The sequence below is a fragment of the Leopardus geoffroyi genome, chromosome A3 (genome assembly GCF_018350155.1).
Source record: "Leopardus geoffroyi isolate Oge1 chromosome A3, O.geoffroyi_Oge1_pat1.0, whole genome shotgun sequence".
Lineage (NCBI taxonomy): Eukaryota > Metazoa > Chordata > Mammalia > Carnivora > Felidae > Leopardus > Leopardus geoffroyi.
The window spans coordinates 42,875,411-43,162,372 of NC_059336.1; the positions used below are offsets into that span (position 1 = coordinate 42,875,411).

General features: G+C 47.5%; 4 protein-coding genes and 1 long non-coding RNA gene across 19 annotated transcripts; 2 read left to right on the top strand and 3 right to left on the bottom strand.

The window, feature by feature from the left end:
* Positions 1-1,993: 1,993 nt before the first annotated feature.
* BFSP1 (beaded filament structural protein 1) lies at positions 1,994-74,974 on the bottom strand. 6 transcript variants are annotated; one of them, XM_045445364.1, is made up of 12 exons: positions 74,863-74,974; positions 73,432-73,633; positions 57,531-57,658; positions 48,138-48,204; positions 44,112-44,696; positions 37,083-37,143; positions 25,804-25,899; positions 22,916-23,008; positions 17,732-17,839; positions 7,627-7,847; positions 5,149-5,234; positions 1,994-3,158 (listed from the first exon to the last, which is right to left on the bottom strand). In XM_045445364.1, the coding sequence occupies exons 4-12, from the start codon at positions 48,140-48,142 to the stop codon at positions 2,164-2,166; spliced, it is 2,250 nt and encodes a 749-aa protein (XP_045301320.1). In that variant the 5' UTR covers positions 48,143-48,204; positions 57,531-57,658; positions 73,432-73,633; positions 74,863-74,974; the 3' UTR covers positions 1,994-2,163. The 6 variants fall into 6 exon arrangements, with proteins under 6 accessions (XP_045301320.1, XP_045301321.1, XP_045301322.1 ...); XM_045445365.1 differs by lacking the exon at positions 74,863-74,974 and adding an exon at positions 74,710-74,838 and having other exon boundaries at positions 73,436-73,633; XM_045445366.1 differs by lacking the exon at positions 74,863-74,974 and adding an exon at positions 74,359-74,468.
* A 53-nt stretch (positions 74,975-75,027) lies between these two features.
* DSTN (destrin, actin depolymerizing factor) lies at positions 75,028-111,049 on the top strand. The gene is made up of 4 exons (XM_045445370.1): positions 75,028-75,224; positions 103,986-104,293; positions 107,542-107,618; positions 109,813-111,049. Exons 1-4 carry the CDS (start codon positions 75,222-75,224, stop codon positions 109,920-109,922), a joined length of 498 nt encoding a protein of 165 aa, XP_045301326.1. The 5' UTR covers positions 75,028-75,221; the 3' UTR covers positions 109,923-111,049.
* A 5,330-nt stretch (positions 111,050-116,379) lies between these two features.
* RRBP1 (ribosome binding protein 1) lies at positions 116,380-182,558 on the bottom strand. 7 transcript variants are annotated; one of them, XM_045445375.1, is made up of 25 exons: positions 182,261-182,516; positions 157,412-158,185; positions 157,315-157,381; positions 156,280-157,284; positions 143,224-143,372; positions 141,900-142,022; positions 138,468-138,620; positions 137,619-137,737; positions 135,095-135,248; positions 132,457-132,595; positions 130,456-130,634; positions 130,284-130,309; positions 127,423-127,513; positions 126,515-126,607; positions 124,053-124,310; positions 123,808-123,897; positions 123,010-123,102; positions 122,506-122,577; positions 121,843-121,938; positions 121,179-121,262; positions 119,330-119,437; positions 118,512-118,595; positions 118,135-118,233; positions 117,512-117,655; positions 116,380-116,956 (listed from the first exon to the last, which is right to left on the bottom strand). In XM_045445375.1, exons 2-25 carry the CDS (start codon positions 158,162-158,164, stop codon positions 116,918-116,920), a joined length of 4,218 nt encoding a protein of 1,405 aa, XP_045301331.1. In that variant the 5' UTR covers positions 158,165-158,185; positions 182,261-182,516; the 3' UTR covers positions 116,380-116,917. The 7 variants fall into 7 exon arrangements, with proteins under 7 accessions (XP_045301331.1, XP_045301332.1, XP_045301329.1 ...); XM_045445376.1 differs by having other exon boundaries at positions 124,053-124,136; positions 124,218-124,310; positions 156,280-158,185; positions 182,261-182,558; XM_045445373.1 differs by having other exon boundaries at positions 157,315-158,185; positions 182,261-182,535.
* A 7,529-nt stretch (positions 182,559-190,087) lies between these two features.
* On the top strand, positions 190,088-240,713 carry BANF2 (BANF family member 2). 4 transcript variants are annotated; one of them, XM_045445382.1, is made up of 5 exons: positions 190,088-190,244; positions 191,818-191,983; positions 194,432-194,553; positions 227,454-227,582; positions 236,464-236,663. In XM_045445382.1, exons 4-5 carry the CDS (start codon positions 227,457-227,459, stop codon positions 236,608-236,610), a joined length of 273 nt encoding a protein of 90 aa, XP_045301338.1. In that variant the 5' UTR covers positions 190,088-190,244; positions 191,818-191,983; positions 194,432-194,553; positions 227,454-227,456; the 3' UTR covers positions 236,611-236,663. The 4 variants fall into 4 exon arrangements, with proteins under 4 accessions (XP_045301338.1, XP_045301337.1, XP_045301336.1 ...); XM_045445381.1 differs by lacking the exon at positions 191,818-191,983; XM_045445380.1 differs by lacking the exons at positions 190,088-190,244; positions 191,818-191,983; positions 194,432-194,553 and adding exons at positions 200,225-200,400; positions 240,509-240,713 and having other exon boundaries at positions 236,464-236,638.
* Positions 240,714-247,110: 6,397 nt separating this feature from the next.
* Positions 247,111-271,088, bottom strand: LOC123580536. The gene is made up of 3 exons (XR_006703359.1): positions 270,730-271,088; positions 267,099-267,171; positions 247,111-250,657 (listed from the first exon to the last, which is right to left on the bottom strand). It is a non-coding gene; the product is annotated as an uncharacterized LOC123580536 (long non-coding RNA).
* Between the last annotated feature and the right edge of the window lie 15,874 nt (positions 271,089-286,962).

A 286,962-nucleotide genomic window follows, 5' to 3' on the forward strand; every position in this document is an offset into this window, starting at 1 on the left:
ACCACGTCTGATTTTTCTCTGCTGTCTCCCCAGTGCCCAGAACCATGCATGGCACAGAACAGACCCCCAGTCCATTTTTGATGGTGGACTGAATGTAATATAAAAATAACATTTCTTTCCAAAGTGATACCCTGCCTTTGAAAATAAGAATATGAACTGAACATATAGTCCACACAGTAAAAAGACTTCACGGGGAAGAGATAAAGTCTTCAGTGGCTGTGATGTTGAATATAACATACACTGATCCAAATTCCTAGTACATTCCGGGCTCTAGCTAATGGTTTCCATCATTCTCTCTTAAGCTTTTAAATTATAAATATTTCAAAAGTGTGCAATGGAGTGGGCCCTTCCATTCATCTTTTAGAAAGAACAACAAAAGCATATTTCTTTCTTGAAGTCAAAACCTCAAATGAATTCAGAACAAGATTTTTTTTACCACTCTGAATAGGAAAGGTGACTATTAAGTACTCTTTCTATTATTCATAACAAAGAAATAATAGAATGTAATTTACGACTCCGTCAATTTTGCCTAATAACGTGTCACTGTCTTACGGGATACTTGTGTTTAGGCAGATGTAATAATCCTTTTAAGCATATTTCTTCAGTGCCCATATGAGCATCTACATAGGGTAGGAGCAGTTTCTCAATTGCTAGAAGTAAAAAAAAAAATTCTTTTGGACCAGTAGTAGAAAAACAGGTGCCTAGAGGCAACACAGAAATTTTGTAAAGACTCTAGTTTGAAGTGGGGCGCCTGGGTGGCTCAGTCAGTTAAGCATCCGACTTCAGCTCAAGTCATGATCTCACACTTCATGAATTCGAGCCCTGGGTGGGGCTCTGTGCTGACAGCTCAGAGCCTGGAGTCTGCTTCAGATTCTGGGTCTCCCTCCCTCTCTGCCCCTTCCCCATTCACGCTCTCTCTCTCTCTCAAAAATAAGTAAACATTAAAACATTTTTTAAAAATTCTAGTTTGAAGGAATTTGTTTCCTAGGATGTGACACAGTATCTATACGTACACGTGTGTGTGTATGTGTGCAAGAGGGGCATGCAGATACACGTATATGACGATAATTGAGATCACTGATAAACGTGAAAAATCTCCCCCCAGCAGCACAGCACGCTGTCTGGCACACGGTATATGCTCATGAGTGCTTGTTGGAACCAATCAGTTAACTAAATCCCACACAAGGGACTACGCAGTGACATTTGATTTTTCTTTTTGAACCTGACCTAGGATTGCAATTTCTCAGTGAGAACATTTTCAGTACTCAGACAAAAGGACACGGGACATAAGCTGTGGCAAAAGGCCTGGGTGCCCCAGTTAGATCCTCATGACCCATGTATTTCCATGCCCGATGTCCAAATGCCTGCAGCTATATTTCTGCACCTGAGGGTTTCTTGCCCCTGAAGTCAGTGCCCTGGGAGCAGCCCTCCCCATTGGCGGACAGGAGGAGATACTTCAGCTCCCTCCTCACTCGGGCAGGATAACTCTGGGGCATGGGTTCTACTCCATCTCCCAGAATCCCTTGGGGCGACTGAGCTCCAAGTGCCCGCAGTGCTAACTGATCTGGTAGCAGACCTCTTATTGGCTGCCCTGCCGTCCCGGGCTCCCTCTTGCACCCCACTTGTGGCGCTCCCTGGGATCACACCCCCAAAGAAACTACACTCAAATCCCTGCTTCAGGATCAACTTCTCAGCGAACCCAAACTAAGACAGACACCTTTCATCATGCACCTCTAACAAAACACTCCTCCATGTGAACAGGTGTTTGTGCTTGAGATGCAATAAAAAAGCACCAATGCATCCACTAGCATGTTTCTGTGTGAGGCCCAGACACTCCCTGACTCTCTAATGAGTCTCTCCATGACCGGTGATGAAGGGCATGTCTCTTTCCTTAAAGGAGCAGGGTTTGATGGCCCCTGAACAGGGCATCCCTGTCCTGAGCATGGCTGACCCACCTACACTCCCAAGGCCCCTGTTAATTAGACAAAGGGTGTGCAAGCAAAGAAAACTTTTTAATTAAGGCTTCATTGGCAACGTCAGAAGGGCCAACTATGGTCTAATCCAAACAAGGAACCTTCACTCTTTTGTCATCTGTTCTAAAATATCAAGGCACTTCCCCTACAGTGGCCCCAAAGACGTTGTTTCCCACTGACCCCGGGCATTTTAAGAGCTCTTCTCTCCCGATTTCTTCTTGTTTGCCTTTGTCTTCTCAATCATGGTCTCCACGATGACAGCCGTTTCTTCATACGTCTGGATGCTCTCCGTGGAAAACTTCTCAATGGATTCCATCACTTCCACCTTCTCATATGCCAAAGTCCTGGGCGGACTTCTCTCCTGTGCATCACTGCTCCTAGCCGTATGCCCCCCAGATCCACCCTGACCGACCCCAGGCCTTTGCGACTGGGGTGTAGATGGTCCCTCTGGACCAGGTGTGATCACAGGACAGGGCCCCTTGGACTCCTCCTCCTCCTCCTCCTCCTCCTCCTCCTCCTCCTCTTCCTTCTCTTCCTTCTGGTCATCATGTTTCTCCCCAGGCCCTTTCGGTTCTTCGGCACTAATCTCATTCTTCTTGTCGGCAGTATGCTGGTTAGGTGCCTTTCCGCCTTCCTTCTCCTGAAGGTCCCCCTGTCCATTCTCCACAGGGGGCCCGGGCGGCTCAGGAGAGGGCTCCACAGTGCTGTCGCGATGTACAGAGTCATCCTCAATGGAAATAACCACTCCGCCTTTGGCTGGGATGGAGAAGGAACAGAACCCAGGGTCCACATAACTGGCATCCCCAGAAACCAGCACGTACCGCCCTTTGGTGTAGAGGTCAGCCGGAGGTTCGGGTTCTTTGGGGCTTTTCACCTTGTCTTTGACCTTCTTGAACAGTTTCCCAAAGGCTTTGCTTATCTGCCCTCCATCTGGCACGTCTTCTGGAGCCCCTTCTGGGGTTGGGAAACTTGCTTCTTCGGCTCCTAATTCAAGCTTAGACTCACCTTCCTCTTTGGGTACCACCTGCACCAGCTTTGTGTCTTCTGGACCTTTCAGTGGTATGTCTTCCAGACTCTCATCAGCTTTGTCTTTAGCTATAATCTCCTTTTTCCTTGGAATGTTCTTGGGGAGACCTTTCTGTCTTGGTTTTGCTGCTGTTATATCCTGCACAGCCCTAGTGAGATCTAAAAAAAAGGGGGGGAGGGGGCAGGGGCATAAGTCAAGTTTGTCAATGGAAGAGGAAGAAAATGTGTTTGTGGGAAAATACGCTATTTTGGAGACCAAGGCCTAGCGCAGGGGTAGAGTTTACCATACATGGGGCAAAAAGAACAGAGAAGGATGCCGGGATCTGACCAGCAGCATTCATGGCCCACATTAAGGTCCCAGCTCTGCCACCAGCTGTGTGAATCTGGGCAAGTCGCTTGACCCCTCTGGGCTTGCAGAGAGGAGGGAAGGTACTGCCTGTTCTGACAGTTCTCACAGTTCCCACCCCACTGGCTGTGACTTACTGAGACATTCTACTGCAGTAACACTCGGAGTCCCCACCCCAGCCCCTGCTGAGCTCATGGTGAATACTTGGCTCTACCGGCTAGTCGATGGAACTCATTCTACAGAGTTATCCTCGCAGAGCGGACTGGGCCTCCAGTGTGTTCTGAATGGCCTCAGGCAGGGGACTCAATCTCCCGTGCTCCACACGCATCCCAAGCTAAATAGATACAGATGCCCCTTCAGTAGCAACCCTTTCCTCTGGGCCAAAGAGGAAGTGAGGTACTAAATTCAGAAATGACGGGAATCCCCTGATCCCAAGGCTGTCTTCTAAAAGGAAAAACTGAACAGTTAAGAAAACACACACCATCTCGCCTTGCCTCGTCTATGAGGCTTTTCAACTCCACTCGCAAGCAGATTTCATCTCAGAGGTCTTATCCATGCCCTCCCCCCATGAACCAGAGGACTGACAGACAAAGCGAAGGCACCTAGCACGGGTTGACTCAGACAGCTGAGTGACCAGGGAATGGCAGAAATGAGCCATGAAGCCATAAGGGAGGAAGGGATGTGCAAAGGGACTTGTCTAAGGTAGCCTGCTGGGGGAAGGGGGTGCTTACAGGAACTGCTGCAGAATTTCAGGGCCTGGTACAAGAGGGAAAGGCCCTGTTCAAAATCATGAAGTATTTCAAGACAGTGGGGTGCCTGGGTGGCTCAGTCAATTGAGCCCCCGACTCTTGATTTTAGCTCAGGTCATGATCTTGTGGTTTGCGAGTTCAAGCCCCACGTTGGGCTCTGCACTAACAGTGTGGAGCCTGCCTGGGGTTCTCTCTCTCCCTCTCTCATTGCCATTCTCCCACGTGTGTGCATCCCCTCTCTCTCTCTATCTCTCTCCGCCCCCCCCCCAAAATAAAAAAAAAAAATTTTTAATACAGAAAAAACAAAAAGAATTTCAAGACAGTGACAGCAGAGCACTACACCAAGTGTGGGGACCCTTGTGTGCACAGGTTCCCATGTGTGGCTGCATGCTCCCAGAGCCAGTCCCAGTCCCTGGGACTGCTGCCCCTTCCAACACGTTCAGACTCCGAAACCCCATTTCCACAAATCCCTCTGAGCTCTCTGAGGGACGTGGATTTGAAAGCAATATAGGCAACACCCTCTTCTTTTCTCCTACAACACTGTGTTTGTTCAGCACTAGGGAGATTTAGCTGTGAGGTAACCTCTCTCAGCTGCATGAAACCATCCCCAAAGGACCAAACGCGAAAGACAGAAGCCATGGTTGCCAACCAAGCTGGTTGTGCTCGGTTTTGCATGGAAGAGAAGTGAGCGATAATTGAGTGTTGACTCTGCCCCAGACACTGCATTAAGCACTTTTGCACGGCATTGCTCATTTCCTTTGCTAAGGTGAATATTGAATTATATTTCCCCCCAATTTAATGCTTCAAGTTCAAGGATGACATTCCCAAGGTGGCCTATCCCCCAGTCTGATTTTTCTCCTTGTAAACATTCTGGCTCAGTCACTCAGCACCTGTGGGAGTGAATCAGAGAGAGAAGACCTCATATAAAAGCGTTTAATTTCCAAATGGATCAGAAGGAAGCATAAATGTTAAGTTCAGGAAGAAAGCCGTTTGATTTTTTCCCCCCACTTTTCCATGATAGAAAACAGCAGAAGCCAGGGTTAGGAAGCATTACCTTTCCCACCAAGCCGAGAGCTGAGAAAGGTTCCATGGCTTGGGGTGAACAGGGTGACAGGAGTTTCAATGAAGGCAGAGCTCAGCCTGGAGAAAGAACCAGAAAGAGGATGATCACCATCTTGAATTCATCAAACCAAACAGATGGTGGGGGATTAAGAGTGACTCTTTAATGTGACCAAAAATGAGGAAAGCTTTCTCTAAATCACACTATTCATGAAACATACACACTTATACACTAGATGAGGATGTGAAGGGTTTCTTCGAGCTCGAGTCATACCCTGTGAAACACACAGGAGAATTATAAAATGGGGGCTGCTTGTAATCTAAAAAATGGCACTTCTCTGTTGAACAGAGTTTTTGTTTTTGCTTTTTTTAATAAAAAAGTAGTGAGCTCAGGTGGAAGTATTTACAGCAACCAGGATATGGTATCCCCAATTCTTTTTTAAAACATAATATGCATTATATATAAGTAGAGAAAAAACTGACTACGCAATTGAGACAAAACGTAGACAAGTGGTGAGTCTGAGAAAAGAGTGTTCAGGAGTTCCTTGTTCTCTGCTTACAACATTTCTACCAACTTGAAATTACAACAAAATTCGAAGTTCTAAGCAAACCAGCAAAAAGGCAACCCAATGACCCTTTTATGAAGTCTTGCCTCCAAAACAAAAATCTCCACACAGTCACTTAAATGCCAGTTCAAGACATATTTTCAAGCGTGCATAAAGCGTTCACTGTGACGCAAATATAATGTAGGATTACGCAACAATCCACTGACCATAACTAGAGAAAGAAAAAGAAAATCTTGCTTTCTCCGCTAAAACATTGGAGCACTCACGGCCAAGGCAGAGCACCCGTGGGGACATTTACGTCCCCAGAGGCCTGTGGGGCCAAAAGCAACCTTCTCCATGGGGTCTTTTGCGACCATCCTACTTAAAATTTCACGAGACAAGGAAAGAACTGCTCCTGGTGGGGCAAGTCTGGGTGCTTCTCTTTTAATGCAGTCTAAACCCCCAAATCAGCAAAACTTAATCAAAGAACCACAACTTAATAAAGTGACAGTCCTTCTATGAGGTAACTTCTATGAGTCTCCAATCTGCTCTCTGAATGTCATCCATGGATATGGCCAGGGACATGGACACAGATATAGATGATGTAGGTGCAGATATAAATAATGCAGATGCACATATGGATAGATGCACATGTACATGATATAGATGTGCACGGACATGACGTAGGTGCAGACACACTTGATGTAGGTACAGGTGTAAATGTGCACACACATGAAGATGACATAGACCTAGATGACGTAGGTGTAGATGTGGATGGAGGTGATGCAGATGGAGGTGTGGACGGTATACACGTAGATGGTGTAGACGTAAGTGTAGGGGTAGGCGGAGATGATGTAGATGTAGGGATAGGTGTAGGGGTAGATGTTACAGGTGTCAGTGTAAACGTAATGCTGTCGGTGCAGGTACAGATTATATGACACAGAAGCAGACGACACAGGTAATGTGGCATACATGTACAGGTGGATGCTGTGGCTGTGGATGCAGATGTAAATGTAGGTGTCAGTACACCCAGATGACAGAGTCATGATGGAGACTGTAAGTGTCGGTATAGACGATGCAGAGATAGAGACAGGGGAAGAGGAAGAGAGAGAGAGGGATAGGGATGGGAATGCGGATAGGGATAGGGGATAGGGAGACAGACAGGGATAGGGATAATGTCATGGATAAGGATAGGGATAGGTGACAAGGACAGGAGATAAGGAGAGGGCATAAGGATAGGGGATAGGGACAGGAGATAGGGACAGGGATAGGGGATAGGGACAGGGATAGGGATGGGGACGGGGTAGGGACAGGGGTAGGGGATAGGGATAGAGGTAATTTCTTAGCTATCCTGAAGTTAATGGAGCTTAACTCACGGCTCCACTATGAACAAGACGAGCCAGTGCATTGACAGCCACATTACTGACGCGACCAGGTGACAAAAGCAATGACAGTAGCAGCAGTAATAACACCAACACCTCCGAGCGCTTGTCGAGTGCCAGGCACTGCATTAGGCACCTCACCTGCAGCATCTCATTAAATACTCCCGGTCATCCCACCTGCTAAGACGTCTATGTCCCCAGAGGCCTGTGGGGCCCAAAGCAACCTTCTCCACGGGGTCTTTTGCAACCACCCTACTTAAAATTTCAAACATTCCCACCATCGCCCCATTGCCGCTCCCCTCTCCCCCATCACAATTCACTGCCTAGTACTTGTCATCTGTTACAAAGCCATCCATCAGCTGCCTCCCCAGCTAGCATTCCAGCTCCACCAGGCCACGGGGTTGCAATTCCTCCCCTGCCACGCCCCTACCACCTGGAACCGTGCCTGGCACACAGGAAGCACCCAACGAGGACCTGTGAACTAAGCCAGCGGCCGGGACGGAGAGAAACGCGCAGCCTCTGGGCCGTGCCCGTCTGTGACCACACCTGTTGCCTTCGTTCTCAATGATCCGGTGGTACCGCTCCAGCTCGTTCTTCAGGGTCTGCTGGGCGACCACCAGCTGCCGGCAGTCATAGGAAGACCTCTCCAGGCTCCTCTCAGTCTCCTCAATCTCCTTCCGCAGGCTTTCGATCTGCTCGTTATAGAGCTGAATCTCGTCATCGTAACACTCGTGGGCATCTTTAATAGCCTGTTCCAGGGCTGCCGTCTGTGGGCAAAGACACAGCCGTAAGGAAACCCACCCCACCTTTCCCCAAGACACAGACGTCTCCGGATGACAAACCCCGAAAATAAAAAGAAAACCCCTGTCTGTGGAATAAAATGTACAATTCAAATAAACTGTATCACTCACATTCTGAGTTAGCATAAACCTGGCTAAAAGATAAATAGAACTGCCCTGGGGCGCCTGGGTGGCTCAGTCGGTTGAGCGTCCAACTTCAGCTCAGGTCCTAAGCTCAGTTTTGTGAGTTCAAGTCCCACCTCGGGCTCTGTGCTGATGGCTCCGATCCTGGAGCCTGCTTCAGATTCTGTGTCTCCCTTTGTCTCTGCCCCTCCCCCACTTGCACTCTGTATGTATCTCTCTCAAAAATAAAGATTAAAAAAATTTAAGATAAATAGAAAAAAGCACACATACTAAATAGACAAGACGCTATTTTCACTGAAATGATTAAGTTGGGCGGGTGCATACTGACACAGCACAAGTCCAAATTCAGGTAGGAAAATAGAAATATGACAGAATATAAGGTGGCCTTATAGTCACTTTAAGAGCTCCCAACAATGTGCAAAGAGCAACACGTGTATTTATTTACAAGCTTAGTATGTGTGCAGTCGTGACTTTTACGATCGCATTTTCCCAAGTAGAAAAGAATTCACCGTGCCTTATCAGTCCTCAAAACAAAATGAAACAAACCAAACCAAAAAGCCACTTGTACCTAGAACATCCCAAAATTCACTGCACATTTGAACCACTGGAGGACGCTGTTAAGCTGCAGATCCCGACTCAGCAGGTCTGGGGGAGGCCAGAGGCTCTACAATTCTAACCAGTGCCCACGTGACGTTACTGGCCCTGTCTCTGGTCCACACAGTGAGTCGTGGGGGGGCTGGACAGGTATCTGAATTCAACTTCATGTATGTTTGTAGGTCACATGCAGCTGAATGTGCATATTGGACAAATCTAGAGAATGATTATTCCTAGGAGGACACCTGATTCCTCACTTTTTTTTTAAAGTTTATTTATTTGGGGGGGAGGCAGAGAGAGAAGGAGATAGAATCCCAAGTAGGCTCCGCACTATCAGCACGAAGCCCAATGCAGGGCTTGAACCCACAAACCGTGAGAAAAATCAAGAGTTAGACACTTAACCCACTGAGCCACCCAGGTGCCCTTGATTCCTCACTTTACATACAGATGTTGCTTTAGAATAGTGAAGTTCCCTAAGTGATGACATTTGAAAACAGCTTACAAAGGTTTTCAGCAATGTATCTACTGCATCAGGAAGGAAGGAAAGAAAAAAGGAAGGAGAGGAGAGGAGAGGAGAGGAGAGGAGAGGAAAGGAAAGGAAAGGAAAGGAAAGGAAAGGAAAGGAAAGGAAAGGAAAGGAGAGAAGGAGGGAAGCAGAGAGGGAAGGAGGAAAAGAAGGGGTACATATACGCAACACTTTGGGAAGTCATCTGTCAGCCTATGTCATCCCCCTTGTCTGATACCTGTACCATCTCACTCATAGAGGAGTCCCAGCAGGAGTGTGACTCCACTCTCCTGACCAGACCTACAGAACCAGGGCTGGGCCTGATTCCGACAGGCCTATCACATGCTTCCTCCCTGTGGAATTTGGAATGGGATCTCAGAAACAGCAGAGAGTGGGTGGCAGATTCATATAACCTTGGGGCCGCCATTTTGGAGTGGCCATCTTTCATAACGTGCATGGAGAAACTGACAAAGGCAATTCTCCCGAGGGGCAGAGAAATGAAGCCTAAGGGCAAAGGCGAACAGAGATGAGAGAGCCTGTGAGAGAGAAGAAAGAGAGGGAGTAAGCAGCTGCCTCAGATCCAAGTTCCTGGTTCCTGCCCCACACCCTGCTCTCAAATCTCATAAACGACCTTTTATATCTTGCTCCTCTGGGGGAAAAAAGCGTATCTTCTCAGTAGAGAAACCCGGCAGACGCCACTTTAACCAAGTGATCCAAGTTACATCACCGGCAGGAAGACATGCCCACATGACACTCCCCTGATGAGACGCACTGAGGACACATCACTTCTGTGGATTCCAGCCACAAATGCATAGCCTCAGCCTAATCCTGAAAAAACATCGAGGAGCCCAAAAGGAGGGACATTCCACAAAATAATTCCATCAAGGTCATCAAAGACAGAGAAAGGCAGGGACTATCTCAGATTGGGGAGACTAAGGAGACACAACACCTAAATTGCAAGTGGGATCCAGGACCGGAAAAAAATGTTGGTGGGGTATTTGTGAAGTGTTTGTCAAGTCTATTACCAGGATGGTATTGTCGTTAATTTCCTGACATGGTTCTGTGGTAGTGAAGGTGCTAACATTTGGGGAAGCTGGGTGAAGAGTCTGTGAGAAACCTGTGTGCTATTTTTGTAGCGTTTGAGAAGTCTAAAATTATTTCAAAAGAAAATCACAGCGCACCCTTTCCTGCTTAAGCTACTGTGATCGAGTTTCTGTTCCTCGTTAAAAAAAAAAAAAAAAAAAGGGGGCGCCTGGGTGGCGCAGTCGGTTAAGCGTCCGACTTCAGCCAGGTCACGATCTCGCGGTCCGTGAGTTCGAGCCCCGCGTCGGGCTCTGGGCTGATGGCTCAGAGCCTGGAGCCTGTTTCCGATTCTGTGTCTCCCTCTCTCTCTGCCCCTCCCCCATTCATGCTCTGTCTCTCTCTGTCCCAAAAATAAATAAACGTTGAAAAAAAAAATTAAAAAAAAAAAAAAAAGATTTTAAATTCAGTTACCTGTCATGTCAAATACCAAGGCATACCACTAATTCCTGGTGCGGCCACATTTTCTTACCTACGCCAGGGTTCATACACTCTAGGAAATGCTTCCAGGAAATAAGGAATTTAAAAGACCCCCTTTGAAGCTTGAATCTCAGAGACAAGAAGCCATCCAGGAGTGGAAGAACCCTGAAGTCAGATGTTCTTTTCTATGGAGCAGTCCCAAGAACAAGCCTGGGGGACCTTGGCCACACTGGGGCCCCGGCAGCACAGCTCGGAGCCTGGAGCCTGCTTCAGATTCTGTGTCTGTCTCCCTCTCTCTCTGCCCCTCCCCTGCAAGTGCACTCTTTCTCTCTCTCTCTCAAAAATAAACATTTAAAAAAATGTTTGAGGTGGGTTAACGGCCTCACATTCTATAAAAGCAGCCCTCACCTTTTAGAGGTACAGTTGAAATACTGCCAGATGAGATGGTCTGGTGTCAGGGATTGCTTCACAATCACATGGGGGTATGTGGAGTGCAGGTGATGAAGGAGGGACCATGTGTTGGAGGATGGGGGTACGGGCGCTCATGAGACTGTCCTCTCACTTTTGTATATGTTTGAAGTGTTCCAGAACAGAGTAAACATAAGCAAAGATTATGAGTGAAGCGAATCAACTGCCCCCTTTGGGTATGGGTTCCCCGGCCCGGGGTGGGGACAATGGTCTGTGCTGGCAACTTCTCACTGGGAACAAGTCATGAGCCTCACAGCAACCATATGGGCAGGGGCTGCTACTGCACCCACTTTACAGATGAGGAAAGTGAGACACACAGGCACAAAGTGACTTGCCAACAAGTACAGGATTCAGAGCCACCTGTGCAGGGTCTGAGACACTTCCTGAAACCATGGGCCTCCCTGTGTCAGCCTCCTCCCAGCTGCAGGTGAGCAGTACACGTGCGTGCACACACACACACACACACACACACACACACACACGTGCACTCACTCCAGGCCCTTGGAAAACCCCCCATTCCCACACATCAACAGGCAAGCAACACCAGCGTGTTCTCACTGAAGACCTGGGAGGAGACTGAGGGTGATCCACGCACAGACCCCTCCGTCCCTGAGCACCTTCGCTTAGCCAACTTCTAAATGGTAAACGGGATGGCAAAGCGTTGTCACAAACCGGGAAATCAGAAACTAGAAAAATGTCACCTGTAACCTTTGAACCTTACAGGGCAAGCATGATTTTTTGTGCATCTCACGAGCTGGTGGTTTGCTGTTGGGGGTGGGTGGGTACGTGGGTGATGGCTGTCCTCTGATGGAATTTGCGGGAGGGATACCTGCCCTGGGAAGTATCAGAAGAGGGGTGTTCAAGAAAAATAATAAGAGCCCCACTTTCACTGCCTTAAAGGGGGCTAAAGAGACATCTCTGATGTGAACAACCTTGGCACCAGCTTGGCTGCCTGAGAATGAGATGCGGACGCTCCTCCTTAGAGCCCACAGCCCAGTGTGGGGAGGTGGCTGGGTCACAGAGATATGCCCAGGGCATCACAAAGTACAGGGAGGCCCTCAGGGGCTGGAAGATGTCAGAGAAGGCCAGTCCTGGGTACTGAAGAAGAGAAGGTGCTTCCAGAAAGAGGAGACGTGATGAGCCAAGGGGCAGGTGCCAGAAACCACAGGAGGGTGAGGAGAAGAAGAGAGAGCATCTCACTCCCAGCCCAGGGCTTCTTGGGAGGGGAGTAGCTGCATGGAGACTGGAGAGCGAGGCAGGTGGAAGGTGTGGGCCGTGCTGCAACCCAAACTTCATCCTGAGCAAGAGTGACTGCTGTGTTTCTCCTTGGACCGTTTAGGTCGTCTGTGAGCCGCTGCAGGCAGGAGCTACATCATGCTCTGATCGGTATTTGCTGAACCTCACATGGAACTTGGCAGTCACAGATGAACGAAGGAGTCAGCGTTCAAGCACAGCTGTGGGGCTTGCTTTTGCACAGCATGGGTCAATGGGACCCTGGCAGTGCCTCACAGTGAGCCCCATCTGGACGGGTGACCTCCTGCTTCGGTCCTCTTAGGCCCCCAGATTTCTTTGGGTCCAAGGTCTTTTTAAAAAAGGAAACAGGTGGGGCGCCTGGGTGGCGCAGTCGGTTAAGCGTCCGACTTCAGCCAGGTCACGATCTCGCGGTCCGTGAGTTCTAGCCCCGCGTCGGGCTCTGGGCTGATGGCTCAGAGCCTGGAGCCTGTTTCCGATTCTGTGTCTCCCTCTCTCTCTGCCCCTCCCCCGTTCATACTCTGTCTCTCTCTGTCCCAAAAATAAATAAACGTTGAAAAAAAAAATTTTAAAAAGGAAACAGGTTCCTTTTTCTCCACATCCTCACAAACACTTGTTGTTTCCTGTGTTTTTTATTTTAGCCATTCTGATACGTGTAAGGTGATACCTCATCGTGGTTTTGACTTGCATTTCTCTGCTGATGAGTGATATGGAGCATCTCTTCATGGGTCTGTTGGTCATCTGTATGTCTTCTTTGGAGAGGTGTCCCTTCAGGTCCTCTGCCCATGTTTAATTGCGTTAGTTGTTTTTTGGTGTTGAGTTGTGTAAGTTCTTTATATATTTTGGATATTGACCCATTATTGGATATGTCATTTGCAAATATCTCCTCCCATTCAGTAGATGAATGGATGGAGAAGATGTATGTGGTATATACATATACAATGGAATACCATTCAGGCCATAAAAAAAAAAAAGAGGTCATGCCATTTGCAACAACATGGATGCACTAAAGGGTATAATGTGAAGTGAAATAAATCAGAGAAAAACAAATACCATATGATTTCACTCACATGTGGAATTTAAGGAACAAAGTAAGTGGACAAACAAAGAAAAAAACAGACAAAGAAAACAGAGTCTTAAATACAGAGAACAACCTGGTGGTCACCAGAGCGGAGGAGGCAGAGGGGAAGGGTGAAACAGATAAAGGGGATTAAAAGTACACTTATCTTAATGAGCACTGACACATAGAATTGTTGAATCACTACATTGTACTCGTGAAATTAACATAACACTGTATACTAATTTACTTCAATTAAAAAAAAAAAAACAATTTAAGAAGGAAATGGAAGAAATCAAGTGTCCTTCACGGATTACATGTTGTCTTCCCAAAATCTACCACTAGATGGTGCTAGGCAACTTTAATGAGAAATGATACTCGGGAGGTTCACTCTTTTCAAGTAATACATGACTCTTTCCATGTCCCTGCCTCAGAAACTCTCAGTGAAATGTAATTTAGGGAGCCAGAAGTGCCTGTCCCTTTTCTTCCACCTCTAGGAAGCGCCATCCCAATGATCTCATGCATGGACTATGTTTGGCTTCAAAGAAGGGGCTGCCGGCTCTGAGGGTGCTGTTTCTTCCATCCTTTGGACTAGTGTTTGGTTTGTTTTTTAATGTTTATTTATTTTTGAGGAGACAGAGCATGAGAGGGGAGGGGCAGAGAAAGAGGGAAAGAGACAGACAGAATCTGAAGCAGGCTCTAGGCTCTGAGCTGTCAGCACAGAGTTCATGGGCTTGAAGCCACGAACTGTGAGATCATGTCCTGAGCTGAAGTCAGACACTTAACCGACTAAGCCACCCAAGTACCCCTGGACACGGGTTCTTAAACTTGAGCCTGCAAAACCACCTGGAGGGCTTGTTAAAACAGAGATTGCTGGGCCCCACCCCAAAGTTCCTGACTCAGTAGGTCTGGGCCGGGCCGGGCCTGTGAATGTACATTTCTGACAAGTTCCCAGGTGATGCTGATGTTGCTGGTTTAGGGACCTCACGCTGAGGACCATGTTATGGAGGGCTCTGGAAGCATCAGTAGCTCCAACCACAGGCAGAACCATATGCCTTGGCTATGCCAGGTTGGAGCCCTCAGGCTACAAGGAGTTCTCCTTGCCCCACCCCTCTCCCCTGTCCCTAGTCAGCATTGGCACTACTGAGGGGCTAAGCCACCAAATCTCCCTTAGAGCACTCAGCTTAGCTACTCTATTGGGCAGTCACTAAAACCTTTCAAAATCAACAAAAAGCCAGCCATGAACGACTCCTGAATAGGATGTGAAAGCCCCAAACCAGGGACTAAGGTAGGCCAGATGTAGAACATTCTGACCCAACCTAGGGCCCACCCCTACACCAGTACTCTCAAAGTGTGATTCCTAGACCAGAAGCATCATCAGCTGGAAGTCTAGAAATGCAAATTCTTGGGCCACATCCCAGAACGAGTCAGAAACTCTTGGGTGGGCCCAGCCACATCTGTGTTTTAATTAGTGCTAATTAGGCAGACTTTGGTCCCCATGACCTTTGCCCCTTAGCTTTCCGCCCATGAATATGTTAGGTTTCATGGCAAAGGGACTTTGCAGATGTGATTAAGGCTCTTAATCAGTGGACTTAAAAAAAATAGGGAGATTATTATAGATTATTCCTGATCACATGAGCACAAGTCAGAGAGATTAGATACCTGAGAAAGATTCCATGCACTGTTGCTGGATTTGAGGATGGCCATAAGCCAAGGCATGTGTGCGGCTTCTAGAATAATTCCTGGCCAACAGCCAGCAAGAAATAGGGTCCTCAATCCCACCTGCACACAGAATTGAGTTCTGCCAACAATTTGATTGAGACTGGAAGATTCTCCACCAAGAGCCTTCAGATAAGGAGGCCGGCCAACAACTTTGTATCAGCCTTGTGAGACCCAGAGCAGAAAAACCAACCAAGCCCACCCAGCCTTCTAACTTATGGAAGTGCGAGACAAGGGACTACTGTTTCAAGCCCTTGCATGTTTAGTAATTCCTTACAGCAGCGAGAGAAAACACAACTTGTGTTGCATTAGACCCACTGCTAGTTGTATTTAATATAAGCACATGTATTATTATATAGAAAATGATTTGGTAATATTTTGATAACTGGTTCAATATAATTGGTTTTCTTTTAATTATATGTTCTTTATTTTTATTATATGCCTTTAACATTTTTCTGAGAAGTGGACCACGGACTTTGCCAGACTGCTGGGGGGTGGGGAAGGGCACAGAAAAAGTGAAGAGCCCCGATTTAGAGAGACAACAATGTCAGAGCAAGACCTATAAGCCTTCCTGCAGCAACTATGGGAGGGGACACGTGGCCAAGCAGACAGATTTATTTCACGTCCTCAGAAACTAGGTTGATCCTTCATGAAATGTCTTACTTTTACGTTCAATAAATACATATATGTACATAGAGACAGAAACCTTTTTGCCCCGGAACAGGAATTTACCACATCAGCTGGGCTCTTTGATTTTCTCAGTATCTAGGGCAGGGTTTTCAACTTTGTCACCACGCCCACTTGAAGAGCCATATTTAACACCACAAACCATACACATCATACAAACATGTGTGTGCATGTGTGTGTGTGCATTTGAGCAAATATATATATTTAAGTATGCAAACATATATATTTAAAACACAGGTTTCACAAAGCAAATCCCACTGTTACATGCCATGTACTCTGTTATTTCTTATTCTATCTTAGTCTAGTGTTGTCAATTTCTTCTTTATTAATGCCACTCAATTCTGCTGAAGTCATTTTACAACCCAATAATACATTGTAAACAGTGGTTTGGAAAACACCTGTCTCTAGGACCAGTGGGCTTGCATCCACTTCTCCAATCTCTCATTCACACACGTGCATGCATACATACACACGTATATACATAAACACGTGCACACATACGTTCATACAAAGTCATACATATATACACATATATGAATATAGACATAGATATAGTACACAACATGCACACACATATACACATACACACATGTATATCTACACACATAAACACATATACATACACGTATGTGCACACACACACACACACACACACATTCACTCACTCTCACTCCATTCTTCCAGGGCCTCAGAGGAAGCCACAAATTACCAAGTCACCAAAATGGTGCATCTGGTCCCCAACCCATGGTTTGTCATGAAAGGATGAGTTTTAAGGGCAGTACTTGATTTCTCGAGCTGTGATTTTTACCTCGGGAGATAATCACCAGACCCTGGTTTGCTTTCAGTGGCCCCTGAGAGTTGCTTCATAGTGACAGTGTGTGGTGGGACAGAAATGAAGATTCTGGAACTCAATGGTCCCCTCATAAAACCCCGGGCAGATCTGGAGGGCACTGAATACCTACAAAAGCACCAGATCTGTGTGGTGTTAACTTTTTTTGATTTTGCAGACATTGGACAGAGACAGAGTAACATATAACATATAAATGTTCCAGGTTTCCTAAATAGTCCAAAACTTTTTCTTCTCTTGTCCCTTCATGTGTACTTGTCAAACCAAATGTCCATTTATTTTTTGATTTAGGAATGAGGTTGCACAGTATATGAAGGTTTAGTATTCTAACCCAATATCTCCCAACGGGATAGTAATGAGAGAAAGCAAACTGGAAGGAATCAGGGGGGTGAACCACGAAGCTCACTAACCAAGAAGGAAGGCCACAGAAACAGGAGGGCATTCTCCCGGTGACTTTAGTTTTCAGATTAAGCTTTGCCAAAATAAAGGCGGGGGGAGGGGTAGAAATGGGAGCTTTATACGAATGAATCCTGAGGGGAGGCAAACACTGACATGACCACCCTTTCCCACGCCTGTAATCAAATTCCAAAGGGGAGATTTTAGGTCACGAAAAGAGAAACAGGAAGCATAGATTGGGAGGATAGAAATCCCAATGTGTCCATCTCTTCTTATTTTTAAGGATAAGGTTAAAGCAGGCAAAACAGATCAATTGTGCAGGAGTCAGGACAGCCTTACCCTTGGTGGGGAGTGGTGGTGACTCAAAGTGGGCACAAGGGGAACCCCCGAGGGGCCTGGGAATAGCACGAACCATGGTTCCCGTTTGCCCAGGACGTGGCCAGTCCAGGCATTGAAAGTCCTGCATCCTGGGAAATCCTCACTTAAAGCAGGATAGCTGGTCACGCTACTCAGGATGGCCTGTTTCTGGCTCTGAGCACTGGATACACAGGCATGTGACACTCGTGAGAATTCCCTCAGATGGATACTTGTACACTTTTCTGCATGCACGTGACACCTGAATAAAATGTGTTGTAGAACCCTATTGACATGTGTGGTGGCAATGCCCAATGGCGAGCAGTGGACATGAGAGTGTGACACCCTACCTGGGCCTGCAGCTCGGCTCTCTGTGCCTGCAGGAGGGACACTACCTCCCGGCCCTCCTCCAGCTGGCTCTGCAGGACAGCGGCTTCTCGTTCCGTCAGGAGCTTCTCCTGCACAAAGAAAGCCAGACTCAGCACTCCCATGCACTTGATGTGTGAGGAAATCCAGAGGGAAAAGGGTATCCCTCCCACCCCACCCAAATTCATCGGCTCAGTCCCTGACCCCCAATGCAATGGTGTTAGGAATTAGAGCCTTGAGGAGGTGATTAGATCTAGATGAGGTCATGAGGATGGGGCCCTCATGGTGGGATTAGTGTCCTTATAGGAAAAGAAGAGACACCAGAGTGCTCTCTCTTTCCAAGATGCACCAAGGAAAGACGATGTGAGGACACAGCAAGAAGGCAGCTGTCTACAAACCAGGAAGCAGGCCCTCATCAAGAACTGAATCTGGGAGCACCTGGGTGGCTCAGGTGGTTAAATGTCTGATTCTTGATTTTAGCTCAGGTCGTGATCTCATGGTTCATGAGTTCGAGCCCTGAGGCAGGCTCTGAGCTAACTGCGTGGAGCCTGCTTGGGATCTGTTTCTCTCTCCCTGCCCCTCCCCTGCTCTCTCTGTCTCTCTCCCAAAATACAAATAAAGTTAAAAAAAAGAAAAAAAGAACTGAATCTGCCAGCAGCCTGATCTTGGACTTTCAGCCTCCAGAAGCATGAGAAACAAATGTCTGTTGTGTGAGCTGCCCCATCTGTGCTGCTTGTTACAGCAGCCTGAGCTGACTAAGACAGGCCCCCAGTGGCCGCCCTTAGTTAATGCCTTTCCTCTTTGTCTTCAGCGTCTGAACCATAAATGCTACGAGACCCACATTTCAGACTACCATACACTGGCTAAAAGATTCCGGACAAGGTGCTTCCTCCTCCGCAAAAGGGAAGCTGGGGATGCAGACTCTCGTAGGGCTCTGTTGTCTGTCCCTGAGCCCAGGGAGAAGGGGAAACCAGAGACCTAACTTTAGACGGCCCTCCTCAGCTGTGTGCTTACTCCAGGGCTGGTGTGCTCCTATGTTTCTCGGTGCACGGAGGCACGCTTTCTCTCAGTCTATCTCTGTGTCTCTTTACCTGTGTCTCTCAGTCGGCTTCTCTATCTCTGTCCTCTTTGTTTCTCTGTGTTTCAGTCCCCACCTCCCTGCCTCAAAGATGCAGACGAAGGGGTAGCGGGGGCAGAGGGGGACTCAGACTCTGAGCACCAGTGTGTGGAAGATATGCATCTATGCCACACTCTGCAAATTCTAGGCCTGCGGCCTGGGGATAGAGGCAGACAAGGTGCAAATACATTGCACCACCTCCCTGCCAGGGGCCGGCCTGCTTGTCTGGCCCTGTCTCTCCTCACTGCCCAGCTCCCACTCATCATACACCCCTGCTCCCTCCAACCCACAGCGGGAGTGTCTCATGCACAATAGACCCTTGGATATTCATTGAAGAGGAAGAAGGACAGCCTGGCTGCTGGCAGCTGGCACTAACTGCCAGGCCGTGGTGCTCCCTACTTACAAACTTATAGAGGATGCCCCCTCCCCACATCTGAAGATGTCACACTGGGACCATGGCGGAATGAGAAAGAAACAAGACTGTCCTGTGTCTAGGCACCCACAAAAATGACCAAACGTTTCCCGCCCCCACCCCCCCCGCCCCAGTAACAAGCGATGCTGCTTGATTACCAAGTATACCCTCCTAGGTACAAATTATCAGGATACTCAGTCATAGGACCAGCCCTCTCCTGAGGGCATCCAACCCAGAGCAGAGCCCTGCTTAGCTGATCCCTCCCCTCGAATCACCCACCACAGGCCTTGATCCTCTCACACATCCCTCCTCCTCTGAGACACCCTGCAAGTTCCCAGGGGACACACTCCTTTGCTGCAGTGAATAATACACCCGGCTTTATTTGACCATAGGTGCGTCCTCAGTGGCCTCTAGCTAGAGGGCACTGACATTATGCTTTACTGACACATTAACCATTGACCTGGTGTCCTAGGGAACGACACTAATTATAGCCTCATTTTGCAAAGGTGACAACACATTTTTTAGGTAACAAGAGTCAGTCAGACAAACCTGAAAGGGACCATCTATCTCACATATAGAATTTTTAGGCTAAGAGTAATAAAGAATGTGGTGCTTTCTAAATCTGTGCTTCTCCATCTGTAATGTGAATCTTTGGGGGGTCTCGCTAAAGGAAGATTCTTACTCAGGGGGGTCTGCACTCGGGCTGGAGATTCTGCATTTCTGACCAGCTTCCAGATGAGGCAAAGATCACTGACGATCACTGATGCTCTCAGACTGTCCAGACAGTCTCTATATTCTTACAACTCAGAAGAATTTTGTTAAAGAATACAGATGCATGATTTAAAAAGTGTGTTTGGTGTAAAAGAGCTTTGAACTGGCGGGGGGGGGGGGGGGGGGTTGGGGCGGGGAGGGGCGGGGGGGCATGACTTTGCACAATATAAATAAGGTATCTGGAAAGAAACCTCTGACAAAAAAAAAAATTAAGGCTTCAAGAGAAGCTATTTTAGGTCTTTCTAGAAGCCTCAGTTATATCAACTATGGAGAACAGTCACCTGAAATGGTCACTGATGGGTGATGTGGACAAGAATATCCCCATGGAGGCCAAAACAAGCAACTTTCCTACCTCACAGATGTTATTCAGCAGAGTTTTAAAGTGTCTTCTGGGGCACCTGGGTGGCTCAGTCAATTAAGCATCCAACTCTTGATTTCGGCTCGGGTCATGACCTCGTGTTGGTTGATGAGATCGAGCCCTGTGTCGGGCTTCACGCTGATAGCTCAGGGCCTCCTTGGAATTCTCTCTCTCTCTCTCTCTTTCTCTCTCTCTCTCTGTCCCTCCTCCTCCCCCTCCCCCTTCCCTGTTACCCACCCTCCCACCACTCCCACCCTCCTGTGCCCTCCCTCTCTCTCAAAAATAAATAAACATTTTAAAAAAATAAAGTGTCTTCCCAAGGAAGCTTTGGGATTTCTTTGGCTTTGTTATAAAGAAATATTAAGTGGGGCGCCTGGGTGGCGCAGTCGGTTAAGCGTCCGACTTCAGCCAGGTCACGATCTCGCGGTCCGTGAGTTCGAGCCCCGCGTCAGGCTCTGGGCTGATGGCTCAGAGCCTGGAGCCTGCTTCGGATTCTGTGTCTCCCTCTCTCTCTGCCCCTCCCCCGTTCATGCTCTGTCTCTCTCTGTCCCAAAAATAAATAAACGTTAAAAAAAAAAAAAAAAAAAAAGAAATATTAAGTTAAAACAAAAAGACCCAAGCAGCCAGCTCCCCTGGCCCACAAGTTTGGAGCTTGTCTACATGCCGCCCTGGGAGTTTCTAAATGACTGAGGCAGGGCTCCACCTGCCAGGCAGGTGATTAATTGACTTGGGGTGTGGTCTGGACAGACTTCCAGGTGATTCCAAATGTCAGTGGGTATGAGCACCACTGTCCTAAGTCGTCCTTGCAGAATAACAGAATCTCACCAGTTGACCAGTCCCCCAAACCTTGTAACAACCTACCACAACCTCTGGAGAAGGGGCACCATGACATTTTTGTTTTAATCTGCATTATTGTCAGTTTATTTTTACATGTCTCGTGTTATGCATCAAAAAATCCACTAAACCACATTAGGAAAACACGACGTCAGCAGCTAGAGAGCTCAGTGAAGGAATGTGGAACATTCTATCAGAAATGAGGGGGCACCTGGGTGGCTCAGTCGGTTTTAAGCATCGGACTTTGGCTCAGGTCGTGATCTCACAGCTTATGAGTTTGAGCCCCATGTTAGGCTCTGTGCTGACAGGTCAGGGCCTGGAGCCTGCTTCGTTTTCTGTGTCTCCCTCCACTCTCTCTCTCTCTCCCTCTTTCTCGCTCTTTCAAAACTAAATATTTAAAAACTTTTTTTTTAAAAAGTGGGGCGCTGGGTGGCTCAGTCAGTTAAGCATGCAACTTCAGTTCAGGTCATGATCTCACGGTTGGTGGGTTCGAGCCCCGCATCGGGCTCTGTGCTGACAGCTCAGAGCCTGGAGCCTGCTTGGGATTCTGTGTCTCCCTCTCTCTCTGCCCCTTCCCCGGTCATGCTCTGTCTCCCTCTCTCAAAAATAAGAAAATATTAAATTTTTTTTAAATAAAATAAATTAAAAAAAATTTTTTAAAAAGGTTTTTACATCCAAATTCACATTAAAAAAAAATCAGCCTCTGTAATCTCTATTTTTTTTCCACAGTAGTTTTCATTCCACAAACTTACATAATCATTAACAGAGGCCAACCTTGAAAATACAGCCACGTACTGTCTGGGTCTCTCTGTATTCAAAATTTACGGTCAAGTTGATAAGGAGAATAAGAAAAGAAAATACTTTTTTTATTTTATTTTATTTTTTTAACGTTTTTTATTTATTTTTGAGACAGAGAGAGACAGAGCATGAACGGGGGAGGGGCAGAGAGAGAGGGAGACACAGAATCGGAAGCAGGCTCCAGGCTCCGAGCCATCAGCCCAGAGCCTGACGCGGGGCTCAAACTCACGGATCGCGAGATCGTGACCTGGCTGAAGTCGGACGCTCAACCGACTGCGCCACCCAGGCGCCCCGAAAATACTTTTTTTAAATGGGCAAAAGACTGGATCAGATACCACAAAAAAGATACATGGATGGCAAATAAGCCCACGAAAAGAGGCTCAACATCATTAGTCACTGGGGGACGCAGTTAAAACCACAGTGAGATACACAACACACCTGTTAGATGAGCAAAAAGCACAAACAGAATAAAAGCCTGACATCCCCAGTGCTGGCAAGGATGCAAAACAACAGAACGCTCACACACTCATCGTTGATGGGCTGCAACCATGCAAACCGCCTTGGGAAACAGTCTGGCAGTTTCTTACGAACTACGCAAGGAAGAACAGCCTGAAATTCTCAAGAGGAAATGCCTAAGACAATGGTCAGGGACACAGTCTGTGTCCTCAGATGCCTAAATTGTTCCCAGTCTGAGTGAAAGCAGGGAAGGGTAAACCTCAAAGGCGAACGCAGAGCGAGAGCGTGACCTGCGAATGCGGCTCGGCGCCCAGTCGGACCTGACCTGAAGCCTTACCTGAGTCTCTGCTAAACTAGGCCGTTGGGGGCGTAGGCGCCCTCCCCAGGTATGCTCTCCCTGCAGCCTGGGCTCTGATTCTTACCTCCCTCATCCCACTTGTAATGGCAGATGCTTGAGGGGTGGTCTGGACAATCTGCTGCAGGATGGTGACATAGGTCTGAATTTCCAGAAGATTCTGTTGGAGGAAGGAAAGCATTCTCATTAAAACTTGGGTGCCTTGAGATCTTGCCTCCAGGACCAGGTGACCCCAGGGATGAATGCTTTCACATGTTCACCGTCACAGACAGGACAGACCACGACCCGTGCAGTGGACACTTCACACTCCCTTTAATCTTCACAAGAACAAGAAGACAAATAAAGAGACTTGCTGATCTCGCCATTTCCCCTCCATTACATGGATGCTTTTGCTGCTGGTCTTCCTAGAGCCCAGGATGGCAAAACTACAAGAGAAAGCAGAGGTGGGGGCAGAGAGACCCTGCAGGGTACAAAGGACCTTTCTGACCCCAGAACAGGGCAGTGCTTCCAAGGATGGTCCCAGACTAAATCACTTACTAGCTGTGTGTGGCCTCAGGTAAGCAATTTAAACCTCCCAAAATTCAGGTTCTTCCATATAGGAGGACTAACGGTCTGGAGGGGGGTCCTGATCCCCCTTCCCAGCAGAAAGAACACCTGTGCCCAGCTCCGTGCACGAAGGCCGATGGCACGGTGCAGAGAACTGCCCTCCTCCAGACAATGGCCATCTTGTCCAGGAAGCAATGCCCCCCAATCCCACCTCACCCCCACCCCAGACCAATGACTCTCTGGCACAGGAGGACAAAAGGCCAACCCTCTGGCCTCAAAGTGGGACCAACCTTGTGGAGTGAGCGATTCATGTTGCAGAGCCCCCCGTGGGATCAAGCTGGACCAGACTCCAGCTAATCCCACACCTTTGCTCAGCTCCTACCCCCGTGCCCCTGTTCCCCCTCCTCTCCTCCTGAGAGCTCACCACTAATACAGCAATTGCACGAGAATCACCACTTGGGCTCTCCTCGTAGGCAGCCCACCCTAAGACACTATCTCAGGAGGCTGCTGTTGGGACCAACGAGATAATGCACAAAAGCTTCACAGTGTGAGCTCTTATTATTATCATTGTTCTAAACAGCCTCGAAGTGGTGGGGGGAGGAAACAGGCCAGGCCTGGTAGAAAAGCAGAGGAACACCGTAGGGAGGGGGACCCCTTCAGTATGAGTAACGGGGCCTCCCATTGTGCTGAGGCAGGTCCACACTGAGGCAGGAAGAGAGTCTAACACTACTCAGCACTCACCAGGCTCCAGGCTGTACCAGGTGTCTCACCTACACTACCACAGTACATCAGTTTCCCCAGAAGCAGAAAGACATGGAATGTTGTGTCCCTCCAAACGTCACATATTGAAGCCCCAACCCCCAGTGGGATGGGGTTTGGAGGTGGGGCCTTTGGGAAATAACTAGATTTAGATGTGGTCATGAGGATGGGGCCCCAGGACAGGATTAGTGCCCTTATAAGAAGTGACACCAAAGAGCCAGGGGCACCTGGGTGGCTCGGTCAGTTGAGCATCCGACTTCGGCTCAGGTCATGATCTCCCGGTCTGTGAGTTCAAGCCCTGTGTGGGGCTCTGTGCTGACAGTTCAGAGCCTGGAGCCTGTTTTGGATTCTGTGTTTCCCTCTCTCTCTGCTCCTCCCCTGCTCTCTCTCTCTCTCTCTCTCTCTCAAAAATAAATAAACATTAAAAAAAGATTAAAAAAAATTCAAAGAGCTGACATCAGGAAAAGCCCAGGTGAGCACACAGTGATAGGGGGACATCTGCAAGCGAAGAAGAGGGCCCTCACCAGAACCTGGGAATGCTGGCTGGCACCCTGCTTTCAGTGTGCTGGCTTCTAGAATGTTAAGAAATGAATCTCTGTTGTGTATAAAGCCAACCAGTTGGTGGTACTTTGTTATAGCACCCTGAGTCGGCTCAGATACAGGCCCCGAAAGAAGGGTCTGAGTGCGAACAGTTCATTTGGGTGAAGATGCCAGGAAACATTATTGGAGGGAGAAGTGAGACAGGAAAGGCAAGGCAGCCAATAAGAATGTTACCAGGTAAGTTACCCCTATGGGCGCCTGGCGCTCAGGCCAGCCGGGGATCCTGGGAGTCGCGCAGAACAGCAGGTAAGAGGGAGCTGGGGTAAGAATCCAACAATGTGCATCCGTCACTGGCTGAAGCTACTCCTGGGGCATTAGTTCCCCAACACCTGCCATGAGGCACAGCCACCCTCCACTGCCTGGCGAGTGTCCGGAGGCCCAGCGGCAGATACTGGCAGGTGGAGGGAGGCCAAAGCCCACTGGAGAGGTCAGCCCCCAGGACCACGGCCAGGCTCAGTTAACCACACAGCTGTGCAGAAGGAGAGTCTGACATCCGCATTTTGAAGATGAAGCAGCACAGAGTGGGGACGGCACTCGCCCATGGTTACGCAGCTCCAGGATTTGATCTTTCCAGTACGCTAAAGCCCCCCAAAGTCAGGCCTGTGAGCAGCCAGCAGAGGCGGGAGGCAGAGAGGAATGCTTCCTGAGAGGAAGCTCCTGGATGCCGTGTGTTCCCTCAACTAACTGGCTTAGAGGCAGGGCTAATAAATAGCTACATCGCATTTTCTGTATTTCTGCGTTTTTTGAGCCGAAACAACGGACAGGTCCTAGCTTACTCAAGACAGATCTATGTACGATCACTTTGTAACGTACGAAACGGACATCAGTTCCCTCCCCTCAACACACACATTACTGCCTCCTCCTCTACATATGTCTGGCTCCCTGAGTGCCATCCAGCAACCAACCCATCGCCCCCTTGGTTCAGGAGCAATCCACACAAAAGTAACCCACGATAGCAGGCTCATGTTTCAGCCACGAGTGCCCTGGACTTGTCTGGCCAAACCCAAACCAGGTTATCTGAGGGACGGGCTTCGGGAGGGTCACAGTTACCTTTTTGTACCTGTCCTTTGCTGCACTGATATCGTCCTGCAGAAACTGGGCTTCGATCTGAAGGCGCAGGTTATGCAGTAAGGCTTCATCAGCTTCCTGCAATGAGAAAGGGAGCCACACGTGGAGGCAGGGATACATGGGTGTGAAATCGGCCGGGCATATGAGCACATGGACCTCCTGGGGTCTTATTAAAACACAGATTCCTGGGGCGCCTGGGTGGCGCAGTCGGTTAAGCGTCCGACTTCAGCCAGGTCACGATCTCGCGGTCCGGGAGTTCGAGCCCCGTGTCGGGCTCTGGGCTGATGGCTCAGAGCCTGGAGCCTGTTTCCAATTCTATGTCTCCCTCTCTCTCTGCCCCTCCCCCGTTCATGCTCTGTCTCTCTCTGTCCCAAAAATAAATAAACGTTGAAAAAAAAAAAAGTAAAAAAAAAAAACAACACAGATTCCTGTTCTGTAGGTCTGGAAGAGTGTCTAAGATTCCACATTTCCAATAAGGCATTGGGTGAGCCCATTGATTCTGGTCAAGAACGGCAGTTCTCAACAGAGATTGAGTTTCTTACCCCCAAAGGGACATTTAGTAATATCTGGAAACATTTTCAATTGTGACCACTTGGGCGGTGGGGTGTGATTACGGGCATCTAGTAGGTAGAGGCCAGGAGTGCTGCGCAATATCTTACAATAGACGTCCCACATGACAAAGAATTCTCCAGCCCAAAATGTCAATAGTGTCAGGGTTGCGAAGATTTTCCCTAAAAGATCAGGGAGAAAATAAGCATATATTTACATACCAACAGCCTTAAAATTTAAGTTACAGCTATATCTGTTCTATATCTCAGCATCAGTAAGTTGAGTTTCTAAGACTGAGAAAGAATTTTCCGTTAACGATGAAACCTTCGTTTTAATAGTTTTCTCCCAAGTACTGCTGACACTTACTCTGACACGATGTTTCTTTAATACAATATGCATATTTTTTAGAATGATTGCTGTGGTGAATGCTGTTTATTCCTTTAAAGTGGGAAGTGACATGTATGACACAAGGCTGAGTGTCCTCATCAAACATTGTGATAGTTCACCGACTTTTATCTCATTGATCTTGTTTGGATGAACCAAATAGGTTGGATTACTATACTCTTTTTTTTTTTAATGTTTATTTATTTTTGAGAGAGACAGACAGAATGCGAGTAGGTTAGGGGCAGAGAGAGAAGGAGACACAGAATCCAAAGCAGGCTCCAGGCTCTGAGCTATCAGCACAGAGCCCAACGCAGGGCTCAAACTCACGAGCTGTGATATCATGACCTGAGCCGAAATCCGATGCTCAACCGACTGAGCCACCCAGGCGCCCCGGATTACTGTGGTCTTAACAGGACAGTGCTGTGATGGCTGGAACTGCCTTAATGCTACCGCAGTCCAGTGTAATATTACAGGTGAGTGTCCCTTGGGTCCAGCACGCTATTATAGGTGAGCATTGCTTGGGTTCCTCAAGACTGTCACTCTCCTGAGACCCCCCTGCAATGTCAACTGCCAATACCTGAGGCCTTGCCAAGGGAATTTTTACTGACTTATTAATGACTTGTTAAAAACCATGAATGGTAGCAATCGGCTTTCATTAAGAAAGGCAGATAGGTGGTTGGCTAACATATTTAAGACACTGTCCACCCTCGTGTGAACAGAGTTACAACAGTCAGCATGTACAAGGGCCCAGGTATTTTGAGACAAATCCCACTTTTGCACAAATAGGGTTTAGATTCCAGGGAGGCCTTTGGCCTGCACTCCTCAGAAAGGCACTTGATTCCTTCATCACTCCTATAAAAGATGACTGGCGTAGAAAGATTTTGATTGTTGGAGGCTAACAATAAAGATATCGGGTTTCTGACCCCAAAGGATCACCTGCTTTGAATGAGCTTTTCACGCAAAGTGCTGTGTCAGCAACTGCCACGTGGGAGAGCTGGGACTTCGTGAGACTGGAAAACAGGCTGTATGAAAATGTTCAATTAAGAAATACGTGCCCGGGGCACCTGGGTGGCTCAGTCGGTTAAGCCTCTGACTTCGGCTCAGGTCACAATCTCGCAGCTTCATGAGTTCAAGCCCCATGTTGGGTCTGTGCTGACAGTTCGAAGCCTGGAGCCTGTTTCAGATTCTGTGTCTCCCTCTCTCTGCCCCTCCCCTGCTCACGCTCACTCTCTCTCTCTCTCTCTCTCAAAAATGAAATAAACATTAAAAAAAGAAGAAGGAAAAAAAAGAAATATGTGCCTGTGTGAATTTGGTCCGAAACTTGAGCAAAATTGTAGGGGAGCAGTTAATCCCCACCCAACTCGAACTTCTGAGAGTATTTTATCTACCAAAAATAACTTTGAGTTTCTCTTAAAAGAACTTCTTCAGAGTTCTACAAAATCAACTGGGTCAGTTGGCAAACATCAGAAATGCATCTTAGGGGCGCCTGGGTGGCGCAGTCGGTTAAGCGTCCGACTTCAGCCAGGTCACGATCTCGCGGTCCGTGAGTTCGAGCCCCGCGTCCGGCTCTGGGCTGACGGCTCAGAGCCTGGATCCTGTTTCCGATTCTGTGTCTCCCTCTCTCTCTGCCCCTCCCCCGTTCATGCTGTGTCTCTCTCTGTCCCAAAAATAAATAAACGTTGAAAAAAAAAAAAAAATGCATCTTAAAGCATTCCTGTTTGCATAGGGTTTATGCAAGTAAAAATGAAATAAGCTATCCTAATACAGCACTGTCCAAGTCTCGGGCATAATTTTAAAAATTTCTGGCAGCTACATGGAATAAAATAAAAAGAAATGGGTGAAAGTAATTTTAGTAATATATTTTATTACACCCAATATACCCCACATATTGTCTTTTCATCATGTAAACATTTTTTTTTAAGTTTATTTTGAGAGCGAGAGAAAGCATGTATGCATGAGCAGAGGAGGGGCAGAGGGAGAGAGGGAATCCCAAGCAGACTCCACGCTGTGAGCACAGACTCCAATGTGGGGCTCAATCCCATGAACTGTGAGATCATGACCTGAGCCAAAATCACGAGTCGGACACTTAACCAACTAAGCCACCCAGGCACCACTGTAATCAATATTTAAAAGTTATTAATGAGATATTTTACATCCTTTTTTTTTTTTTCAGGCAAGGTCTTTGAAACCTGGCTTATATTTTACACTTACAACACATTGTGATTTGAACTCCCTGTGTTTCAATCACTCCCCAGCATACGTGGCTGGTGGTTCCTCAGCTGGACAACGCAGCTCTACAGGATTAATTTTAGGCACAAAGGAGAATCTCATTCTTCCTCGGTATCTCCTCCAGGTTTCTGCCTGGGGGGAGAATGTCCCCAGTGTCTTTCCTCTAATTTCCAGTTACTAAATCCTTCCCTTGGAAGAATCTGAAGTCCCTCTATGGGTACCAGGGAGGCCAACACTGAGCAAGCAGGCAGGGAACCCTCAGACAGAAGGAGGGAAGGACCCCAGCCTAGAGCTGACTCCCTGCCCACTGCCCCTAGACTCCTCTGCTTTCCCCAAGGCTCCTCTCACTCTTTGGCCCTGGAGCCGGCCTCCGCTGCCCACTGGCAGACACAACAGCATAGGGGAAAATCGTACCCTTTGGGACACCCACACAGGGTCTGAAGTCTTTTTTTTCCTAATCGGAAGTAAAAGAATGAACCAAATTACAAGACAAGAATGCATGTTCCCAGGTACAGGGCTCTGAACTCTGACCGGTCTGAACTAAATTCATGTGCAATCTAACTATGGGTGTTCAGTTTCTGGGCTCATTCTTTTGATTAATGAATTGATCTGATCGTTCACTGACTTTTGATGAGCTCTGTCCTCAGGACTTAACGATGGGCCCTCAAATCCTGTGTCCCAGGGACAGTAACGAATATGCCCTTATACAATCAAGGTGTTAATTCCCCAGGGCAAGTGGGCAGGTCCCTTGGAGGCCCTGGTGACTGGCTCTCTGAACTACCCAGAATTATCACCTGAGCCTAGCGAAGCCCCTCTGAGAGAGAAAGCGTGGGGCAAAGAAAGCCTGGGTGACTGTCCAGCAATGGGAAAGGGCTGAGGAACCAGACAGAGCCAGGATAACTTACAGACACCAAAGGGAAGGCAGCCGGGGCTCAAGAAAGATAGAAAGCAGGACAGTCCCGGGAATCTAAACAGCAGGAGGTAATGGCTCCGCCCTCAGGATGACCCAGCTGCCAATGAATTCATCTCTGTGTCTCTCCAGTTCTGGGAGAGGGCTGTGATGACCATCATGGGTCACAAGACCACCATCTTAACTGATCGTCCTAATAGGACCACAATGATGGGAAGGACGATCAAAGTGTTTGGGGATGCAACTGTACCCCCTTCAGGGGCAGGGGTTTGCTGTGGAAGTGATTGGGCAGGGCTCAATCCGGGACAGAGTTGGTGGAAGACCTTGAACTGGTCCTTCTGGATATCTTTCTACCCTCCCTACCCACTAATCTCATCCCCAGCCTCTCACCATACCCCCTCTTAAGACTGCTGAGGAGGAAGCAGGACAGAGAATTCTCACACATCTTCATTTTTACCAAAAACTCATCCATGATAGACCCACAGTCATCAGAGCTGAAGAACTGGGAATACGGTTTCAAGGACACTTTGTGTCATTACTTATAAAGGGATCGAACACTCACACTTTTAGAAATAGAGAGGACCCCAAGATCATTGGTCCTCAAGCGTTTGTTAAGTCACATGTGTCATCCTTCCCACAAAATATCCCAGGATGTCATTGCATAGCGGCAACGCAGAGACGTGTTTCTGGAACAGCATGACCACAGTGGGGTCCATCCAGCAACCCTCTTCCCTCAGAGGCCCCTCAGCAGCTCCATGGGCCTGTGGGCTCTGCCAATCGCAGCTCAGAAACTAGAGTCTCTCCTTATAGATGGCCAGGCTGAGGCCAGATCAACCAGTGGGTCATGCAGCTAGTTAACGGAAGTTACCGGGAAACAACAGGACTGGAATCTGTCTCTACTAGTCAAGAGTTAAGTGCTGAGTCTTGACCCCATCCTGCAAGGTGCCTGCCTTTCTTTCCACATCTCCCTCTTAGGATGGTGCCCAAACAACCACTCTCGGCTCCCATCAGCCAAGCCTTTAAAGCTGCTCGTGGTGATAACAAAGGCTAGCCAATATTTGCCCTTAAAATAGGGATTATACAGATGCCTCCGCACGCACATTCTCCTGCTTTGAGGACAGTCATCTGATAAACCGTCCCCCAAATTCCCAAAGGTGAGTAGGTGCCTCTGGAATGTGCAGTTGCTGGTATGTTGAGGAAAATTCGTTTGGAAGTGTTTTCTTTTGTTTGCACCAAAACTCAGAAATGTGTGGACGCCGGTGTTTTTATTATGCTTTGGATGCTGTCAGCTGCATTTTCAAAAGCTCCACCAGCAGAAGCATCTAGGTTCTTTCCGAATCGAGACGCTGGGTCAATAGTCTAGTTTTCGAAAACATTCCAACCCTGATGCTGTACGTGTTTGAGATCTAGTGGTTCTCAAAGCGTGGTTGCCGATGATGAGGGAAAATGAGAAGTGTACGATGATTCGGGGTGTGAAATGTCTAGCAGATCCCAGATGTACTGGGGCAGAATTTCTGCAGCCAGGACCCAGAAATGTGTATTTTAACAAGTCCTCCAGGTGCTGCTGGTGGACATGGGAGTTTCAGAATCGCTAATCTAAACCACTTTTTGAGAAAGAAACTAGAGAAATAACTATAGAGTCCAGCGTGCCTCTGAAGAATCAGCCTTGCCAACCCATTCACAGGGATGCCAGAAATCCCTTTAAAAACCCACTGTCGGGGCGCCTGGGTGGCGCAGTCGGTTAAGCGTCCGACTTCAGCCAGGTCACGATCTCGCGGTCCGTGAGTTCGAGCCCCGCGTCAGGCTCTGGGCTGATGGCTCAGAGCCTGGAGCCTGTTTCCGATTCTGTGTCTCCCTCTCTCTCTGCCCCTCCCCCGTTCATGCTCTGTCTCTCTCTGTCCCAAAAATAAATAAACGTTGAAAAAAATTAAAAAAAAAAAAAAAAGAAAGAAATTGTAGGTTTGCCTTTCTTCCCGGGGCTCAGGCTGGCCTGGAGGACGGTGCTGAGTATGTTCTAGACTCTGCTCCCTCTCTTCCCACTGTCTTCTCTCCCTGGGCACTCTTCCTGGCTCCTCCTCTGCCCTTCTGTTCTCCCAGCCTCTCCGTCCTCAGCCTCCTCCTGAACTCAGCCTTCCCAGTTCCCTCTCCTTTTCTGCCCCGGAAGTTCATCTCCAGCCCCAGAGTTGTTCTCAGGCAAATGAAGGCCTGTGGCCCTGAAGGTGAAGGCATCAAGCCCCACCCTGGTGTTCCCCAAATGCCCTTGCTTCTTACCCTTTCCTGGACAAATTAAAGATATACAAATTGCATGAAAAAAGCGCACCTATGACAGCTTTAGGTGTTTCTTTAAAAAATGTTTTTAAGTGAAAGCATTTGACTAGAACCTACATCATTTTAAAATTCTGGGGATTTTATTTTATTTTTTTTTTATAAAAATTTTTTTTTTTAACATTTATTTATTTTTGAGACAGAGGGAGACAGAGCATGAATGGGGGAGGGTCAGAGAGAGGGAGACACAGAATCTGAAACAAGCTCCAGGCTCTGAGCTGTCAGCACAGAGCCCGACGTGGGGCTTGAACTCACAGACCGTAAGATCATGACCTGAGCCGAAGTCGGCCGCTTAACCGACTGAGCCACCCAGGCGCCCCAAAATTCTGGGGATTTTAAAGGAAAATAGGAAAGAAACCTGAAAGCCTCCTTATAGTTTTCTTAAAATAAGCAACATTGGGCATTATTGGGACCAATAACCATATATACACAGAGAGAAAACGGGTCCTGGAGTTCAGCCAGACCCAAATATTTAAAAGTCATCAAGAATTCTTACTACATCAAAATACCTTTGGCCATAGTATGTAAGTGGTATGTTAAGGAATTTATTTTATTTCCAAATGCCTAGCAGAGAGTGGCTCGTTTTAGGTTATGTGGCTGTTACAAATACAGTAACTCTGTTCTGGAGATGTGATTACATGGGCAATATTCACAGATAACAGTCTGATGAAAGCAGCAGCAATCAATCTTGTCAACATACACGGTGATATTTTCCAAACATGGTTCAAAGACCGGGTCAACGGTTTCTCCTGTACCCCATTTTCCATGGCCACACCTAGGGATGAATGAATCTCTTCCACCAGAGCAAAGGAAAGGGGTGCTGAGACTAAGATGACAGTCAAAATTATGTTGATCTGATGCGTGCAGACATTCCAAGATTTGTCAACCAAAATCCTTTATAGGACCAGCCAACAAGACATGAATATACTCTTGCATTTTCACCTTCTCATGTGACCATCTCAATGGACAGAGAACAAGAAGGTCCAGCCTTCCCCTGGCCGGCCCCTTCGGTTTCCCTGAGGCAAGGATTGGATACATGTTGTTTATTCCAAGAAGCACTAGAAGGGAGGAAGTGATCGGGGAAAGGAACAAAAGGCAATAACGTGGACAACCAGACCTCAGTCCTGCTGGGGGCACGTGGAGAGACTCAACAGAACTCACCTGTGAACTCTTGCTACGAGGGATGGGGCAGCTGGGGAACACATCCACCCACTCTCACCCCTCAGTGGCCGAGGGCTGCTCCTGGGGAGCTAACTGCCTCACTTCCAGCCTATGCCTCCAGCGGATCATGCACATCCCCGCAGCCAGAGACACGCAGGAAGCTGCCAGTATGCTCAGCAGGTCTGTGTGACCTCAGGGGTGGCCCAGGGATGGACGGAGCACCAACATCAAGTGTGAAGGGGCCATCTTTACCCAGAGACCCTGGCTTTGTGTCTGTCTCCTGAGAGTCAGGTACCGGAGGCAGGGAACGAGCCACGTACACAAAAGACTCCCTGACTACACCTGGCTCCTGACTACGCCTGCCAAGGATGGGCTGTGGGGCTCCTAAGTCACTGAATCTCACCAAGGGTGGGCCTCCTCGCTGGCAACAAAGGGGCTGGACTGGGTCTTTTCTGAGGGTGAAATAAATAACCACACAACTATGCTGAGGCTCCAAGCTAGCGCCCGGGCTTGGCCAATCCCTGCGTCGTGATTCCTGCTACATCCGAGCACCACCTGTACTATTAGTCACTCCATATTTTTCTTCAAACTGACTCATTTTCACTTGCATGCATTTAAAAAGGAACTTTTTGATGTCACCTGCTGTAGAGAAGAGGCAACCATAAAAATAAATTCAGAGCTCCTAAAAAATGGTTTCTCCACGCACCATCTAAAATCACCCCGCACACCACCAGGGCTATGAATCCCACCCTCTGGGGAAACTAAGCTGGCATCCATCACATCAAGGGCTCTGCGATAATAACCGCGACAGGCAAGTCACATGCACTATCCTGCCACTTCATTCTTACTGTGTGGGTCGACAGACATCCACTCCATGGTGGTGGCAACTCTTACTGCTCCCGCTTGGGAAATGAAGGAGCTGAGGCTCAGGGAGATGAAGCAGTTCCCCCAAAGTCTCACAGATACGTGACAGTGGCGAGAAGGGTCCTACGATCAAGCTGTTCTCCCGTTTTGGGCTGCACAGCTCACTTTGGGCAGAAGTGTCTTTTCCTGGACCTAGGGAAGAGCCACACCGATGCCCTGTGATGGCTCTGGCCGGAGCTGCTGGTAGCATCTTTCCCCAGAACTTTCGTAACCCTTACTTCAATGGGACCCATACTTCAATTGTCCAGACTCCCTGTCACAATATACACAAGGTGTTGCAGCTGTGGTTTCAGGGGGACAAAATGGCGGGGAGGCCTTTTCCCTTAGTTTTCATGATCTCCACTGCCGTGTTTTTCTTCTGAGAATACATTATTGCTTTTGTAACAAGAGAAAAACAACAGAAGGCTGGAGCTTCTTTTTAAATTCAGTGTTACTAGGGCGCCTGGGGGGCTCAGTCACTTAAACACCCAACTCTTGGTTTTGGCTCAGGTCATGGTCTCACAGTGAGTTCGAGCCTCACGTAGGGCTCCACGCTGATGATGCAGAGCCTGTGTGGGATTCTCTCTCTCTCTCTCTCTCTCTCTCTCTCTCTCTGCCCCTCCCCTACTTGCTCTCTTTCTCTTGATCAAAATAAATAAGCTTAAAAAAATTTTTTTAAATAAATAAATAAATCTTTGGTGTTACTCTCCACCAAAGCTAAAAAGAGGGACTACATTCTGTCTCCCTCTTCTATGAAGAGTGCACACGATGGCACTGCATGAGTGACAACCTCAGAAATAGGTCCAGAGAGAGGTCTGCTTGCAGTGAGGACAAATACGCACAAAGCAAAATGTGGTGGGTTGGGGAGGGGCTGAACTGGCAGCTAAGTGAAGGGTGTCGGGCACCTAAGTCCCTGAAGGTAGTGGTCTGTGGACAAGATGGCAGCCCCATCTGGCAGCCTGGGATCACCACCAAAAACAAGAATGGGGATGAGCTACAAATATGAGCAGAACAGCTGGGCGATGCCTGATGCTAACAACACCCAAATCCCACCTTCAACAGACTTGGGGCCACAGCAACCCAACCCAATACAAGACCAATCATTGAGCCTGTGCACTGAGGGCTCTCCTGAAGCACACGCCCACCCCCGCCTTTGTGTTTATATCCGGAGTGTTCACATGTTGGCTGGCCTGAGACTATTCCAGTTTCTATCACTTGGCCTTGGCAACTATTGACAGCAGCTCCTTTCAAAACACAGTGTCCTTGTTTGGACAATGCATTATATGCTCACAAAGGGAAGGACACAGAAGCATCACGTGGTAGATAACACAGACAAAGAAAAATTCAGTTTCCCTACGTTGTGGTTCTAACTCCCACTGATTAGCAGACTAATCCTGGACAACAGAGGCTGGGCAAAGCCAGGGACTGGCAAACATCCTGAGCTAACCTCAACTATCTGAAGTGGTTCCCTGGGGCTCCAGATGGAGAAGAATCCTAGGGCCACACATCTGGGCCCAGCAGGGAAAGGTGCTGTGTTTTATCAGCAATTCTGATGAGGAATTACGGGCGTGGAAGGAAGGGAAAGGGGGAAAGCGGCCATGTGCCCGAAATAAGCCACCCTTCAATGGAACAGAGCTCCATGAGCTCAAGACATTTGAGCTCTGAAATTACAGTTATTTGTCATCCCTGGTTTTGCCCAACCTCTGAGATCCAGGATTATTCCATTTGGTAGCCAAGTTCCCCTGGCTAGAGCAGAAAATCCAATCAGTTACGTTGATGACGGAGGATCTGAAGAAGGAAACTCCCTGCAAAGAACAACCCCACACAACTCTGCAGGAGGGTCCCAGCAAGAAGCTGAGAATCCCTGGCGCCCTCCACATAGCTGCTCTCCAGGCTCCAAGAGGGGAGACCTTGAAGGGAAATGGAAATTTCTTTGGAAATTTCTTCCTCTGTTCTCTGAGAGTTCCCCTGTAGAAGAGACTCTCAGCCAACAGAACAGAGTTATCCTTGCATCCCAATAACCAAAGCAAGTTTCCTAAGTTTGGTGTTTGGGACCTGTAACATCAGAATGGCAAAATCCCAGCTGGTCGCTGTGATGCTGCCTTGTGTTGACAGCCTAGCTGTCATAAGCTTAAAGGTCTAGGATTCTCTGGCAAGACCCTGTGTGTGGTGGGAAAGGAGTATGTGTCTTGGGTATGTGAGTTCACAAAAAGATTTAGTTGAAATTATGAACTCAAGGGGTGCCTAGGTGGCTCAGTTGGTTAGGCATCCGACTTCAGCTCAGGTCATGATTTCATGGTTTGTGGGTTCGAGCCCCACGTCGGGCTCTGTGCTGACAGCTCAGAGCCTGGAGCCTGCTTCGGATTCTGTGTCTCCTTCTCTCTCTCTGTGCTCCCCCCCACCATCCTGGCTCGTGCTCTATCTCTCAAAAATAAACATTAATTTTTTTTTAACGTTTATTTATTTTTGAGACAGAGAGAGACAGAGCCATGAACAGGAGAGGGTCAGAGAGAGGGAGACACAGAATCCGAAACAGGCTCCAGGCTCTGAACTGTCAGCACAGAGCCCGACGCGGGGCTCGAACTCACGGACCGTGAGATCGTGACCTGAGCCAAAGTCGGCCGCTTAACCGACTGAGCCACCCAGGTGCCCCTCAAAAATAAACATTAAAAAAAAAAGCAATTATGAACTCAAGAAAGAGTGACAGCAAAAGAAATAGGCAAATCCTAAAAAGACACAGAGAGGAATGCGCGATGGTCATTTCTGTCCCTACTCAGACTCACGGATGTGCTCAGCTCACCTTGTTAAGCCGTTCCAGCATTTCTTTTAGGAGCAGCTGACATTCACACTCGTTTTCATACCTGCAAATTGGACACATAAGCAAAAGTTGGGCAGCTTCCGTGATTCCATATGTAATGACCACACAATCAGCGTTACAGAGTATATGCGTCTCTTTAAGGAGAGGTCCTTAATTGGGGCGCCTGGGTGGCTCAGTCGGTTGGGTGTCCGACTTCGGCTCAGGTCATGATCTCACAGTCCGTGAGTTTGAGCCCCGTGTCGGGCTCTGTGCTGACAGCTCAGAGCCTGGAGTCTGTTTCAGATTCTGTGTCTCCCTCTCTCTCTGACCCCCCTCCATTCATGGCTCTGTCTCTCTCTGTCTCAAAAATAAATAAACATTAAAAAAAAAATTAAAAAAAGGAGAGGTCCTTAAGTTTAAAATAGTAGCTAATGCTGCACCGCTGAGCCTGTCGCTTCCTCACCTTTTCCACAGCATGGCGCACGCACAGAGTGGTGCTGTGGCCACCATGCACGGGGATAACTGGGACCGGTAAGTGAACAGGAGTCCCCCAGCCTGGGGGCCCAACCTCTGCCCCCCCCAACCCTTCCACCACCCCCCCTACCCCTGCCCAGCCACATCAAGGATAAGGGAATCGTATCTCCACACACTCCTAACCCAAGTACAGCAGTGACACAGAGAATGGGAGACCACCCTACATGACCTACAACAAACACCACTAACCTGACCTTGACCTTGTTTGGGTTGCCTGTACTATTGTGTCTATACATGTGTCCGTTTTTCTGGATTATGCCATTTAATCCTTACAAAACCCTGGAAGAGGGCAGTTGTCATTGCCCTCCCCCCACCCTCCCACCACCGGGGGAAAATGAGAAAACTGAGGCTGAGAAACTGGCCTATAACCTTGGGCAGATGCTCAGGGCACTTCACCCTCATCTCTGTGCCCTCAAGGCCTGCTCTGGGCCAGTGGGCAGGGCAGGCTGGACAGGCCACAGAGTCAGTGCCCCTGGGGCAGCCCTCGACCTCTGACAGAAGGTGAGTGGGTACATAAGTACCCCAGCACCGTTGCCCTCAGCTAGGACAACTGAAGTGTCTCTCCATACGGTAAGTTCGCTCCAGGTCAACTTGCTGAGGGCACTCAGTGTTTTCTGCCTTTCCTTCCTGCCTCACTTCCTCACTCCCCAACCTGTGCTCTTGGAGGTCACCTCCCAAATAAGCTACTTGCCCTCAAACCCCTTTATCAGGCTCGGCTTCTGGAAGACCCCAAACTAAAAGAGGGGTGGGGTCAGGACTCACACTTGAATCTGACACCAAAAACTATGCCCTGATAGCCACACCATGCTGCCTGGGTAGAGCAGGGAAACCCCCCAAATTTAAACATACACAAAACTGATAAAGCAACAGATACTAGGAACAGGTGTATTTTTCCCTCCTAGTCATCTTCTTCCCGGGACTTGAAGAAAATGATAGAGATCAAGAGGCAGAGAGACCACAGAAATCATTCTGTTTTGAGAGTTTCCCTTTAGGGGGACTTTCAACCCCTTGAGAAAAAGAGAAGGCTCCTTCCCAAATGACTCTGCCCTCATTCCCTATAAGCTGCCCCTAGTATCCATCATGGCCTTCTTCCAAGAGTCAAAGCCCTTGACGTGGGTAGGGGCACAAGACTGCCTAGAGGGAAGACTACATTTCCCAGCCTTCCTTGCAGCTAGATGTGGCCATGTGACTAAGTCCTGACCAATGGGATATAAGCATAAGTCTGTGGCAGCTTCCAAATATCTTCCATAAGAGACGCTGTGGGTGTGTCCTTCTGTATCCTTTCCTCCACCCTGCAGAAGGCCAGGCAGAGCCTTCTGAGCCTCAAATACTGCAGAGTGGCATGCTGAATTGCTAGGCCAGACCTTCCACAAGACAGAAACAAATTTCCATCCTGGATAAGCCAATGTCACTTTGGAGTTTACGCCATTTGTGGTTGAAACGAATCCTAATTAGCACTCAGCCCAACCCACAAAGCATAGGTTTCAGGGCCCCTGCACAGGCATGCCGTGGGCTCAAGTCAAGTACCGAAAGAGGCCTCTAGAAAACCATGCTGCTGTAGGGCGAGTCCCAACCTTGGGAAAGAACAATCAGGAATATGTGCACTGCGCACACTCCCAGTTCTGAAGCCACCTAAGAAGCTCAGCTATAACCAGCAAGCAAAACATATTTGTACAAGTCTTACATTTCCCACCAGGATGTCACAGTTAGCAGTGCCTTTTGTGTGTGGCTCTAATGGAGCCAGAAATTCTGTTTTAATGGCTAGTTAGCTTCGTGAATAAAACTGTTAACAAAAATCCAAATTTTCTCATTGCTCTTTCCTGCTAGAAACATCCAAGAATTTCTGTAGCTTAAAAACATGTTTGATAAATAATGCAATAATGTGCTATCGTGGGTAATTTTCATGCTGTAAAGACAAGTCTAGATATTAAAGGCAAGCGATTTCATTATAAAGACTTCATAATAAGAAATGATATGGGGCACCTGGGTGGTGCAGTCGGTTAAGCGTCTGACTCTTGGTCTCAGCTCAGGTCATAATTTCACAGTTCGTGAGTTTGAGGCTCTGCACTCACGGTGCAGAGCCTACTTGGGATTCTCTCTCTCCCCCTCCTGCTTGCCCTCTCTCTCTCTCTTTCTCAAAATAAATAAATAAAAATTTTTAAAAAGTTTAAAAAAGGGGGCGCCTGGGTGGCGCAGTCGGTTAAGCGTCCGACTTCAGCCAGGTCACGATCTCGCGGTCCGTGAGTTTGAGCCCCGCGTCAGGCTCTGGGCTGATGGCTCAGAGCCTGGAGCCTGTTTCCGATTCTGTGTCTCCCTCTCTCTCTGCCCCTCCCCCGTTCATGCTCTGTCTCTCTCTGTCCCAAAAATAAATAAACGTTGAAAAAAAAAATTAAAAAAAAAAAAGTTTAAAAAAGAAATCATGATATATTCATATATATATCCACATAAGCGAATATACAAATGAATTCATAAAGTGAAAAAACACATTGGCTTCAATTACCTGATCGTTTTACATAATTACTTTTGGTTTTTAGCAATTTAGATAATTGACGGTATTCATTAACGTATTTTTGGTAGTTTTATTTGTTTTTATTTCATTCTGTTTTATTTAGTCTTCATTTGATGTGCTGAAAACCTGATTTTGAAATTATTCAACTGTCCTAGAAGAGAATATGCCTACCAAGGCTGCATTATTTTCACCTGGCTTTGGCTAACCAATAAGTCACCTCTGGGATGCAAAACCAAATTTGGTGTGTATATACCCCTGCATGCAGGGGTATGGGTGTGATTTTTATTATAATTTTCAAATCCCAAGACTTTAGTTGGAATATTAAAGTATCTGCAAGGGGGCAATGGGAGGGAATAAATGAATGGAAATTATTAAATAAATCACAGAGTCTGAAGCTCCACGATAAACATACAACTCAGAACCAAGTAAAATCACCAAAAGATCAGGAAAATTCAACATGGCCATTCCTTCAATGAGGGCTCAAAGGAGTCCTGTGCACCCAGCCAAATCTCAGTAGACTGGGGCCTAATAACTAAGCAAAGACCATTTGGGGATCCAGGGTTTCCTGTTGGCCTGTGGAGCTGCCCCGGGTGTCTGAACCAGTGTACATTTCCCTTTGCTTTAGAAAACATGAGCTTCATTTGAATGAGGGTCCTATCTCTGGACCTCACTCCCCAGGAATCCAAGAATGACTTCTCTTCAAGACCCTGTGTTCTAGAAAGCATAAGGTGCGAAAACCCGAGTTCAAGTCCTGCCACCCACAGTTTTCCCATGAAGGGCTGTAACAGGTGGATTTCCAGATCCTTTCTTCCGGCTCCAGATCTGTTTTTAGGGATCATACCCAGAAACAGGGCTGATAGGAATGAAATCAATGAGTCTGATTAATATGTTCAGTATACACTGTCAAATAACCTGCCCAAGATTCAGATTAAGCATGTGGAACTCAAGGGCACCTGGGTGGCTCAGTCAGTTAAGCGTCTGACTTCGGCTCAGGTCATGATCTCACAGTTGGTGAGTTCCAGCCTGGCATTGGGCTCTGTGCTGACAGCTCAGAGCCTGGAGCCTGCTTTGGATTCTGTGTCTCCCAAGCTCTCTGCCCCTCCCCCACTTGTGTTCTATCTCTCTCTCAAAAATAAATATTAAAAAAAAAAATTCTTTTAAAGAACGTGGAACTCAAACATAGAGCACGTTTGGAGAAGACGCTCTGACTACCCTAGACCAGGGGCCCCCAAACCTGGCTGTTCACTGGAATTATCAGTGGAGCTCATAAAACTTAAAATTCCTGGGCCCCATCTGAGGTCCAGGGTGGGGCCTGGACATCTGTATATTTAAATTAGTTTATGTAATTTTAAAATAGATAAATCTCTTACATGATTAGACAAATTTTTTTAATTACCTAAAAAGCTGTTCCATTAAAAGTCTCCCTTCCTATCTCTCCCATTGCCCAGCTCCTACTCTCCTATCCTCCACAGGTAATCAGTGCCATTGGGGTTTTGCATGTGTCTGTGTCCCCTTTTTCCTAATGCAAGCAAAAAATTCTACTCTTCTCCCCTTTTTTTTTTAAAAGTAAAGGATAGTAACATGCTATTCTCTTGTTTTACAATTGGGTAGCATCTCATTGCATATATGAAGCACAATTTGATCTCCTATGAATAGGCATTTAGGTTCATTCCAGGCTTTTGCTAATGCAGATCACACCGCCACGTTGGCATGTATTTTACACCGGCCAGATCATCAAAAAACAAATTCCTTGAGGATGCAAGCTGGTGCAGCCACTCTGGAAAACAGTATGGAGGTTCCTCAAAAAACTAAAAATAGAACTACCCTACGACCCAGCGATTGCACTACTCGGCATTTATCCACGGGATACAGCTGTGCTGTTTCGAAGGGACACATGCACCCCCATGTTTATAGCAGCACTATCAACAATAGCCAAAGTATGGAAAGAACCCAAATGTCCATCGATAGATGAATGGATAAAGAAGATGTGGTATATATATACAATGGAGTATTACTCGGCAATCAAAAAGAATGAAATCTTGCCATTTGCAACTATGTGGATGGAACTGGAGGGTATTATGCTACATGAAATTAGTCAGAGAAAGACAAAAATCATATGCCTTCACTCATATGAGGACTTTAAGAGACAAAACAGATGAACACAAGGGAAGGGAAACAAAAATAATATAAAAGCAGGGAGGGGGACAAAACAGAAGAGACTCATAAATATGGAGAACAAACTGAGGGTTACTGGAGGGGTTGTGGGAGTGGGGAATGGGCTAAATGGGTAAGCGGCACTAAGGAATCTACTCCTGAAATCATTGTTGCACTATATGCTAACTTGGATGTAAATTTTAAAAAATTAATAAGTAAATAAATAAATAAATAAATAAATAAATAAATAAATTCCTTGAAGTGGTCCCTGCAGAGTAAATACAGGTTCCTGTATTTATAGCCTTGGAGGATGGGGACAAATTGTGAGTATCCTTTTTTCTTTTTAATAGTTCTTTAGGTGATCTTTTTTTAAATGCCATTTATTTATTTATTTATTTATTTATTTATTTATTTATTTATTTATTTTTGACAGCATGCAAGCGCGGGAGGGGCAGAGAAAGAGGGACAGAGGATCTGAAGCAGGATCTCCACTGACAGTAGCGAGCCCATGAATTCATGAACTGTGAGATCATGATCTGAACCGAAGTGGGTCGCTCAACTGACTGAGCCACCCAGGTGCCCCAATTCTTTTTTTTTTTTTTAAGTTTTATTTATTTTGAGAGAGAGAGAGAGAGAGAGAGAGAGAGAGAGAACACAAGTGGGGGAGGGGCATAGAGAGCAAGTGGGGGAGGTGCAGAGAGAGAGGGAGACAGAGAATCCCAAGCAGACTCTGTGCAGTCAGCGCAGGGCCCCATGTGGGGCTGGAATTCACATCATGACCTGAGCCGAAATCAAGAGTCAGGCTAAACCCACTAAGCCACCCAGGTCGGCATGCCCCAATTCTTCCGGCGATCTTATCATCTTATTCATTCTGTGGGAAAGGGGGACATGCCCTGGACCAGGGCTCCTGAAGCTTCCAACTTAACTCCACTTCTAACCAGCTCCCAGATGATGGCAATGCTACTCATCCACAGACCACAATTTGAGCAGCAAGATTCTAGAAGACACACATTGAAATAATTTCCGGGTATCAACTATGATGCGGTAAAGATGATTAGACTCAGCACGCCGAGGCCCTGAATTCCGTGCCGCTGCTGGGACTCACTAGGTGAGTGACCTTGCCCTAAATCTTGACATTGTCTAAGCCTCAGTCTCCTCATCTGCAAAACAGGTGCAGTACCATGTATTACAGGATACGGCTGTGAGGATCAAATAACATGAATATATCTCAAAAACAAAAGGAGCCAGACACACAAGCACGAATCTTTAAGATTCCATTTTTGTGAAATTCCAGAACACGCAAAATTAACCTACGGTGACAGAAATCAGAACACTGGGCGCCTCCCGGTTTTTTGTGGGGAAGGGGTACAGACTGACCGGGAAAGGACAGGAGGGAACTTTCTGGGGTGGTCAAAGTTCCCTGCTTGTTTCCGTAGTTACATGGGTACATACATCATCAAAACTCATTGAACTATGCACTTAAAACCTGTGCATTTTTTAAAGATTTTATTTTTAAGTAATCTCTACGCCCAACGTGGGGCGCAAATTTACAACCCCCAGATCAAGAGTCGCTGGCTCTACCGACTGAGCCTGCCAAGCGCCCCGAAACCTGTGCGTTTTACTGCATGTAAATTATAGCTACATTTTAAAGCACATTACAAGCAAATGATGCCGTTTCGTGCAAACCGTGAAGTGCCATCGGAATGAAAGCGGGTTCTAGGTGGGTGAGAGGCACGGTAGTGCGCGCGCCCTCTGCGCGGTGGAAGTCCTGGCGACCGCCCCTACCCTGCCTCCGCTCACCCCACCCCCAACCCTCTTCCGGGCCCGCCGCTTACTTGCAGCGGAACTCGTCGAGCACGCGCTGCGCCTCCGCACCCTGGCGCTCCAGCCGCGTGCGCTCGGCCGCCAGGTCCCGGGCGCGCTGGAGGTTGCCCTCGACGTGGCGGGCGAGGGCGTCCTCGGGGCCGGCCAGCTCGCCCAGGCGCTGGAAGGCGTCCAGCTGCCGCCGGAGGACGGCGTGGCGCTGCTCGAGCGCGCGGGCCCGCTGGACGTGAGCAGCCACGCGCTCGCCGAGCCCCTGCAGCGCGGCCAGGCTGGGCGCCGCCGTCCGGCCCTCCGCCAGGCTATCGGGCTCGGCGGCGCGCGGCGCCTCCTCGGCGCGCTCGTACTGCTCCTTGCGGGTCTGGAAGACGTAGCTGCGCCGGTACATGGCTCCGGTGCGGGCGAGCGCGCGCGAACCGGCTCGGGGAGGCCGTGCGCCTGGGCGGCGGGCAGCTAAATAAACATCGGGGGGGCCCAGGCACGCTGCTGGGACGTTCCAGAGCCGATCAGCTGTCGAGCTCAACACGGCGCCCAGCCCCCGGAAGAATAAAGGAGCAGCAGGCCTGCTTTTGTGCGCCGGATTAGCGGGCCATGCAGCTCTGGGGGTTGGAAGGTTAAATTGGGCAATGAGTTTTTTGTTCTGGGATTGTTAAAGCCTGTCGCTTTATGATTGAATGGGGGGTCAGGAGGACAAGAGAGGCAGGACTGCTTCCTCTGGGAATTGTGAAGGAAGCCCAAGGGAGCTTGTTAAACTTGGACTAGCTCAAAAGCCCAGGGACCCTCGCTTTGTCTCCTCTTTTTCGGTCAAGCTCTCAATTACAGGCCTTTTCAACAATGCCATTTTTTTTTTTTCCGATCACTTCAGCAATTCTTTTGCATAATTACAACATGACATTTAGGAACCCTCCTTACGTTAGGGGTTCTTAACCACGGATGCAAAATAAATGGCCATCTCATAAAATTGTGATGTGTGCAAGTAAGTTTTATTAATACCTATTCATCTGCGTTAGGAAAACATTCCTTGTACAACAACTTAAGAAGCAAATGCACGGTTATCATTATAATGTTACCCTTGCTCCCGTGGATTCCGCCATCCTTTCCGGAGTAGAAGCAAGAAGCAAGTAGAGTTCCATCAGGATATTGGCATAACTGATTCTTTACACTAAAGAAAAAACCCTCACAGCCTAAAAGATTTAGTAAATTGGCCAACTCTCAATTCGAGAATATAAAAGAATTTTTTGCCACTATGTTTAATTTTAATTTGTATTGTGGAAGTAACAAAGCTGGGCTTTAACAAATTTAAAAGTAAATTGTGGGTGTTGAAGGAAACTAATAGCATTTGATGAGAATGATCCAACATATGACTATTTTGTCATGTCTCCAATTTATTTTTTTATTTTTTGAGGGGGGGCACAGTGAGTGAGGGGCAGAAAGAGAGAGGGAGAGAGAGAGAGAAGCAGGGCTCCCCTGAAGTGGGGCTTGTGTGTTTTTTTAACCAAATGGGGGCTCGTGTTCACCGGAAGTAGGGCTGGAACTCACCTGATTAAGGACTCAAACTTAGGAATGGTGAGATCATGACTTTAGCAGAAGTCAGTTGCCTAACCCACTGAGCCACCCAGGTGCCCTCCAATTTTTTTTTTTTTTTAAGTTTATTTTTATTTACTTTGAGAGAGAGCGAGATAAAGAGCAAGCAGGGGAGGGAAGAGGGCGAGGGAGACAATCCCATTCAGGCTCTACCCTAACAGCACAAAGCCAGATGCCGGGCTTGAACTCAAAAAAAGTGAGATCATGACCTGAGCCAAAATCAAGAGCTGAGCATTTAACCGAAACAGCCAGCCTCCCAGGTGCCCCAAGTCTCCGATTTAAAAATCATTATCAAAAAGGTTGTTTTCCTAAAAAAAGGATTCAGCTTAGCAGTGCCATATAATTAACAACTATATGGATTGCACATAATTACATAATTATATTACAAATTAAAGTTATAGTTACCAAAGTTCGAGAAAAGGACACAGATCTTTGATGGGTTTTATTATTTCCCCAAAAAGACTGTAAGATAATGGAATGAATTCAGTTGAGAGTGACTCTAAGATAAGGTCCAGAGTTGTGGTGGTGGTGCGGTTATTGTTCTATTTTCTTTTCTTAAGGCATTTAAAAATAGATGTTATGATCAAATCAAGGAGAGCCACATGAGTATTTTTGGTAGATACACATGTATCATGCTGATGGCATGGTAAATTGGTTTCCGGCTTCCTAGAGAGCAAAACCAGCACAGAACAAAGAAAGGATATAAAAGCACTTGTTCCTTCTGACATCAGGTATTAGTTAAATATTGCTACAGAACAAACTGACCCCAAAACTAAGTGGCACACAAGAAGAAATATTTAGCGCTGCACTCCCAGATAGGCAGGTCAGCTGGATAGCTCTCCTTCGAGCTGCAGATCTTTCAATCTGCTAGGGGAGCTGTGCTCCAAAGGTCTCTCTTCCTCCTAGAACTAGTGATGACAAGAGGAGGAAAAGAAGCCCAGCCACACAATCTCTTTCCAAGGATTTGTTTGCATCCTGTCCATTAACACCCCTTTCATCAAAGCAACCCAGGTGGCCACAGCCAAAGTCGAGAGGCAGGGAAGAGGCACCGCCCACCCCCAGGGCCATGGCAAAGGTGCGGGTGTGTAACTGTCACACTGCAGTGAAGAACTGGGACCAGAAACTCCATCAACCACACACAGTAATCCCATTTGAAAGAAAAAAATAGATATCCCAGAAACAAAACAAAGGGAAAAAATATCATTTCAATTTAATCCAGTGGAATAAACACTTAGAAAATATTTACTCATAAAGCGTGTCTCAGGGAGAGAAATATTGAACAAGGTCAAGTCCCTCCCTACCCTCAAGGTGCAGAGAGACAAATTCCTACTCAACTAATTCAAGACACAAGGAAATCTGGAATAAGTTCTAGAGATCTTCCAAGGGCGCCTGGGTGGCGCAGTCGGTTAAGCGTCCGACTTCAGCCAGGTCGCGATCTCGCGGTCCCTGAGTTCGAGCCCCGCGTCGGGCTCTGGGCTGATGGCTCAGAGCCTGGAGCCTGTTTCCGATTCTGTGTCTCCCTCTCTCTCTGCCCCTCCCCCGTTCATGCTCTGTCTCTCTCTGTCCCAAAAATAAATAAACGTTGAAAAAAAAATTTTTTTTAAATAAAATAGAGATCTTCCCAAAATGTGGTTGTACCTAAAGCAGAAAGTTAAAGAGAAGTTAGAATTTCAGGCAGAACAGCATAAACAAGGTGTGAGAACAACTGGAGTAAGGTGCAGTAAAGGGAGCCATGTGCTTCCTGGGCGTGGTGAGCCTGAACTGAGGAGAGCTTGGCAAGAAGGGTCCCAAAAAAGGAAAGTTCGAAGGAAGGGCTGAGCTTCCCATCAGCTGCGGTGGCTTGAATGCGGGCATCATCTCCACAACTTCTCCCAAGCCCTACCAAAAATGGCAGCAAAGAATTTATTTTTAGACGAAAACTCCACAAAAATAAGGAAGAAAAGATCACAGTGGACAAGATATACCAACAAATTTTCAGAGGGCTGAACAAAGAGATTAGTGGCAACTTGACTTAACGGAGTGAAGCAAGCTGACACCTACATGGGGCAAAGGGCACTGGGAAAGGAAAACAAGATGGTTCACCTAGAGGAGTCTCAGAAAAGCTTACGAATTGGATGTACCAGGGGCGCTAGGGTGACTCAGTTGGTTAAGCATTCAACTTCAGCTCAGGTCATGATCTCACAGCTGGCGAGTTCCAGCCCCACGTCAGGCTCTTGTGCAGACAGCTCAGACCTTGGATTCTGCTTCAGTTCCTGTGTCTCCCTCTCTCTCTGTCCCTCCCCCAACTCGCACTCTATCTCTCTCTCTCTCAAAAATAAATAAACATTAAAAAATTTAAAAAAAAAAAAGTAACTGGATGTACCAGATACAACAGAAGGTGGGGGTGAAGGGTAGAGCTGAAAAGCCATAGGGTTAGCCCAGAGCCCAAGAAGCAGTTAGAATTTCAGACCGCCTACCCCATTCCTGCGCAGCCTGGCTAAGCTGAGTGAAACTGAGCGGGAGTGGTCTTGAGTTGAAAGTCACCTAGTTGAAACACAGCTAAGGACAGGATAAGACCATACTGGAACAAAGGAATTAAGACAGTGGATGCATCACGAAAGATGAGCTGTACAATCTCCATCTCTCCATTTACCCCTTCGCTTCTCTTCTAGGATGCTGGTCACCTGGCATGTATTTCCCTGGGGCGGGAGAAAATTCTCTGGGGAAACTGAGTGACAACGGAGAAAAAAAAATCACCAGATACTGAATTTGGAATATGGACTGACTGGCTTTTGGTTCGAACACGGAACACGTTTGTACGGTCCAACGTAACCCAAGCCGTTGATCATCAGACTAAGACCCATTTTATAATGAAGTTTTACTTGTGACAGCATAGGATTTTTAAATCTCTCTTTCTCACCTAGATTTTTGTTTTTGAAAGTTAGTATTTTTTCCCTAAAAGGATAGATTCCCTAGATTTGTATACTTTGCCCTGTCCCGTACCAGGGCAATGGTATTATCATGACATCCTGCTCCGCTCTGTTGATGCGGAGTGTAAAAGTGTAAATATTTCCTATCGGAATGTTACTATAATTAGTTGGGTTTTCCTGTCACAGGAGGAAAGAAACTAAGCTGGTGTAGTTAGCTTCTTCTGTGGGACCTCTGGCTGGTTTGTGACTTTGTGACTTGTTCTTGAATCCTGTTTTTTAACTGGCCATAAAGTATGACAATGAGCACTAATCGACAGCTGGATTCCCCCTCTCCTGGTCATTTTAGTTTGGGCTCCCCCGAAGCAGACCCTGAAACAAGAGTTAAAGTGCAAGTAGTTTATCTGGAAGGTAATCCCAGGAATGGCCTGCAGGGAGGCAGGAGGGAGACAAGGAAGGCCAAACACGGTTTGTGATAACAAGCCAGTCACCACGCTGCGGCAGGCAATGGGGGTCAGTTGCACTGGAAAATCTGGGAGATAGCTCGGTACAGGCACCTCAGAGCCACCCCACCCAAGGGTGAAAGAGCTGGAGATTTACCCACCACTCCCAGGGCCCGAGGGCTGATCACAGGGCATTTCTGGTCTGCCACAGGCAGCCAAAGTAGCTGAGGTTAGCTTTTGACCCCACCACCTTAGCAAGTGACCTAGCCAATCAGGTTCCAGTATGGACACCGGGCAATGGGAATAATCACTTACATGAAGAGGCTCGTCATACATCTCAGTTTACCTGAGATGATCCACGTTTATGCATCTATCTCGGCACAAGTATAGATAGCACCCTCTTTTATTCTCAAGAGTTTCTTGGTTTGTCTGGGAATGCTGCCTCTCTCACGTGCCTCATGCCCACGTGACCTGAATGTCTAGCCTGCATCTAATCATAAGGAAACATCCGCGCAAACCGAAAATAAGAAACATTCTATTAATAAAAATAGAAGGGGATGATATTCTTCCAAAATGTAAATACCAGAAAAGAAAAAGAGAGACTAGAGAAATATTCCAGATGAAAGGAAACTAAGGAATCACAGCATCTACATGCAATACTCTTCCTAGACCCCATCCTACATTTGGAAGAGAAGAAAGTGCTATAAAGGTCATCGCTGGATCCCTTGACAAAATTAGACTATGGACACTCAATTAGGTAAAAGAATTGTGTCAATGTTAAATTCACTGAAGTTTCTGACTATAGCACAGTTAAGTAAAATGATATCTTTATTCTTAGAAAATATATTCTTAGCCATCTAGGGGTGAAACACATGATGTATGCAACTTACTCCGAAAAAATGCTGAAAAGCAAAATAAAATAAAATAAGTTCTGAAAAGCACATGTGTAAATATAAACATAGACATAAACATAAACATGTATGGAGAAAGAGAGAGAAAGGAGATGAGGCAAAATAGTGACAATAGGTCAGTCTTGGTAAAGGATATATAGGTGTCGTATAATCGCAATTTCTCAAAGAAAGTTGGGAATTACTTTCAAAACTGTTTGTGGAAATCCCGATCCTCTTCTATGTTAAGCATTTTGCAGTGTAGGCATTTAACAAACATCACTTCCTTTACCTTATAGCCATATATATGTACGTAACAGCAAAGGGAGAGAGAGAAGGACAGAGAGGAAGATGGTTTAGCCAACTGTGTAGTAACAACAGGAGAAAATGGTCTATAACCATTATAAGCATGTGGAAGACATGATGATATAAGTGAGAATGTTTATAACAAACATGAAGGGGAGCAGAAAAACAAAATACCAGATGCATGGTGATGACAGTCATCTAAGAACACATATATGTACATAATCGGATACTCGTGTCATATACCAGGTTTTATATCATCACATCTTATTGTCATTTAAAGCTAATTGCATATATGGTGCTTCCTGAAAATTTTAATTAGCGTTCTTAATTAAAGAACTGAACAACTATCTTAAAAGCCTGAGTAAAATAGGCGTAGATGTTTGCCTTTCAGTCAACTTCATATTCTACAACTTTGAGCTTTCTCTTTCAGTTTACATACATCCTGAGTTTGCTGTGGGCTTTTTCCAGACACAAAGAGTAGTATAGAACATTCATGTAAATGCCAGGTCTCTGCTGTTTTCTAGTTGTGTGGTCTTGAACAATTCAGTTAATCTGTTTCTAAAATGATGGATTTGAGCAAAACAATCTCTAAGATCTCCTTTCTGCTTGTTAGGGGCCAAATTGTGTCCTCTAAAATTCACGTTTTAGGGGCACCTGGGTGGCTCAGTCAATTGAGCATCTGACTTTGGCTCAGGTCACTATCTCACGGTTCATGGCTTTGAGCCCCACGTTGGACTCTGTGCTGACAGCTCAGAGCCTGAAGACTGCTTTGGATCCTGTGTCTCCCTCGCTCTCTATCCCTGCCCCCCCCCAAAATAAATAATAAACATTAAAAAAATTAATAAAGAATAAAAATAAATAAACCACATTTTAGTCCTAACCCCCAGGGCCTTAGAATGAAACCGTATTTGGAGATAGGGCCTTTAAAGAGGTAATTAAGGTAAAATGAGGTCATATGAGTGGGCCCTAATCCAGTGTGACTGGTGTCCTTATAAGAAGAGTAGATGAGGACACAGACATACATACAGAGAGAAGACCATGTGAGGATACAGGGAGAAGGTGGCCATCTGCAGCCAAGGAGAGACCAACTCTGCCGATACCTCAGTCTCAGACTTCAAGACTCCACAGCTATAAAAAAAAAAAGTGAATCTCTGCTGTTGAGGCCACTCAGTCTGTGTTTCTTTGTTATGGCAGCCCAAGCAAACCGATAGACTGCTCTAACATTCTGATTCTTCCGCTTGTTCTTCTTTTATAGGCCATCCATTTCCCAGGATATATAAATGTCTGCCACAAGAGGGCCACTCCGCCCTCGGAGTGAACACCCTGCCTCCTGGTCGCCCAGAGAGCGATTGCTGATTGCAAAGGGGACAGAAGGATGTGCAGATGAACAGCCTGAAGCCTTTCCACAAAACTGGATCGACCCCAAAGACAAGCCATCCTGGAAAGCTTCATTTCCAGTAGGGTGGCCAGCAAACCCGAGGGAAAGGGCAGACCCCTGGCTCCCCAGCCCCTGCTCTCTTAGGGTGGCCTCCCCATCAGGCCCCAGCCTTTATAGTATGCTTAGCTACCCTGTAAGTGATGAGTCCGCATGAAGAGTAATAACAGATGGGGAAACATCAGAAGCAAGTCTCAATCTCCAGCTGCACACACACGGATAACTATGAAGACTTCCGGGAAAGTAAAGCCGCAGATTCAAACACTATTAAAGGCAGGAGGGCACTGAGCACCAACCAGCCTTTCTCAGGGTCTGGCACAGAAACTGAAGTAAGAATCAACAAACCCAAATTTGTTGGATGACAGGTATGTTCCTTGGGCTTTTCGACTGATGGGCACCAGGACAAGGCATGACAACTAAATGCAACGCACAATCCTATACTGAATAGGATTTTAGACTAAGAAAAAAAAGCTATAAAGGATTATTATTGTGATGATCGGTGAAATTTGGATAAGGAATACAAATTAGATAATAATATTACAAGTGTTGGGGCACCTGGGTGGCTCAGTCCATTAAGTGTCCAATTTCGGCTCAGGTCATGATCTCACCATCGTTGGTGGGTTCGAGCCCCACACTGGGCTCTGGTCAGCACAGAGCCAGAGACTGCTTCAGATTCTGTGTCTCCCTGTCTCTCTCTCTCTGCCCCTCCCCTGCTCGTGCTCTCTTTCTCTCTCAAAAATAAATAAACATTCAAATAATAATAATAATATTATTACAAGTGTTAAAATGGCTGCTTTTGGGGCGCCTGGGTGGCTCAGTCGGTTAGGCGGCCGACTTCGGCTCGGGTTATGATCTCACGGTCCGTGAGTTCGAGCCCCAGGTCGGGCTCTGTGCTGGCAGCTCAGAGCATGGAGCCTGTTTCAGATTCTGTGTCTCCCTCTCTCTGACCCTCCCCTGTTCATGCTCTGTCTCTCCCTGTCTCAAAAATAAATAAACGTTAAAAAAAAATTTTTTTTAAATGGCTGCTTTTGGTAATTGTACTATGGCATGTAAGAAAATGACCTTGTTCTTAGGAAATACATGCTAGTTTAAAGAATAATGAGTCACAGTGTCCAAGTTACCCTCATTTGGTCAGAAAATAAGTAATATACATGCATATACAATACACACGTATAAAAATAAATACAGAGAATAAAAAAGCAAATGGAGAAAAATGTAAATAATTGGTAGGTTTGGGTAAAGGGCATATGCAACGTTTCTATAAATTTGAAATCATAACAAAAGAAAAATCACTCCCCTCCCCAAATCCCAAACACCTCTGGGAAAATTGTGCTGAGAATAGATATTTCTTAGTAACAGCAAGAAAATACAAAAATGCTCCTTGCTCCTTTGATTTATGAGATGGTATCATGGTCTCAGCAACCAGGGTTTCACTGATGATTATGGTGGGAGTTTAACACCACTAATAACGAAGGGCTTTTGAAATACATGTGGACTTACCTTCCCTGAACACCAGACAATGGGGCACTACCTCGGAATGTCTCTTAGACATTGCTACACCTGCTCATTCATCATCATTCTGGTCATGCATGAAAAGTGACCATACCCATGACCTCAGGGATCCAGAAATGAGTCATTGTCCCAGCAGGCGCCATCCTCAGGACCAAGTTTGGAGAAGGCTCTTTCAGTTATAATTTCTTGTGGATTTAAAGCTAGCCACGCTATTCATATTTCTGCTCTGTACTTCTCTTTTAAGATATCATTAAACAGACCCACCACCACTCTTAAGCTGGGTCAGCCTACATCTGAACCACAGCTCCTTTTCTTCCGGGAATAGATTGTCAAGTGGTTTGCTGTATCATGGAGTCACAGTTGGCCAACCGGCATGCCCATTTTGCCCTAAAAGGAGGATGTGCGAGCCCCTGGTTTGTACTACTTAGGAAACGGATACCAAGGAATTAGGCACACATATCCACGAAGGCATTTCTGATAGAAATATACATTCACAGATTGAAGCATACATCTGGTATATCATTTTTATAGGGCCATACCTACTTTCCCATGGATGTCAAGAGGAACTGATTTAACTATTTCATAAGAGAAGATGTTCTTATCTTCTCAAGTTCACCCAACTTTATAGCTTTAACCTGAAATTGGGAGGGATGATATTCCAAGCTACTTTATCCACTATTTTCAGACTCTGCACACAGTTTGAAAGTATAGTAAGGGATGCTAAGACTGTATATTTTAAGCTCTAACCTTCAATTCTTGGACTTAAACTCCACGTGAAGTTTTCCAGTGAAATTTGTAACGATAGCCTGTTTGAGTAAGAGCGCCATTGTTCGGCGGGCATATGAGCCTGACCAAAATTCAAAGAACTACCTATTCCAACCATCTTCCTTGTTAGCTCATTTGCAAAAGGACTGTAATGATGTGAATTACCCTACTACTCCACTCTCTACCACCAGCTCATGGTTGACACTTACTAACTCCTACCCCTTCATTTATCTAATATTTTTGTCTTCTGACTTTTCCTCTCACCCAGCAGATACCATCCTTTTCTTCATTTGTCTTTGCCCCTTGGTTTTGGAAACCAATATCTTCCTTACTCCCTTGAACAACCCCGCACACCCACCCATCAGCTCATGCAAATTAATTTATGAAGAAGACTGTTGAGAGGTCTTCAGTTCCACACACCTGAGCCCACCACAGGCTTAGCCAAGATGCCTCTCTAAGGCTCCTGGCTAAGGCTCCACCTCTCCACTACCCAGGCAGACCTGCTCACGCGATTGTTCTAACTAGCCTAGAGCTCTTTAAAGGCAAGGCAGATGTCAATGCTGTTCATTCTACAGTGCCCACTCTCCACCAGAGGATCGGTCCAGGGATCCATCTTCCATCCTTCCCCAGGCTGCTGGAAACCCTAGAAGGTTAGCCCTCCTAGATTGCTTCACCTGACTCCGTGCCCTCGGTCTTCCTGTAGGGTTTCGCAAATGGGGGTCGCTGGCAGGAGATCACAGAGACTTCCTTCCTGTTTCCCTCTCCCCTCTAAGCAAAATCACCCCTTCATGGCATCTCATGCTTCCTGCTGTTGCTAGTTCTGGGCCCTTTATCACGCTTTGATGATTCCCTTAACCGTGCTCACAGCTCTGGAGGTTGTCTCTTCATTAAATTCTCTTCAGTTAAGCTCTTTGTTTACACCGTTTATTTCCCGCCAGATACAGAAGAACCCTGGCGGATGCAAAATCTCATTCATCAACCAGTAAAGCTTCTGAAACACTGTATCCGCTAAAATGAATTAAACAACAAATGAAACTTAGAAAGAAACTTGAAATCAAGACAAAGTTTTTTTTTTTTTTTTTCAACGTTTATTTATTTTTGGGACAGAGAGAGACAGAGCATGAACGGGGGAGGGGCAGAGAGAGAGGGAGACACAGAATCGGAAACAGGCTCCAGGCTCTGAGCCATCAGCCCAGAGCCTGACGCGGGGCTCGAACTCACGGACCGCGAGATCGTGACCTGGCTGAAGTCGGACGCTTAACCGACTGCGCCACCCAGGCACCCCAAGACAAAGTTTTTGAGTGTTGGGAAGTTTCATCTTGAAACTTTCAGATGGGGAAGCTGAGTATCGCTTGGCCAAAGACGAAGCTCGAGGCTCTTATCGATAGCTGTACCAGAGACCTGGCCCTCTTACTCCACGTTTGCTGACTGGGCTTTTTCAAAAGATGTGGTCAAATTTTGTAAGCAGCCCTCAATTGAAATTTGCTTTGCTCTCCACTGTGATGACTAGATTTCTGTTGTCTCCCACCGTTAGAAGGAATATAGAGGGACAGGACAAAAATCCATTCTTTAAGAAAGAAAACAGTGCACCAGTCAGCAGAATGACTAGACACAATAAAAGAAAAAAAAAAAAAAATCCCTTGAAAAAGAGCTTTCTATTTTAAGAAGATGAATAAAAAGAAGAGATGCCCTCAAGTGATAGATAATGAAGACATTCCCCAGGCATCCTCAGCCTCTGTGGCTTTTCAGATGTAAACCTGAAACATAGTCCATTACAAAGGGTGGCATCCAAACTGGATTCCGGCTGCTTGTTCTGTTCTGCGGTCAGCCTGTGCTGAACATAGCAGTTTAAACAAGCCACAGAGCTGTGAGTGGCCCCTGTGTCTAAAATGCCTTCTGGATTATCCTCAATGACCCTAATCGTAGGACTTAGAATCTGCAAGGATGAGAATTAAACGGGACATTTAGGGTCCAGCTCTCCGGGGTACATTATTTTTTCAAACTAACCTGGGTTTTTGGGTAACACACACACTGGATCTGAAAATGCCACTTTGTCACGATTTGCTATGTGATATCCTAGTGACCTCTAAGGCCAATTCCAGGACATCGCAGGGACAACACACCAGTGTCCCCAAGCCTGCATTTGGGGCACTATTTGGCTGAGTCACTTGCAGTATTATTCTGGAGCTGCCTCTCAGGAGCTCATAGGACCCAACTATTGTATTTCCAGGAATTTGGGTTGCTGGTTAACACCTCGCTGTTAGCTTGAAATCAGCAATAGTGGGAGTTTTCACACCACAGGAGTTGACAAACACTATAAAGACATTTCTTCCCTTGAAACTCAGCTGTTCAACATTCACTGGAATCATGTTAACTATGAAATAATACTGATCCATCTCTCCAATTGAGAAGGAAAGCTGGTAAACGCAAATAAAAAGGGCCAGCCGGATATCCAAGGCCGGATAGTCCCCTTGCATGCTTTTGGCTTCTGCAATCTTGCTTTCCTCTTGCATCAGCCAGAAGCCAGGAATCTGAGGCTTGAGTATACTAGTCCCGCCCAACCTGGAAGCACATATGTATAAAAGATCAGTATAACCCAAGCCAGATGCTCAGCCTTTGGAGTTAACTCCACTGGGCCGGCACCGGTGACAAATAAAAAGTCTTTTCTGATTCCCTAGCGCTTGTCGCTTGTCTCTTCCTGGGCGCCGAGTATTTGCTATAACACAGGGGCTGTGGTGGAAACTTGTTCTTTCTTCAATCCCTGTAAACTCAAAGAAGAGAACCAGTCTTCCCAAGTACATTATTGAAAATAGTCCCCTAAATTCAAATACTCAGTTAAAAAAATTAGAGCGGAATTAGAGTCTACAGACTGAGAAAATGGTTTGTTTTGATTTCGAGTTGGCTCAAGAAGTTTCTGACAATTAATTTCATATAATTGCCTTATAAAGTTAAAATGCCTTCCAAAATTTTATGGGGCCATTTCAAAACCTAGGGAAATCAGCCAGTAAATTAAAGTGTATCTCTGCAAGGAGAGAAAGAGATTGATCTCAAGACTAGTTTAGGCCCAGCTGGAGGACTTGGTCTCTGTTCCAGTGGAAAGGAAGGCAGCAATCCTTAGCAAAGCCCAAGATTTCTTTTTCCTGAAATAATGACTGACCACTGCCTCTGTTGTTTTTGGCCAAGTGTTTGACCAAAACAAGAATTTTGCAACTGCAATGACCTAACTTGGGAAACAATTTTATAACATTTTCTAGGAACCACAAAACCTTTGTTTTACTCTTTCTGAAGACCGACAGTGGGACCAGAAGGAGAGCATAATATTTTGCCGTGTAACAAAGAAAAAAACTTGATAAGGTCAGCGGCTGGAAGAATATTTCAGTTCAAATAACGGTCATCCAGAGCCCGTGAAATGCTGCCTTTCAAACCAATAATGAACGTGCCTTGCACAACATCACATCCAGCTAAAATCCTGGATCCGCTCAGCTGATTATTAGGGCATTAAATGGTGACCTTTATCATACAATAAATTGTAAGCTGGGCAGCTAGGTTTGACAAAAACAGCAGGAACTGCAGTTAGCAGCAAAAACAGACTCACATGTTAGAAGAGCCAGGAGAAAACTTCTTGACGTGGTTGGAAGAAAATGGAAGCTTCTTGCAGTGACTCGGACTTCACTTGGATGAGTGCAGATGATCCAAGTTAGGCAACATTATGATTGCTGGGTACTGCAAAAAAAATCAGTCAGCTCAACTATCAGCAAAATGCCCTCCCAACGCCTATTAAATAATGTACCAGTGAATGGGGCGCCTGGGTGGCGCAGTCGGTTAAGCATCCGACTTCAGCCAGGTCACGATCTCGCGGTCCGTGAGTTCCAGCCCCGTGTCGGGCTCTGGGCTGATGGCTCAGAGCCTGGAGCCTGTTTCCGATTCTGTGTCTCCCTCTCTCTCTGCCCCTCCCCCGTTCATGCTCTGTATCTCTCTGTCCCAAAAATAAATAAATAAACGTTGAAAAAAAAAATTAAAAAAAAAATTAAAAATAAATAAATAAATAAATAAATAAATAAATAAATAATGTACCAGTGAAGTTATTTGAAGTAAACTGATATACTGTGCCATAGGATGTATGAACTAAAATCATGGACACTTGAGTTCAATGGTCTAGGTTTAAATTCTCTGCAACCCATGGCATGCCTGAGTGGTTTAGTTGGTTAAGCGTCTGACTCCTGATTTTGGCTCAGATCGTGATCTCAGGGTTTCTTAAGTTTGAGCCCCATGTCACGCTCTACACTAAGAGTGCAGAGCCTGCTTGGGATTCTCTCTCTCTGCCTCTCCCTTACTTGCTCTCTCTCTCTCTTTCAAAAATAAATAAATAAACTTTAATAATTCTTTGTGACCCATTAGCTACACGGTCTCAGAAAAGAGACTTAATCTCTCTAAGCCTCACATGCCCCATCTAGAAACTGGGGGTGATAGTAGTTCCCAAAAGATGTTGTGAGGGCTACATAATGTGTTCAGAATGATGGGTGGCACATAGTCAGTGCTTAATAGACATTAGCGATTATTATTATTTTTTTTTTTTTGCATATAGGCTGATGGACTTTAAGCATTTGTCTTAGTTTGGAATCCCCCAGAAACAGCCTCTGAGCACAAGTGGTGTATTTGGGAGATGATCATGTCACAGCAGTAGATGAATGGGGGACATAAGGCAGGAAGGGAAGGTGGCCAGTCACGGGGGTGTCATCACCACTACCTCTGTGGGCAGCAGGAGCTCCCTGTATCTGGGACCCCTAGGAGACAGAACAGGACACCCCACAGAACTATCCCACCCAAGGAGGGAGGAAGCTGGGTACTTATCCACAGCTCCCTGTCCATCTTTGGTTGGGAACTGCTCCCAAGGGCATTCGCCCTCTAGGACACGGGACAGAAAACGGCAGGCAGTTCAGAGTTTGCAGCCTTCAGCGTGAGAGAGTGGAAGGGGACATGGGAGGGGAACTGGCAGCAGCTACTAGAGCCCTGCATCACTGTTTTCAGATCATTAAATGAGCTGGAGTTTCTTTATTTATTTTTTAATGTTTATTTCTTTTGAGAGAGAGAAAGAACAAGCAAGAGAAGGGGCAAAGAGAGAGAGGAGAGAGAGAATCCCAAGCAAGCTCTATGCTGTCAGCACAGAGCCCAATGCAGGGCTTGATCTCATGAGCTTAGGATCATGACCTGAGCTGAAATCAAGAGTTGGAATGTTTTGTTTTGTTTTTTAATGTTTATTTATTTGGGGGGGGGGGGAGAGTGAGACAGAGCGTGATCAGGGGAGGGGCAGAGAGAGAGGGAGACACAGAATCCAAAGCAGGCTCCAGGCTCTGAGCTGTTAAGCACAGAGCCTGACATGGGGCTCGAACTCACGAACGGCGAGATCATGACCTGAGCTAAAATCTGACACTCAACTGACTGAGCCACCGAGACACCTCTGAAGTTTATATATTTGTTTTAATGGGTCAACCCTTAAGTGACAATAATACAACAGAACAAAACAAAAAACTGTGTTCATTCTATGGTTGTTTTAATGGAGGTATTAAGAAATAAATCATGTAACTTAAAAACATTTGTATGTAAGTGCCCATTAAATCAACACAATGTTGAGAATAATAGATGGAGTTTCAACCCTAATTCTGCTTTGAACGGCTTACTCTTCCTCAATATCCATCACCCGAAGCTAGGGAGGTATCCAGTGTTTTTCACAGTTCTGTGGAAGACCCAAGCCTTCATGGAAAAGGAAAACATCCCTCTTTTTTCAAAAGTCACCAAACTCTTAGCAGTTCCAACAACTGGCTTTTTCAGTAAACGAAACCATTTGCGTTTTTAGGAAAAATAATATATTAACACTTTCCCATGCATTCAGAGGTTCAAAACACTAAAACGGTAATGAACACCATAAACTCCATTCCTAAACTGCACAATGTATCTGTTGGATAATCTGATTGTTTGTGCCTTCTTCATGTGAAAGCAGAAAGCCTGTATATGAGGCCAATGTTTCTTTTTTTTCTTTTTTAAGATTTTTTTAATGTTTGTTTGTGAGACAGAGAAAGACAGAGTTTGAAGGGGGGAGGGTCAGAGAGAGGGAGACACAGAATCCAAAACAGGCTCTGAGTTATGAGCACAGAGCCCGACATGGGGCTCGAACTCACAGACCGTGAGATCATGACCTGAGCCAAAGTCAGACGCTTAACCCACTGAGCCACCCAGGCGCCCCGAGGCCAACGTTTCTAAAGACAAATGACTGCCTCAGAGGAAAAGATTGGAAGATTTGCCTATCTAAAACGTAAACTGTTATGTGTTACAAAAAAAAAACCACAATAAAGAACAACAAACCCTAAACAATGTTAAAAGCTAAAATAAACACAGGGGGATGGTTTGCGTATTACACAAAAGACAAAGTACTAGGTAATGAAAATTACAGATCAAGAACAAAAAGACAAAAAGCCAGCAGAAAAGTGAAGAACAAGATCAGCTGAGAAGTTTACCTGTTTCAGAAATCAGGAAAGGATTTGAAAGGAAAAAGAACCATATATAAGTAGCTCATGGTTCTGAAGCAAAGAATTACTTTAGAGTTTGATATGAAATGTTCAAGTTTACAGAAGACACATGGCCAAATACATGAAAAGATGTTCAATTTCACTATTCATCAAAATACACATCAGAATACATATATATATATATATACACATATATATATATATATATATATATATATATATATATACACATGTGTATATATATGTATATATGTATATGGGAGGTGGTTATTTCAAGGAGTTGGCTTATGCAATTGTTGGGGCTGGAAAGTCTGAAATCTGTAGGGCAGGCTGGCAATTCCAGTAAGAGGTGAGATTGCAGTCTTGGGTTTGAAATCCGTAGGGCAGGTCAGCAGGCTGGAAATTCAGGAAAGCTTATTTTGTTTTATCTATCTATCTATCTATCTATCTATCTATCTATCTATCTATCTATCTATTTAAGTAGGCTCCACGCTGGGCTCCAAGCTCCAATGCGGGGCTTGAATTCATGACCCTGAGATCAATATCTGAGCTGAGATGTAGATGTCTGGACCGACTGAGAAACCTAAGCACCCCCAGGGAAGATTTCTATCGTTACATCCTTGAGCTAATTCCTTCTCCAGAAAATCTCAGATTTTGCTGTTCAGGACTTCAGTCGAGTGGGTGCGGATCAGTCCATGTCTACTGATTATGTTGATCACATCTACAAAATATCTTCACATCAATGTCTTCACTAGAATTTGACCAAGCCATCAAGCACCAAAGCCTAATCAACTTGACACATAAAATTAGCCACCACACATAGTTATGTCTGCTATTTCATGGGGAAAATAGGAGTCCTCAGAAAGACACTCTCTCAACGTCCGCCCCCAAGTTCACAGTCCAACATGCCATTTCCCCTCCAGGACTGCTCATCAATATTTGAGTCTGCTGACTACATTCCCCTTCTTGAAGCACCCTTTCTTTCTTTTTTCTTTTTTTTTTTAATGTTTATTTATTTTTGAGAGAGACAGAGACAGAACATGAGTGGGTTAAAAAGAGAGGAAGACACAGAATCGGAAGCAGGCTCCAGGCTCTGAGCTGTCAGCACAGAGCCCGATGCGGGGCTCAAACTCATGAGCCATGAGACCATGACCTGAGCAGAAGTCAGACGCTCAACCGACTGAGCCACCCAGGCGCCCCTTGAAGCTCCCTTTCTTACGCCCGTTATTGCACTTGCTTCTGGGTTTTCAGTTTCTTAGCCTCTTGAAGGGATCCTCTTGAGCTTCACATCTTTGAACTACCGGAGTTCCTGCGGGTTCTGTCCCCAGCCCTCTTCTCTTTCTACCCTCAGAAAACATCTCAACTTTTCTGAGTAGGTATCAGCTAGGATTGCATGCAGGTGCACACAGCAGGTAGCCAACAATAGTTTAACCAAATAAGATCTGCTTTTTGTCTTCAGGCACAGAGTCTAGAGGTAGGCAGTTCAGGGCTGGTATGTTGGACCACTCTTCACTCTGCTGTCCTCAGTGTGTGGCTTGGTGTCTGTGCTCACAAGATGGCCGCTGCCCTGTAGGCATGGTGTCTACACCTGCCATGGCTTCCCACCAACTCTTTGGAACTTAACTCATTTACTTATTCAACAAATATTTATTCACAACTCACTATGTGTTAACACTCTTCTAGGCACTAGGAATGTAGAAGTGAAAAAAAATGGTTTAAAATCCCTGTTCTCGTGGACCTTATATTTAAATGGGGGGGGGGGAGGAATAGAAAGTAGATAAGAAAAACAAGTGAAAAATGTGGGAGGTTTGATGATGAATGTTATGGAGAAACATAAAGCAGAGAAAAGAACTGGAAGGTTAGAGGTGTGTGGTAATTTTAGGCAGGGTAATCAGGGAAAGCCTCACTGAGGAGGTGACATCTGAGCACAGACCTGAGAGAAGTGATAAAGCAAGCCATTTGGTTGCTTTCCAAGCATAGGGAAGCAAGCTGATGAAGAGTACTATTAACATTTTTTTTTCAACGTTTATTTATTTTTGGGACAGAGAGAGACAGAGCATGAACAGGGGAGGGGCAGAGAGAGAGGGAGACACAGAATCAGAAACAGGCTCCAGGCTCCGAGCCATCAGCCCAGAGCCCGACGCGGGGCTCGAACTCAGGGACCGCGAGATCGTGACCTGGCTGAAGTCGGACGCTTAACCGACTGCGCCACCCAGGCGCCCCTAACATTTTTTTTTAAATCACAGGAATACGAAAACTATGTCTGTGTTGGTCCATCAATGGTGTATGTGCATATGTGCAAATGTGTGGTATGGAGTATGGATGTACAACACAAACTCTGCAGGACACATTCCACACCAACGACAGGGCTTAATTTTGGTGAGGGGCCAAGAAATGCAGGGCAGTGAAGGTGAAGTTTTCTATGTGGCCTTTTTCTTTTTAAAAAAAAATAAGGAGAAGGTATTCTTAGACAATTTGTATAATTAAAATTTTTAATTCTTTTTTTAGAAGTTTTTTTAATGTTTATTTTTGAGAGAGAGAGAGAGAGAGAGAGACAGAGTGTGAGCAGGGGAACAGCAGAGAGAGAGAGAGAGAGAGAGAGAGAGAGAGAGAGAGAGAGAGAGAGGGAGACACAGAATCTGAAGCAGACTCCAGGCTCTGAGCTGTCAGCACAGAGCCCGACGTGAGGCTCAAACCCACAAACCGTGAGATCATGACCTGAGTCGAAGTAGGACACTTAACCAACTGAGCCACCCAGGCGCCCTTTTAATTCTTTTTAATTATTGGACAAAAAGGTGTTGGAACGATGACCTTGGAACCCTTATTTTCTTTCTCTTTTCAGGGTTGTTTTTTCTTTTCCTAACAAACTTGCATTTTTTTTAATAACTAGGAAAAAAATGCAAGAAAGCAATTTCCATTCTGTAATTATTTCTACTGCTTTTTGGCTCAGCCAGCAGAATGACCCAGGGCCCATCTCTGTCCTGGCTCAGGGCCCAGGGGCTCCCTCTCTCTCGGCAGCAAGCAAGGTGATCTTGCCGAGCCCTCCTCACAACTGCTGCCTCTGTGGCTGCCAGCATCACCTTGACTACCTGCAGAGACACTCCTGCCACGGCCTCTCCAGTGGGGAAAGCTCCCTTCCCATCAGGTTGCAAGGCTTATTAATATAAGATGAGCAGAGAAGCAAAGGGAGGAAAAATACATAGGGGCCATGGCTTTCCAGAGGGGAAGTCCCGTTTCCTCAGTATTGACACCAGGCCCCATGGCACATCTCCCTGATTAATCTGGCTCTCGCAGTTTCTCTCTCTGGAGAAACTTGAGATAAGTTTCTCAGTGGCTGGGGCAAAGGGCAGTTGGATGCAGTGTCTTGTTGCATACCCCTTCCCATTGCACTCGGGTTCCAGATCACGCCGGCCACCTTGTTACTCTCCTACCTCATGGTGGTTTCTACAAGAGCCTATGAAATGGCCTTCAGCGGTTTCTCTGCCGTCCAATGTCCTCTGCAATGTGCTCTAGAGTCTTGGCTCTGGGTGTCCACGGCTATCCCAATATGGTCTCCTCTTCCCCAAGGGAGGTATGAATGCCTGTGACTGGTTTTAGGAGAGTTATCAGCATGGCCTGGCAGATTTACTAAAAACACCTTTTCATATTTGGTTCTTCCTCCTCCCAGGGCCCTGGCTTGGGACCCAATCTCTTTGGCTGCTCTATTTGAAGCATGGAATTATGGCCTAAGTCTTTTCTCACTTTATTTATTAATCCTCCTCACCATGTATTTATCGTGACTCCAGTCTTCTATAAAGTGTGTGTGTGTGTGTTGGGATAGCCGATTCTAAAGAACATTACAAGTAGGGGTGCCTGGGTGGCTTGGTTGGTTGGTTAAGCATCTGACTTTGGTTTCAGTTCAGGTCATGTTCTCATGGTTGTGAGATGGGGCCCCAAGTGGGGCTCTGAGCTGGGCACGGACCCTGCTTAAGATTTTCTCTCTCCTCCTTCCTCTGCCTCTTCCCTGCTCTCTCAAATAAATAAATAAACTTAAAAAGAAAAATGGGGCACCTGGGTGTCTCAGTTGGTTAAGTGTCCAACTTCGGCTCAGGTCATGATCTTGCAGTTTGTGAGTTTGAGCCCCGCGTTGGACTCTGTGCTGACAGCTCAGAGCTTGGAGCCTGCTTCAGATTCTGTGTCTCCTCCTGTCTCTGCCCCTCCCATGCTCATGCTCTGTCTGTCTCTCAATAATAAATAAATGTTAAAAAATTTTTTTAAATTAAAAAAAACTGAACATTACAAGTAATGCTGCTCTGTTAACAAACCTACAACAGTTATACAGGATAAACCTGCTCGCAAAAGGTAGATTCAAGCTACTCAGTACTAGGTTTGATAAGTTGTGACGCTAGCCTTTTCATTGGGTATGGATATTACTATTCACATTTTCTTTAGAAGATAAAACCAGCTGATGGGAAGGTAATGCTGACTTCGTTTTATGAGAAATAAAACCTACTCAGGAGGAGCCATATTTAAGGCTCATTATTTATTTATTTAATTAATTTTTTAAATCTTTTATTTATTGTCAAGAGAAAGAGAGACACATGTGAGTAGGGGAGGAACAAACAGAGGGAGACACAATTCGAAGCAGGCTCCAGGCTCTGAGCTGTCAGCACAGAGCCCGACGCAGGGCTCGAACCCAAGAACCGTGAGATCACGACCTGAGCCCAAGTCGGACGCTCAACTGACTGAGCCACCCAGGCACCCCAAGGCTCATAATTTCTGAATTTTCTTTGAAACAAGTTGATAGTCTGGGTTGTTAACATCTATGCAGAATGACTAGCTTTGTGTATGCACAGAGATAGAGGGAGTTTTACTCAGGAAAGAAAATATTTATTTTCCTTTTTTTTTTTTTCTGAGGGGAAAATATTTCCTCCTTCACCCTCATTAATTTTTATGGTTGGTGAAGCATTTTCATTATATTAGCCAAAAGGAGGCTGGACTAAATAAAGTAGAAAACCAAAGGCATATGAAACGGTTTCCTGGCCAGGATGATACTGCAACCATCTTGGGAAAGTTTGTCCTCCAGAAAAACAAATGAAATTGTGGCTTGCCAAGCCACCTCTTGGAATCCAGGCAATACTTTCTGCTTTTTTTCCTCTGAAAGCTTGGACACAGAGTCACAGTTTATTTGTTGAACACGTTCTTGTTTCTTGTAACCATAGACTCTGGTCTAGTTGAGTGTTTCTTATGTCAGGCTATAGCTGAGCCAATATTTATCATTTAAGAAATTTCCATGAGTCATAAAATAAACCTGCGGTAGGCACTACCTTCTATGGGAGTTTCTTTCCTAGAGTTTTTAAGATAAAAGGGAAAACACGGAATCTGGAATCCAACACCCAGCATTTGTCAGACCACACAGATATTTTCTCCTATGGGGAGGATCCTCCTGAGATTTCAAAGCCATTCAAGGTGTGCTGCCTCCTGCCTGAACACCTTCTGGCCTGACGGCCCGGCCCCTCTCCAAATGGCCAGGCCAGGGCCAGAAAGGAAAGGAAGCTGTAGAGGTTTCAAGGGTGGAAGTGACTCACTGGCTCAAGGGGTGGGAGGAAAGGTTTTCCATTGGAGCGAGAATACAAATGAGCAAGTGATTCCTTCCACCTCCAATGTGGAACATCTTGCAAGGGGGCCTGAATTTACACCGACCGAAGGGGAGAAAATACTGTAAGATGTGATGTGTGGCCCTTAGTTACGTATAAGAGCGTGTTTCATTAGTGCTGCTTGCCCCTTTTGTGCCAATCAGCTTCTTTTCCCCAGATGGGGACCCGCTAGGAGTCCACAACCTGGACAGTTATAGCAACGTAGTGATTTTGCTGTAAAAACAGGCCTTGTATCAAGAGCACAAGGCCTAGAGTTTATAAATCAAAATTCAGAGGTCTGCTTTAGTATTACTAGGATACTCCACAATTTGCTAATATGGCCCTAGATACTCAAGAAATTTTCTGTATTGTGCAGGCATTACACTTTAGAACCAAAGGGGTTAACCTAACACCTTCAGTTTGCAAGCGAGGATAAGGAGGTCCAGAGAAGTGTACCTCCTAAGAGGTCACACAGCCAGTCAAGACCAGAACTTGTGCCAATGGTATAAAACACTTTCTTGGGAGCCTGGTGATAGAAATACCGGAGTTGTAGTGATAAAGGCAAAAGTTATACGAAAAGGCACTCCAATTTCGCATCATGGCCATTGTCCCTCAGCTGTTTCTAGCAGAGCTGTCCTTGAATATGCTCCAAATTTCCTCACTGGGCAGAGCTGGGGTTCTTTGGCTGAAGCACCATTTCACATTCTGCCTCACACCCCCAGAAGGGAAAACGGGGTATAAATCATAACCATCCCCTCTTCCAAAGCAAGAAACAAAAGCAGCAAACAAAAATCCCTACATCTGTATCTTTCTAGGTACCTTGGTCCATGGAGTCTAATTTTTGGGTAAGAACATTAGGTGTTTTCTTCCCCCAATCATCAGCCTCTGAGTCAGCCCCCTAGCCATCTCTTCCATATTTGTATTCACCAACCTAAGTGAGAAGTCATGTTGGTAACAAATGCTCACTTCCTTCCTCTCCGGATGCCCCACTCCTTAAGATTTGGTCACACCTCCCTGGTTTGATCTGCCCCATCAGTAGGATCCTGAGAATTCCCACTGGAACCCGGGCCAAGTTTATCTTGGCATCAATCTGTTTTCACTCATGATCTCCTTGTGGCAGGGCCCATGTATTCCTGGTAGCTAACATGGCCACAGCTGGCACCCAGTAGGACCCAGTAAACATGTCAAATCTAACTGAAAAGATTTCAAAGTAGCATCCTGTTGTGAATGTAAATAAGACAATTGCTTTGACCCCAAACACAAACTTTTTTTTTTAACACTTACCTCCTCTTTTTCCTACAAGAAATTCAGGTGGTAATAATAGATAGGATGATGCAAACATCTTTTAAAAATGCCAGGTTGCTTGGACTCCTACTAATTGATGTATATTAGATTGAACCACGAGAATGTCCTACTTTTTGGGGGCATCTGGCTGGCTCAGTTAGTAGAGCATGTGACTCTTGATCTCAGGGTCATGAGTTCAAGCCCCACATTGGGTGTGCATCCTACTAAAAAGAAAAACAAAAACAAAAACAAAAACACTCCTGCTTTTGTAGGTCAAAGATAGTTGAATTTTGTCTGTTTCTTAGGTACAGCCTAATGTAATTGAAAATAATATAAATACATTGCTTTATACAGGGGCAATAATTCAGTCCTTTCATTAATCCACCCTGATCTCTTTACCATCGTCTGCATGGTCCTACATCATCTGGTAATTATAGTTACACTTTCAGTCTCATTTGGGTCCACCCACCCTGGCCCTCCAGGCTCCAGCCACACTGCCTTCCTTCTGTTTTTAGAACACGCTGACCTCAGCCCATCTGCCTGGGATGTTCCCCACTATCTTCACACAATTGAGTCCTTCTCGGCATTTAAGCCTCAGCTTAAATTCTGTTTCTTTGGATGAGACTTCTCTGAGCATTGATTTAAGCGTGCCCTTCCCGCCCCCAGTTACCCTCTGTCACATCACCTAGTTTTACGGTCACTGAAGTACTTCTTTGATTGGTTGTTCATTGTTTGCCTGGAGCTGACTAGGATTTAAGCTTCAGGACTGCACAGGAGCCTTGTCTGTCTTATTCATGGCTCTGAAGAGCTGGCACATCATAGGCCCAAAACACACATGTGGAAATGATGGATTCAAGAATTAACTTTTAAAATGTAGCAGAACTAAAATATTTCCAAGTATTTTCTTCCCTAGTTTGCTGATTTCACCATTCTGGGATTCCCATATACAGATAGATACTCGTCCTTTTCCTCTATCTTCCAGGTCTCTGAAATTCTTCTCTTGTTCTTTGCATCTTCTTTATCCTTTCTTGATGCATTCTGAGACAGTGAATTACTTGACCTCATCTTCTGACTCACATCTTTGTTATTTACGTATATCCAGTCCATCGTCCAGCCCCTCTATTGAATCTTCCAGTTCAAGAATATTCCTAACGTCTGCATTTTTTTCCATAACTGCTTGTTCTTGCCTTTGGTCTCCCGGTATCTTTCCTTATCTGAGAATACTTACTATGCTCATTTTAATTTCTTGTCCTATTCCTTTTGCTTGAAATAGTTCAGTTTGTTGCCTTTTTCTTTCATAATGCTAGGATTCCTCCTCCATCTCATTAACTTTACCTGTGGACTCATACATATGTCCTTAGGGTTTTCATCTGGCTGGGTTTGTATAGAATACCTGGGGCAGGGGTTGAGGACGGGTACCACTCCTGGAGAGTCTGGGGGAAGATGGGTAGAGATGCACCAAGCTGGGGAACCTCTGAGGTTGCAAACTGACCCCCCCCCCCCCCCCCCCCCCCCCCGCCAACCTCAACCAGGAGGCCCCGCCCTTCCAGATGACTTCCGAGTATACTCTCTCCTTAGCAGGATAGAACTATTTAGTCCCCAGAGGCAGGGGAGGTAAAAGGGGGATGAGGGGAATTTCCAAGCTTGGACAACCCGTTTGCATGTGTTGGTGTCTTCTCCATACCCCCACAGGGCTCTAGTGCTGCCTTGACATTACCCAGCAGCCTTGGCAGTGGGCACTTCACTGGTAATGAGGTTTTCTAGCTCTCTGGTAGTCATGAGAGAGGCAGAGGTCTGCAGAAAATAACGGGGTGGGGGAAAAATGGGTCCCAACTGGAAAGCTCACCACTACCAGTCTGTTACTGCCTGTCAGGTCTTCCTTTCCCTCCATCTCCCAACCTGCCTCCTGTCCTTACCCATGTAAAACTGCCCATTTTTTCTGAAAGTACACACTTTGAGCTTTTAAGAGATGCCTTCTTATTTTTATAATTTGCTGAGATTTTCTATTTACTTCATTCCTACCCTTCATGATTTATTTTAACTTGTGGTCACATTCAACCCTTGAGCTTCTTTATATTCTAGAGAGTTTGAAGTCATTTCGTCTATCCTTAAATCAAATACCGGATTCCAGATGCCTTTATTTGTCCCTTTCTGAATCCTTTGTGGCTTTTTCTTTCTTCAGAAGTATAGCAACCCAATCAGAACTGTAGAGTGCACCATTACTTCTGGAAAATGGGAAGACAGTAAGGACAGATCCCAAAGATACACTGCTGAATGAGTGAGCGAACAAAAACAAGCTGCAGTCCTACATGCATTTCGGAGGCCATCTGTGTTTTTCTAAATGCCCTGTATTGTAAGGGTCTGGAAAGAGTCACGCTGCACTCATAACCAGGGTGATAGCAACCCAGTGGAGGAGGAACTGTAGGACTGTTCAGTCACCCCTACCTCGGGTTTCCTTTTTAGAATTTCCCCCCAAACCTTTCCTGAAATATGTAGTTTAAGGGATGGGCTTCAGGACAGTCCACGAGCTCCCTGAAAATGTAAGCCAAGCTTTGTGAGTAGGAGCAAGTATCTATTTTTCTAGAGAAAGGGTCTATACTTTTCACCAGAACTTGAAAGGGAACAGAAGACCCAAGAGGGGGAATAACCATTGGTCAGGAGTGTTGTGCCACTTTCCACTCCAATTTCTCATGGTTTCATTCAAGTAGTACGCCAGTAACTGAAAAACGCGTATCGGTATTGTTTATAATGTTATAAAATGTTGTTATAAAAAAAAGCATATAACTTTTACTTTACCATGAAGACTAACACAGAAATCAAGTGTTACCATGTAGTACTGTGCTGTTCCCATGAATATACTTAAATATATTTAGTTCTTTCCTAAAATAGATGTCTAGGCCCTTGGGGCAGTCGATCCAAGAGGACCCGGCTACGATAAAGGAATGTCCAGAATGTATTTTCTACAGCTTCCATTTGCTTCATTTTGTATAACCCCCCTCTGTAGTGTTAAGGAAGCAATAAGAGGTAGCTCAGGCCTTTTGTTCAGCACCACTGATGTGTCACGTGGCCTGACAGTAAAGGTCATGGGCTTGGGAGCAGATCACTAATTCCTCTGGATTCCTGAGGAACATTTGTTCACCTTACCTCACCTGTAGAATGGAGTAATAGTATCTAGCCATGGTAGTTACTGCTGGTTATCTCCCAGTACCCTCTTTCTCCTCCTGTCTAGGTATAGGAATCCCAATTTCTTAGCTGAACACATTGCTGCTCAGAGAACAGACCACATTTCCCAGTGCCCCTGGCAGCCATACACTACATTCTGGTCAATGAGATGAAAGTAGAAGCCCTGCCTGGTACTTCTGGGAAGCTTCTTTAAAAGGAAAGGGGCAGACTTCAGGTTTCCCTGGTCTGCCTGTAAGGTGTTTGGAAGTTGCTACCCTGTCCTAACAATAAATAAAAAGCTGAACAGACAACTCTACTTGGATCCATAGGAGAGAGGAATACACAGGGCAGACTGCTGTGCCCAAAACTGTAGATAAGACAGGCAAATACAGGGAGTTATGGCTTCCTAAAGCAGAGACTCAAGTAGAAACCACCCTGGGAATCAGTGCAGGGTAAGAAAACCTGAGCTGTAACTGACAAATTGCTGGAGGCTCAATGTGGACAAGTCTGACAGAAACTCTGGGGAGACTCAGTCACAGGGGACCCCCACCCCCCAACATCTGTTTCACCTCCTGAAGCTCTATCAGGTTCCCACAGTAAATGACAAAGAAAAATCCCCTACTGAAGGCAGGAGGGGAAAAGGAACCATTTTGAAATACACCAGATGCCTCACTCCTAACAAGGCCTGCTCTGAGGGGAAACTAGTTACCAGAACCTACCTGATCTGGGGAAAGAAGACCCTCACCTCCAGCCTACTCCAGCTATGCTGTCCCACTGAAGGGCAGAGGTTGGGGAGGGAAGGACGGTGGCGGCGGGGGGGCGGGTGCAGCCTGTTTCAGAGAAACACTTGTGAAGTTCACAGTCAAGAGGCAGATTCAGTAAAAATGAGACCAAATCACAGGACTATAGAATGGTCTTCCCCTCACCCCAACCTCACCACATCACTAAAGGCCTACTTACTGCTGTTCCTTTCACCCAATGCATCATGTCCAGTTATCAAGAAAAAATTGGAAAGCATACTAAAAGACAAAACAAGACCCACAGAAATGAAGAATGCCTTTGATGTGCTTATTAGTAGATCGGGCACGGAGGAGAAAGGAATCTCTGAACTAGAGGATATGTCAACAGAAACCTCAAAAGCAAAAAGCAAAGACAATGAAGACTGAAAAAAACCCAGACTACCCAACCAATGTAGGACAACTACAAAAGGTGTAACATACACGAAATGGTAATACTAGAAGAAAGGAACAGAAGAAATATTTGAAACTATTACTGAGAATTTAACCAAATTATTGTCAGATACCAAACCACAGACCCAGAAAACTCAAAGAACACCAAGAGGGATAAACGCAGAACAGAACAAAACACTACACCTAGGTCTATCATTTTCAAATTATAGAAAATCGAGGATTAAAAAAAAAAATTCTAAAAGAAGAGGGAAAAAACATCTTACCTAGAGAAGAACAAAGATAAGAATTAGTGACTTTTCTTCAGAGGAGGGAACTACAGGAGAGACTATAGAATGGACAGTTGGGGGTGCCCAAGGGGAGAGAGAACAGGTGAATTTGTAGGGATGCAGGGTAGAAACTAGTTTTCCTATACTGTTTATGGACAGGGTTGTGTCCACCTGAAAATAAACAAAACTTTTTCCAGTCTATTAACATACATCTCTAAGCTCTTCGTTAATGTATACTTTATTCTTCCTGCCATATTATTGCTTTTAAATGAAAATGCTTATATGTATATGCTCAGATTAAGTATGAAAAATGTTTTCTAATTTTGCAATGGAATACATCCGTATTTCAGGAGGGGCTTTACGTCAAAATGTTTTCCTCTGTGGTATGAGGAAGAATAGAAAGACCCAGAAAATCTATGTGTAAAGGCAGAGGTTAAAGTTTAAGGGACTCTTAAAAATGGGGGCTCATCTTAGGGTATAATGAACCAACATAGAAGTTTGCCTGATGAATTGTAAAACATTTTTAGATATTGGTTCAATACTGAACAAACGTGTATTCAACACCTATTAGAGATCAGGGATGATGCCAATCCATATAAGGTACATCCTAAACAGTCCCTGTCCTCAAAGAACTCAGTCTAAACTGGTGGTGGTGACAAATTTATATAAACAATGACAGATCGACATTAACAAACATTAGGGAAAAACCATAAGACCTCACTACTCAAAGTATGGGTTGAGGACCAGAAGCATCTGAATCACCTGGGGGCATCTGAGACCTCACCCCCTAAACCCCTGAATTTGCATTTTAACAAGATCCTCAGGTGATCTGGATGCTTATTAATGATTTGAGAAGTGATGAAATGTGGGATTAAAGAAGAAACCACTAATGATCCCTGGGGAAGTGGTCAGAAGTTTTCAGGATGGAAGGGTAATAGAAACATTCCAGTCTGAGAAACTAACAGGTCAATAATTATGTCAGTTAGAGTTAAGGAAGGTTCTAGAATGAGAAGTTCAGTCTGGAAGGAAATTGGGCACTATGGAAGATATGGGAGGCAGGGCAGAAAAGGTAGGCTGAGAGGCCAGAGGCAGAAGGAAGGGCCAGAATGACCTGCTGAGGAAGTCTTGGAAAATTTTAAGCAGGAAAGCGACAAGATCAGATTCTTATGTTTGGATAGAACACTAGCGGCAGGGTGGAGGATGAAATGCAGAAGAGAAGCTAGAGGAGGCGGGCTTGTATCCTTAAATGAGCACGATTCTATTTGGGACTAGACTGGAAGTCTTTGAAGTTTTTTTTTTTTTGTTTTTTTGTTTTTTTTTTTTTTTTTTTTTTAGAGTTCATTTATTTATTTTGAGAGAGAGAGAACACAAGCAGGGGAGGGGCAGAGAGAGAGAGAGAGAGAGAGAGAGAGAGAGAGAGAATCCCAAGCAGACCCTGCAAGAATTCGAACTCACAAACCGTGAGATCATCATGATCTGCCCTGAAACCCAGAGCTTAGCTGACTCAGCCATCCAGCAGGAGTTCCTCTTTGAAGACTTTACAGGTGGAGGGGCTGCTGAGTCCCAGGCAGAGAAACAAAGGGTTCCAGCTGCAGTGTGATACAGGTGGGATCGTTCTTCTCAAAGCGTGGTGCCCAACCAGCCGCATTAGCATCACCTGGAAATTGTGAGAAATGCAAATTATTGCGTCTTCACTCGGATACAGTCTCAGAAACTCTGGGGACGGGAAACACAAATCTGGCCTTAACAAGTTCTGTTTCAAGTTGAGGCCACTGCTCTGGCCTGCAAAAGTCTTATATCAGGTGGTAAAGGCTTAGAATTGTCCCAACTTTTCTGGAAAAGAAAAGAACAACAACAACAAAAAACAGGACGAGGTAATGAGAAATAAGTTTCTACGTTGAGTGGGCAGAACAAAAGTCACGCAACAGTCTAGATTTCATACAGTGACCAGAAAAAACAAAAAACAACAACAAAAAAGTCTTGTCCCAAAGCCTCACATTTGGAGAATTAAAATAATTTTGGTAGAGGCCGTGATGTTCTCCGTAGGCTAAATTAAGTAAAACTTAAAGTAATCATCCCAGTTGTAAATTCTTTCTGCTCCCTTTACTCTCCACAAAAACACCCTCAGGAAAAACACTGGGATTCCTTCAGGCTCTCTCAAAACTGTGTTTGTGATGTAACCACCCATTAAAAAAAAAAAACCCAACCCCAAATTAAAAGCCCCCAAAACAGAGCGGCGGGGCTGGCGCCATAGTCCCAGTAAACTCTGCCGTTTCCCAGCCACACCCCTGCGGACCGCCGGGCCTCCTTCCCGGGGCAGTTCCCAAAGATAAACAAATCACTCCTTGTTTTTTTCCAGACCTGAAATTAGCGGTGACTCACAGAGCACTCTGAATGGCCACAGTCGCCTCGGGAAGAGGGAAGAATGTGCAGATTTTTCCCTCACGCGAGGGCCCGACGGTGCCGGGCTGGGCCAATCAGGGGAGGACGGCGGGAATCGCACCAAAGTAGGTAAAAAAATGCGGGACGCGTTTTCGGCGCTGCAGCCCGCTCCTCGGCTCCCCGGGGTCCTCCCTCTGGACTGCTGCTCGGGAAAAGCCGCCCACCGTCGTTCTCCCCAGTCCCCAGTCCCCAGTCAACCTCGCTCTACCTCGCCCTCCCTCCTGCCTCGTCTCTCCTCCCTCCTCCTCCTTCCGCGTCCTCCCAGGCCCCGCCTCCAGCGGCGGCGCACACCTGGCCAGGTGGATACTTCCATGTTAGGGCAACAGCAGCGCAGTGGGCGGGGCGCCACGTGACCCTTCCCCCTCCCCACCCCCTCGCCGGCAGAGCTGGGGATAGGGCCCCCTGCCCCGTTTGATCCTTTGCCCTCCCCTCGCCCGCAGGTACCAGCCCGAGCCGGGCCTCCTCGTCGCTAGTAGATGAGGAAGGCCCCACCCCACGCAGCCGAGCTGGTGAGAGCAGGACCGCGTCCCCCAGCCTCCAGAAGGTGAGGCGGAATCCTCAGCCCGCCCTCTGGGCGGGGCGCTGCCTGGCTAGCCGGTTGCGCAGCAACGACGGGCCGCGCTTGGCGTGCGCAGCCGCGTTTGGGCCCGAGGCGCGCGCTCGCGCACCCACCCCCTGGTAGGCTCGCGCCTAGCGTAGGCTGCTTGCTGGGTTGCTCCTTCCTTCTGCGGCGAGGAGGACAGTACGCAGACTCGGCGCCGACCGGCTACCCTTCTAGTGTCTCTGCGACCGCCGCGGCGAAGATGGTGAGTTGGAGGGAGCCCGAGGCGTGGGCTGACGGGGTCGGAGCGCTGGGGCACCGCGAGGGTCGGGGCGGAGGGGCGACAGGCGCGCCCACGCCCGGGGAGGGACGCGGGGCCTTGCTGCAGTCCCCAGGCGGGGGAGGGTCTCCGGGCTTCGCCGCCCACGGACCCGCCGGGACTCCTGCGCCTGGGGGCGCCTCGGGGCGGCTCCTGGCCGCTGCGTCGGTCGCTGCTGCTGCGAGGCCGCCGCCGGCAGCTTCGTCCCCGCGGTTCCTCCGGCCCCGGCCTGGGGACGACCTGCCAGGGTCGAGCAGCGCCACCCCCTCGCTGAAATCGACCGGGAGTCCGCCTTCCCGGGGTGGGGGGCGTCGGGATCCGGCCTGGGCCTTGTTGGCGCAGGTTTCCCCAAAGCCGGGCACCGAGGTGGTCAGTGACTCGTGCGAGTTTCGGCCCCTGAGGTCTGTCCATCTCATTAAAGAAAATAAGGCCTTTATTGAACAACCCTAGAGGGCGGAATGATTATCACGAGTATGACCCTGGTATGATTAAGAACAGGGTGGCCTCGCAGCCGCTTTGTTTGTCGTATCTGGCAATCAGCTTCCAGCAGCACTCTTGTAGTGCTTGTCAAGCTTGGCAGTGGCTCTTTTAACCCTTCCCTACCTAGTCTCTCCATGCATGGTTAGAAATTTTCTTTTACCTGTGAACAGTTTGTCTCTGACAGAACTTAGCGTGTGAGGAGTGATAGTGCTGGGATGCTAATAAAAGAGAATGAAAAAGGTTTTTAAAAGCCCATCAGATTATCCTGTCACTAAAAAGTGAACATGCCCCTTATATTCCAGGTGATGGACAGACACTTGGCTTAATTTACGTATTTCCCTCTATAAACTGTCTCTAGTTTGCAGTACAACAGTATTCTTAATTGGACGATCGAGTAGAACATTTTGTCATTTTCTTTAGTCTGCACTGGCTGTTACCATTTTTGGTCAATGATTTGCAGGCAAAGGCTTACCAGACTTTGCTAGAAATATTACACTGTTATTGCATCTGTCTGCCTGGGAGCAGTTGGTACCAGTTTACTGCATACAGAATGTTTTTTGCTGAGTAACAATTTTGCTGAATAACTTAATTTTTACTTAAGGTAGTGCAAGGAAGAAAAAGATTAACTAGTAGTTTCTTGATGAGTAAGGAGATGTAGGAATTTGATATTGTTCAGTTTTCAGTTCTTTGGTTTAAATCTGTAAGCTTAGAGAGGAGAAGCACCTTAAGACTTTTTTAAACCTCTATAAGATTATAAATGTATATACTACTTTATACTAAAAGACTTTAAGGGCTTTGAATTATAAAATTAAGACTATCCACTCTGATAAAAGTGCTTTGAAGTGGGTTGGAGCCTGCTTTAAGTTATGATTTGACATTCTTTTTTGAGTTTCATTAATACAAATTTTATTTTCTATTTGAAAACAGGACCAAGTGTTTTAGCTTTAAGTTTTAGTTCAAGCCTTCCATATTTCTATGCATTAAAATATTTTGTTTACTGGTTCTTGGGGGAGGAGGAGGAATAAAAATTAATCAAGATGAGTGGATTCCAGATACATTTCAAACTTGTTGGCCTTAGGGAGATCAAGACGACCTTACAAGCTCTTGTTGTTTGGATGCTTGCAAATAGGGTTCAGAAAATATAGACTGACCTTTTGTAAAGATTACTCTTGTATTTAGCCTTATAAGCACAGAGCATATTGTGAAGATTGGAAGTTCTTGTATTATCCCAGATTTTAGCACTTTGCCTCTATATTTGAAACTGAGGTTCCAAGTTTCTAAGGTTTTTTGGTTTGTTAAGATTAAATTTTAGCTGTTGATGGGTTTGTTCTGCATTAACAAAATCACTTCCTGGTACTCACAAGCCTTCTAGAAGCACTTGGGAATAAAAGCAATTTGAAACCAACTCAAAAGATCACCTTGGGCACTTTAAGATGAGATTTCATGTTTTCAGAATCTCACTTTACAGTGCCAAAAAAAAAAAGCAGCCTATCCTCCACAGGAACCACACAAAACTTTGATGTGTGTACTTGGTGTGCCACCTTCCTCTTGGAAAGCTTATTTACTAGTCTACCGTCAAGTTCCTAGGGTTATCTGCTTAGTAGTTCTATCTGTTGGGTGTGGATCGAGATCTTACATGTTGACTTGCCTAGTGCCTCTTGTAACCAATGGTGTATGACATTTATAGCATAGCTGTATAGCTTTCTGGGAAGTAGGAGTGTAGTCTTGCCCCTGAAACAATAAAAGTCTACATGATAATCTAACCTTGCCCTAGTCAGAGCTCTGCTATAACAAGCTGAGCTAATTGGCTCAGAATACATTACAAATGTATCCTGCCACTTGATGATTAGGAAAAACACTTTTACTTACAGCAGTGTAATGAAATAGGTTGGGCATGTGTTCGTGTGCCTATTTAACATGAAAAAACAGACTGTAAAGGGTTTACTTGTGACCTTCTTTGACTCCACATCAAGGTTTAACATAATTTACAAATTAATTTTGAAACATTTTAAGCAGAAAGTACACATAATAACCAGTCTCTTTGTACAAAAAAGAAAAGGTTAACTTTTTGCCACATTGCAGGTTTCTATGTTACCATTACAGTTAAATATCTTCTTCCTCTACCCATTCTCTTCCTTCCCCAGAGATAACCACTCCTGTGTCAAAGACATAATGTGCTGGCCAATTAAGGAGATGATTTTTTCAGGCTATTGCAATTAGGAGACCATTAATTAATGAGGAATGTCTCAAAAAAAAAAGGACAAGGACCTGGGACAGGTAAAACAGAGTCTTGAGGAACCATGAGGACAGGTCTTAATCTCAGCAAGCAATGGCAGGATCTTTATGTTACCAGCTTCCCCAAACACAAAATGATGGGGGTGGATTTCTTAACCTGCTCTGCTTTCCAGGAGCACAGGGCTCAGGTAAAGTTTAACATAGTCAGCTGAAATTAATATATTTCTTTCTCCTTGGTATTTCCATACTTTTAGCTATACATATGTGCATCTGCAGTAATATATATCATTTTGATGTATTTTTTTTTCAACGTTTTTTATTTATTTTTTTGGGACAGAGAGAGACAGAGCATGAACGGGGGAGGGGCAGAGAGAGAGGGAGACACAGAATCGGAAACAGGCTCCAGGCTCTGAGCCATCAGCCCAGAGCCCGACGCGGGGCTCGAACTCCCGGACCGCGAGATCGTGACCTGGCTGAAGTCGGACGCTTAACCGACTGCGCCGCCCAGGCGCCCCCATTTTGATGTATTTTTAAATTTCATGTAAGTGCTATGGTTTAGGTATCCTTTCGCAACTTAAAAAGAAATTAAACTTGGTGAGTTTTTGGGGAGGGGGTTGATTTTTGGTTTTAGCTGTAGCTGTGGTTCTTTATATTAACTGTTGAATAGTTTCCGTTTTTATGACTGTATACATTTATTCATTTCCCTATTGATGAACATTTCCTCAAGTTTCCATTCTTTTATCTCTTTTTGTCTACTTAAACAGTTTTGCAGTAGACGGTTTCCATGCTTTATGTTACTTCTGTAGCCCCAGTGAGTGTGTTCTCAGTATAGATCTAGAAGTGGAAGTCCTGGATTAGAGGGTATGCATATGCCTTTTTTGTTCTACTACAGGTGGTTCTAGTTTGCATCCCATTAGCTACAGTTGTCTGTTTTCTCCATTTCTTTTCACCACTTGGTGTTATGAGACTTAAAACCTTTGCCAGTCTGATGGGTGTGAAGTGACTTCTTTATTCTTTTAGCCTGCATTTCTCTGATTAGTAGTAAAATATCTTTATGTTTGTTGCAGCCAGTGTTTTTACATGCATGCCCTTCTGGTGAACCTGACGTTATGTAAATACTCATCACATCTTCGTCTAGGCTTATTTGTGGAGCCTGGCATTAAATCTAGCATTAAAAGAAAATACACAAGGGTCCCCAGGTGGCTCAGTCAGTTAGGCATCTGACTCTTGATTTCGGCTCAGGTCATGATCTCATCGTTTGTGGGTTTGAGCCCTGTGTTGGGCTCTGCGCTGACAGCACAGAGCCTGCTTGGGATTCTCTCTGTCCCTTGCTCTCTGCCCCTCCCCCGCTTGCATACTCTCTCAAAAATAAACGTTTAAGGAAAAAAAATCTACAAGAACATGATTGTCAATGTCAGAACTGCATATTGAAGACTAATATCCTTCTATGGCACCTACGTTTCTTTGCATGCCTCTGTAGCTGCTTAGTAACAGAATAAAGACCCTTAATTGTAGTCACCTGCCATTGTCAGGCCCTGGTAGTGGGAGAATGCAAAGTGATTCAGGGTAGAATTCCATCTTTGCCAGCGGCCCTGGTAATTAACATCCTCTGCTTTATACTTCTCTCTTTCTTTTTCTTGGGTAATTCATCCAGCCAAAATGTTAACACCAAACAAGCACTAGGGATATATGGGAAAACTCTGTGCTTGCCACTCAATGTTGCTGTGCACTCAAAATGTCCCTTAAAATAGTCTGTTAAAGAAGCAAAACAAATAATTGACTGTATTTCACCAATAGAATTGGTTTAAATCAAGAGGTGTTTAACTTCCTATCCAGGAAGACTCCAAACATTATCATTTTTATGTTAATGTAACTTTAGTTTCTTTTAGTAATAACTAAGATCTTTGAGATGAACACAGGTGAAATTAGAAAAAGCTCTAGAAATTAAAAAAACTGGATTTAACACGTATGTGTCGCTTTTTTTTTTTTTTTTTTTTTAATCTTTAACGTTTATTTATTTTTGAGATAGAGAGAGACAGAGCATGAACAGGGGAGGGGCAGAGAGAGAGGGAGACACAGAATCCGAAACAGGCTCCAGGCTCTGAGCTATCAGCACAGAGCCCGACGCGGGGCTCGAACTCACGGACCGTGAGATCATGACCTGAGCCGAAGTCGGATGCTTAACCCACCAAGCCACCCAGGCGCCCCTGTGTCGCTTTTTTCTACACAGCAAGGCTCTGGCCTCTGAGTAGTTAGGCCTAGTCTGTTTTTTGTTGTACTGCTTGGGATTTGCATATCTAAACCAGAGAGACTAATAAATAGAAGATTGTCATTTAAGTATTTTGAGCTTCCTTCTCTTGTAGCATAATATTCTCTCTACATTGTCCGTGAAAGATGTACTCAAAGATTTACATCTAATGCTTCAGAAATATTTGAGTCACAGTTTTTCTTCCCCGCCTCCTTGATGTTGGAAGTGAGTTTTCACTTGGAATTGTGCTGGTGTTAATTTTTCTTGAAAGTTTACATTGGGAGAAGTATAGCAAAATAAACATCAGATTGGTTCATCTCACTAGTACTTTTACAGACTTGTTACTTATTTCATCTTGGAGTCTTCTGTATAAGGATCCCCCATAGAGTTGGGTAGTTTTTAGTCTAGAGTGGTTTGTAACTCTAAAAGTCTTCTAGTAGCTGATACTGTAATGCTTACGTATTGTTAACCCTATTCTGTGATTTGCTTTGGAATGTTAAAATTGAATCAGTTTTTGTGTAGATCTTTAAAAGGTGATTGATTTAAGTAAAAATGTGATTCAGAGCACCTGGGTGGCTTGGTCACTTAAGCATCCGACTTCGGCTCAGGTCATGATCTCACAGTTCATGGGTTCGAGTCCCGTGTTGGGCTCTGTGCTCACTGCTCAGATCTTGGAGCCTGCTTCAGCTTCTGTGTCTCCCTCTCTCTCTGTCCCTCCCCCACTTATGCTCTGTCTCTCAAAAATGAAGAAATATTAAAAAAAAATTTTTTTTAACACGTTTAAAGTTCAGGTTAAAATTTTTTTTTTAAATGTTTATTTTTGAGAGAGAGTAGGTGAGCTCAAGCAGGGAAGGGGCAGAGAGAGAGGGAGGGAGACAGAATGTGAAGCAGGCTCCAGGCTCTGAGCTGTCAGCACAGAGCCTGATGGGGGGCTTGAACTCACCATGAGATCATGACCTGAACCAGTCAGTCACTCAACTGACTGAGCCACCCAGGCGCCCCTAAAATTCAGGTTTTAATATGTAGTTGGAATATGAAAAAGCAGAGGAAAAGCTGAGATTTTGGCTTTTTGTTAACATGAGGGAGGTGTGTCAAAGAATTCTTGTTCTGTTGCAACAGGGCATAGGATGAGCACTTCAAAGACAAACTTCAGTGCATACTATAGCAGGAACCCCATATTTGAAACTAATTTGTGTGTGTTTTTGGATTACATCAAAGGAAGACTATTTATTGACTCTTTTCAACATTTTTGTTGAAAAATGCATATTGGCATGCTTTCAGAAAACTGCCAACCTGTAAATGTAATTAGCGTTTATTTTTAAATGGTTTCATGTGCATTTTTGACGGTGGTGGAATTTTCATATAGTGCTAGAGCTAAAACTAAGTGCAGGCAAATACAGGTAAGATTCCTTCAGTTTGTTAGGAAGCAATCTGTTAAGTAGTTTTTGAAGCTCTGGAACTCTGAGGAATCCTCAAATCATTGAAAATTTGTTTTAAGAATGTTGTAAGTAATCTTTAGACCAGGGTTTTTGAATAGAAATAAAATGCAAGTTAATGTATACTTTTAAATATTCTACTAGCCCTATTAAAAACATACAAAAAAGAATGAAATTTATTTAACCCAATATGTCATATCAACATTTAATCAATATAAGAAATGAGACATTTCACATTATTTTTTCATACAAATTATTTGAAATCCAGTATATATTTTACACGTATAGCACATTTTAATTCAAATACTCAGTTTTCACTGGAAGCATTTGATCTGTATTTAGATATACATTTTACAGTTGAAAAAGTAGATTCACATACCTAAGTTGTTCCATGCGTGCTTATAAGTTTTCTAGTATAATGGTATTGGTAATCAGTTTAAAATTTTAGTTAATTAAAATAAAATATCATTTAAACATGCAGCTCCTCAGTCATACCAGTCACGTTTAACAGACTCACTAAACCACATGTGGGTAGTGGCTAACTTAATGGACAAACCTCAGACTTTGTGGATTAGCCTATTTAATTTGTAAAGGGAAGTTAATATGGGTATCAATACTATGTTACTTCTTTGCATTTCTGTACATGTCTAAGAAGCAGGGCTAAGATAGCATGTGAATTTCTTTTATGGCACTTAAGATGTTTTGTAGAACTAGACTGTTGATCTCCTTAAGAAAAGGTTTTTTCAGTATCAAGATGCCTTTCTCATAGTAGGCCCACAACAGATGGTCCTGAATGAACATGAGTTAGTGAGAGGGCATTTGTAATTATGACAGGGACAGGTTCCCATGGATATGGATTCTTTTTTATACTTTCTATTCCCACATACTTTTTTTTTTAATTCAATGGAAATTAAGGTTTTCTTTATTTAAAATTTGTTTTAAGTTTATTTTTGAGAGACACACACACACACACAGCATGAGTGGGGTAGGGACAGAGAGAAAAGGAGACACAGAATCTGAAGCAGGCTCCAGGCTCTGAGCTGTCAGCACAGACCCCGACATGGGGCTCGAACTGCCAAACGGTGAAATCATGACCTGAGCCGAAGTCAGAGGCTTAACTGAGCCACCCAGGTACCCCTGGAAATTAAATTTTAAGTACTAAACTAATTGAATAGTACCTCCCCTTTGTATACCGCATTACAATTTGAGTCTTACAGTGAAAATCCTTTGAGATAAGGCAAGTATTATTAGAGTAGTACCTTTAAAATAATTCTTGCATACAGAAATTCCTCAATAAATGCCAGCTCCCCTTCTTCCCTTGAAAATGAAACAATAATAGTATTTGATGCTCATTGAGGCATCCTGAACCATAGAAAAGCACTTGAAAGCCTAACAAATGAAAGAACAAGAAATAATGTCTTAGACAATTTATAAGTATTTAATATGTGACAGGCATTGTGTTATACTTTCTCTCAGTTTTTATAGTAACCCAGTGAGGTAGGTATTGTTATCATTTCTGTTAAACTATACTGAGAAGCGGTTAAGAGCATGGGCTTGGAGTGGGGCTACCTAGGGTTTTTGAATCTTGGCTCTGCCACCTACTATCTGTGACCTTAGGTAAGTTACTGATTATGCTATGCCTCAATTTCATTATTTCTCCAAATGGGAGTACCTACCATCACAGCATTTGGGTGATGCATATAAGTAATTTAAAAGCAGTGCCTGGTATATAGTAAAGTGCTTATCAGTGTTGGATGAAATGACATTAAACAACGTTAGATCCTCATTATTACTTAAAAATATTTTTTTAAATGTTTTATTTATTTTTGAGAGAGAGAGAGAGAGTGAGCGAGCATGAGCAGGGGAGGGGCAGAGAGAGGGAGACAGAATCCATGAAGCAGGCTCCAGGCTCTGAGCTGTCAGCATAGAGTCTGACACAGGGCTCGAACCTGTGAACTACGAGATCGTGACATGAGCCGAAGTCGGACGCTCAACTGACTGAGCCACGCAGGCATCCCTAGATCCTAATTAGATTAACAGTCTTTTTTTCTTTATATTCTGATTATACCATCACATGCTTCAGCAATTGTAGATACAATGAAAAGGGTGGAAGGGAATGCATTAGAACATGTTTCCAATTGTTTTATAAGTTTTAAAACTAATTTTGTTTAGATTATATATGATCAACTTTTTTTTATGGTCTACTTTTAAATTTTATTTTTCAGGTAACTTGACTTTAGAAATTGAAGTATAGTTAACATAGAATTTATGTTAGTTTCACATGTATAATAACATAATGATGTTGACAGTTATCCGCATTAGGAAATATTCACTGTAAGTGGTTATTGTCTGTCCTACAAAGCTATTGACCGTATTCCCTATGCTGTACTTTACATCTCTGTGACTAATTTTTTTTTTTAATTTTATAACTGGAAGTTTGTGCCTCTTAATCACCTTCCCTTATTTCACCCATCTCCATCCTCCTCCCCTCTGGCAGCCACCAGTTTGTTTTCTGTATATGAGTCTGTGTCTGTTTTTGTTTGCTTTGTTTTTTAGATTCCACCTATGAGTGAAATCATATGGTATTTGTCTTTCCCTGACTTGTTTCACTTAGCATAATACCCTGTAGGACCATCTGTGTTGTTGTCAATGGCAAGATTTCATTTTTTTGTACAGTGGAGTAATATTCTGTGTGTGTATATATACATCATTTTATCCATTTATCAATGGATACTTAAGTTGTTGCCATATGTTGGCTGTTGTAAATAATGTTGCAGTAAATGTAGAGGTGCATGTATCTTTTTTTTTTTTTTTTTAATTTTTTTTTTTTCAACGTTTATTTATTTTTGGGACAGAGAGAGACAGAGCATGAACGGGGGAGGGGCAGAGAGAGAGGGAGACACAGAATCGGAAACAGGCTCCAGGCTCTGAGCTATCAGCCCAGAGCCCGACGCGGGGCTCGAACCCACGGACCGCGAGATCGTGACCTGGCTGAAGTCGGACGCTTAACCGACTGCGCCACCCAGGCGCCCCGAGGTGCATGTATCTTTTAATGAAGTTAGTGTTTTTGTTTTCTTTTGGTCAATACCCAGAAGTGGAATTACTGGGCTGTATGTTTAACTTTTTGAGGAACCTCCATAGTGTTTTCCATAGTGGCTGCACCAATTTGGATTCCCACCAAAAGTGCCTGAGAGTTCTCTTTTCTCCACATCCTTGCCAACACTTGTTATTCCTGGTCTTTTTGATACTAGTCATTCTTACTGATGTGAAGTAGTAGGTACAGGGATATAGTACTAAAAAAGTCCTCTATTTGTAGAAGTTACCTTCTAATGGGGCAGGGGACGGGGAGAGAAAAACAAAATGGCAAGATCATGTCAGAGAATTGTTAAGTGGTACGAAGGAAATAGTGTCATCAATAGGCAGTGCTAGAAGAGTTGGCTTCTTTTAGCCAGATTGTTAGGGAAGGCCTCTTAGGAGGTGACATTTCAGCTAAGACTTGCATGGCAAAAAATAACCATGTGAAGAGCAGTTCAGGCCGAAGGAACTCTATAAGTAGAAAGGCCTTGAGAAGAGAACGAACTTGACATGCCAAGGACAAAAAAAGGTTTGTGTAGCTGGAATTCAGTAAAAGGGGGACAGAAAAGTAGGAAATGGATTGTTGGCGAGAGCTGGAACAGGAAGAGCTTACAGACCAACGTCAGGAATTTGAATTTAATTCTCATTGCGCGAGGAAGCTATTGCGTGTGTGGTGGTGGGGAGGTGTTAAGTAGTGGCATAAGATAGAGTTTACTCCTGTGGAGATGTGCAAGTGGGACAAAGACTAATTAACAGACTATTGCTGTTCATCCAGTTGATGGTGGTGGCTTGGATTGGAATTGTTAGGAGTGGGCAAGTGAGCAGTGCTTAGATTAGATACATATTTTGGAGGTAGAGCTGACAGGACCGACTGATAATTTGGGTGTGTGGCTTAAGAGAAAGACATCAAGGATAACTTACTCTTAAGACCAGAGCTGTTAGGTAGTTGGTGGTGTCATTGTGCTGGGGACTAGAAAAGAAGCTAAAATAAGATCGTTTGGCAAAGAGTGAGGTTCTTAGAACTTTGAGGAATAATAAATTGATCCAGAGGTATTTTCCATTTTTAGAGTACCTAATTTCATATGTGGTTATTATAATAATGTATGTACATTGTAAAACATTAAAAATTTACTTGTAATGGCAATTCCAACCAAAGTGTTAACATTTGGTGCATTTTCTTCCGGATCATTTTTATTTTTTAAAAAATTTTTTTTTCCAACATTTATTTATTTTTGGGACAGAGAGAGACAGAGCATGAACGGGGGAGGGGCAGAGAGAGAGGGAGACACAGAATCGGAAACAGGCTCCAAGCTCTGAGCCATCAGCCCAGAGCCCGACGCGGGGCTCGAACTCCCGGACCGCGAGATCGTGACCTGGCTGAAGTCGGACGCTCAACCGACTGCGCCACCCAGGCGCCCCCTTCTGGATCATTTTTAAATGTATCCTCATTATTTCAGTAAATAATTGTTTGGTACCTTTTAGGAACCAGGTACTGTAGTGGGCTTTGGAGATTCAACAGTATACAAGACTAAGTCCCTGTCCCTATGAAGTATACATTCTAATGGGGGAGATAGGTAAGGAATAAGTAAACACACGAATAAGATAATTGCAGATTGTAATAAGTACTATAATGGAAGTAAGGGAGAAAGTGAATATCCAGAGATCGTCAATATAGATTTTTCTCACACAGTGGAGTTCATCTGTAACAGTTTTATATCCTTTATTTCTCATATCCCAGTGTGACAAGGGTGCCGAGTAATTCAGTGCGGGGGGAAATAGTGTCTTCAACAAGTAGTGCTGGCACAACTGGATGTCCACATGTAAAAGAGTGAATTTGGATCCCTGCTTCACACTATATACAGAATTTAACTCAAAGTGGCTTCTAGACATAAATGTAAGAGCTAAAGCTGTGTAACTCCCAAAAGAAAATGTAGGCACAGATCTTTATGAGTTTGGGTTAGACAGGGTTATTTTGTTTGTTTTTTTGGAAGAGGGGTTTGGGCAATGTTCTTGGCATTTATAAGCAAGAGCACAAGTGACCAGAGAAAAATAGAACAATTGGACTTTATTAGAATGCAATGCTTTTTTTTTTTTTGAGAGAGACTGCGAGAGGGGCAGAGAGAGAGGGGTGAGAAGGAGAATCCTAAGCAGGCTCTGCACTGTCAGTGCAGATCCCAATGTCGGGCTTGAATTCCTGAACTGTGAGATCATGACCTGAGCGGAAACCAAGAGTTGGACACCTAACCGACTGAGCCACTAGAATTAAAGACTCTTGCATCAGAGGACACCGTCAAGAAAGCAAAAAGGCAACCCATGGAATGGGAGAAAATATTTGCAAATCATGTCCGACAAGGAGCTTGTATCTAGAATATATTAAAGAGTACAGAGCTCCTGGGTGGCTCCTGATTTTGGCTCAGGTCATGATCTCCCAGGTTCATGAGTTTCAGCCCCATATTAGGCTCCTTGTACTGACAGTGTGGAGCCCGTTTGGGATTCTCTCTCTGTCTCTCTCTGTCTCTCTGTCTCTCTGTCTCTGTCTTTCTGCCCCTACTGTGAACACTCTCAAAATAAATAGATAAATTAAAAAAAATAGAATATATCAAGGAGTATCTCAACTCAGTAGTAAAAAGGCAATCCAGTCATATAGACAAAGGCTTTGAATAGACATTTCCTTAAGGAAGATATACAAATAGTCAATAAGCACACGAAAAAATGCTCAAAATCATTAGCCATTAGGGAAATGCAAATCAAAACCACAACGAGGCACTACTACGTACCCACTAAGATGGCTATAATAGAAAAGACAAGAGTAATAAATGTTGGCAAGGCTGTGGAAAAGTAGGAACCCTCATACATTGCTGGTGGGAATGAATGTAAAGTAGTGCAGCCACTTTGGAAAACGTTTTGCCAGTTCTTTAAAAGGTTAAGCTTGGAAGTTGCCATTGACCCCAGCACTTTCACCCCTAGTTATATAGCACGTGAACTGAAAAGACATGTCTACATAAAAATTTGTACATGAATGTACATAGTAGTAGTATTCATAGTAGCCTCAAAGTGGAAACAACCCAAAGTTCCATCAGCTGATGATTGGAAAGATAAAATGTAGTATATCCATACAATCAAATATTATTTGGCAAGATAAAGACATGAAGTACCAATTCATGCTGCAACATGGATGAACCTTGAAAACATGCTGAGTAAAAGAAACCAGTCAAAAAAGACTACGTTATAGAGTTCCATTTATATACAATATCCAGGATAGATAGATCTTAAGAGACAGGAAGCAAATTAGTGGTAGGACAGGTCTGAGGTGTGTGAGACTGGGAAAGAGGAGTGATTGCCCACTACAGAGCAATTTTTTGTGTGTTCAAAATGTTCTAAAATTAGATTGTGATGGATGTACAACTTTGAATATACTAAAACCCACTGAACTTATGCTTTTAAATGGGTGAAATTTTATGGCATAATAAGTATATCTTTAAAAACTTTGAATTTTAAAAAAATGACTATTTTACTTTATTTTTTTGAGAGGGAATCTTTTTTTCTTTTTAATGTTTGCTTTTTGAAAGAGAGTGAATGGGGGAGGGAGGGAGAGAGAGAGAGAGAGAGAGAGAGAGAGGGAGAGGGAGGGAGGGAGGGAGGAACAGAAGATCTGAAGGGGGCTCTGTGCTGATAGCAGAGAACCCAATACTTGAGATCATGACCTGAGCTGAAGTCGGACGCTTAACCGACTGAGCCACCCAGGAGCCCCTGCATTATTCTTTAAAATAGAGTTCTAGTTATGCAATCACTGAATCAAAAAGTTTGTGTATGTGTATATATATGTCCAATTTAAAAAATAAGCTCTTAGGAAACTTGGAAGATACAGAAAGCTAGAAGATAAAAATCACTTACATTCCCACTCTTGGAGATAAAATTCCCTTCCTTTTCTCTATACTGTCTTACACAGTTGAGAAACACTATACATAAAACTATATTCATTTTCTTTTTTCACTTAAAGCAAATAATGTTTCCCCCATGTTTTTAAATAAACGTGATTTTGATGGTTGCATTAGAAACTGTCCTGTGGATATATTATACTTTGCAATTCTCCTGTTTCTGTTTGAAGTATCTGGTTTTTAGTATGCAGATTATTCCCCCAGAATAAACTTCTTGAAGTGAAATTACCAGGTTAAAGTGTCAAAGGGTTTGGATTATTTTAAGGCTCTTAAATTAAATGGCCTAATTGTTTTCTGAAAGCTAAGAGTGAGTTAAACAGTTACTTAATGGTGGAAGATGACTCTGGAAAAGTAGGTTGGTTCTGATAATAAAGAGCCTTTTATGCTCTGTTAATGAATGTGGACTTTACCTTGTAGGTGCTTTGGAATTGGTGAATATTTTTTATTTTCAACGTTTATTTATTTTTGAGACAGAGACAGAGCATGAACAGGGGAGGGGCAGAGAGAGAGGGAGACACAGAATCTGAAACAGGCTGCAGGCTCTGAGCGGTCAGCACAGAGCCCGACGTGGGGCACGAACTTACGGGCCATGAGATCATGACCTGAGCCGAAGTCGGACGCTTAACCGACCAAGCCATCCAGGCGCCCCGGTGAATATTTTTAATCTTGAGAGTGATATGAGATGTTAAGAGTAGAGAAGAAGGAATAGATTTGAAATACACATTTAAGGAGGGGCTGGTAGGGCTTAGAAATGGAGTGCGACCATGGGAAAAAAGGTTAACCAACAACATCAAATCTGTTTCCTCTCTCAGGTTCATTGACATACTAGCTAATTATCCAGAGAGAAGCCAAATTGTTAAACCAAAGAGAAATCTTTTGCCTTTAGCTTATTATGTGTTCAAAATGATCTTTCTCAAATGGGAGTGGAATATTTTTTATATTGTTACTTGAAGTAAAGACTAGAAGTAATGTATAATTTCTTCCATTCAGGATAATTTATGTTAAGGAAAAGTCACCGTGTTTAGTGTAAGTTTTTCAGTTTTTGCAAATGTATACACTTGTGTAACTACCATGACAGTCAGCATAGTTCCTTCACTCCAAAAAATTTTCTTCTGTTAATCTTTCTTCCCACCAACCACCACTGATTTGTTTTTTGTCCCTATAATTTCACCTTTGCAAGAATGTCCTATGAATGGAATTACCCAAGCAGATACTTTGAGTTAGGCCTCATTTCACTTAGCATAAAGCATTTGTGCATCAGCAGTTTCTCCTTTTTACTGTGGGTAGTATTCTGTTCCCCAGTTGAGGAATAGAGTCCTTTTTTAATTGTTTCCTGTCTTAGTGAAGAGTAAGGCAGATGAGATCTTTTTCTTTTCCTAATATTGATAAATGGCTTGAAACAGTCATTCTCTCCACCTTGGTAAAGCTACTACTGATAGATACACACCTTATTATTAAATAGTGCCCTTAGTTTTTCAATTGTGGAATCAAACACCTATTTAACAAGGGTGTAGATTGCACAACTTTTGAAATGTGTCAATGTGCTTTATGGGATATTGATTTCTTAAAGGTTATGTTCTTTGCATATTGGTCATTTTACACATTAATGTCTCTTCAGCGTTTATTCAGAAATTAAACGGTACGGGGGCGCCTGGGTGGCTCAGTCAGTTAAGCATCTGACTTCAGCTCAGGTCACGATCTCACAGTCCATGAGTTCGAGCCCCGCGTCAGGCTCTGGGCTGATGGCTCAGAGCCTGGAGCCTGCTTCCAGTTCTGTGTCTCCCTCTCTCTCTGCCCCTCCCCCATTCATGCTCTGTCTCTCTCTGTCTCAAAAATAAATAAACGTTAAAAAAAAAAATTTTTTTTTAAATTAAAAAAAAAATTAAACGGTACTTATATATCAGTTTTAAAAAATGATAATTTGTGACTTTTAAAACAATGCTAAGGAGAGAACTTGTATTGGTTAAGTAAACATTAGGCAGCTTCACAATTCTGGGTAGATGGGAGATTGTGTGTATATGTTGGACAGGGAATTGATAAAGATACTAAGAGTTAAGGTGATATCTCATTGTGGCCTTAATTTGCATTTCTGTGATAATTACTAATGTTGAGCACTTGCTCATCTGGTGGTCATCCAGGTCTTTGGAAAAATGTCTATTCAGATCCTCTGCCCATTTTTAAATTGTATTGTTGGCCTTTTTTGCCATTGAGTTGGATAAGTTATTTATATGTTTTGACTATTAACCCCTTATCAGATATATGATTTGCCAAAATTTTCTCCCATTTGGTAGGTTGCCTTTTAATTTTGTTGATGGTTTCCTTTGCTGTGCAGAAGCATTTTAGTTTGATGTAGTCCCACTTGTTTATTTTTGCTTTTGTTGCCTTGCCTTTTGGTGTTAAACGAAAAAATCACAAAGACCTATGTGAAGGAGCCTATCTCCTGTTTTTTAATTCTAGTGTTACTGCTTCAGGTCTTAACATTCAGGTCTTTAATCCATTTTGAGTTATTTTCTGTGTATGGTATAAGACAGTGGTCCAGTTTCATTCTTTTGTATGTGGCTGTCCAGTTTAACAACACCATTTATTGAAGACACTGTCCTTTTTCCAGTGTATGTTCTTGGCTTCATTGTTGTAAATGAATTGACCATATATGTGTTGAATGGCTATTATCAAAGAGACAAGAAATAACAAGTGTTGATGAGGATGTGGAGGAAAGGGTACCCTGGTGCACTGTTAGTGGGAATGTAAATTGATACAGCTATTATGGGAAACAATATGGAGATTCCTCAAAAAATTAAAAATAGAACTACCAGCAACTCCACTTCTGGGTATTTGTCCAAAGGGAACAAAAACATTTGAAGAGATAAATGCACCCCCATGTTCATTGCGGCATTATTTACCGTAGCCGAGGCATGGAAGCAACCTAAATGTCCACGGATTGATGAGTGGATAAGAAAATGAGGCATGCGTGTGCGTGCACACACACACACACACACAGGAATTCTTCAATATTATTTAACCATAGAAAAAAATATTGTCATTTGTGACAACATAGGTGGAACTTATGTGCAGTGAAATAAGTCACAGGGAAAAAGACAGATACTGGATGATCTCACTTATATGTGGAATCTAAACAAAACACCCCCCACCCTTAACTCCTAGATACAGAAAACAGATTGGTGGTTGTTAAAGATGGTCAAATGGTTGAAGGTGGTCAAAAGGTACACACTTCCCAGTTATCAAATAAATAAGTCATGGGGATGTAATGTACAGCATGGTGTCTTTAGTTAATAATGCTGTATTACATATTTGAGAGTTGCTGGAAGAGTAAATCTTGAAAGTTCTTATAAGACAAGAATTGTAACTGTGTGGTGATGGATGTTAACTAGACTTATTGTGGTGATCATTTCACAGTGTACACAAGTATTGAATCATGCTGTGCACTTGAAATTAATGTTATATGCCAATTTATAGCTCAAAAGAACTCTTTCAATATTATCATGAAGACCTTCGTGTTTTCATGATGTGGTAGGTAATGAGTTGTCACTTATAAGTCAAATAGTGTAAAATTATTTTCTCTTTACAAGTTTCTTTATCAGTTATGAGGATTTATGCAAACAGTATTTCACAGGACTAAAGTTCTGTATCTTTAGGAAAAAGACCATAATAGCAGATCTCATCAAGACCAAAACATTCCAATAGAGATCAACAAAAATTACTTAGAGGTTTTTTTTTTTTTTTGCTTTATTTTTTCCTGAAAATACTAAAGTTTTGAGATGGATGATTTTCCTTGGTATAAATTGAAGAATTGTACTATAAAGGATGGAAAAAAATACCCTGAAGGCGATGGTACATTTTGTAAAAATTTTATGGGATAATCATTTTTCAAAACCTGTGAAAGTAGATGATAGTTCTGATTTGAAGTAGCGTTGAAAAAAAGATCCTGAGTTAAGGAGCACTAAGTGAGAATCACACAAACAATAGACAGTTAATCACAGTAGTAGGTAGTACTGTGATAGAAATAATTGTATTTCGTGTCAGTACATAGAAGGATCATGTGATTTAGATTAGAGGTGGTGATTGAAGGACCAAGTAAGAGTTGCCTTTCCAGAGGATGTGATGCCTGAGCTGAGCCCTGAAGGATTTAACCAGATGAAGAGAAGGATGATGAAGCATTTCAAGAGAACATGGTGTATTCAAGAGAATCGCAAAGAATTGTACATGGCTGGAATTAAGGGGAATGTGTCAGGAACAAGTGGGAAAAGAGGCTGCAGCAGTAGGCCATAAAGAGCTTGATATGGCATGGATTTTATCCTGAAGAAAGTTGGAAACTCTAAAAACAGTAAAAGCATAAGACTATCTGCCACTGTGTTTACTGTCCCTGGCTTGCCCTCCTACCTCCCATTTTTCTGTCTAGTCCTTTAGTGAGAAGTGGGGAGTTTTATTTTCTCTACCATGCTTATAAAACTTATTGCTCCCACTCTTCCTACCCTCCCCTTCTGACTTTCTGCTTCCCAGTTGTGGCGGGAAATCAGTTGACAAATCTGGTTAGCATTGTCTATACAATTGTGCACAGTACGAATGACATGGATTACTTTATGCAGCTAGGCATTGTATCTAATCCACTTTCACTGTTGAGATGACTTCTGTAAGGTTTTGTTTTCTGTTTTCTTTTGATGGGGTGTGGGTAGTGTTTCATAGAGTTTAGGATATTGATTGAATTTTTTCCCTACTGAGTAAGGTATAAACATAAAATTTGTTTTAGCAGAACTCTTTAAAATAAAAGTAACATATAGCTAGTAGAATTGCTGTTCAGTCTGCGTAGGCTGTCTCAAGGACACTGTGCCTTGCTATGAGGTGAATGAAGGACTTCCGTAATTGGAAATTGTTTTCAGGAATGAATGAGTGTATTGAGGCAGAGAGTTAACTTGGATTTCTTTCTGGATTGCTGATAGTTTACGTAGTTACTTTGTGCAAATTATGGAATGGTGTTCCCACTGGTGATGTGGCCTCAGGAGACTGGTAGATGGCACTCCTTCAAACAATTGAAGCCCTGCAGGCACATCCCTTGGCTAGTGGACCATGAACTTGAATTTAGCTCTTGTCTTGCACCCTTAAGCAAGGCACAATCTTTATTTAAAACTGTACTTAACAGCTCCAGATATTTTGAACTTAAGTGATTGAGGATTTGCTATGTGCTTGCTTGGCTGATGTATACTAGGGTAGGGACAAATTTTAGAACAGCCTTTTACCTTGCCCCACAGGCCCCAGTTTTCATCACTGTAGATTTTTTTGACTTGGGCATGTAAATGGTAGCTCTGCCTAGCAGCATAGTAAGAGGTAGTGTAACTGAATCGTGACTGTTTGAGAGGGCTGTTAAGCTTTGCCCTTGCGTATCTTTGCTCTGCAAGCATTCAGTAGTTATGGGACGGAAGAGGAAACATACGTCAAATGTCAGTATGGTTTAGTTTGTAGTTCTGGTTATCAGGGAACAGATGGAAATGACTGTTTCAAATACAAGTTTTAAGCTGTCTGGATTTCTTTTCTTTTCTTTTTTTTTTTTTAATGTTTTACTTATTTTTGACAGAGAGACAGAGTATGAGCGGGGGAGGGGCAGAGAGAGAGGGAAACACAGAATCCGAAGCAGGCTCCAGGCTCCGATCTGTCAGCACAGAGCCCGACACGAGGCTCGAACCCACAGATCGCGAGATCATGACCTGAGCCAAAGTCGGATGCTCAACCGACTGAGCCACCCAGGCGCCCCTGTCTGGATTTCTTCTATCCATAGCCTTCCACTCCCCAAAGGCTTCATTAAAAATTAGCCACATTGGTAGCTAAAAGGAGTTGAAGAAGCTCTGACCAGGTTTTCTGGTTAAGAATAACATGACTCCTCAGTTACTGAATGGTACCATTGACAGGCACTGTTATTTAGGTGATTTACTTGTATTGTGTGTTCAGTCCTCTTCAGGTAGGATGATCATGACTCATATTTTGCAGATGATGAAAGTGAGGTTTAGAGAAGCTAACTAACTTGCTCATGTTACAAGATTTGAGTAAGAGATTCAGTATGCTTTCTCCTCCGTTTAAAAAGTCTTCTAAGATTAAATCTTCCAAATTCTGTTTATGAGAAAGAAAACGTAGTAAAGTAAAAAATTACATATCTGACTTTATTTAAAACATGTATTCCCAATTAATTATAAAATTAATATATAAATATATATTAATATAAATTTAATATTTATATAATTATAAAATTCATATGGAATGGTAATGTGTAATATTACATTTTTATTTTAGAGAAAGAGTGCATGTGAGCTGGGGAAGGGGCAGAGGGAGAGGGATAATTGCCCCTATCCTTATTGGTACTAGAAGACTTTGTAGGGGCCCCTGGGTGGCTCATTCAGTTAAGCGTTCAGCTCTTGATTTCAGCTCAGGTCATGATCCTGTGGTGCTTGGGATCGAGCCCCACATCAGGCTCCACGCTGATGGCATGGAACCTGCTTGGGATTCTTCGTCTCCCTCTCTTATCTCTGCCCTTCCCCTGCTCATATTTTCTTTCTCTCTCTCTCTCTCTCTCTCTCTCTCTCAAAAATAAAAAACATTAAAACACTTTGTAATCTGGATTCATTATTTCAAAATTCTGGTGCTTTAATTTCAACTTTTTTTTTTAATTTCAACTTTTTTTTAAATTTCAACTTTTTTTATTTTGAGAGAGAGCGTGAGTGGGGTGCAGGACAGAGAGAGAGAAAGAGAGAGAGAGAGAATGAATGAATGAATGAATGAATGAATCCCAAGCAGGCTCCTTGCTGTCAGTGCAGCACCCAATATGGGGCTCGATCTTGTGAATTGAGAGATAATGACCTGAGCTGAAATTAAGAGTTGGATGCTCAACCTGCTGAGCCACCTAGGCGCCCCTCAGGTTATCTTCTTTTGGCCTCAAGATGTTAATAAACTATAGTTACTTAAGATTATTTCATATTTTCCCCTCCTGCTAATGTTTATCTCAGCTTTTCAGTGCACTCTTCACTCCCTGAATCAAGGGTAAAAGAGCTCCCAGCTCGTTGAGAGGAGTCCTGGGCGCTAAGACCAGCACTCCCTGTTGCCCTATCTGACCTCATGGTTTTAGTTATACTTTATAAAATCATTATCAAGAATCAAGGGGCCATTTGTTTAATCTTCCATATCTGTGCAATTTCAGGGGTATACTGGGTATAACAGATCCAAGCATATTTATTTATTACAGTTAGATAGTATATAGTTCCGTAGTATTAAAAGTATACACTTTACCTGGTGGACTTTTTATTACTTTCATGGGCAGAATTTAGTACTACAACACTACTAGCTATAGAAGACCATACTTTTTTAACATCAAAGCCTCTGAAGCCGCCATCTGGAAAGATGTGAGAAAGTAAGCATTTGATGAAACGCTAATCACTGAACTATACTTTATTCTGACTCCTTCCTTTCTACCTTTCCTCTCTCAGCCAGTTGTTGTCAAGTGCAATCGTTTGCACCTTCACAGTACCGGCACCCAGTCGCCTCCTTGTACTGCTCCCACTACACTGCTGAAGGCCTTGGGCACCTCTTGCCTTGCTTACCGAATGAGCCTTTTGGCTGGTCCTCTTTTCTCTTTAAAAATATCCAGTGTCTCCAAACTCAGCCTACTATTCGTGGCCTCTTCCACTTGAAGCCAGTCCACATCTGCATTTTGTCCTCCTGTATCCTCCTCTCTTATTGTTTGTGCCAGGTTTGCTTTGTCAGGAACTGTCTTCCTTCTTTCAACCTTATTTTGGAGTGCTTTAAGTCAGCTTACATGTGGAATCCTCCCTGATTCCCTGCATCCCTCTGACCCCTCATTTAATCTCTGCTTTCTTTATCAAGGAATAATGTAAGTTTTACCAAGTATTGAAGCTTTATATATGCTGTCTTTATCTTCTTCAGTGGTCAAATAAGCTTTCTTGGGGGTCTTGGGAAATCTTTGATTTCCTCAGAGGAATGCAGCAGTGAACGAAAGCAGACACAGTCTAAAGGAACTTACAGCCTATTTGAGGAGACCGTCATTATTTAATAATCTTAGAGAACATTGAAGGTACTTACCCAAAAAATAGAAAAATACTAATTCAGAGGAATATATGCACTCTTGTGTTCATAGCAGCATATTTACGATAGCCCAGATATGGAAGCAGCCTAAGTGTACATTGATAAATGAATGGATAAAGGTGTGGTGTGTACACACACACACACACACACACACAGGAATATTCAGCCATAAAAAGGAATGAAATCTTGCCATTTGCAACAATATGGATGGAGTAGAGAGTATAATGCTAAGTGAAATAAGTCAGTTGCAGAGGGGTGTAGGGTGGGGGAATGGGTGCAGTAGGCAATCGGGAATAAAGAGTACACTTATGATGGGCACTGAGTAATGTATAGAATTGTTGAATAACTAATTGTACACCTGAAACTAATATAATATTGCATGTTAGCTGTACTGGAATTAAAATTAAAAACTTAATAAAAAGGGGTGCCTGGGTGGCTCAGTCAGTTAAGCGTCTGACTCTTGATTGCGGCTCAGGGCATGACCTCACGGTTTGTAGGTTTGAGCCCTGAGTTGGGCTCCACACTGATAGTGCAGAGCCTGCTTGGTATTCTCTCTCCCTCTCTTTCTTTTTAAAAAAAAAAAAAAATTTTTTTTTTTAACATTTTATTTACTTTTGAGACAGGGAGAGACAGAGCATGAACGGGGGAGGGTCAGAGAGAGGGAGACACAGAATCTGAAACAGGCTCCAGGCTCTGAGCTGTCAGCACAGAGCCCGACGCGGGGCTTGAACTCACGGACCGCGAGATCATGACCTGAGCCGAAGTCGGCCGCTTAACTGACTGAGCCACCCAGGCGCCCCACTCCCTCTCTTTCTTTGTCCCTCACATGCATGTGCTCGTTCTCTTTAAATAAATAAATAAATAAATAAATAAATAAATAAATAAATAAATAAAAACATTGAAACTGTGGTAAGTGCTATGGGATAGAGTACATGGTATTCATGGTGTCATAGATGTTATAGTGGTTTTGACCCAGACAACTTTTTTGCAAAGTGAGAATTGAGCTGAGGGAATTAGACAAAGAAGGGTAGGGAAGTGCTGTTAGAGTGTAAGGTAAGAGCAAAGGTGGGAGGGAGCATGGCCAATATAAACCACCGAAAGAAGGCCAGGATGGTGAGATTACAGAGTTCCTGGGGTATAAGATAAGGCTGGAGAGCTGGGTAGGACCAGTGGATGTTAAAGAATTATTACAGCTTTTACCCTCAGATCAATGCAAAGCCATTGAAATGTTTAAGCATGGAGATAAGATTTGTGTTTCAGATCTCTGGCTGCAGTGTAGAAGATGAATTGGAGGTGGAGGGGATCAGCAGTGGGCATGGGCAGTCTGTTGTATTTGAACAACTGCAATAACGTATTAAACCCAAAGTCTCAGTGACTTGACACAGAAAATACTACTCTCTATCTTGTGGAGTTCAGGGGAGTCGGGCAGCCGTCTTCTGTCTTGAAGTGTGTCCACCAAGGTCCTCTTGTCAGGGGAAGACAGAGCTTGAAGATCACTGTTAAAGAGCCAGGGCTAGAAGTCATTTGTAGTACTGTGTACAGCTTTTGCTAAGCAGAACTCCATGGCTGCCCGCTGAACTTGCAAGGGAGGCTGGGGAATGTAGTCTTCCTGTGTGCTCATGAGGAGGAAACAGTGTGGTGTATACATAATCTTGATCTCTCCCCTGCAACCACTTGGGAGGTCATTGTAGCAGTCAGATAACAGGCAGTGGTGGCTTGGGCTGGGAGAGTGGCAATAGAGATGGAGAGAGCCGAAGGTCTTGGAAAAGATACAAACAACCAAAGGGCTGAATGTGGTGAGGGAGAAAGAAGTCTTGAGGATATCTCTTAGGTTTGGAGCCTATGTAACCCGGATGGTGGTATGTACTGAGAAAGGAAGACTGGGTAGAAGAGGACTTTGGACATGCTGAGCATCCGATCTCTTTTGAGTCATGCAGCTGGAGATTTTAGATAGGAAATTGGGTGTAAAGGCTTCCAGGTCAGGCAGAAATCTGAACAATGTGTGAGTCATTTGGATTAGATGATTGAAACCTTACGCATGATAAAATCTCCTAGGGAGAATGCAGAGTCCTTCCTTTCCACCTAACTGCCATCAGCATCTCAGTACTGCCAGATTGCTCTACTGTCACCCTCTCTGACCTCAGCTGACCTTTAGATGTCCTCAGAGCCTCTTTGCTTGTCCTCAGGTGATCCCCTTGGGAACTCCTTGTAACAGCTGTTCTAAATCTTTACCTAATATGCCCTCAAACCCCTGCTCTACTTCTTCTAGCTTATACCTCACAGAGAAAATAGAGCCTTTCAAGTACAGTTTTTAGCAGTGTATCTTCCTTCTCGAAACAGTTACCCTCCCCTTTTACTATTTTAGAGGGAAAAATGTGTCGGTTCCCCCCACTATCCAAAAGTAGAGTGATCCTTTGAAACCTTTCATAAGCCAGAATGGTGTAGCAATTACCATTAATTTATATGGAAAAACTTGGGGTGCCTTGGTGGCTCAGTTGGTTAAGCATCCGACTTTGACTCAGGTCGTGATCTCACAGTTGGTGGGTTCGAGCCCGGCGTAGGGCTCTGTGCTGACAGCTCAGAGCCTGCTTCGGGTTCTGTGTCTCGCTCTCTCTCTGCCTCTCCCCTGTTTGTGCTCTCTCTCTCTCTCTGTCAAATATTAAAAAAAAAAAACAACAACAACAAAAAATAATTTATATGGAAAAACTTTTGAGCATTTGCAGACCCAAAAACATGACCTTTTTTCTTAGGCTCTTCTGATACCTTAGGACACACCTTGATAACAAATGAACAAAATAAATCAAGATAAAGCACACATGCCCACAGACACTGTTTAAAGCTATGGTGTCTTGATGAGGAAATGCTGAGTGTAGATCTGGGCAAGGAGCTTGACAGGGCCACTCACCGCTCGGGGGTATGCACTGCTTCCATACAAATGCTGAACACTAGTTTTGCTATTTGCCTTTTTTTTTTTTTTTTTTTGTAAAAGTGAAAATCTTTAGATTTCTTTTGGTCTGCAAAAACATACTAATGTCAGGTCTTTCATAAAAGTAAAGTGGTATAACTTTGGAAAATCAAGGGATATTTGTATATTCTTTTCTAAGACTGATGATCCCGTCATCTCATAGAATTTTTGTGATTTATAAGTGTCTGATGATTTTAAGTACTCTTTCTCTCTCTCTCTCTCTCTCTCTCTCTCTCTCTCCTTCCCTCCCCCCTCCATGTGTGTGTGTGTGTGTGTGTGTGTGTGTGTGTGTGTGTATACACCCTGCCCCCGCCTTTGGTGTTTTGGTTTTCCTCCTCTTGTTCCTTCAAACTCTTAAACTTTTAGGATGGTCAGATTTCCCCAGTCCTAAGACAATTTCTGTAAAGTTAGCACACTATTTTCCCTTTGCCATTAACCATCTTGTGCTTTCTGTCTTTAACTCCTCAGTTTACCCCAGTAAATCTTCAGCCCATTACCCTGGACTTCTGCCCATTCCTCCAATCTCCTGAAATGCATAGAAACTCAATTGCCAAACTTGGTGGTCTCTTTCAGTCATTCTCAAGCTTCAGAGTTTTTGGTATTGTTGACCCCTCCTGCCCACTCTCTCGTGGCTTCTAGGATGCTGTTTTCTCCCTTCTAACTTTTTCTTTCTGGTTTCCTGATCATTTCTTCTTAGTCCCCTTGACTTGCTACTCTTTTGCAACTTAATGGTAGTGCCTCTAAGATATTGATTATAGTCCAAAATATCTATCAGATACATGCTCACGTTGCCAGCTGCTAACTGGTCATCTCCACCTAGATGTCTTTAAAATTAACATACTCTGGATATTTGTAATTGCTTCAGAAGTGGTCTTCCTGTTTTCATTGTGTTTGCCAGTTTTTCCTTCACAGTCTTCAATGTTAATTTCCTCAAGCACAAGTGTCTGTAGTATTCCTTTCATCAGAAACCTTCATAAACCTCCTTTCTGATAGAGAAAAGCTCAAAACTTCTCCTTACTGAAGCTTTTAAGGTTCCTCTAAATTACAGCTAGATTTGGCTGAGATTAGTTGCATTATAATTGCAGAATACATATTGACTTTGTTTTCAATTACTGGTATGTGATTAATAGGATTTATTTCTAAGTCAGAATTTAAAGTGTTGTTTGAGGTAATTCACTTACATATTGACAGGTACATTCAAATGATTGGTTGTATATAAGACTTCCAATGTTTCCTTCGTGCTTTTAAATATGGGTTGGTCAATTGTGATTTATGGATCAGCATATGGACTAGGGAGTTAGAGGAAGTGGGGGCTCTTTCTAGTGTTCATTAATCTTTGTTACTTTGGACATTTTATTCACCTCTGTTCAAAAAAGCAAAATAAAGATTCTTGTTTAACAGAGATGAACTGTTGAAGATCAGAACAATACTACTCTTAAAGCAGTAAAAGAAAGTTTAAGAAAATTGCATTTTAAAAGCAGGAAAGTGATAAAATTGTATCGCTTTTGAGGTAGTTTTGTAGTCTTAATTTTCTCTACTACTTCATTAATTTAGAGTGAAAAGTTTATAAACAAAATGGATTAGATTAGATAGGATTGAAGTAGATTATGATCAGATATGGATTGGATAGGATTGAAGTGTGTTAGAGCTCTTTTAATAAATAAGATGACTATATGGCCCAGTTACCTCAATATTAAGTACATGCTAGAATCTTAGTATATTTTAATCCCCAGAATTCCTATGTGCATTTTTAAAGTAATAGCTTTATTACTAAGATATAATTCACATATCATAAAGTATAATTCAGTTATTTTCAGTATATTCAGAGTTGTGCATCCATCACCACTTCAAATCCTGGAGCATTTCATCACATCACATCACAAAGAAACCCCATGCCTGTTAGTGGTCACTCCCCATTCCTTTTCCCCCTTAAACCCCTGGAAAGCACTGATCTGCTTCCTGTCTGTGGATTTGTCTATTTTGGACATTTCATAGAAATAGAATCATGCAATATATGGTCTTCTATATCTGGCTTCTTTCACTTAGCATAATGTTTTGCGAGGTTTATCCATGTTATAGCATGTAACGCCACCTTATTTTTTTTTATGGCTGGATAATACTCCACTGTATGGATACTACCACGTTTTGTTTGTCCATTCATCAGTTGGTAAACATTTGGGTCTTTCTACCTTTTAGCTATTATGAATCATGCTGATCTGAACATTCCTGTAAAAGTTTTTAAGCTTTATTTTATTTTTTAAATTTTGTATGAGAGAGTGTGTGTGCGCCCAAGTGGGGTAGGGGCAGAGAGAGAGGGAGAGAGAATCTTAAGCAGGTTCCACGCCCAGCTATATCTCAGGACCATGAAATTATGACCTGAGCTGAAACCGAGAGTCAGACGCTTAACTGACTGAGCCACCCAAGTGCCCCCGTGTACAAGTTTTTATGGACATACGCTTTCATTTCTCTTGTGCATATATCTAGGAGTGGCTTTGATAGGTATTAACTCCGTGTTTAACTTTTTGAGAAACTTCCAAACGGTTTCCTGAAGCAGCTGCACTGTTTTTGCGGTTCTGTCAGCAATGTAGAAGGGTTCTAGTGTTTCGACAGCCTCACCAGCATTTGTTACTGCCGTCTTTTTTGTTAGTCCTAGTGGGTGTGAAGCAGTAGTTCCTTGTAGTTTTGATATATTTTTCCCTAATGGCTAATGATGGTGAGCACTCCTTCCAAGTGCTTACTGACCCTTTTTATATCTTTCTGGCAAAGGTCTATTCAGATCCCTTAACTTTTTTTAATTTGGGTTGTGTTTTTAATTTTTGAGTTATAAGGGACTTGTATAATATTCTGGATACAAATTCCTTACTGGATATATGATTTGCAAATATTTTCTCCCCGTATGTGGGCTGTCCTTTCATCTTATATGCAGTTTTATTAATCACATTACTTGACATTAATTTTGCATTGTTTAGTATTTAAATTCTGTTAAGGTCATAAATCTTGCTTTAGAAAAGCTAACATGCAAACCACAGTAGTTAATGAAGCATTAAAAATTATGGCTCTAGTGAAGTTAGTGAAGTAAATAGAACACTTCTTAAAGATGAAAAGATTTCAGCTTTAGATTTTTTGCTCTGAAGATTATGTGTAACTGCTTCCTCATTTCAGAATAGCAAGTATAACATGGTAAAAGGCTTATTTTTCTGGTCAGTATGATCTTAAACTGTCTTCTTTCTATAGCAGTAAACATTTTCTTACCCTTTTTTTAAATGTGCAATATAAAAGACCTATATCATTGTGTAAGCTTAAGATATACAAGGTATTGATTTGATAGAGTTATGTATTACAGTGTGATGATTACATTAATACCACTATCTTGTCACATAATTATCATTTCCATGGTCAAAACAGTTAAGGTCTAGTCTCAGTTTTAGTTACCCTGATCTTAATTTAAAATTTGAAGATTTTAGGGGTGCCTGGGTGGCTCATTCAGTTAGGGTCTTCATTTCAGCTCAGGTCATGATATCACGGTTGGTGGGATTGAGCCCTGAGTTGGGCTCTGTGCTGACAGTGCAGAGCCTTCTTGGGATTCTCTCTCCCTCTCCCTCTGCCCCTCCCCTGCGTGTGTGCTCATTTGGCCTCTCTCTTTCTCAAATAAATAAATAAATAAAACTTAAACTTGGGGATTTTGTGAGTGAAATCTTAAAGGCATATGACTAATATGTTACTGAATATTAATCACATGATTTTGAAATGTGAGTAGAACAAAGACCTTTTAACTCCTCTTTTATTAGAGAAAGATATGCTGGGGGGATGGGATTTTCCCAACCCAGCCATTCTGTCCCTCTGTTGTGCATTATGAAAATAATTTTGGGTATCATTAACCCAAACTGGGAGATGACTAGTCCCCGGCAGGGCTCTGAACAACCTCTTCAAAAAGAAAAGAATCCACCTCAAGGAAGCATCTTTTTCTAGGTTTTAGGGTAGGAGGGGTTGCTGTTGCTCAGTCTTCTCTTACTCCCATCTAATAGTGATGAATATTTTATGTATGTAATCTTTTTAAAAGTTCAATGCCTGAAATTAGTGATTACATCTTAGATTTTGTTTTTCTGTTGGATGATGAGTTCTTAAAAATTTGAAGTGCATGCCATTCTATAACAAAAAGTTACATAGTGTTTTTATGTTTGGCACAATAAAAGTTGTAAGCTTCCTTCTGATTTTTTCCCCCCCTTATAGGCCTCAGGAGTGCAAGTTGCAGATGAAGTATGTCGCATTTTTTATGACATGAAAGTTCGGAAGTGCTCCACACCAGAAGAAATCAAGAAAAGAAAGAAGGCTGTCATTTTTTGTCTCAGTGCAGACAAAAAGTGCATCATTGTAGAAGAAGGGAAGGAGATCTTGGTTGGAGATGTTGGTGTAACCATAACCGATCCTTTCAAGCATTTTGTGGGAATGCTTCCTGAAAAAGATTGTCGCTATGCTTTGTATGATGCAAGCTTTGAAACCAAGGAATCCAGAAAAGAGGAGTTGATGTTTTTTTTGTGGTAAGTATCAGAAATATCGAGGCTCTGTAAAACTCAGTGTTGATCTCTTATTGTTGGCACTTGGAGAACCATTTCCTAGGGCCAAAATGATTTTCAGTCAAGCTATTTGCAGTCGTTGTCATTTAGTTTTTATTTTTAGGGCTTCATAATGTCTTAGCTGGATTGATGTTTGTGGGATGAAAACTAAATTTTACTCTCTGTGTATTTGAAAGACTATGACTTTTATTAATTAAATTTTTTGGTAGGAGAAGGGACAGGAGCTAGATGTTATGCATTCTCTGAACTCACTTTTTTTTTTAAATTTTTAAATGTTTGAGAGAGGACACAGAGGATCCAAAGCAGGCTCTGCACTGACACCAGAGAGCCTGATGTAGGGCTCGAACTCATGAACTGTGAGATCATGACCCAAGCTGAAATTGAACACTTAACCCACTGAGCCACCCAGGCGCCCCTGGACTCACTTCTTATAAGTTACAGTTTCTCAAAAAATTCTTCCTGGAATCCTGAAGAGAAAGTTTAGCGCACCAAAATCCTTCTGCAACATGTCTTGCAGGAACCAACTCCTCACTTTTTAAATCACCCATCCTTGTCCCTCTGTGCTTTGTTACTTTTGAAGTCGGTACTGGTATTACAACTGTAATTAGCTCAGGGTAGCCACTAGCCACTGTGGCTAAATTTAAAATAATTAAAATTAAATACATTTTAAAATTCAGTTTTTTAGTCCAATTGCCACATTGCAGATGCTCAGTAGCCACATGTGACTAGTGGCCACTTTACTGGGTAGCACAGACAGGACAGTTCCATCATTGCAGAAAGCTCTACTGGACATTGTTCTAAATGGTGAAAAGGTGTTATAAAGGTGATTGATGTGGCCTTTTTCTTGAAAGGCTATTTAAGTTAGTTATTCTTGTCTTTTCAAGTAAGTTTGAGATTAAGCTTGAGTTGACAGTCACACATGTATGTCTTACTTAGTTGTATTATGCTACTGTCCTTGATAAGGAATTCTTACACAGAATATTCTCTAGCTTCCGATGGAAGGGGGAATGGTGACAGCCTTTGATTCTGGGGGAGCGAGGGTCCTCTTGATACTTTTGCTTGAGGCAGGGCAAGGCGAGGAGGGGCTTAGCTTTTAACTGTGTGCCACCAATGGCTTGGGATATGGAGCTAGGTAGTCAAAAGAATTCTGGTTTAAAAGGAACGTAACCCTAGATCACTCTTCAGTTACATTGCAGCAAGCCTTTATCGAACTTGTTTAAACCAAGATGCTGTGTGGATATAAATATGGGCTCAGGGTGCTTGTTTGGGGGCAGCTTTTTGTTCCGCAAGCCTGACAGCCACGGACATACATACGTAAGGATCGTAGCTAATGGGACCTCAGGTGAACGCATTCCTGATTTGAACTTTTATTTCTGCTACATTCCAGCGGTTGTGTTAGGGCCTGCGAAAACAGCTGTGAGGAAAACAGGTAAAGCCTCTGCCCTTCTAAGATTTATAGCTGAGTGGTAGAGATGGCAGCTAAAGGATTAGGCTTTTAAGTTGGTGCCTGTTTCCTTCCTTTGCGCTGTTTTTTCCCCTGGTGTTTATACTTTTTTTCCCCCACTGTGAATACAATACGTCCTTATTAAAGGACATTTGGAGAATATTTGGAAAGAAGAAAGGGAAATTCAGTGTTAATGCAGTGTTTTGTTTTGCATTGCTCCTTTAAGAAATTGTAAAATTGTATAGGAGTTTCCCACAGCAGGCTCTGTTTAGGGCCCAGGAAATGGCTCTTAAGGTGTTTTAAAAATCTGGTTAGAGGGCACCTGTGGGGCTCAGTTGGTTAAGTGTGAGACTCTTGATTTCCAGGATCCCACCTGCTTGGGATTTTCTCTCTCCCTCTCTCTCTCTGCCCTTACCCCATGTGTGCATGCACTCTCTCAAAATTAACTAACTACATATGTGTTTGGTTAGAGTAGAATCAGAACAGCTAATGCCTTTTCCTGTCCCTGACCTATTTTGTGTGAAGAAAGAACCCAGGTAACTTTGCAGCTCAAGCAATTTCCAGACCTGAGGTGGTGGTTTTGGCCCTGCCTCCCTCCTTGGAACTTCAGGTTGGGAGGAATAAGCACCTGAGAGACACACAGACTGCGTTTTCTGGTTCCCAAGGATGGAAACTGCCCGCTGTGGGAGGAGTGGATTAGGTGAGGTCCACACCAGCCTTTGTCGCTAATGGCTGTGGAAGACTGTCTAGAAACATGGCAGCTGAATGCAAGCATTGGGTGTTTAAAAGTATTTAACTGTACTCCATCTAGGAGTGTATGTAGATAGTGGGGAGTGGAGGCAGTGGGGCTTGATGGTATTGTGCGAAATGATCCATTCATGGACAAGGGGTTTGGATAGGATGAGAGTTTTCTGTCCATTGTTAATATTTCTATTATTTTTCTATTAATATTTCTGATAATATTTCTATTATTTTTCAATATTGCTGGTGAAGAGAGTGGTGAAGCATGCTTTCCAGTATTCATTCAAGAGGAGGGAGACACTAACATTTTTGTAAATACAAGATAATAGTAATATTGACAATTAAGGCATATTAATGCTGAATTGCTTATGCTTAAAAAAAATCCTTGTGATTTCTTTTACTATTTGAGACTAAGATGGAAAGCACATACTTGTGTGGTCAGAATTTGCCATTGGAATAGACGTAAATTAAGGGATTGGTGAGGGGTAAGAAGGGGACTTTTACTTTGTTTTCTAAAAAAGAATATATTACAAATAATCTGAAGCAAAAATGCTTAAGTTGCTAGCATTTCTTAATTCAGGGTGGCAGATACTTGATTTACAGATTATTCTCTGTACTTTTCTGTGTTTTGAAACTTTTTTTCTAACCAGAAGGAGTTAAAAACCTTGTATAAAGATGGTTGTAATTTGCCTGAACTTATTGATAAAAATGGGGAAAAAAATTTAAAGAAAACAAATTGGGTGATATAGTCAATTGACCAGTGTGGGGATTTTTTATTATGGACCGTTAATCTGATTTTAAATCAGTGGTTCTAGTTTGTTTCCACCTTAGTCAACCTGAGCCATTGTGTGTATGCGTGTCCATCATGACATCTCTAAGGAGGTGGGAAATAGGAAAATTGGGTAGTTAGTAAAACTCTCCTGGGAGATTCTGAGGACCGTCCCCTATCACTGATGCAAATGCTTAACACAGTGTAAATTGTACTTTCTCTAAACGTTTTTTCCATTTTTGGGATCTTTTTATCCAGGGCACCAGAACTAGCTCCTCTGAAAAGTAAAATGATCTATGCAAGCTCCAAGGATGCAATCAAAAAGAAGTTTCAAGGTATGGATTAGATTTACTTGCAAATATTTAGAGGTGTGGTGAGCCTGGAATTGGGGGCTGCATCTTTTCTAAGAAGCACCTTATTTCCTTTGGAGAGTCTTGGTGACAAAGAAGGCACGTGCTGCCTGGTTTGAGGAAAAACCTGGAAGACTGAACCCGGCTTTCAGCGTGTCTTCTGCCTTATGCTGGTCACTCCGGGTCTGAACAGCCTGTCTTGAAAACCTTATTCTCAGGGAGGGGTAGGGGGCACACACAAAAAAACCCCAAACACCTTATTCTCTGGACATTGCCCACACAGGACTTGTTTAGGCTGGTTTTAAACTAGTTTGGGATGCTGCTGAGTCTCTCACACGGCATGTGGAGATTAATTGGTTTGTGTTGGTCATACTAAGTAGTGAATTTATAGCCTTTGAATGTGTTGACATAATAAAGTTGCATAAAAGAGACATTCATAAATGGGAAAGGATACTCTGTCTCTAGCTTTACTTTGGAATGGTATGATTTTAGCTAATTGTCTCATCTGTGTCCAAAGGAAAGTGCCCTTCTTGAACTGGCCAGTTATCCCTGACTTGCCACTGGGTGAGTGGGATCCTGATGAGACGGCCTGACGGTACTTACTGCCTCCAGCCAGGAGGAAATGTTGGTATGATGGGAGGAGCATGGGGCAAATGCCCAAAGGCCTGCAATGAGGGCTAAGCTTGTAATCTAACTGCTGTGTGACCCTGGCCCAAACCGCTTAACCTCCTTCGACCTTGATTCTCTCCATAGCAGAATGGGAGGCTTGGTCTGGATTGTGTAGGCTCAGTTTAAGAGGTGTCCCACCACCTTCCTTGCCGTGGCTAGCTCCAAACAGCTGTGTGAGCCAAGGTCATGGGGCTTGGCCCAGTGTGGTTTTTGTTTGGTTTTACCATGGCTGGCTTCTATATTCTTGTAGTGGAACAGGTTTGCTCTAGCTTGTTTTGCTTAGGAAAACTCACTTCTTTTCTTGAAGCCTGCTGCTGCATAGTTCAGGCCTGTCAGATGTCAGATTCCACAGGCATTTGGGTTGATGTTGCTCTCCCCGCCCCCCCCACCGCCGGAAGTGTGTTCACTGGTTGGTTAACTGATGTTTTAGCGGGACTCCTTAACGTTCCACAATGCAACTGAAAAAGATTGACAATGGGTTCCTTACCGTCCTTATTCTGTGTTGCCTTTCAGTAAAGCAAATGGAATTGCTATATAGACTTGGCCTGGTGATGTTAAAGATGGTCACCTTGTTGCTTTTTTTTCTCTAGAGAAACCATTACTGGCTTTCCCTAGTCAGTCTAAGCGGTCCAAAGGCTGACCTGCTGTGCTTCCTGCAGCTTAAGAAATGGTCTTAAAATTATGAACAATCAGAAACAGTGCAGTTGCTTGAAAAACAGTAGCTGTTTACAGAGGAGCTACTGTATGTGATTCCCTAAGTGAGCTGATTCTGCAGCGTGGTGATGTAATTTTTCTGAGAAAGCAATCAGTAACACATTTTACATAGTTTTCATTGTGACTGAGTTCTTAAACGTATAGTATAATACCACTGGAGAGCTAACTTCTAGAGCAAAGGAGATGCTGGTTGTGTAAATACTCTTATTCTTCAGTGTAGTTAACTAAAATCAACTGTGCAATCAAAACACTGAATTCATATTTTTACTTACATTTTAAAAACCAAGAAAATTACTAGACCTGCTTTTTAACTTTTTATTGAAGTACAACGTAGCTATAGAAAAGTATGCATCATAAATGATTGTGGAACTCAATTTTCACAAACTGAACAAAATGGTGGTTTCTTGATTTAACAACCAGCACCCCAAAAGTCTCCCTCGTATCCCTTCCAGTCACACCACTTTCTTTTACTCCTTCCTCCACGTGGAGCCAGCACCCTGACTTCTAGCAGCATAAAATAGCTTTGGCTGATTTTCTGTTATACAAATAGAATCATCTAGAATGTATGTTTTTATAAAGTTTGGCTTCTTTTAGTCAGCGTTCTGTTAGTCTTTCATTTTGTCGCATGTAGCTACAGATTATTGATTCTCCTCACTGTGTAGTATTCTGTTGTTTGTATATACCACAGTTTGTCTATCCATGTTAGCGCTGGTCTTTTAAAACAGTTGCTGTCTTAGAGAAATAGGTTAAATTACTGCTATAATTCTTAAATAGAATTGTTGTTTTTCCTTCCTAGGCATAAAACACGAATGTCAAGCAAATGGGCCAGAAGACCTCAATCGGGCTTGTATTGCTGAAAAGCTAGGTGGATCCTTAATTGTAGCTTTTGAAGGATGCCCTGTGTAGACCATCATTCAGTGCCACAAATTGAAAGCTTCCATGTTTAATGTTATCCTCTTGCTATATAAATGTTTAGGCCAGGGTCTCACTGAGGGGGAGCTGTCTTGTCATCTGTTAGAGTAAATTAAATATTCTATAAACATGTGCAGATGGCCCTAAATAAATCTAAAATCTGAAGTTTTATTGGTGTGAAATTAAATTCTTATTGGCCAGATGCCTGTTTTTGATGGGTTGGCTTGTAAAGATTTTTGTTAAACTCATGATTTTTAATAATGCAGTTCACAGAACAGTACAAGGCCGTATGAAGAGAATCACTGCATCTTTGTAACCTCAGCAGTTACTTTGTTTCTTTGCTTAGAGAATTGGTCATAATCTGGTTATAATTTTGGCCCAAATTTATTCTCTCTGGAGCTAAACTGCATACTAGAAAATAAATCTTCTCACCATATGTAACAGCACTAATATACTAACTACAGTAAGACTAAGTCAGGCAGCCTTCTAATTCTAGCAACTGTGTGATGGAGACTGCCTCAGAATTGTGCACACTTCTAACCGGCGCTGATTTTGCAAAGCACTATTTTGAGCACGCGGTTGGAATACAGGAAGCAGCTCTCTGCACCTGCAGTAAGCTCTCCATTCGCTAGTTCGGGAGACTGCTCTGAGAGTGACCTTGCAACTTGGAAATAAAATCATGGTGTGTCCTCAGGAGAATGTGCAATACCTTGCAACGACTTCATTATAACACAAATTAGGGCTCCATTGTAATATACTTTGTTAATGAAAATGATAAAATGGTGTATTGACAAGCTGGGACACTTGTGACCTCCTTAATTGTGTCTCCTTCAAAATTTTGTTGCTTCTGGTACAGTAAAGTGTGGAAGAACATTAGGTACATGTTTATGCTGGGGCCTGGGAGAACTTCCAAATTTCGTAGAGCAGTTTGTGGATTGTATGGGAAATGGGGAGCAGGTGTAATGGATGACACCCACGGAAGCCACTACCTGATGACACTTGCAAGTGATTGTCCTTAACATCACAGGCATAACGACACTTTGAACGGTGTAGAGATGCACACTGTTGGACTTAGAAGTAGCAGTATTGGCTTTATGTAATAAAGGAAGCATTTTTAACTCCCTCTCGTGTAATTATTCACGGTGAATTGGGGATGGAGGACTTTGCCTTCCATAAGTGGGGTAAGGCGTGGAGGTTTGGGTATTTCAGACCATTAGAGTTAAGACCACAGTTCTTTCCTCCTCTTATTGGACGAGGAAGTTGGTGTAAAAGTTGGGAATCCTTTCCTACTCTAAATGTGTATTCAAACAGCAGGCTTATATCTCCTGATTTGTTTGGGAGACAAAAAAGTTACACTTAAATCAAAATACTTCTTTCAGAGTTGTCTAGGGGCACCTGGGTGGTTCAGTCAGTTGAAGAACATCTGACTCTTGATTTCAGCTCAGGTCATGATCCCAGGGTCATGAGATCAAGCTGCATGTTTGGTTCCAGACTGGGTGTAGAGCCTGCTCTCTCTCCCTCCCTCCCTCCCTCCCTCCCTCCCTCCCTCCTCTCCTCTCCTCTCCTCTCCTCTCCTCTCCTCTCCTCTCCTCTCCTCTCCTCTCCTCTCCTCTCCCTCCCTCCCTCCGTCTGTCCGTGTGTCTGTCTGTCTGTCTCTCACCCTCTGCCCCCTCCTCCACACTCGCTCTCAAAAAAAAAAAAAAAAAAAAAAAAATTGGTCTAGAAGACAGTGCCGGCTACTGGCTTACTGTTACTGATGGACTGCTTGTCATTCTTTCTTCCGGAGTTTCTTATTTCCTCTACTGCAAAGCAGTGCTTTCAGAGACCGTGTATATTAACAGCCCGCCCAAGAAGCATCACAGGCCACGGCTGCCCTACTCCAGAATCAGCCATGTAGATACAGCCAGGTATTTGGTCAAAGAGTTTTAAAAGAAGGAAGCTTTTTTCTGTGGTTTTAGCTTGTGACATGTGGCGCTACCTGTGTAACCACCCTTTCCTGCTGGTGTGTGTGCATCTGCGTGTGTGTTGGGGGTATGGGAGAGGGATGCATGGCTGTGGGAATGGAAGGATTTCAAATTGGTACAGGGATGTAAGAGAACGTAAACGTCTTCCAACACTCCACTCTTACACCAGAAATTGGGAAGATGCTAATAGTTACTTGTTATCTCTACCTAGGGGAACTTTTGAGAGATTCTTACTGGATTCCTGAGGTTGGGGCCCAAGAATCCTGCTAACAAGGACTCCAGGTAATTCTGATGCAGAATTAGAGTTTGAGACCTCAGCCAACACTGGTGAGGAGTAAAACTGGCAGGTATACTCTGCTCTCAGCAAACACATTTACATTTTTACAAGTGTAAACACATTACAAAAATGTGTTTGTGGAAAGCTGACTAAAGTGATACTCTCTTGCCCCGGGAAAGAAGCAAATAAAGCCATTGCTAACAAATTCAGAGCTTGACTGTGAAGTTCGTTCTTTCAGGGAATATTAATCCCTGAGAAAACAGCACAGCGACTCAGATAATAGAATTAGGCTCAGTCGAGTGGTTTCCTTTTTGCAGAACTGCCCAGAGTGCTGGCTTGTCCACACACACAGGAAGGGCAGCTTCTGTTTCTTGACTGGTTTGTTGCTCTTGGGACTAACAGATTGGATATGCCCAGGGACACATCACTTTCCCGTGATCTGGGCATTTCTGAAACACGGCAACACTCTCCAGACCAAGTTCCAGCTGAGCTGTAGCTAGAAGAAGGGTCATTATGGTTGACCCTTGAACAATACAAGTTTGCACTGTGTGGGTCCATTTATTTGTGGATTTTCCTTATGATTTTAACATCAGCTTTATTGTAAGAATACAGTGTATAATACACATACCTTGCAAAATGTATTAATCTGTTATTGGTAAGGCTTCACGTCACTAGGAGGCTATTAGTAGAGTTTTTGGAGGAGTCAAAAAATGTAATACACGGGTGCCTGGGTAGCTCAGTCGGTTAAATCCTGACTCTTGATCTCAGCTCAGGTCTTGATCTCAGAGTCGTGAGTTCAAGCCCCACGTTAGGCTCTTTGCTGGGTGTGGAGCCTACTTAAAAACGACAACAGAAAAGTAATACACAGATTCTTCACTATGCAGGTAGGGGTATCTTGCCCCTAACCCCCAAGTTGTTCAAGGGTCACCCATAATTGCACTGTGGCTGCAAGAGGGTGCAGTTCTAGGAGCCAGAGTTTTGGTGGAAGGAAGGCTTGTGTAACTTGAGCTGCATCTGGCCGGCCAGGTCTGCCCTTGAGACTTCCCCAGCCCCTAGCCAGTGCCCTTGGTAGGCAGCCCAGGAAGGAAAGTCACACAACTTCTACTGGGCAGCCCTGGGACTACAATTTAGATCTCTTGTTTTCTGTCCCTAAGCTATTCCCATTGTATCCCACGGGAGTTGCGTTTCTGACATCTGGAATTCTGAGGTTAATCTTGTTCAGTGCCAGGGATGAGACTGGAACTGGGGCAGGAAAGGGCGAGAGTTCTTTTGGGCTTTGAATCCTGTTAGACCCAAATCTGAAGGAAGCTTAGAAGACATTTATGGAGGGTGTCTGGTGGTTTCTAAAACCTTGTGTTTTTGCTGCCTACAGGCCAGGCATCCTGGTGTGTATACATTTTACTAAATATCATGCTGAGATCACCAGAGGAACTTAGTCACAAGAGTCGCTGCTGGCATGATGGGGCTCCCAGGTCTGGAGATGGCTGTTTATGGGCTGTGTGACCCTGGAGCTTCAGGTCAATTCCTGGAGCCTCTGAAGGGCGGGCTGTAGACTAGATGTTCTCAGAACTCTCCCACTTGCACTGTCGGGGGTCTCCGATGGCAGTGGCAGTGCTGAGCCCCGGCTGTGGCCTCTGCGAAGCCTGACCTAGGGGAGAGCATGGCTTCTTGTCAGCAGGCTGGCGGGCCAGCCAGTGCTCTAACCGAGCCCGGGTGACTCCTGCCTCCACATTGAACTTAGCAAGCGACTGCAAGAGCCGGTTGTCCTGTGCTGCACCGGTACTCCATTTGCAGGACACAGAGCTAGGAATGGCCGGGCTGATGAGCCAGGCTTTCAGGGCATCTGTGCCATGTTGACAAACACCAGGTGCCTATCAGCCTCCTGTTCTAGCATCTACCAAGGGTGGCTGTCTCTGTTATCTTCCTGAATGGTTCTTTCTTCCTTCCCCAGCCTGGTGATGGAAGCTTGCCCAGGAACAGCCCTGGCGAGGAGGCCAGGCAGAGGCAAACCCTATCAGGCTGCTTGGCGAACTTGGGTTCCCTTCTGCCGGGCCTCAGCGCTGCATGGCACATTTGCTGGGGCGTGTGGAGCGGAAGACTGACGATGGGCCCTTAAAGCCTGAGTGGCAGGTAGTCTCCGACGTGGCATTTTCAGAGCCCCCAGGGGCCCCACACCCTGCCTTTGTTTTACCTCCTCTTAACCGGTGGACACTGGGCCTCTTACCACGTGGTTTGAGCAGGGGGTAGGGCTGGAGCCAGAACCCAGGGAGCAGCTGCTGCCCTGTAATACCCGAAGGTGGCAGTTTGGTACCCCCAGGTCTCTCTCTGTGCCTTTCTTGCCCCAGAGCCCCCCCGTTCCTGTGCCTTCAGAGGGCATCTGACCCGCATAGGGGTTCTCAATTTTGCAGCATGGCAAGGGGATGGAACTTACTAGAAATGTAGGTTCACAGGGCCTGGTGACAATTCTGAGGCGGGCGTCCTGGCGCAGGGCCAAGTCTGGCCTCAGTTTTCCAACAGGAGACTGACCAGGGCCCCAAACCACTTGCCTTAAGGCCACCGTGTCAGCGGGAGGAGGGTTGTGACTCCCCCCATAGGGCCAGTCCTCCAGCACAGAATCCCTGCTCCTCGTGCACAGGGGACATGGAAGGTACAGTGAGGGACCACAGGTTTGGGGGGTGTTCAGTGGCCACTGTTCATGGGGTCCATGGACTCCACAACTCTTCTCCAGCTGGCCCTCCAGGCTGCGTGCTGCACTGACAATAAGGTGGATTTAAAACCTGCCTTGCCTTTTACCAGGTGAGCTTTCCCTTCTGTGGGGATTCTTTGGAAAATGGCGGGGCGGGGGCGGGCGGTATACCGCCCATGGGTTCTGAAAAGTTTCACGTGAGAACCAAGGGCAGGGCTGGGCATGTGGTCAGCATCAGGTATGACCAGTCACTTCAGTCTCCTGCCAGAAAGCATGGGCTTCCTCTTTCCACGTAAGCCCCCTCCAGAGCTCTAGACAGGTAGGATGGTCTCCTCTTGCTTAAAAATCTCACAGCCCCTACTGCCTTACCTTTTCGGACACCTTGTCCTTTGTAACCTGGCTCTACAAGGCCCCCTCGACCTCACTTCCTGTCCCTGCACCTGCCATCCCCTTGGCCTTGGGCCTTTCTCCCCTCCCCTGACAAACATCTCCTACCCTGGTGAACTCCAGCTTAAGCTCACTTTTCTGGGGAGCCTTCCTCAAACTCCCAGCATCCTTTATGCCAATACCATTGCAATACATAGGTGCCACGTAGCATGATTAGGTGGCCCACAGGAGCCGGGACCAGGTCAGGGTCCTGCAGATTGAAGGCAGTACTGCCTGGCCTCGGGAGGATTGCTCAGTGCGGAGGCTGCCGGCTTGAGAACATGCTGCCTGGGTCTCAGGGTTCCCGTGACGGCCACCCACAGAAGTGCCCTCTGGTGGGTTTGACTCCTGACATACGGAGGTCCCAAAGCAGGCAGTGGAGGCTAGTTCTTGGATTGCCCTTCTTTGGCACCCTCCCCATCGTGCTGGACCTGCTGTGAGGGTGTGCGCCCTCTCCCTAGCCAATCCAACTCCTGTCACAGGCCTGAGGCTCAGGACGGTGATGAAAGGGGACAGTGCTTGCTCGAGGCAACCCCTTAACAGGACTGGTTGATGCTGGCCACCAAGCCCCAGGCTGCTCAGATTCACCTGCTTGCTCCTGGCTTGGTCCCACCCATCCTGGGACCCGACCCCTCCAATCCAGGTGTTGCTCAAGCTCGATTCCCACTGCTTCCTCCAAGACCACGCTGCCTCCAGCCACCAGACACAGTGGGTCTTAGGATCTTGGCAAGTCTGGGCTGGCTGCTCCAGCTCTGGACCACACCCCTGAGGCACAGAAGAGCGTCCAAGCCTCAGTCAGGACACAGATTCCCTTGCTCGTTCACAGAGCTCACCCCGGACAACAGCCTAGGCCACCCGTGGCCTGCTTAGGTAGCCTCCGATTCTGAAGGGTGGGGGCAGCAGTCAGCACATCTGGCCACTGGGTGCCATGACCGGGAGAAGTGCTGGGGGAGCCCCAAGACAGCTGCAAATCTCCTGATTTCAGGGGAACCAAACAGCACGCTTGTTCTTCCCCTGAGGGAGACAGCCCCTCTTCGTTCCTCATCCTGGGCCCAGCGGCCAGCCCAGGGAGCCCCAGCAGACCAGACGAGACCGAAGTGCCGGGCGACAACGTTGGTTTTAATGGCATTAACATCCGGAGGTCATACATCAGTTCTTGCTGGCAACTTCTCCCAGGGCTCGAGGGGCTGCTGCCTCGCTGGGCCGGGCTGTGACCCTCCGGTCTGTCCCACAGCCTTTGAGGCTCCCCACCCGGCCCCGCCCGCCTCCCAGCCCCCAGCCCAGTGAGAGGAAACAATTGCACTGATTGACACACGGGTCCCCAGAGGCCCCAGCCTCCCCAGCTCACACCCTGGGGTCTGTCATGGAGCTGATAAGGGCTTTGGCGTCTGCTCGGTGGCGGTCCAGGCCTGGTCCTGGGGAATAGTGTTTATCAAACGTGACAAAGGTTCTTTTATAAACAGGGGTCTGGAAGATCTATTTCTGTGATTCTGAGAGACTCTCGTCTCTAATGGCTTCTCTCAGAGCTACTGGAAGTTGGGCCTGGATAACGCTGTTGGTTGGTTTATTTATCTGTAAGGAATGTGTAAGGCATTTTGGTAAGTTGAACAGTAACTTCTCTTCCCGCAGAGGAGACTCAGACAGAAGTGCCCTCCTTTGAATTGCTACTGTCCTCCTGCGAACAAAGGTGGGCAGACGGAAGGAGAGGCTGGGGTCAAAGAGCCAAGGCGAGCACTCACCCCGAACTCCTAAGGACCTCCAGTCACCCCTTGGGATTAACACCCCCCACCACTCCAATACTTTCAGAGAACACCCAGCCCAGCAAGTCTGGAAAACCAGAGTGGACTCCGGGGGCTGACAGGAGCCGGGGACACAGGAGAGGGAGGGCCCTGAGTTGGGTGAGGACCCTGGTCCCCCAGGCTGCAGACCAAGGACCTAGCTGGCAGTGGGGGCCAGAGATGTACTTCCCACCAAGGGGAGCCACAGGAGGGCAGGTGCTGGGCCCAGCAGGCTGAATGTCCTGCCACCTGCTTTCAGGAGTCTGTCCCCACCACTTCCGGCCCCCCAGGCCTGGGTCTCCTATCTATCCTGTGTCCTGGGAGTCCTGGGGCTCCCACAACCCCACCTGGCTCTTCCCACCCTGACTCCCACGGGGTCTGCTCTGCTCTGGACCAGGGCCCAGCTCCGGGGATGGGGCAGCCGAGGCCATGGTTAGGGCCAGGACACTCACTGTTCTGTCCAGCTGCTCCTGCAATTTCTTCACCGTGTCTTTCTCCTTTGCCAGCTGCTCCTGGGTCGTCTTTAAAAGCTCCTGTAATTTGGTGGCAGCGCGTCCCAGGTCACTGGTTAACTTCTTCTCTTTTTCTAGTCTCTCCTGTGGGTGGTCACAGGATCAAAGGAGATCAGCTGTCACGTGGCACACAGCAGAAAGACCACGTGGCTATATGCCCGGGAAGCCGGAGTCTTCCAAAGGCGGCGGGAGGATGTGGTCTCCTGGTCACCCAGAGACAGGTCTGTGTCCCAGCTACCAGCACTACCAGGAGAGCTTCCTATGACACGGGGCATGTCCTACGGCATACTGTGGCTAGCGTGACCGAGGAACTGAACTTCCAGTTTTGTTTAATGTAAACAGCCCCGCTGACTGGTGGCTGCTGTGTGCGACATCGAAAGTTTAGACATCCCGCCACCCCCATCACCACCAAATGAGGCTGGACCCTGCCCGAGGGGCCTCAAGATGGCTCCCACCGCACGGAGTGACAGTGGGAGATGGTGGCAAGAGCCGGGGCAGGAGAGGTGGTGCTCCTTTCCTGACCCCACCCTGAGCCCTGGAACAGACCCCCCGGGCCCCCTTACCTTCAGCCGCGTGGCCTCCTCTGCTTCTGAAGACTCGAGGGGCCCCATGCTGCGGAGCTTCTCCAGCTCTGTCTGCAGCCGACACGCCGAGCTCTGAGCCTTGGTGTAGAGAGAGGGCAGCGGGGCATGGGCGGGACGCCATACACACCCCACAGGTCCCACAGGTCCTACAAGTCCGCCTGGGGACGCCCACCAGGAGGGGATTAAGGCTGTGGCCAGGGAGAGCAGGCGGGACCCACACGCACGGGGCAGGGGACTGTGTGGCACCCCCCCCCCCCGCCCCCCGCCGGGAGGGACAAGGCCAGACCGCCTGGCAGACCCCGGCCCGCACCCCCACTGTCCCCGATACCCCAAGGGCTACAGAGGCAGGGCCTGACCTCCTCAAACTCGGCCGTGAGCTTCTGCCGTTGTGTCTGCTCGTCCTCCAGGAGGGCTTCCGTCCGCTCCAGCTGCGTCTTCAGCTGCGTGGAAACACCGCACAGACTGTGGGAACCCGGTGAAGGACCCCCTTGGGAACCAGGGCTCCTGGGCAGGCGCCGTCTCCTAGCTCCTTGCGCCCCCTCGGCCTTTCCCGGCCCCTGGCTGCCCACCAGCCGGCTGACAGTCGCTCCCACACTCCCGCTGCGGGGAGACGGTGCCTCGGCCCCCGGGTCCAGAGCCACCACCTCTGCCGACCTCAGACACCTTTCCTGAGACTCACGGCACAAGGAGGCCTCAGAGCCACCGTGCAAGTCCCAGCCCCACAGTGTCGTGCCCACCACTGCCACTCTGGTGACAGGCCCCCACCTCCCGCTGAGGGCTCGCAACCACAGCCACTTGGGTCCAGAGTCTGGAGGGCAAGCACCCTGCTGTGACGTGCCGGTGAGGGCCTGGGAGGGAGACCAGACTCCCTGACTGCAGGCCCAGCCGCCCCGACTCCCTCTTCTCCCCACTCCTGCGCACAACTGTTAAGATCCAGCGCCCGACCCCTCTCCGTCTGGCCCCTTCCCTGCCCCTTCCTCTGCTCTGGGACTTCCTCAGAACCTGGTGGTCCCTCTCGGGGCAGAGCGGGGTGGGGAGAGCAGGCGCTGGAGGCCGCAAGTTGCCAGTGTTAAGCCGGAACAGAAGCCTGCCGCCTTTGCTCTCCAACTGGGCTCGAGGGGGCCCACGCGGGCTGTTAATGACAGACATCTGGGGACCGGCTCACCGCCCTAACCTCGACAGGGTCCTGCTCTCCTGGGGGGGCCTCAGGGGGGACAGCCGGGGACCCAGCTACGTCACCATCCTCTACGTGGCTCTGCATCTCACTCAGCTGCTGCCTGACCTGAAACAGGGAGGGTGGGTTTGTGCAAATACACAGCCAGACACACGCCCACCGTGCCACGCACACACGCACAGGCCCCTCAGGAGGACGGCACAGGCTCTCCACGGCTGAAGCCCCTATGGGGGACCTGGTTTGGGAACTATGACCTCTGTCAGAGTCCCCACGCAGGTTCACTGGGCAGGGGGCCAGTGCCATGATCCCTCACCGGAGCCAAACTCTGAGGGGCCCACGCTGGTCCCATCCACGTGCTTTGCTCCAAGGCCAGCCGTGGAGCCCTCCCTGGGAGCAAGGTGACCCCTGATGGACACGGCACACACACAGCTAAGGAATCCAAACGGGAGGGAGAGGCGGTGGACAGGCTCTGCACAAACACTGCCTATGTCCCTGTCCCGGATTCCTTCCAGATGCAGCCCACGATTTAGGGCCTAAAAAAGATCACGAGAGGACACGTGCCTATCAAGGTCCCATCACACCAGAGCTCCATCGCTGGGAGCAGGTGACACACGTGGTGGCCCCCCAGGCACTGGGCCTCCAACCTGAAGCGGAAGCAGCATTGCCCATGAAGCGCTGGTAAAGGTTCTAGTCGGGGGATCTGGGTGGGCACTCGGTGCGAGCTCTCCAGCGGGCATGGATGGTCTCGGGCCCCATTCCAAAAGGCCCTGCTCCAAAGGGTACCCCTAGTGTGAGGGTACCCTTTCCTGCTTCTCTCCTTCCCAACACCAGCCCCCTAAAGGTGACCCCAAAATGCGCAGGCCTTTGATGATGAGGAATTTGGGGATCTTCTCTGCACACGACCTCAACTGGGACAGCACCCCTAAGGCTGGTCGCCTAGACCCGGCTTAGGTTAGCAGCTTTCGGGCTCAGGTGATTTGGCATGGATGGCACCTGCCCTCTAGTGTGACAGTCCCAGGTGAGGCCCTAATAACCCGAGGGGCCCCTGTGGAGTCAGGAGCTCGTGCCTCAACATGGATGCTGCTGTGAGAACGCCAGCACCACGGACCAGACCTTCCGTCTCCTCTCAAAAAACCAGGCACGTGTGTTTGTATCCAAGATCTACCAATTTCTAAGTGTTAACAGTGAATTCAAGGTGCGAAGAAAGACCACAGATCCAACGGAATAGGCTGTGGCCTCCGGGGCCACGGCTTGTGGCTGTAGTCCCACAGCTGGGACCAGGACGGGGGAGGCCTGACTCCGTGAGGCCTCACTGACCTTGCTGGGCGGCAGGGAGCGGGGCAGCTGCCAAAGCAGACAACCCGAGGTCACCTGCACGGCAGGGAGCCCCACACAGCGGGAAATGGCACCCCCAGTCATCCCCCTGCCTCGGCGCCCACCCATACACTTGACTGAATGGGTCTGAGCCACTGCTGAACTGAGAAAACACCCGAGGGCCACGGAGGGCGAGGTAGTGCTGAGCCACAGGGCTCACGGAGATTTGAACTTCCCAGAACCCCTGCCCTGAGCTCCCAGTGCCTTTACGGGGCCAGGCCGCACCAGGGGACGTGTGACTAGAGCTCGAGCACTGGCCCTGGCAGCCACACGCCCAGCTCCGAGTTCTGGGCCAACGCGCAAGGAGCCCCTTCAGCACGGCTGATCAAAGCCGGCCCCAGAGGTTACACTGGGGCACACCCCACTCCACCATGCCGTGTGACCTTGCACGGGGTGGAGAACCACGACTGGCCGATGAACCACACACATGCACACATGCCCTGGCACCGTTCCCCTCCCGTCCACGCTCACTCACCAGGGCGAGCTCATTGCTTTGTTTCTGGGCTTCACTCTTGGCTGCATCCAGCTGAGACTGAGATTCTAATAAAAGTTGCCTCAACTTGGAGAGAAAACGAATCCAGGTGATGGGGGGAAAAGGACAAAAGAAAACCAGTTCCTATGAGTTAACACCTACGCACACAAGCTGCTCCAAGCCCTGAGAGCATTCCGGAGCAGCGTGGGCCTGGCAGGGGCTCCTCGGCCTCCCCAAACTACAGTTTCTCTCTGAAGACGTGGGGAAGACAGAATCCACTACAGGCCTGTCTTGGATCTTGGTTTACAGACCATCTTATAAAATACGGCCAGAAGTTTGAAATCAAACCAGGACTGGGGGGGGGGGGGGGGGGGGGGGGGGTGCCGCCTCTGAACAGTCAGTAAACGGTATCAATCAGATTTAAGCCCATCTGCCTCTGAAATGGTGTCCCCGAGCCAGGGAAGGAAGTGGCCTCACGAGGCTGTCCTGCTGTATGCTTCCCTGCTGGTGGCACGGTCTTTCTGCCATTCGCCCATGAAACCCCTCTCAGGTCAGCTGGCCCACGGCCAGGGCAGAAGCCCGAGAGCCCAGACTCTGAGTTCCTATTAATGAGCACCACGGGAGGAGAAACCCAGGACGGGCTGGAGACCTCGCCGGGCAGACTCGCCCCTGCCACCTCCTTGGCGTAGCTCTGGCACTTGGCGCTGGAGGCCGCCATGTGCTTCTCCAGCTCTGCTTCCAGATGTGAGGTGTGTTCCCGCACCTGGATACACACACACACACACACACACCACAGGCCTCAAGTGGGCCAGCAGGAGGCACTGACCACGGGGGACAGGGTGACGGGGCGCAACAAGGCTGGCTGCCCTGGGGTAGGGGCTGGGAGACTTTCCGTGGCCTGTTGGCGATGGGCCAACCAAGGACAGGCAGAAATGAGTCCCTGGCAGCAGAACGCCGTCCTGAACTCCAGCACTCCTGGGCCCAGATGTGTTCCAGACTCCACGGTGGGGAAGAGCTTTTAGATTTCCTTGTTAGGTGGGCACCAGAGGCCCCCTCCGCAAGGCCAGGGCTGACCGTGTCTGCAGAGCCCTGGGGCCACCCGGCGCCCCTCCCACGCCGCAGACACTGCCGTGTGCCGGGGCCGGGCATCCCGCACAGGCCCCCCGCTATCTCGGGCCGCTCTGAGGTGGCAAGTGGCTCTCAAGAAAGGAAAGCAGGACAGACGAGATCTCTCCGCCCCTCTCAACACGTGTGGTCCATGAGGGAGAAAGAACTACGGTGGCCTCTGTAATGAGGAAAGCAGCCCTCTGGGCAGAGCCCCTGCGCCTACCTGATCTGAACTTTCAAGTTCTCCTCTCAGCTTCTCTACGATCTCTTCGAGATGTGTCACTGTGACCCGTGACTGCAAAGCAAGGGCAAGGTCCCATCAAATGCGAGCCCCTGGGAGGGGACGGTCCCGGGATGCGGTGCCACGTGTCCCTGGACCCGAGCAGGATGGGGCCCCCTCTCCCAGGAAGCCCAGTGGTGCCCGCCCACCTCATGCATGACCAGCAGCCTCTCCCTAGGGTAGGGGTGGGGGTGCCCTGGAGACGAAGAAGTCGGCGGTCACTCCGTAATCAACACTTTATGTGGCATCGCCAATACCCAGCGCACTCGCCTCCTGTCTCCTAGGAGACCCACGCGACCCCATCGGCGCTCCCCCTGGTTTTGATGAATTCTGATCTAGCTGTGGGCCTTTGGGAAGTTGTGTCTGAATTCCTAGGGAAGGCGGACCCCCCCGGAGCGACGCCCAGGTCACCGGTCCCAGGCCAGGGTCTCAGGGCCCTTCCAGTACCTTCTGGAGCTCCTCCTCCGTGGCGCTCACTTTGGCCTTCCACACCTGCTCCTCCTCCTCCACACTCCTCTGTAGGTCCTTGAGCATGCCCTCCTGGGGGAAAGGGACACTGAGGCGGGGCCCCTCTGCCTGTAGACCGCACCCCCATGAACACAACCGCAGCCTAGTGCCCCTGGCTCCTCTGGGATGGCTGCCTGGCTGTCAGCGTGGCCCAGCTCTGACTTCGTCATAGTTGTCACATGGGGAGGAAGGCGGGCCACAGTCCCGGAGTGGGGTCTCTGGCCAGTGTGCGAACGAAGGTTATGCATGGGCCATGCAGGGGAATGAGGTCTGTGACCCGAAGGACACCACCAGGGTTCTCATCTCCGTTGGGTTTGCCACCAGCGCTGATCTCGGGCCTGGGACGGGGTCGGGCAGGAGGTCTAGACCTAGTGTGGCTCCGGCAGTCACATGGACAGTGGCTGCAAGCCCGCCGTCAGCCAGATGCCCACCTCTTCCTTTCCCAGACTGTTCCGTGTCCCGACTGTCTCTGCACCCCCAGCTCCAAACCCGCAGCCCAGCCCTCTCCTCCGCTCAGAAGCAAGGAAGGCCTGAGCACCTCCTTCATCCCCTTTGGGGCCCAGGCAGGGGCAACAGCTCGCCCAAGGGCGCACAGAGCCAGAGTCTGAACCCAGGGCTCTTTCCCCCAGGGCCACTGGCCTGCCCACTGCCTGGAGGCTCTGAGAGCTCTTTCCTGGCAGCCCTGTGAGGAACACCCAGCCAAGAGCCTTGCCAGAGGCCCTGCCTCTCGCACCCTACCGTCTCCGCCAGGATGGTGCGGTACTGGTCACACTCAGCCTGCAGACTGTTCTGGGTCTCCTCGGCCTCCCTCAGTTTGGAGGCCAGGTCCTGAGGGCAGAACAGGGGTCTGGCTAGCCAAGCACAAAGGTTTCGCCCAGCTGCCTGATGAGGCAGCTCCGGGCACCCTCCCTTCCCAGCGACAGGGGACAGCAGAAGTGACCGCGGCGGCCCTGGCAAGGGTGTGTGTCGGCACCCGTGCTTACCGAGGAGGGCTCTGTGCTAGCTGGCGGCGGCTTCAGCAGCTCGGGGCCCTTCTCTCGGAGTTCCTGCAGCCACTCGGTGTAACTCTGCCACAAAACACACGAGGTAGGGCCCGGAGACATTTCCTGTGGGCAGTGGGGTCCCACGGGAGCCACCTCGCCTCCTACCTGGTGTGCCGAGCCGGAGAGCGCTGGCAGCAGGGCGAGCAGGGCTTCCTTGGTCTGTGCCTCGGTCAAGCTGAGCTGCCTCTCCGATTCCTCCTAGAGCAGTGGTGGGTGGGTGGGGGAGGGCAGCATTCAGTTGTGACACTTAGGGCAACCCCAGGGAGTGTTCCTGGAGATGCCCAGTCCCCAGCTCAGCTCTTCGGGGGAGGAACAGAATCAAAGGAGAGGATAGGTAGCTTCCGTGGGACCGAAAGGGGCGGTGGAGTGGGGGCTCAACCTCAGCAGCCAGGCTCTGGCCACCTCGGCTTGCGCTGGGTCAGTCCCGACAGATCTCAGTGCTGACGGGGAGACAGCAAGGTGCCCACGTGGCAGGTGCAGGCTCCTGACACCCCCCAGCAGGAACCTACCCACCATCGGTTCTGAATTTTGGAGCTCTCCACATGAGCATGTGCGTGCTCCTGTGTGCGTGTGGACGACCAAGCTGCTGGGGGTGGGGGGGGAGGGGTGGGTGCTGAGGGGGAGGCAAAGGACAGGTGAATCTCCCAGCAGCCACCACTTAAGGGCTATTGCCAGCCAGGAGCAGCGGGGATCAGGACCCCCACTCTGCAAAGGAAGGGACCCACCCAGAAGGGCTAAGGGCTTGGTTGGGGTCCTGGCTCTTCTGAAGCCTGACTCACACTGGCTAGGCTGCCAGGCCAGACCCCATCTGCCCTCCTTGAGGCTCCCACGCAAAGCGCAAGGAGGACCCCGGGGAGGTTTCTGGCTAAAAGAAAGTCTTATCTAGTATCCTGTGCCCAGTAGGTTGAACCTGCTGCTGATGGCATGGCTGGAGACCTGAAGGTGACACTAGAACTCTGATTGGATCAGGACCTTCCAATGCTGTTCTGGAATGTGCATGACAAACAGATGCCCTGTCCGCCCACAGCACCCATGTGATCTGTACTCAAGTCTCAGAAGTGGACCCTTCTTGGCTCACCACTGATGCAAACAACGCTGCTGGTCGATGCTGGTGGCTTGCTCTGAATCCTTGACCTCATGACCCCATTCAGGCCCCCTGGCCACGTGAGTCCCAGGCAAGGGCCAGAGGACCCAGAGACCAGCTCCTATCAATCTGGCTGCATGACTGCAGATGACATCTCTCATTACAGCTCCTGCATTTGCCACAGAAAAGCCACAGGCTTCCAGGTCACCTCCGAGGAGTCTAACTACAGCTGTTGACCCGAGGCCACCCCTCCACCTCCTGCCTTGTCTTGGGGCCTCATCTCCTACAACCCTCAGGCTTCCTGGAAGGCTCATGAAAGTCACTGCAGAGCTCATGATAACAGGACAGACATTCCTTCTGCATGAGCGAGGCTGGGAGGGGAGGGCTAGCTGCCCCGGGGCCTTTCATCAAGGACTGAAACGGGTGGCAAGAGGGGGTGGGTGAGGCCTCCCATGGCTGCCACTGCAGGCCACGTCCCCAGGCCAGAGCTCAGTGCTGGCTCCTGGCCCAGGGCTCCAGAGGCAACGTGGGGCCCCAAACATGGAGACACCCACATTCCGCCGAGCTGGGTGGCACAGATCCCGGGACCTATAGACAGCTTGCTGCTAAAGACAACTTTCCTTCTGCTACTTACGGTAAAGATCAACCACAGGACTTACTGGGTCAGGATCTCATGGGCCCCAAGAAAGTGGCCAGAGAGAAAAACAACTTGAGGACAGCCAACCTTGGGCTCAAAGGCAGTGAGGCCAGAAGGGCTCATAGCCCCATGGCTGCTCAGTCTCTGCACCCTAATGGCAAAAGGCCCAGGTGAGAAAAAGCACCGGGGCGTACATTCCCCGCTTCACCTTAAGGAGAAATGAAGGAGAAGGAGGAGGAGGGTAAGGGGGACGATGCAGGCGCACAGGGCACACTGTCCGCTGGCCTCGGGGCCCCCTGGCACGCATCTCTGAGGGGCCCCCTGGCGCGCATCTCCGAGGGGCCTCCTGGCACAGATCTCTGAGGGGCCCCCTGGCACGATCACCGAGGGGCCCGCTGGCACGGATCTCCGAGGGGCCCCTGGCACGGATCTCCAAGGGGCCCCCTGGCACGGATCTCCGAGGGGCCCTTGGCACGGATCTCCGAGGGGCCCCCTGGCATGGATCTCTGAGGGGCCCCCTGGCATGGATCTCTGAGGGACCCCCTGGCATGGATCTCTGAGGCTCCGAGGCCAAGGCTGCTCTGCACGCGGTTTGTGTGTTTTGTGTGGTTTGCTAAACCACACAGTTGCTGCCGACCGAATCTTGACCAGCAGGGGAGTCTGCATGTGTGGGACTCTGACCTTGGCCTGGGTCAGGGAGCGCAGCTTCTCCTCACAGGCTCTCTCGGCCGAGGACAGAGCCTCCATGGCCTTCCAGTTCTTCTCTCGGAGGTCCTGGGGGCAGAGGCAGGAGAGGTCAGCGGCCAGGGAGGGTCGGCTGCCCACACATCCCACCCGGGATGCCTGAGCCGGGCTCAGTAGCAAGGGAGAACCCTCCCCAACCCCACTTGGGACCCCAATGGGGAGACTGCCAAGGGACAAAACGTGCTTTATCTTGGCACACGTCACCTGGTTCCTCTGGGGCAGCCCGCTAGGGAGCGGCCGTGGCACCAGGCCGTGAGGAGGCTCCAGCGTGAAGGAGAGAGAAGACAGGGTCGGCTGGCTCCTCAGAGAGAAGCAGCTCCTGTCACCACCGACCCCTCAGCTGGCTCTGGCCGCGCCAGGCACAGGGAGGGCCAGGCGGGGCTCCCGGGGGAAGAGGAGACGGGGGAGCCAGGGAGCCTGGGCCACCTGAGGAGCAGTGAGGGGCAGCCCGGCAAGGAGGATGTAGCGGGGGCTCCGCACCCCCTGCAGAGGAAAGGGGCTTCCATATCCCCTTCTCCTGACATTTGCCTCCCTACTCCAAGGTGACCATATGACCCAGACCAGACCAACTGGTACATTCTGACCCCACCATGGGGTGGGGGTAAGGGGGGGCAGGGGGCTCCATGCTTGGGCACGTGACCCAAGCCGATGGGAAGGGAGTCAGCTCTGGGCCTTATGACGGACCCAAAGGGGAAAGGAGGCCTCACCCAAGCCGCCAAAGGCAGGCAGGCTTCCAGCCACGAACAGCACGACGGGACATAAAGGGGTAGCCAAACCCTTTCCTGAGTGGTTAGGGGTGGGATTCCCACAAGGCCAGCCTCACACCCACGCTTCTCAGCACTCACATTGTTCTTCACTTTCTGCTGCTCAACTGCCTCCTTGAGCTCGGTGGCCTCCTTCTCCAGACACCGCACCTGGGACTCCAGCTCCTTGAGGCTGAAGGGAGACAGTGACGTCACTGCTGCACTCCAAGGGCCGCGCCACCCCAGGTCCTGTCTCGGGAGTGCCCCTTCTGCTGCCTGGACACCTACCCGGAGCCACTTGGCTACGGGTCAGTCCCCTCCCACTGCCCCCAATCACATCAACAGAGCACAAGCTTTCAAGGGGAGCCCAAGGAACCGCCTCGGCCCCATCCTCTCCACTCATCCCGAGTGCCCAGGGGGCTGGGTGCAGACCCAAAAGGCCACCAGAATTATACCTGGTGACACTGGCTGCTGGGATTGAAGAGGTCAGAGCAGCCACAGTGGCCAAAACAGGGATGTATCCCAGACAGTAGGGTTTGGGGGATGCTTTTTCTTCTACTGAACGGTAGGTGGCTTCTATTCAACCTGGTCCTGCTCGGTCCCCACAAAACATGTCAGCTGGCCCTTCCCTATGGCCACAGCCACACCTGGCCCTCCGAAGACATGGGCTGGGCCTTCTCAGAGGTCGACTGAGCTAGACTCAGGTGGTGTTGTCACCTGCACACCCATCGAGACTCCGGACGCCACTGCTCTCAGCAGCTCATGACAGGCCAGCAGTCTCTGCAGGGTACAGCAGGACCATCCTTTGTCCAGAACCTAACTCTGCTGAGACCCAAAAGCTCCTCCCTCAGGCCTGCGCCCGGGCTCTGGGGAATCAGCTCCGGGTGACGCCCCAGATGCCATGGGGTTGGCGAGATGTCAGTCCCGTCTCCACATTCAAGAGCCTAGTGGGCTTTGACCACCCTCATCTTCCAGACAGTGAGAGGTTGACGCTGCTACAGATGGACTAGCTGTTCTGAGTCACAGGCTTCAAACAGGGGCTTTAACATGTTGGGTTCTGCATTAAACTTTAGGGCAGCGAAGACCCCAGGAACAGCAGGAACAGGTGAAATCTGAAGTCCAGAAGTGATGAACTTGGAAAGAGGTCCCCCACCCATGGATGTGCCCACCAGAGGGGGCTGCCAGCAGTCTGGGGGAGGCGGATGGGGCCCTGGCCACTGCCAGCCAGATGAGGACATACACATCTGCATTTCTTTTCATGGGCCGCGGTCAACAATGTTTTTGCAAAACACCATTCTCACGCACCTTAGGACTGAACAAAACAATTGTGAGCGTGGGCCGCTAGTTGCCCCAACCACCCTACCAGGGAATGGGTTCCCACCGTGGCAACGCCTCACCTCGTTACTCTCAAAACAGTTTTGGTCAAGGCCTTGAAGTCAGTTGTTGACTTCTTGGGGGGTGGTTTCAGGCCCAAGGAACCTTGACCTCACCCTTAAAGCTGTACCGGTGTACCGGGACCCCTCGCAGCAATTCCCTCAAGCACCGCCCCCCCGCCCCCCCCCCCCCCCCCCCCCCCCCCCCATGCAAGAGCCTGCCTCCAGCAAACCACCACATGAGCAAACCCAGGAAGGCAGATGGCAAGGACACACTGACAATCAGCCCCCTGGCGCCCGCTGCCTGGGTTCCAGAACATCTGGGTCGGATCACTCATCTCCACCCAGAACAGGATGGCCAGACTTAGACACAATTTCCAGATAAATTCTGAAGGAAATTTAAAAAACCGATTTCTGCCAAACACATCTGCACAATGCAAAAAATTAGAATGAACCATTATTTGCGGTGTAACTTTGATGCCCCAATAATTTGCTCTGTAATCCAAGAATGTGATCTTAAAACACAAAAGCAAAAAAAACCCTCATCAAACACAACCTCTCTACTCCAATAAATACCAAGAGAAACAAAATTCACGTGAACTTTCTGCAAAGTAGCACAGTGGGAAAGGAACATGGAGAGTTTGGTCCTGCGTCTCCTGCAAGGCATTTTGGGCCCTCTGGCTTCCTTCCTCAGCTCCCAAACCGCTAAGCCTGAGGCTAAGAAACATGGACCACGGGCCCGAGGAGGCGCAGGGGAGGTGACTCACTGGTGGCAGCAGCCAGAACAAGAGAACCATGTCAGCTGATGGTCTGGGACATGTCTTATTGTCTGCATAGGGACAGAGGACACCCTTCATGCCTCACTCCCCGTGACTATCCTGTGGAGCCCTGGCCACAGCAGCCAGGACCCTCTCCCAAGCCTGTGGACATCTGTTCAGGGACGCATGCTCCAGAGGTGATGGTCCCAAGGACTCTAAGTCCCCTAACTCAAGCCACTCCACCCAAGTATTGGCTCCAGCCTTTGCAACAGCAAATAAACAGTCCCCTAGCACAGCCTCGTGCTGGGTCACCAATACCGAGAGCGAACAAGGTCTGCCAGCAGTGAAGTTGCCTCGCGGGCAATCCTGTGACTTGGGTCAGCTCTCAACTGCACGGACATCGCAGATCTGTGCAAAAAGCTGGAGACCTCCTGGGTTCTCTAGATGGGTGTGTAATCACGGCTGCTATCTGATTTACGATCTCAGTCCCTAAAAAACCCTCGCCTTGTAGACATGGAGACCCTCCGACCAGCTGAGTCACAGATGGATGGACGGACAGGAGGGGGCAGAAGGTCCAGAAGCCCCCACCGAGCACCTGCCAGTCTCCACACAGTTGAGCCTCGCTCAAGAGGAGGCAATGAGCTCTTTGCAAGGAGGCCTTATTTTCTGGCCAGGCCTGTTCCCTGTCCTCAGAGCCACCGGAGGGAGCAGGGAAAGGCAAGGGCCTCTGAAGGGGCTCTTCCCCAGGGAATCTGTGCACCCTGCTGGAAGCCCTGGCTCCTGGGGTCCTGGCCACCCCACGCTAAGGCTGCGGGCCTCCGCTTCCACTTACTGGGCCTGCTGCTCCACTTGGCTGGCCTGGAACGAGAGACAGAAAGCGCCGCGGTCACCATGAGACCGGCCTCGTGCGGCAACTAGTCAGGACGGGGCCCATCCACGGTCGGCCCTCTCTGCTTGGCAGGGTGGGACCCGGCAGCCTTCTCCCTCCCCTCCCGAAGGCTGACCTGGGCGTCCTGGGTGTCTCGGGCCTGGCCCGCCTCCAGCAGGGCCTCGATGGACCGGATTCTCTCGGTGAGCTGCGAGTTCTCAGCCCTGGCCTCCTCGAGCTGCCCGTGGAGACCACTCAGCTCCTCACACTTGCTCTTCATCTCCGCCTCGGAGGACTGCAGTTTGCTGTGCAGCTCTGAGGAGAAGCGTGCAAGGGTGGGTGGGGGCGGGAAACGCCGGCACGGCCACCCCCACTGCCTTCTGCGTGCGCCCAGGCCCGTAAGACACACTTGTGACCACCGGGCATCTTAGCGGCTGAGGGACAAAGTCACTCTGGCTTTTGCTCCCCAGCGCACACCGGGGTGGAACGAAATGCCCTGAGATCGCTCATGGGAAAATGATGCCACTCTGAAATGGATTCCAGCTGCAGCTGCTGAACTTTTGTTCTCTGGGACACTGGCTCATATCAGCTGAGCTCTGCTGAGGCAACTCGAACCCAGCACTCCCGCCGACCAGCCTGGTCTCCTCGTCTGGCTGCTCTGCTCCTCCGTGTCCCCACTTCTCACCAGCCAGCGAGGCCTGTGGGTTCCACATCCGCTGTCTGCCAAATCCCTCCGCGGCCCACCAGCACCCTGGAGCCACCTGGGTCCAGCCTGTTGCCTTTGGCCGGAATGACTGTAAGAGCTTCACGCCTGCTCCCCTGGGCCACTCCTGCTCCTCTGGTCCAGTCTCCACCCAGCACCGGAGCATCCACAAGTACAAGGGGCTCATGCCACCCCCGTCTCAGACGCCCTGAGTGCTCCCAGCACGCTAGACCTCACAGGGAGGGCTACCTGGGGCCCCACACTGGCCGACCGCCTTCTTGTTCCAGTCACACTTGTTGATCTTATGCCTCTGTTTCTTGTACGGGCCAAGTTCAAGTTCATCCCCATTCTCGGGGGCCCTGTGCTGGCTGTTTCTGCCTCTTCCCGGTCTTTGTGAGACCAGCCCCTTCCTGTCATCCAGACTTGGCTTGAACCTTCCCTCCGCCTCAGAGAGGCCTCCCCGACCACCCAATCTAAAGCCACACCTGGCCCATTAGAGTGAGGTCAGCAAACGAGGCCCAAGGGCCACCTCTGGCCCACTGCCTGTTTTTGTAAGTAAAGCTTCATTGGAACACAGCCAGGTCTGTCTGTTTATACGCCGTCTAGGGCTGCTTTTGCATTATGACAGCAGAGCTGAGCAGCTGTGACAGACCCTGTGTCTGGCCCACAAAGCCAAAACTATTTACTAGCTGCCTCTTCAGAGAAACAGAATACTAACCCTGCGTTAGGTCATGCTGGCTGTTTGAAGCCTGTAAAGCACAGGGCTGGTTGATGCATGGCCCCCCATCTGACTACCGTCTCTCCTGCTAGAATGTGGCCCTGCTGCCACTGCTTTACTCCTGGCCGAGCTCTGGGTGCCTATGGCAGTCGCTAAGGAAATACTTGTGAGCAAGTGACTATGGAGTGGTCACTGGCCTCATCTGCCCTATTTCTCCAGGGGCCCTCAGCACCCTCACTTGGCCACATTCTCCTGATTATGAAGGTTACCTGTATGTAGGCCTAGGGGGACCAGAGGCCCCACCTTCCAAACCTAGCTTTTGGGCTGAGTGAGCCAGGACAGGTCCAGAAGGAGTCCACTGAGAAGGTCGGCAAAGGCCTCAGGGTTGCTGCGGCTCTCACCCACAGCCGATGCTCCAGAGGGGGCCCCATGGAAGGCAGGCTCCAGGCGGTGGCACCTTCCACGCCCCCGACTCCCCAGCCCCACTCTCAAGCTCCGCCCCGACACCTAGTTCTTGCTGGCTCTGCCCGCCTCCTGCCGAGACCGTCACCTCATGACCACCTGAGGGGCAGAGGCAGGGATCCCATGCTGCCCTCACTCGCCAGCAGGGCTGGTCATCTTATGGGCTCCGGCCCGGCAGTGGGGCCAGGGCGGTGTGTGGTTCCACATCTGGCACAGACCCTCAGGCCCGCTGGGAGCCAACAGGCCACCCTTACCGGCCATCTGCTGCTGCTGCTCCTGGGCCTTCTCGGCATCCGCCCGCAGGCTGGCGTGGCTGGTCTGTGAGCGGCACAGTTCCCGGCTGACCTCGTCCAGGCGCTTCTGCAGAGCCTCCTCACTCTCTTTGTGAGACACCTGGGGACCGGGCACAGGGAAGGGGGCCGTGAAGATGCCAGAGGGAGGCCAGCCCCTCAGCTGGCTCTGACGTCGCAGATGACAGAGAGCTCTCTCCAACCTGCCAACCTACTCCAACAGCCTTTATCAAATGCTCCTGCAGGGGCACCTGGGAGGCTCTGTCGGTTAAGCATCTGACTCGATTTCAGCTCCGGTCACCACCTCACGGTTCATGAGCTTAGCCCAGAGCTATGCTCTGTGTTGATGGTGTGGAGCCTTTTTGGGAATCATTCTTTCTCTCTCTCTCTGCCCCTCTCTCCTCTCTCAAAATAAATAAATAAACTTAAAAAAAAAATGCTCCTGGATTTCGGGGCATCTGAGTGGCTCAGTCGGTTGAGCATCCAACTTCGGCTCAGGTCATGATCTCATGGTTTGTGAGTTTGAGCCCCATGTCCAGCTCTGTGCTGTCAGCTCCGAGCCTGGAGCCTGCTTCGGATTCTGTGTCTCCCCTCTCTCTCTGCCCCTCCCCCACTCATGCTCTGTCTCCCTCTGTGTCAAAAATAAACATTAAAAAAAATTTTGAGGGGCGCCTGGGGGGCTCAGTCGGTTAAGCGTCCGACTTCAGCTCAGGTCACGATCTCACGGTCCGTGAGTTCGAGCCCCGCGTCGGGCTCTGGGCTGATGACGGCCCAGAGCCTGGAGCCTGCTTCTGATTCTGTGTCTCCCTCTCTCTCTGACCCTCCCCCGTTCATGCTCTGCCTCTGTCTGTCTCAAAAATAAATAAACGTTAAAAAAAAAAAAAAAATTAAAAAAAAATTTTTGAAAAAAAAAAATGCTCCTGGATTTCTAAAGTCAGTTTACCCACCGGAAAAAGCCAGGAGGCCACGGCCACCCTGGCCCCTCGACGGTGAGTTCTTGGTAAGGGGCCCCAGGTGATGAAGCGCAGTCACAGAAAGGGAAAAGCCCCGTTTTGATTTCAGTGTGACACCGAGAGTTGCTTCCCACAACCTAACCCTCCAGAAAAACCTGGAGATCTCCTGAGTTGGCCCCCGTAAGATGCGCATCTGTTGAGCTCTTGTTCTGAGCAAAGGACTACTGGAGGCATTCTGTGTGTGCATCAGTGTGGTGAACCCCCCAGCCAGCCCATGGGACAGGTACTACTGTCATGCCCTTTTTCAGATGGGGAAAAGGGCTCCAAAATCCCCAGCGGACACCGGGGGCTTCACTGTCAGCAACGGGACAACAGAGGAGGCAGCCACACACCCCTGCCTCCTTCACCACCTGCGGTCATCCACTCCCAGAATCTCTGGCATCAGAGAGGAAAGAGGGGACTCTCTGCGGCCCCAGGTGGCGGACGACAGCATGAAGCCTGAGAGGGCAAGAGACGCTCAGAGTCTGGGGCTTACTGGTGAGGGCCAGCCCCAGGCTTTGACCCCTTAGAAGTGGCACACATAACGGTGATGAGCTGGGCGCCAGAGGGGAGGTTCCAGCCCCCGAAGCACAGGAACTATCCCGAAACCTTTAACACGTGATCACCGCTAGGCCCACCCCAGTGAGCATCTGATCCCACTGGTGTGGGTGGGCCTGCTTTAGGTAAAAATAGCAAACACCAAATCATCCATCTTGATGCTGCCCCAATAATCCACACTGTGTTTACCTCTCCGTGTTCCTCTTTGGTCCCTCGTATACACCCAAAACTGGTCTTACAACTTCACGTCTGTCGTTTTAGTACCTTCCACAAGACTCAAGCTACAGCCTAACTTCAATGGCTGAGCCGCAGAAGGGCCCAGGGCCCTCAGACCACCAGGACTTCCTCCCGCAGGTAAGTTAAATACACAGCAGACATGATAGCAAGGATCCCCACATGCGGTCCCCAAACGGGCTGACTGGGGCATCCAGAAGCCTTCAGGGCAACAGGGAGCAAAGCCCCTAGGCTGAGGCCACACTGGATGTTGCCCAGTGCACTTTGGGATGGGGACAATCTTCCTCCTCTGAAGGAGAACAGCCACTCTCCGGGGAAAATGACAGCTCTCGGGCCACAGCCGGAGGCTGAGAAGGAAGCATACCAGCCCAGCCTTGAAGCCCGAGGCTGCGGGACCACCGGTGGTGGCAAACATGGAAGGACAAACAGCTCTGGGGCCAGACCTAGGGGTTCAAATCCCACTTCTGTGTGAACTTGGGACGAGTTACTTCTCAGTGCCTCAGATCTTGTAATGGGTGACGACAGATAACAACGGCACCTACCTCCTAGGGTCCCGACGAGAGTTGGCGGGGTCAATGCTTGCAGAGCGCTCAGGACAATGCTGACCACACTGAGTGCACCCGCTCCACACCACTAGCAATCACTGTTACTAACGAGGCCCGGGCCGAGGGTTCCGGCCATCACGATCATGGGGAAGGGATGACCCGATGTGGCCAGGCAAGCTCTGGCCTGTCCCAAATAGGCTTGGGGCGGGGGGGGGGGGGGGGGGGGGGGGCAGAGCGGACTCGGGCGCTGAAGCAGCTGCCACCCTGGCTCACCTGCAGCTGTAGGACCTGTTTCTCAAAGGCGGCCGCCTTGGTCTCCAGAGCCTTCCGCTGCTGTTCCTCCTGCCGTGCGGCCTCTGACTTCTCCACCAACTCCTTGCTGACCTTGCTGAGCTCCTGCCGGAGCTTGGCCAGCTCCGCGTTCTGCCTGCAAGACAGTCACCAGCCCCAACTGATGGACAGAAGAGGGACTGACTGGGTGAGCTCTCGCCAGCCCAGAGGGCTCCCCCTGGGTGACAGGGCCTGGCAGACGAGCCTTTCCTCCGGGGCACGTGCTCTTTTACACGTGGTCACCCACATCCCAGAGCCACTACCAAAGCCTCTCATATTGTCGGTCCTATGGGCTTTGATGCGTGTTGGCGAAGACATTCTTTTGTCAGCGCCGCGTATGGACCATACAGAGCGAAGAGCAAAATGTGCCCTACAGTATCCCACAGGAACCCCGCCCAGAAAGTCAGAGAAAAGGCAAAACACTCTTCTCCTCATTGCTGATCTAGGACCAGACAGGCCCCAGATGCAGGCTGACTGGCCTCGACACCCCTGCAGGGCTGGAGTCCATGCGCCCCACTTCCCTGGCAGACTGGACCATGGCCACGCCTGGGGGCCACCAGAGGTGGGAGGTTGAGGCACTTTACAAAACAGACTGTTGAACACTGCACAAAAGCTGGATCTCAGGACCGGCGACAAGCACAGAAGTGAAGAAAGGAGACTCGATTGAAAGGAAAAGAAAGGCAGCTCAAGACCCGCTTTCCCCAGTGCGAGCAGGTGATCGGCCCACCAGCCTCATCAGCTCAGAAGACATCTCTCTGAGGCAGGACCGACCGTCCAGCCAGGAGACAATACTAGGCAAGACAAAGGGGACAGACAAGACTGCCCACAACCCTGCACAGTGGTGTCACACCACGTGGAGGCCAGAAACCTGGCTAGGACCAGCTGCACTCTGCTGGCTGAGGGCCAGGTGGGTCCCACCTCTCTGCACTTGGCTTTTCCCACCTGCACCAACGTGGCTGTCCCAAAGGCTCTCTCTCAGCTCACGCTAAGGCCAAGATTCAAGACCGGAGGGCTTACAGCAAAGGCTAGATTCCAGTGCCCTGGGATAGAGACGGGAAGCTGAGTGGGTGGCCCCCTGGGACTGCTCTGGAGCTCTGGGCAGGGCCCCGGGACACCCACCCCACACACAGCAGAACTTCCACAAAGGGAGTCGGTGGCCACCGCCTCAGGGTGACAGGTCTGTAGCTTTATGGCTTTCCCCGGGACAGAGGCCGCAGTGGATTCTACATGAGCGGAGAAACCAGAGCTCCACTGTTACCTTCTGCTTGTAGCTGCTGAGGAAACCACAGCCACCAACCTCCAGCCTGCTGACAGGCCAGGGCAGACATGAAGATGTGTGCACACGCACACCCAGAGAAGGCCTCCGCACAGAAGGCACCAGCCTGGGGAAGGTGGCCGTTAGCTCACACTGCCCCGGGGGGCCACCGGCAAGACCAGACGCATGGGCACAGACCCCCGTCCCCGGTCCGGCTCCTGGGCCAACCTTCTCCCCACTTGACTTGCAGCTAAGGGACAGAGCGTACTAGCGCCCTCTACCTTTGTTGGTTCTCCAGGCAAGAGGGGATGCTCTGGGGATAACGCAGAACCTCGGAAAGTCCCTTCTGGATGCTTCAGGCCAAGAGAGGGCAAGGAAATGTGCATCAAAAGAAAATGTAGTGGGGCTTCCTCTGGGCCAGCCTGTTGAGACTGTAATGCTCAAATCGGGAAGTCAGAAGAAAGCCACGCTGCCCTTCACAGGGTGAGGTCACTGCTGCCCTCCAAGGTCGGCCCCCTACTGGACTCACTAGCCCTTGGAACTCCTGATGGGTGAATCTGAGAGCAAGAGCCCCCCTGAGCAGGCCGGGCCGAGTGCCGTGAGGCAGGACTTACTACTGCAAATGTCCCTTCCAGCACAGGAGATCTCGTCTCCCGGTGGAGAATCCAGGGGCTCAGGCCCACGGCGGGTCCCCACACCACCAAACTCTGATCATGGACAATCCGCTAACCCCCAAAATTCTGGGTCACCATGAGAAGTGTTTAAAGACCCTACATCGAGACCCTGTGAAGACAGACGTGGAAAAGTACGTGTTACCCCGGGAAGGCAAGATGCCAGCACCAGCCAGGACCTGAGAGGCACCCAACCACGTGGACACTGGGCACGGACAGACCAGACCGGGGTTTGCTGGCTCTCCCTGGCGCCTTGACCACGTGTGAGGATGCCGGCCACGCACTGGAAGGCTTGGCCACTCACAACCAGACAGGGGGATGGAGTCTCAGGCCAGAGCCCTGAACGGGAAGGGTCGCAAGTGCACAGCCAGCCCCCCGTGCTCACTCACATGTGGGGCCCATGCCAGGCTGCCGTGCCAGCCCCACATCCAGCAAGAAACTAGAATCTACCTGCAAAGCCTTGAGGCTCGGACACCCTCCCCAGCTCCAGAGCCTCCAGGAGAGCGCCCTCACGGTGTCTGAACGGGGGCGCTGAGCTTACTTGCTCTCCACCTGGCTCGTGGCCTGGTTCAAGGCATCCCTCAGGATGGAGTTCTCTTGCTGCAGACGGGCCAGCTGCGTGTTGGGGCCATTCTCCAGTTGCTCCTGAAGAGTCCGGATCTGCAAAGTCAGCGAAGGGGCATCAGAGTGCCTCTTGGCCTCACAGAGAGCTGGCTTTGGTGGGGAGCGAGGTCAGCGAGGCCCCAGCCCACAAACTAATGCACCAGAGGCAGGGTGACCCCCTGCATGTGCCCCCTCCCTTCCCTCTGCCTTACGGTCTGTAGACTCCAGGCGCCGTGTTAACCGCCATGACACCAAGCACATAGCCACAGCCTACAATTACCCCGAGGAAGCCTGTTTCCTGATCTCTGACCTCCCGTGGCACATCCCGAGCCAAGCAGCAGGGAGGTGGCCATGGCTCACCATGAACAGAGCACAGAGCTGGGGAGAAGGCACGGGGCTCTGGCCCCACAGGCCAGGCTGGGCAGAAGGCCCCCGCTGGCCTCGGGTAGCTCATGCCTCTTGTTTCATGGGGTCCTCCCAAGCACAAGTGGAGAGGGCAGAGCCAGCATGACTGGGGAGTCACATGGAGGCTGCGAACTTGACCCACGGGAACGGAGGAGACGGGACATGGCACCGGCCACTTGGGACCAGGCTGTTTTCAAAAAGCGTTGTTTAAAATCTATTTTATATCTTCCTGGCTGCTGACGTTCACACACGCGTGGTGGGCTGGCCACGTGAAACGGCCCCTCACTCCAAAACCAACCCGATTCTGAAGCCAGCTCCCCCACCCTGTGGGGAGCCATGTGCCCCCTGGGGCCCCCGACCGCACCCCAGAGCCACTGCCCACCTTGCCCTGTAGCTGCTGCACTTCCTTGACGTGCTCCCGGTAGCTGGCCTGCATGCGCGCCTGCACGGCTGTGATCTCCTGCTCCCGGGCCACAAGCTGCTTCTTCACCTTGGCCTCCCCGGCTGCTGCCTTAGCCTTTTCTGCTGCCAGCTCCTAGGACACAGCAGAGGGCACAGAGGCAGTCAGGCCAGGGCAGGAGCTTGTCAGACGGGCCCAAGGTCATCACAGCCCAGACATCGCCTGGGCCTGGGGGCTTGAGACCCCCTCCCCCTGAGTTCCCGGACAGACCAAGCCAGCCACAGCAGAGAACCCACAGGAGGCAACGAGGGATCTGATCCCTGGAAAACCCTGCTGACCTGACCAGTAGGAGTGGATGTCAGACCTTGGCCATGTGAAGGCAGCGGACACAGGAAGGAGCTATATAAACAGGACACGCTGTCTTGTGCTCTCCAGGACTATTGGCTCGGCCCTGCTGGGGCTACAACACCCTGGCTTGGCTGGGTCCCTGACATCCAGGTCCTGGAAGGCCCACTTCTACTTGAGTGCTTCATGTCAGGATGGAAGCGGCAGTGAGCCTTGATGGCCGAGCCACACGGAGGGCCCAGGTCTCCACGTGCACCTGATCAGTCCTCCCTCCGCAGCCCAGGGAACATCTGCTCTGGTCAGTGTCAGATGCCCATGACGAACACAGGATGCTGGGCCTGGGGACCTGAAGCCTCAGGCATGGGCAGAGCACAGGATGGGACGGGCTGGTCAGGGGAGAGGGGCTGGCTGGGGTCTGTGTCATTCTTGGAAGAATGGCAATGGATGGAAGCCACAGGGGAGCAAAGAGTGACTATTCGAGAAAGGGTGATGCAAACAAGCCCCTGGGGTGAGGATGCTCCCTGTCCAGTGGGCCTCCAGCTGGGCTGGCAGAGCCTGGTGTGGGCCCAGCTGGCCTGGGGGACCACGGTGCAAGCGTCTCCCAAGATTCCAGGCCCTGTGCCATCCCGGTCCTGGGCAGGAGACCAGGGAAGTGGGAAATGCTCTCCTTCTCCAGGCCAGGGATGCCAGGGAGACCCACCCTGAAGGGCCAGAGTGCCCCCCGCACTTCCGTCCCTAGGCTGGGACAGAAGCAAATCAGAGGCTAGAGGAGGAGCTAGGCTGACGGGGTGGCCGCTGGGTGCCAATGCTGCCTGTGTGCCCGGCCTTCCCTGAGCCCACCTGGGACCCCTGGCCTCACTGTTCACACAATCCTCTTCCTGGCTCTGCCCAGGGTGAGAGCCCACAGGAGCCAGAGGTCCACGCTAAAGGACACCTCACTGATCATCCACCGGAGCCCGGAGAGGTGGCCAACACCGTGCTCCCACTCTGAGGCAAGCAGGCGCCTCACTCAATTCTGTCAGTAAGATGAGGATCACGACCCCCATTTTAAAGCTGAGCTCACTGAGCCCTGGGGAAGATACGATGGTGTCCAAGGCCGGGAAGGCTTCCTCTTAGCTGTGTGCTGGCCTTGGGCTTTGGTGGCCATTCGCTAACAGGCAGCCTGCTAGGTTAAGTCAAGCAAGGTGGCCAGAAGCACAGGGAACAATACAATGATAGGTAATTGCTTTGGTGATGACAACCATGGCATTGGGAGAGGAAAATGGGCATTCTGGAAGGCTTCTCGCAGGAGGGAGGGAGGGAGGTCAAAGGAGTCTTCAAAGATAAGGGGAAAATCTCCAGCCAGCCATGCAGTGAAAGGCATTTGAGGATAAGGGAAGAGCAGGAGGAGAGGCCCAGGGGTGGCAACAAAGGGTCGGCATGTCAGGGGAACACATGGGGCAGGACCGCAGGGGTGGGGGCTTGGGTCTGAAGATTAAGACCCACTGGCAGAGCTTAAAGAGGGACTTCACAGGATTGTGTTAGCACTTGGGAGCCGAGGAGGGTGCAGGGAGGGTGCGGTCAGAGGAGCGAGGGCCTGGCTGGACACCTCGGAGCAAGATGGGTAACGAACACCAAGGGCTGTGTCAAGCGGCCACCACTAGGGTGAGCAGTAAGTGTCCAGCATGAGGGCCGCATTAAGGGGCCTCCTGCAGGATGCACTCCCTGCTTGCACCCGCTGCCCTGCCCACGGTAGCCAGAGACCCTGGGCATGGGGAAGAAACAGGCCACTGGGACTGGCAAAGGTTGTACCTCCTCACTCCTCACACCTCCAGCCCACCCTAAAGTCAAGGGGGCAGGCGCGGAACTAGCCAGACAACCACACGGCCAACCAGCCGTGGGGACATTTGCTCCATTTCCTCTCCCCTGACCTTCATTCTGGGGGCAGACAAATGTCACAGGGATTTCTCAGTTTGTCCAGAAAGAAGATACAGAAGGATGGCTCCCCGAAACCACAGATTTGACCAGTGCTGGCCTGCTGGCTCCTGGGGGTGGGAGGGCACTGATTCACGGCGCTGGCCCTTTTCTGTGGGTGCAAACGCTCACGGCCATGGCGCACCATTGGCCGAGGCAGAAAGAGGCTGCGTGTCCGGCTCCTGGGGGCAGGGCGAGCGGCTCCAGCCAGCCTGCATTTCACCAACAACTCAAGACGGGCTCACGTGAAGGCTGCACGTGGACGCTCTTAACAGAGGTGATGAGGCCCAGCGGGCGGAAGGCTACTGAGCTCTAGGGAAGGTCCTTCTCCTGGGTGGACCGTTAACCAAGAGTTACCACCCAAAAAGCTCATCTGCTCTTGCCATCTCCACCAAATGAACTTCACTGTTTGGCTCAGGGCTGTGTCTCTCCAACTGAGGTCAGAAACTCAGGCTGCCTCGTTTCTGACTATTCTCGAATGAGCAGGTGGAGGTGCCCTGAGGAAGGGCTGTGGCCCAGACCACATGGGACATCCCCAGTCCCAGGCCAACTCCCTGGGCCCTCTGCCCGGACAGAAGGGGGAAGTAAGCAGCAAGAGGGCAAGAGCAAGCCACAGAATTCTGCTGGAAAGAGACAGCTTTCAAACTGAGTGCAACTGGCCTCGTGGGACCGCGGCACCAGGACTTACTCCTCAGGAGAGAGGCAAGGACAAAGCTCAGCGAGTTCTGGCGGGGGTGGCCCCTTGCGCTTTCAGGGTGAATACCCTAAAAAGATGGCCTGTCACTGTGGGACCAGTGGTGAGGTTCTGGCCCATCCCCATCAGAGAATGAGGGCCCTAACCCTCTACTTAACGTCCATGCGCACGTGTTCTTCATCATGGAGGGGAGCTGCCACCCCGCACAGCTACCCAGGGCCATGACAGGTGAGCCAGCCCCAGGTTGTCAGGCTCTCAGACAGCAGAAGGCCTTCCCGTGGCCACAGAATCCCTGGTGTGAGAGGCAGTCCCAAGCCAGCAGGCGCGTGCAAGGAGTTCAGGTGGGAAGGCCGGCCGGCGATCTGGGGACAGCGCTGGCCACCGCTGGGGCTGCTCAGGACAGGGTGTGCGCTCAGCCGTACCTTATTGAGCTCCCTCAGTTTGCTCTTGGCGGCAGCTGCGTCTTCCTGCTCTGTGGCCAGCAGCTTTTCCTTCTCTTCCAGCTGGCGTTTCAGAATTGCCACAGGGTCGCCCTTCTGAGTGGCCTGGAAGTGCCCATAGAGCAGCGTTAACAGAGGGGGTGTGCAGATACCTGGTGTGCCCTCCCACCCCAGCAGTCAGACCCTGACCCACGACCAGGGCAGGGGCCCGGTCCTGTGGGATGGGGCTTCTGGGTGAGCGGGTTCTAGCCCGACTCCATGCACTTCTGGGGACAGGCACCCCTGCCTCAGCCACCCAGTCGGCCAGGTCTCTAGGCCCACTGCATACAGGAGCTGTCTGGACCAAAAGCTTTGCATCTCTGCAGTAGGCTTTAGGAGCATGGTGCTTCCCATGAACTTGGGCCAATGGTGGCCAAGGCCTCTTCCTACCCCACTGAAGGGCAATTAGTCATTGTTTCTGGCTTGGGGCCCACCCCTTAGCTGCTGTGTGAGGCCTGCAAGATGCCTCGGGAGGCGAGGTGTACTCTGGGGACAGTGGCCTGAGGTGAGTCTGGGCCCGTCTCCTTGGAGGAGAGGTCCTCCCGACCTCCAGTCACTCGCACGCCAAGAGACACCCTTCCCTCCCCCAAGCTCACTGAGCACAAAGCTTCCTGTGACTGTGGGACGTGCCACACCTTGGCGAGAGTCAGGAAGGGAGTAAGCCCTGCTGGCCTCAGGTCAGGAGTCACTGGCCTGGCTCTCAAGACACCCCCCAGCATCACTAACCACTAGGGTGCCACAAAATTCTCCAGCAAAATTCCTAGAGTTCTGACTCTGGATGAGGAACAAACACGTGCCAGGCAGCATCTCCTGGGGGCAGCTCATTCGCCACAAGAAGCAGAGGGCAAGTGCCGGCCTCTGGACTGACCCCCAACAGCAGGAGGGACGTCAGAGAAAGGGGCTTCCAAGCTCCCCACTGTGCAGCGTGTCCCTACACCTTCTTTTCTGCACCCGAGCCCTGGCCACAGGCCAGCCGGGCCCCAGCGCCTGTGTTCACCCCCCCTGGCTCACACAACACAGAGCCTGGCCCTGACCCGTAACGGTCTTCCTGTTTCCGTGGCTGGGCTGTGGCTGGGCTGAGGCAGAAGGCAGAGTGTACTCGGGGTGATTCATGCAATCTGTGTCTGGGAAGGGGAGGCGGGGTGCCGCTGAGAGAGGCCAGTGGAGACTATTTCCTGAACTCTGTGCACATGGCCAGCCCAACGGGGTCACTCAAGGGAGGCGAGGGCCCCAGGACTTAAGGGGAGAGCAGGGAGGGCGGGTCTACCTTATGCCAGGTGTCCTGGATGACTCCAGCCTTCTCGGACAGGATCTCAATGAGCCGCTGGGCCTCACCCTCGTTGAATACCATGCTTCCGACCGTGGAGACCAGAGTCTTGTAAGGGAGGTAGAGAGGGCTGTCGGAGTCCGGGGGCGCTGTGCAGGGAGAGAGAAGGAACAGGAACTTACCCTCCGCCCCCAGCAACCAAGCTGGTCACACCTCAAAGCAGCAGGGGCCAGACAGCCGACCGAGGACTCTGTCCAGCTGCTTGGGCTGTACGGGCTGAATGCGAGCCTGACCTGGGTACCCTGAGCTCTTTCAGAGTGCTGAGAAACGGCCCAGACTTCAGGTCCCTGCACAGTCGTCCCAAGTGCCCGAAGAGAGCAGAGGGGGAAGGTCCCTAAGTAAAAGAAAGGCTGTTTTCCTAGGCCGGGGGAGACATCCTCACTGCCCCCCTTTTTATCATCAAAATGAGCAGAATTAAGCAAGGCATACCTTCCCCAAAGGTGCTTTTCCTTCCCTTTTTCCAGCAAACCGCTTGGTCCAGTTCCAGCCCTGCAGAGCCCTGCACAGCCCTGCACAGGCGGGTTCACCCGCCTGCGGTGACCAAGCCCCATGGCTCCTCGTAAACATGGACCCCACCGCCACAACCCTGCAGTCACTGGAGAAGGATGGCAAGCAAAGGCCCGCATCTCTAAGGCTGCTTCTCTGTGGCCCCAGGGAAAAGGAGGCTCTTCCCACACATCCAGGTTCAAACACTGTTTCTGGCTTCACGAAGCCCGAGGCAGGTTTTAAGGGGAGGGGAAGCTGGGCTAGGTTCTTTCACAGCAGGCCTGCCCACTTGTCAGTCCACGAGTGACTTCCCGGGAGGCACAGAGTCAGGTGCCAACAGCCACCTGTGCTGTGACTTCTGCGGTGCTCCTGAGGCCCCCTGACACACACACACTCACTAAAGGCAGGCTCTCGAGTGGCCTCGAATGCAGGAAAGGGTGAACTGAGACGCCCCATCCGGCAGCAACCCCGCCTGAAATGCCCCAGGGAATGACTTATGCCGAGGCCCAGAGCTGCCCCGTGGCCGAACGACCGGCCCCAAATGAATGAAATAAAGGGAAACAGGCCAGACCATGGCAGCACCTTCAGCTAAGCCCCCCTCACTGAGGACAGCGCACGGGGAAGGTTTCCATAGCAACCCCAAATTCTCTGGCCTGTCACAATATTTTCACTTGCTAGTCACAATATTTTCATCGCCAGTCAAAGCATTTAGTGTGATACCTTAATGAGGGGAACGTGGGATGTGGGCGAGCTGGTTGCTATGAGCACCTTCATTGTAGAACTTCTTACCTCGTGAGGCTCGGGAGATTAAAAATAACCACGGTGACGTTCAAGGCCTAAGAGCTCAAGAGTGCCATGAAAATGAAGTGGGGGTGGGGTGCGTGTTCCCTTCAGCCTTTCTTTTCATTGATATATGTATATAACACAAAATCATCTTGATGGCAAACTTAGAAAAACCACTCTGAGCACCTCTAAGCCAAAAACAAAGCAAAGACCGCTCTCAAGTTCACTACTAGAAGAAGACCGCACCAGTAGCATTTTGGTTTCCGGGGTCCCTGCCCTTCCCCCTCAGCCTGCAGGCAGATGCAGGTTTTCCAGAAGACAGAAGTCCACTATTTCAAAGACACAGTTGGAGCTCAAATGGACAGACGTTTTCCTTTCCTGACTCGGGAAATGTCTACTGTGCTGTCCCAACAGGCTGGCCACCAGTTACGTGTGGCCACTGGGCACTTGAAATGCAGCCAGCGTGGACCAAGCTGTGCTGCAGGTACAAGTACACCCCGGTTTGAAGACTTGGTAAAATATCTGTAATAATTTTCTGGTATCGACTGCATGTAGAAATGATAATATTTGGGGAAAATTGGGTTAAATAAAATATATCATTAAAATTTAATTCTTTGTTTTTTGTTTGCTTTTTTTTTCATGTAGCTGCTAGGAAAGTCTGAATTACACATATGCTCACACGGGTGGCTCACACTATTTCTACTGGACAGGCTGGTCTATTCCTTTCCAGCCCTGGGGACCCTCCAACCCCCCAAAAGTATGGCCGTTGTCCCTGCAGAGGCCTCAGACTGCGCAGGGGCTCGGGCATCTCTTGAAGCCTCTCCTAGACCATCCTTCTAGGCCCCCGTAGTCCCTACCACATTGCTGGGGGCGGGAGGGGGAGACATTTAGATAATGGAGCCAGGCTTTGCTACGGAGCTCTGTTTCCCCACAGATGTCACCCCAGTGGTCTTGACAGACCGTGTTCCCTCTTGGATAGCCAGGACACTCTGCCTGCAGAACGTTGCCAAGAGTATTCTGTAAGAATATCATTCTAATACACCTTTATTCAAACTTTCTTACCTAATTATATTTTATTAGATGTTTTAGCGAACAAAGTAATGAAAACTTGAGCAGGTGCAACAATCCAAAGCTACACACAGCACAATTTAACTCTCCCCTGCCTATCGCCCGATCTCCCCACGCAGACTTCCCTGGCCTTCTCTATGCTCATATGAACATATAAGGTATTTTTAGAGAGCCCCAGCTTTACACTTTTCCATGAAGTCGTTTAGGTAAGAATGGTGCCATCTTTGGGGCGCCTGGATGGCTCAGTCAGTTGAGCATCCGACTTTGGCTCAGGTCATGATCTCGCAGTTTGTGAGTTCGAGTCCCACGTTGGGCTCTGTGCTGACAGCTTGGAGCCTGGAGCCTGCTTCAGATTCTGTGTCTCTGCCTCTTTCTGCCCCTCCTCTACTTGTGCTCTCTCTCTGTCTATCAAAAATAAAGAGAATGTAAAAAAAAAAAAAAAAAAAAGAAAAAAAATTTAAAGAATGGTGCCATCTTTATTCCCCCAAATCAGGGGAAGTAAAAATGAAAGAAAAAAGTACTTGGAAGTAGGCACCAGAACTTCTGGACCTCTGTGTGAACTGCATTTGCTTCTGGGTTTCAAGATCCTCTCACCAAACCAGTGGCGCTGAGCTCACTTGGATGCCTATTCCTGGGAGGCGGGCACCCGGGCCACAAATCACGTGCTAACGGGAGCTAACTTGGGCCAGCATGTTACACATCTCCAGCAAAGACTCGAAAACTGGAAATAATCCCCGGCATTGTGAAATTTTAAGGCACTACACTAAATTTGTCAAAGACTAACATCTAATCTGCTAAACCACTGATGTCACGAAGACCATGAGGCGGTGAATCGTAGTGAGACCAGCTCCTGAGAGCCTGCCCCTATAGTCTCTTCCTTGCCCACCTTGGTGAGTTCTGAAATACCAGGAATGGACGAGCAGGAAGGCCTGGAGGAAGGTCACAGCAAGAGAGCAAAGAGCGGAGAGACAGAACAGAGACAGAACTGGTGCCTCACTGCTCTGGAGTAATCCAGACCTGCCCGGCAGGGGACACAATAAACACCCCCAGGGACCGGGCCCTGCAAGGATGGCACACGTCTGGCTCAGGGGGCAGCCTCTGGACATGTTCCTTCACCTCCAGGGGATGGCTCCTGTGGGGTCTGGGCCAGAACCTTCAGAGCTGTGGACTTGCCGAGGAGAACCGGAAACGAGATTTGTATGTGTCACCTCCTGACCTTTAGTGCTGACAGCTAACTCAAAGAAAAAGAAATAAATAAAACCTCTGTGGGGCTGAACAAACACATCTGTGGGCCAGGTGTGGCCTGCAGATCACCTCTGCCCCTGGGCACTGGGCACCGCGGTCAGAACAAGGCCCCTGAGTCAGGCGGTCTGGGCCCAAATTCTGCGAGCTCAGCTCCTTCCTGCCTGTGCGTCCTTGGGCAAGTTGCTTCACCTCCCTTGGCCTTGGTTTCCTCATCTGCAAAATAGGGGTCATAATCAATCTTTCCTCCTTCCTAGCCTCACTGCCAAGATTAAATCCCAACACGTTTGGAACAATGCCCAGCACAAAACGCACCGCAGAGTCAACCAACAGGGCCACCTTCAAGCAAGCCCCAGTCACAGGACCGTCACAGGACCGTCACAAGCCCCGACCCCTCCCTGAACAGACAGCGCCCACCGGGAAGGACTCAGGCGGGGCTCTGCCCTTTCCCCCACTCCCACCAGCGGGACGGAGAGGTCGTGCAAGGGTGGTGCCCAGAAGCCAGCCCTGAGGATAGAGCAACACAGCCCACAGACCCTCTGGCTCCTGCCTGGCACCCCCGTCTGTACCCTCTCATGAGGCTAAGAAGGGCAACAGGGTTAGATAAAGCAAGGAGCCCTCTGCCTCCCGCAGCCCCCAGCCAGGGAGCATGCGGCACTGGGTAATGTGTATAACACCTCAAATTCCAAAACCATGCGCCCTTCTGTGACCATGCCAGGGGGGCGCGGTCACCTAAAATCAAACTTGTCTTGCCAAGACGCACTTAGGAGTCCCTCTCTCCCTGTCGACCGCAAAGTCCTTTCGGGAGAGTTTTGTCTTTACATCCCCACCAGGATCCCCTGCGGCCAGGTCTCAGCGCTAGGGAACTCGCGGGGTTCCGCGGCCCGGCACTATCACAGCCCCTCCAGAGTCCAGCTCAGGACCGCTCCTGAGCAGCTCCAGAGGACTCGACCGACAGGTTGGTGCTGACCGCTGCCCAGCAATGGGAGCAGGTGGCCACCTTGGCCCTGGGACAGCCCATCAGGTGACCGCGGCTCAACTCCAATGGCCGGTGCAGGTACCCTGACGCAGCCCTGCCTGGGGCAGGCAGGTCCCAACGGTCTCTAGAGACACAGAGTGTGCTCGTACCGTGCACCTGGCAGTCAGCACACCACTGGGGCTGGCAGGGTTAAGTCAGAAACTGGAACTGCCAGCTGAGAGGCAGAGGAGACACAGGACGCCCGGCAACCATGCAGTAGAGCCACAGGAAGGGAACCCAGGGAGGGCATGCTGCCAAGGAAGCGACGTGGCAGCAGTGGCAGGGGATGCTTTGGCCAAGCGCTACTGGGAAAGGAAACGGTGAGGGCTGTGCGGGGCTTCGGAAAGGGGAGCGGCAAGGACAGGCAGCGAGGCTCAGAGGGGCCTTGCCACTCGGAGCAGAGGGAAGTGAGACTGGAGTGAGTCCACGTCTTCCTAGGCCCCAAGGATCTGGATTCTATCTTACAGGCTAGAAGCAATGCCAGCAGGGAGGAAGGTCTGCAATGAGGAGATGTTATTTCAGGACACCTGGGAGACAAGGCTGGCGGGGGGAGGGCAGATGAGGGAAGAGCCCCAGGGCCAGGGGCCAGGCCCAAGGGCACCGAGGAGCTGAACTGGGGGGACAGAGGCCCAGGTGTTAACAAAAGGTTAAGATCTGTGCAACTATGGGCTTCTTGACCACAGCTGCCTGAGGACAGCAATTGGAGCCCCAGCACTGCCATGTTTTAACATGACTGAATGGAAAGTTCTGGAAGCAATGTCATCCAGCAGCTTCTCTGAGACATGAGGCGCCAAGACTGATTTGGCTCCTTCCCTAGGGCATGTTTTTGTTCTTCTTGCAAAAAGGCAAAGTTGGAGCACCTGGGTGGCTCAGTCGGTTAAGCATCCAACTCACGGTTCGTGAGTTCGAGCCCTGCATCGGGTTCACTGCTGTCAGCACAAAGCCTGCTTCAGATCCTCTGTCCCCTTTTCTCTCTGCCCCTCCCCCTTTTACATTGTCTCATTTCTCTCTCTCTCTCAAAAATAAATAAACATTAAAAAAAGAGAGAGAGAAAGAGAAGTTGGGCTTGAAGAACTTACAGAGAAAGGGAATGAAGGCTATGAAGGCTCAAAAGTCCTACAGAGATTTCAGAGCTTCAGACCCTGAAAAACTAAGTTTGAAAGAAAAAAGTAAGAAACCTAATCTCAAGACACATCTGCGTGTACCTCAGCCCTAAGACAGCTGTAGAGTAGCCACTGAGGTGGGCTGCACTTGGCCTGAGGGACCTGCAGAGACAGAGGGCCCAAGGCAGGAGGCTGAGATCCCTGACCGTCCACTGGCCACGTGACTTCTGGGAAGTCTCAAAACAAGAGGTGAGCTGTGGCTTCTGCTTTTGCAAAAACAGGTAAACATACCAATCTATGTTACAGACCTTCGGGAGGAGAAATGCATGGAAAGGAGCTTCGTAAACCACACATCTCACAAACATCTAGTTGAGAACGATAGTGTCACAGTCCTGGGGGCGACCCAGCAAGCACACAGTGAAGAAGGACACTGGTGGGTGGGCGGGATGGGATAGTAGGAAGGAAGGGGTGATGCTATTATCAAGTCACATGCCTTAAGATTAGATTAAGTCACATGCTAAGGTACAGACGCCTTTAGCAGTTTTCCTGAAGATCCTTCCCTATATCCCCTGACCTCTGGTAACTCCTGCCCCAGAAGGGTACAGAGCATGATCCTATTTGTGCATTTCCATCTGCTCTGGCACAGAAGGGAGTGGCTAGGGAGGCCTTGCACAATATGGAGCTGAGCAGCTCCCCCAGGACACTTCAAGGTTCACAGATGTGGGGAGCCACTAACTTTCCATCTTAGCTCAGTTTGTGATCATAGACTGGGTACCCAAAGGCTGGGACAAGGTTGAAAAGAACTGGCCACTTTCCTTCCTCAACCTGACCCCCCTGAAGGAGCAGGGACCCCCTTCTGCTGCTCAGAGGACCCATGGTCAGGGCTGGGCTGCCTCACAAAGCCCGAAAGGTTCGGAGCTCCACTCCGTACAATGAGTGCCTGCTTATTTGACTCGCAGACAAATAATAGAGCTTTTTTTTCTTTTCCATTTAAAAAATAAAACATGTATTTACCCAACAGATACAAAAATACTGATTCGAAGGGGTACACACACACCCCCACTGTTTACAGCAGTATCATCAACAACAGCCAAACTATGGAGAGACCCCAAATGTCCACTGACTGATGAATGGATATAGAGGATATGGTGTATATATACAATGGAACATTACTCAGCCATCAAAAAGAATGAAAGCTTGCCATTTGCAATGATGTGGATGGAGCTAGAGTGTATTGTGCTAAGCAAAATAGGTCAATCAGAGAAAGACAATTACTGTATGATTTCACTCATCTGTGGAATTTAAGAAACAAAACTGATGAACATATAGGAAGTGGGGGGGAAGAGAAGAGAGGGAAACAAACCATAAGAGACTCTTGATGATACAGAACAAACTATGGGATGATGGAGGGAGGCAGGTACGTGTGGGATGGGCTAGATGGGTGGGGGATACTAAGGAGGGCACTTGTTAGGATGAGCACTGGGTGTCGTATGCAAGTGATGAATCACTGAATTCTACTCCTGAAACCAATATTACACTGTCTGTTAACTAAAACTTAAATGAAAAAAAAAAAAATGCAGGTTACCAAAAAACCGGAAAATAAGGGCGAAGGAAAGGTATTAAAATTTACCCATAGTCGGGTACCCCAAGAAGGCCTTTCTCCCACACAGACTCGTGTGTGTGTGACAAGGTCACCGTGGGGTGTCTGAGAGCGTTTCCATCTCCTGCAGGTTGGCGGGGTTCCCCCGGGCCCTGACACGATGACGGTCTTCTGGCCTCAGGGCAAACAGGCCCGCAGACAGGGAAGGGTGTCCGGTGTGAAGGCAGCGCAAGAGGGCAAGAGCCACGCTCAACGACAGCAGTGCACCCACCAAGTTCCAGTGGAAGCACGACGTTCTGGAGCGTGTGCAAACGGGCATCTCGCGCTCCCCGTCGGTCCTTGGTTCCTCTGGGGCCAGCCCACGCCGTACTAATCTGGACTCACCTCCAGGCACTGGGACAAAAAGAGCTGTCCTAAAAGTGTAACTTCACAGTCCCAGCCGAGGTATGCCAGCAAAGACCGACTCCGAGGGCAAAAACAGATTTTCAAGAAACCCCCACCATGTACACAACACACTTCCTGTAAGAGGGACGCAGCATTCCTGATAAACACCATGCATGAGTCCTGAGGGACTCTCTGAGAGCGAACCAGCGGAGGCCTGCAACCAGGCTGCACGCACCCGGGAGCTTTAGTTCTGGGGAAATTTCCACTTCCCTGTGGCTCCCCGAGTTCCCTCTTCTGCAAACAACAATAAAAGAATCTGCGCCTTTTGTTTCATAAGTAAGCGTCTTCTCCTTATTCCACACCTGGGTTTATAACGCTCCCCTCAAGTGGTCACCATCTCGACAGCACCACGTGAAGAGTCAAGTCAGGTGGAAGGTGCTGGAAAACGCTCACGTGGGCCTCTCAGCACTCTGAGCGAATTGTAAATCGTGAAGTGTCTTTGGGGAGCGATGCAGCACTGTGCTCCTAAATTGAAAATGGACCCATCTTTTCACTTAGCAACTGCGTATCGACGTAGTTACTTTGCAGAGATACACTACAATATACGTACATCACTGTGGCATTAATTTTAGCAGCAAAAAAGCTGCACGCTGGTTAATGCCATTTAAATAAGTAAACGATACATTCATGCTATGGGACAGGATACAGCAGGAGCAGCCCTGTAGGTATAATACAGAAAGATGTCACTGGTACTCTGGTACACAAAGCAAGCAAGCTCCAAGGCTGTGCGCACCGCAGGCCGCAACTGTGTGTGCCAAAGCAATGAGCGGAATGGCTCCCAGGCTCCCCCATGAAAGGGAGGGAGTGGAAAGACTTTCGGTTTTCACCTTCCACGCTTCTATGCTGTTTGTACTTTGTTTGCTGGAAGCACACATTTATACGCTAATATATTTTAAAAGCGTGGATTAGGAAGGCAGGTGTTCACTGTCAGATCCAGCCACGGACAAGTGGTAAAAACCTGCCACACGGCCCTGATTTGCTCTTGTAGGAAAAACAGATCAGAAGTCCTGGAAGAGTTCCAACTGGGGCCTGCAGAAGCGTGTCCTGTGCCCGCCTCCACACCTGCCTGGTCTCTCTCTGGGGTGTCTGTCAGCAAGGACCCTGCTGGGCCCACCTGGTGACAATTGAGGACACAACCCTGTCTGTGGTGCCCCCCAGCTCCGGGGCAGGTTCTGCTGCTGATCTGTCGTGCGTCGTGGGCCAGCCACAGGCTCCACGATTTCACTTGTCACATAGCACTGGGATACGGAGGACGACGGGGAGCTCACCCCCACCCCACTCAGGATGCAGGCAGACAGAACAAGGCACTGGGTGAGCTGCGTGGTGCCAACATGATGCTGCAAAGACATGCTCGTTTTTACAGGCTGCCTGGCCTCCTCCTGGTGGCTCTGGTCTAGAACAGCACTGTCCTAACTGACTGCACTGATGGAGACGCTCTTCCCCGCACTGTCCAGCAAAGGCAGCCACTGGCCACAGGGCACTGCTGAGCACTTGGAATGTGGTGAGCGCAACTGAACCAGTCATTTGACTGACTTTTGATCATTCTGAATGCTACCTGAGATAGCCCCCCATGTGACCAGCCCTAGACTTCTAGCTCTCTGGTGCCCACGGTTAAAACTTCACGGCCCTAGAGCCCTCCCTGACCCAAGTTCAGGTCTCCTCTATTTGGAGAAGGAACTCCTTTCCTGGTCTGCTCCACACCTACTCTCCAGGCATCTCCCCTAGCTGAGGCCGCTCACATCTCCACGCCCCCGAGTTTCTAGATGCCTGGGGCCACCCAGCCCAGCCCGAGCTGTGCTCTTGAGTTGAGTGCACAGGGCCATGGAGAAGCTGGCGGTGGGCAGGCCCTGGACAGAAATACAGAAGCTCCACCCCAACTAGTGGGCAAGGAGGTCAAAAGCAGGCAGCCGGGGCTGACTGCAGCATCTCGAGCGAAGGAAGGAACACGGGACATGCAGTATGACTGCATGAGAGGAATGTGGCCTGCTTCCCATTTAGCAACAAGGTCATGGCCACAAGATCACCGCCATGGATGCTCAATGTGAGTCAGATCAGTTCTGGAATGCTAAACATGTATGAGATGTCATCACAACGGAAGAGTGAGTGAGCCCTATTCTATCATACTCCATTTGGAATATCCATGCCGTCCATAGACACAGGTCGTGGCTAAATGAAAACATGGAAAGAAATCAGCATTCTGGACAGTGGGAATATGGCTGCAAATGACTGAAGGCTCTCAGAGTGGAGAAGGGCCTTGATGGCTCGTCACTGACATCTGACTTGGGAGTCGCCTTCAGAGAAAGCCCCAAACCGCATGTCTGTATTTGGGAGCGCCAAACACCCAAACACCCAAAGCACACACTTCACTTACTCTACCCTCAGGTCCAGAGTCCTTTACAGACAGACAAGAACTGCAAAGCTGCCAGAAGCCAGGCATCATGGAGACACCCACCTTGCCCTGTGCCATCCTGGCAGTGACTCAGGGGTCCTTACTACCTGCTCCCCACCCCCCACCCCCCCCACCAAGTGTGGTCCTGGAAACAACAGCATCAGCATCTCCTAGGAGCTGGTTAGAAATGCAGAGTCTCAGGCTCTACCCAGAACTGTGAGTCCGACTCTTTACCTTAACAAGTCCCCCAGGGGATCCAACTGCATAGAAAGTTGGAGAAGCAATGCACTTGGGCATATCCCCACTACTTCTGAACACACAGATTATTTCAGGATCTTCCTGGTGTTGGTGCAGGGAGTGGCCTGCATCTACCCTGGGGGTGGGGGTGGGGCTTCAAGATGGCTTTACACCCCAACCACAGCAGGTGGAGATCACATGACAAATTACATTCAGGAAAATGACAAATTACAAGACAATTTTTTCCCCATGTCTCTAGGCCCTCAAACCCCCTGAAGAATAAAGAAATTCGCCTTTCAGGTGTCCTCTCAGCTGCACATAATACCCTGTGTAGCTGGGTTTTCATTCTGGGTCTGACGATCCTGTGTGGTTGCTTTTGTGGCCCAGTGCCCCATACTGGCCTTTGTGATTTTCTCATTGCAACCTTGGAGTGGCGTCAGGCCTCCCGATATCTGGGCTGATTAATATTAATTTTGGCTGTCTTTGATATTTTCTGGGGTTTGATTTTTTTTCAATTAAATCTAATTTATCCAGACCTTACATGTTTAGAGGGATCCATAAGCAGACTCTTCCAAATCTTGAACATGTTGCCCAAGATCAGAACATTTCTTCTTCCCACTGAAATGAGGCTGCCTCCCCTCACTGAAGTTCTCAGGCATGACAGTCTGCTTCAGGACCATTTTATTCTCTGACCTGTCTGTCCTTGGGCCAGCACCCTAACCTGTAATTACAATGGCATGGGAATATGTTCACACATCAGACACAACTGGCTTCCCAAAAGCCGCTTAAAAAAATCTATCCAATATTCCAACCTATTTTCCCCTCCAGATGGGACTTTTAGAATAGTTTTGTCAAGTTAAAGGCGGGAGTCGGCAGGGGAATCCCACTGAAATTTTGGCTAGAACAATTTTAGTAATAACTGTCATTTTATCCATAATATTTAACCTCTGGAATTTCTTTTCTCTGTTCAAATTTTCTCTTAGGCCAGTAAGGTGCTGTGTGGGTTCATACAGGTCAGAAAGTTAGGTCTTCCTCCTAACAAGGTTCTCTATTTCTGGCTTATTAGTACCACTTGCCTTCCTTCCTAAAGTACCACATTTCTATTTTGTGCCTTGTTTCAGATGCCTAAAGCCAAACATGGTAACAATGGCCACAGGACATAGGTCACGGGACACAGGAAGCTCTATTCTGAACACACCTGATGCTTTACAGAAAACAGGCCACTTCTCAGTTCCATCCCTGTCCTCATGTCTCAAATACCCTGTCCCTGGGTCAAGTGGAACATCAACTTAAAGACAAGGCAGCAAGCCTTTCCTCTGGCCTGTGGAGGCAGACGGAGGCTGAACATTTGGATTTTCAGAGGGCTTTGAGAGGCTGGCCTCACCTGTGGGGGCCAGGTGGGCTCATCTTTGACGCTCAGCAGGAGCCTGAAGCTGCTCACACAGCACAGGTCCCCTCATAAGGAACTGGGTGCTGCCTGAACAAATGCCCCCCCAAAAGGTGGGGGAGGAGGAAACCTGAGAAAAGGTAATGCATCTCCACAAAGAGGCAAGAAAGGGAAACCCAGCTAAGAACATAGGGCCTTGTGCTGGATAGCCCCTATCCAGCACAAGGCCCAAACATCTCAGACCCCCTAAGATAACTCGGTAAGACAAATGCAATTAATTATCCAAATCAACTAATGGCTAATCAAAGATATTAAAAAAAAAAAAAAAGGAAGAAAGAAAGAAAAGAAAACAGAAGACTGCCATATCAAATGAGTGATGAACAGGAAACAGGAACTCACTGGCTCAATTTCTATAATGCACACTAAAAACATAACAGAAAATTACCGTTCTGTATTGTATATATATAAAATGGTCCACTAAGTAACTGGGATAGGGAGTTGGGAGGAGGAAAAACTGGGGATGGGGGTGGATGCCATTGTTAACCTTAAGAACATCCTACCATTAGTCATTCAACAAACATACAGAAACAAGTACCAGGTGAGGTAAGCAACAAACAGCCTGGCAGAACATACTCAGACATCTAAGAAAGATTTGCTAAGACACAGAAGCGTTTCAGATTGCGTGATGGATGGAATTACTATTCCTAATTCCTCACCACTCCTTGTACTCACATACTCACACCTCTTACAACATCACTTGGCAGTCCCTCCCACTGGAGACAGTGCACTTCCTACCCCTTGACTCTGGCTCAGTCACATGACTTGCTCTGGCCAATAGGATGCTGGTTTGACATGTGCCCTTTTACAGCTCTACTGTAACCAGGAGAAGGACCTCTATCCTCCAGAATCCCTGAAGCCTCAGCCTGGGCCCCAGAATGAACACATATGGAACAGACCTATGGTCGATCTACAGCAAGGGGCCGAACGTAGTTAAACTGCAGCGTGAAGCAGAGCCACTCAGCTGAGACAACCCAGATCAGTCTACTTTCAGCCAATTCAACAGGAGCATGAAAAAGAATAAATGACTGCTGGTGCAAGTCACTGAATTATGGGATGCTTGTTACACAGCTTTGTTGTAGCAACAGCTAACTGATACATATGGCTCCCCCAAAGGGAATCCATAAGCTACTAAAAGATTGCTTTTCCCTTCCAGTTCACAGAGAAATCAGAACTACTTACCAGGCTCACCTTTCTTCTTTGAACCAGACTTCTTCTTTGCAGGAGCCTCTTGCTTTGGTGCCTCTTGGCTCTGGACCATATCTGCATTTTTGCCTTGGATAGGAGCTGACTCTGTCCTTTTACCCTGATTGGCAGATGTATCCACCTTTTTGCCCTGGTTGGGGGACCCTTCTGACTTTTTGCCCTGGGTCGGGGTTCCCTCTGCCTTTTTGCCTTGATTGGGGGCCCCCTCTGCTTTTTTCCCCTGGCTTGCAACAGCCTCTGCCTTTGTGCCCTGACTAGCAACTGAATCTGCCTTTTTACCCTGATTCTGGGCCCCCTCTGCCTTTTTGCCCTGATTCTGGGCCCCCTCAGCCTTTTTGCCCTGATTCTGGGCCCCCTCGGCCTTTTTGCCCTGGTTGGGAGCCCCCTCTGCCTTTTTGCCCTGGTTGGCAGCCCCCTCTGCCTTTTTGCCCTGGTTGGGGGTCCCCTCTGTTTTTTTGCCCTGGTTGGGGGCACCCTCAGCCTTTTTACCCTGGTTTGGGGTTCCCTCCTTTTTGCCCTGGTTGGGGGCTCCCTCCACCTTTTTGCCCTGGTTCTGGGCCCCCTCTGCCTTTTTGCCCTGGTTCTGGGCCCCCTCTACTTTTTTGCCCTGGTTCTGGGCCCCCTCTGCCTTTTTGCCCTGGTTGGGGGTCCCCTCTAACTTTTTGCTCTGGTTCTGAACCACTTCCACCTTTTTACCCTGATTGGGGCTCCCGTCTGCCTTTTTACTCTGGTTTGGGGTCCCCTCCTCTTTTTTACCCTGGTTTGAGGCCCCCTCTGCTTTTTTGCCCTGATTCTGTGCCCCCTCTGCCTTTTTGCCCTGATTATGGGTCCCTTCTACTTTTTTGCCCTGGTTGGAAGCTCCCTCTGCCTTTTTGCCCTGGTTGGGGGCCCCATCTGTCTTTTTGCCCTGGTTGGGGACCGCTTCTGTCTTTTTGCCTTGGTTTGGGGTTCCTTCTCCCTTTTTACTCTGATTCTGGGCCCCTTCTGCCTTTTTGCTCAGATTCTGGGCCCCTTCTGCCTTTTTGCCCTGATTCTGGGCCCCTTCTGCCTTTTTGCCCTGATTCTGGGCCCCTTCTGCCTTTTTGCCCTGGTTCGGGACCACTTCTACCTTTTTGCCCTGATTCTGGGCTCCCTCTGCCTTTTTGCCCTGGTTGGGAGCCCCCTCTGCTTTTTTGCCCTGGTTGGGGGTTCCCTCTGCCTTTTTGTTTTGGTTCTGGACTCCCTCTGCCTTTTTGTTCTGGTTCTGGGCTCCCTCTGCCTTTTTGCCTTGTGCAGTGCCAGTGGCTGGGGTACTGGCCTTGGCACCCACTGGGGGCACAACCACCATAGGCACCTCTTTGGGAGCAGTTTCCAAGATGGCAGCCTTGGAGGTAAGAACTTGGATAGAATTCACTACAGAACTAACTGCTGGTTCCACCTTTGCCACTTTTTTCTCCTTTTTCTTTTTGTCCTTAGGGGAGGAGGCCAGCTTCTCTTGGGGCACAGCTAGTACTGGGGCTACAGGGGCAATGACCACGGGGGGCTGGACTGGGGTTGGAGCCACGGCCACTGCAGGTGCCCGCACAGGATCTTTGAGAAGGATGGTCACGTTGGGGGCTGGCTCATGGTCAGGTATCTTCCCATTGGGTTTCTCTTCCTTTTTCTTGGTCTTTCCTTTCTTCTCCACTGTTTTCTCCTTCTTTTTCTTCTCCACTTTCTGGTGGTGCGTTTTCGCCATCTCCTTGCGCTGGTTGGCTAGGGCTTCTTCATATGACGTTTCCTTCATGGAGAAGGTGGACACCAGGAAGATGCCGATGGCAGAAACGACCATGAATCCACCAAAGACCACAACCCCCAAGGTCTGAGTGTCGTAAATATCCATCCTGGCTTGCTTTCCTTTCACCTGCCAAATACATACATGTAGGTTACTTTTTGTAGAAACAGAGGCATTTGACAGTTTCCATCCTCACCCCTGCCCCCAAACTTAAGGTTTTGCTAATCCTTCAGACTGATAAAGTCAAAGAAACAAATCCAGACAGTCTCTGATGTCATCCATTCCTTCCTGCACCTCTTCAGGAGTGAGTTCTTATGCAAGATATGAGCAGCCCCTACTAGTGCTAGGATAAGAAGTGGCAGAGAAATGGCAGAGTACAGGTGTGGACACATAATACCCTGGAGACTCAGAAGCCACAATCACAACTCAAGAGATTCTCCACCATGGGGGTCAAAGATGCACAAAAGCATGAGCGCGGGCGAGGTGTGAGACAATGGGGAGTGGTGAGGACTGGGGCATGAATGCCCCAGTAAACTAGGGGGACAGTGTCACCCAGCCATTGCTAATTATTGTAGAAATGTTGAGTGCTGTGTTGAGAGATCTGCTTTTTCACACTAGGCCAGAAATCTTTTTTTTTTTTTTTTCTCCTCAAAATGAAATCGACTGATTTAAAAAAATACCATGTGAACCAAATCAAGTACTTCTGCAGGCTTTCGGCTGCATGCGTTCTGGCCAGCAGCCCCTGGCCCCCTAGCTCTACTTTGCTGCCTTCCTTTCCCTCTTCCCCAGTGCTGACAGACACAACGACCGAGCGTCAGAGACAAAAAAACCTTCACAATCCTGAAAAGTGATCAAGAAATTGTTGAGGAAAAAATGGCCTTCAGGATAAGCTCCTAAAGAGTTGCTGAAGCTGCAATGTGCACAACAGGAAACAGGAAGTCCTGGAAAGCCCACCAAAGAAGAGACCTCATGTTTGGAATTTCACAGCCACAGGCTGCAAACAGTGGGGGTAAATGGTGTCACCAGACCCAATCCTCACCCCAGGGAGGGAGCCTTTTGCCTGATGACACTCCAAACAAACCAAGAGGATGAGCCACTTCTTTTCGCTGCCCCTGGACCAGAGTCCACGACTTCCGGGCTGCCAGCCCAGGCTGGGTCTGACTTCAGTGAGGAACCCCAAGAGAGTTACTTATTTGGGTGTGGTCAACTTTTATCAGCTAATTTTGATGTGACTATCACATTCCCAGTCCCCTGCACAGATCCTAGCCCCCCTTAAGAGGAGCAGCGATAGAATTAGTGAACAGAACACAAGTATAAGAAGGCAGGTAAGGGGCCCTGGTGGCTCAGTCAGTTAGGTGTCCTCCTCTTGATCTCGGCTCAGGTCATGATCTCATGCTTCGTGAGATCGAGCCCCATGTCAGGCTCTGAGCTGACAGCATGGAGCCTGCTTGGGATTCTCTCTCTCTCTCTCTCTCTCTCTCTGCCCCTCCCCCACCTCTCAAAAATAAATAAACTTGACAAAAAAAAGGTGAGTCGGGGAAGGTGGGACAAGAGGAAGGAGGGAACAGAAGGGGAGAGGTCAACAAGCCCGCCTCCCTGGCATGACCACTGCCTCCCAAATCTCTAGACCCTGGGGTAGGCTGGGTCCAGGCTTGCCAAGGGCTCAGAAGTAGAGATTTGTCCTCCACTGGGAGCAGGGGAGGGCAAGAGGGTGGGGATTTCTTAACAATCATGAAATCCAAATTTTGACATTAGGGCATTTTATTTTATTTTATTTTTTATTTTTTAATGTTTATTTTTGAGAGAGAAAAAGAAAGAGAGCATGAGAATTGTGTAAGGGCAGAGAGAGAGAGAGGGAGACACAGAATCTGAAGCAGACTCCAGGCTCTGAGCTGTCCGCATAGAGCCCGACGCAGGGCTCAAACCCACGAACCATGAGATCATGACCTGAGCCAAAGTTGGACGCTTAACCGACTGAGCCACCCAAGTGCTCTAACATTAGGGCGTTTTAAAGAAGGGACTAAGAAGAGATTGTTCTAAATGCCTCAGCATTAGGTTTGAGGAAAAAAAAAAATCACTCATCACGGAACACACACACAATTTCACTGTGGCTTTCTAAATAAGCTCTCTGCAGGAACAGGATTTAAGGTACTTATGACAAAAACTCCACAGCATGTGCTCCCCCCGCGGTGACTACACCAGCTGCAGGCTATGACATTTACTTCTCCCAGACTGTCACCTTTATCGCAGCTGTGACCGCCGCAAGCCAACTCTGAGGTGGGCTCATGGAGCTTTCAAATCCTGGGCAAGCAGATTCTGACCTCTGGCCGTGGGTTCTGATGGCGTGAGCCACAGCCAGGCACCCTCAAGAGAGGCTGTCCCAAATTAGCCTTTCCAGGAACACACTCACAAGCGAGGTGTGACACTGCACCCTGTTCAGTCCCGGAAGGAATCCAGTGGATGGGAGGGCAGGGACACGAAGGCCTGGAACGTTCTACCATCAACTTCCATTTCTTGGTGGGCATCGACCAACCAAAACTCTAGGTCCTCACGAGGAGCTCTCAAAACTTCGCCGACATGGACGCATTCAGGTACAAAGATCACATTGTAATCAAATGTATTTAATCTATTCAGATGACAAAAATCCTCTGAAACACTCCCTTCCCTCCCCCGTACCCCGCTTCTTCAGAGGCAGTGTGAGACCAGGGGCCTGGGTCACCCTGGTCTGGGTCACTCCATAAGTCCCAGTGGCTTCTCAACAACTGTGCACTCAAAGGGCGGTCTTCCGTGGAGCTGCTGCAGGGTCACCACGCCGACACAGTCACCAGGCTCCCACAAAGCCGGGTCTGTTCCCCGCTGAGCACTGTGGGATCGGTGCGGCCTTGCGGTGTAGGCAGAAAAGCCAAGGTTGAAAAATGTGCCTTGAATCTTACTCAAGCTAGGCAAATACAGGATACAAAAATATACCCTCTGTTAGGAGCGCAGACTTGAGAAAAAGCTAGCTCGGGAGAATATTTTTCCTCCACAGCACACACAAACGCATGTTTGAGAGGAGCACAAGTGTGTCTTCCAAGTTGTGCAGAACGGGTTGCTCTAAAAAGGAATTACATCCCCACCGCTAATTCCTGAGTTAGAATTTCTTTAAAAGAAATCTTTCACAGGAAAATGAAAAGCCCTAGTCTCGAGAAGTAATACACTGAAACATTTACGGCTCAGGCCGTATTGCCACAAATGGCAAAGAAATCTCAGCGAAAGCCAAGCCAGCCCGCTGCTCAGCAGAAACGTCGTGGGGAGATCCCACACTCACCGGGGTGATAACGCCAGCGATGCCTTCCAATTGTGCTCTCGGGACCAGCATTCTGGGTGCTTCGCTTCTGAAATCCCCACTGTCCTAAAAGGACTCCCAGTAGGAATGTCCCCCGGGTTTTCCCACTGGGCCAGGCCCAGGAGGTCAAAGAATGAGGCCAGATGTGTGACCACCCACATCTTGTATGGACTGACCACAAAGGACCTGTGTTCTGTCAATTCCAGAAACTTCTGTGAAATATGTGCTTTCACTTAGTATTGCTAGTACACTTGAAAGCGTAGAGCAGAGGGGTGTCTGAGTGACTTAGCTGGTTGAGCGTCTGACTCAACTTTGGCTCAGGTCATGATCTCACGGTTCGTGAATTCAAGCCCTGTATCGGGCTCTCCGCCATCAGCTAAGAGCCCACTTTGGATCCTTCATCCCTCTCTCTCTCTGCTCCTCCCCTGCTGTCTCTCTAAAATCAGTAAGGATCTGGAAAGAATGGCTTTTCTTCTGTTCCTAGGGGGTAAGGATTCAGGGAACAAAAGTCTGTGGAGGCCCTGAATTCTTTAGACATGGAATACATTTACCAGCTCGTGTGGCCCAACCAACGCAGTCCAATTTGGCCAGTTCAAGCCAATTTGGCAATTGAGACTTGGGTAGGTTTTGTGAAGATACCCTCAACAGCACCTCTGGGGCTGGATCTCATCACTAACCATCTGCTCTGTCATGGGCCATATGCAGGTGCACAGAGAAGCATGGGGCAGGGATGTGCCCAGTGGATGTCAAAGAGATCTAGTTTCCAGACACCCTTCCTGGGCACAAGGTGACCAGCCAGGCAGGTACAAAACTAAAACAGAGCGACAATAAATCAGAGACCCTAGCAGATATGGCTGCATCAGGACCATCACCTGATTTGTTTGAATATTGTAAAAAATATTGTGACCACTCATGTCCTACCACTCAAGTTCTTGTCTCACAGGGACTCTGAAGCAGTGTTGAGCAGGGTGGGAGGGGGGGCTTACTGGTCTCTTCTCTGAGTTTCCACTTCTGTTAGATGCTGTGTTGACTGTAGGTTTGTAGCAGAAGCATTTTATGAGGTTAAGCTATCTTGTATTCCTAGTCACCTCTTCTTTTCTTCTTTTTTTAACAATTGGGTACTGAATTTTAGCAAATGTTTTTTCTTTATCCCTTGACATTTTCTCTAATCTGAAATGGGTTGAATCACAATAATATATATTCTAATGTTAACTCACAGATGGTTCGTATGGTATAAACGCTTCTTGATGTTGGGCCCTTTCTTTTTTAATGTATCACTAGTTTGGTTTGTTCAATTTTTTCATGTGAGATTTGCATGTGTGCTGCGGAGTGAGAAAACCTAGGGATCATTATCATGACCCCGTCTTTCTGTGATCTTGGTAGCAAGGTCACTCGAGTCTTACAAAATGAGCTAAGGATGGTCCCTTTCCCCTCTCTTCTCTGTGGGTTTAGAAGAACTTGCCTGCAAAACTGTCAAGATCTGGTGTTTCCAGATCTGTTCTTGGCGGTGGTGGGAGGGGGTAAAGAGTTAACTCTTTCTGCTAATTTTACTTAACTGCTAATTTTTATTTTTCCACTCAGTTTTATGGAGATATAACTGTCACACAGAACTGTGTAAGTTTGGGGCACCTGGGCGGCTCAGTCGGTTAAGCGTCCGACTTCGGCTCGGATCGTGATCTCGCAGCTCAAGAGTTCGAGCCCCACATTGGGCTCTGTGCTGACAGCTCAGAGCCTGGAGCCTGCTTCGGATTCTGTGTCTCCCTCTCTTTCTGCCACTCCCCTGCTCACAATCTGTGTCTCAAAATAAATATTAAAAAAAATTAAAAGAACTGTGTAAGTTGAAGGTGCACAGCATAATGACTTATGCATATGCTGTGAAATGACTACCACGCTAAGTTCAGTGAACCTCCATCATCTCATACAGAGACCAAAACAAGGCAGAAAAAAAAAAAAAGGGAAAAGCAATTTTCCTCGGGAGAACTGTTACTCTCTTAACAACTTTCAGACGCCCCACACACCAATGTTAGCTGTAGTCGCCAGCCAAGCCATCTGGGACCTCCCTAGCCCTCGCTTATGTTGTTAACTGGGAGTGTGCACCTTCTGACCACCTTCCTGTGATTCCTCCTACTCCTGCCCTTGGTGACTGCTGGCCATCCCTTTTTCTAGGAGACTGGTTTTGGGGTTTTTTTAGATTCCACATATAAGTGAGATCACACACAATTTGTGTTCCTCTGACACAACACATTATGTTTCACTCAGCATAATGCCCTCAAGGTCCACAAGTGGCAAGGTTTCCTTTTATGGCTGAATCATAATCTATTGTGTGTTTGCGTGTGTGTTCGCAGCACAAACTTCCTTATCCACTCATCTGTCAATGGACACTTAGGTTGTTCCATGTCTTGGCTGTTATAAATTGCTGATTCAATATCAAGGATGATTCCAAACCAGCTTTTGGGTTTGTGATCCAGCATACATAATTTTCATTATTCCTTCCTCTAATCTCTATTGGTTTATTCTGCTCTAACTTTCCAACATGGACATTTATTAATTTTCAGGCCTTTCTTTTTTCTTACAGCAAATATTTAAGGCAACAAATTTCCCTCTAAGTACTGTTGTAGCTACATACTACAAGCTGTAGCACACATACTCACTTTTTTCATGATTGTTCAGTTGTCTTTTCTAAATCCCATAAGATCTCCTAGACTCATGAGATGGTAGTGACCTTAACTTCCCTAACACACGGGGGCTTTAAAATATCACTGATAGTTCTTATTTAACTGTGTTGTCATCAGAGAATCTGTTCTGGGTGATATAGGACAAAGCTTTTAGACCTCTAATCAGGATCTGGAGACACTAATAATTTTTTACATGACCTAGGACACAGAAACATACATACATATGTGCATATACATATATACAACACTTTCATGAAATAACTCAGTACTAGTACATGTGATACATCAGTATTTTCTATACCATTAAAACATCTGAAAAGGTTTTTCACAATAAATTAAATTGATTTTGAGTCTCACAATAGGTTGGGCCTATACTCTAAAAAATACTAATTAAGGGGCACCTGGGTGACTCAGTTAAGTGTCCGATTTCGGTTCAGATCATGATCTCGCGAGTTTGAGCCCCGTGTCAGGCTCTGTGCTGGCAGCTCAGAACCTGGAATCCACTTCAGATTCTGTGTCTTCCTTTCTCTGCCCCTTCCTGGCTCATGTGCTTGCGCTCTCTCTCTCTCTCAAAGAATAAACATTAAAAAAAATAATAAAAATACTAATTTAGATAATGATATTTGGTGAGTTTTGCTAGACTGTGGTCAACTTTTATAAATACACGTGTTCTCTATGGAATGAAGGGTTCTATGTGTATCCTTAGCTTCAGCTTAATACCTTCTATAGACCATTTTTGGCTAATTCAATCTAATAGCTATTGAGAGCTTTTAACATTTCCCACCACGTACCATGTATTTATCAGTTTCTCCTGGGAATCTGTCAATTTGGGCTTTATTTGAAGGCCATCTCATTAGGTGAACATCAGATCAGCATTGTTACATCTTCTTGATAAAGTATCTGCTATTCCCCACACCTCCCCCCCATTACATAGTGACCTTCTTTATCCCTAATAATGAACTTTTTTTTTTTTTTTTTTTTTTTTACCATTAAAGTCTAGCTTGTCTGATTATTTAAAAAGTTATACCAACATTTGGGAGGTTAATACTGACCTAGAATCATTTTCTATTCTTCACTTCCAACCTTTCTGTATTCATATGTTTTAAGTAGAACTCTTAAAAATAGCATAAAGCTGGATTTTATTTTAAGACCAGTGTAGCAATTTGTCTTTTTAACTGGTAGGTTTAATTCATCAACGCCTATTGTGATTTCCTATATAATTGGACTCACTGAAACCTTGATTTTGTCATTCCTATTTATAATACTTCCTTGCTTATTCTCCTCCCACTCCCTTTATTTCTGCATCCTATCAGGCTATTTAGGTTTTATCTCCTTTTCCTTTATGGTGTTTAGAAGTTATACATGCTACTGCTACTCTTTTTTTTTTTTTTTTAATGAGTACTGAAATTATAATTAAAATGTGTTTTACTCTTCCATTTTCCTAGCACATATACTTGACCTGATTTCCCCGATGCCTCCAGCCACTTCCCCAACAGCCAAAGAACTGTGGAAGGCCTGAAGTCTGGTGCCCATCCATCTGACATGAGCCCCTTTTCCGACTTGGCGCACCCCGCTTCTCCATCACACACACCCCAGAATGACTCAAACGACCCAAAGCGACTCTTGTCTCAGACAGCTCATGTTTGCATTCCCCAAATGTTTACCAATTTCTTTGTTGACCACTGCTTCCTGCACCTCACTCCCTTCTTATTGGGTCATTCCAAAGTACATCCTTGACTAGCTCTTTCAACAAGGATCCATTCTGGATCAACTTTCTCAAGTCCTCATAGACCCGCAATAATATCGTTATTCTACTCATGCTCTTCGTGAGTGGATTAACAGAGTGCAAAATTCCCTGCTGACTGTCCTTGTCTCTTACCACTTTGAAGATATTATTTTATCTGTCTTCTGGCTCTTTTGGGGGGGAGGAGGAGTTACTATTGAGAAACATGCTACTGATCTGTTGTTCCTTTATGACATCTTAAAAAAATCTCTCACAACTTTTAAGATTCATCTTTGGAGTTCTAAGGATTCAACAAAATATTTTTTAAGATTATTTATTTTGAGAGAGAGAGAGAGGGGCAGAGAGAGAGAAGCCCAAGTAGGCTCTGTGCTATAAGCCGACGCAGGACTCGAACTCACAAACTGTGAGATCATGACCTGAGCCAAAATCAAGAGTTGGACACTTAACTGACTGAGCCACTCAGGCACCTGTCAAGAAAATATTTTTAGGTGTATATCTTTATTTACCTTATTCAGGCTCATTGTGCATTCTGAGGTTGAGGGCTCATGCTTTTCAAAAATTCCAGAAAATCCTTGGCCACTTTGTGCTTAGAAAATTTTTTTGCTCCTTCTCTGGGGCAGAACTCCTAATCTGACCTCAAGCTCTCCATGCCGCCACCTGGGAAAACTCCTCAGACATATGTTCCATTTCACCAACAGTCTCTTCAGCTGAATCTAAACAGCTCTGTAACCAGTCCTTTGAGTTTATCTCTTTTCAAGTTGGCCTGTTTTTTTTTTTTTTTTTTTTTTCTGGTGTTATTTTTTCCATTAATGTTTTTCATTATCTACTTTTATATCTTTAATAGCGATTTCGTGTCACGTCTTTGGTGGGACTTTATCAGAGGCAATCCTGTCTGGGGTGAGTAGTGGGCTTGTGTCAGAGCTGTTTAATCTTTGTTACAACGGGGCCCTCAGAAAGCAGCAGCCTCGGACTAACTTTTACACAAGGCCTGGGCTTCCTATAATAGATTCTCAGGAGACTGATGCCTCCCCCCCCCCCGCCCCAGGACAAAACAGGTAAGTTTCTATGTCATTTCCCCTGGCTGCTAGTCCGTCCTTTGAGGGTGCGCGTTTCACACGAGGGTGTGAGGGGGGCTCGGGTCCTACTCCCCACTGACGATCCCCTGTTCCCATCTAGACACAAAAGCCAAAGACCCAGGTGACTCTGGCTGACAAGACCCCACCCACACCCCATGGTCAGTTTACTTCTGGGTCCCAGTCATTTCCCTCACCCTTGGTTTACAGCTTTGGCAACCTCTTTTATTACCCTGCAAGCCCAGCTAAGCTTTTAGAGAATGCCTATGAACTTTAACATTTCTAAATGTCTGGAGAAGAGGGTTTTCAGATCAAGTCATCTAAATATTAAGTGTAATTTCTGATTTTTTTTTTTTTTTTTTTTTTTTGCCCAGAGAAAGAAAATTTGGTTGCTAAACAATATATTCTGAAATAATTTATTTCATGAGTTAAGGGAATGGAAACGACTTAATTCCCACTTTAGAAAAACAATGCTACTCATTTTAAAGAAAGATGAAACACTAAAAATAGAAATGTATTCTATTATAAGCCTTTGCTTATTCATTGGCTATTTCAGATTCAGTTTCTATGCCTAAGGAAAAAAAATAAAGAATTGACATGTTTTTGTGTTTCTCCAAAATAATGGTCTTTGGAAAAGTAATAACTTCAAAAGGCCTAAATCTTCCGAGAACGCACAGGAAGCCTACAGGCCTCACCTCATCAGTGAAGACAACATGCCTATGAGGCAGGAATCCAGAATCCTGACTTCTCAAAATGACAGCAGTTAAGATGTGCTGGCCCATGACAGAATTCGTACTGTGACTGACATCAGGCTCCCAGAAAGCAGGGACCGGTCTCTTCCGCACTGTATCCAAGCAAACCTCAGCTCATCAACACTCCCAAGTGCTCCGTGAACAAAGGCCATCAGGACAGGAGTCGCCATTTGTATGGTTATAAAGATCACACCCAACCAGAAAAGACCCGGTATCCCCGGTAAAGGAAAAGAATGTGCGCTGGTGGTTTTGCACACCTTCGCAAACAGTTAGTTCTTGGTTCTTCAGAGTTTTCCCACTATTGCAAACGTGGTCTCTGTTTCATTTTGTTTGCTGCTGGTTGATTTCTGTAGGCTGACTTCTCCCCCCAGCAACTTTTGCCTAATTCTAGGGACACATCCTTAGATTTTTAAAAACGTTTCCTAGGTATATAAGCATACTGCCTATGAATCACAGTTTTGTTCCTTTCTCCCCAGTCTTCCCGTCTTCGGCTTCACTTTCCTTGAATTTTTCACAGGGTAGGCCCTCCCAACACTGCTAAAGAGAAGGAAGGATCCAGGCATTCCAGTTTTTCCTGATCCCAAAGGCAAGATTTAGGTATCCTGCTGGTTAGTACAGTGTTTGCTATAGGCTTTTTGTAGAGAGCCTTTTATCAGGTTCTCGGTTCTCTTCTTGGGTCAGTGTGGATAAGTTATATTTTCCTAGAAATTTATATATGTTGTCAGAACTTGCAAAACTCTTGCCATGTTGACGTGGAAAAAAAAGAGGTCTTCTCTGTATAATGTGTGGCATGATCCCTCCTCTGGATCCTTCAGATATTTTTAATAAGCATCTACGACACTGGTTTTACTTATTTTTACTTAGCACACGTCGCTCGTTATAACCACTTACCTTTTTTTTTTTTTTTTAATTTTTTTTTTTTAACGTTTATTTATTTTTGAGACAGAGAGAGACAGAGCATGAACGGGGGAGGGTCAGAGAGAGAGGGAGACACAGAATCAGAAGCAGGCTCCAGGCTCTGAGCTGTCAGCACAGAGCCCGACGCGGGGCTCGAACTCAGGGACCGCGAGATCGTGACTTGAGCCGAAGTTGGACGCTTAACCGACTGAGCCACCCAGGTGCCCCAACCACTTACCTTTTTAATGTCAACCACATCTGTAGTAAAGTCCCACTTTACATTCTTGAGGATCTGCGCCTTTTCCTTGATCAATTTTGCTTGATATTTGTCAACATTACCTATCTTTTGTGAGAATGAAATCTTGGCTTTGTTGGATTCATCTGCTATGTATTCACCTGTTTTTGGTTTCATTTATTCCTTCTCATCCATATTTTCTTCTGACTGGTTTTAGTATGTCTTTTTTTACTTCTGGGGGGAGATGCTTACTTATAACTCAATTTTCATCTTTTCTTTTCGGATGCATGTATGTAAAGGTACACATTTCCCTGTAAACAATACTTTAGTTACATCCTACAAGGCTGGATGTGTAGCATTTTCATTATCACTCACTTCAAGACATTTTCTATCCCCCTCCCTTTTTTTTGGCCTACAAGTAAGTGCTAGAAGCACAGGTTTACAAAATTTCCAAATGCATGAAGATTTCCTATTTCTTTTTATTCATATTTCTAGTATAACTGTGCTCAGATTACCTGCTCTATATAATCCCAATCCTTTGATACTTGTTGAGACTTTAAGGCCCCAGATATGACCAATCTTTGAAAACTTTGAAGTCACGTGTACTAGCTGGCTGCAATGTTTTATTTATATATAGTCATAGAATTTTGTTCAAAGTTCCAATCCTTGCTGATTTTTGTCTGCTTAACTGTCAATGTCAATTAGTGATGGGATGTACTAAAGTTCTTCACCATGATTATAGATTTGAACACTTCTTGTAGTTCTGTCAATTTTGTTTTAGGTATTTTGTGACGAAGTTAATAAGATGCACCCAAAGTGAAAACTGCCGAATCTTTAAGCTGAATTAAACTTTGATCGTTATGAAGTGCCCTTTCTCTGCACAACACTTTCAGTGAGTGTTAACGTCTCTTTTATATACCAGTAATACAACACCAGTTTTCTTGTTTTTTTGTTTTTTGTTTTGTATTAAGTAATCTCTACACCAAACACGGTGCTCAAACTCATGACCCCGAGATCAAGAGTCCCTTGCTCTACGGACTGAGCCCGCCGACTGCCTAAACACCAGTTTTCTTTTAGTAGAATTTCTATAATGTATCTTCTTCTATCTTTTTATTTTCAACCTGTCTCCTGTAAACAGCACAAGAGTGGACTTTAAAAAATCCAGTATATCTTTATGTTTTAACTGCAGTATTTAATCAATGTATATTAGATATGAATGCTGATATATTTGAGTTTAACTCCGTAATCTTATTTTGTGCTATTTTCCCACCTGTCCGCTCTTCTTTTTAAGTCATCCCATTTTCCCCCTCTACTACTTTAGAATATACTGTTTCTATTCTTTAGTAATTACCTTTAAAAAAGAACATGGCAGGGTTCGCCAAGTTCAAAGTTAAATGAGCTTACCCCTTCCACTAGCTCTATTACTCCTTTTGTCTTCAGTGTTACTGTTTTCAGTATTTAATCCTATCCTTTTCTCAGTCACCCCCACCCCACACCACATGTTACTATTATTCTTCCACATTTGTCTAGAGTGGCCCAAATATTTACCACCTTCTTTATCCTTCCTTGCTTGTACAGCTTACTCTTTCCATTTGGCATGACTTGCCTTCCAAGAACATCCTCCAGAATTTCCTTCGGTGAGGGCCTGTCAGTAATTACCTTAGTTTTCTTTGTCTTAAAAGTTATCTTGAGTTTTTGACTTTTGTTTTTCCTTTGGTTCCTGTATCATTACACTCTACATATGGGTGTTTTTTCCTTTTTTGGATGAGTGTCTCATCTATTCTTTAAAAACCTCAGACACCATCTTGTCCAATACTGGCTCTGGCCCATGATCACTCACCTCTCCTGGAACTCCAATTAAACACACTTCTACCCTCCCCAATTCTTAATTGGTCTTACAAATTATTCATTTGGTCCTCTAAGATGAAATCTGTATATTTTCTTCTGCTTTATCTTTCAGTTCACTTATTCTCTTCAGTCTGTTGGTTTTTTTGATTTTTTTTTTTTTTTAATGTTTTATTTATTTTTGAGAGAGAGTGCAAATGGGGGAGGGGCAGAGAGAGAGAGGGCCACACAGACTCCAAAGAAGGTTCCTGGCTCTGAGCTGTCAGCACAGAGCCCAATGCAGGGCTTGAACTCATGAACCGCAAGATCATGACTTCAGCTGAAGTCGGACCCTCAACCGACTAAGCCGTCCAGGCGCCCCTAGGTTTTTAATTACAATTATTGAGCTGCTCATATCTAGAAGTGGTAACCTGATTCCTTTTTCAAATTTGCCAGGTCATTTTATAGTTTCCTTTCCCTGTAGGTATTTTTGATACTGTCTATTACTTTAAGTATAGTGAGAGGCATTGTTCAAAATCTGAGTCAACCCCTCTACTGTCTCATATTTTTTTTTTAATTTTTTTTTTCAACATTTATTTATTTTTGGGACAGAGAGAGACAGAGCATGAACGGGGGAGGGGCAGAGAGAGAGGGAGACACAGAATCGGAAACAGGCTCCAGGCTCTGAGCCATCAGCCCAGAGCCTGATGCGGGGCTCGAACTCACGGACCGCGAGATCGTGACCTGGCTGAAGTCGGACACTTAACCTACTGCGCCACCCAGGCGCCCCTCTACTGTCTCATATTTTCACAAATCTGTTTCTGCTGGTCCTTTTTCATAGCGCTCTGCATTCTTTGAGCGTTTACTTATTCTTAACCGGGAGCTGCTCACTTCATTGTGAAAATTACACATGGGGATTCACTAAGCCCGGAATGAAGGGGCGGTCCTTCAAAGATCTGCTCATCTTTTCACTTGCAGGATGGCCCAGAAGGACAGTCTTCGTCGACTCTGAAATAAAGAACTTTAAAATTGGCTGGAGAATTTCCTCCCACTTAGGTCACGGGATCTGCATGAGGAACCACTCGTGAGAACGAGTCCTCAGGAGGGGAATGGGCTTATTTCTGGCTCGCCTTCACCCTGACGGTGTAGCAGTCTTCTGTGGTTGCAGTTCTGAGGGGTAGGGTCCTCCATCATACTGCCTCCTGTGCCCAGAGATGCCATCAAAATTCAGCGGTTGGCCCCTTTGCCAAATGCCCTCGGGGCTGTGTTTGCTGTCCAAAGCTACTCCTTTCACCGAGGTTTTGGCCTCCTATCTTCTAAGAATAAACAATCTAAGTGTCCATCGTTAGGTGAATGGATAAAAAAAAAGATGTGGTCTATTTTACACACACACACACACACACACACACACACACACACACACACACACATTCCTCAGGCAAAGAAAAGGATGAAATCTTGCCATCTGTGACCACATGGATGCACCTTGAGGATATTATGCTGAATGAAGTAAGTCAGACAAAGAAAGCCAAATACCACATGATTTCACTTGTAAGTCATAATCTAAAAAACAGAAACAAACTGAACTAAACCCAGATTTCAGCTCTGGAGAACAGAGTGGTGGTTACCAGAGAGGAGGGAGGCTGGGAGTGGGAGGAGGTGAAATGGGTGAAGTTTGAACCAAGAGGTCCAGTTATAAAATAAATGTCAGGGGGATGTAATACACAGCATGGGGAATACAGTCAATAATACGGTATCAACTTTGCATGGTGACAGATGGTAACTAAACTTATCGTGGCGACCAGTTCCCAACGTATACAAATCACTACTGTACACAACAGAATATTGTAGATTATACTTAAATAAAAAAGATAGTATCTTTCAAGCCATTCCCTGCTTTTCAGAAGATGCTTATTGTTGGCTATGTAGCACCTGCCCTGCCCCACCCCGTTCATTAGACTGGTCCATCCCACCCAGTCCACCCCATCGCCAGAGCACAGTGGCCCCTCACTTCTCTGGGCTACTGACTCTTGGCACTGTTGGACCAAAAGACATTGCCATTTGGCACTCCTCGCCAAATGAAATCCCAGCCAATCAAGTTCTTAAAAGAAAAATGAGATCATCCCTGCTGCGGGACAGGAGGGCTGGTTGTGCCAGGGAGACTTCCAAATCCAGCTCTGGACAGACATCCAACCCCCAGAAGAGGGGAGCCTGCAGGGTGTCCTTCCACCACCAACCAGGGCCCTGGCCAAGGATTCTCTAAGGTGGGAGGGTTTTCAGGTTAGAAATGCGTGGGTCAGGGCTCAAATGACTTCTGGTACTCGACTGCTGGCTCCTTTGTTTTTAAGAAATCCACTCAATACTCCAACACTCATTACATTACCTGGGGGCGTGGATCTGATAAAGAAATCAATCCCCAGATCAGGGCTCTCCCTTCATTTAACTGCTGAGAAAAGGAGCTGCCTTTCCACTCAGATTTGTGGTTAAAAGCACTTGCTCATGGGCAACAAAACCTGACCCTCTTCCACAAGCCTTTTGCAAAGGCCCACCATGTACTAACGAATTTCCTGGCCAGATGCTCCCATCTCTGTGACCAAGGGGAAGTATGAGATGAGTGAGTTATTTCTTAGGAACAGCAAACTTCATTCTGGTTCCTTTTTAAAATCAGCCATTGTATCATATGTCCCCAGCCCTCCTGTACTGCTGGTGGGAGTAGAAATGACTACCTGCACCTTGGGAAGAAGTCTGGCCTCTCCTCTAAAGGTGAGGATATGCCTCCTTGTGGCTCATAATCCCACTCCTAGGTACAGACCTGACGGCCATGCAGATAAGCGGTCACCACAATGAGGGGCAGGACTTTATACTTCGTAATATAACATCTCCTATATTGTAAGCCCCCAATCAGAAACTGTCCAAGTACTCATGCAGAATGAAATGGGCACTGGTGATGGACTCACAAGCCGGAGTACTACACAACAATGACAATGAGCTACGAGGCCGACAGCACAGATGACTCCCACACACGACATCAAATGAAAGACCCAAGAGAGCACGGGCCGGGCTATGTGATTCCATTTACCTGGAGTTCAAATTCGATGGAGCAAATCTGCGTGCCAGAAACCAGCAGCGCAGCTACCCCTGGGGACAGGCAGCAGCTGGAGAGGGCAGAAGAGGAACGTGTGGGGGGATAATATTTCCTGATCTGCTGGTTAAACAGGGTGATCAGTTTGTGGCAGTTTAAAACTGGGCAGTGGACTCACAACAGAGCACTTTTCTGTGTAGGTACTTTGCATTACTAAAGAGTTAAAAATATATATGCCCACTCTGGTAGGAAAAACTCTATCACCCGGAACTTGAAGGAGGAGCATCCTCAGTGCCTGGAGTATCTGTGACACTGTCGCTGCTGCCACCTCCCAGCCCTCTCATGGGCGTGGCCGCGTTGCTCCCACCAAAGAGGCGGGTAGCTGGGGTGGGGGGAGGGGGGAGCAGGAAGGCAGTCACCTCACAGTCTGTGGCCACGCCTACTGTGCTGGCCGCCAGACAGCATTGAGTGAAAAATCAATCTGTTCAGGGGTGCCGGGGTGGCTCAGTCGGTTAAGTGTCCGACTCTTGGTTTCGGCTCAGGTTGTGATCTCGTGGTTCGTGAGTTCGAACCCCACATCGGGCTCTCTGCTGTCAGCGCAGAGTCCACTTCAGATCCTCTGTCCTCCTCTCTCTCTGTTCTCCCCTGCTCATGCGCACATTCTCTCTCAAAAATAAACATTGAAAAAAATGCAAAAATAAATAAATACACACATACATAAATACATAAAATAAAGCTGTTCAGAATAAGGCTCCAACTTAATAAGCTCCCAACTTAACAGGGAAGCAACTTAACATAGAAAACAGTGCCTGGGCTTCGGAGCCGTAGCTAAAGTTGACCTTTTCAATGTCTGCTGACACATCACTGTTAAGATTTCATTAAAGGTGTCAATAATTCATTTATTCTTCAGCACTGACCCCTTCTTTTCCTCAATCACTGTGATTGCTACTAAATTCCAAAAATTACTCGTTTTTTTTTTCCCCTTCCTTACTACAAATATCTAGAACTCAGAAAGAAATTAAAGTGTATTGCACAGAAACAAGACTACATCGAATTCCTATTCAGGATGAGCCTTAATCGAAAAGAAAACAGTTTTGATGGAGTTGAGTGGTACATTCTAACCACTGAATGAGAAGTTCCAGAAAAACATCCCACCTGGGCTTAGGGCAGAACAAGCGTCTCCACCGTCCCAGGTCAAACAAATAGGCCAGATGTGCCCATCAAAAAGAGAGAGGAATCGGGGCACCTGGGTGGCTCAGTCGGTTAAGCGTCTGACTTTGGCTCAGGTCATGATCTCACGTTTGTGAGCTCCACCGCCACGTCAGTTGGCACAGAGCCCACCTCAGGTCCTCTACCCTTCCCTCTCTGCTCCTCCCTCACTTACATGCTCTCTTTCAAAACTAAACAAAAATGAAAGAAAGAAAGAAAGAAAGAAAGAAAGAAAGAAAGAAAGAAAGAAAGAAAGAAAGAAAGAAAAAGGAAGAGAGAAAGGAAGGAAGGAAGGGCAAGGAATCCAGGATCTACTTTTCATGTCTCTGCCAAGAAGCAAAGCAGAAGAGCAGGGGAGAAACAAAAGGATGGGGGGAAACCTGGGTCAGACTCTTACCAACCAGACCACCTGCCTGGACCATCTTCTCCCACCTCCCCTGGTTTCCACATGCAAGTGCTCAAGGAGAGTAACCTCCATGCGGGAGGCAGCAGGTTAACCTCATCAGTTCCTGTACTCCTCGAAGTCTGACTAAAAGACGAATAAAATGCCAACTACAAGAAAAGAAATTTTCCTCCTACCACTAAGGAACACTCTTGCTCACTAAACACAAAATCCACCTCTTCTCAGAGCAGAACCGGCACATTGTTCAAAGCAAAAATAACATTTTCTTTCCTGGTGAGCGTGTTGTCGCTGATACACTCAGTTACTCCCTGAAGCTCCACCAATGCTCATCAGCCACAGAAGGAAATCAAGGGTGCTTGCTGCGGATTCTCCTCCGGGAACAGCAGAGCAGCTGGGAAGGACCCAGTGCTGGTGAGGCACCCTGACATGGATGGGGGGCTATGAAGGGACAGGGAGCACTGAGATTAATATAACTGGCCTGGGGGCACCTGGGTGGCGTCCAACTTCAGCTAAGGTCCTGATCTCACAGTTTGTGGGTTTGAGCCTTGTGTTGGGCTCTGTCTTGATGGCCAGAGTCTGGAGGCTGCTGCAGATTCTGTGTTTTCCCTTCTCTCTGCCCCTCCCCTACTTGCTCTCTCTCAAAAAATAAACACTAAAATATATATATATATATATATATATATATATATATATATATATGTATAATGTAATATATATAATGTATACATATAACTGGCCTGGAAGCTTATGACACCTGGGAGAAAGCCAATGCCCAGGCCTTCCACTTAGGGTCACTTCAAACCCCTGGACTCTATGAGCAGAGCAGGATCATCCCCATTCCAAAGTGTTCCTCCATGAATGTTACTGTCAACCTCTCAACTGCAGCCAGGCTGGAGGGAATCCAAAAATCACTTGGCTCTATAATATGTTTTTTTGTGTTTTATATCTGATGCTCTAGGAATCCTGACTACTTCAGGCTAAACAATAATACATTCCTAGAACACAAGCACTAGAAAATCCTCTCCCCATTAGCTTGGCAAGGATGGGCATCCACTGTGTGCCAGCCACTGTTCCAGGCATTAGGGATACCAAGGGGAAAGAAAGCAGACAGATCCCAGCATTGGCAGAGCAGACAAAGTCGGTCCCACGTGTAGCATGTCTGGCTGATGATAATGAAGGGAAAGAAATACGGAGAAGCAGGCCAGGGAGCAGGGGTGAGGGTGGGGATCACTAGGGGCTGTCACTTTAAGTAGGGAAGAAGATGGGGGAGAGCAAGCCCTGTGGCCTTCTAAGAAACAGCGGCCAGCTGCGTGGACAGCAACAGCACGTACAAAGGCCCTGAGGCAAAAGCATACGGATAAACAGGCCGGTGTGACTGGAGCAGAGGACACGGGCAATGGCAGGAGTGAAGCCACAGTGAAAGCGGGGCCCTTGGAGACCACTATGAAGACTCTGGCCAAGGAGGGTCTCAAGCAGAGAAGTGCTAAGAAGGCAGGGGGTGAGAGCTAGTGAAGTAATCCACAGAAGAGAGGGGTCTGGACCAGGGTAGTGCCAGTGGAAGAGGGGAGAATGGTTGCATTCCTGCTCTGTTTTGAACGCAGAGGTTTGCCGCTGTACAAGATACAAGGACCAGAAAGCAAATAATTAAGGATAAACCGAAGTTTGTGGCCTGAAAGATGGAGCCATCTGGCCTAGCTTCGTTTTAAATGAAGAGGCAATGGAAGCCCAGGGAGGACAAAGTCATGTCCAAGCTCACATAGCTTGTTTCTAGGACCAGAACCCCAACTAGCACTTCTCCCTCTGCCCCAAACTGCAGCTCAGCAGGAGACAGTAGTGACCACTCAGGTCACACCCGGATGCCCTCCAACTCCTCTATGCTCTCAGAGGCCGCAGCAGACAGTGCCCCCTAGGAGACCACCAATACTAAGCACGGAATGTAAACCAGGGTAGGAATGCTGGTGAACGAACCACGGGCCCTGCCCAGAGAGGATGACCACAGCCCCTGCCTGCCATGCAAGAGAACAGACCTGCTGTGCTCACACACTCCCATTCTCCCAAAAGAACTCCCAAATCTAGACTTTAATGAAGAAATTCTCCTTTAGAAGGCGGCTCAGCTGTTTAACAACATGAGGTTGGCCGAACAAATCTCATGTGCAGGCCAAGTTCAGTCCATACAGGGCACCATCCTGGAACCAGTCCCAAGACAGCCTAAAACAGACCTGGTTCACTCACACCTTGACCAGGGTTAGGGCATGGAATTAAAGGTTTCAGTTTAAGATGGACTTTTAGTCCAACTTTTCAGCCAGCAGATGACATTCATTATTCCTATAAATAGCTGATAACTTCTAAACCAACCTCACTGGACCTCCTCTCCCACCAAAAAGAGAATATGCAGCTGCCCATCATTCTGGGTTCTTTGTTAACTTTGGCTTTACCTTATTCTCTGTGGAGTACTAAGATAAGCCCCTTAGAACAGCCAAGAATTCTTCCCAAATACCGTCCAATGATTCTTTCGAAGTTATACAGAGAGCAGAGTCCTGCAAATGACCCAGGAAACAATTTATGCCAGCCAACTATGAAAACAACAATACACTGCTAGTGTAAGGTTCAGGGACCAGCAGCTGTTCCAATCTTGCCAAAATAATCGAACTCAGATGCAATACTTTCCTCACAAATCAAAGTTGCTCCCATTGCTAGACAGTGGGAGATACGCCACTCAAGGCACTTAAGGTAAACATATTAGATGCGTCCGGTTTTTACCTGTGGGAGTCTGGTTGCCAGTTTCAGGAGACTCATCAGAATTTGTCTGCCCAAGAAAACAACCTTCTAGGAAGTCCCTGAGTTAATTTTCTATAATGCTGGATGGCCCTCTTGCCCACGCTCTCACTTAGAATTAAATATTAACTTTCCCTACAAGCCATATGCTGTCTGCCCAATACCTATTTGGCTTGGTTTGACCATTTTGATGCTGTTGATAATAGGTAAGAACTTCCCCAGGGCAGGGCCACTATCTGTTCTGCTCCCCCACCCACTTTTTTTTCTTGGTATGCAATTTACAATGCACACAAGGAGGCAGGAATAAACGTTTTCTAAAGGCGATTAGGGTGAAGCCCATGAACTGCCACTAAGTCAACCGTTTTTAACGTATAAAATGGGGCATTTTATGTGGTTCGACATAATATTCCTAAATGATCAAGAACAGAGACTTGAATGTTTAAAGAATTCCAGCTACCTGGAACTCTTAAAAAGAAAAAAAAAAAAAGAATTCCAGCTATCTCCAGACCAGCATTGCCCAGGAGAACTCTCCACGATAATGGAAATGATCTAAATCTGCACTGCAAACGTGTGGCTACTAAGCATTTGAAATACAGCTAGTGTGACTAAGCCATATTTTACTGGCCTCATTGTAACTGTCTTCAGCTTAAACAACTCTATGCAGCTACTGTATTGGACAACACAGTTGTAGACGACAGTTGTTTTTTTTTTTTAAGTTTATTTATTTTGAGAGAGAGAGAGAGAGGGAGGAAGGGAGAGAGAGAGAGAGAGAGAGAGAGAGAACCACCAGAGGAGGGGCAGAGAGAGGGGGACAGGGGATCCAATGAGGGCTCTGTGCTGACAGCAGAGAGCTCGGTGTGGGGCTCAAACTCCCAAACCCTAAGATCATAACCTGAGCTGAAGCTGGACGCTTTACCGACTGAGCCACTCAGATGCCCCTAGATGACAGTTTCTTTGCACGAGAAACAGGTCTCACTCATTTATATTTAATGTTTGAAGGCCCAGCATGCAGGAGACACTGCATAAAGAAATGAAAAATACCTTTTTGCACTGATCACATTTTCAACTGGCTGTCTACCTTTCTTCCTCTGAAGCTCTTAATTCCAATCTTCTAGATCCATGTCTTCCCTTGAGTAGTTACTATCCCAGTAAATGTGGAATTACAGGACCCTGTGGGTGAACATTCAGAAGGCCATGCCCACACTGCCCAGGAACTGGGCAACAGGAACTGGCCTGACAGCCACCTGACCTGCTGGGCCTCCACATTTCCAGCGGTAGAATGGGAACAACACCTTTTCTATAGAATGAGGTTGTGCAAGGCCTAGGTACACACTGAAGTTGTGGACTCTATTTCTAAACAGTAAACCTTAAAAACCAAACGGGGCTCAGCTTGAGTTGTCCAATAAAGTAGTTGGATAACTGAGAGAATATTGACAGGTATGGCCGTCTACTAGTCAACATTCAACATGTTACAGGCCAGGCCTTAACTACAGTAGACCCAGGATGTACAGATGGATAGCACAGACTCTGCCTCTGTAATTCGGACTGACTGTTATTTTTTCCCTCCTGAAGCAAGATTTTAGGGCAGAAAACTCTGCTATCTGGAAAGAACTTTTGAGTCCCTGCCTATGTGTCATTCATTAGCTAAAGTTCCCAGAGATAAAAGAACAATGAGTCTGGGGTCCTGACACTTTGAAAAGGTGTCCTTGTTACATACATAGTAAGCCAATATTCCAGTTAAATCATTCCCATTCAACCACTTAGACAGAATTTGGTACTGTATAATTATTGCACCCTGTTGACTCTTCAGCAAAGAGCTTGATTGCTCAAATGTGACTCAATGACTTGGATTTATCTAAAACTCTCCCATCACCAAAAAAAATATTCATACACCAAGGTACCACTCTAACTTCTAAACTCTTTATAGATGTTGAGAGGCTGATTCCTAACTACAAAAGAAAGCAGTCCTGTTATAGCAGAGTGCTTATGGCTCTCCCCACTGGTCGTCCTCTGCTTCCAAACCCCAAGACGCCTCACTTGTCCCCATCCCAGCCACCCTGCAGGCCACGTCTGCACTGCTCCAGGTTAAGGGAAAACTTAGCCTAGTAGGAGGTATGCCCCCACTTTTCCTCCTTTGCTTAAATAGAGAAGGAAGTGGTATCTCCAGGACCTTAGAATCGGAAGCTTCTTTTCTGGAAGGGAAACAGGTTGGCAGCCCCTGGTGGAGCTGACCTTTAGAAAGTTCATGAAGTAATTGAGACATCACCACCATAGGCAGCATGCTGCAGGATCACCAGGACCTCTCTGGTGTCAGATTAAGAGGAAGTTAAGAGCACACACAGAAGGAAAGTGTAAGGAGGCAGGCAGAGACAGTAGGAGAAGGCTCCCCAACTGTGTAGAGCTGGCATAAAATGTGCAGCTGTCCCTCCTAAGACTACGAGAAAGACGACCCAGGTCTCTAGAAACACTCAGCAGCCAGAGTTCTAAAGAGGTATCTAGCCTAGGATGTGAGGTCCTAGTGGGCCCACTTCCTCAACCTCCAAAATATACCATCCAGATGCCCCCAGCCAGCACAATAAGCAAACAGTGGTGGGAAGCTCCCAAGCACCCTTTAAAGTTTCATTTCCTTGGTGCTTCCCAGTCTCTGCTGACCTCCGACCTCCAGGAGTATTGCCAAACTGCCGTCTGTTTGCACAAGGTCCTAGTTTTTCCCAGCACTTGTGGGGGAGGCTCCTCTGACCATGCGGTGAGAGAGTAGGTGGTATCTCTCCAGGCTACAGATAAGGAAACCCAGGTTCAGAGAGGTTAAGGGGCTTTCGCAGGGGGTCTGTAAGAGAGGCATCAGGGTGGACCCTGGGACTTCTGCGAGCCTTCTGTCTGTGGCAGGCGGGCTGGAGTCAGCCCCAGACTCCACCTCCCTCTGGTGCCCCACAAGCCCCTAAAAACTCACCCGAGCATTAACAGGCAACACTTGTTGGCTATTCCTTACGCGTGCTGGGTCTTCACAGCTTTTCTCTTAAGTAGAAATGATAAGCAACCCCGTTTTTCAGAGGGAAAAGCGGGACACCCGAAGTGAGGCAGCTTGGCCCTGGTCACCCTCAGAGCTTCAGGGATTTCAAAAACCCACTCCCTTAACCGTTATACCACAATGAACTACCATTTATGGTCTGTAAGCTGGGGAAGGGTCCCTGACGCTTCCCGGACGCCCTACTGGAAGCGCGGACCCCAGCCCGTCTTCCCTGCCCCAGGGCGCGGACTGGGGAACCCGGCGGGCTGGGGCGAGCGCCAGGCCGGGTGCCAGCGCGCCCCGGCCCGCCGGGTCGGAGGTGCCCGCTTCCGCCCGGGCATGGCACCGCCGAGCCATTCATCGTGGCGCGGGCGGGACGGACCGGGCAGGGCCCGGGTGGCCCCGTCACCCCGCTGGGCGCCCTCGCGCCGGGCTCCGCGCGGCCCGGCCGGGAAAACGGTGCCCCTAGCCCCGCCGCCAGGGGGAGCAGGGAGCCGCCGCCCGACTCCGGGAAGTTGCCATCGCGGCCGCTCGGGAGTCCGGACCCCGGACGGCCCCGGTGCTCTCACGGCGTCCCCTGCAGCCCCGCGTCCCGGGCCCGCCCTGTCGGGGGCCGCCCGCCCCCCGGAAGCGCCTCCAGGCCGCAGCCCGCAGGCGGGCGTGCTGCGCCCGCGGGCCCCCCATTCAATCCCGCCCTCCTCCCCCCGACCGGCCCCCGCCGCCTTCCGCCCGCCCCCCCCCCCACCCCTCCAGCCCGGACTCCAGCCCGGCAACGTCATCCGGCCGCTTCCCGAAACTTAACCCCTTCCTCCGCCAGCTGTGCGCCGCCCCGCCCCGCCGCCAACTTTCTTCGCCCAACTTCGGAGCGTGCGGGCCGGCCCGACGGCCCGCAGGGAGGGAGGGGTCGCCACGTCGTGCCGCCAGACCGCCGCAGGTCCCCTCCGACCGCTTAGGGGCGTGGGGTCCACGCCGCGGGGCGCGCTCCGCCGCCGCCCCTGCACGGGGTTCGCCCGGAACACGCCCCCCCGGGGCCCGACCCGACCCCGAAGGTCGGTGGCCGCGGCGACGGCCGGCGGCGGGCGGCGCCGCCGGGGGAGGGGCCGCCAAGGAGACGTGTCACTCGCGGCGCGGCCGGCCCCGGCGCCCCGACGGCCCGGCCCGCGCGCCGCCGCCGCCGCTGCAGGGCCCTGCCAAGTTTCTTACCTGCAGCCGGAGACGCGGGAGGGAGAACGAAAGGGCAGGAGCCGCCGCCGCCGCGGAACCGGGAGAGAAGCCCGCTGAGCCTCCGCCGAGAAGCCGCCTCCAAGCAGCTGCAGGCACCGCGACCCCGACGCCGTCCGCCCCGTCCGCCGTCCGCTCCGGCCGCTCGCTGGCTGCGTGCGCGCGTGTGGAGTCGTGGCACTTTCTGCCTCGGAGCTGGCGAACGGCCCCCTCCGCCGGGATCGCCGCCTCCTGCCTTCCCCACCCGGGCCAGCCATTCATCGAGCCGCCTTTCCCCATTGGCCCGCGCCCCGCCACTCCGCGGGTCACTGGCCAGTCAGAGCGCGGGCGGCCGAGCCGCGGCGGCGGCCATTGGGCGAAGAGGAGGGTCTCTGCCTCGGCCAATGGGAGAGGGGAGGAGCTGCGGGGAGCCGCGGGGGGCGGGGCCAGGGAGGGGCGGGGTCGTGCGGTGCGGCGCTCGGCCCTGCGCGGGGGCGGGGCGGGGCCGAAACGCCCCGCCAAAGCGGGAGGGGGCGCCGGTAGGTCCCGCCCACCCCAGGCCCGCCGCGCCGCTCGCAGTCGCTGCCTTGGGGCGGGCGCTGCCCAGGCAGCCTGCAGAAGGTTCGAATACAGGGGATGCCGGGCCTGAGCCCCTGGATCTCGACAGGCTGAGGTGGCGGTGGGTGTCACCCTGAACGCGGTTGCGCAACCCGCCAACAGCAGAGAGGAATGCCTTATTTAAACCCACTGAATCCCACTCCTCCCCCGCCCCCCAGCAGCGGCTCCACCGGGCCCAGGGTGTGAGGACAAGTTCGGCTGGGGGTCAACCCCGAGAGGACAAGTTCTAATCTTCAAAGAGATGGCATTCAGTACCGGAAAGGATTTTCTTGAGCAAATGGAGGAATTGGGATTGAAAGGCCAGAAGGTGCACAAGGAATCCAAGGTGGATGTGATTGCACCCATTTTTAGAGGTGGTGCAATTGAGTACGGTCTAATAGAGTTACTGGTACAAAGCACAACTGGCAGAGCGATAAATATAACCCACCCTATGGCGTTTTGCTCCATGTAAGGAAGAGGGTGAGGGGGTCTGACCCAAGCAAACTCACCCATTTCCCTGAAAACTGAACAAATAGTACTTCATTATGTAGTTTCCTCCCCTCAATACAAGCCAACACTGTCTCTTCATAACCAAATAAGTCTTTCAATTAAGATAATTTTAGGCCTGGTTTTTAACCATTATATCAGGGTCTTTTAAGGCCAACTCTTTGAATGTGAGCCAAAGCCAGCTTCTTTCAAATTAAGGTCTCCAAAAACCCAAAAGGGCTGCTGCAGCCTAATCTCCACACCACTTCCCTGGCCCCTGTGGCTGCAGAGTCCTGTCCCTAATATCTGTTTGTTGGGCAATTTCACATTACCCCTTGCTCTGTCACTGGTGCCGTACTAGCTGTTGTTAGAAAGATGTGAAAAATACAAGCTATGGTAAGGGACTAGAGGGGCGGAGTTGAAATTAAACCGTTCATTCCTATTTTTAATCTCAGCAGTTCCTTAACACATTAATGATTAATCAAAGGGAATTAACCTGGATTAACTTTCAACACTCAGTCTGTTTCCAGCGGTGAGCCCCCGCTTGAAATAAAAGTCAAGAATCTCAGCCTCTGGCCGGCATATCAAGTAGTTCTTTTTTTTTTTTTTTTTTTTTTTTTTAAGTTTATTTATTTTGAGAGAGAGAACAAGAGCGTGAGTGGGGCAGGGGCAGAGAGAGAGAGGCAGAGAGAGGATCCCAAGCAGGCTTCGAGATGTCAGCGCAGAGCCCAACACGGGGCTCGCTCTCACGACTGTGAGATCATGACCTGAGCTGAAATCAAGAGTCGGATGTTTAAGTGACTGAGCCACCCAGGTGCCCCACATCAGTTAGTTCTAATTGACCATGGGTAAACCGGTTAACTTTTGTGAACATGGATGTATCCCTCTAGGGCAATCTGAGTTTTAGAGAAGAAACTCACTCATTGTTCATTCATTCATTCATTCATGCATTCATTGGTGTTTGTTGAGTGCCTGGTATTCCCTACCAGGCTGGGCATAGCCTAGAGTGATATGCAGACCAGGTGAAGACTCAACTGCCCCTGAGGGCCTTGCTGTGGGTTTAGGTTTTCCCAGAAGCAGATCCTGACATGGATTCAAGTGACTCACTTGGGGGTAATCACAGGACACATTGGTAGAGAAGTAGAATGGGAGAGAGCTGTGTCAGGCAAGTAGCACAATATCAGGCTAGTGACCGGTGTGGGCAACCAGGGCTCAGAATCGCTGGGCATGCCGGGACACTGTGTGGCACATGTCCCAGAGACGTCCTACCTGCAGGATGAGGAGGTGTGCTATTTACCCACCACTCCCACTCCTCGTTGATTGAGGGCTTCTTCTGGGAGGACTTTAACTGGTCTCATGCCCCAGAGAAAAGCCTTCTGGCAGAAAAAAGGCAGCCGCTTGCAACAAGAAGCCCTTGGCAGAAGGATGCGTGTGCCTGGAGGGTGTGGAGGGGTCACAGTAGTGTCTTCTTTGCAACTGTGATGCCGAGCCCGACACAGCACCTACACAGAGTAGAGGCTCAGTAAACACATGTTCCATAAATACGTCAAGTGAATTACAGGATTGCAAAGGATTAACAGGATTCCTAGGGGTGAGGGGTACTTCCCCAAAAGGGGCTCTGTGTTCCCTCCCATAATCTGACATTTGGTTTGGCTTCAACCCAGTGTATGTTTCAATACGGAGAGGTGGTCTGGCCTGAGCCTTCGCCTGTCCTCCCTCCCTGCTCCTTGTCCTCCATCCACCAGGTTCTGTTAGGGCCAGGGCAGCCCCCACGCCCCACTGCCCCTGCCGCCTGGCCTAGCCTGACTCTCACCACGTGCCCGCGGAGCCCCCCAGCCTTGGTCCTGCTCAGCGTCGTCAGCGTGTCTTGATCTTGCGCTCTCCCATGGTGTGTCTGGGGAAAACAGGAACCACCCCAGGATTAGGTGGATGGGGGTGCCTGTGTGGAGCCGGAGGGGCTTCCCTCAGGCTCAGGGCCCTGGCCCTGCTGTGTCTTCTATCGCAGGCTCATATCTGCCAAATCACACAGCCTTCCATGGCAGCAGAGAGACCCCGTGGCATAGTGCAGCCTCCAGGTCCTGTCTGCTCAGTGCCGGGCACGAGGCTAGAGCCTGGGAAACAGGTCTCTACCATCCCCCTGGATGATAGTCCAGTGAGGGGCTGTCACGGTAAAAGGGCCAGAGAGAGAGGCCCGAGGTGATGGAGGGCCCTCAGGCAGGGGCGCTAACCTAGATTGAGGAGAGCAGAGGGGGTGACAGCAGAAGCTTGAAAGAGAAGTGGCAGTTACCTAGCCCAGAGAGTGGGTGAAGGGTGCACCTGGTGAGAGAGGAGCAAGGACAAAGGCCTGGTGACCCAAGCTGGCATGATGCACTAGGAGCAACTCTGAGTTGTTTGGTTTTGCCAGAACCCCCAAGAGTTGCAGAAGACCGTAAGAAGAGACGAGTCTCAAAATGTGATCATAACGAGCACCAAGGGAACCATTTTGGGTGATGTCAATGGTCCATATCTTGGTGATAGTGATGGTCACATGATCAAATCACCCTCTCTTGAAAGGGTGAAGTTGGTTTGTGAGGAAATTGTATTTCAATCAACCTGACTCAAAAAGAGGGTGTATTGGGTTTTCATTGTGTGTTAAAAACAAATAGAACATTCTTTTTTTTTTTTTAATTTTTTTTTTTTTAACGTTTATTTATTTTTGAGACAGAGAGAGACAGAGCATGAATGGGGGAGGGTCAGAGAGAGAGGGAGACACAGAATCTGAAATGGGCTCCAGGCTCTGAGCTGTCAGCACAGAGCCCGATGCGGGGCTCGAACTCACGGACCGCGAGATCATGACCCGAGCCGAAGTCGGACGCTTAACCGGCTGAGCCACCCAGGCGCCCCAAATAGAACATTCTTAATAGGAAACCCTAAATATACAAGAGTAATTACCTGGTTTGGCCTATGAACTCATGGCTGTGCTTTGCTTTCTATTACTAAATTGCAAATATTATTTTAAACGAGTAGAAAGATGAGAATATCTTACAGTGTAAAAAGAGCTTTTGCTTTATCGACATCTATGAAAGGATGATAAATGACAAACAGAATTAAATGTTATGTGGGAAAAAAGTCATTGTGACAATATGTAACATTTTTACATCTTGTCATGTGCCAGACATTATTTGAGATGCCCTACATATAGGTAAAAATATTTAATAACCCTCAGAATGATTCAATAAAGGAGGTACAGTTATTATCTCCATTTTATTAATTTTTTTAATGTTTATTTATTTTTGAGAGTGATACGGAGTGCAAGCCAGGAAGGGGCAGAGAGAGAGGGAGACACAGAATCGGAAGCAGGCTCCAGGCTCCGAGCTGTCAGCACAGAGCCCAACGTGGGGCTCGAACTCATGACCTGAGCTGAAGTCAGACGCTTAACTGACTGAGCCACCCAGGCGCCCCTTTTTATCTCCATTTTAGAGATGAGGAAACTGAGGCACAGAGAGGTTAGACAACCTGCCCAGTGTCACAGGGCTAATCAGAAGAGGAGTGTTTGGCTCAGGGCACATGCACGTAACTCCTGCATTTGGTGTCAGATACCGGAAGGCGTGCTGTACCTATGTGTGGAGGGGGTAACTCTGACCTTCAGTGGTGGTGACTCAGGGAAAGGTTTGTGATCAATGACAGCAGACATCACTCCCTTGGCACTCTCTTTCCCGTGATAGTGATGCTCAGCTTGGTTGGGGACCCACTAGGTTGAGGAACTCTTGTAATAGCTCCAGAGATGAGGGTTTAGGAATGGGACAGTGGTAGGAGCGGGGGATGCAATGATCCTTTGGGAGGGGTGATTAGGAGGTGAAATAGGTGAGGGTTGGTGACCATGGGGTGAGGGACAGAGATTTGCCACTTGGGAGCCACTGTTCCTGGCCTGAGTGACACCACTGGAGCAGGACCCACAGGAGAATGGACACATAAGGGACAGGAACTGGAGAGGCTATTACATGTTTATTGACATGTGGAGTTTGAGGAGGCTGAGGGAAGTCCGGGTGGAGACACTGTTTCTGTGGGCATGAAGCCCAGGCACTGAGGCCGGTGTGGGTAACACACACCAGAAACCCAAGTACATGAGTGGGGGTTCAAACCTTAAGGACGGAGATGCTCATGTGTGGCATATAGAGCTGGGAGCTGCATGTGGATGGAGACAGGAGAAAGCCAAGACTAGAGTCCTGGACAGAGAATGGAAAACCCACAAAAGAGTCTGTATTGATCAGCTTTTGCTGCATAACAAACCACTCCAAACCTCAATAGCTTTAAAAAAGACTCGAGTCTTGGATGATCTTGGCTGGCCCATGCCTGGATCTTTGGGTGGGCTGGGGTTCACCTCTAGTTTGGGCTTGACTGGGGCATCTTAGAAGTACTGCTCCACCTGGATCCCTCCCTTCTCCTGGATCAGGGAGGTAAAAGGGGCATTCACCTCAGCAACAGCTGAAGCAAAGGAAAACAAGCAGAAATACACAAGGTCTCTCGAAGGCTTACAACTGTGTCACTTCCACCTTGTTCTATTGCCCAAAGCATGTCACGTGGACAAGCCTAGATTCAACAGGAGGGGAAATATGGCCAGGCGTGAAGAAAGGCACTACTGAGGCAATCTACCACTGAGCCCAAGAAAGATGGCAAGGGTAAATCAGGAGAGGATGGGGGTTCGTGGAAGGGAGAGAGTTTCGAGAAATAAAGAATGGTAAGCACTGTTAAATGCATCCTGGTAATCCAGCAAGATAAAGACTGAACTATGTGTTAAACATGGCAACTCAGGAGTCACCAGGGACCTTGGGGAAACAGTTTTAGAGAAGGAGTGGATGATAAGGTAGCCACCAACTTGTGGAACGTTCAGAGATGAATGACAGTGGAGAGAGACGAAACCATATGCACCCATCCATCCAACAGATGAATCCAACTCAGTATCTGCTATGTTTCCGCCACTGTTCTAAGTGATGGGGAGACAGCCATGAACAAAGCAATGGGTTTCCTTTCCTAAAGCTCACATTCTAGTGAGAGAAAGTAGACAAGTCAACCAGTAAATAAACAAGACGAATTAAAATGGTGCAAAAGGCTATAAGAAAAAGAGAGCAGCATCTAGTGATGGAGAACATGGTCAGAGGAAACCCTCCTGGGGAGGTGATGGTTGAGTTGACACCTAAACATGAGAAGAAGCTGATCTTGTCTTGGAAACGAGGATAAGAAGAATAAGTGAAAAAAAGCCAGGGGTGGCCGGAAGCTTAGCAGATAGTTCAGGGAACAGGAAGAAGGCTGTATGGCTCTTCCAGGAGGAAGAGAAGAAAGGCAAGGGAAGCAGGAAGGTACCTAGGTCCTGCATTCCCTAGGAGGTATTGGGAAGCCAATGGGGGTGGGGAGCTTTAAGCAGGAAAGTCTTGCAATCTGATCCACATTTAAAAGGTTACATTAGCATTAGTTAAGTTAGTGGGAATGAGGGATCCCCAGACCAGCTGGGAGGCTTTTGCAAAATTCCAGGCAAGATAAGAATGTTACGCTGGTAAATATTTAACAACTGGCTATGGAGGTAGGGGGTAGAGGGGGCATTTCTAATTTGCAGCAATTGGCAATTTCAATGGTGTCACTACTCCCATCATAGCTGATTTCAAGCTACTGAGTCACTGAACACAAAGGTGGGAAGGAATTTGCAACAATATGCCTTCATATATCACAGAGATAATCTCATAAATTATCTCAAAGACATACGCAATAGTAAAATGTAGTGAAATAATTGGGAAGTGATGATGTTTAGTATTTATTACTTTTGTTTTTCACATAATCTATTTCATTGTAAGTTTATATCATTAAAATTTTGTAACAAGCTTTTTCTTAAGTTTATTTATTTATATTGAGAGAGACAGAGCCAGGAAGAGACGGAGAGAGAGGAAGAGAGAGAATCCCAAGCAGGTAGCACAGAGACTGATGCGGGCCTCCATCTCACGAACCACAAGATCATGATGAGCCAAAACAAAGAGTCAAATGCTTAACCGACTGAGCCACCCAGGCGCCCTTTATCATTAAAATTTTTAATAATGGCTGTGTTTAATGAACTGCTTGAAAAATTCTTGAAAATGTAAAAATCAGCTGTCATGAGCCAGTTGGCTTCTCTACACCGCTGAATATAATAGTCATCTGGACCAGAGTAGAGGGTGTGTGTGTGTGTGTGTGTGTGCGTGTGTGTGTATGTGTGTGTGTAAGAGAGAGAGGGAGACAGAGAGAGAGACCCAATGAGATTTGAAAATATTAGAACAATGAGATATTGTACATGCTCATGTTGACATTTCTGCACACATCTCATTCCTTGTGTGAACTTTGAACTCGTTGGGGTCAGTAGCTCAATCTGATGCATCACGATGCTCCTTGAACACCTAGCCCAATGCCTTGATTCTGGCACCAACTCACCCTAGGTTGGGTCTCCCCAGAAGACATTGAGGAAAAGATTTGAGTGAAGGCAGTTTATTTGGAAGGTGATCCTAGGAATCACCAGGAAGGGAGTGGAGAAGTGAGACAGGAAGGGAAGACGGCCAAAGAGCAGTGTGTGGTCAGCACATTTCCTCTGTAGGCAGCTGAAGCCTTAATTCCAGCAGGGAACTCTGGGAGACAGTGTGGACCATGCCTCAGAGTCACCCAAACTGAGAAGCAAGGAAGCTTGGGTACTTATTTACCAGCTCCTATCCACCACTGGTTGAAGGCTACTCCTATTTCCAGCCCACACCACGGATGAAGCCCTGAGAAGAAGGTTGCTGGTGTTTGCGATCAGAGGCTGTTGAGATGCACAGGAATGGCGGACCGGATGTGAGAAGCCACCAACCGTGTCGGTCAGGAACTCCTAAACATTTCTTGAACGAATGAACAAACGAGCGAATGAATGAAGGTAGGGCCCTTTGGGTGCTTTTAAACACAAATTTAAGATTCAAAAGTCTTAAAAGAGAACGCAGCTCCTTCCACTCCATAGGCAGCACATTTCAACTTTTGCAAAAACTAGAGCAGAAGACCTATGATACCCCAGACGATTTAAGTTTTGCAGTAGTGTTACTTAAAGTCAGAGGAATTTTATTATGCGCTTAAAGAAAAATCTCTATAGATGGGCCAGAATAACTGTCAAAAGAAAAATAAAACTTACACAAAGAAATTAGATGGTAAGCGTGAACCTAAATCACCCATTTTTACGGTTGCTAGTGGTAGTAACAGTTAACTCTGGTAAGAGTGTTTGGTTTTGTGTGGGTGACATTGGAAGGGAGCTTGGAGTTAGGAGTTTTGCAAAAATGAGGACTAACCCACTGGCTGGTTGTGAGCACCCAAAGAAAGCAAGGAGGCGGGGGGGGAATAGATGGATGATGTTTATCTGGCACTTGCCTGTTTCTAAAATGCTTTGCAAATGATCCTGACTCGAACCACAAGAGAGACGTGGTGTTATTGTTCCCCTCAGTAGTATGCGTGGCAGGTGACTTCAGAGAAATGCAGTAGCTCTTCAAGACTTCACACTTATGACAAAGTTGAATAAGCCTCGGAGACGCCAAAAATGGCATCTTTCCGTAACACAACCCTCTGGGGTCTGGAATCACCCTCCTCGGTCTGCGATGGGAAGTACCAGTTGTGAGTAATGTTTCATGGCCCTGAGGTCAGCTTGGCAGGGCTAGATGCCTCTCACTGGACATCCTGGGACAAAGCCTGAGAGCCACTGAGTTAGACGCACGACGGGGCTTCATTTTTCCAGCCGTGTGCACAAAGCATCCTTCAGCAGCCTAGCTGGTTAGACATCTTGCCTCTTCTCTGTGATTACCAGCAGTGAGACCTCAGGACTCCAGAATTTTGCCCCCCGCCCCATTCCTGATTTACTTCATTCATTCAATAAATACCTACGGAGCATTACCGCACACGAGAGTCTCTGCTAGGTGCTAAAAATTCCGCAGAGAACCAGACCAATAACACCCTATGCTCCCTGAGCTTAAAGTCTGGTAGAGAGGGGAGCAGGCAATCAATAATTCATTAGACTAACGTTCAGCTTGTGGTAAATGCTCCAAAGTAAAGAGTGAAATGGTACAGAGGAACCGTGAGAAGACCTGAACGTCTTTTTTTTTTTTCTTTCTCTTTCCCATCCATCCTCCTCAGTTTTAGCAAACGTAACCTTCCCAAACTACTGCTTCCATCCTGCCTTCGCCCCCTCAGGAGCCACCACATCAAATCGTTGTTTCTCTGCCAGACTTTCGTGGAATGCCGTAGCCCGCTGGCTGCGACCTTCGCCAAGCTGTGGCTATTCCGATCTGCGCCCACCCTGTGCCTCAGCCCCCAGCAGGCTCTCCCCACTTTTGATTAGTATCTCTCGCTCTCACCTTTCAAGAGCTGCCTGTGGCCCCTCATTCCAGAATCAGGTGCTAAGCTTGCCAGGCCCCCTCTTGGTGGAGGTGCAACATTGGAGCGAACCTGCTTTCTCTCTGCCCTTCCAGAACCCACAGAACCGTTTCCTCCACAAAACCTCTGGCTACAGTCCTCCTCCCCACCCTCATGTCGAGGCCGCTCTGACACAACTGGGCACCAGAGTTCACTGGCAGAGTCTGTGTGCAGGAATCACGACTCTTCGACTATGATAAAAACTTAGAAAAGGCCTATGTCGTACGTTTTTCCTTCTGGATTCCCTGGGATTTCAGTTCTGCAACGAGCTGCTTCAGGTTGGGGAAGTCCTTTCTTTGGTCTTAAGAAAAAATTTTTTTAATGTTTATTCATTTTTTGAGACAGAGTAAGTAGGGGAGGGAGACACAGAATCTGAAGCAGGCCCTAGACTCTGAGCTGTCAGCGCAGAGCCAGATGCAGGGCTCGAACCCAAGAACTGCAAGATCATGACCTGAGCCAAAGTCAGATGCTTAACTGACTGAGCCACCCAGGCATCCCTCTTTTGTCGATCTTAAATCACTCCCACGTCACTGTGTACTTACTTTTTAGACCCTTACTCTTCCCAGCTCTAGGGCAGAGCTAAGGCACCCCGCTCAGGACCTGGCATCTGCTAAGTGTTCACAGAGTGCATGTCAGTTGATTAGTAAGTGCCTGGCACTTAAAAATCATTATTCTATACCCTCCTCCAGGTTCTCCCCTCCAGACTTTAAAAGTGTGGGTCCTTGAGCCTTCCGTCCACGTCTTTTCCCAACCACTTAATCATCGCATGGCTCTTCTCAAACTCTGTTAATCAGATTTTTTTTTTTTAAATCATTAGTGAGAATTTTGAAGAAGGTCTTTAACCAGAAGCAGAAAAAAAAAAAAGGTATGAGAAATTCAGAAAGAGCCTGCTAGGGCGGTTGAGTTGAGCTCTCTGCTTCGGTTTGGCAGGCCCCCCAACCAGCTCATACATCAAGCCGCCTGTCTTGGCTCAGCACAACTGCCCAGTCTCCACCGATCTGAATGTGCACTGCAGAAAAATTAGATTTGGTGGGATGAGAACATTGCCTGTAACGCCGTTGACGTTCCTCTTCAGACTGCTAATGGTCACTGTCGTCAGAAAAAATCCAGGCCTGGGCAGAAATCAGTTAGCTGGTTTAATTTAGGCAACTTTGGTTTCTTCTTCCAGTGTCATTATACTGGGAGTCCATGGATTCTTTCAGAGTTCTAGGAACTATCTGTGTTTTGTGTGTGTGTGTGTGTGTGTGTGTGTGTGAGAGAGAGAGAGAGAGAGAGAGGGAGAGAGAGGGGGAGAGGGAGATGAACTCAAACTAAATCACGCTAAAGTCTTACTGACTTACCATGCAATGTCTCTTTTTATTTTTAAGGTTTATTTTTGAGAGAGAGAGAAAGAGAGCGTGAGCAGGGCAGGGGCAGAGAGAGGGAGAGGGAGACACAGAATCCAAAGCAGGCTCCAGGCCCCAAGCTGTCACCACAGAGCCCGACGTGGGGCTCAAACTTATGAACCTCGAGACCACGATCGGAGCTAAAGTTGAACGCTTAACCCACTGAGCCACCCGGGCCCCTCCATGCAATGTCTCTTATTAAATATTTGCACCAAACTGACTCTAAAGACAGGGGAGGGTGAAGGTAGATATTGAGGATGGGCGGGGGGTGGGGATTCCGGGCTCTAAATCATCTGTATTAGGATGTCATTCAGGTATATGTAAATAGCCACGTATGTATTTTTGCATTCTTCTCCAAAATAAATCCACAAAAGCAGATGTTCTAAAAATGGAAATAATTTTACTGTTAGTTTTATCAGAGCAGTATATATGAATACTATACATAGTGCAAATAATATAGGAAAAACATCACGAAAAATATTTAAAAATCACCTGAAGTTCCAACACCATAAGGTAATATTTCTTACTTTTTTCCTTCTACACCATTTTCTATTCATAAATACACAAAGTTCATTTTAATATAAGCTTTTAAATTATCTACCATTATATAAAAAGATTCTATGGGGCGCCTGGGTGGCTCAGTCGGTTAAGCGTGCGACTTCGGTTCAGATCATCATCTCACAGCTCGTGAGTTCGAGCCCCACGTCGGGGTCTGTGCTGCTGGCTCAGAGCCTGGAACCCACTTTGGATTCTGTGTCTCCATCTCTCTCTCTGCTCCTCCCCTGCTCATGCTCTGTCTCTCTCTTTCAGAAATGAATAAACATTAAAAAAACTAAAAATAAAATGAAAAGATTCTGGCTCTTTATCTGATGGCATCAGTTCCCAGCACTGGGGATAACCCACCTGTTTTCCAGTTTGGAAAGCAGGACCTCAGGAGTCACCTCTCCAGGAATCATGCACATTTCAAAAGAGGAGGGAAGGAGACGGCAGAAGAACTTTCTAGAAAGTACTGGGTGGGCACTTTAAGGGGAGTGGGGGTGCTTTCCTGCCTCTGGTTAAGTCTGCCAGGGCCCTGCCCTGCACTCAGCCAGTGGACAGTGGGTAGCCATCAGTGTGGGCAACACGCAGGGGTCTCTGCAGGCCCGTGAGCACCTTGCAATGCACTGGTTTTTCCTAAATGACCCACCTACAAACCTACATTAAACTTCCTCGCAAGTGGGCCTCACCCTCCTTCAGCAGAACGCTAAACGCGCCAGTTCCTAAAGAAGTGTTTTCTTTCTTCCAGGCAAGGAAACTAATGAGCTCCATCTTTGGCATGGATCAGAAAATTCCACCGTGGCGCTGACCGAGCTTATGCCAACACAGAACTTTAAAGAAACCCCACAATGAGAGCTAGGAGGAACAAAGGTAAGGCTGATTGGCCTGAAATCCTTGCTCACAGTCGGGGAAAGAAAAAGGGAAGAGAGAAAGGAACAAAGTACCTGGCTGGGAGAGGTGTGTCCAGTCGGAGGGAGGTGCTTTCCCAAGCCGTTCTCGGAAGCATCCATCTCCGTGGGCAGCACAATGCCCTCCTTATTCCCCGTGTCCTCACGACACGGTGGCTGACTTGGAGCCTTACCCGGTCCAGCATCAGCGGCAAACGTTCAGACCTGCGGCTGCCGGGCACATCTTAGCCAGATTCCCTCAGCCACTAGGGTGGGTTTCCACTCTCAGCAGAGGTGGGAACAAGCCGTGTTTGCCTCACCGTCTCTGGTTTTTGGAAAACAGTTGGCAGACTGAACTGAATAAATACGGCATGTCGCCTACTTACCAATAAGTATTTGTTCATTCATTCAGTAAATGATTTTTGAGATAGGGCATGAACAAAACAGACATAGACCCTCTACACAACAAGGTTTGGGACGGGAGGTGGACAATCAGCCTTAAACAAATAAAATAATTTCAGATATTAATACCACAGGGTGATAAGAGAGTAAATGACAGCGGGGAGGAGGCTATTTTAGGAGGCTTAGGTAAAGCCTCAAGTGACATTGCAGCCAAAATCTGAATCACCCAAAGGAGCCATCTGCCAGAAGATGTGGGCACAAAAGTCTTCTAGGGAGAGAGAACAGCGTGTGCAAAGGCCCTGAAACAGGAACATGTTTGACAATTTCGGGGAATTGAGGAAAAGCTGATGAGGAAGTGTTGGTAATGAGCAAGCTGTAAAGGCAGTGACCAGATTTATTATGAGAATCATCGCATCTAACATTGTAGAGATAACACATAGTTTGCACAGGGCTTTGAACACACACTATCTCGATTCAATCATCTCAACATTCCCATTACACAGATAAAGAAACCAAAGCTCAGGAGGTAACTTCCTCAGGGTCACAAAACTAGACAGGGACTCTGACCAAGAACTTTGTTTGCACAACTCCAGAGGGCATTATTCATGCAGCAGGGGGAGCCGTTTGTGTCATTGCTCAGAGTTTGTGCAGTGCACAGCCTGTGCCACTGTACATAGTGACCCTGTGCTAGCTCAGATCTACTTTCTCCAAATTTCTGTGCTTTTTCTGTGCTAGGGATTGTTGGGAATACAAAGAATAAAGATATTATTCCAGCCCTTGGTGAGCAATGTGAAACAATATATGAAGAGATGGTGGATGATATAAGACAGTTTTTGTTTCTGACAAGGATATTATGAATGGTTTAGTAGGGGATGTGAGATTTGATATTAGCTTGAAGATTTAGATTGGTGGACATACAGGATAAGAAATCCATAGGAGTCATCATACACATATTCAATAAAAACCTAATGTGTCATATACATCACCGTAAGTGCTTGCTTCCAGAAATTTGCGATGAAAAAAAAAATGAACATTTATTATTCTACCGTAGGACCACACAGGTAAAATTATGGCAACTCTAAGAAGTAAAAAAGAAAAAGAAATCATCTATAATGTCATTAATGAAACACAACTGTTTTTCATATTTTAGTGTATTTCCTTTTGGGTTTTACTCCGGGGCAAGCAGTGTGTGTGTGTGTGTGTGGGTGTGTGTGTGTGTGGGTGTGTGTGTATTGATATGACTACTTATGTGAATGTATGGATATGTAATATATATGTCATATATACACATACCACACACACCCACACCCACACACACACCCACACACACACACACCCACACACACACCCACACACACACACACACACACATATTCTTATCTTTATTGAGGTATAATTTACGTGCTTTAAAATTCACACATTTTAACTGTGCAGGTTGACAAGTTTTGGCAAATATATGCACCTGAGTAATGCCACTATACTAAAGATCTAGAACATTTCCTTTACACCACGAAGTTCCCTTATCCCTTTAGTCCATCTCCCACCCCACCCTACCCCACTCTCACCTCCAGGCAATCACTAAACATTTCTGCTGCCTTAGACTAGTTCTACCTGTTCCAGAACTTTGTGGAATCAAGTATGTCCCCTTTATCTCTGGCCTCTGCTGTTCAGGGTGTCTTTGAGGTTTATCACATGAACATGTAGGCACTAGGACTTTGTTTGTGTTCATTGCTGACTAATGTTCCGTTATGAACATTTACAAGAATTTGTTATTCACTTGTTATTGAACATTTGCGTTGTTTTTGGTTGGGGGACATTGTGAATAAAGCAGTTATGGACACTTTTTGTACAACTGTTGGAGGGGTTTTCATTTCTCTTGAGTAAATACCTGGGAGTGGATTTGTGGGGTCATTTCATAGATCTGTATGTTTAGAGCAAACTACCAAGCACTTTTCCAAGGTGGTTGTACTATTTTACAACGTATGGAAGTTCAAGTTCACGTTCTTACCAACACTTAGTATTGCTATTCTTTTTGATTGTAGCCATGCTTGTGAGTGTGCTCTAGTTTTTTTGCATTTCCCTGGTCATTAGTGATGTTGAGTATTTTTTCACAGGCAAGTGTTTTCATAGTTGTAATTGTTTGTAGACTCTGCCTTTTAAATTTATGCTTAATAATACCGTTCTTTTCTGTTTCCCCATGGTCCTAATGATCATTTTATTAATGGTCTTAATACTCCAACATGGGGATTCTCTACAATTTATTCAATCATTCCTCTTTTAGACATTTACATGATTTCCAATTTCCCACATTGCTAAAAAAAGGCACTGAAATTAACACATGAATGCACATGTTTCTCCCATATTTTAAATTATGTCACAAATTAATCACAAAATAAAACGATGAGGTCGAAGGCATTTTTGTGGCTTTGGGAGTGTAAAATATGAGATGGACATCGAGACTGTTGTCTTTGAAGGCACAAGCTGAGCCCCCATTTTCATCTCTTAGCTCTGTGCTGAGGTCTCGGAATTGGGGCCCTTCATGTACATGATCCTTTTGTCTAGAGGCCAGGCTCATGGTTGTTTGGTAGCCATTATTTTTTGAGTCTTGGGTAATGCCGAAAAGGTTGATAATATCATTAACACAATGTTCCAGGTTGATAGGCTTTATTCTCCCTCTAGCCAAGTTGAAATGTGGGGAAAGAACTCTGGGGTGCCTGGTCCCCTGAGAATGATCTGTGAAGGTGCCCGGCCAAGGAGCAACTGGGGCCATTCACTGGTCGTTCCATAACTTCTGTATGTAAGTGTTGGACTGAAGGGGCCAGGGACTTGATTTGAAGGGTGTTTTGATGCCACGTGGAGTGATTTCATTTGGATTGTATGTTTGTATGTGGGGGTTCTCTGGAGGACAGACGCTGATGATGAGGAGGGGTATGTGGGATGAGTTGGGGGGCCACGCCCACTGCAAAGGCAAGGGATGAGTTGGATCAATCCTGCTACAACGCAGGTGTGAGGCTAGACACAGCCATGGCATGGGGATGGGCACCTAGGACAGTGTGTTAATCCTATCAGGCCAGCAGAGACCCTTACCAACCCCTCCCCCAGATTCTGACAGCCCCCCAGACCTAACAAGAGTCATATTTTATACGGTGCAGGTGCACTTCCGTATTCCTATTTTAAGAGAAATTGTCCAGGGAGGTAGAAGCAAGAGGAATTTGCATAGCAAATCAGTCCCCTGCAGGTACCCCATTCAGGCCTGCCTGTGTGGAAGAAAAGGCCTTTGGGCCAGGTTGCCAGGCCCCTTCTTCGCCCTGGCCTCCCTATGATAGTGTCATCTGAGCTCCTACACTGTGTTAAGACGCCCTTGATGACACTCCTAAGGGCAACCAGCAGAATGCCTCATCTGCCTGGAGACCCGACACTCACCAGCAATTCCCAGAAATTCCTGATTTTACTAAGCCACACTAGTGTCTTCCCTCCTGTAAATGTGAACTTATCAAGGACAAAAACCATTCCTTATCCATGATGTCTTGATCTGGGTTCCCCCAGAAGCAGACCTTAAAAGCAAGATTCAAGGGCAAGTTGCTTATTTAGAGGCAATTCCGGGAAACTCTGGCAGAGAGGCGGGGAGGTGGGCCAGGAGAGGGAGGGCAGCAAGATCGGGTATTATCAAGCCAGTTACCACTGGGCAACGGAGGCTCTGTCCTGTGGCGACCCCTGGGAGATGGCGTAGAGCGTGCTTCCCAGTGACTCCACCTGAGCAGGAAGGAGGTGGGGCATTTACCCACCAATCCCTAAACGTCACTGGCTGAGGAGGTTCCTGGGGAGATTTTGATTCCTGGGCTCACAGCTGCACTGCCTGTAGACAGGATGGGCTCCAGAAGCTGAGGAGAGCCCCCGGACAAAGGGACACAGGCGCTGGAGGCTGCAAGTCAGGCTACCTTTGTGCACAGAAATGGTAAAGCCAAGAGGCTATGGGCAAGGCACAGACATGAGCCGTGCCTTCCCAACATGGCTCAGCACTGGCCATGAACAGGTAGACCCTCAATACAGCAGGCTGGTTGAACCTAAGACTCAGCGAGTTTGGCCCCAAAGCTAGGACTTCTTTCTGTTCCCCAGCCAGCCCTGAATACTGCCATCAGCTGGCAGTGTTATTTTAGGATCAAACCCAGAAGACCAGCAGCATTATGTGTCCAAGCAATACTTTTTAAAGTGTACTCCCTGGGGGCGCCTGGGTGGCTCAGTCGGTGAAGCGTCCGACTTCGGCTCAGGTCATATCACAGTTTGTGGGTTCGAGCCTGGCACCGAGCTCTGTGCTGACAGTTCAGAGCCTGGAGCCTGCTTCAGATTCTGTGTCTCCCTCTCCCTGCCCCTCCCCTGCTCACGCTCTGTCTGTCTCTCTCTCGAAAATAAATAAACGTTAAAAAGAAAAAAGGTACTCCCTGGACCAGTAGCAGCAGTACCTGGGAACTTGTTAGAAACACAGATTCTTGGGTCCTACACCCGATGTACTGAATCAGGAAATCTGGGGGGGGGGGGGGAGTCTGTATTTTAACAAGCCTTCAGGTGATTCAAATGTACCCCCAAAGCTTGAAAACCACTGTTTCAGACTCGAAAATTTAGGATCATCTCCAAGGCAAGGCCATTTTCTCTTTGGTTAGAATGCTTCCCGTTCCCAACCTGAAGCACCAGAGAAGCAAGGGGACAGAACTTCTAGAAACCTCTTAGACTTTGGCCCCCTTTGTGGGTTTTTCTTCCCTTTGGGGGCTTAGTCACTGGAAGTTGTACCTAATTACCAATCACCTGCCGAGGAGAGCAGCGCGGGCGTATAAACTATAGAAGATACCCTGAAAGGCATGCGACAGGTTTGACTCAAGAGAGAGGGTGGGGGAGATTTACATGTTCCTGTTTGTTTTCTGAGCTAATATTGAAATTCTTCTGCTTGCACTCTGAACACACCAGGTGGGCGGTGGGGGAAAAGTCCTGGGTCTGCCTTGGACTTTCAAATCAATCATAGAAAATGTGCAAAGGAATAGCTAAGGGTTGGGGGTACCTCTGTAAGTCAATGTGTGGGAAAAATGAAAAGAGGCACTTGGGTTACTTATGTTGACCCAACCAGGCAGGATGGGGATATGGGCCTCCCAGGCTGATGAGCCCTAGCAGGGCGGTTGCTTTTTTTTCCAACAGTGCCAATCAGATGTGTTACTTCTTCAGGAACAGCTCCCTGTCCCCTGATACCAGCAGGGACAGCAGGCCTTGTGGGGGACCCCAGTGCTGTGACATCACAATGTGGCCCATTCAGGCTCTCAGGCCTCACTTGCCCCTGGGCCCAGGATATGTGAGTTTACCCTCCCAGGGCTGACCTGCACTTAACAGGGCCAGGGCAACGGAGACAAGTCGACCTGTGGCACGGACCCGCCAGGCGCTCTTGGTGAGTATTCACACTTCCTGAGAACCATGGAAAGAGACCCAGCCCATGGCTGGCCCGGCTAGCCCCCCAGGGTCTCATACTCACAGCGGCTCATCCGATCTGGCGACCGGGAGTGTGCCGGGACAAGCCCGAGCCTGTCTGGGGAAGCTAGTTCACCTGACTCAGACACCCCTTTCCAGACCTCTCTCGGCAGGGTTGCCAAATGGAGGAAGTGGTATTCTAATCGCCACCCAGCCCCAGTCGGCCACCTGCCCCGGCTGCCTGGGCAAAGGTCATCTCGGTGCCTCTATGGAGGCTCGGAGCAGGGAGGCCAGGCTCCCAGATGGCACATCCACTAGAGGATCGCTCTGGGTCCCAGCTGGGGACAAAGGCAGCCATCGGCCCAGTGACACCCTTACAGCAGAGGGAGCAGGTGTAGCTTCACTGGCGATGGGAGGGATGCGAGACCCCCCCCCCCCCCCCCGCCCCCCGACCACATGCATGACGACTTTCCTCTCTGTACGCTGTGCCTTCCCTCCTTGGCTGTTTTGAAATCCCACTGCCAGTGGCGCCGGGCGTCTCAAATCTCTTCCTTCCCTCCTGGGACAGTGAGAGATTTGAGACCATCCTGGGAAATTGGTCGATGGGTTCGCACACCGGAAGAGTAGGCAACCGAGAGGAGGGCGGGGGTGGGGTGCAGGGCCCTCTCTCTGGGAGGATGCTGGCTCTTCCCAGCTGGGACACCAGCACCCAGGCCTTCAAGAGCCAACAGTGGGGACCGGAGCAGGGGCACCAGGAGGCAGAGCCAGCTTTCCCGGCTGCCTTGTCTGTCTGTCCGTTGGCTCCCTGCATCCAGAGGGACCATTCGCCAGAGAGACCAGAGGGCGCAGAACGCCTCGCACCCCGGGGTGGTTTGTCTTCTTGTGAGAGCTGACTGCCATCCTCTCCCTCACACGCAGGAGTCCAAGTCGTAGTGGTCCATCGGGCCTGCTGGGAACATTGTGTCTCATCCCAGGCCCCACTGAAGGAAAAGAGCGGTCTAGAGGCTGGAGCCAGAGGGGTCCACATCCTCCACTTGCAACAGCCCTCGTTTGGAAAGGGAAGGAACAAACAAGTGCCTCCTAGTATCAGACCCCCTATCTCTGTTATTGCTCTGAGTTCCTGCCACCAGGAAGATGAAGTAGGGATTTTTGTGCTCATCTTACAGATATGGAAACTGAGAACTATGTTCTGTGCTGGGTGCCGTGTTCTAAGAGGGACATTAACCTAGAATTTCTATACGCTCCATATACAGGCAAGCGTATCCGTAGATTAGAGCGCGCTGAAAATAGAATGGGCTGCTTTGCGAGGCAGTAAGAATGCCTTTGGAAGCATCCAGGCAAACCGAGTACCTTCCGTCAGCAGGGCTGGGACAGGATCCTTGTGATCAGTCGGGAGCTGAACCAAAAGATCTTTAAAAGCTGTTCCAAATCCCAGATTGCAGGATCTGGGTCTCGAAACCTTGCTAAGCTCCCATGTTTGAATCCAAATGGGTCAGGCCTTTCAGGACGGGCCTACAAACTTTGTTAGGGGGGAAAGCCTAAAGGGACCATAGAGACCAGCTCCAGCAATCTGCTGGGCCCCAGATAGGAAAGCGGTGGTCAGGCTGGTTCTAGGGGGTTGGTGTGAGGCCACAGACCAATTCCCAGAATGAATGTTTGTTGAATGGATGAATGAGGGCGACAGGATTGGAACCAGCCTGACTGCTAATCACACACCCCTCAGCCCATCTCTCTTCTTCTCCCAAAACTCTTTCCTATGAAGATTATGATTCAGCCAGCATTTATGGAGCACCTACTGTATGCCGAATGTGGTCACAGAGATTATTTTCTGTAATCCGCCCCTCACCCATCACGTGGGTGTCATCATCTGCATTTCTCAGATGAGGATGTTTGGGTAACCGCCCCAAGGGGTAGAGAACTTGTGGAGCCGCCACCAACAGCAAATGACAATGCCGGTGTGGCCGACTCTAAGGAGAGCATGCGGCCTCCAGCTGCCGTCCCCCAGCCTGAGCAGGGTCGGGGAGGGCGGTGGGAGAGGGGAACACTTTCCTATTTATCCTTCCTAAGGACAAACTTCTGGTAACTTGCCCAGTTCCTCAGGGGCTATTTTACCTCCTTAAAAAATTTTTTTTCAAGTTTATTTATTTATTCTGAGAGAGGGAAAGAAGGCAGTGAGCGAGGGAGAGAGAGAGAGAGAGGCGGGGGGAAGGGAGGGAGAGAGAGAGAGAATCCCAAGCAGGCTTCGCATCATCAGCGCAGAGCCCATAGCGGGGCTCGAACCCACAAACTGAGATTATGACCTGAGCCCAAATCAAGAGATGCTCAAACGACAGCCGCCCAGGTGCCCCTCCTCAGGGGCTCTTTTATCCCCCCTCTTCACATTCGTCCCGGCTGCTGTCGGGCTCCCCGTGGGCCTGCCTCATTCACTGCCCGTGCCTCTCACTCTGACGGGACAAGATGGAGTGACTGTTTCCACACCAACAGATGTTATGCGCCGAGGAAGAAAATATGCTAATCAAAATCAGCTTTGGCTAATTGTAGCAATTTCCCTTCTGCGCATTGCTCTGAAATAGTAGCCACGCTCTGTTCTTTTTTTCACATCAGGGAGCCCCAAATTGGCAGCCTAAATGAGGTTGCAAAGAAGTCAGTTAAACAGGCCTTTTTGCTGCCAGTTTACCGTGGATGAAGCCTTGAACATGCTCTCCCAGTAAGACCTCAGTTCAACTGTTTGTGGACTTGATATCTTGCTGTGGATAATTCAGCCCCACTGTTGGGCTGCGGGAGCCTCATTTCATCCTGGGGAAAACCAGCACCTCCAGGGATTTAATGAGGTGCCAAGCTCAAGGGCACGTGGTCTGACCTTGAACCTTGGTCGACTCCTGGTTTGTTCTACAGCCAGCGCTGGCTGATAGAACTTTCCTCACTGAGGGAAATATTCTCATCTGTAGTGTCCCATATGCTAGTCACGAGCCATGTATGGCTCTCAAGGGCTCGAAATGTGGCTAGTGGGACGGAGGAACTGAGTTCTAAATTGTAATTTTATGTTACGTTTGGCCTAAATAGCCTTGTGTGGCTCGTGGCCACTACCAGTCAGTGTAGCTATAGCCCCGCCAACTTTTGGGACTTCATCTCTTGACCTCATTCTCCCCCCTCCCCCCAAACACCCCCCACAGACCACCGCCTATGCCTCCAACAAGCCACATTGCTCCTTCAGGGCTTTGGCAACATCACCCTTCCCTCTGGTCATTGCATGGTTTGCCCCTGTTCAATGTCACCACCCAGATCAGGTGCGTCCCCTCAGAGCAGCCTTCCTTGTGTTGTCTAATATTGTCCCCAGCCCCACTCCAAACTGCTCCTAAATTCAGACATTATTGTGTGTCTTGGTTCAGGCCGCTGTAACAAAGCACCATTGACTGGAGGCTTATCTCACAGTTCTAGAGGCTAGAAGTCTGAGATCGGGGGACCAGGAGTGGAGGGTTCTGGTGATCATCTGCTTCCAAGTTGTGGACAGCCATTTCCTTGTCACCTCATGTGGTAGAAAGAGAGCTTTCTGAGGCTCCTTTTATTTATTTAGTTAGTTGGTTAGTTAGTTAGTTACTGAGAGAGCGAGAGAGGAAGGAGGGACAGAGGGAGAGGAGAGAACCTTAAGCAGGTTCCATGTCCAGCACAGAGCCTCATATGGGGCTTGATCTCACAAACCGTGAGATCATGACCTGAGTTGAAATCAAGAGTAGGACACTTCGCCAACTGAGCCACCCAGGAGCCTCTCTAAGGTTCCTTTTATAAGGGCACTAATCCCATGCGTGACTCTTCCACCCTAATCATTTGATGACCTAATCACCTCCCAAAGGCCCTGTCTTCTTACTGTCACTCCTTGGGGTTAGGATTTCAACGTATGAATACTGGGGTAGGGGGAGGGGAGGGGACAAACATTCCTCCGTTGCATTGTATTTGGGTGTTTTCTTGCCTATTGCCATCTTTCTGGACAAAAACTTCAGTCCTGCAAGAGCAGGGGTGCTGTCTATCTCACGATCACTCACCCTGGACCTGGAACAGTGCCTGGAACAACATCTGGCAGGCGGAATGTGCTCAGCAGTGTCTAGAGCGAGTGAACACCCTGCAAGAGGAAAGATAGTCGCTACTTCAGTAGGCTTTTGCTGTGTAACCCAAAACTTAATGGCTTAATACAGCAATGATCAATTATTTCTCCCAATCCCATGAGTCAGGAATTTGGGCAGGACTCAGCTCTGCATGGCATTGGCGAAGGTCACTCCCTCACCTTTCTGGAACTCACAGGGCCTCCATATGGCATCTCCATGTGGTTAGCGTGGAGGTCTCAGGGTAGTCAGACTTTATGACAGCTGGCTTCTGAGGGATGATGCAGAGTTGCTAGGCTTTTGGGGGGTGAAACATAGTACTGGCACCACCAGGGCACCGCATTCTGTTGCTCCACGCAACTCCTGGGCAAGCCCAGATAAAAGGCACGAAGACACTGCCCACCCCCCAGTGGGCGGGCAAACAGGAAGGAAGGAGCTGATGGTGGCCATCTTGGCATGCTACCACAGTCACTACCAATAACCCCATAGTGGTGCTTCTCAAACTGGGCTGTGCACACGCACCTCTGGGCTCCTTGTTAACATGCAGATCCTGATTTAGTAAGTCTGAGGTGTGGCCCGAGACTCTGCATTCCTAACAAGCTCCCAGGAGATGCCAAGCCTGAGGGTCTGTGACCATCAGAACCACGGCCAAGGCTGTGTTGGCATGTGTTCTGTCAGGGCCAGCCCATGTTTAGGTTTGGCCTGGAACACTACCACTGGTGCATCATTCCATTGGGTTCAGCATTACCCACTGTTGCCAGGGTCCCTGGGATCAGTCCTTTCTTGCCTGGTCCCACACGATGCCACGGGAACCATCCCACTCCATTTCCCAGATGCTTTCCGCACACTGCTTCGCCAAGCTCTACAGTCCTTTCCCCCTTTCCGCTAATATTGGATTCCCACCACACCGCTTGTAAAATTGGTGGGGTAGGGCTCTTTCGGTTACAAGGTTAGAACCAAACTCAAAATAGTTTAGTGGAAAAGGATGGGTGAGTGTGCCATGGCTTCAGGAAAGCCTGGATCCAGCCCGTTGGTGATCTTGTCAAGGCATTATTTGCCTCCGTCATCAGCTCTGCCTCCCCTAGGGATCTCTCTGGCAGGCCCTTCCACAGTAGAGGAAGAGGCAATGCCCTGCTTTGCAACCATGCCAGGAAGAAGGCACCAGTTCTTTCCAAACCTTCCCAGCAAAAGTGCCGGAGTTCTCTGGTTCGTCCCACTGGAGTGCCATGCCTGTAACAAACCAATCACGATGGCCAGGAGGATGTTTTACTTCAACAGCCAGGCCTAGGTCACAGGTATGTTCCTGGAGCCAGATGGTAAGGCCAGCCCCACCCAAGCCACATGGAAGGCGGTCAGGAAAGGTGCAGAAATCAGAAAGGAGAGAGAGATCTTGAGAAGTCAAGAACTCGCCACAGTTGGTCATGCAAAACAGATGTTCTTTGATGGCCGGGGAAGCAGAGGGCAGGGGCCTTATCAATTCCAGGCGGCCCATAGCCAACCAGGCCCTCTGGACCCCAGCACAGACTCAGGAGCTGAGACTACCAGAAAGGACTTGGGAATTAGCCAAGGCATGTTCCGCAGAACACTGGCCAAAGGGATGTTAACTGATGTCACCTAAAAAGCTTTCTGGTCCAGGAAGCTTAGAAGATGGTGCATTAAGCCAAGACAGCAGTTCCTTGCTGCACAGTACTTGTCAGGGCCTTGAATAAGCTGGACTATGCTATGAATCTTCAAGAGTGAGGGGAAGATGAGAGGCTAATGTTCTTTCGAACACACTTTAGAAAATTATCAACTTAACTCCACCTCACCCATTTTATAGATGAAATAGCTAAGGCAGAGGAGGGGAAAGTGCTTTAGGCAAGTTAATGTAACTAGTTAGTATGGAGCTTCTCCCCAGCTGCCGTGACAGTGACAAATCTGATCCTGCATGGAAGCGTTGCCTCGTAGCTCAGGGTGGCCTGTCCCCCAGCACTGGTTGTTTTCCTTCCCTCTGGAAGGCGTTTGCTTTCCTCTCCCTCAGACACCCCCTGCAATGGCTCTTGGCTTCTGTAAGGGGCCACAGACCCCTGCCTGGGACCTTCCCCTTGGGGCTGTCGGGCCGATGGGATCCACTGATGGGGCAGAAAGCCCCGTGGGTCTGCACTTGGAAAAACATAGCCACCCAACTGGCAAGATGGCAGCATTTTGAGGTTGAAGAGGCTTGAAGGTTGGCCAAACGCGGAAGAGAGCAACAGCCAGGGCACTGCGAGTGCCGGGCAGGAGGGGCTGGGGGAAATGAAGTTCCTGGGGCCAAGTGTGCTCTGTAAATCCAGACAGAGATTGTGCGTCAGAGCTGTGGGGTGAGGTGCTGGTTATAACAACAACATCTCCGAGGACCTCTCTGGTCTGAGCCCTTCATGTGTGATGCTTCTAAGCCACTCCATGGCCCACAGTTGCAAAGCATAGAGAGCGGCCATTGGTTACTTGGCAGTAACCTCAACATGAAGGATTCAAGCTCCTCTCCTTGCCAAGTACACAGTCGCGGATGTGTTATTAAGAGCTTCAGTTTTGTCATCCGTTAAGTGGGCCAAAAATGAGTTCCAGAGTATGTAGACACACACACACACACACACACATACACATTTGAGGATTCAATGTGCCTTGTCTATCCATAGTGAGAACTCCTTATGTGGTGGTGGTAATGGACAGGTGGGTTCAGGTCCAGGTTCCTAGCTAGTCAGGGGCAAAGCCAACATCAAACACAGGTCCAGCCAATGCCCTGGCTTGACTCTTTCCTGCCCCTGTGCCACCACTCAGGGCAGCAGCACTGAGCATACGGCAATGGCTCAGAACCCAAGATGTGCAAAGGGCTTTTCAAGTCTTCCTTTGTATTAGAGCAGGGTGGCAGATGTGTCTTTTTGGTCACTTCCAGGGGACTCTATCCAAAGGCCAGGTGGAGAAGTAGATGTCGTGAGCAGGGTGGGCTGTGTGTATCTGACTCACGCTAGCAGGACCAGCACCAAGCATGACTTGGTTGCACATCTGCCATCAGCAATCAAGTTCCGGAAGGGAAGAGACTGGGGACCACACCCTGGCATTTTCAGTCAGGTTTACATGGACTGGAAATCATGTCTCCACCAGTGGATGCTTCCCCCCCACCCACCGCCTTAAATTGAGATATAAATGGACATATACATCATGTTAGTTTCAGGTGTACAACATAATGATTTAATAATTGTTTATATTGTGAAACTATCACCACAGTGAAGTCTAGTTAGCATCCAAATTCACACATAGTAACAAATTTTGTTCTTGTGATGGGAACTTTGAAGATCTACTGTCTAAGCAACTTTCAAATACACAATACAAGATCTTTTTTTTAAGTTTATTTTTATTTATTTGGAGAGAGAAAGATAAAGAGGGAGAAGCAGACAGAGAAGAAGACAGCATCCCAAGCAGACTCTGCACTGTCAGCACAAAGCCCGGCACGGGCCTTGAACTCACAAACCGCAAGATCATGACCTGAGCCGAAATCAAGAGTCGGGTGCTTAACTGACTGAGCCACTCAGGTGCCCCTATAATACGGTATTATTGACTAGAGTTACCATACTGGACATAAGTCCCAGTGACTTATTTATTTTATAAATGAAAGTTTGTGCCTTTTGACCCCTTTCACCCATTTCCTCCACTCCCACCTCTCACCTCTGGCAACCACCAATCTGTTCTCTGTATCTATGAGCTCAGTTTGTTTGTATTCGTTTGTTTTTTGGATTTGACATATAAGTGAGGTCATATGATGTTTGTCTTTCTCCATTGTATTTCACTTAGCATGATGTCCTCAAGTTCCATTTATGTTGCACGTGGCAAGATTTGCTTTTGTTGCTGAGTAATATTCCATTTTATGTGTATGCCACAATTTCTTTGTCCATTCATCCATCCATGGACACTTAGGTTGTTTCCATGTCTTGGCTGCTGTAAATAATGTTTCAATGAACATGAGGGTGCATGTATCTTTTTGAATTAGCATTTTCGCTTTCTTTAGATAAATAGCCAGAAGTGGAATTGCTGAATCATCTGGTAGTTCTATTTTTAATTTTTTGAGGAACTTCCATCCTGTTTTCCATAGTGGCTGCACCAGTTTACATTCCCACCAGCAGTGCACAAGGGTTCCCTTTTTACAGCACTCGCGTGTCCAGTCTTTTAGATAATAGCCATTCTAACAGGAGTGAGGTGATACCTTATTGTGGTGTTGATTTGCATTTTCCTGAGTATTGACCATCATCAGATGCTTTTTAGATGAAAATCCCCATGGAGGACTTAAGGGAAGATGCCAGGAGTAGTGTCTGGCCACCGAGTGGAAAGATGGGAGTGGAAGTAAGGATGTTGGTTGCCTGTTTGTAGATAACCTTCATGGGGGACAGTCTGAACATGTTCCCAAGAAACCATGTCCAAGTCTGTTTGTTTGAGAGAGAGCGCACAGAGGGGAGAGAGGCAGAGAGAGAGAATCTTAAGCAAGCTCCACACTCAGCACGGAGCCCGATGCAGAGCTCAGTCCCATGACCCTGGGATCGTGATCTGAGCTGAAATCAAGAGTCTGATGTTCAACCGACTGAGCCACCCAGGTGCCCCAAACCATGTGCAAGTTTAAAGATGAGAACCACTCATCCACTTGAAACTTGAAGGCAGAGGTTCACAGACTTCTGAAATTTGACAAGTTGTACTTATGTGTGCAAGCTGGACATTTTTCTGGAAGAAACTGGTGGTATGGCTTTGTGTGGTTGGGCCCACATCGTGTTATAGATATTTGAAGTATTGCCCAACATTTAGAAAATGGGAGCTTTCACATAAAACTCTACATTTTTAGATTCTTTTGAAATAACTCGCAAGATCTGGCCACCCGGGACCCATGTTCCTGAGAGGGGACTACCTCCTTTTCGTGAGATGTGGGACCGCACTCAGCCACAGCCCCCACATTTTGTGGCCTCTCTGATGAATGCCAAATGTCAGTCCTTGTTTATCTTTGCCCTTGCACTGTTTTTCCTCACTCATTTATTTATTTTTTCACTTACTTGGACCCTTTGCATTTCTGTTTGTCGCCTCTCATCTGAACTTTTAATAGATGCTCAAAACAGTGTCTGATTTCAAAAGAGTCATTGAGGTTCTTTCAGCCTAAACTCTTCCCTGACAATCCAGGGTTGAGACTGGTCCTTAGCGGGAGAGGGGCACCACCCTGCCCAGGCCAGGGAACTGAGTCTCTTCCCCTTAAGGAATGTGGCTATGGTGCATGTCCAAGAGTGTGTTTACAAATGGGCAGGCTTATCGTTTGATGGCTACAATACACCAAAAGGTCTCCAGGAATTACTGAAACTGCTTTGTGTAATCTCTGCAAAAGTCCTGTTTGCAATACAAAACAGTTCATTATCTGCTCACATAAATAATGCAATAAATGAAATCAATGGCAATCTTTGGGAAATCCTTTCTTTATGGCCTTAAGAACCTGGCTTTGAATGGAAACAAATCAGAAAGAGAAGAACACCACTGTCTGGCGGGGGCCTCTATCTGAAGCCAGAGCCTAGAAGGCTAGTGATTTTTTGGGGAAGACTTTTTGCACTTGGGAAGGTTGGGTAAGTCACCCAACCTTTGTGCACTTGGGAAAATGGGTAAGGGCCATTTTCTGAACTGAAACTCCTAGAACATAGACACACGCCCTCGCAACCAGAGACATGCAGAATGGGAGGGGTCCTTAGAAGAAGGACCACTAGGCTGAGGACCAGGAAACAAGGACAGGTACATAAAATGTGAGCAAAAGGAATCAAGGAAAGCTGAATCTAGGCCTAAAGCGTGCTGTCTGACAAAGCACAGGCGGAAGACACATGGCGTGGTGACCTCACGTATCTTAGGGTGGGACCAGTGCAGCGCTTACGATAGTATACAACTGCACCGTTCCCCCTATACCACGAGACGTCCCCGTGCTGGCCATCGGCCAGCCGCCCCAGTTCGTATTTGCACCCAATTGAAAGAATGCAGGGCAGAGCTGGAAGGAGAGAAAACGACAGCCCAGAAACCCAGCAGAAACCTCTCCTGACGACTCAGCACTTGGGAATGCAGATTTTAGTCTGAGGCTCACTTGGGTTTGAGGCCCGGCAATGCCTTGGGTCGGTGAAAGCATTTTATCTGTCAAATGGGGGCAATCACAGAACCCACGTCCTCACAGGGAGAGCAGGGTGAATGAGGTAATACATGGGAAAGAACTTCCCATGATGCCTTGGGGAACCTAGAGAGGCACTAACTGCTCTCTTAGGCTGGCTTTCCCAGTCACCAACCCTGAGACCCTAGTTGAAGTGCAGTTAGTTCATCCGGGAGGGGTTCAGGTCATACAAGCAGGAGAGCGAGGAGTTAAAACAGGAAGGGAGAGGCCACTAACTCTGCTCACAAGCCATCGGGACTCGACCCCTCTGGGGACATCTTGGAGGTGACCTGGAACACGCCTCCAAGTTGTCCCACCTGAGCCCTGCCAGCACTGAGCATTTATCCATCTGCTGGCACGCGTCAGCTGCCGGGAGAGCCACAGATGCCGGCTGAGGGAACCGTGAATCCCCAAGAGGATGTGGGCAGGCAAGGACACCTGCTACTGTTGCTGCTGTTGGCCTTCTGAGGCCTCTCTTGGAGAGGAAAGAGTGTGGGCTTTGGAGCCCCCCCAGATCTGAGCGACATCCCAATGTTGCCTCTTACTAGATAATGGGACCCTCTTTGCCCCTCTGGGCCTTAGTTGCTCCATGTCTCAAAACAGAAACAATTTTCCAGTGCTGCCGAATGAATTTTGAGGATTCTGTGGGACTACGGCCAGAAAGAGGCAAGCACGTAGTAGGTGGAGAAAGTAAGGCCCGCAGGGCAAAGAGGGCCCCATATCTAGTAAGAGGCAATGTTGGGATGTCGCTCAGATCCGGGGGGCTCCAAAGCCCACGCTCTTTCCTCTCCAGGAGAGGCCTCAGAAGGCCGACAGCAGCGATGGTAGCAGGTGTCCCTGCCCGAACCACATCTGTTTGGTTCCATTTCTCCCACTTGCCCACAATCCTTGTTTCGGTTCCCAGACCCAGGGTGAGCCCTGCTGGCACCAGACGTTCTTTCCACATGAGCAGGGGCGCCCTGACGTCCAAACTAGTGTTTGCCTCAAGGCGACTTCTGAGTGATGTGTTGTCCTACAGCAATTATCTTCCTAGCCACGTATTATCATGCCATTTCCCCCTTAGCTACAAGCTTTGTGAGTCTGCGGCTTTCATCAGATCCAGACGGGGAGGCATAAGTGGAATAAGATCCAGGAGGGAAAGCCCAACAGAAAGAATTTCCGACTCCTGTAGTTCACCTGGCAGCCCAGGGTCGGGAGTGTGGGCAGATTTAGGGGCTTCTGCTGAGTCGGAGGTGTAGGAGAGAGCTGCCTGAAAAAAAATGCAGGATTCCCCGTGAAATTTGAATTTCAGATAATCAGTGAATAACCTCTTTGGTATGTCTGTCTCTTTTTTTGTTTAAAGTTTATTTATTTTGAGAGGGAGAGGCAGAGGCAGAGAGGGAGGGAGAGAGAACCCCAAGCAGGCCCCATGCTGTCAGCATGGAGCCTGACACAGGGCTTCAGCCCATGAACCATGACATCATGACCTGAGCCGAAACCAAGAGTCAGATGCTTAACCGACTGAACCACCCAGGCGCCCCTGGTACGTCTGTCTTATGAAATACTTGGGGATCGTACTTAGCCTATAAGTTTTTTTTTTTATTATTATTTATTTGAAATTCAAACCTAACTGAGCATTTTGTATTTTTACTTTCTAAATCTGGCTACCCTCATGATAAACCCTCAGGGCAGGGAAACAGGCGAGCAGGAGCTCCGTAAGTTGTGGTGCCGGCTGGAATCAGCTTCCACCTGGCACCATGAGCGTTCTGGAACAAGAGTGGTGCCGGAGAGTTGGTCCCACCTTGAGAAGAGGGGATCGGGTTTTTCTTCTTCAAGGTCCGAGGTCACTGGCCACCCTCAGGCAGGGCCTGGGCCTTCTAACCTCCCAGGTGTCTCCAGGCGTGGTGGCTTCCATTGCTGAGACCCTGCTCTGGAGAGAGAGCCACCCTTGGAAGCATAAACAGCGGCACAAGCAGCTGGGGGCTGGGCATATCAGCTGGTCCACGGGCTCTGGACCTACTACTCTGTCTTTTCAGTTGCAAACCTTAAAGAGTCTGTGTTGGAAAGTGTGTTTCCTTAGGGACCCCTCTGCCCCTCCCTGCCTTCCCTAAGGGGATTTGTGCTGTGGGGGTGGGGAGAGGTGCTGATCCGTCCTTATGGGGCCCAGGGCTTTGAATACTCATGGGATCTGCAGGGCAATAGTCTGATCCTGTGGCAGTGTGGCCGCTCTGGTCCATACAAGTGATTAGCCCCTTCTGGTCTTTTAGGGGTATCTTGGCACCCACTTCTGGAGTCTGTGACGTGAACCTTTGCCCTGGTTGTAAGGTCTCCGCTCATGGGGCCTCTTCTTTCTGACTCCAGGCTTCGGCTAGCCCATCAGCCCTTGCAGTATCTTCTGCCTTGTGCACAGGCTCATCTATCTAGCCGTTGTTCACAGTGCTGCACCACCGCCCCTAACGTTCTGAAAGTGCCTGTTCCTGTCATCTCTGGGTACGCCCAAGGAAGGAGGCCACTAGGTCTCAGACACCCTTTTCACAGCCGAGCTGGTATCCCAGATGTTACCCTCTAGAATCCAGCATGTCTGCCCACTTTGGGATTTGTGTCCCAGAGAGGGAAGACCAAGTCCCCTGCCCCTATTACCGACTTCCCAGACATTGTCTTCTCTCTTGTGGATAATGGAACAAGCTTTCTCCAGAAAGAGGCAGAAGAGATAGGCTGTCCCTTTCTCTTTTCTTCTTTCTAGGGGGAAATCCTCTCCCTTCCCAAGATGACATTGCTTTCCCCATCTCTCTGGGGCTGTAATAGCAGAGAGAGGCATATTCATAGCAGATTTACTCACTATAGCCAAATGGTGGAGGCAACCCAAATGTCCCTCAATGAATGAATGATGATAAAATTTGGTATATACTCACAATGGAATATTTTTCAACCTTAAAAAGAAAATCTGACACATGACACAAAGTGGGTGAACCTTGAAGACATTATGCTAAATGGGAAAAGCCAGTCACAAAGAGACAAATGTATGATTCCACTTATACGAGGTATCAAATTCATAGAAACAGAAAGAATGGTGGTTTCCAGGGGCTGGGGGTGTGGGGAATGGGGGGGGGGGTGCAGTTAGAATTTAATGCATATGAAGAAGTTCTGGAGATTGCTTACACAACTATATGGATAGACTTTACACTATGAAATGTACACTTAAAAATTATTAAGATGGTAAATTTTGTGTGATGAGTATTTTCTCACAATTAAAAATAAAAATACAGGGCTGCCTGGTTGGCTCAGGCAGTTAAGTGTCCGACTCTTGGTTTTGGCTGAGGTCGAGGTCTCACGGTTCACAAGTTCGAGCCCTGCATTGGGCTCTGTGCTGACAATGCAGAGCCTGCTTAGGATGGTCTCTCTCTCCATCTCTCTCTACCCTTTCTCTGCTTGCTCTCTTTGTCTCTCTCTCAAAATAAATACACAAGAAAATTTAAAAAAATAAAAATAAAAAAGATAAAAATAAGCCCCCCACATCCGTTACAAATGCAGATGTCTTGTCCACAGAGGGTAGCTAATACACTCAACCATTCCTTAGGTGACTTATTTTCTTAGCTCAGACCCCGGTCCTTTGCAGAGAACAAGGCTCCAAAGTACAGGAAATGTTTTCATGAAGCAAAGATGTGACCAGCAATGGTCCCAGTTAGAACTACCATCCAGACAGAGGCTATCCAGAGCAGACAGGATAATCAGGGAGAGGGGGTTGAGAGCCTTAGTGACACGGACAAGAAAGATGGAGTGTGGACAAGCCGGGAAGACAAGTGCCTATTTGGGGAGAGGGGGTTGAAGCCTTAGTGACATGGACAAGAAAGGAGTGTGGACAAGCCGGGGAGACAAGTGCCTTCTGCAAGAGATTGTTGCAGGGTGTTTTGGCTGCAGGCACAGTGATCTTAGCCTACATCTATAAAACCTACGTCTAAACCACTGGGGCTAGAAGTTTTGGAGAATTCAGATTTTGTTTTTAATTTTAGAAAGGCAATATGGTGCTGGTTCTGTGTGTTATAGAACATTCCTGGTAGAGTCTGGCTCAGTATGCTGTAAACAAACCCATTAATATTCTTGTGGTGAAATGTATAAATATTCACACTAAGAGGGATAATAAAGACTATAAATAGCTTTATGTTGGTCCAGGCCAGGTTTTGCTGCCAAATACGTTTTTTTTTTTTTTTTGTAAACAAAACAATCTTCTGGTTTTCAGAGCTTTTTGGACCTGAAAATGGCAGAAAAGGGATGACAAACCTGTATGAATTTTGTACCACCAAAAAGGCATAAGTTAACATAGACACACAATGTTGGGAGGGATCAGAACGATTAGGTCCAGCTAATCAACATTCTGACTTTATACACATGAAATGGAAGTGACTTGAGCAAGGTCACACGCCCAAGTTCATGGGCAGAGCTGAGATGAGACTCAGGTCTCCTACCCTCAATCCAGCACACCCCAGAGGGCTCTAGGAGACCTACACTGACCTTTCAAGTCTGGAGCCTGGGAAGACAGTCGTCCCTCTCCTTTACAGTTCCTGAAGAGGTGACCTCTTGCTTCTGGGAACGTTCCCCCTCATCACTGAGGTTTTCTCTGACAGGCACACAGAAATCTTTGTCCTACATGTTCACAGGCTTGACAGTCGTCCCTCTCCTTTACAGTTCCTGAAGAGGTGATCTCTTGCTTCTGGGAACGTTCCCCCTCATCACTGAGGTTTTCTCTGACAGGCACACAGAAATCTTTGTCCTACATGTTCACAGGCTTGACTCAAGGCCTGTAACAGATGGTGCTCAGTAAACTTCTGAGGAATCCTTGCATTTATTTGGGTATTCATTGCATGCATCAGGAGAAAGATTTACAATTAAAGGGTCATGTGTAAGACAGCCACCAAGGAGCAGAGGAATCTTGTTTGCCATTGTAGAATTGGAGTTAATGGAGTTAAGGGCAAGAAAGGCAAATATTGCTTTTATTTGTGAGTGGTAAGCATTAATGGTCATTGAAAAATGATTTTTTTCCACCCCTGATGCCTAGCTGTGGGGCTAATCCTGCCCCAGGCCTCTGGGTGGAATGAGAATGCTTCTGTACCTTGCGTTGTACTCGGTGCCTGGAAGGTATACCACAAACACTTGTTGAACGAGTGGGTGAATGAGTGAATGAACATTGGGGGTATATTAGTCATAAATCGCACAATCCCAACTTAAATTGCATTAAACAAAAGTGAGAGAAATTTTCTGATACCACTGAAAAGTCCAGAAGTAGGTGCCTTCAGGCACAGCTAGATCCAGGTTTGCAAATGAGTACTGGGACTCTGTCTCTTTCCTTCTCACAGATCTGTTTTCCTACATGTTGCTTCCTTCCTAGGCAGGTTCTCAGATATGGGTGATGGCGGAGGTCATCACCAGCAGTTTTGTACTCCTATTCTACCAACTGAGCTTGGGCTGGGCTAGAGAATGCACCCGTCTCAGAACCATTTGCGGTGGCCAAAATGATATACGAGTTTCACTGTCTAGGCCTAAACATGGTTGCCCCCTGACACCAGGGTATTGGGAAGATAGAGACTGAGGTTTGGAAAAGAGTGAATGCCCACAGGGAAGTAGAGGTGCTGGTCCCAGAATTAGAGACAGCCTGTGCTGAACAGAGGTAGACAATAGGTAACTCCTTATAGGGGCAGTTGCCAGAGGGTCTTTCCATGGGATGTGAAGGACACACAAGCTCATGTTTTAGGAGTTAGTGCTCACTCATCAGGGAACTACAACTCAAAACTGCAATGAGATATCACCTCACACCTGTCAGAATGGCTAAAACCAACAACACGGGAAACAACAGGTGTCGGCGAGGGTACAAAGAAAGGAGAACCCTCTTATACTGTTGGTGGGAATGCAAACTGGTGCAGCTACTCTGGAGAACAGTATGGAGGTTCTGCAAAAAAGTTAAAAGTAGTACTACTTTATGATCTAGCAATTGCGCTACTGGGTATTTACCCAAAGGATACAAAAATACTGATTCGAAGGGATATGCACAACCCAATGTTTATAGCAGCATTATCAATAATAGCCAAATTATGGAAAGAGCCCAAACATGCATCAACTGATGAATGGATAAAGAAGATGTGGTGTTTATATACGATGGAATATTACTCAGCCATCAAAAAGAATGAAATCTTGCCATTTGCAATGACACGGATATAGCTATGGTGTATTATGCTAAGCGAAGTCAGTCAGTCAGAGAAAGATAGATATGATTTCACTCATATGTGGGATTTAAGAAATGAAACCGGGGCACCTGGGTGGCTCAGTCGGTTGAGTGTCTGACTTCGGCTCAGGTCATGATGTCATGGTTCGTGAGTTCAAGCTCCACGTTGGGCTCTGTGCTGACAGCTTGGAGCCTTGCAGCCTGCTTCAGATTCTGTCTCCAGCTCTCTCTGCCCCTCCCCAGCTTGTGCTTCGCCTCTCTGTCTCTAAAATAAACAAACAGTAAAAAAAAAAAAAAAAAAAAAAAAAAAAAAGGAAATGAAACAGATGAACATAGCAAGGGAAAAAAGAGGCAAACCAGAAAGCAATCTATAAAGAACAAACTGAGGGTTGCTGGAGGGGAGGTGTGGAAGGGGTGAATGAAATAGATGATGGAGATTAAGGAGACCCCTTGTAGTGATGAGCACTAGGTGTTGTATGGAAGTGATGAATCACTATGTTGTACACCTGCAACTAATATTACAGTGTATTTTAACCAGCTGGAATTTAAATAAAAACTTAAAAACAAACAAGAAGATAGTGCTTAGTGCAATAGAAATCCACTTGATCATATAACCATAGAGATCTGTATAATAATGGGCTTGGGAAGTCGTGATGTAATACAACCCCATTGAATTGGCTGTCCTGCAGCAGTCTTTACTCTCTTCCAGACAGAGTACTGCACGTTTGACATTCAGTTAACTCATCTGATCTGCACAGCCACCTTGTGGTTGGGTGACATTCATTATGCTCACCTTACAGATGAGGAAATCGAGTCTTTGGTTCAGAAATCCTCTCAAGTCTCCCAGCTAGTAAGTGAAGGGGCAGGTATTTGCACCCACTTATCTCTGACTCCCTATATTGGGCGTTTCTTCTGCCCATCTGCATTGCCTGGGGCTTCTGTCTCTCAGATCTGCTTTTGTCCATGTTGCTTCCTTTTCAGGCAGGCTCTCCATATGTGGTGGCAAAGAGGGCCGCCAGCCGGCTTAGAGCCCATCCACTGAGCCATCCTCACAGAGAAAGCATTCATAGGTGCTCCAGCATGTAGTCTGAGAAGGTGAGGTGTGTCCATGGGCCAATCCCATGACACTGTGGTGAGCATGGTAGGCCCTGGAAAGTAATTCCTGAGTTGACGGTACAAAGTGGAGCCCTATGTCTTGAGGCCATGAGCGTCCATCCAAAAAGGGAGGCAACCTTACAGTGTCTCCTCAGAACTTTAACGGCTAAGAGGGAGAGAGCCCCGCAGGGTCAGACTTCATTGTCCAAGGAATATTACCACCCTTCTTTTTATTCTTTGTGAATGACTGGGAGGCAGAGGCAGACTGGTTCATTTGAAGAGAGAAGATGTAGCTTGGAAGAGCAGGGCAGAGGTATATAGAGCCAGGAGTGGTATTTGACAAACAACATTCCCTTGGATCCTGATGGTGAGAAGTGTCTACTGTCCTCATTCCCTTCTGGTCCAACTCCATTGTCTCCCCATCCACACACTGCAGGCCAAAGGCCTCTGTAGGGACAATCCTGAGATTATTCTAACCCTCATTCTCTTGCCTTCTCTTGGTGCTACAAGGCTGCAGTGTTTTGAAGCCATAGGGATGGACCTTAATTTTTCCATAAATCTGCTTAGTTTAGGAATGATTTTTATTCTCCGTATCTTTGAGGCTTTGAGCACAAAGTAAAACAGCATAATTTAAATAGTGTGTACTCTGAGCACATGAATTTAAGTTTTAAAGCAAAATTAGAAAGAAAATGAGGGCATTGAGCAGATGCAGCATATATGGTGACCAGGAGGGGAGAGAGGTTTTATCCATGCTAATTTCTCTATGTGGCCATTTGGTTGAGCTCAAAGCTTCCCAGCAGGCTGAGTAAAAAGAGAAATATGTTTACAAATTCTGTTTCTTCATCAAGGTAGAAATATACCAGATTTGAAAGGTATACTTTTTTCTCCACATTAAAAAAACATTCACCACAGGGGGCATTTTCTAGAACAAAATGTGGGTAGCAGCATTTTCAACAATGTTACTGCCTATGCAGATTTCTGTCCCATATCCCTTCAATAAAACGTGAGAGCAAAACACAAAGCTTAGGTAGTATTAACATCTCAGTTCCCAGGGCTCCTGGGTGGCTCAGTTGGTTAAGTGTCCAACTTGTGGTTTTGGCTCAGGTCATGATCTAACAGTCTGTGAGTTTGAGCCCCACTCAGACTCCATGCTGACTTGGGCTGCCTCTCTCCTGCCGGCTCTCTCTCTCTATCTCTTGAAAATAAATAAATAAACTTAAAAAATTAAAAAAAAAAAAAAAAAAACCTCAGTTCCCTAGAGTAGGCAGTGTCACATATGCCCAAATATAAAGCAAACACATGGGGCGCCTGGGTGGCTCAGTTGGTTAAGCGGCCGACTTCGGTTCAGGTCATCATCTTGTGGTCCATGAGTTCAAGCCCTGTGTCGGGCTCTGTGCTGACAGCTCAGAGCCTGGAGCCTGTTTCAGATTCTGTGTCTCCCTCTCTCTGACCCTCCCCCATTCATGCTCTGTCTCTCTCTGTCTCAAAAATAAATAAACGTTAAAAAAAAAAAAGCAAACACAAAAATAAGATAATCTTTCATTTACTCAACAAGAAGACCCCTCCCCACCCCCGAATGGTGTTTTTGGCCATTTGAATATACGAACTCATAGGGATGTAGATAAAATAGTTTACTTACACCTTTTCATTTCATAATTTAATTATATACATTTAAAATCACATATTATGCAAAGTAATATATTTAGAAATATTACACTTTTCCATTTAGATTTCAAAGAAACTATCGTATTCTAACTATATTCATGTATGGTCCACACCTGTGTCTCTATCACTGGGGTCACTCCCTGAGTCATCTTACTTGGGCTCCAGAGAATAATGAACTTCCCTTCCAGCTAATGGTTGTTGAGATGTTCACTTTTTGAATTTGTGTACAATGATGTCCCCACCAGAAATTGTATCCCAAGCTCCCAGTTCCAATTTGTATGACATTAGAGCAGTACCCTCCCCCCCCCCCACCACCACCACCACTCCATTAATCTGATGGGGCACTTGTGATTGCCTCCTTACAAAGACTTATTGTATAGATTTTTAAAATGATCTTTAAAGGATGCCAAACATTTGCAACTAGAAGGTCATTCCTTTGGGAATCATGATTAAATTCCATTGACCCTTTTACTCCTTATTTAAACAGGTAAGTGACTTTCTGAGCCTTTAAAACCAGACTTGGTTAAAGTCATTTCCCGCCAATGTATCCTCCCCAAACAGTACTTTGTGGTTCAAAATGGTGTCATTGAGAGAACACCTTGTAATATAAGACTCTTTCATGGGGCGGGACCATGTTAAGGCATCTGCGGTAGTATTGTCATAGGGTGGTCAAGTGATTGATCTGACCATAATGTAGCCCACCCTGAATCCCACCCAGGAGCTGCCCGGAGACTTAGAAGGAGTGCTCCTCTGGGAAACAGAGCCAACCATATTGTGCTAGGTGCAGGATGTTGAGCAGGCCGCTGAAATTCTGGGGCCTTGGTTTTCTTAGGGTGAAATGAGGGTTTTAGGCTGGATCAGACAGAGGTTTGAAGGGGACCTAAGGGAGGGGGCATAGGGATGGCGCCACATATCCAGGGTAGGCTTTAGTGCCCTCCCCTCGTTCGAAAGTCAATAGAGTAATTCTGCTTTGATCTATTTTATATAAAGGGATTCCAGGTAAAATTTCCTTTGAAGTGAAGATCCCTTTTTTTAATTAAAAAAAAAAAAAAAAAAAAAAAAGGAGTAGGCCGCTATTGAGGTCTGTCCGCTCTGAAGTTCTCTGACTTCAAAGCCGTCAGGGGTCATAGTTAAATCTTCCTATCGATGGCTAATGAGGATTTGATGTGCCTGGGGAAGGGGGACAGACACTGCCTGCTAGTTGGTGAGCATCAGCCATCTGGAAACACGGACATTAGACAACCCACTATAAAGTCCCATTTAGTTGAAATCCCATCATCCTAGAAAACCTGCTCATAACTTTATGAGAAAAAAGCAAATGACAGAGAAACAGTGGTTCTCAAACTTGGCAGTATATTGGACTCACCTGAGAGTTTTTAAAAGTTCCAATGTCCGGCCCACGGCCTGTGCTGATTAAGTCCAATGGTAGAGGAGGGACCCAAGCATGGGTTGTATCTCCCAGCATGAGCCTAATGTGTGGTAAAGTTTAAGAATACACGGCATTGGTACAGTCACTGTGGAAAACTGTGCAGTGGTCCTCCAAAGATGAAACTTAGAATTACCATATAATCCAGCGATTCCACTCAATCCAAAAGATTTGAAAGCAGGATCTTGAAGAGATATTTGGCCACCTATGTTGATAGCTGCATTATTCCCAATAGCCAAAGGTAGAAGCAAGCCAAATGTCCACTGATGGGCGAGTGAATAAACAAGCTGTGATGTATCCATACAGTGGAATATTATTCATTCTTAAAAAAGATGATGATTCTGGGGTGCCTGGGTGGCTCAGTCGGTTAAGCATCCAACTCTTGATTTCAGCTCAGGTCTTGATCTCAGGGTTCATGAGTTCAAGCCCCATGTCAGGCTCACACTGCTGACAGTGCGGAGCCTACTTGGGATTCTCTCTCTCTTTCCCTTTATGCTCCCCCCCACACACACACCCTGCCTCTCTCTCTCTCTCTCTCTCTCTCAAAATAAATAAATGAACTTAAAGAAGAAGATTCTGACCCGTGCATGATACAACATGGTTGAACCTTGAAGACATCATGCTAAGTGAAATAAGCCAGCCACAAAAAGACAAATACTGATGATTCTACTTATATGAGCAATCTGGAGTAGTCAATTTTAAATTTGACTTAGTTTTCAGTTTTGCAAGATGAAAAGACTTCTGGAGGTTGGTTGCACAGCAGTGTGAATATACTCAACACCACCTAACTAGACACCTAAGAATAGTTAAGACATAAATTTTCTGCTATGTGTATTTTGCCACAATTCAATATAAAATGTAAAAAAGGTGGCGGGGGAATAGCATCATGTAATTCCCTGCCACTCAAAGTGTGATCTGTGGGCCCCCAGATTGGGCATCTTCTTGAGAGCTGGTTAGGAATGCAGCACCTCGGGTCACACCCCAGACCTGTTGCATCAGAACCCCCATTTTTAGACAAGACTTCCCCACCCCCGCCACGGGTGGTCTGTGTGCACATTAAACTTTGAGAAGCGCTACTTGTGATGGCCCGATCCTTTGACTAGTTGAAAGACGTGGTGGACACGGGCCTTTGCTACCCAATATCCACCGCCTCTCCCTACTTGTTCCAGAACCTGGCATTCTCTGAGCTGCCTTATTTATGTTCAGGGGGCTGACCTCATCCACACCTCCACACAGACCACTCCCCTGGCCAGTGACTGGCTTACAGGCAGACATGTTGTCTGGTTCTGGCCAATGAAACTAAGGCAAGTTCTACTGAAGAGGTTCTGGAGACACTTAAGAAGAAATGGTCTGTCCTTCCTTTGGAAGTTTCCATGTCAGGACAGGATCCACACAAATTCTGTATGCACCTTGGGACCTTGGACGCTGCTAGTCTGGTTATTGACACGGCCACTAACGGACAAAATCCTGGGGTCCACTTCACCAATGGATTTCTGATTATGTGAGATTAGAAAAGTATTTCTTGGGGCGCCTGGGTGGCTCAGTCGGTTAAGCGTCTGACTTCAGCTCAGGTCACGATCTCGCGGTCCGTGAGTTCGAGCCCCACGTCGGGCTCTGGGCTGACGGCTTGGAGCCTGGAGCCTGCTTCCGATTCTGTGTCTCCCTCTCTCTCTGCCCCTCCCCCGTTCATGCTCTGTCTCTCTTTCTGTCTCAAAAATAAATAAACGTTAAAAAAAAGAAAAATATTTCTTGTTTAAGACCATTTGAGTCAGGGTTTTCTATTACTTTTAGCCAAGGGTTTCTCATCCTTGAAACTATTGACATTTGGGGCTGGATAATTCTTTGTTGTGGGAGGTCTGTTGTGTGCATTACGGGACGTTCGGCGGTGCCCTGACTTCTACACATTAGATGGCAATAGCACTACCCTCTCCCTCAGCTTTGACACCCCAGAGTGTCTCCAGACGGATTGCCAAATGTTTGGGGTTTAGAGGGGGAAACAATTTGCACCCAGTTAAGAACGACTGTCGCAGATAAAAACATCCTAATGAATGTGAGGGCCTTCTATTTAGTGGGTCCTCAGGAGGATCAAAATCGCTGCTGCCTATGCCCCAGAGTGTTTCAAGGATCAAAGTGAGATGAGGTGTGTGAGAAAAGCAAATACACACAAGGTGTTGCTAATCATTACCTGTCTTTGATGCTGCTGCTGCATTGATAGCAATGTTGTAGTTTCCATTTATTCTTTTAATGGGCAGAACTGTTTAACTTACCAGATGGCCAACGTGGATAGTGAGTGGAATTTTCCCTGGGCAAACCTGGTGAGCCCCGCCAGAACTCTCTGGGGCTCTTCCTCTTGCTTAGAAACTCTGATCTCCTATAGCCCAGACCTGAGCTGGACCCCTGATCCCGACTCATCATCCAAGGATGGGGGCTGTAGAGCTCACCCTTTAATGCATTTGCACCGATTAAGAGAGATCTTCATATTGAGCTGCTGAAGAGATCGATGCCCTCCACATAATAGTGTATTCCCAGCTTACACATCTGTGTATTTGAGGCCCACAGTGTCAGGGGCCCCTGGACAACCAGTCTTGGCTCCCGCTATCCTTCCTCGAACCCACCACACATCAAGGCCTCTGTTCTTAGGAGTCCCCTGGCTATTACAATCGGTGCCTTCGGATTCATCGCTTTTTAGAGAATTTGTGTCTCTAAAGTGTCACAAGTGTCTCCTGGAGCAGGAAAGCTTACAAGGCGGGCTGGACGTTAAATGTGGGGAATTGGGAGCATAAGAACAGGCAAGGGGACCAGTGCTGGAAGTGTTTGCAAACAGTGGATGGATCAGTCACTTAGGTCACTGAGCACTTACTGCATACCAGGCACTGGGACTGGGACTGGGGTGGGCAGCAAAGGGCATTAGGAGGTAGCCGTGGCCCTCACAATCTACTGAGGACCATGTGGTGGACACTGGTATGCTCTCCTGACCTTGTTCCGTATCGTGGTAGGGGACGACTACCCCCACTAACATGGCAGCTACCCCGATTTTGTGCCCCACCCCCACCCCTGCAGCCTATGTGCTTTGTAGGTCACTGACTTGCCTTCTGAACCAGAGGAAGGACACACATCAGGGCTTGGCATGGGACAGTTTGGACTGGAGAAAGCATCCATTGGCAGCTTCGAGGGAAAAACAGTTTTCCTTTGGGGGAGGGGGTAGCATCTTGCAAAAGGGACACCAGTCCGGCTACAGCCCGATTATTTCCAAAAAGGAGTCAAGCTGAGGACTGAGCCGACATGTAAAGGAAAGCTGAGCCAAGAGATTTGCAGGGAACTCAAGCTGAAGGCTTGTGATCCACCTCTGGGCTTTTAGGTGGCATATGTTAATAAAACCTTCTTACTGTGCAAGCCAGTTTGAATTGGATTTTTCTGTTACTTGAATTATGAACTGTCCAAACTGACCCAGAGTTTGGTACCAAGAAAGGGATACTACAATAACTAAACCTCAAAAGTGGCTCAGCCAAGAAGACATATTCGCACAGAGAGCAGCAGGGTGTCTCTACCCAGAACTAGAAAGACGGTGATTGCGGTTTAGCAAAATGGCTGCTTATTCCTGTTTTACCCTGTGATAGAGACCCTATGTGTAGGGAGATGTGACATTTGGAGATCTGGAGGGAAATACTCAGGATGTTGGCTAGAAGGAGGGGTGCCCATTTGAAAATGGGGAGGGATAAAAACCCAGCTTTGCTGAGAGAGGGTCTTTCTGCCAGTGGCCTGCAATCCAAAGTGACTGGATTTCGATAAGCAAGCTCCACTGGGTTGGCAAAGCTAAAGTATCGAGCTAAAGTTAGAACACGGGCAGCAAGTAGGGTGACTTAACAAAAGATTGGGGCCCTGGAAAAGCAGTGCCCCCAATTCTCAGGTCTCTATGGAGCATCTGATCTTAGATATATCTAGCTTGATGACAGCGACAACTCACTGTGAATATGCAGCTAGGATATATCTGGGGGGCAGGGAGCAGACTTGGGGTACCTTCACATCAGAGGTAAAGGAAGATGCCATGAATCTGAGGAGCAGGGCAGTGGGCAAGACACAGAGCCCAGTTGCCAGTTCAAGGATTCTGACCTGAAACAAAATCCAGCTTGAACTACTGGCCCATGGACTTGAATAGAAGAAACCCAGTAAATTCTTTAGGGTACTGACTTGCCAAAGCAAGTGGCCAACTAATGCCTGAAATTGCCCATTCCTCGGGGCAATCCCCGAACCTGTACCCACAAGAAGTGTGTTGTTAAAGCAGTGATACTCCTCCAAAGACATCAACCTTATGCCCACTCAGATTTTAGCAAGGCAGTGGATGGGGCAGATACACCTGAACCCAGAACTGGGGGCAACTATCTCTGCCAACTGAGGAACTTGCTTTACCATCATGGCAAGGAATTCCCCCAATATTTCCTCAATATTGTATATACTATAGGGCAATGACATCTGAATGTGTTTCCCATTGTCCCCTTCTTCAAATGGAGAATTGCCCTTCTGGAAAATTTTATTGCAGATACACTGGGTTTTTTTTTTCCCCCCTAGCACTGACTATGTTGATGGTAGTGAAGTTCAGAATTTAATTTATAGGTTACCATCCCGTGAGTTGTTACTTCCAGACATGATGGAGATTATGATGCATCTTCCAGCAAATACAAACTTGAATCTGAATCCAGTAACTAGATGAGTCATAGGGCTTCACCCTTTGAGGGAGGAGGTGAGTCTACATTTGCCCAGTGTGGGTATTTCTGATGACAATGTAAGGGAATGAGAATGTACTGATGTTGGGGCACCAAAGGGGTGGACTATAGTGGGATATTATGGTTACTATTTAACACTCATCCCCCCCCCCCCCACCGTGGGTAATAATCCTAATAAATAATAAATAAATAAATTATCCTAATAATCCTAATATATCCTATTACCCTCTCTGGGTAATAATTTTAATTTTGTTCAGGTAAACTTTGCTTGATCTCACAGCTTGTATGGTTCAGAGAAAGCTAACTCCACTCCAAATCTAGGACTAGGGCATATGGCCAACACTAAGCTCACACTGGTGGCCCTGTGTAGACCTTCAAGACTGGATGGGCTCTGCTTGGAACTCCTCAGAGATACGTTCTGTCTGTTTCCTTTTTCTTCCGGGGTGGAGTGTTGAGGAATGTGAATCCTAAAGCAGCCATTTCACTGCTATGAGGGGAACCAATCAAGACTGAAACCAAAACAGGGAGAAAAAGTTGAAAGAATCAGAGAAAATGGAGCTGTGGCCCCAATTGCACCATCCCTGTCCTTATCCTTGGGCTTTTGAGTTCTATAATATTTTCTTTAATATTTGATCCAGCTTAAGAGATTTCTGTTACTTGCCACCAAACAACCAACTATTACAGAGTGTGATAAAAGTGTTGGTGGTGGAGAAGGTAGGTTAATTAGCTAAGAGAAGCAATGTTTTCTTTCTTTAAGACAACTTTATTGAGATATCCTGGACTTACAGAAATTGTTTATATTAAGGTGTACAGGGGCATCTGGGTGTCTCAGTCTGCTAAGAGTCTGACTCTTGATCTCGGCTCGGGTCATGATCTCATGGTTCATGAGATTGAGCCCCGCGTAGGCTCTGTGCTAATAGCATGGAGCCTAGTTGAGATTCTTTCTCTCCCTCCCTCTCTGCCTCTCCCCTGCTTGCCACCCCCACTCTGCAAAATAAATAAACATTAAAAAAAAAACACTCCAGGAAAAAGTTTTTTTAAAAGGTGTATAATTTGATCAATTATATACATGGTGCAAAGATCACCACGATCAAGCTAAACAACTTTTCCATCAGTTCCATATAGGTGTCCTTCTCTCTGTGTGTGTGTATGGTGAGATTTAACTTAAGATCTATCCTCTTAGAAATTTGCAAGTATATAATACATTATCGGTAACCATTATTACCATGCTGTATATTAGCTGCCCACAATTTATTCATCCCACATAACTAAACATTTGCACCTATGACCCACATATCCCCATTGCCCCAACTGCAACCCTAGTCTCAAAAAGCAATGTTCCTTTAAGCACTTAGGGAGGGAAGAGGAGGAGAGGAGAACCTGTTGCAGTTCTTAGCATTAAACACAATCTTTTGGTGGAATTTGCTGAACTCATCCACAGCCATCATAACATATCTCTCATTCCATCCAGGTGGCAATGGATGTGTTGAGGCCTTCAGTGCAGGGTACTGCCCCTGCTATCTGAAAGTCCCCAATAACTATTGGGTGCTGGAAGGAAGCCTGCCATCATCTGTTGTCCCCATCCCTCGGCAGGGCAGTCCCCCATTGTCCCCTCTTCGCTGTGAGCAGCCGGCCACCTTCTAACTGTGTTCCTCCCACTGCTGTTACAGAAGATGAATCACATGTCTCCCAGGCTGAGAGCCTTCCTCTCTGAACCCATCGGAGAAAAGGATGTTGCCTGGGTGGACGGGATCAGCCATGAGCTTGCAATCAATTTGGTCACCAAAGGTTTCAACAAGGTAATTCATTGTTTTTCCTATTTCCCCAACTTCTCTCCCCAATGTCTCTTCCCCTAGTCCTGCCAGATGGCAGCTGCCGCTCTGTGTCCCTGCAAGGCGCCATCAGAGAGGAAAGCTGCCACTTGGCAGGGTGCCACAGTCTTCAGTGCTGCTGACCCCTCATGCTTGGGCAGCCTCGAGGGCCAGCAGATGATGGGCAAATTGAATGGCTTTGGCTCAGAGCAGCTGGGCCAGGCATGATTCACTGGGTGTTCCAACACCCAGAGGTCAACAGAAGTGAGCTGGCTGCCCAAGCCTGGGGCTGAGCTGTCAGGACGGATGATTTGGACACACTTCCATCTCCATGAAGAGACTCGCGGGGTCTCACTTGCCCCACCAGGGCACCACCCTGACAGCGGCAGGTGGAGTAACAGCAGACTGGGGGCTACACCAGAGTAAGATACGAGCTTCCAAGATGTCGCTCACAACCCATGAATGGCCTCAAGGACATCCAGTGGAATTTGAACATTCTTTTTCTATGTAATGATTTGGTTTTAGGGTGCTGGTAAAGCTGCTTGGAACTTTAGGGGAGAATAGAAGACAATCCCAAGAGAACCCAAAGAAAGTGAGCACAGGCAAAGGCAAATGGGAATTCACACAGAACATTGCACACTCAGTGGAGAGATTTCACACACAGTTATTGCTGTTCGTTTCCTTCAGTTTTTTTTTTAATGTTTATTTATTTTTGAGAGAGACTGAGAGAGACAAGAGTGTGAGCGTGGAGGGGCAGAGAGAGAGGGAGACACAGAATCCCGAGCAGGCTCCAGGCTCTGAGCTGTCAGCACAGAGCCTGACATGGGGCTCAAACTCACAGACCACAAGATCATGACCTGAGCCAAAATCAGACACTTAACCAACTGAGCCGCCCGGGAGCCCCCATTCCCTTAGTTTTTAATGTCAGTCTGCACCACTGCGCAGGAAGATGTTACAGAAACACCCAAAGAGGCTGGGAACTGTGGCGTGCACAATTGATAATCAGCGTGGTGTGCCTTCAGTGGGCAATGCACGGCTGCTCCCAGGGGGCATCTGAACTACTGGGCCTGTGGTTTTCTGGTTAACACCTTGCCTGCACCAGCTGCTAAATATTCTGAATATCTACCAATCTAACATCCAACAGGTGATATTGTTAGGAAGCTGGAGATCCGGGACTGAGGTAGATTTGATTCTTTCCTCCAGGATAAAAGATGGGACCAAGCAGGTAGTGAAGTAAGCAAGCCTGCTAGGGAGACAGTTTCCATGGAAAATTCCTCTTTAAAAGAAATGATTGCAGGGGCGCCTGGGTGGCGCAGTCGGTTAAGCGTCCGACTTCAGCCAGGTCACGATCTCGCGGTCCGTGAGTTCGAGCCCCGCGTCGGGCTCTGGGCTGATGGCTCAGAGCCTGGAGCCTGTTTCCGATTCTGTCTCCCTCTCTCTGCCCCTCCCCTGTTCATGCTCTGTCTCTCTCTGTCCCAAAAATAAATAAACGTTGAAAAAAAAAAAAAAAAAGAAATGATTGTCGCTTTTTCTTTTCTATTGTGGTGTGCCTGCATTGATAGGAAGGGTTCAGCTCAGTGAATTTTTACATATATATATGCTCATGCCCCCCCCCCCCCCAGATCCAGTGATTGGACACCTCCGGAATGCCATATGATTCCCTTGTGTCTCTCCCTGGCCTGTGTCATCCCCCCACTCTCAGAGGTAACCATTATTCTGGCTTCTAACACCTTCGATTTAATGTTTTTTGCTGTTGTTCGGACATACTTGGCATTTAAAAAAATATTTTTATTTACATATAGCAAATGTCACCTTTTTTAGTACACAGTTCCGCAAGGTTTGACAAATGCATGCAGTCATGAAGCCACTACCGCAATCGAGACCTAGGACAATCCCATCACCCCCAAATGTCCCCTTGTGCTTTCATATCCCCCACCCTCAGCCCCTAGCAACCACTGATTTGTTTCCTGTCCCTCTAGTTTTACCTTTTCCAGCCTGTGTTTCCAGCCTAACTGACCAGTTGGCATATTTAAGATAAACGAACGAATCGGGGCGCCTGGGTGTCTCAATCAGTTAAGCGTCTGACTCCGGCTCAGGTCGTGATCTCACGGTTTGTGAGTTTGAGCCCCACTTTGGGCTCTGTGCTGACAGCTCGGAGCCTGGAGCTTGCTTCAGATTCTGTGTCTCCCTCTCTCTCTCTCTTTGCCCCTCCCCAACTCACGCTCTCTCTCTCTGTCTCTCAAAAATGAATAAATGTTTAAAAAAATTTAAACATTAAAAAAAAAGATAAGGGAATGAATGTATAATGGGAAATTTTCAGGCATCCTGGAACCTGTTACACAGACGAAGGGCTGTAGGGAAGAAGGAACTGTTTGGCTGTGTATGACCAGGCCCCTCTTGTGTTCACAACCTCCTGGTGAGCACGGAGGTCAGCACGCTACTTCCAGGCCCTACTCATTCCCAGGGTCGCTGATTCCAAGCACTGACGCAGGGGATTTCGCTTTTCTCCTTTGCTTCGAGCCCCTCACTCACCCGCAAATGGGAGGAGGGCCTCTATGTCCACTTTACAGAGGAGAAGACAGAGGCTCCAGGGAGTTAATGCCTTGATCAGGGGCCCAAATGAGGGGGAGAATGGCCATGGATTGTATCGTCACAAACCACGCAGGAGGATCAGGGTCCAAGTGGCTACTGCAGCATGAAGGGGGCTTCCACTGGGATTTGGTGACGAGACACCAGGGCTGGAGCCTGGCTGGGTGTGCGAAAGGATCCATGAGACACTTTGTAGGTGAACAAGTGTTTCTGGGTGAGGACCGGTTGGTGGTTAGGGCCAGCAGTAAGAGCGTGGTCCAGGGAAGGGGTCTCAGATTTAGCAGATAAAAATGCAGGCTCCTATACATTTTTAAAGCTTTTCTTTTTAGGGCACTTCTGGGTTCACACAAAATTGAGCAGAAGATGCAGAGATTTCCCACGTACCACCTGTATAGGCTCTCTCATTAGCCACACCGCCACCAGAGCGGTGCGTTTGTAACCATTGCAGAAATGACACTGGCACATCATAATCACCCAGGCTCCACAGTTTACATTAGGGTTCACTTGCAGAGTTTCTCTGGGTTTGGACACATGCGTAATGACACATATATCCATCTTTATAGTAACGTGCAGAGATGTGACTTCCTCTGAGCTCCTGGCTTTTTATACCCTGCCTGCAGGAGACCTTAGGGAGAGACACCTTTCTGGGCCTCACGCTAACGTTGGTCTTTGCTGGCCTCTGCTGGGGGGTGGCTGTCCCCTCCCTCAGCTACGGCATGACTTTTAACTAAAACTATTGATTCCTCTATGGATTCACCCAAATCTCTTCAGGACCTCGACAGTCAAAAATTTGACTTCACCCTTCCTGGGTTATTTTGTGCCTGCCCTTTCCCAAGCCAGTCAGCTTTGGCAGATCTAGATCTCTGAGAATCTAGACCTCTGCTGTCTGATACCACTGGCCGCTGGCCATTTGTACCTTTTGAGCACCTGTCTGAATAAAGATGTGCTCTGCATGTAAAATACACGAGGTTGATTTTAAAGATTTAAGATTTTAAAGTACCCCGCCCCAAATGTAAAGGATCTCATCAATAATTTTTTATTGATTGCATGTTGAAATGATAATATTTTTGAAATAGAAAATAAAGCATATTATCAGAACTCATTTCACCTGTTTCGTCCCCCCCCACCTTTTCCTGTGGCTACTAGAAAATTAAAAATTATATATGTGGCTGGCTCACATTAAATTTCTACTGGATAAGGGCACCTGGGTGGCTCAGCTGGTTGAGCATCCGACTCTTGACTTCGGCTCAGGTCATGATCTCACGGTTCATGGGTTCAAGCCCCCCATGGGGCTCTCCACTGATGGTGCAGAGCCTGCTCTCTCTTCTCCTCCCCCACTCTCTCTCACTTTCTGTCTCTCAAAATAAATAAATACACGTTAAAAAAATAAATTTCTACTGGATAGTGCTGGTCTAGATTTAACAGTGAAAGGGCTGCAAAGGACAAAGGAATGACCAGGAAGGGGAAATACGTTGTGCATAAGGCGCTGAAGGCTTTCCATAGCCCAGCTCTAGCTCTGTCTTATATTCCCCACCCTCATCCACACCATACCCAAGCCAGACTGTCCATGAATCACAAACACATACAGGACCACCCACCTTGCAGGCTTTTCTTGAAATGGACATTCACCTGCTTCAGGACCCCATTCACAACTGACCTTCTCTGGGAAGAAAGGCTTCCTTCTGCCCGCCCACCCCAGCCTAACGAGCTTGTGTGTCTGAACACTGAGTATTCAATAGGACCCCTTGCTGTGACATTTGTACTGTTGACTATTTTTTGCACACATGGCCTGAGAACCCACACTCATTATGCTAGAGAGGCACAGCTTGCCTTTGGGGCTCTCCCACGTCTCCTCTATGTTCTATGATCATAGTTCTATGATCTTTGTACTCCTCCTCTCCCTATGAAAGCCCTGCCCAGGGGCAAGTGAATTTCCAGGCACTCAGTAAATCCAGGGACTTTGAGCAGTGCCCTGTGGGGCGGGTGCATTACTGTGGGGATAACCCGGAATTCATCCAACAGGGAGGAAGGACGTTTCCATCCCAGAGACTCTGGTTTGGTTCAATGCTCTTTGAAGACACTATAAAGTCATATCCTTGAGACTAAATCTTCCTCCTGAAAGATACTTGGAAGGTCAGGAAGGGGTATATGTTCTGGGTGCCTGCTGCCTAAGGCTCTCCTAATAGCAGAACTTGTGTGTGATGTTTGCTACATGTCAGCCACTGACTGGCCTCAGTGTGTGACATATATCTCATTTAATCATCAAAAAATCCTATAAGGTATACGATTTCACCTCCATTTTACCGATTGGGAAACGGAGGCGCACAATAGCCACGTGACTGCTCCAAAGTCACTCAGGATGAGAAAGGTGAAATTTGAATCTGGGCAGACAGTCCCAGGGTGCGGGGCTGGTAATTCAGAGGACCCCACTACCAGACATCTGGGCCCTACAAGAAGTCGGTCACACAAGTTTGGGGTTACCCTGCATAGAGTTGCCAGAAAAAATGCAGGGACCCATTCAGTTAAATCTGAATGTCAGTTAAACAAATACTTTTTTAGTATAAGTATATGCCCAAAGGGCACCTGGGTGGCTTAGTCGGTTAAGGGTCTGACTCTTAGTTTTGGCTCAGGCCATGATCTCATGGTTTCATGAGTTTGAGCCCCGTGTCAGGCTCTCTGTTGGCAGCATGGAGCCTGCTTGGGATTCTCTCTCTCTCTCTCTCTCTCTCTCTCTCTCTCTCTTTCTCTCTCTACCCCTCCCCCACACACGCTGTCTCTGTCTCTCTCAAAATAAGTAAATAAACTTAAAAAAGAAAAGAAAAAAGGATATCCCAGGGAGACATGGAGAAGAAAGAAGAAGGGGCAAGCCCTGCATTGGATTGAGCATTTGCACTAGAGGCAAAGAGTTTTAAGCCAGATATGACCGAGAGGTACTGGATTTTCAAGATTGTCAATGGCTACCAGTGGCCATGAAGGCTGAAGAGCCGGTGAGAGGAAAAGAGAGTTGTTGATCACACAACGAAGTCTTGTGGCCACGTAAGAGCATTCGGTGTAGGCTCCAAGCAGTGGCAGCTCCCAGCAGAGGCGTCAGACAAGCCTGAGAATCAGAGAGGGCAAGATGGCGGACCTCTGTTGTCCACCTAAAACTAATGGGTGCCAACTTTGTTCAAATTTTTAAAAAGTTAAAAAAAAAGAAAGAAAGAAAGAAAGAAAGAAAGAAAAAGCCAGGTGTTACCGTGAAGATGAAAAGTTTTAATTGGCATTGACCAGGACCAGCCACCTAGTGCAAAATGAAGATACGAGGCCCCTTGTTCACATATACTGAGGACTTCAAGATGCAACAGCAGAACACTAAACCAAGGGGGGCTCTGTCCGGGGTGGTGGGGGCATGCTGCCTGCTCGGTGTTGCTGTGTGTCTGTATCTCCCTCCCCACAGCCAGAAATTCGTGAGCTTTGGTCCAAGAGAGAGGCGAGAGATTTTCTTCTCCTTGGTGAAGGCCTCGCTTTCTGGAACCAGCGGAGAAACCGAGCAGGCTTTGGGCAGGGCCGTGATGGGGGCCCACAACTCCGGCTTCCCTTGGGAGCAGGGTGACGTGGGCTGACTTTCCCTCCCCACCACTGGAAGGTGGCAGGGTGAGAGGACAAGAGACAGGTTGCAACTTGGCTCCGGAGGCCACAAGAAGAGGCCCTTCTTCCTATGGCATTCCTGGACAATTTGCCTCTGGTCCTGCGTGCCACACATTCCCTGGCTTCCTGGCTGCTGAGGCTGGTGGGGATGTGGAGGCTCCAATCACCACCGGCTGATGACCAGCAGTGAGGCCTCCGAAACGGCAGAGCCTGCCACAGGTGCCCAGCCAGATTCTGTCAGTCGAGATGTGCAAGAATGGGGCTCGGGAAAACAGGAGTCAACTTCTCAGATTCTTGGTGATTCCATCTGGAGATTGAAACTGGGTTAAAACGTGCCAGGGGTCTGGAGCCCATTGAAGGTACCCAAATGCCACTTGCTATTACCATCATTATTATTTATCATCACTAATGCTCCCTCTCCTTGGACAGAGCCAAGGCTCTCCTTGATTCTGTTATTCACTTCTGCGCCTCCCACATCCACTGCAGCTACTGACTCAATGAACATTCAATAAATGTTCTTTTTTTTTTAAATGTTGAATTAAAAAACATCTCCATAAAATCATCAAAGAAAGTACAAGGATACTGATAAAGTAAAACGAGATCGTTCTAAGCATCTATACGGCTTTTCTAAAAAGATGATGAAGGCAGCAGGTTAACATGACCATGACACCCTGGCTGTTTTTTCAATCTTTTCAATAACTGGACCATGACTCAAAAGAAGAGACCCCAAGCTCCAAGGCTTGGGCACATTTTACAGCTGGGACTCAGCTACTATTTAATTTCTTAAAAAAAAAAAAAAATGCTCCCTTTGGTTAGGGTGAAGTTTGCTTTGTTTTATGTAACTGAAAGCAAAGAGACACCAGCTGGTTTTCCTGGAGAGGACCCAGGACGGCAAGCGTGGACGCTGGTTCCCATTCACTCCAGGCTCGAGGGCCCCCAAACCAGCCTCGAGAGGCAGCGTTTACGTGACCTTAAATCTCCAGGCTTCACCATTTAGTGACTCAGTCAATCCTGGCCGTGCAGTCTCGGGCACCACTTTCTCCATGGAGAGCTTGCTCCTTGTCAATAATCATGTGATAAAATTGTAAGAGAGAAGTGGAAGGCTGTGGGGCAGTAGTTAGAGAATGAGAGAATGCCATAGAGCTATCTGTCCCGGTGTACTTAATGTTAATTACATGTGTTTTTCATGCACACAGACTCTTCAGAAGGGAAAGGTGGGCAAGGTTTATGGAGTTTTATATATTCCGTGCTCCCCCCACAGGGCCACATACTCCAGGACAAGCAAGGCATTAGCATTTTCCTAATGTTCTCACTCTAGATCCACTTAATTCCATTTGCAAGGTGGGGGGGGGGCATGTTATGTGCCTTCAGGTGATGTAGAAACTGAGGCTGGGTTCTTGGGGTCTTCACTACGGGTTAAGTGAGTTGCCCAAGGTCACAGAGCTGGTTTGCAAGAACAAATTGGTACTAAGATGCCCCTCATCTGCCAACGCCACGGGCAGTGATTCTTGATCCAGGGAGATTTTGTCCCCAAGGGAACACGTGGCAATGTGTGGAGATGGTTATGATTGTCACAGTCTGGAGGGATGGGAGAACGCTACTGGCATCCGGTGGGTAGAGGCCAGAGACGCTGCTAAACTTTCTGCAATGCTCAAGACGGTCTCCGCTCCACCACGACAGCACAGAATTACCCACAATGTCAAGTGAAGAGAGTTAGAAACTTTGCAAGGTCAATAGAGAAAGTGATGGGGTGGGGAGCCTCTCTGACTCCTCTTTGTGTGTGCACACATGCGTGCATGTGTGTGTGTTTGTGTGTGGGGGTGTGTTAAAAAGAAATACTAGGGGTGGCAGGCTGGCACCAGTTGGTAGAGCCAATGACTCTTGATCGTGGGGTTGTAAGTTTGAGCCCCACGTTGCATGTAGAGATGACTTAATATCTTTAAAGAGAGAGAGAGAGAGAGAGAAATACTAGATCAGAGACCAGAAGGGAGCATTAGAAGTATGCTAAGCTCTTGCTACTCAAAACGTTGTCCCTGGACCAGCTCAGCTGGGAGCATGTTAGAAATGCAGACTCTTGGGGGGCCTGGGTGGCTCAGTCGGTTAAGCGTCTGACTTTGGCCCAGGTCACGACCTCAGTTTGTGGGTTCGAGCCCTGCGTCAGGCTCTGTGCTGACTGCTTGGAGCCTGGAGCCTGCTTCAGATTCTGTGTCTCCCTCTCTCCCTGCCCCTCCCCAGCTCATGCTCACACTCTGTCTCTGTCAAAAATAAATAAACTTAAAAAAAAGAAATGCAGACTCTCAGGCCCCACTCCAGACTTAATTGAGTCAGAACCTCCCTTTTAACAACGTCCTAGGTGATTTATGGGCTCATTAAAGTTGAGAAAGGAAAGTTCTGGTTCACCCCAGGCTAGACAGCCCTCAATCCCATCCCGAGAGATGTGCATTTATCTCGGCCTCACACCTCACCAGGGGCCAGTCCCAGAATCCCCATCACCCCGGTCAGGGGTTCAGGGCCTGCCGTCATTCTCCCCCACATCTGACCTGTGCCCCTTCCTTTGACTTTCACGCAATTCCTAGTGTTGGAGAAGAGCACATCTGGGCCGGCTTATTATAACCTTTTCCATTTTTCTCCATGCCTCCCCCACTCCCCACAGGCCTACACCCTGTTGGGACAGTTCCTTCTGATGCACAAGAATGAAGCCGAGTTTCAGAAGTGGCTCATTTGCTGTTGTGGCGCCACTGAGTATGAGGCCCAGGAGAGTTCTAACTGTCTGAAGGAGTGGTGTTCCTGCTTCCTGTGAACACACATCCCCTTGCTCTGATGCCTGGGTAAACGACATGTTCTGTACTGATACCCAGGCTTGGGGTCATTATTTTTTGTTCTTTTTTGTTAGTTTTTACTTTAGAGAGAGAGCGCAAGTAGGGGACAGGGGCAGAGGGAGAGAGAGAATCCTAAGCAGGCTCCCTGCCCAACGCAGAGCCTGATGCGGGGCTCGATCCCACGACCCTGGGATCATGACCTGAGCCAAAATTGAGAGTTGATGCTCAACCAGCTGAGCCACCCAGGCGCCCTACTTTTGTTTTTAACTTTAAGGATACACAGTCATTATACCAAGCAGTACAAGAATATATAAAAGAGAACAAATGAAAGACAAGTGATCCTCAAATTGACCACCTAAAAACAATTGTCATTCACCTTACATGAATATCATGCCAAATATTTCAGCATATGGATTATTTTAGAATAGGTTACTTTAAGTTTGAAGCCAGTGTGTTGATTATCTATTGCTACATAGCAGAGGAACCCAAAGCATAGCAGCTTAAAACAAGCCATTTTATCTCACACAGTTGTTTGGCTGGGTGTTTCTGTCTCTGGGTCTTCCATGAGGGTGAAAACCGTCAGCTGGGCTGCAGGCATCTGAGGGCTTGACTGGGGCTGGAGAATCCACTTCTAAGATGTTGTACTCATGTGGCTGTCAACTGGAGTCCTCAGTTGCTCTTTAAATAGGCCTCTCTATGGGGCTACTCATGGAGTGGCATCTAACTTCCTCCAAAGCAGCTGACCCAAGAGGGAGTAAGAGGGCAAGCAGGAAGTGCAATGCCTTTTATGACCTTGTCTCTGATTCACACTATGTCACTTCTGTCTTATTCTATTTTTAGAAGCAAGTCATTAAGTCCTCAAGAGAAGAGAATTAAACTGTCTTGAAACAGCAACTAATATGCAGACATATTTTTAAGAGCATTGTAGTCCGATTTCTGAGGTATAATTTATATTCAGGAAAACTTGCCCTTTTTAGGTGTGTAGTTCTGTGACTTTTGACAAATGCGTTGTCCCCAAACCACTACCAGAATCAAGATGGAGAGCACTTTCATCATCCCAAAGAGTTCCCTGGTACGTCCCCATAGTCATCCCTGTGGCCCTCCCCAGCCCCTGCCAACAAATGATCTGGTTTTTGTCCTCATAGTTTTGACATTTCCAGAAAGCCAAATAAATGTAATCACATAATATGTACCTTTTGCATGACTGGCTTCTTTCACTTGGAATAATTCAGTTGAGATGAGCCCATTAAACAGGCCTTTTAAATTCAAGAAAATGTCGGCAGGTGGTATTGGAGCCTGGCCCCATATGCTGTTGGCATTCACTGTTCTAGTACGGCCCAGTAACTTCCTTCAGTAAGCACCTGAGTACCCTTTGCCAGAGGGTATCTCTAGCTGCAGGAGTAGGGTCTACCCATGCACAGGGCAGGGAGGGAGTGTCAGGGAGTTAACACCCACTCATGGGTGGAAGTGGCAGTTGCCCTTTGGATGGGACAGCTCTGAGGTGGTATCCCCCAGCTCCCCAGTGGGACTCAGCCAGTTGCTCACAGAGACCCCCCGCCCTTTAACACCTCTGGCATTTGCTTTCTTTTCTTCCCTATATTGCTTTCCCACTCTACTGCCGGGGTTTCTTGGGATCACCCCTCCTGAAATATTTAAATTTTAGTATCAGTCTTCTTCTGGAAGAACCCAACTTAAGACAAAAGTGCTAGAATTTAATTTTATTTGGACAGAAGAAAAAAATGGAACTGAAAGAATTTTTGAACCGCACTGCATTTTTTTCTTCATTACTAGACATCATCATTTCTACATCAATTTCTTCTGAGCATAAAGAATAATATGGGGGAAACAGTAACAGGGAGGTTAGTATCATTAAGTTTATTTTAAACTTTAATTTTCTATGTTAGATGGTGTGAATTCCCATTAAAAAAAGTAATAAAAGTAAAAAGAAATTAGTACTCTTATTTCTTCCCTCTCATTTTTAAAAATAGGTTTTAGTATTATTTTTAACTTGTCAAGGTCTATAGAATTTACATTCTTCCCATAAGCATAATCCCTGCAGTTGCTTAGTCTTAGTTGTATATTTAAGAGGTTATAAATCATTGTTGGTATAATTATTTTAAGAATTATAACTTTTGGAGCACCTGGTTGGCTCAGTCAGTTAAGCATCCAACCCTTGACCTTGGCTCAGGTCATGATATCACAGTTTGTAAGATTGATGACCACATCATGTTCTGTGCTGACAGCCTGCTTGGGATTCTCTCTCTCCCTCTCTCTCTGTCCCTCCTCTGCTTGCTCTCTTTCTCTCCCTCTCTCTCTCTCTCTCTCAAAATAAAAATTTAAAAAAAAACTTTAAAAATCATAACTTTGTCACTCCTGAATTCTTTGTTCTGAAACATCTCTCTGTTGGTTGAGTTGGATGATTATATTAGTCAGAAGAGGTTAGATTATGCTGCTGTAACAAACAATCCCCCAAAGCTCAGTGATTTAGTCAACAAATCTTGATTATTCTTTTAGGCTTCATGTCCAGTATATGCCATCACAAGGGCTCTGTTATAATCACTGTGAGAGTTAGGTAGATGGAGATTCTCTTTCAATACATGCTTCACAGCATTGGGAAGGTACCATGGTGGATTACACACTGTATTTCATATCCTCTGCCCAGTGTGATCTATTCCACTTATGTTCACATTTCATTGGTCAAAACAAATCACATGGTCATACCTAACTCCAAAGGGTCATAGACTCTTCTGAACTCAGGAGCAGATTTGGTGACAGCACTAATCAAGACCACAGTCATCAGTTGGGTTCAATATTTTTTCCTGGGTGCCTCACAGGTGTTACATTTCCTAAGTTCATAATATGATTGGGATATTTCCACTGAGGTCCGTTTAGCTCTTTCTAGCTCTGCTTCTCTAGCTGTCCCCAAGAAGAGGTCAAGAAGAATTCCAGGTGAGCCAGCTGGCTGGCCCAAAGACTTAAACAACTCCATCTTGGAGTGCATGGGTGGTTCAGTTGGTTAAGTACCCAAGTCTTGATTTCAGCTCAGATCATGATCTTGGTTTGTGAGATTGAGTCCTGCACCAGGCTCTGTGCTGACATCATAGAGTCTGCTTGGGATTGTCTCTCTCCCTCTCTCTCTGCCCCTCCTCCCTCTCTCAAAAATAAATAAATAAATAAACATTTAAATAAATAAATATCTTCCTCTTCTAAGACCTCAGGTTCTGACTATCCAGAGCCCTTCCCTTGCTCCCTCCTGCACAGCCCACCATTGGGTTAGTTCTCTACTAAAATAGTCATGGGATTTAGAAGTCACTCATTTTCTAAGACAAGAGCTGGGTGGCTCTAGGGAAAGGAAAATGGGAAGTAGTCTTGTCCTTCATTCTATTTTCACACACTTCCCATATTGCTGAAATTTGTCCCTTTTAATCAGGTTGATGTCTGGGATCATGTAGGAGGATTAGGGAGCTGAGAAACCTGAGGAGATGGTCTTCCAAGACTAAGCAGCCTCTACAAAGGGACCCTAGCACAGATATTGAAATTCAGAGTAGTTGTTCTCTGTGTAATGTAACTGGAGGGACACTGAGGATGAACCCTGCTCCCCACAATTTTCTCTACAGCCATTCATTCCCTTGTGTTGATTTTAGTCTTTCTCACAGATAAAATTATTGCCTTCAATTCTTCACTTCTCTCTGCAATTTTCCACCTTTGTCAGATGATTTTACGGTCCCTCCCACTAGAGGCAAAGTAACTCCCAGACTCTTAGATTTGGCCATGTGACTTACTCTGGCCAATGGTATGAGTCTGGAATGACAGCATGCCAGTTCTGAGATCCACTGTGCATTTCCACGTGCTCTCGCATGCCTCTGTCAACACCAAGAGAAGAGCTATCTCCTTGGATAACTGCTGCCTGAATCCTAGAATGAACCCCAGTGAAGCTGATCTGAGCCCAACTTGCAGCAAGGACCTGAGGCCAGCCAGACCTGCAGCTTGATGCAAAGCTGCCCATCAGAACCCACCCTGGATCAGCCAACCCTCAGCCGACTCAAATGTGTAAGCAAAAATAAAGGACTGCTGTTCAAAGCCACTAATATTTGAGAAAGTTTGCTATGCAGAAGTATCTAACTGATACATTCCTTCCAGTCTAATGTGTCCTTACCCTGCCAAAGGGTGCTTTAGATAGAGTCCAGGGTGGGCAAAAGAATATTGCCTCTGAAGGCAGCCAGACATGGGTGCGAATTCCAGCTCTGCCAATCAGCACCTTATCCTGGGTGAGCTACTTAACCTCTCTGAGCCTTGGTTTCTTCATCTGTAAAATAAGGGCAGGAAGGTAATTACCTTGCTTCAAAGGCTGGATTAATTGAAATAGTGTAGGTTAGGTACATGGTTCCTAAGAGAAGCTCTGGTTCTGTTCTTAGGGTTCTCCTCTGAGCCTGATGTTCTGAGTGCTTGGTCATATGATACTTGGGACAGAATTCATAGCTATGAGGTGGGAGGGAGCCCAGCTACCAGCTTATCTAATTCTGTTCCAGTAGACAAGTACAGGACACTGTATACCATACACTCTTTAGGGACCACGCACTCTTTAATGAGTGGGTAAGAAAGGACAAATCAGATTATTTCAGATTTTGACTGCAATCTCATAGGGTCACATCAGCCCACTGATCCCCAAAGGCATGTTCAAGGACACTCAAGAGAGGTGAGCATGCGTGTATGTCCTCAGCCACATCAAAGGCTCATCTTCTACTTGGCAGGACAGTTGTTCCAAAGATTTGGGAGAAGATTGGTACCTAAGAACATTTACCAATTATGATGGATTTGACCAGCATCTTAAACAGAAGCCAAACCACCTGCAAGGAAGAGGGGTCAGATATTGACTCTTGTCCCCAAATCTGTAGTCCGAGGGTATCTGTGAATCAATAAATGATTTCAGTTAGTATTTGCAGAGCGTCTAAGGCTCTGAGCATGGTTAGGTGCTGAGGAAAGGCCAAGGGAATAAACACAAGTTTCTCTGGCTTCAAGTAGCTTACAGCTTAACAAGAGATGATTAAGAGAAGGGGGGGGGGAACAGCTAAGGTGTTAGGAGGTATATCTTAGCTTGCGCCATCCCGGAAGTATCCCCTGATACAACGGTCTCAGGGAAAGTAGTGTGTTCACGAATGTTCCCAGGAAATGTCAGTAGGGCAGTGGGCAGTGTGGCAGGAAGGGGAAAGCAGCCAAGAAAGGTGTTCCATCTCTAGCACTGTGGACAATGGGACCTCAGTCCTGCCCGGGAGCCAGCATAGGACATACATTCAAGTCACCCCACCCTGGGGTAGCTAAACACCTGCTCCTATTAGCCATTTGTTGAGGACTGCTCCTGCAGGAAGTTAATCCCTCAGCTCTTGAACCTTCCATGTGGGGAAAGTGAACCTCATGAGAAGGAGGTCAGGCAGAGATGCAGGCACTGGCAGCTGGAAGCTGGGCCACTGTGTGCACTGAAGTGGTGAAGGTGAGGGCACACAGGGAGCAGGGCACCCATAGCTTCTGCTAGGTGGTGGAGTAGGACAGGCCTGACTTTGAAAACAGAATCCATCCCTCACCACCCGTTGGAAGTCCTTTGGAAAGTCACCCTGTCAACCTAGCTACCCATCTGTAAAATGATGATAATAGTATCTACTCAAGCACTGGGAAGATCAACATTCTTGGCACCTGATTAGAGCTTCATGCATGGTGGCTCTAGAAACCTAAGGTTTAAAACGTGCAGCACTGACTGTGTGTAGACAAAGGAGAGGAAGGGATGGATGAGAGTAGTCAGGGAAGTCTTCCAGGAAGAGGTGCCATTTGAGCTTAGTGTTAAAGGGGGAGGTCCGGATTGAATAAGCTGTGGACAGGGAAGGTGGTGGGGAGTGTTCAGGGGAAGAAGGTGAGGGAGAAAGAGCTATGAGGGGAAACACAAACCCAACTGGCCCAGACAGAGTGAGTTGTGGTAACCTGTAGAGTCACTGCAGGCTCTCTGTCCTAGGAAAGTTAGTGCTCAGCAGCAGCCACTGGGGACTGGAACCCCATTGGTGCTTAACTCAGAATAGGGCAGCCCTGCTCCCTGCACCTGAGAAAGATCCTGTAGTAACTGGTTACTACAACCAACAACCCTTTACTCTTCCTCATATCCACACCCTTTACACAACTTTGCAGCTCCTCCTGCCAAGAGGCAGTCTCCCTCCCTTCCTATTGGATCTGGACTAACCTCATGACTTGTTTTGGCCAAAAGAATATGGCGGATGTGACACCATGACAGTTGTGAGCCTAGGCTTCTGCTTGCTCTCTTTTATGCCTGCGACGACCATGCGAACAAGCCTGTGCTAGCTTGCTAGAGGATGAGACACACATGGCCCAGCTGTCTCCATTGCCTCGGCCAACAGCTGGCCAAGAGCCAGCCATAGGAGTGAGGCCATCCTGGACCAGCCAACCCATCAGCTGACCTCAGATCCATGAGTGAGTCCAGCTGAGATTGGCCATGCCTGGCCCAGAGCTGGAAAAGCACCTAACTACCCCACAAACTCATATAAATAAATCCTATTGTTTTAAGCCACTATGTTTTGTGTATGCAGCTATAGCTAACTGCTAGAATTCCCACGTGAAGCTTCAGTGTGGAGCACCTCCAGGTATAAAGTGGGAAGCCCCACTTATTTTTTAGAGGGCACCCTGAGTGATATCCTGGTAATGGTGATGAGAGGGATCCCATGGCTCATACCAAAAGCCAAGCAACTGTGGTGGGGGCAGAGTGGGGAAATAATGGAAGCTAAACTTTGAACAGAGTATTTGGTAAAGAGTATGGCTCAGTGTGGAAGAATGTAGGATGAAACTATGGCAATCTCAGAGGGCAAGACAAGAGTTGTCAACCGTGTGACCAGTTGTGGGAGGCCAGGGTGATTTACTCTGGGAAACTTTTGGAAGAATGCTGACTTGTGGAGATAAACCTTTTAGCAAGTGTTTTGGGAAATATGGGTATATATATGTATGTGTATATATGTATGTGTGTATATATGTGTGTGTGTGTGCATATGTATGTATATATGTGAGTATATATATACATTAGTATATGTGTATATACATGTATGTGTATATGTGTATACACACATATATGTGTGTATGTGTATCTATACACACATGTGTATATATGTATCTATATACATACATGTACACATGTGTGTATGTGTGTTTGTGTATATACATGTGTGTATACATGTATCTGTATACATGTATATGTATATATGTGAGTGTATATGCATACACGTGTATATACATGAGTGTATATATGTGTGTGTGTGTATATATATATATATATATATATATAATTTTTAATGTTTGCTGCTCTAAATACAGAAATGCAGAAATAAGAATGATTGACCGAACACACTGTACCAGCTACTTTGCTGTAGCACCCCAAGTCCTCCTGGGGTGAGCCAGGTACTTTCTCTCTTACAGATGAGAAAACTGAGGATCAAAGGATTCGAGTGCCATGGCCACACTGATGCTGCGAGTTGTTTCAGTCCAGGTCTGCGTGACGTTAAAACTGTGCCGGCTGCCTGCTGAGCCACCCTTGGGGACTGGGTGCCAGGGACAGACGGGCATTAGAAGGGATGAGGGAGACTGAGGAGAGAAGCGTTGGCTGAGGGCCTTGGGACACATTCTGTGCGGCCACTACCACCCCTGGAGCCTCCCATGTCACTGGCCTCACATCACGAGCTGTCACTCTAGGCAGGGGGGAAACTCCTCTTCAAATTCTTTGGCTTGGAGACTTGGAGATCCCCTTTCTCAACCCCCCTATTTTCTAATTCTCTCCCTTCTTTCCTAAGATCAAGGTCACCTTGGAGAAATACAAGTAAGTAGTTATCTTCATAGACCCGTTCTTGCCTATTTCTCCCAGACACTTCTTTGCTGTGCTATGGTTTTTCCTCTACAGTCAAGTCTCTGGTTTGTTTTAAAGACAAACTTCATTGAACAAGCTATGCTGTTGTATTGCTTAACCTGGCCCAGTGACTGGATTTTTTGGACCAGACTGAGGGGCCGCTGTGGCCGGTGCACTGGACAGTGCCATTGAATGAGTCTGGGAACCAGAAACAAATCACTTGACTTGCCTGTGCAGTGAGAATATTTGATTCTCCTATCTCCCATCTTGGCTATAAAGAGAGCTCAAAAATAAACATAAGGGCATTTTGAACATAAAAGAAGGTAGGACACTGGACTGCAGTGTGATGGGTAGTCATTGCATTGTTTCGGTCTGGATAGCAGCTGCAGAGGGCTAATGGCAGCAGTGTCTCTTCAGATCACATGGTTTACACACATTCGTCGGTACCAGCTAGGTTGTGCTGTGACAAAAAAAAACCAAAAAAACAAAAAAAAAAAACACCACAAAGCTTCCCAAAGGAAGGTCCCAGTCACCTAGCATGCCCATCTCGGGTCTGCTGGGAGCGCTCCGTGTTGTCATGACTAGGAGCCAGGCTGACAGAGCAGCCCCCATCCTGAACGTTCAAAGTTTGCTTCAGCAGAAGGAGCCCTGGGGATGGCTCGCATGGGCAATTACATGCTCCAGCTCAGAAGTGACATGTCACTTTCACTAACAGTCGTTGGCCAGAACTAGTCATGTAGTCCCGCCCAATCCCAAAGGGGCCAGCAGCACTGTCTGCTAGAAGAGGGGACAGTGGAAAAGTGGGGCAAACATCACACATCACTGCCATAGGAATCCTTGTCAGGAGGTGGGTGAAACTTGCAGAAAGTCCCCAAATAGGCTCTGTTCCGTGCCATACTTGTCCTTTTTCTTTGTCATTCTGCAAACTTGCTACCATCACTGAGATATAGGAGAAAAGTGATAACTTTCTTGCAAAAAAACTACCATCCAATATTTTATTTCCTTCCAGTCTTTCTCCAATGGCGTAGGTATACATTTGTTAATAACAGCTTTGTTGAAATATGTTTCACATATCATAAAATTCGCCCTTTTAAAGTGTACAATTCAGGGGTTTTTAGTATACTCACAGAATTGTGCAAATCATCACCACTATTTAATTTCAGAATATTTTTATCACCCCCTCAAAAGAAACCCTGTTAGTAATTGGCCATCACCCCCAGCCCCTCCTGCCCAGCCCCTGGAAATCATTAGTTCACTTTCTGTCTCTATGGATTTGCCTATTCTGAACATTTCAAGTAAATGGAATCATACAAGATGCAGTCTTTGGTGACTAGCTTCTTTCACTTAGCATAATGTGTTCAAGGCTCATCCGTGTTGCAACATGTACATGTGTCCATAGTTACAGTGTCCATGAGTCTGTTTTTACCATGCACATGTGTACATTTAAAAAAACAAATTGAGATCCTATCAAACATCAGTTACCCTGTTTCTTTTATATGTCTTGTTTTCCCCCATCAGTCTTTGAAAAATAGTTTTTACCAGTTCTATAGCAATTCATCAAATTTATGTGCAATAATGTGTTGAATTGTGTCCCTAGTTTTGGACTTTCAGGTGTTTGCTGGATTTTTTCAGCATTATAAACAAAGCTTTTATGAGTAGCTATACACTTTTTACTGAATGAATGAATGGAGCTGTAACTGTAAATATGGATAACATTTCTCATTCTTCCCTTAAGGAAGATGCTTAGAAACGAGTCTAAATGGGTGAAAAAACAGGGAAGTTTTTAGGACTTTTGATTCTTAATGCAAATGCTAGTTTCTAGAAGGCTAAATCAATCTGCTAAATGTGGCTTTGAGTTAGTTTGACCACATCTCGCTCAGAGTAAAAGCAAATTCTTCACAGTGGCCCAGGAGACCCTACACAGCCCTCCCTGACTGCTTCTTCTCTGCCTACTGGCTCTCTCTACTCCAGCCACACTGGCCTCCTTGTTGGCCCGTAAATACCCAGACCCACTTCCTAGCAGGGAGCTCAGTGACCTTGCAATGGCTGTTCCCTGTGCCTGGAACACCCTTCCCCAGTCTCTGCATAGCTCACTCACCTATTTCAAGGTTCTGCTTACAAAACGCTTTCTCAGCCAGACTTTCTCATTACATATGCCACCCTCTGGGTGCCTGAGTGGCTCAGTCAGTTAAGCATCAGACTCTTGATTTTGGTTCAGGTCACCATCTCATGGTTCATGAGATTGGGCCCCACATTGGGCTCTGCACTGACAGCACAGAGCCTGCTTGCGATTCTGTTTCCTTCTCTCTCAAAATAAACAAACATAAAAAAAATGCCACCCTCAGCATTCCCTATCTCCTCTACCAGCTTTAATTTTTCTCAATAGCACTTACTGCCTTTTATTATACTGCATAATTTAGTTATTTCATTCGTTATTTCTTTTAAAAAAAAATTTTTTTTAACGTTTAATTTTGAGAGAAAGAGACAGAGCGTGAGGGGGTGAGGGACAGAGAGAGCAGGAGACACAGAATTGGACGCAGGCTCCAAGCTCTGAGCTGTCAGCAAGAGGCTGATGCGGGGCTCGAACTTGCGAACTGTGAGATCATGCCCTGAGCTGAAGTCATATGCTCAACCGACTGAGCCACCCAGGTGCCCCTCATTCATTATTTCAACCCACAGAATCAACTGTTAGAACCTGGCCTGGTGCCAGGCCTTTCACTAACAGTGAGGTAGGCCTCAATAAATCTGCATTGGCTTGTGCTGATGGCTCGCCCTAGAGCCCTCCTTACAAACCCTGTGGCCCACCCAGCCCTTCTCCCTGGAGGCAGCTACAGCCTCTGGTCTTTGAACCAAGTCCTAGTTGGCGGTTCCTCCTTGACTCAGCTCTGGAGCAAACTCAACAGGTGGCTGCCTCCAGGATGGTTTGTTCCGCCCTACAGTGAAACCTGGAAGAGGTTGACCCTGATAGATAAGCCTGCTTGTGACTAGGCAGAACAAAGATTTGTTTCCGGAAGGAGGGCAGACCTTCCCAGGACCCACCCAGCAAAGAGCCCACCAGTGGCCCAGCCAGCCTGTGGCCCCTGAGCTGCTTCTGGGACACACAGAGCACTGGGACTGCACTAGCATTTCCCAGGGAGCAGGCTTTCCATGCCAAGGAGGGAGGGCGGCCACGGGCCTCCACAGAGAGGGCGGTTTCTGCACAGCCCACACTGCCACAGTGGGAGTCAGGAGGGGAAAACCCACGGGAAGCCAAGAAGCTGGGAAATCCCTTCTCTGGCCCTGTCTGGCCAAGCAGCAGGGAGTCCTCAAGAGCCTCCCATCATGGGACATTTCCGGCCAGCCTCCTGGGGTTTGCATTGTAAGGCAGAAGATCAAAATTCTCAAATCCACACAGCAGTGTTTTTAATGGGTGCATAAGTTAATGGACAAATGACCCATATTTAACAGTCTTAGAGTTAGGCCTGCGTCAAGGAAGCAAATTCAGAACGAGAGCCCTTCCTAAGTCACCTCCACCAGCAGGCAGGCCCACCTCAAGGCCCAAAGAGCTTTCCCTCCTAATTCGCCCTCCCCAGTGCCCTGGGGACACAGCCACTGGGGGGGAGGGGGGCACCCACTACTGGCTCAGAGCATTTCTGGATTCGTCCATCAGAAAGGCTACCAATGCCCAAAATGTTTTCTTAAATATTCTCAACATGGCGAATCTCTGTCTTCTGAAAGTCCATTTGAATTTTGGGAAGAATGAAGTTATTTAGAGCAAAGTCTTATGAATATGATGGGTGATCAAGTTATGCAACATGATCTTTTACAGAATTTTTTGGTCAAGTGTAATAGACACACAGAGAGGTGCACAAATCATAAACTAGCCCCTCGGAGAGTTTTCAGAAATAGAATACCACCAGGTGACCACCGCCCAGATCAACAACAGAATATTGCCACCAGCTCAGAGGCCCCTCATGCCCCTTTCAAGCAGGTTTACATCCCCTATATCTGTCGTGCTGACATCAAGTGCAGACGTTGTTTAGACTATTCTTGAACTTGATATAATGGGTATCTGCCATATGTACACTTCTGTGCCCAGCTCTTTCCATGCTATGTGGGATTCACGTGTGCTATTCATGTATGGTTCATGTTTAATATTGCAGCTATATAGCAATGGCTGCTGTGTAGTACTTCATTGTACGAATAGACTAATATGTTCATTAACTATTGCAAATAATACTACTGAGAACATTCTAGTACATGTCTTTTCAGGAGTTGCCAGAAATCTAGATTTTCACGTGAGGTCTCCCAACTTTTCAATGTTGTAACAAATTCAAAGAGTTTGAAAGACACTGTGCAGGGCAAAGCATGTAATCTGTAATCTGCCTTCCAGTGAGGAATTTGCTACCGCTGGTGAGCTAAACAATGCTTAGAGAGCCCAGCCATGATCGGAGGATGAAGGAAGGGGAGGAAGGTTTCAGAAAAGTGTGATCCCTGAGTGGGGTCTCAAGAAGGAGAAGCCTGGGAAGAAGGTGGGGAAAGAAGAGGAAAGGAATTTCAGGCAGAGGAAGAGGTAACAGGCTGACCCATGCGGGGGGGAATAACAAGAGATCCTTGGAGTTTGGGGCCATGGTGTATCTGGAGTGTGGGGATGGCGACTTCTCCACAAAGATGAGAGTGTCAATGACAGTCCACTATATGCCAGGCACAGTATTAAGCACCCATGTGCATTTTTCATTGCATTGTCATAACAGACGTTAGAATCATTGTTTGTATATGGAGAGAATAAGACACAGAGAGGTTAAGTTATTTGCCCAAAGTCACACAGCCAGTAAGTGGAGGAGCTTGGACTTGGAGCCTTATTGCAGCTAAGATGAGGTGGGGCCAAATCAGGCAATACCTCATGTGTTACTCATGCATCTTTGAATTTATTCTGACCTTGATGGGAGACTCTGGAGGGTTTAAGCAGGGAGGCCATGTCACTATGACCACGGCACAGAGAAGGCAGAGAGAGGGAAGGTGGGATCAGAGGTGATTGCAGGAATCCAGGTAAGAAATGGCAAGGTCTCAGCTAGGACAGTGTTAGGGCATGAAACCCAGGAGAGAGATTTAGGAGATATTCTGTAAGCCACTGCCCTCCTTCCCAGGATTTGGGGACTGATTGGAAGTGGAGGAGTGGAGTGGAGCAAGAAACAGGTTTGTAGGAGAAGCTGACAAGTTCTATTCTGGACACATTGAACTGGAGGTGTCTGTGCAGTGTCTGAGGGCCAAAGTCTCATAAGCTAATGGCCCTGTGGTTCTGGAGTCAGGAAGAAAATTGGGGCAAGAGATGAGCCTTGGGGGTCACCAGGATACAGGTTGAAGGCACAGGTGGAGGAGAGGATGTTGAGAAAAGAATAGAAGGTGGGACATAAGTGGGGGGAACTGCAAGGGTTTAGGAGCAAGAAGGTGTAGAGGGACACACTCAGACAACCAAGAAGGAGCAGTCAGAGGTATGGTGGGGACATTGCAAGAATAGTTCCATAGGCCATCGAGAGAGGAGAGAGGGTCCAAAAGGCAGCATCAATTCTTCGGAGGCCAAGCAAGAAAATTACCAACAAGTCCCCATGAGGTATGGCCACAAGGGCACCACTGGTAACCTTAGTGGGGTCCCTTCAGTGGGGACTCCCACAGGAAGATTGGGGTGCACTAGGGAGGGAAGAGGAGGTGAAGGAGAGGGAAATGATTAAGAAGCACACAGACCAGAAGCTTGCCTCACCCAGGGCCCCTTGGGAAGCTTTGATGCTGGAGGCCCTTCATTTTTCAGTTCAAAGCCATGTTTGATGGGTTTTATTAATACACATGTGTTTGTGTATCGACCTCCATCGTTTAACTACCTTTTGGGAGGAAGCCTTCTCTCTGTTCTTTTACCATCTTCTGGAAGAGTGCTCGCAACTGCTTACATTGCATATGATCGTGCACACCATATCTCGGTCCAATTCCAGGCTCAAAGTTCTTCTGGTTTTAAACTCTTAATGATGGTGGGCAGGGGTGGGCGGGATCCATACCTTTCAACTCTTCACATCACATGAAGTGATCTAGAATGGCATGTCCACATCCAGCCTGGGACAGCCAGCGTGCACTGCATTGCTCCTGTCGGGTCCAGCCTCTGCTGTCAGTGGCTTGAGAAGGAAGGCAAGGCGTTAGAAAATTCAACTCAGTGACGCATGTCCTCACTCACCGATTTGTGAATGCAGGCCAGAGGAGCAAGAAGCAGAGCAGGCAACAGAAAGGACCCTCTAATTGAGTTGGCATGGGGGAAAATGCATTTATCTAAGTGTCATCCTTTGGAGAGATACTTCACTATTGGCTTCGACTTCAATGGCTGATACATGAGACCAATCACCTAGGGATATCCTCATAAAGATTCGTTCATTCATTCATTCATTCAGCCAACAAATATTTATTAAGAACTGTTGTAGTTTTGTTTAACAGCTACAAATTATTTTACATTCTTCTCATTAACATAGGCATGTAGAGTCCCATATTTAACAGCTGTGACCAACAGAATGTGGTAGAAGCTCTGCTTTGTGACTTCTGAGGCTACAAAGCTTTTGCCCAGTTCACGTAAAGCTAACCCACCATATAAAGAATCTGATGACCCTGAGATTACCAGGCGGGGCTCCACCAAACCTTCTCAGATGAGCCCCACCTCCCAACTATTCCAACCCAGGCATCAGGTACATGAGTGAGGATGACCTCTTGGAAGTAGATTGTCTAACACCATCTCAGCCTTTTGAGATACTCCCAGCCACTCTAGTCTTCCCTGCTGAGGTCCCAGACATTGTGACACAGAGACAAGCTATCCCTGAGGGGTCCTGTCTGATTCTGTGGGCATAATTAAATGGCATTGTTTATGGGAAGGCCATTCTGCATAATGGATAAGAATTATCTGGGATAAGAAACTATTGTGTATTAGGTGCTATTCCAGGCACTGCAGATAAGCAATAAACAAGATAGGCAAAGTCCTATGTGGGGCTAACGTGCCACCTGGGAAAGACAGATAATGTAAACAAATAGTAACTCAATGATTCAGAAAAATAAAACCAGGGAATATAACAGTGATTGCCAGGCTATATTTGGGGGTGATAGGTCCAGGGAAAGTCTATCAGAGGAGCTGATATTTGGACTGAAAGCTGAATGATAACAGAAAGAATGGGAACAGCAAGTAAAAAGGTGCTAAGGATACTAAAAGAGCAGACAGAAGCCAGTGAAAGTGGAACGTGGTTAAGGAAGGGTATGAATGGAGGAGACGAGGCCAAAGAGATAGGTTGGGTCAGTCCAGCAGGACCTTGTGGACCATGGTGAGGAGGCTGGATTACATCCTAAGAGTAAGTGACATGATCTATACATTAAAAAGTTGGTTCTGACTGCTGTGTAAGGAATGAATTATAGAGGAACAAGAGAGGAAGCAGGAACACCAGCGAGGAGCCATGGTAGTAATCCAGGTCAGAGATGATGTTGGCTGGGACAAGGAGGTCATATTGGAAATGGTGAGAAGCAGATGAAATGAGACTGTTTCCGAGGTAGAGCAGACAGCTCTCAGTAATGGGATGATTATCGAAAGCAAGAGACAAGGAAGAATCAAGGACAATCCTGGATTCCCTATGTCCATCTTGGATTCTGTTCTAGGTATTGTGGATGCTGTTTTGTGGAGATTCTGGATTCTGTTATATTCCTCTGAAGAATATTGATGCTTATTTGTCTGTTTGCTTACTTGTTTTATAAAGCAGTAAACTTGCCCAGACTCAAACTGTAGACTCTGCCTTTTGGGAAGTTGTTCAAATCTCAGTTCAGTTCTCCTGGCTTTGGCTGGGCTGTTGGAAGTCTTTTCCATACATGCATGGTTCAGGGATCAGCCAGAGATGTGGACAGAGTTAGTACACAGAATATAGGGCCAATCCTCTCTTTGCTGGGGTTCTCCTCTCCCTCTTAACAGCTTTACTTGCCCAGACCCTGTCTTCTGGTTCTTTCAGCCAGAAAGACTGCAGATTTTCTACTGGAGTTTTAGCTACCCTATGTAGTTCAGGCTGGGAACTGACTTCAGGTGAAAGCCATAGAAATAAAAAATAGAAATAAAAAATGCCATTCCTTTATTCCAAGTGCATAGCCCCTTCCTGTTTCTGCCTGCTTTTGTTCACTCTCCAATACATTCAGGTAGGGTTTTTAAAAATTAAACTTTATATTTTGAGATGATTTTATTTTTTTCACATTTAATAATTTATTTATTTTTTAATTTACATCCAAGTTAGTTGGCATGTAGTGCAACAGTGATTTCAGGAGTAGATTCCTTAGGGCCCCTTACCCATTTAGCCCATCCTCCCCCACAACCCCTCCGGTAACCCTCTGTTTGTTCTCCATATTTAAGAATCTCTTATGTTTTGTCCCCCTCCCTGTTTTTTAATTATTTTATATTATATTATATTATATATATATTTATGTATATTATATACTTTTTTATATTTTTATATTATTTTTGCTTCCCTTCCTTATGTTTTGCATCTTAAAGTCCTCATATGAGTGAAGTCATATGATATTTGTCTTTTCCTGACTGACTAACTTTGCTTAGGATAATACCCTCTAGTTCCATCCACGTAGTTTCAAATGGCAAGATTTCATTGTTTTTGACTGCCAAGTAATACTCCATTGTGTGTTTGTGTGTATATATATTATATATATGTATGTATATACCACATTTTGAGATTATTTTAAAATCATATAAAGTTGTAAGAAGTAACAGAGATATCCTTTGTACCCTTTACTCAGTTTCCCCCAATGGCAACATCTTGTAAAACAGTGAAATAGCACAACCAAAATATTGACATTGAGATAGTCAAGATACATAACATTTCCATCACTACAAGGGTCCTTTGTCATTGTCCTTGTATAGCCATACTCCCTGCCCTCCCACCTACATCCCTTCCTTAGCTCCTGGTCACCACTTATTAGTTGTTCATTTCTAAAATTTCATAATTTCAAAAATGTTATATAAATGGAATCATACAGTATATAACCTTTTGGGGAATTTTTGTGTTTGTTTTTGTTTTGTTTTTGCCCAACATAATTTCCTGGAGATCCATCCAAATTGCACGTATCAATAGTTCATCCCTTTATTCCATGGCAGAGATGTATCATAGTTGTTTTTTTTGTTTTGTTTTGTTTGGTTTTTGACCATTCACCTATTGAAGGATACCTGGGCTGATTCCAGTTTTTGGCTATTATAAATAAAGCTGCTATGAATATTTATATATAGGTTTTTGTGTGGACAAAAGTATTCATTTCCCTGGGATAAATGCCTAGGAGTGCATTGCTGGGATGTATGGTAGTTACATGTTTCACTTTTATTTGTTTATTTTTAAAAATGTTTATGTTTATTATTTTTGAGAGAGAGAGACAGAGTGTGAGCAGGGAAGGAGTAGAGAGAGAGACACAGAATCTGAAGCAGGATCCAGGCTCTGAGCTGTCAGCACAGAGCCTGAGGCGGGGCTTGAACTCACAAACCACAATATCATGACCTTAATTAAAGTCAGTTGCCTAACAGACTGAGGCACCCAGACACCCCTCACGTTTAGTTAAAAGCAACTGCCAAGGGTTCCTGCGTTGCTCAGTTGGTTGAACGTCCAACTCTGGATTTCAGCTCAGGTCATGAGATGGAGCCCTGCGTTGGCCACCCTGCTGGGCATGGAGTCTGCTTGGGATTCTCTCTCCCCACTCTCTCTCTGCCTCTCCCCTGCTTGTGCTTGTGTTCTCTCTCTCTCTCTTTCTCTCAAAAAAAAAAAAAAGAGAGAAAGAAAGAAGGAAGGAAAAAGGAAGAAAAGAAAGAAAAAGAAAGAAAGAAAGAGAAAGAAAGAAGAAAGAAAGAAAGAAAGAGAACTGACAAACTCTCGTCTAGCATGGCTGCACCATAACACATCCCACTAGCTGTGAATGAGGGATCCAGTTACCCTGTATCCTCACCAGCATTTGGCTTCATTACAATTTCTTATTTTAGTCATTCTGATAGGTATATAATGATATCTCATTGTGATTTTAACTTGCATTTCCCTAATGGCTAAAGATATTGAGCATCTTTTCATGTGTTTATTTGCCATCTGTGTATCCTCTTTGGTTAAATGTCTGTTCATTTCTGAGCTTAATCTTTTGGAAAGGAAAGCAACACATGTAATTCTAATATTTGTGTTCCCTGCAAGGCTCCACATTTTCAGGTGCCCCATCTTCCATCAGCTGAGGCTGGCATAGCAGAGCATTGTTGCTTCTAGGGTTCAGAAGATGATCATGGGTGTAAATCACCCATCAGATCAGAGAGGAGATTGGGGAGGAAGGAGGGAGAAAGCCAAATTTGTGGTGTCCTTAAAGAGAGAACTATGGATGGGATTCTTTCTCTCTTCACTTCTCTTTTTTTCTAACCAGAGCAGAGGGTCCTGACCCACTTCTCATAGTCTCATCCCTTCTATATCTTCCTGAGGCATCCCCTCTCACAGCCTCTCTCAAAGCCACAAAAAGCTGATCACACCACGTTGTACCTAGTAGGTGCTGCATAAATATTTGGGCTTGGTGGATTTGGTCTCATTGGAATCAATGGTGTGCACATGACAGGAAACCCAGTTAGAGCTTGCCTGGCCCAGAGCAGGAATTTGTTGGAAGGAGTCATTTCTGAGGTGTCTCAAGTTAGTGCAGGAAGAGCAGGAAGGAGTCTGGGTCTCAGGCAGCTGGAATCCATAATCCAATCCATCACTACTCTCTCTCTGTTTCTGTCTCTCTGTCTCTGTCTCTGTCTCTGTCTCTGTCTCTCTCTCTGCCTAGCAGCTTTATTCCCATTGAGCACAGACTTCAACTTTCACAATGCAGGGAACATGGTTGCCTCTAGCCCTTACGCCCATGGCATCCAGAAACAGAGGGTCTGATCTTTAAGTTGCAGGGTTGGTTTTTTATGTTTATTTAGAGAGAGAGAGACAGGGCAGAACATGCATGAGCAGGGAAGGGGATGCATAGGGAATCCCAAGCAGGCTCCACACTGATCATGTGGATTTCATGCACCCTAAGATCATGACTTGAACCGAAATCAAGGGTCAGATGCTTAACTGACTGAGCCACCCAGGTGCCCCTAGTTGTAGTTTATAAAGTCCTGGAGGAAGGTAATGGTGGACTCAGTGGGGACCAGGAGGTGGGCCATCATGACTGGCAGTAGAGAAGGGAAAGTTTATCAAAGTGGGAAGGATTTGTAGACTCAATCATTAGATGCCCCCTCCAAGTTTACTGCCAACTTTGAGGGTTCAAATGAGACCATTGAAAGGCCCACAAAGCTCCTTCTTTCCTTTGCTCTTCTCACCTCCCAACCTGTAACATCTGCTGGACTCCAACCCAAATCCCACACAAGCCTGGGAGCCCGTTCAGCCAGCCTCCTCTGTGACCTCCTTCCTGGGGTTACTCAAACTTTTGATGACTTCTTCTGCGAGTTAGGGTCATGCTAGCTGCCATAACAAATAAACCCCTGCAACACAGTAGGTTACCCAGTACAAGATTTTTCTGGCTCACTTGAAAGTGGAATGTGTGTGTTTGAAGTTGAGGTTGCTTTCCACAGGTTAATTTGGGGATCTAAATCCTCTTTCCATCTTGTGGCTCCACCTCTCCCTGTCTCAGAGTCCTTGACATTCAGCCAGGAAGATGGGAGAGAGAGAGAGAAAACACACCCACTTCTTAACCACCTCACTTCTAGCCACATTCTCATTGGTGGGGACTGCTCACATGACCCTTCCAGAATGTAAGGGGTTGTTGGAAATGAAGTTCCTGGCTGGATAACTGCTTCTCAGCCATGACTTTATACTATGTAAGGAAGAACATAGGGAATACCTCAGAGATTAGTGCTGGTTTGGTTCCAGACCACCTCAAAAAATGAATGTCACAGTAAAGTGAGTCAAATGAATTTTGGGGTTTCCTAGCACATGTAAAAGTTATGTTTACACTCTACTGTGTAAAGTGTGCAAAATATTAAGTGTGCAATAGCATTATATCTAAAAAACAATGTACATGCCTCAATTAAAAAGTATTTTATTACTAAAAATGCTAACCATCAACAGAGCTTTCAGTGAGTTGTAATCACTGGTGGCAAATCACCACAACAAATACAACAACAATGAAAAAGTTTAAAATATTGCAAGAATTACCAAAAAAGTGACAAAGAGATACCACGTGAGCAAACGCTGTTGGAAAAAATGGCACTAAAATACTTGCTCCACACAGGATTGCCACAGACTTTCAATTTGTAAAAAAAAAAAAAAAAAAAAAAAAAAAACAGTATCTGTGAAGCACAATAAAATGAGGTATGTGTGTGTTTTGGCAGACCGTTTGTCATCTTGCCACCACCCCCAACCTAGGCAGTCAGCCACCCATAGATGAGTGCCTCATTGTCCTCTGTTTCCTGTCTGCTAATCTCAAAGTCCACAACACCTGGAGCCCTGGTCTCTTGTCACGCCCAGAGACCCAACAAGCTGATGGATTCATGAAAGGAGATGGTCAGCCTCACCCAATAGTTTTCTAAAAGCAAATTGGCAAACTGTGGTCTTCCTGCCAGTTGCCTGGCTTTGTAAATGATGTTTTATTGGAACCAGGGTAAGGACTAGGGACAGGTAAGTGAGACGGGGTCAGGCAACAGAAGATTAGGTCATGTCTTCATTTGAAATTTTGACAATTTGTTCATCATGGATTTTTGGAGTTACTTTTGTTTTTTAACAAAAAGTAGCATGTTAGGGATGTCTGGGTTGCTCAATCGGTTAAGCGTCTGACTCTTGGTTTCAGCTCAGATCGTGATCTCACGGTTCGGGAGATCGAGCCCCGCTTCTGGCTCCATGCTGTCAGTGCAGAGTCTGCTTGGGATTCTCTCTGTCTCTCCCTCTCTCTCTGGCCCTTCTCCACTTGTTCTCTCTCTCTCTCTCTCTCTCTCTCTCTTTCTCCTTCTCCTTGTCTCTGACTCAAAATAAATAAATAAACTTTAAAAAGAATAGCATGTTAAAGTATTTTTGATCCCGATTACTGAGTTTCTTGGTGTTTCCTTAAATGTTGCACCCAAGCCAAGTGCATCACTCACCTGCCTGTCATGGTCCTTCCCTCTCTGAAAAGCCTAGCATCTGGGACTGTGCCCAGCCCCAGGTGAGACTGGCATTGAGAGAGAAGGAGGAGGGTCCCTCTGCTGTGTCCTGAAGAACCATGCCACACTCTTTCCACCCCACCTGCCCTGAAGCACTGGAGTCTCCCGCTGCTGCTGGAGGGCTACTGTAGGTGGTGCAAAGGGCCTGGTGAGTCCCCAGAAGGCCTCCCTCCTCTACAAAGCTCCTGCTTCCTCTGAAGATGGCCCTGGGACCCTGCTTATCTCATTTCCCTGGCATCATTTTGAGGTGAGTCCTGAAAGCTTTCAAATTGAAGCCATGTCTCATAACAATTTGGTAGAAAGATACAACTGTCACCAGTTTGAAGCTATAGACCTTTTCCAGAGCTATTTGATTTCACTTCACAGCCCCCAGGTTTTGCTCCTTTTTATTTTGCAGCTGATTCTCCCTCCCCCTCTCCTTTCCTCTCCTTCTCTGGTGATCTCCTCCCCTATCACTGTGATTTCCATCCCCTCTAGCCTTGGAGCAGGTGCTGCCTGGGGCTGGGTTGGGAGGAAGAAGGAATGTCTTCATGTGTGATCCAGGCTCTGGCAGTTTCTTTGGTGACCATGGTATGGGGGGAGGTGGCAGCTTCCTTTAAAATGAAAATGAGACTGTTTCACAACCAAGTCAGACACCTCGCATCCTGCATGAGAAGGACCAAAGCCTGGGAAAACCATGTTACCCCTCCCCCAAGAAAACAGGTTCTATGAATTTATGGAAGTTGACCTATGACACACATTCATCCTATGGCCCTGCAGTTGTCTCCCACATGCCAAAGAGAAGAGCAAGAGCCATGTTCAAGAAGGTTCACAGCAGGGGCACCTGGGTGGCCCCATTGGTTGAGCATCCAGCTCTTGATTTTGGCTCAGGTCATGGTCCTGGGGTCATGGGATTGAGCCTTATGGCACTCAGCGTGGAGCCTACTTGGGATTCTCTTTTTCTTTCTCACTCTCTCTCTCCCTCTAAATTAATTAATTAATTAATAAACAAACAAATAAATGGTGGTCCACAGTAGCATGCGCCATAATCACCCCAAACTGGAAACTACCCAAATGTCCATCAACAGTAAAATGGATAAATAAATTGAATAAATAATAATCATAATCCTAAGTAAACAGATGGATAAACAAATAAATGCCATCCAATGGAATACTCTACAGCGGCGAGAATAAACAATCTACAAGTATACACACAGACACTATGTTGAGCAAAAGAAGCTAAACACAGAGCACATGCTGGGTGACACCAAGTATGTAAGCACAAGAGGGCAAAGTGAATCCCTGCTGTCTGATGATGGCGGCTGCCTTACAAGGTAGAGTCTCTGAGGGCGTGGGGGGGCTCTGGGGCTAATATTGTGATGGCTCTTGATCTGGGGGTGTGCAGTTTGTGAAAATGTGGCAAGCTGCACACTTAGGCCACATGCATGTTGCTATATATCTGCTATTTTTAAATAAGCCAAAAGCAGGCCTAGCTAGCCTCTTGGACTTTATGAGTGGTGAGGAGGTGTGAGAGGGGAGGAGGGCAGACTGTCTTCAGGCCTCCTGAATGCCCCCCTGTGAGGCAACCACCCTGAAAGCTGGGCTGCCTCCCACACGTGTCCTGACCCAGGGTAGTCATGTGGAGCTCCACTCATGACCCCAGAACTCAACTCCCCAGCCTCCAGTCAAGCCAAGGTGCATGCTCAGTTGAAGCTCACTGCAGCCCAGTCAGTGCTGGGTGGGTGAGCCGTACCTCTCCAGGAAAGGGGGACATGAGCCCCCATGAAGCAACGCTGAGACAGGGCTGGCTCTCACGTGCCTGCCAGAGCTGCCATGCTCCAGGCCAACGACACCCTTCAGACTAGTTCAGCTCAGCCCCCTATGACCACACCGTGCTCCTCACAGCATCAAGAGAGGCCACTGGGTTGAGGGACAGCTTTCAGTGACACAGTCAGTGAGTGCGTATTGAACATTCACTATGTGTCAGGCACTGTGCTAGATGCTGGCAACCCACTCTTGTCCTCACAACCCTGACAGATAAAAAGCAAGTACGGAATAAACAAGGTGATTGCTAATTGTGACAACAGAGAGGAGACCCACCCCTAATATTTATGGGCCCCCGACAAGAGTTCAAGTGGGGGCCGCTGGCCTAAGCCCACTCCTTTCCTTTCCTGCTCTAGGCTGTATCCTGCTTCTGAAGGGGCCTTCAGCCACGTGAACAACCCAGATGTACACTTACCTTCCACCCTGTCCTCTCCATAGGTGCAGGAGAAGACACCCAGGGAAGAGAGCCCTGTGTGGCCCTGGCAGCAGGCAGGGGGGCCTTGTGCGTAGAGTTGTATACACTCCTGGGCTCTGGACGAGGGCCCTCCTTTGGCCCCATCCACTCCTTGCCTTGCAGGGAGGACCATGGAGAGGGGAGGGTGCCTGTTCACCTGGTTCAAATGGCAGAACTGGTCATATTAACTGGGGTAGGAGCCACTTGGGGGAGAGGAGGTGCCATGTGGGTGCCGGTGGTGCAAAGCCCCAGAAAGCATTGTGGGAGGAGGCAGGACGGAGTTTACAGAAAGAAGGCCAAGGCACCTAGAGCGGGGGGAGCTGAGTGGGGCAGACCATGCAGAGAAATGAGGGTTTTATTCTCAGGACCACGGGACCCATGGGAGGGATCTTTATTTCTTTTGTATCGAGGTATAATTGACACGTAATAAAATGCACCATCAAAAGTGTACAGGTCGACATATTTTATATACGCATACATTTATGAAAACACCAGCAGAGCAAGACACAGAACATTTCCAGTGTCCTAGAGAGCTCCCCTGTGCCCTTCCCAGTCAATAGCCCCTGAAAATAACTACTGTCCTGGCTTACATTGCCAAAGATTGCTTTGCCTAATTTTGATCTTCAAATAAATGAGGTCATAGGACTCTGGGCTCACTTACATCTGACTTCATTCACTCCACATTGTCTCTGTAAGATTCACTCATTTTGCCACATGTAGGGCAGGTCATACATGTGTGGCCGTGTAGTATTCTACTGTGTAAGCTTACTGTGACATGCCTATCTATTCTCCTGTGGATGGACAGTTGGGTGGCTCCAGTTGGGGGCTATTAGGAATGAAGCATCTGTGAACACTCTTAGCTGTCTTTCAGTGGTGCTGGGCGCCCATCTCTGTTGGGCGTATGCCCGGGAGTGGAACCACTAGGTCGTAAGGTAGGTCTGTGTTGCCCTTTGTAGGTCCCATCAAGGAGTTCTTCAAAGTGGTTTGAGAGTCTGATGAAGGGCTTCCCATGGGAGCCTGGCACAACAGGCTGTGTATATAGGAAAGGTCAGGTCAGCTGCTGTGTGAAGAGCCCTAAGGGATCAGAGTGGAGGGGAGGAAACCAGTTAGGGGGTGATGGAATGATCCAGGTAAGCAAGGATGAGGTGCAGGTGTGACTGGTAGCAATGGGAATGAGGAAAACACTCTCCCACCTCAATGAGAAGGACACAGCAAGCTCGCTGGCCAAAGCCACACAACATAGAATCAGTCCTTAAACCCAGAGATTCTAACTCAGCCCCATAGAGTCCCTCTCGGCTCAGCACCCCATCTCTCTTTGAACCGTGCATCGTGTGGCCCCAAGGGCAATGAAGCTGGTATGGGAAATTTCAGAGAGCAAATAGACCTGCTAGGGATAAGCAAACAATTAGCTTTCCCACCCGGCCTAGAAGTCACTTGAAATCATGTTGTTTTGCTCATTTATTTATGGCCCCTGTTCAGCTTCCCAAACACCCCATCTCCTTGTCTGTTCCCTGGAATCTCTCTGGGGTTGGAAACCCAGTAGCAAACACTGAGAGCTTTCTCAAGCCTTGTTCACACTCTACCCCAGGGACATATGCTACAGACTAGGAAGCTCACTTCCTTGGCACACTTCCTTTGGGCAGCCAGTGGTTGTGGTTAGTGTTGCACCCATACAAAGCCAGCACTGAATCTGGGGCATGGCAGGCCTCCTCCACCTATAAAAATCAGAGCCAGGAAATCCCACAATGTACGGTCTTCCTATAGGGACTGGTGAAAATTTCTCTACTGTCTAGACAGCAGGCTAATTGGAGACGAACCACCTTTATTACTCACTAGGTAGGGGTGATGACCATCTATATGGCTTTGGGTCCTCTGGAGGTATCAATGCAGGGTATCACTAGGACTCTTTGAGAACGATACAGAAATCCAATTCTAAGTAGCTTTAATAACAACACAACAAATTCATTGATTTGTGCACCTGAGAAATCTAGAGGTATTGGTTTCAGGAATAGTAGGTTCTGGGTGCTCAAAAATATTATGAGGCTCCAATTCTCTTCATTTTTCGTATTTGCCTTTATCTCTGCACTTTCAAGCTAGTTCTCTTCATGTAATAGAAAAACATGGCCACCGATAGAACAAGTCAATCTCAGCCAAAAAAGTGGGCCTCTTTACCAATGTAGTTTTCCAGGGTGGGCTTTCCTTAGACTAATCTGGGTCAGGTGTTCAACTTGAACCAATCACTGTGGTCAAGAGCCTTGATGTGCTGATTGACCATCCTGGAATCAGAGGTGCACTGAGAGGTAAGGAGGGGGCCCTCCAAAGAAAAGTGGGTATGTATTATTTGCAGGAAAAGGGAAAGTAGATGATGAAAAACCATCAAAAAGCAGATTTTAAAATTGTATCTGGTTGCAGGGCGCATGGGTGGCTTAGTTGGTTACGCTTCCGACTTTGGCTCAGGTCATGATCTCACAGTTCGTGAGTTCGAGCCCCACATTGGGCTCTGTGCTGACAGCTCAGAGCCTGGAGCCTGCTTTGGATTCTGTGTCTCCAGACAGAACAAGACAGAGCACAAGCGGGGGAGGGGCAGAGAGGTGGCGGGGGGCGGGGGACACAGAATCTGAAGCAGGCTTCAGGCTCTGAGCTGTCAGCACAGACCCTGATGCGGGGCTCGAACCCACAGACAGCGAGATCATGACCTGAGCTGAAGTCGGATGCCTAACTGAATGAGCCACCCAGGTGCCCCAAAAAGAATTTTTTTAATTGTATCTGGTTGCTTCAAATACCTGCACTTTCCTCTTAGGAAGTTGCTGATAAACTCATTCCAGGTAGCCTGAGAAGAATGGATGGGTGGGTGAATGGATGGATGGATGGATGGGTGGGTAGATGAGTGGGTGGATGGATGGGTGGATGGGTGGATGGGTGGATGGATGGGTGGATAGATGGGTGGGTGGATAGATGGGTGGATAGATGGGTGGGTGGATGGATGGGTGGAAGGATGAATAAATGAACAAATGCACACAGGAACAAATATTTACTAGTTGCAAGAATTTAAGCTACTTGAGAGCAAAAACCTAGCTGAGGACAGGGCACATAGTAGTAGGTCAAGGGTGGCAAATGCCTGGCATCACCAAGAGATGACTCTTCTCTTCCCTGTTGAGCTCGGACTGGCCTCAGAATCCTTCTTAACACAACACTCCAGATGAAACTAATCACCATCCTTTTCAAATATGTACATCACTTCCTTCAGAACCTGCCCCAGCTCTTTGGTATTGCTCAACAGAAGTATGTTGACATGAAGTAGGTATCTACCATGGGTTGGGCTCATTTGAACACATCACCTTGTTAAATGAAGGCAATCTGCTGTGTCCCCTTTCCTGTCAGTCCTCCCTTTGCCAAAGCTCCAATGAGTGTTGACATCAATCTATTTCCAGAAAGTGTCCACAGACCTTTAAGATGGTAGCTCTATATGTGAAGCCATCCCAAGACAAGAGACCCCACAGCAGAGGTGTGCTGATATGCATCCAACAACTAGCTCCCCAAAAAGAAAGGTCCCAAGATGTAGCATTTGCCAACTACTATGGCATAAATTCTCCCACTGTAACCAATTTCAACCTTCCAAACTGAAGCTACTGAAAATAGAACTCAGAAGGGATGTTGACAATCAGCTCTTGAGTGCTGACGTGAGCTAGCTGCGGCACCCCACAGCCTTAGAGGGTGTTGTGTTTCCCAAGGGATTCTAGAACCATGTGAGAATTGACTTTGAGGCTACGTTTCACCAAGAGTCACCCAAGAATATTTGCTTATACTCCAATACAGAAACCTAAGTTCTCTTCTAGAAGTTTGCTACTTCCCAAATCATAGTCAATGTGACTTTAGGCTCCAAAGCAAAATGTGCAGTGAAGGGTGTCGGCTGACTTCATTCCATAAAACCTACTCTGAGGTATTGAATGCCTTCAGCATATCATTCGGTTCCGCTCTTATTCTGTGGTGTTTGCATTTAATCCACTCACCAACAAAACAATAAGTTTTAAAGTCCCCCCCCCAATTTCATTATTGGAAATGGTAAATAAATGCCAAAGTAGTATATGACCATGGTGACCTGACTTCAATTATGGTCGGTTCATGACCAATCTTGTTCTGTCTACACCTGACCCATTCTGCACCTCTTGTATTACTCAGAAACAAATCCCAAACATCATCTCATTTATCTGCAAGGATGTTAGTAGAAAGCAATACCGTTTTAATCTGGAAAACTCATCGAAACTGAGGTGTTAGCAACTGAGGAGGGTCTAAACTATCAGCCTGCTCTGACTTGGTGGAATTTCTCACTGGGTCATAGGCTGAAGAATGATGTCGTGATAGTGCATTATTTCCCCAGTGGGGAAGTGGGGGGTGAAGCTTTTGGGGGTGAGGAGCTGTTAATGGGACCTAAATTACAACCTGTAAACAACTACTGTCCCGGCTGCTTGCAGGGTAATTCTTGTTACTACCCTCAATCAGAGGCTCGCACAAAAGGATATTTGAGTTCAATCCAAAGAATGCTCCCATTCTGTTCCAGCCCTGTAAGTCTCAAGTATCCAGATCTTGTTCCAGTTCAGACTGATTCATTAGAATTTTTTTAAGTGGGGTGGAGAGGGGCAGATGAAGAGCTGCAAAGTTAGGAAAATGGCCAGCCACTCAGAGCTCTCTGATTCCTCTGGCTCTGGTGTGTCTGGAGGTCTCCCAGTCTGGGATGCAGCCCCTTGGAGGGAGGGCAGTGGGGTGCTGCCCTCTGCCCAGCAGTGGTGACAGTCTGGAGGTCCACAAAGCCACATCCCGGAGTTCAACTTGTTTTGTGTGGCTCTTGTAGCGTTTATTTAAAAGATATGGGGATCTTTTGCCAATACTTATCAATTGGGAGGTTTTCCATAAAACTCTTAGAGGCCATCCCAACAGCTTTTCGACCCAGCCTCATGCAAGGCAGGCTGGGGACTCGAGCACCCACCTCTCCCAGGGAGCCAGTGATGGACGGATATTGGTGGAATAAATACCCCATCTTCCTCACACGTAGGTGAGCAGCCTCTACAGCATGTTCTGTGCCAGCCCCCGGGGTCTCCGGTGGCCTGAGCCCCAGCTGTACCCACCCAGGTACACCCCGACTGGGCTTCCTTCCCATGCCTCTCTCCCGCTTCCCCACTCCTCTCCTCCTGCTTCCAGGAAACTTCTCACAAATCATCTGCTTGCACTCAATCCGCACTCAATCCTTGTCTGGTGTGGGAGAATTCAATCCCAAGACGCCTTCCACCAACTCCCAGCCCAGGCCTCCTAGCTTATCAGCCTCTAGCCCTCTGGGGCCAGTTCCTCCACCTCCACTGGCAGAGCACCACCACCAACCAGTCATTGTGCAAAAGCGCAGCTAGCCTCAGAGATCAAAGCGGCCTCTGCATTTGGGGAAAATATTGGGTCAAATAGCATGTCATTTCAGAAAAGCTCTCAAGTACAGCATTCCCTGAGCTCTGCAATTACAGCCTCTTTCTCTGCTCACTTTAAATGCCCCTGCAAGCAGCTATTTACTCTCTGGCCCTGGGCACCACTAAAGGGCTCATTCTAAATATATCACGACTAACTCACAACCCTCATTGGCCCAAATGCGTATTTGTGAGTCGCCCAAGCCTGTGGTTGAGTGCTTCCAAGTAAAACCCAGCCACTGTGGGAAGTTCAAAGTGCAGGGAGCAGAGCCCCTACTCCCCGCCCTCCCTCCAGGGAGTTAAGATTCATTGTTAGATTGGCTCCAAGGGCAAGAGCCTCCTAGGGTTTATAACAACATGTCTGAAGCTTTAAAATATGCACCAATAAATATTTGTCAAATACATTCTGAAGCCATACAGGTGGATCCTTTTTCCTTCCTTCTTTCCTTCTCTCTCTTCCTCCCTCCCTTCCTCCCCCCCCCTTTCTTCTTTCTTGCCCTCTTTCCTACCTTCCTCCCCTCTCTCTCAAGGCATACGCGCCATGCGGTGCCATTGCTTGTGATGGGCAAAGACTGAAACCGGCCTTTGTGTCCCTGGGCATGGGAGGGTTAATTCCATTAAGTTCTCTCCACCTAATGGGATACTCAGTGGCCTTTTCAGAGGGAGCTTAATGCTCCGAGCTGGAAGTACCTCCAAACGTAGTGTTAAGTGAAAGAAAAGTGTGCACTGTGACTTGTGGGAAAAGGGTGGGGGGTACCTATAAAGGCATGCAATGTCTCTGGAAGGATAAACAAGAAACGGCCACCCGGGGTTGCCTCTGGGGAGAAATAAAACACAGAGGACAGAGGGGAGAAAGAAACTTCACTTTGCATGATACATATATGTGTGTGTCTGTGCACACACATACACGCACACACACATTTAATGGAACATCAATAAAAACAGAGAGGAGCCCTGTCCCCTAGTCTGAATCTACTAACCTTGGTGTGCAGTGTCACAATGGGTTTCAGAATCCTGTGTCAGCTCCCTGTCCGGTGTCTGGCTCCAAGCAGTAACGCATAGGTCCCTCTTGAATAAAGCCAGTGTGGTCCTATGTGTGGCCCCCTGTCTCTCTAAATGAGACTGATAACATTGCCTCCTCCAGGCAGAAGCAACAACAATCAGAAAAAAGAGTTCCAGACAGGACACAGCAGACACCCCTTCATTCATCCAGGACCTATTCGCTAAGCGCCTACTGTGTGTCAGGCAGGGTCCTGGGCTCTGGGGTTACAGCAGAACAAGACAGATAAAACTCTCTGCCCTCACAGGGCTTGTATTCTAACAGAGGAGGAAGGAGGACAGATGATCCCCAAGCTGAATAGAGGCGGTGTGGCTAAGGAGGGGAAACGGTGGGAAAGTGGATAGGAAGTGAGGGGTTGAAATCATCACTGAGAAGGTCAAGGCCTGAGAAGGGAAGGCAGTGGGGTCTGCAATATCCAGGGGGGGTGGGGAGCCAGAGGGGACAGCAGGTGCAGAGACCCTACTGGCTTGAGAGGGGACAAAGCCCTCATTTGTGGAAGGGTCTCTGTGGCCTGGGCACCTGGGAGTGCCCCAGAGGCCTGCTTCCTCCCCTGCTTTGTGCACACAGTACTGGAACGGAATTGGACAAGTCAACCCCTGTACTCAGAGCTGAATGCAGCCAAAAGCCAGAGAGGATGGAGGGCTGTGTTGCTCACCTGGGCTGTCCCAAGGGGGGACGGATGTCCTGCTGCCACTGACCTCTGCCTCCAGATTTAGACCAAACAAGCTCTGGGGACCAAAACAAAAATAAATATTCTGAGAAGGCTTTGTCCTGAATATCCCTCCACACAGACGTTCCCAGTGTGGGGTCTTCAGGTCGTTCAGCCTGCAAAATAATCCACTGTGAGCCGCCCCTCCCCCCCGCCCCCCGCCACGGTGGCTCAGTCTGTTAAGCGTCTGACTATTGGTTTCAGCTTGGGTCATGATCTCACAGTTCATGAGTTTGAGCCCTGCATTGGGCTCTGTGTTGGCAGTGCAAAGCCTCTTGGGATCCTCTCTCTCTCTCTCTCAAAGAATTCAAGAATAAAAAATTTGAAAAAATAATCCACTGGGAGGAAAGGGATGTAGGGGGGCTCTTAAGATTCACCAAAGTAAGAAAACCTGTCTCACTTTGTTCAGTGGGTGGTGGGGGGGGGGGGCGGAGAACATCTGAGCCCCCTGGACAGACAAGTGTGTTGGTGTCAAGGTAAGCACCCATCTGTGGGGGTACATTCAGTGTAAGGAAATCCCTCCTCCCAGTCCCCTTAAAACCTTTCCCTTTGCCGAAAGATGGGGGGCAGATGCAAGGGGACTTCCTAAGGATGCTGCCTAGAAACTCTACACTTGAGGAAACGCCCAGCAGAAATGAGTGCTTGCGTGGGCATGAGCACCTGAAGGCATGTGCCAGAATATTCATAGTGGCACTGTTCACAACAGCCCCAGACGGGAACCAGACTCTCCAGCAGGAGGATATATAAATAACATGCGTACGTTCACACAACAGAACACAACTCAGCAAGAAAAAAATAAACAACGTACAGCGATGTATGATTCCATTTACATGAAGGTCAATGGCAGGCAAAACTGACCAATAGTGACAGAGGTCCAGAGTGGTGGCTAACTGGGGGGGGGGGGGGGGTGACTGACTTGAAAGGAGTGTGAGGGAAACCCTGGGAACTGGGGCGCCCCATACTTTGATCTGGGCCATACAGCTGGGCACACATGTAACATCCAGTGAGCGGCCCACTTCAATTCCTGCACGTACTGTCTACAGTAAGGGCCAATGAAAAAGCCAAAAGCAAAACAAAGAGTGAAAACATAAAAATAGGGGCGCCTGAGTGGCTCAGTCGGTTAAGCGGCTGACTTCGGCTCAGGTCATGATCTCACAGTTCATGGGTTCAAGCCCTGCATCTGGCTCTGTGCTGACAGCTCAGAGCCTGGAACCTTCTTTGGATTCTGTGTCTCCCTCTCTCTCTGTGCCTCCCCTGCTCGCACTCTGTCTCTCTCTCTCTCTCAAAAATAAATAAAGATTAAAAAAAAAAACATAAAAATACAGACAGAAAAGGAGGAAGAGGTAGCCCAGAGCTGCCTGCTTTTCTTGAACTACTAGGGATTCCCTAAAAGCCTGGCGGGGGAGGGGGTCCCTTTTCTCTCCACCCCCCCCCCCCCACCGCTTCAGCCCAGCCCAGCCCACGGCCACCTCCAGCCCCCAGTCCGTCCCTCCACCGTCCTTCTGGCACCCACCCCACCCATTGTTTACAGGGCCATCAGAGATCACATGTGACCCACTTAGGGACCTGAAACAGACTCCGTAGGGGAGAGGGAGATGGGGTGTAGGGATGGTGGGGTGTCTTCCCAAAACATGAATCTGGGCAGGCCACTCCTGTGGTTGACTCTCCTCAATGACTTGCCTTTGTCCTCAGGATAAAATCTCAACTCCTTAATATGGTTTACAGGCCCTTCCAGGTCCGACCAGAGGCCCCCCTCCTCCTATCCCACCACCCTCTCCCTGACAGAATGGACATCAGGTCCCTAACCGGGTCACGGGAGCTTGCTCCCACTTTCCCAGTGCCCCACCAGCTTCAGCAACTGCCCCAGTGCTCCTCTGCTGGTCCTGCAGCTCTGTCAGCACCTCTTACCCTCCTGGGGCCACAGCCTTAGAGTGTTCATGGTACCAGTGTACAACCACCTGTCCGGAGGTCTATATCTCCTGCCAGATGAAGCCCCAGGAGGGCAGGGACCCACCTGGAAGGGCCGCTGTCATGCATGCCATAATGCGTGGGAAACGCCTAGTGAGTACCCAGTGAAATTAACATTTAACTTGATAAATGCTAATTTCCCTGCCCTGGATCGGGATGGGAGTGCAGGGAAGGGCTGAGGGTGTAGGGATTGGCTCTGGGGATCATGGAAGGGCTTGGGGGGCTGAGGTGAGGGCCAGGCAGGCTTTTGGGATGGGCTGTAAGCCTCTCTCCCTTTGGGTTCTCATCCACTTAGACTTCTCTCCTTGTCCCAGGGCGAAGAAGAAAGGCCTAGAATGAGTCACTGGGGGGAGCTTTGGGAAGATTCTTTATGTCTTTCTTCACTGCTGTGCTTCAAGTGCCCACAAGCCCCTTTACGTGGTGGCCGCTGGCCTTCAGCCTGTGCCCCACCCACCCCCACCGTACCAAATGCTGGCTGTGCCCCTACTTGGGGCTCATCACATTGGGACAGATGCCTGTGCTTTTGAGATTCTTCTGGTGGATTTGGCAAAAGATTACTTACTGGATGAGTTTCAGAGACTGCCCCTTCCTCGTGACATGCCAAGGTGGGAGATGCTGGTCAGTGGCCTCTCGCTCCCCTCTCCTCCTGGCCTCTGATGGCCAAACAAGACAGGGAGGGAGGAGGTGAGAGATAAGGCAGTGGGAAGGAGGCCACTCCAGTCGCTGCCCCATCCCCTTGATGCCTTTACTTTCTGACAACTTATTCCTGCCCTTCTCCTTTCTTCTGTCTCTCCTCTCCCTGTCTGGGTTCTTAGATTTTCTTCTGAAAATACAAATCCAAGTCAACTATCTTGGAATACCCTGACTCCAAGAAAAATGTGTTGAAGGGGGTGGAAACGACTCAGAAGGTAGTTGAGAGTCTCAAGTTGGGTGAGCCTCCCAAAGAGGCTAAAGTCCCCAAGACACATGAGTCCCCAAGGTGGCCAAGATCTACGTGTTGGTCAAGACAACACACAGGCCTGAGGAGGAGCCGGGCCATGGGGGACCGCTGCTGCTGTTACCCCCAAAGAGCATCCGGTCTGTCTGCATACTCACGCCTCAGCCTAGCAACCCAGCTGGCAACTGTGCAGCTGGAAGCCAGCACCATGCCCTTGTCCCTAACACACCTCCGACCCCCCTGATCCCCCTGAACCATTCCTTCCTCCATTTGTGTGTTCACCATTTATTCCCAGCCCTTCGCACTTGGTCTGATGCAAGTAGATGCCCAATGATATGTGATGAATGGATGGATGGATGGGCCTATCTGGAAGGTTGTTGTAGCAAACCTGGACGCCCCACCCTTATTTGTAGGGCTTTACCAATTCCATCTGCCAGGTCTGTCTCTCTTTACACAAAAGCTTTTTCTAAAGCCTCAGAAAGCTGCCCTGCCTGTGAGCACCCCTGCCCCCCGCCCCCCGCCAGAGTTTCCCACACCATTGAGCTCTGATTGCCCCCAGAGCTAACCTACTCTGTGACATACCTGTACTGGCCCCTTTCCTTCCCTGTCCACTCCCCTGGGGCCTCCCCAGTGTCAGAGTCTCACGGAGCACCTCCCAAATAAACGACTTACCGTTAAATCCTTGTCCCAGGCTCCAATAGCAGGACTTCTCTCGGACATACAGCCCCCAACGCTGCATAAAGCTGAATTTGGGCCTCCAACTCCAGGCCCTGGACCCGTGCCCAGATGTCCACAGAGCACACAGCGGGCGGGTGTCGGAAAGGACAGAGCCGGCGAAGATTCACAAACAGAAGGGCCGTGACTGCCAAACTGAGAGAAGCAGCCAGGATTCCAGGGGTAAAGGAAAATATGAGGCCACGGGGACACAGTAGAGTGACAAAAGCAGAAATTAAGGTTGGAAATGAAAAGACCTCTACGGAACTGTGCCAGATGCCTGGAGGGGGACTCTGTCCCTCCCTCTGTTCTGGCTTGTGAAGCCGGCCGCAGTGGTAGGGGGAGGGAAGTTCACTGCTCAAACTTATAGGATGCCACACAAGCCTGTTTGCCACATCCTGTTCCAGCCCTGGAAGGCCCAGGAGCTCCATGATGACCAGCACAGAGCATGCACTCACGTCTGGACAGTGCCAGGAGCTATGTTTGACTTGGCAGAGATGTGTAAGGGATAAAAGTGGAGTCTGAATGCACATTCCCAGGTCCCCTGCTGGGGAATCCATGCCTCTGACCACCTGGGGCTCACAGCTCCTTTCTGAGGGTGTGACTAAGCTCCCTTGGTGGTCTTGAACTTGTATATCTGGGATCCTGAGTTAAAGATGGCTCCCTGACTTCAGAGGAAAATGGGATGGGCATGTCTGGCTGCTGAGGACAAGTTGTGGACACCATGTGTGGAGCAGTGGGCGCTGGGAAGGGAAACTGGGAGTCTGGAAAGTATTGACCTCGCTGTGAGCACAGCGTGCCCTCCCCACACCCACAGGACTACTGTATTCAGCCTCAACTGGGAGGTGGGTGGGGTATGCGCACCCCCGTAAGTGTTCCACATTGAGTCCTAAGTCTGCCAGTCCTTCAGTTGGGCTTCCAGGTATGCTTTTTTTTGTTTTGTTAAAATTTTTTTTAATCTTTATTTATTTTTGAGAGAGAGAGACAGAGTGCAGCAGGGGAGAAACAAAGAGAGAGGGGAGACACAGAATCCGAAGCAGGCTCCAGGCTCCGAGCTGTCAGCACAGAGCCCCATGCGGGGCTCGAACTCATGAACCATGAGATCATGACCTGAGCCGAAGTCAGACGCTTAACTGATTGAGCCACCCACATGCCCCTGTTTTTCTTTTTAAATTTTTTTAATGTTTATTTATTATTAAGAGACAGAGAGAGACAGAGCATAAGCATGGGAGGGGCAGAGAGAGGGGGAGACACAGAATCCGAAGCAGGCTCCAGGCTCCGAGCAGTCAGCACAGAGCCCAATGCAGGGCTCGAAACCACAAACCACGAGATCATGACCTGAGCTGAAGTCAGACACTCAACTGATTGAGCCACCCAGGTGCCTCCCAGATATGTTTCTAAAACACTAACTACAGGTCACATCTAATTGAAAGGATATTTACACTGCCCAGGACACAAAAAGAAATGCCTGGGTATAGGATGGCAGTGGGCAGAGAAATCCTATCAAGAGCAAGACAAGGGTGCCTACAGCCTAAATTATGAAACCTCTATTTTGAGTTAACTCCTTGGGCTGCTGTTAACTGGACTTAGGCTTATCCTTGTTTGCATAGCCATATTAACTCCATCTACCCCTGTGCTGTACAGTATGGTGGCCTCCAGCCAAGCACACTGATAGAGCATTGGAAATGCAGCCTGGGCACCTGGGTGGTTCAGTTGGTTAAGCATCCAACTCTTGATTTCGGTTCAGGTCATGATCTCACAGTCTATGAGTTCGAGCCCTACATCGGGCTCTGTACTGATGGCACAGAGCCTGCTTGGGATTCTCTCTCTCTCTTCCTCTCTCTCCATCCCTTACCCTCTCTCTCTTTCTCAAAATAAATATAAATATACTTAAAAAAAAAAAAGGGAAACACAACTGGTCTAACTGGCATGTGTTGTCAGCATCAACCATGCACTGATCTCAAGAAAAAGACTGATTTCAAGAAAATAAGATGAAGTACTTATTAATAATGTTTTATACTGACTACATATTCAAGCGATGCTCTATTTATATATTGAGTTAAATAAAATATCTTATTAAAGTTCATCTCTCTTGTTACAGGTTGAATTGTATGTCTCCCAAAGATGTGTTAGAGTCCTAACCACAGAATGTTATCTTATTTGGAAATAGGGTTGCAGATGTAATCAACTCAAATGAGGTCTTCCTGGAGAAGTGAGGTGATTGATGTCCTTCTAAGAAGAGAAGAGACACAGTGATATGTCTACAAGCCAAGGAACACCAGGAATTGTCAGCAAACAAGAGGCAAGAAGCCTCCTCTACAGGTATTGGAGGGAGTACGACCCTGCCCACACCTTGATTTTGGACTTCCTACCCCCAGAACTGTGGGACAGTAAGCTTCTGTTGTTCTAAGCTGTCTAGTTTCTGGTACTTTGTTACAGCATCTGTAGAAAACGAATGCATCTCTTTTTATTTATTTTCATGTGTCGACTAAACTCTTGTGAAGGGGACATACTACTGTTTCCATTTTCCAGATGAGAAAATGGAGGCCCAGGGAGGCCAAACAGCACAGGCAAAGTTGCCAGAGCTACTAAACAACAGACAAAGACTTCAGACCCCCGTCTTCAGACCTCAGTGCTCTTTCCATTGCTGACCAGAGATACTCATCGGTTCACCCTGCACTGTTTATTGAGCACCTACGATTTGCCAGACACCATTCTAGGCACTCGAGATAGATTAAGGAACAAAGCAAAGAGCCTTGTCTCCTTGTGCTTACGCAGTAGCAGGGAGAGACAGACATTAAATAATAAACATAATGAATATGGAAACTATCGTATCAGAGGTAAATGCTATGAGGAAGTAACTAGGACAGGGTAAGGGAGCTGGCGGGGGGGGGGGGCGGGAGCAGGGTGGCGGCCAGTGTGCAGTATTAGAGGGTCAGGTGGGGCCTCCTGAAAAGGCAAGATTTCAGCAAAGACATGAAGGAGCTTAGGAACTAAACCATGCTGATCTCTGTGGGAAGCGTGTCCCAGGCATATGGGACAGCTGGTGCAAAATGACTGTGTGCAGACTTGAGACACAATCAAGGGGAAATGACGCACCTGCCAGGTGGGTTCTTGGTGCTTCTGCTGCTCATTTTGAATGTTTTCTTCTCACCTCTTCATGAGCCTTGACCAGCCTTGACCACAAGGCCCCTGTAGGAGAAGAGCCTTAGAAGGCTCACCCAGGGTTGCCCTGCAAAGGTGGACAATGCAGCCACAGGAAAGCCTGGTGCACAAGGACGTCAGATGTCCACCCACCAAGGACAGTCCGGGGCGGCTGGTCCGCACAGATTCTGGGAGTCCAGGGTGGACAAGTAGAAGACCATCCCCTGCTGAATGGGGTTACACAGGCTGCTGTCCCAGAGTCTGCAGGAGGGCCTGGGCCGGGGACAGGAGCCAGAGAGAACATTTTACTTGCCCAGAATGTGCCACTTGCACTTTACTCACCTACAGATATAATGCCACCTGTGTCACTATCAGCGGTGGGGTAATATCGGTGAAGATTATTTGTTTAAGGCAGTCTAGCCCCAAGTGTGTGAAGAGTGGTGTGGGGAGTGTTTTTGGAAGGTGTCCCAAGAAGAAGAGTCTGAGATAAAGTTAAATATCCCTTCTCTGAGAACAGGGTGTGACTCTGATAGCCCCTGGGCTTTGGAGGGGACAGTACTCTTGGATGTTTGATTGTACGGTTTCACTATTAATTATTTATTCCAGTAAGAACACCAGCACTCTTACGAGACACCCTTGTGGCATATCAACCATGCTTCCCTGGCCAAGGCAAATAACAGAAAGCCAGAAAGCCCAGTGTCCCCACAGGCATCATCAGAGTGGTGGCATGTCGGCCACGTGAAAGAATGGTGATTCCTAGGGCTCCGGCCGTCCTGGCCAGAAGGGGCAGGGCCAAGAAGCAGTTTCATTTCTTGGCAGAGAAGGCAAGAACAGACTCTCCTCCCACCCCATGGCCCACACCCTCCATGCTATCTGTCCTCCTCCACTCAGTCCAGTATTGCTCCACAGGGTGGTGGCTCTGGAGGAGAGCCCCCCTCTTGACTGGGATAGAGGAGAAAGAACTAAGCAAGATGGTGGCCCTGGGGTCAAGAGCCAGCATCCTTGCCCTCTCCGCATTCCCTACGAGGGGGTCTCTCTGGCATCCATTTTAATACAATCCCCATTTTGCAGATAGGGAAATAGACCCATCCAGAGGGGGCCAGATTCTGCCCAAGACTGTGCCAAGGTCAAGACAGAGCTGACTTCTAAGCCCATGCCCCCATCCTGGCCCATATCCTCTCTCTCGCTGAGGTCCACCTCTTTGGAAAAACAGAAAACAACTTCCAGAAAAATAAAACTCACGGAGGCTTCAAGACTTGAGAGAAGCCAGAGAACAGACAGGTTTGTTTATAAGCGTCTCAACCAGGGGTCTTCAAACTGCATTCCGAGGAGCCCCTGGACTCCTTGTAGGGGCTTCTGGTGCTGTGACACGGGTGTGGCTCCCCACCCCACCCCCACCGTCTGCACTGTGCCAGAAGATCTCTGTTCTCATCTGCTCCATACTTTGAGTTCCCACGTTGGACTTCATTTAAGGAGTTCCTTATCTGAAAAACAGGCTTGGAATAGAAAAACAACTGCAGTGCCGTCAGTCAATATGGCTCGGCGTCACAAAGCCATGGACTACTGATACATTCACCACCATGGATGTATCTCAAGGGCATTACACTGGATGAAAGAAGCCACATTCAAAAGGTTACGCACTCTACGATTCCACTTACATGACATTCTAAAGAAGGTAAAAGGGCTGGGACAGAAAACAGATCAGTGATTGCTAGGAGCTGGGGAAGGCAAGATTGACTGGAAAAGGTCACAGGGATCTTGGGTTCACGGGAACATTCCGTATCCCGATAGCAGTGATGGCTGCTCATTATATGCATTTGTCGGAAGTCACAACTTGTTTGCTAAAAAGGGTGAACAATGGGGCGCCTGGGTGGCGCAGTCGGTTGGGCGTCCGACTTCAGCCAGGTCACGATCTCACAGTCCGTGAGTTCGAGCCCCGCGTCAGGCTCTGGGCTGATGGCTCAGAGCCTGGAGCCTGTTTCCGATTCTGTGTCTCCCTCTCTCTCTGCCCCTCCCCCGTTCATGCTCTGTGTCTCTCTGTCCCAAAAAATAAATAAACGTTGGAAAAAAAAAAAAAGGTGAACATTATTGTACGTAAACAATACCTCAATAAACCTGACTTGAACAAAAATTAGTAGGGGCGCCTGGGGGGCTCGGTTGGTTAAGCGTCCAACTCTTAGTTTCTGCTCAGGTCATGATCTCACGGTTTGTGAGTTCGAGCCCTGCATCAGGCTCTGCACTGACAGTGTGGAGCCTGCTTGGGATTCTCTGTCTCCCCTCTGCCGATCACTCGCTAGCTCTCTCAAAAAAATAAATAAATAAACTTTAAAAAGTGGCTTTAGAAACAATTGGAGATCCCTGCCCTAGAAAGCTTTCATTCTAATGTCTTCATGAACAATTTAAAAATGAAGGAAAAAGTAACAGCCTCTGAGTCTGAAGGATAAGAAAGGGGATGACCCCCCCACTGAGGGCCTTCTGCATGTAAGATAATCTGCTAGTTGTTTCAGTTCACCTATTAAAAGTCATATATATATATATATATATATATATATGATTCATCATATATATATAATTCATAAAATTCATATATATATATATACACACACATATATATACACATATAATTCTATGGAGAAGCTGAAACAACAGGCTAATTGCAGCAGATTGCATTTTCCAGACAGCAAGAGATCATGTAAAAAAAAAAAAAAATTACAATAAAATAGTAAAACACTGTGTTTTAAGCTACTTGGTTTGGGAGGTGATTTGCTGTGCAGCAGTAGATAATTGGAACACTAGGTAATAAGCCCAAGGCGTCTCCACAGCCATCGCTCGCTCCCTGAATCCCAGATCGGTTGCCTCTCTGTTCTGCTTTGTTCCTAAATAAGGCATTGTGGGTCCAAGCCTCCAGACACAGCCCCAGAGAGAAGCTCTGAACACACCACTTTCTAGAGCATCAGGATCCAGCCTCTGTCTGAAAGCCATGTGCCAACATGGTGCCTGGCACACAGTAGGTGCTCAATAAATATCTGGCAAACAAAGGAAGAGGCTCCAGGCCCATTCTAATAGCTACCGTAACAGTGAACAAGACACAGTTCCTGCCCACATACAGACTGCTCTTTAGGTAGGAGACAACAATAATAAGATGATTTTAGACACTAACTGGAGTGAAGAAAATGAGCAGGGCCATGTGACAGGGAGGGAACTGGCTGTGATATGGAGGTCAAGCAAGCCCTCTCTAAGTGGATGGCCTTCGAAACCTGAAGGATAAAAAGGATGCCATCTCTGGGCAAGTGAAAAGCTGTATTCTGGCAGAGGGAACAGCCAAATGAAATAGCTACAAAAGACATATACACACACAGACAATTCTAAAACCAGAAAAGGAAGACTCACGTTGATGGAAGCCTCACTTCTGCTGGAGAAGAGTCACTAAAACAAAGAAACGACAGTATGGAACAAAGGGAAAGGCATCGGTTAGGACGTGAGAACTAGCTTTCTCACGAATTCCCCTCATGACCTTGAGGGGGTCTTTGTCTCTCTCTGGGCCTCTGTTTTGCTTGCTCTGAAACAAGGAGTGCACGAGCGTCGGCAGTAGGCTGGAGCCAGCTCCTGCCAGCTTGTGAGAGTAGACTGCGCGCGTCTCTGCCTACTTCCACACTCAGTGATGTCACTCAGGTAGGCTGCAATCGGCCATGGAGGGACTTTCCACACCATGGAAGTTGGCAAACGCTGCAGATGGGACTGTTTGCCATTGTTTTGAGAGCTGGTTGTTCAACACGTACTAGCACACCGCTGGATTAAATAAATGCTTCTCAAGCCTTTGGTTAAAGTCTCCTATTGTCATTTTTAAATTCACAATTTTACATTCTATCCCCAGATGTATGTGTGCTTGTTTCTTCACATACTTGAAAATATAAACTTTCATTTTCCTAACTTCAGAAAGATGCATGATGGTAATCCTGTGGATTTTTTACATCACACACACACACACACACATACACACACACTCACACGTGTTCCTCCCTGGCTAAGTGCTGCCCTGTGGTCAAGGTTGGAATTATTCAATCCCTCCAAGGGCAAGGCCTTCCCCTCATCATGGCTCTTTTCCTCCCTTTTCTCTTTTTTCTTCCAAACCCAAGACCTTCCCTGACTTGGTTTTGAACTTGGGCACTGGGGAGGAGAAAGCAAGCCCTGGTAGCCCATTCACAAGTGCATTTGTGCCCTGGGGCTCACCACAGAAGCTGGCCCGTGTCTGCTCTTGACTCTGGGCCCAGGCCTGGCCAAGCACACATTCCCCACCCTTTTGTGACACTGCAGCTGTGTGACTCCTTGCTGGTGGCCCTAAAAATGCTGCCAGCATCCATGGGTTATTTCCCTGCAGACAAAAAGGAATGAGAACTTCCTGTTCCTCCTCCTCCTCCTCCTCCTCCTCCTCCTCCTCCTCCTCCTTCTCCTGCTTCGGAAGTGTGTGGGTTCATCACACTGGAGCTAGGTCTGGGAGATCTGTTTTCTGCGTCTCAGACTTGAGGCTGCCGCAGGCTTCCTGGCTGACCTTGGACAGATGGTTATGTTTTGTCTGTGCCTATTTTTCCGCCATCAGCTTGCCGCTTACCTCATTGCTGGGGATGGCTGGGTAGATGTCTGAGGCAGCCTCGAAAAAAGCAGACAATAGTTCCAAACACAGAGCTGGTACATGGACTACAGTTCCATGCCATTGAAACAGGGGCAGAGACACTGTTTCCACAGGTGACAGACCCTGGGGTGCTAGAGAATACATCATGGAAAATTCCAGAAAAAAAATGTATACAAAGCAATGTCATCCCCCAAAGGAGGCTAGAGAACTCTTGGAGGGGAGAAAGCAGAGTGTGATGGGAACTGGGTGGGAGTGGGGGGAAGGGGACAGCTGAATATTGAAGGGAACCTCTCCTCACTCTTCTCTAAACGTCTCAAAGCAGCACTCACTGTCTTTGCCTCCTCAGCCCCCAGGACTGCCTTTTCCACCATGCCACCAAATTGGCACCAAGGATGTCAGTGGCTCTTCATTGCTAACCCAATGACCAGTCTTCATAACCAATATCACCACCCACTTTGTCCCATTTGGAACAATTCTGCACTCTCTTTCTTAAAACTCTCTACTCTCCTGTCTTATCAGTCTCACTCAAAGTGGAACCCAAGACAAGGATACAATGAGGTAGTTTATTTGGGAGGTGGTCCCAGGAGGCAGGAGTGAAATGTGGGGAAAGTGGGACAAGGAAAGAGCATATGTTTTAGGCTCTTGCTGTGAGCACCTGGAACTTCATCCTTCCTGGGTCCTTTGAGGAACTGTGTAGGATGCTCCTTAGAATTGCTTCCGCCAAGGATGAAACGCAGGAACATTTAGCTGGACTCTTGGAGCCTACTGGTTAAGGGTCATTCATCAAGGGCATTAAATCCCTGAGGGAAGAAAGCAGAGAGCCATGGTGGGTGCTGGAGGTGGGGAGCCATCTGCATGCACAGGAACTGTCCCTGCTGTAGCCCCAGTCAATGATGGACTGAGAGATGACTTTGAGGGTACCATATGTCTCCTAGACTTGGCCTCCATGGCTGCTCACTCCTGTGATTCTCCTCTTGCCCTGTTACCACACCCTCTCCGTCTGTTTCCAGAATCCTCTTCATTCTGTCCCACCCCTCACAGGCTCCTCAACCAACTGCATTCCTTTGCAGACACCTGCCCTCTTGCCAGTCCCTTCCTCATCCAATGCCTTCAGCTTATCTCCATCAATGCACTAAGCACACTTTTCTGTTTCTAATTTCATCCTCTTCCAAGCAACTTCTTAAAGGCAAGAATAGGACTTCTTGTGGCCTGTTGCCCAATGCACAGTGTTGGGCACATAGGAGGTGCTCAAAAGAATGTAGCTCCTCTCCTCTTCCCCATACTAATGGCAATGTTATGGAATCATGTTATGATTCCATATTAATGGCATTGTTATGGAAGGTCCCAATCCTTAAGATCTAACATAAAGGTTGCTTGCTAGTTTCTATTTTCTTTACTTTCTGGAGGAAGCAGGGCCCCAGGATGGTGGGAGTTGCCAACCTCATAGGTGGGTTGCCTCTCTGGTATGCTACCTTGAAAGTCGCCTGCTCCAGAACTTCTCCATCCATCATGTCCCCTACCTGTTTCACAAGGCTCGGTGAACTTAACAATTCTATGTGCATTCCAAGAAATATGGGGCTTATTATAAACAAATGAAGGTTGGAGACTCCAATTAACCAGTAGATGAGCAGCCACTCCATGCACAGGACGGTGCAAGGCACTGAGTTGCAAGAAGAAGAAAATGGATGAGGAAGAAGAAGGGAAGAAGCAGAGGACACCTCTGTCTTTAAGGAGTTTATAATCTAGGTGGTGGAGGCAAGACTGAGAACACAGATTCCCCTGCTGAGAAATGTTCATGTTTCCACAATCAATTGGAAAAGAGCAGGTTGTTTAGTAAATGGTGCTGATGAAACAGATGAAGAAAAATGAAATTGGATCCCCACCTATCACTTCACACAAAGGTGAACTCTAGCTGGGGTTAAAGACCTAAAATAACATGCTAACTGTCAAGTTAAAAGAAGACATGGTAGAAGAACACCTTTATGGCCCAAAGATAGAAAAGGACTTGTTAAACACACCTTTAAATGCACAAATGATAAGGTAAAATATTGGTGAATTGATTTTATCAAAACCAAGGATCTCTACTCCACAAAGTTCACAGGCAGATAACACAATGAGGGAAAATATTTGCAATGTCTAAAACTGACAAAGTAATATTTGAAATATTTGCATACCTGGGACATCTGGGTGGCTCAGTCAGTTAAGCATTCAACTCTTGATTTTAGCTCAGGTAATGATCCCAGGGTGTGGGATCAAGACCCGAGTAGGGCTCTGCACTGAGCATAGAGCTTGCTTGAGATTCTCTCTTTTTCCCTCTGCCTCTCCCCACTTACACTTGTTCTCTCTCTCTCTCTCTCTCTAAAATAAAATTTAAACAATAAAATTAAAAAATAAATTATTTTCATACCTTTTGCAAATCAATGAGAAAAAAAACAGCAAACCCAACCAAAATATGGGTAAAGGGCATGAACAAGCAATCAACATAAGAGGAAACCTACAAAAGCTAACAACTATTTAAAGAACTACTTAAAGTAGTTAGTAATCACAGAAATTGTAAAATCAAAACAACAATGAGATAATGATTTGGAACACTAGGACCTTCCACCCTATCGGTGCACATGAATGTAAACTGGCATGGCCAACACACTTCTTACTCTAAAAAGGAGTCACTCATCCTGTGAACCAGATATTCTGTCCCTGAGTCAATCCCCAGATTTGCTCTTACAAACCTATAATAGGCCAAGGATAGAGCAGTGGATCATGTTGGTGGTGGTGATGGCAGGAGCCAGAAGCAAGGTGAATGTCCTTCACTTGGAGTGGAGAAATTATGCAGACCACGTGTAGCTGGGAAGCCCAGCCAACAGTTTGAAGTAACAAAACAGGTATCACATATTGGCATGGCAGGGGCTTTATACCAGTGCTGAGTGAAAGGGGGCGGAAAAAAGCAGAATGAGATCCATGATATGACAGCATTCATATAAATTTAAATGCTGGCACCCAAAATAACAAAACATATTTTCAAGAACACATACAAGCCAAAGGAATAGACAGAAGGGTGATAGTCCAGTTACTATGGCCCTGTGACAGATTATCCCAAAACTTAGTGACTTAAAGCAACCATTCTATAGTAGTGCATGGGTTCCTTATGTCAGGACCTTGGGCAGGGTTGTCAGGAGATGCTTCTGCTCCACACGGCATTGACTGGGGTCACTAGGTGGTATCTGTGGGAGTCTGGGCTGGTCTGCAGGGCTCAAGGAGCTTGCTGACATGTCTGGCATTTTGGCAGGGGTTCAGCTGGGGCTGTCAGCCAGATCACCTCCAGGAATCAGCATTGGCACTAGGATGATGGTGTCAGGGTAGCTGGAGTTCTTACATGGAGGCTCAGAGTGCCAGGAAGCAAGGAGGAGGCTGCGTGGAAGTCACACAGCATCACTTCTACCACACTCCACTGGTGGAAGCAGTCACAAGCCCACTCAGATGCAAGAAAAGGGACATAGACTCTGCTTATTGGGAGAGCTTTCAAAGAATTTCTGCTCATTAAAAAACCTCCTCTGTTGCCTGTGGTAGGGAGGAATATAGGAGCAGAGAATGAGGCTAAAATAAAATAAATGAATAAGAAATTCTATGTGGAATGGTGGCTCCATTCAACATGTCCTACTCAAGAGCCTATGTGTGTGACCTTATTTGGAACAAGGATCTTTACAGAGGAAATTAACTTAGGGATCCTAAGATGGGATCATCCTGGATTAACTGGATGGGCCCTAACTCGAGTGCAGGTGACCTTATAAGAGGGAGGCAACAGGAGATTAGGTGACAGGAAAGGAGGACACACAGTGGGGGAGACTATGTGAGGAAGAGGCAGAGATGGAACTCTGTACCACCAGCCACGGCATGCTTGGAGCTGCCCAAGCCTGGAAAGAGCAAGGACAGATTCTCCCGGGAGCACAGCACTGGCAACGCCTTGATTTTGGACTTCCTGCTGGAAGATCTGGGAGATGACATATTTCTGTTGTTTTGAGTCACCAGTTTGTGGTAATTGGTCACAACAGCTCCAGGAAATGAATGCATACTGTGACATAAAAATGTAACAGGATTTTTTAAAAGGGCCTCTTCCCATCTTCATTTTTACTGAGGCCCAAAGGCCAGGAATGAGGAAATGGAAGGAAGATTCCAGCAGGCCAAAGGAAACCCGGGCCAGATTCGTAAAGGAGGTGCTTGGAAACCAGGCGTGGGACTCTTCGTCTCCCAGCCACCTCAAGGTGTCAGAGGGTTGAATCCAAAGTGACCAGAGAGTTCTCTGAGGAAAGTGGTCAACGAGTGTGAGGCCCACTCTCTGGGGAACAGGCGGGAATGCTGCCGTCTCACCTCAAAACTGGAGCAAAGGGAATCAGGGAGACCTTGCAGTTTAGGGGCCTAGGAACGTGAAGTCTAGAGACTGTGGCCATCAGCCTGAGCAGGGAGGTGAGGGTGGGGTGGCTGCGCTGGAGCCAGCCAGGCCCCTGTGGATGGAAGTGACAGGGCAAGGGCGCCTGCAGGCTTGTCGAGTATCAGATGAGTGTGAGAGAGGGTGGCACTGAAAAGAACATTTCAAGTCCTATTGGGACGTGGCCCTTCCCTGACCCTCACCATTCCCCCTCAACTTGCTCCAAGGAAGAACCAATGGCCAAGTGAATGTCAAGGAGAAGTAGGAGCCCAGGTCAGAGAAATAGCAAGAGGGCTGGTCCCACTTGCCCACTGCAAGTGGAGCGAACCTGAGCTGGGCAGGACTGTCACATCGGAGCTTGGGTGATTACACTGAACTGTGCATATCAGGTATTAATGTGTCAAGTCTTGTATTTGAAAAAGGGTCTGAGGACATTTTAACTTTATTTATTTATTTAGAGGGGCGAAGGGCAGAGAGAAGGAGAGAAAGAGAGAATCCCAAGCAGGCTCCACACCTGCAGCACAGAGCCTGATGTGGGGCTCGAACCCACAAACTGTGAGACCATGACCTGAGCCAAAACCAAGAGTTGGCCACTTAATCAACTGAGCCACCCAGGTGTCCTGGGTCTGAGGACCTTTTATGACCTAAGACTGAGCAGAGGAGCAGTGACAGAGGTTCCTTCCTGGGGTCAAGGAAGAATTGGCCTGATGGGAGTGTGTGGGATGGGTCCAAGGTGACAAGAGCACTGTTGGGATCACACTGGTTCCAGTTATGGGGACAGAGATATTGACAGCTACCGCTTGTCACACCATGACTTGCTGAGTCAGCACGATGCTAGGGTACCATCATCTACCTGTGTACTCTCTTTTAAAAATATTTTTATTTTTTAAACTGAAGTGAAATTCACATAACATAAAATTAACCATTTTAGGGGTGCCTGGGTGGCTCAGTCAGTTAGGTGTCGGACTCTTGATTTCAGCTCACGGTTCATGGGTTCAAGCCCCGCATCAGGCTCTGCACTGACAGTGTGGAACTGACTTGGGATTCTCTGTCTCCTTCTCTCCTTCTCTCTCAAAAATAGGTAAATAAACATTTTTTAAAAATCAACCATTTTTTAACTGTGAACAATTCAGCAACATTTAGTACACTCACAATGTTACACAACCAGCACCTCTGTCTGGTTCTGAAACATTTTCATACCCCCAGAAAGGATGCCCATCCCCACTAAGCAGTTGTTCCCCATTTCCCATCTCTCCCAGCCCCTGGCAACCGCTGGTCTGCATTCTGTCTCTATGGATTTACCTATTCTGGATATTTTGTATAAACAGAGTCATACAACATGTGACCTTCTATGCCTGGCTTCTTTCACTTACCATAATGTTTCTAAGGTTCATCCAGGCTGTGGCATGTATCCGTACTTCATTATTTTTGTGATTGAATAATATTCTACTGTTAGATAGATCACAGTTTACTGTTAGATAGATCACAGTTTACTTATCCACTGGTAGACATTTGGGCAGTTTCCACTTTTTGGCGATTGAAAATAGAGCTGCCATGAACGTGTGTGTACATGTATCTGTTGGAGAAACAGTTTTTGATTCTTTTGGATATACACCTACGAGTGGAATCACTGGGTTAAATTCTACATTTAACTTCTGGAGGACTATTGAACTCTTTCCACTGAGGCTGAACTACTTTGCATTCCCACCAGCAATGTCTGAGGGCTACAATTTCTCCACATTCTTGCCAACACATGTCATTTTGTTGTTTTCTTTTTTTTTTTTTATTATAGCCACTTTAGTAGGTATGAAGTGGTATCTCATTGTGGTTTGGATTTGCATTTCCCTGATGACTAATAATGCTGAGCATCTTTTTATGTGTTTATTGACCATCTATATGTCTTTCTTGGAGAAATGTCCATTCGAGTCCTTTGCCCAAGTCCTTTCTTTAATGGTGTCTTTTTGTTGAGTTGTAGGAGTTTTTAATACATTCTGGATACTAGGTCCTTACCAGATATATGATTTGCAAACATTTTCTCCCATTCTGCAGGCTGTCTTTTCATTTTCTTGATAATGTCCTTTGATGCACAAAAGTTTTTAATTTTGATAAAAGTCAATTTATCTAGTCTCACTTTTGGTGTTGTATCTAAGAACCTGTTGCCAAATCCGAGGTCATAAAGGTCTACCTCTGTGTTTTCTTCTGTCTTGTGGTTGGTCCATTTGAGTCAGTTTTGTCAATATGGTGTGAGGTAGGGATCCAACTTCATTCTTTTGCATGTCAATACACAGTTGTCTAGAACCTCTGTTTGACTCCTCATATTAATCCCATAAGAGAAGCAGTGTTATCAATTCCATTTTACAGATGGGGAAACTGAGGTTTCAAGAGGTGAAAAGTGGCCCAAAACCACACAGATAGCAAATGGCAGGACTGTGATTTGATCTGAGAACTAGTGCACATCGTGGCCAATGCCTCCCGTGCCTGGGCCACCTCCCCTCAGTCCCTCTGATTTCAGAGTGGCTGTGATGGACAGTCCACGCATGTTGCCAGCATCATATCTCAATTGTGCTGGAGTGCTTCTCCACTTTGCCATCTTAGGGCTTTTTCTGAAACCCTGAGAGGCAACGAGGTTCACACACGGGCACGACTCTAGGAGGTAACACTCTTCCGGGGGTTTAGTTGAAATGAATTCCAAAGGGTTACTCAGTGGATTGATACTGAGTGCATGCTTCACAGAGATACCCAGTGAAGCACACTGCACCCCTACCTTCTAGGATCACCACGAGAGAAACAACCTGCACCAGTCCTTGCTCAGCTCTGCTCTTGAGAAGCCCAGCCAAGACACCCATCAGAGTTCTTAGCAGGGGACTTCCTGCCCCCACCAACTTCCCTCCCTTCAGGCACTGCAAGCCCAGACCCAGGCCCACATGGTCCGGACCAGGTCACAGCACCTGCTGACCCAATATCCAACCTGGAGGCAAGGAGGGGTGGATGTTATCGCTGCTCTGAGCGCATCGACAAGAGAGACAGTGAGTCGCCTGTGTTCATATTGATGCTGCTGAAACCCAGACAAGAAGTCTGCCTCAAGGCACTTCTTTTTCCAAGAATACATGGGCAGTGGAGCCTCCCCACAGAAACATAGCTATCCAGCAGCCAAGTCTTTCTCCACTCCCGGGGCGGACCTCACCTGTATAGACAATGTCCCTGCAGGAGGAACTGGGGAAAAGGCAAGTGCCACGGGGCCTGTACTATTTTGCTCCAGAGTTTTACTTACTCTCATTTGTAACTTATAGGTGCAGATGAACTTTCCTAATAGAGGGACTTGAACCAAGAGACTACCCTGAACTCAGCTCCAGAAACCAGAAGAGTCCCAACAGCCTGGAGATGTGAATGGCCACAGCCTCAAATCCCCTGCAGGCTCTGATGCCTGCCTCCCTCTCTGCCAGGGGCTCCCCTGCCTTCCTCTCCCGCCACCCAGCATACCGACAAAATCCTGCCCCATCTCCTATCTCAGACTTCACCACTGTTTGAAGGCTGTCATTTTCCAGCCCTCCCCCACCCCCACCCCCAACCCACAAGCTGCTGGGACAGTGTGATTGTGGGCTAGGAATCAGAGAGCCACATCCAGCTTCATGGTCTGGGGTTGTCCAGATATTTAATGGACCCATTGCTACCCGCCAGGGTCAGATGGCAGAGGGGGTCAGGATGGGAGGGCTTGACTTCACAAAAGCATCCACTTCCCCAATATTGAATGGCTTCTTTTATTTTTATTTTTATTTTTTCTCAAATGTATTCATTTTTAGAGAGAGAGAGACAGGCAGAGAGAGAGGGGAAGACAGAGGATCTGAAGCAGGGTCTGTGCTGACAACAGATGACAGCCCTGATGTGGGGCTCAAACTCACGAACCGCAAGATCATGACCTGAGCCAAAGTTGGAAGCTTAACCGACCAAGCCACTCAGGCACCCCTGAATGGCTTATTTTAACAACCTGTCTTGG

Bases quoted from the DNA above. Each gene is read 5' to 3' on its own strand.
- BFSP1 (XM_045445364.1), bottom strand. The intron at 37,144-44,111 runs GTAAGCGGCGGG...TCCAATTTGCAG, and splicing joins CTCGACGAGTTCCGCTGCAA to GTATGAAAACGAGTGTGAAT. The intron at 23,009-25,803 runs GTAACTGTGACC...TTCCTCCAACAG, and splicing joins CAAAGGACAGGTACAAAAAG to AATCTTCTGGAAATTCAGAC.
- DSTN (XM_045445370.1), top strand. The intron at 104,294-107,541 runs GTAAGTATCAGA...CTTTTTATCCAG, and splicing joins GAGTTGATGTTTTTTTTGTG to GGCACCAGAACTAGCTCCTC. The intron at 107,619-109,812 runs GTATGGATTAGA...TTTCCTTCCTAG, and splicing joins AATCAAAAAGAAGTTTCAAG to GCATAAAACACGAATGTCAA.
- RRBP1 (XM_045445371.1), bottom strand. From the start codon at position 182,557: ATGGGGAAAGGCGGCTCGATGAATGGCTGGCCCGGGTGGGGAAGGCAG. The intron at 132,596-135,094 runs GTGAGCCAGGGT...CCCGGTCCCCAG, and splicing joins AACAGGTCCTACAGCTGCAG to GTGTCTCACAAAGAGAGTGA. The intron at 118,234-118,511 runs GTCAGGCCCTGC...CTCTACACCAAG, and splicing joins TCACGGCCGAGTTTGAGGAG to GCTCAGAGCTCGGCGTGTCG.
- BANF2 (XM_045445382.1), top strand. From the start codon at position 227,457: ATGAATCACATGTCTCCCAGGCTGAGAGCCTTCCTCTCTGAACCCATC. The intron at 227,583-236,463 runs GTAATTCATTGT...CACTCCCCACAG, and splicing joins TCACCAAAGGTTTCAACAAG to GCCTACACCCTGTTGGGACA.